We start from the raw sequence: 277,539 nt of genomic DNA, 5'->3' as shown, positions 1-277,539 counted from the left end.
ACATAAGGACCCTTTTGTTAATTCAAATTCTATTAAACATGTATTTTTGGCTCCTCCTTATGTTAAAGCATTAGTTACATTTGATGAACTCTGTGTAAAGTTTGTCTTATTAAACAGTTTGGTGTGAAAAATAAAGAAATGGTCTCAGAACAAGAAGTTTGAGCCCTGATTTCAGATTCAAACTAATTTAACTGTTTTCGGTGGTACATGTGGAGCTTTATCAGAGGAGGAGACTTGGCTGTTCTCCACTCACACTGAACACAGTTCCTGCAGCTCATTAAAAACTGAAATGATCTTCAAGGGACAAAAAGGTCATAAAATATTTGATTTTTCTCAAAAACGTGCTGTGGGCATTAAATTTTCAGAGGGTATGTTTAAGGTGCTTTGTGATTATCATCTCACACATTCCAATAAAGCAGATGTTCCGGCATTCCAACAGCGGTTTGCAGATGTCTTCTCCCCCCTGCACGTCTGCACAACTCTCATGGAGCACCACTTTGAAACACAGCCTGTCCATGAAAGTGTGTTCATGGCCTAACAGGTTGCCTGAGCACAAGAGACCAATTGTGCAAAAGGAATTGGCTGAAATGGTGAAAATGCTGTTATCATAGGATGAAATGAGGATTTGTTCCTCATTAACAGAGGAGGGCACAAAAAATACTTTTCTTTCTTATTCTCATTTAAAATATCTAGCTTTTATTAAATAATTATCTGAATCTTGCGAACAAAGTTCTGATGTAAAATGTATAGAAATCATACATATACCAAAAAGACAGTGTACATCACTGTCACATCAGCGTTTGTTTTCATTCAAAGGCTTTATGGCTTTAATACCTGGTGGGCCGGTCTCTAGTCAAAATGCCCAATTTTTTGTCCCAGTCCAGCCCTGCAGGTTAATACTGGCAGTGTCACCATGCCAGCTGACTGTATTTCATCATCAGCCAGTGTTGTTCTTTATACATCAGTATTACCAAAGTTTACCATAAGGCAGCATAGAAAGTATTTACTTGCTTTCAGGTTTTATTCAAATGTTAGTCTTTTCAGTTGTTTCCCCACTTTTTTCCTGTTTCAAAATCAAACACCAGTTTGTAAGAAGATTATCTTCTTTTTTTAATAGGCAGATAAAGTTTTGCATTGGCATTGGCTAATTTGCCAATTGTATGTTAAAAATGTTTGTATTTTAATATTCAAAAATGTTTTTGCCCAAAACATATGTGCACTATATGTCAGTAAAAATACTATGCAAATATTGCTGTCCTTGAATGCTGAGTAAACACTGACAAAGCACTGATTGTATCTCTTGTACTTTATCAATGCAGTATCTAAACACTTTGCACCGTAGTGGTTAAAATCTCATCCTAATAAGATTTAAAAGCGCATTCGGTTATTAGGTTTATAGGGTTATTGAATTATGGTTAACGGTTGGTAGAATTTTTTTAACATTATCTGCCAATTACATCTGCCACCCTTCTCCAAATCTGTGCCCCTACCTGGCCCCCCCCCAACAAAAATTTTCTAGACACGCCACTGCTTGGTGGGTATGCAAGTGAAGAGAGAGACTACATCAAAGGACACCATGGTTTCATCTGGATCCAAGGTAAGTTTCTGGACCTTGTCGGTGAAGTCGGTGGAGTTCTTGATGTGGTGTGGGGTGTTTCCCACGAGAGGTGCAAGGATGGTAGCAAGGTGTTTTGCAATGTTAGAAGTGGCAGAGTTTATGCTACTGACTGTGGGTCTGAGTGGGACACCTTCCTTGTGGATTTTAGGAAGTCCGTAAATGCAGGGTATCGCATTGTCATGTAATTAATATCCTTAGTATCCTTATTTTCTCATTATATTGTTTTATGCACTTTAATCATGAAGGTTTGTAAAGCAAGGCCACTTTTGACTCATAAACTAAGTGTTCAGCCAGACTGAAAACAGGAAGTGTAGAGCTGTACAGCATATTAATAAATACTAGTGGTGGGCGGATCGATCCAAATATCGATAGTATCGATCCCAAGTCGGCATCGGTATCGAAACGATACTAGCCTGGTGAGATCGATTCTGTACTTTGAGTTCTGCTTGTTAGCTATGCTGTGCTTTCGGCAAAAACGAAACAACCAGGTCGCTGGACTCACCGCTGCTATGTCAGCGGAGAGCAGACACACTTTGCTCCCTCTCCCCCACTCTTATGTTTCGGTGTTGCACTGACACGTCACGTGACTTAGACACTTTGGGGGTTGTTAAGTTGTTTACATATTAATTATTAGTTTTATTTTTTCCGAGCCGCGCGCTGTCCACCATTACAGTGATCACACGGTTGCTGTAACAGTAGCCTACATTCAACGGCTGCAGCCCTCCTGCTGCCATCTGTACACGTCAACACCAAAACCAACAACAGCACAAGCAACGCACAGGTTTTAAGCCAGCGAGGCATCATTGTAGATGCCGTGAAGGTGAGTCCATCTCACCTGCAGCGGCATCGCAGACCACGAGCCGCCACAATAATAAAACATTTTTTATTTAATTATAAATGAATTATTTCTCCTAATTATGTCCTGGGTTTTAACTAATTAATAATACCAAAGGAAACATCACAAAAAACACTTAAGGTCATGAAAAGTAATTGCGATTTAGCAATTCAATGAGGCATCCACCTTATTTATTGAAAAGTATCATATCGGTATTGGTATCGGCGATACTGGCGCGAATTTACTTGGTATCGGATCGATACCAAAATATGCAGCATCGCACATCACTAGTGTTCGGGAGATTTGGAGTCAACCAACAGCGGAGCGGGGGGTGGCTTACTGGGCTTAAACCCGGGTCATTGTTTCAGAAGCATGGGGTCTTTTGGAGTGTAATTTGTTAGTTAGATGCCTGACCGACAACTGTATAAAACAAAAACAACACACGAAGCACAGAGCGCACCGTCGTAAATTCCCCCTAATTTTGGTATGGTCTGAGCTCAGGCACTAGGCGACTGAGCACAGCACCCATGTCAGCGAGGGGGGAGAAGCTGCTGCAGACAGAGGAGAGCTTAAGTTCGACCAGGTACCAAAGCAAATCATTCGTACTGTACAAATAATGTAAATATGACAGTGTATCAAAAAAGATTGATATCAAACTGATCACTTGGTTGCGTTACTTGCTCTTCGAGTGAATCAACAAATGGAAAAATAAAAAGCCGAACAACAATGCTGTTTTTTTAGAGAGTCTTAGCTTACATTTCATATTTACAGTTGTTACCCTCCACGGCTAAACAAACTCTCTAAATCGGTTTCAATTGTGTACTGATGAACACAACGATGGACATAAGGAGCTTCTTTCAAAGAAAAAACTCAGGTAGATGTTATTTTATATATTATGCTTTGTATGTTGTTCAGTATATCTATGCAAAACAAGAGGAATTTCAATACACAGCAGTATATTCACAGCTGAAACCAGATGTTTACATACACTTTAGGGACAAAACCTAAAAACTTTATTTTTTTACTGTTAAACATCAATTTAGAGTAAACTTGTTTTGTTTTAGATAAAGGTTGAAATATCTTTTGAATTAGTTAAATGTCAGAATAAAAAGAGGGAGCTGTCTATTTTAATCACTTTCATCAAATTTAGGAGTACATATACACTAAGTTTATTGTTAATTAATAAGAAAACTCCAGACGATTCCATTCTGAGCTGAAGAAGCTTCTGATAGGTTAGTAGAGTCCATGTGAGTAAGTTTGTGGCACACCTGTGGATGCATATAAGGCAAAACACAGAGCCTGTTTCTTTGACATGAGAAAATCAAGAGATGTCAACCAAAACACCAGGAAAAGAATTGTGGAGCTCCATAAGTGTGGCTGAATTTTGAATACAAAATACAAAAGTTAACAAATATGTTTTTTTATATTTATAAATCTAAAAAAAATAAACATTTAGTCTGATTTGATGTTACAATTAAAAAAGTGTTTGTGTTTTTATCTGAAGAGTGTGTAAATATCTGGTTTCCACTGTATATTTGATGATGTTGGTGTTTGGCTTGATTGTCAGCACAAAGAGGGAGAGAGAGGAGCAGAGAGGGAGAGAGAGGAGCAGAGATGGAGAGAGAGGAACAGAGAGGGAGAGAGAGGAACGGACAGGGAGAGAGAGGAACAGAGAGGGAGAGAGAGGAGCAGAGAGGGAGAGAGAGGAGCAGAGTGGGAGAGAGAGGAACAGGGAGAGAGAGAGGAACGGACAGAGAGGGAGATGGAGAATGAGGACAGAACAGAGATGGAACAAGAGCAGGTGAGACAGACATGTTAGTCAAATGGTTGTTTGCCAAAACTCATCAGAACATGTATCTAGTACCTAGTGTAACTTTTTAGATACCATTTGTTGCTTTTCAAATTCTATATTTATTAAGTTATGCAGGCTTATGAAGGCTAAATAATTATATAAACTTTTCTGAATCTAAATAGTGTACTTTGGTAGAATTAAAAAATAAGCGTAGTGCAGGTCTATGATGATTTTTACTGCTACTATCATCTAGTTTTGATTCTGGTTGTGTTTTGGTTAAGTCCTAAGTAGTCCTGATTTTGAACTGTTGTAGTCCTGTTTTGATTCCAGATCAGTTCTGGGTCTGGTTGAATTGGGGTTTTTGTCCCTGTGTCTTGATACAGCCCGACTTTGTTCTGCCTTGCTGCTTAATTAAAAACTAGTTTAAGGTGATATTTATTTTTTCCTATATGAAGTCATTCTTTTTTGAACAAAACTCAAAACAGAGCCTTATAATCTTTCAGTCACTTCTACCCACACTTAATTTCCTTTTGCTGCTCAGCTCTCACACAGTGGCTGAGTTATGCTTCAATCCCTCCATATTGTGGCCAATCACATGCGAGGATATAGGATAATATCATTATGTGAAAAACAGAGAGGGTGAGAGATGCGACAATTAAGTGGAGCATCCGTCTGTCCTCTCAGTAAGTGAGTGAGACAGTAGACAGCGGTGAGGAGGGCTGTGCGAGTGCAAAAACACATAAATATGCCTGACACCCGTAAACGTAGCAGCATCTGGCTGCAGTTTAAAGACTTTTTTTGTCTCGGTCTCGGTCTCATCTCAACTTGGTCTTGGTCTTGGTCTCGATACCCTCTGGTCTTGGTCTTGTCTTGGTCTCGGATTAGGCGGTCTTGACCTCAAGTCTATCTGAAGCTGAAGATGAAGTTTTCGTGCTTTACTGCAGTCCACAGACTTGTCACCCACTCTTTAAACTCCATGACATCATTAGCAGATGACTCACAGTTTCCCAGCAGTTGGATGATGTGTTTCTTGAGCTCATATACAGCCTCACTGTAGCCTGCATTGACTGGTGCCATTGGTGGGTTTCCATTCCAGAGTCCAGGAATGTACCAGTTCCCAGTGTCTGGACTGTACTCCATCACATCAGTGAAGCTCTTGTTCTCCTCTTTCTTTTCCATTTTGGCTGCTGCCTGGGTCATCTCATTTAACTGTTCCAGGAGCAGTTTCCTGTCTCGAGAGTTCTTCTCATGGGCTGAAACATCGGACACATTCTGGTGAACAAACACACATTTCGGCTTTTTGCCCACCTCCTTCATCCTGAGAAAAGCATGCACAACTATTTGTAGGATGTCCTTCATTTCAGTTGAATTCTCCATTGCAATATCAACAATGGTGACATCACTCAGCCCCACAACAAGTGTAGCAAGCTCATTGTCGTGCTCAAAGCTGTTGTCCAGTTGTGCAAGTTCTGGTGACTTTAAGCCCTCAGTGTCAATGATCAGCATGAAGTCACAGTTTAGGACTTTTTTCATGTCTTCATTGATTTTGATGAGCAACATAAAGGCACCTCGAGTACATCGACCACTGCTGACTGCAAACTGCACTCCAAACATGGTGTTAAGGAGAGTGGACTTTCCTGTGCTCTGAACTCCAAGAACTGTGACTACCAGGATCTTTCTGTTTGGAGACACCAAGTCACCGAGCTGAGAGAGAACATCACTCACCCATCTGAGAGGGATGTTGGATGCATCTCCATCTACAAGCTCAAGAGGAAATCCATCAAGCAACAACTGTGCACACAGTTTGGGCAGATGCTGCAGCTGTTGACGTGATGGATCTGTTTGTGGAAGGGACAGTGAGGCTTCATAGATCTGACCCATTTCACGTAAGAAGTGTTCAATCCCCAGTGAGCTGCTGGAAATTTGTCTGTCAATTTCTTTTATCTCCTCTTTGTTCTCAGAGTTCTTACATTTTTCTTTATATTTCTCCCAAAGTTTAGACAGTTTTACACGAGACAGGTTATCCAGGTTCATTTGCATCCATTTCAGGAAATAAAACCTCTCTGTTCCTGGGCTTGATATTGCATTAATGAAGCATGTCATAGCTGTGGACATGTCATAAGAATTCTGCTTTTTCCGCAATTCTTTTTTCTGTAGCTGAAGTTCACTTTTATAATCTTCAATATTTTTGGAGCCAACTTTTTTAAGCCGAAATTCTTCCTCCTCTAAGCAGGTCAGTTCTTTCCATATTTCACCTTGCCGTGGAAGCTGATCTTCTTTGTAACTATAAATGTCTCAGATTTCTGCAGTGATGGCTTCTGCATTTTTCTTTGCAGTCTGGCACTCTGGAGAGTCTTCATCAACCAGGATTCCCAGTTCATGGGCAACGTCTGCCGTCTGCTCTATTGTCATCTTCATCTTTGAGTTCTCAACTACATCTCTGACTCTTTTTCTCAAACTTTTCACAAAGTCTGCTTCATTTTTCTGTTTCTTCCTAATAATTGTTGGGCTTGACTAATGTTGTCATTAGTCAAGCCCAACTCAGTTGCTACTTTTTTAAAAGCATCTTCACTGAAGCGCTTGCCGTAATAGTTACCCACTAAGAAGATCTGTGCCTTGTGCTGTTGGTTGGTAAGGAGACTGAATTCAGACTCAGAGCCTAAATGGTCAAAGAACACAAATATTGCTGCCGATGTCTGACACAGAAAGGAGTATTGTGTTTGAAAGCTTGCAATGTCCCCACGAAGGTTAGCTACAGCCACTGGCTGACTGAAAATATCAATGTTTGCTTTTCCACCAGGAAGATACCAAGTAATTTCAGTCAGTCAGGGATTGGTTTTATGTAGTTTTTGTCTACTATATTTGAACAGTCAAAGCGCTTTATACAACATGCCTCGTCAACACATATTTATACAAGCACTGTTTTCTACACCTAAATGCGTTCTGTCTAATCTTCACACTCTAATGAACACAACAGAGAGCAACTTGAAAGTGTGTGTCTAATCATACATTTCAGTTTCACAGTTGCTACAATGAACAAACCCAGTTAAAACGTAACTACCTACTCTGTCTACTATCTACTCAGGTTTTACTGAATACACAGGTCAACAATTTTTTTGTTTTTGTAATTATCAGAAACCACAATACAGTTTTCTAAACCAGTTTTTCATGCAGATTTCAGATGTGCTTTCAGATTTTTCAGTCACGTCAACTTTTTAAAAAATTAGTAATATTAATTTGCAATGGATTTGCATGTGTTAGGCGCACACTGATGCACACTGTGGCATAGATATAATGATCATTGTGAGTGACTTGTGGATGCCAAGAAAGTTTTCACAGAGCCACTCCGAACTCAGCTGCTGAGAGAGTTTGTTTGAAGCCTTTATCCAGCAAAACAGACTTGATCTGCGGACCTGTAACAGGGCTCTAGACTAACTTTTTGACATGGGCGCACCGTTACGCCTAACTTTAAAAATTTAGGCGTACCGGCACAAAAGTTAGGCGCACTCAAATTTTTCAACCGCATCGCTTAACACCGCAGTTTTACATGTGCACTTTCTTTGGGGGGAAGTCCATACAGACAATATTCATTTCTAAATTCTTAACTAACAAACTTGTGCTTAAAGTGCTTTGTAAATATTGTAGAAAATGTTAAACTTAATCATCATCTTGGCCTCCTCTGACGACCTGTTTGCTGCTGCCTGCTGCTGAAAGGCAGTGGGGAGAGGGGACACTTGGGCAGTGCATTTATTGCAGCATATAATGTGTTTTCTGGATACACTGCTGCTTTTTCAGCATTCAAAGATTGATGGCACTGTGTCAGAGCACTGGCTATGAATTTCAGACAGATCAGGCCTTAACTTAACAAAAAAGTTATCAATAGTTCTTTTCATCTTTTCTTATTACCCACAGCTACATCCTCTTCTGTCAGGCCTAGGCTGCTCACTAGGGCTGGGTATCATCACTGATTTCTATAATCCATTCGATTCCGGTTCTCAAAGTCCTGATTCGATTCAATTTAGCCTCAGACAGTCAGAAATATTATAATTCTGATCATTTATCAGTACTGATACATGTGAGACTTCATCAGAATTGTGAACATCACAGCAGATGCCTTTGTGTGAAAGTAACTGAGAATAAAACACAGAAAAACATGAAGGAGATTTTCCTGGTCTGGCTTTTTATAGTAGATAACCTTAAAAATATTATGCAATTTTGCATAATTTTAAGAAGTTTAAATTTCTTCAGTATTGAACAGCAGAAATTAGGCTTTCTTGTCCGAGGTCATTTAAGTGAAAAAAGAAAAAGACATCGCTGTAAACAACGGTAGACTGGTGGGTAATAAGCGAATGAATAATGCAGAAAACAGATTTGAGATGGGAAACTGTTCTTGAAGTACAGAGAGAGAGAGAGAGCTGTGCATGAAGTGTGATTTTTATCGTGGTGGAAGCAAAACAGCAAAAGTCAGAGGGAATTCATGACGACATTGATCAAATGTGAAGCGTAGTTTGCTGCTTCTTTTGCTGCTGGCTCTGTGAATTTTGGTTGGAGAGAGACAAAACCTGCAGCTCAGAATCAGCGCAAAAAGACGTAAACACAGCGCGGACGGTGGGCTCGGTGAGCTCCGACAGCGTATCCGTGTTCGGGCCGTCGGGTGAGAAAGCCGAGAAAGAGAAAGCTGATTCTGATGCGTCGGGTCCGCGCTGTGTTTCCGTCTTTGTGTGGAATCCGTTAATGAGTTGATATCGCCTTATTCAAGCTACTCACCTCTCTCTATCCACCTGCACTTTCAACTGGACCACGGCCAATCAGAGAGGTCCCGCCCCTGACTATCTCTGATTGGTTTAGTCCACGATAGGGGAATAATGTGTGTCTGTTGTTGACCACACGGAAGGTTGCAGATTTTTTTTTTTTTGTTACCCGAAAAGTTGGTCGCACCGGTGCGACCAAATATTTTTTTTTAGTCGCACCACTGAAAAATTTGGTTGCATTTGCGACCAAATTGGTCGCACTCTAGAGCCCTGTGTAAATATCCCTTCCTACATTTTTGCAATACTTATGTCTGACCAAGAAGCAGAAACTTGACACTCCTTTTTCATGGCTCATAGGGATCTTGTGGCTGTCAGTTAGGCTTGACATAATGTTCTGCAGTAGATCAGCTGTCCCACAGCCAAAGGAATCAGCAGAATTTGGTAAGTCCTCCTTCCATACCCAACAACATACCAATCAACTTCAGATCAGAACAACAGATGTTCAACTCATGAGTTTTATACGCAACTGACTCAAGCAGTGTCTTCATGTAGTCATAGGACTCCTTTAGATGAACAGAATGGGCATTTGGACACTTGGTTTGGCTTTTCCATTATGAAGTAGGACTACCTTCATGCTTCTCTGAGAAGAATCAATAAAGAGATGACATTGAGCTGGAAAACGCTCTTGTGACAAACTGCTGGAGAGTCCGTTGATGTCATGACAATAGCACAGTGAGCTGTGAGCAGTGAAGAACGCTGTCAAGTTATCACTTTGACGTCTGTAGTGAGTTACAGCAACACCCTTGGCCAGCAAATGCTTCTGCTTAAGCCTCAAAGCAAGAAGTTCTGCTTTGTCTTTCATCAGATTTTGATCACAAACAACTATCAGCTCTGCTTGTGTCAAAGTCTCTAGTTTGTAAATCTTGGTTGTAAATCCACATCAGGCACTTAATCAGGATCTGATGACCCTGGACTTTAACCAGATGCACCTTGACCATGTTCCTCGTCACCTTCTACAGAAGCTACTCCATCATGTGGTGGTACAGGAACAGGCAATGACTCATCACGAGGAACAGGCCTTATTGCAGAATCCAGGCTGCAATATACAATTTTGTTCTTATGTTTGACTGAGAATCCTGTTGTATTCACACGGCAAAAATGGCAATCAATGAGATGATTCCTGCCACACCACCAGGATTGCAGATGGCATTGCTGCCATTCAGTGATTTAGCCAATCACGCAATCCATTGCAACAACTGTTGCAGATGACATGTGGAGCCCAAGATTTATCCTGGTCACCCAGCGGACAGCCAAAGTACAATTTGTGTATCTTCTTGTATGTCTGTGATAATTGGGCAATGTTGTGCTGTCATTGTGAATCAACCACACACATAACAGAATCTGTCTGGATGATTAATTTTTAGGCATGTTAACAACTGAAATCAATCACAATTAATACCGTCTGTAAAATAAAAGACAGGGAGCTGTTGTTAAATCTGGTAATACGCTTAGGCTAATTATACCAACTATCATGCAATATATAACTAGCTTCATCACTAACCTGCACATGCTGGGGAAAACTAAACACAGATTTAAAATTAACATGAAAAACACTACAAAACCCACACAAATTTATCTGTGATGATTTTGAACTGTTGACCTGTGTTATCAGCTTGGTTGGGTGCTGGTCAAACCCAAACACAAGGAGGTGCACATGTTCAGTGCTATTATTTGTGAATAGCCTGTTGACCTTTCATACACAGCACAACATGTGTTTGCATGCAAAATCACCATCAGATTTTTATGATGTGTTTTTGATGTATTGGCCAATTATCACCATGCACATGTTGATCACTCATATTCTAAATCAACAGGTTTGTGCTAATATACAGCCTGAATACAGCCACACCTCCATTTCTCTGTACAGGGAAATACGTTTACCTGGAGGTGAAGTTATAAGATTGGTTACTGAGCTATAAGCAAGACGCCTGTACTTTAAGGCAAAAAGGAAGGAGAAAGTTCCACTGAAGAAACCTAGGTGTCCAAAGTCCAAGAAGGAAGTCAAAAAAGGTTAATAATAATTATTATCATTATTATTATTATTATAATGGAAGTCATAAGATTTAAAATCATTTGAAATTTGAAACCATTTACGTATAAAGCTTTTTTTTTGTTTTTTACACTGTGCGCGTTGCGTCCGTGTATTTGTAATTGAATTTTGTGAATTTTTAATCTTTTGGAGGCTATTTTTCTTTCTTTTACTTACTGCAGCTGGTCATAATGTAGCTCTCCAGTTCACCAGCAGGAGTATCCAAATGCTGAGGCACCAACTCACTGCTGATATGAAACGATGCTGTTTTCATGCAGCAAGAAGGAACTGTGATAATGATAATGATAATTGAAATATTGATGATATTAGTAACATTTTTTACTCATCATGTGATATTGTGAAATTTAGGTTTGAGCAATCAAAAGCATAAATCTGATTTTTACCTCCTGTAACAATGTGGTGACAGTTCTTGCAGGTAGAGCACGGTGCTAATGGAGGGTCATTTACTTCCTCACAGTACAGCTCAAAAACTGAGTCCTCATCATTGATTATCTTTTTACAAATTATTAAAAAAAACGCACACATATAATATATGTTATTACACAGAGATTATGCCATGAGGACAGTTTTTTTTTTCATTTATTTTACCTCCATCGCTGTTACAGACTCTGTAGTCAGCTGTTGTTCCAGATTTAATTCAGCTTCTCTCTGTTGACAGTAAAGATAGCCAAGTATTAAATGTTTTATGCCCAAAGACTATTTCTCACATTTTGAAAAAGAAGAAAAGGAAACTGTGTTGTCTTCTCCTTTAATTAAAACAAAAACTGCTATTATAACACTGAACATGGTTTTCAGGTTCCTGTGCAGCTCTGGGCTCCAAAAGCTGTGGGTCTGCATTTCTGCACACATTAGTCTAACACACCATTTCATGATGTATGATAGACTGTGTTCACTACTTTTCTCTATCTTTTTCTATTAAGATAATTTCCATTTCGTCATTTTAATCGCAAGTTTTAAAAAAAAAAGCATTCAGATTTACAGTTGAATAATTGAAAATGTAAAAAAATGAAATTGATGTCAATAAAAGAAAATGCAAATAAATGATGATGTTTAAACGTTTTAATAAAAAAATGTCAGTATGTTTTTCTTTTATCTGCTGGTGCTGGAAAATCCTGGATTTATTTTTTTACTAGTTTTGATCTTACCTTATATGCACATAACGTCACAATTTAAAGCAAAGTTTAGACTTACCTGTAAACTTACCTTTATAAAGCAGATGTGCCCTTGGTAAACATGATATGTTGTAAAACAGTTTTCTTTCTGATCTCTCAATGCTGTAGACAAATGTCTTTCTCAAGGGAAGAAACAAAGCGAGAATGCAGTCCAGGAGCACACAACCCTTTTAAACTGCTGGGTAAACACTTTCAGTTTCACTTAGGATCAGCTGATTCATTGTAAAACCTTTCACAGTAAACTTCCTTAGCTGATTTACTGCAAAGTTGTCTGTTGTGTTGCAGATTAAAGACACGAAATATGTATAATTATAAAATTCAGAGTTAATTTCACAGACAAAAGTAAAAATTACAGTAATTTAAAATTTCCACAAACTCACTTTTATTAAAGTAACATGATCTAACTGAGGTGTGGAAGACAAAATATTTATAGCTTTCAGGTCTCTTGTATTGAATACTTTTATTGTTTTTATAACATTATTTTTATTATTTTATGACAGGATTATGATAAAGAGCAGCTCCACATTGAACTTTATTCAAGATGACCGGCTGATGGGAAAGAAAAGTAATTAAAGTGATTTTGGTTGTTGGTGTCTGACAGGCTGGTCTGAATATTTCATAAACTGCTGATCGGTCTTGATTTCTGCTGTGACATTTAGATGTTAGGGTCAGAATTTAGCACAAAATGACATGAAAGCCTGGATCCATCCTTCCTTGTATCAACAGTTCGTGCTGCTGTTGCTGATGTACTTTATATCACTCAGGACCATCTGAGCAGTTATTTAAATGCTGTTGCCTGTCTGAGTGTTGCTGCTGACCATCTCCACCCCTTTATGAACACAGTGCACCCACCTTCAGACAGACGTTTCTAGCAGGATAAAGTTCCATGTCGCAAAGTTTAAATCACCTCAAACTGTTATGATGAACATTAAAAGGAGTTCACTGAACTTAAATGGCCTCCACAGCCACCAGATCTTAAAACAATAGAGTTCCTGTAAAAGTCTGCAGCAACTGTGTGATGCTTTCCTATTTAACTCAATGACTTACTCATTACACTGCTGGGGTAATGTTTCGGCCATTTTCTGAATGTAATTTTACTAATTATTTTATTTTATGTTTAAGATTTAGTCATTTGCAGCTGTGGGTGGACAGTGTCTGCAGACTCACATGAAAAGTTCTTAAAAACTTAGAGATTGGAAACAAAAAGATCAAAAGAGCAAAAGGTTCTTTACCGACGAGAGATGTCTGAGGGACAGAAGAGTTTATTCCACTCTGACAGTTATATTATTATTATTATTTGATTTGATTACTAAAAATATGAATTGTTAGGTACCTTTTGCTCTACCTGAATGTAGTTTATAATAAAAAGCACTTAGATTGCTCAGAGTAGAAAAGTGTAACATAAATAAGAAACAGTCCATTTACCAGTTCGGCATCACAGTGAGCTGAGTGAAGTAGCTAAGAGTGCAATGCACACAAGTGTGGGTTCACTTACACAATGGCTACAAGTAGAGGAAAGTCATAACTTAAATCTGCTGATAACATTGATTGAGCTTACCCTCCCTGATTCTTTAAGATCTTTATGCATGTGCTTTCAGTCCTCACGTGTCAAGTAGTTGACACAGATTAACTCCGACATCCAGGAAATGCCGACAGCGAGGAAACAGCCGAGCCAACAAATGAACAAATTCTTCTTTCTCTTATTTTTCAGTTCATGCATCCTTGATTCCTTTGCTCTCATTTCCTTGAACCTATCAGTATATCTTAGCTCCTCCCACCAGAGAAGTGAGCAAGTGAAGCGAGGAAAACATGTAGAGAGGAGCTAAGAGGATTTTAACAATATCAGACATCCTTGCTTAGTCGTTTTAAAGCAATGTCAGTTAAATATAGCACATCCATTGTTTTGTTACAGCAGAGTACTACTAAAGTATTTGGGTGGGTCCGTGTGATAAGTGAGACTTTTAAGTCTTTGCCAGAGACAGAATAATTCTCTCATCCAGGAAATACTGAATGCAATTTAACAGTTAAGATAACACAGAAACAAATTCTTCCCCCTCTTTTTATTTTTTGGATTCTACATCCTTGATTCTTTTGCTCTTATTTCCCCAATCATCAAATTGCAGCTCAGTCGCTCACACATGACAGGTGAGCAGACAAGGTGAGGAAGACATGAAGAGAAAGGAGCCACAGCCATTCATGCCTACGAGCCATTAAAGCAATGTCAGTTAAAAATGATGCTTGGCACAGCTGCTGATGTCCATTGTTTTGTTGCAGCACACTCCTACATATTTACATATTGAGTCCTGTTTCCACTCCCTGTTTGTTATGTCTCTTTTATACATCATTGGTAAAAACACTTTACTCAGGATATAGTAGATCCTTCAGATCTCCCCTTTCCTGATGCATTTTAGAAACTTAAACATGCTTTAAGACAGCACATTAAGACTGATTACTGGGTCACAGCCTGCAGCACAGAAAAGAAGGGAAGGCACTGAATAGATAAATGAGCAAAAATCTAAGTTGTTGCCGTCCTGTTGTTCATACCTGTTTTAGACAGTAGGGGGAGCAGTTTAATCCTTCACTGGTATTTAGCTCTAAGAGAGCCATGTCTGCTTTGAGAGATCAGTTATTGTGATGAATTGTAGTTGTTGAATTTAGATAATGAAATCATCTACTTCCTGCAGGGTTAATGATCACCTTCTTTGATTTCTCAAGTACATTTAAAATGATTCAACTGCTGCTAGAGAAAACTACAGTAATGTCAGTAAACATGTCGACACCTCATGGATTACTAACTACCTGACAGACTAGTTAGCAATCCACTGGGCCGAGCTCTGTCTGATGTAGTGATGTGCAGTAAGTAACTCCACAAAAATAAACAGGCAGGAGTCTCCAGCTCCGATTCTGTCTCTTCTCTGTTTTTTTCTACTTACATCAGAAAATGTTTCATGTGACACAAACATTGTTTCACGTGTGTTGCACATGTGTATTTTGGACATTTTTTAGGCATTTCTCATTTTGGACAGAGAAGAGAAGACAGAGAAGAGAAGACAGATGGTTTAAAAGAGTCAAAGAAGCCATCTATATCCTCTGTGAATGACCATGTTTGAACTTTTAACACAAACTGTCTGCCATCTATAATCCAGTTTTGAGATCCCTTCCCAGACGCCTTAACGCCCACTCACATCCTGGGCCATCTGACCTCAGTAAATCACATGATGGGGTGGGGCCAGGTTTCACAATTGGTTCACCTGAAACCTTGGTGAACCATACCTGTTTTCACACCTTTGCTCGTGTGATTAGGCAAAGGAACAATAGGGGATCCAGCTAAAACCTTGTCAAATAAACATGATGACGTGATGCAACGTAATAAACATTTATTTATTATGTGTATGTGAACCTGCACATAAAACAAAATGCCAAACAGGTTAACAATTCATGGAACAAATCAAACTGCAAGTAGAAACTGAAAGGCTCAAGTCAGGCTTAATAACAAAAAAATAATTAATAATTTAATTTTACTACAGCAAAACAGACAAGAAAGAAAATGGAAAAATAGAAATTGGAATTGTGATTGAAATAAATACATTCAAAATAATGTTCTAAATAAATAAATAAACTGTTATAAATGTAAATAAAGTCGAAATGAAAATATAGCCTTCTCATCTGTGAGTGAATCTGAAAATTGCTTCAGCAGCCGTAAACCTTTTTTCACAACCAAAAGTTAGAACCAGAAATCACAACCAGAAGTTACTCTTTATAGTTGAGACAAATGAACAACAACAAAAAGTCACAAAAGTCCATTTTTTTGGCAAGTTGCAACGCCCCTTTTATGTTCACCTCTTAATGAGACACCTGAGCCTGCCTCTGAGACACGATCAGATCCAGTCTGGGTGGAATGGGGGAAAGGCTCACTCTCAGAGTAGCTTCCAGTGTTGCTCTGAGTCTGTTTTGGGCTTTGGTCTTGGTTGTGGCCACAATGGAAAATCCTGATTCACACAGATATGTAGTTGTGAATGAGAGGAGTTTCACAGCTCTCAGTGCCAGACATGGCTACTCTTTTGAGACATCAATCCAGAAGGAGCTCAGGTCCAATTTGCCCCACTGCAACTTTAAAGGGCTCTCGGTGGAAACCAGATGTGAGGGCAAAGCAACTTCATTTTCAGTGGGATCCACGGACAATGGGTCCATAATCCAAATGTGTCATTCTCTGGAATTCATTAAATTTCTCTGTCAGTTGTGAAAGGTGCTGACAGACAGAGACACTGATCTTCACCTGAGGGGAGCTTTCCAAGATGTTAGACAAAAGTGGAAGCATGTCCATGCTCTTTTCCTTGGCCATCTTAGTCCACCAAGCAAGTTTCCTCTTGAAAGCATGTTGCTATTTCTCCCTTGAAGTGAGATGTTCAGTTGGTTCAGCAGTGAAAAAATGTCACAGAGGAAGGCAAGCTCAGCTGTGAACTTTGAGTTGGCATAATAGTGTGCAAGAGGAGATTTTTTTTTCTCTGTGAGAAAAGAAAAGACTTCATGCTCAGTTCAAACAAATGCTTGAGGATCAGTCCTCTTGAAAACCATCTCACTTCACTGTGGTGGAGCACCTGGACATGATCTGCTTCTATGTCCTCATAAAGCTTGGCAAAACCTCTGGAGTTCACAGCATTATTTTTAATGAAGTTGATGGTTTTCACACTTACATCGATCACCTCATGGAACTCTGGTGACATCTTTTTTGCTGCAAGGCTTTCACAGTGGAGAAAACAGTGGGTCCATTTAGTTTCTGGTACACGATCAAGAATCTGCCTAATGATGTCATGATGCCTGCCAGCCATTGAAGCTGCACCATCACTGAAAAAACCCAACACAGCTCTGCCAGTCCAGATTGTTCTCAGTGAAGTGCAGCGGAAACCTGAGTGGTGGCTCAGGTTGGTAGCTCTCCACAAAACAGCATGTCTTCATTCAAACTGCTGTCCCAGCAATAACGAACAAAAAACAGTAGCAATGCACCATTCGTGACATCATCTAGTTGCAAAGAGAAGACTACTTTTTATTCTTTCCAGAAGCTGATGCTGTATGTCTAAGGCCATGTTTGTGATACAGTGTCTTTTGAGAGTGGGATGGTCAGTAGCTTCTTTGTAACAGCCTCTTTGATCACCTCACGGCACATATTTACAGTGGCAGGTAAAACTTCTCCGCTATAGTGAAAGACTTTTTACTGTGTGCCACAAGTCTGGACACGAGGTAGCTAGCTTTTTTTTTTTTTTTAGCACATTTAGAGTTACCAGTCTGTGACACAACACACTTTTTCTGCATTTGAAGTCCATTTTCTTTTGTCTTGAAATATTCCACTGGCTTTCTTGCGAGTGTTTGATTTCCAGATGCTGTTTCTTTAAGAGTTGATTCTGTTCATCGTGACTTCTTCAGTCTCAGCTGACTGCAGCTTTCCCTAACCTTATAAACAGTACATTGCACAATCACTGAAACTAGCCCATTGAAAGAACAATTCACTGTGAGGGCAGTTCCTTGATCATTAATATCAAAATTGTCATGACCATTGATCAACAACCACCGATCAGCGGTCCTGAGTACCATTGTAAGATGGTGAAAGATGTACCCTTAGGCCCCCTCCTCAATTCAGAGATGGTCTTTCCCTTTTCATGTAAATGGCCTCCTTGACTCCGCGCTCAAACCAGCATTCCTCCCAGTCCAGGATGTGTACATCCTCATCATTGAAAGTCTCCACTGGCCTGAGGGGTAAATAGACTGCCTGGCCTGAAGAGTTAGCTCTTCTGTGTTGTGCCATCCTCTTAATCAGAGATTGTTCAGTTTTCCTGATGTATGAATCATGGCAATCCTCCTGGCACTTAACGTCATACACTACATTACTCTTTTTCTGTCAGGGGACTCAATTCCTGGGGTTTAAAAACCACAGAGACACGGTCTTTAGTGAAAATGTGTCTCAACTGTTCCGATACTCCTGACACATACGCGATCACTAAGGGTTTCCACTTAGGGAGTGGTTGTCCTTCTCTCCTGGATTGGCTGGAGCTTTCTTTAGGTGCCTTCCCAACTTTGACAAATGTCCAGCTGGGATAAGCACATTTACTCAGGGCCTTCATTGTGTGATGTTCTTTTGCTTCCCTGGTTACTGTGTCTGTGGGGATGGTGTTCACTGTGTTGGTCGCTGGATATTTGTCAACTGGACACATTGCCTTGTCTCTCTATGAAGAAAGGCAATCAGTAAAAAAACTAAACAAACAAACAAAAACAACAAAACTCACATTAAATAAAACAGTCACCGAACTGTTAACCAGTGAGTGCGAGGTGCTTTTTTAAGTGTTTTTGAAAATGTGTTTATTTGTTGTTTACAGATCCAGTGTAATACCTGTACCTGCATCCATTCTGAATGCCTGGAGATGGAAACACGACAGCTCCAACATGCACCGAACACAGAGTGGATTCTTTGCCTTAAATAAGTCCACCGGCAGTACAAACTGCTTACTTCTGTATTTGCTTGTTGTTATAATTGGTGTGGTAGAGCAACAGATATATAATTATTAATAATTATATTATTTATTATGACTTTCCATCACACTTTAACTTTGAGTTGTTGTTTTTTTATTGATATATTTCTTTTCTGACTGTTCATGAATGTCAATAGCTCTATTGTTGTTTCTTATTGACTGTATAGTTTGTAATATGAGAACTTCGATATTGGACAAAGGCACAGCTTTAAAAATGAAAAATTGGGACAATCGTGGCACATGCAGAAGAACTAACACTTTGGGGGGGAAAAAAATTGGTGTACTGAGACAATATAATTTTTTGTTAGTAAATATATATATTTTGGTTTACTGTCCAGTCATAGGCTGGCTGACTCACAGCACTCACAGCAGGCAGACGGACAGCGAATGCTCCAGTTCAGTTCGACCATGAAACTTGTTCAGCATAATACCCTTACCATATTATCTGGAAGAAATGAGAAACTAAATTCTAGGTGCGGCTAGTTTAACCGTGGTCAAGTGAACCCTCAGTCATGGTCAAACATGGTATACATGTATTAACGGTACAATACATTAGTAAAACTGTAAAACTAGTTATCTTTACCAGTTGTATATTTGTGACTCGCTAAATAGTCAAATACACAGCACTTAACATGCCTTTGTCAACCCTGCCATGGGGGTTTTAATTTTTAAAAAAAGTTTGTTTCTAGTAATTAACTCGAGAGTGACGTCGTTCTCAGCTCCGAGTTCCGAGGCCACTTGAACGCGGCATGAGAGGAGTTGTTGGGATTCCCCCGATCAGTTTTGACGGTGCGAACACCAAATGATTTTTTCTAACGCAACGGGACGAAAATCTAACTTCTACCGTATGGTATGTTGTTTTATGCTTTCTTTTTGTAAGTGATAAAGAAGACCAAAAGCTAACTATTCAAGAAAAACCTAAGCTGATTTTGTAATCAGCCTCGCGTTCTGTGAGAGCTGGGATGGGCTCGGTCCCACAGAGACTGAAAGTTGGAAAATTGTTAAGAAAGTGAATGATATTAATAGAGACCCTTTCAAATTTGACGTGACAGCATGTTGCTCAACCTTGTACAAGCAAAAGATCCTCATTTTACTATTTGCGTATTTAGATTTTTTTTGGCAGTGATTAATCCACTCCATTTTTTATAACAGTCTATATTAATTACCTTTGCGGGAGATAAACTGCTATTACCATTATTATGGTGATTAAATATGTATGTATATTTATTGGGTTGTTGTTTCCAAGTTCAGTGTAGCAAGCCGGATGTAACAAAATGGCTGTTACTGCGTAGATAAAGAGGAAGTAAAGTTTAAGATTCCGCAGAGCCGTCGGTGCGTCTGCCTTTTGTAGTTTACTATGATGGCTTGAAACACGGATCTTCTATTGTGCTCTGCATTATCTGTATGTATCTGTTGTGTTACTGTGTACAAAGCAAATTGCCACATCAGGAAATTATAAAGTCTTACTCTACACTTCACACTGCTTCTCTGTCACATTTTAGTAGAGAGTAACTAATGGTATGTGGATCACGTGATTTCCTGTTCTGAGAACACAACCTGATAATAGATTGGGGGCTGTAGTACTTACAGCCATAAGTTATTATCCCACATTATCATAAGCTACATAGATAAACTTGCATTTCTACACTTCTCTCTCTACCACTATGCAAAACAATTATTAATGGAGAACTAAAAGATTTGTTTAGAGCTACTTTTCAGGCAAGACCAGGGTACAGTGCTGTACATTCCATTCCAAGGTATTTGGTGGGTTTGCTGCAAAACAGTAATCCCGCTATACCTTTTTGTACGAATAGTTTAAGGGGGAATAGCACATGGGCTAAGAATAAGGGGGTGGATGGACAAGCACAGGAAGTCAGAATATTTTATCTGAAACCAGTGGAGAAAATGTGGTGTAGACAGCTGGTGTACAAAACACTGGGCCCTTTTGACTACTTTTAATATTACCTATATATTTCATTTTTATAAACTGTTTACCTTGCCTTTTTTCATATCCTTATTTTCAGCACAACCTAAATTTATTTATTTATTTTTAATTTAAAATACTGTATAAACACAACTGACCTACAATCGTACAAAAAACATAAAATCCAATTAAGAAAAACTTAGATTTTTTTATGCTGAAAACCACAAGTTTTTTTTTAACACATATTATATTCATAACTTTAAATGCAAATCTAAATTGTAAATGTGAAAAATTTCAGCACATTTTTTTGCAAACAACAAAGTTATATACTGTACACATCACAGGCCTGACACATTGATGCCTGACAGCAGGAGGTGTATCAGTGCAGACAGCGTTTACATTTCAGTCTCCCTTTTTTGCAGCATTTGTGACATTAGTCACCTCATTGTTTTGACACACAAAACAAATGACTATACTACACACTCCAAACACGCTAAATGTCCCTCAAAACATTCCCCTCTTTCTAAGTGGCAAAATGCCACGTATTACCATGTCATGTGATATGGATCTTTTTGAGGCTAGGTGGACAACCAAGTAACGTGGTCAAACGACATAGCAGTTTATAATTGATACTGTAGGTGTAAGTACTCAAAATCTCAGGCAAGTTTGAATCTCAGTGACCTTGACCTCAAGGTCAGGGGTCAGAGGCTTTTTGAAAATATTGTGAATGTGATAATTTGATGGAAGTCATCTAGGATGTTGAAATTGAGGGCTACCACTGGACGCTTCCAGTATTTTGGTGATTGTTTTCAAAATTTTGACAACAATGTTGTATTAAAGAGTCCTTGAGTAATAAATACTGAAATTCTGAAATAGAAATACATACCTCTACATTCATCAGAAAGAAGTTGAATGAATAATCTGGAGCAGTGGGAGCACAGAATCTGCACCCACAGTGGAGTTATTATTAAACAGGCAATTTATTGCCTGTTTAATAATATAACTATATAAATATAGTCCTTAATAAATTTAGGTAAAAATATTACTATGTTTAATATTGCTATTTCTTTCCCACAGCATCATGATCATAGTGGACATGGAGAATCTGAAAAACAAAAAGGGGGCTGAAGAAAAAAGACCAACCACAGCCAAGGAGGATGTTTCTTCAAGAGGACAAAGCGGCATGGAAGCGCTTACAACTCAGATCAAAGAGCAAGATGATTACAAGGATGGTACATAATGAAAAATATCTAATATTACTTGTATAATGTAATATTACTTTATTGTAAGCCTTTGCATGAAAAAATGTAGTGAAAATTATATGCATTTTAACAGAAGATGCTACTGCAAGCAAGTATTTAGGTTTCCACTGAGGATGGATTAAGTTTATATTTTTGTCAGAACCATCTACTCCTATCAAAACACTAGAAACCAGAAAAAACATTGTTATTACATTTGTGACATTAGTCGCCTCATTGTTTTGACACACAAAACAAATGACTATATCATCATCTTGGTTGACACACCTCTACAATATTACATGGAGATCAGGGTACCTGCTTCCAGTACCTTTGTATTGGCAGGTTAGGGTGGTGGTTCCCATTTTTAAGAAGGGGGACTGGAGGGTATGCTCCAACTATAGTCTGATCATACTCCTCAGCCTCCCCAGAAAGTTTATGCCAGGGTGCTGGTAAGGAGAATTCGTCAGACCTCGAATACAGGAGGAGCAATGCCGTTTTCATCATGTAACACTCGATCAGCTTTTGACCCTTTTGAGGATACTTGAGGGTTCACGGGAGTTTGCCCAACCAGTCTACATGTGTTTTGTGGACTTGGATAAGGCATTCAACCATGTCCCTCAGAGTATCCATGGTAGGTGCTAGGGCAGGGCAATATGGCCAAAAATATTTATCATGATATATATTTGAACATTTGCAATAACAATATAACTGATGCAAGATAAAATACTTTACAACTCCACAACTTTATTAGTGCAAAAAAACCAAATCAATGTATTTTCACTTAAACAAGCAGCTGTTTTTTTTATGTGAAATTCTAAAAATGTATCTAAAAATGTAACAGTGCAAATGCAAATTCCTTGCTGACAGTTTAACCAAAAGACATTTCCAGTGGAAATTGGCCGACATATCCACATGTATAATATCCACAAAATTTAAAAAGAGGTTATACACACACAATACGGTCATATTATGTTGAAGCACAGTTTGTATTACTCTGCAAGGCTCCTGCCTACAGTAGCCATAATGCTCCGACAATCCATCAAGCGGTGTGGGTTCGTCCCTAACAAAAGTCGTACTAAAATATTTCTTGACAGATTTTTTGCTGTGTAAGCATTAAAATTGGTTCAAGGTCAGTAAGCACAACCAGAATTCATAGATAAGGGGCACTGTCGATTTTTCAGAAAATCAAAGGATTGATTTTAAGTGTGCCTTATTTTCCGAAAAACACAGTAGTAACGGCCGCTTGCATGCTGTACCAAAAAAAATGTACTTTGGTGGGTATCTGACGGATGAAAGCCAAACCAGTTCCACACCACTGAAGTTGCACAATTTTTACAAACCAATTCTGGTTCATCCGTTTCATTCAACGATCCGCTTTCGCCCTTCTCATTCTCCGTCGCTGCCATGCTTTTTCCGCCACATGCGTATGAAAACAAAGGCACTGTGCGTGTGCGTTTTACCCATGTTCTATCGCGATATTTCATTTTCTTAACCTTGCCTAACATTAGACCAGTATTACCGTGAACGGTATAATATTACCCAGCCCTAGTAGGTGCTTCGAGAGTGTGGGGTGTCTGGCTCGTTGCTTGTTACGGAAGCATGATCAGAAATCCTAACATCAATCTGCATGTCCTCAGGAGAAACAAAAATCTCCCTTTGACTTCCATTTAGGCTTTTAATATGAAATAAGATGACACTCAGTGAAACAGTGTAAGGGAAAAGAATGTCTCTACAAAGTGTGGCATCTCTTTCTCTGAATCTTCTTAATTTCTGACTTTAGCTTGTTGGTTCAGTGACTGCCAGTCCGGTGAATAACTAATGCAAGTCTATTTAGCACAACCAACCAGCCAACTTGGTGATGTAACATTCTGTAATGACACAGGTTTTTGAGAAGTCGGGGCTACATGGAGTAAATTAGCCTTTACACGTGTAGTGTCTCGTGTCCACTTTAACGCAATCTCCATGTGATCTATATACTTGTAGAATGGATTACCAGATACTTCAGGAAAAAGAATATTAAAACTAACTGGAATGATACATATCCCTGCTTAGTCATATTATAAAACAAAACAAGAAAAAAAGATAACATTGAAGCTAATAATAATAACAATTAAAAAAAACTCTGTCTGAATAATTTAAACCAATTTGAAATTAAAACTAAAATATGAAATATTTAAAGCATAAATTTATAAAAGAATGCAATAAGTAAAACTATTTTACCCTGCTTTATTTAATATTGTGTGAAATCTTCATTTAACGAGATCATTGGATTGCAAATAACAAACACAATTATATTCACAGGGAGACAACTGGAAAGCTTGTTGGAGGATGTGGGCTTGGAGCAGTACTACAGAGAGAAGCTATCACTCAGCCAAGTCCTTGAGATCAATAAGAAGGCCATTACTGCTGGACCATCCAAATGTAAAGCTGATGTTCCATTGCATGTTCTTAAGAAACTGATGATGTTTGATGCTACGGCGAGGAATACTGATGATGACGGGAGCAAAGACTTGATTATTAGTTTTGGAGGTGACGTTCCAAAGTGTGATAATAAATCAGTAAGTACAGACTTAGAGTTTGATGATCTGTTTGACAGTTCAAACTCAGATGATATGCTAAACCCCCTGGACATTATCACTGCTCTCTTTCTGTGTTCTGATGGTTTCCTACAGCAGGAAATAGCACTGAAAATGTCCATGTGTCAGTTCTCTGTTCCTCTGCTGCTTCCCAATTGTGACACCAATCAGTGCACACTCATGCTGTGGGCCATGAGAGACATTGTTAAAAAGTACAGACCTCAGTCTCTGTCAGAATCCAAGGGCTTCATTGAAGACAGAATCGTTCTCTCTGAACTTCCAATGATCTCTTTTGTCAGACTGGGTGAGTGCTCTTTGTCCAAGTCAGAGATGCTAAATAAGCTTCTGAGCAATTCTCAGCAGTACCATGACACCTTTGTTCATCACAACATGGAGTGTGGCAACAGTCCAAGAAGAATATCCAACGGACTGACTGAAATTACTTGGTATCTTCCTTGTGGAAACACAAACATTGATATTTTCAGTCAGCCAGTGGCTGTAGCTAACCTTCGTGGAGACATTGCTTCATTTGAAGCACAATACTCCTTTCTTTGTCAGACATCTGCAGCAGTTTTTGTGTTCTTTGACCATTTGGACGCTGAGTGCAGTCTACTTACCAACCAACACCACAAGGCCCAGATCTTTTTGGTTGGTAACTGCGATAGAAAAAGCAACGAAGATGCTCTAAAAAAAGTAGCTACTGAATTGGGTTTGACTAACAACAACATCATTATTAAGACAAAACAGAAAAACGATGCAGACTTTGTAAAGATTGTGAGAAAGAACGTCAGAAAAGTAATTAGGAGATCAGATATGAAGATCAAAATAGAGCAGATGGCAGACATTGCCCATGAACTGGGAATCCTGGTTGATGAAGACTCTCCAGAGTGCCAGACTGCAAAGACAAACGCAGAAGCCATCACTGCAGAAATTCAAGACATCCTTAAATACAAAGACGCTCAGCTTCCCTGTCAAGACCAAATGTGGAAAGAACTGACCTGCTTAAAACTGGAAGAATCTCAAATTCAAAATGTTCAAAGTCAACTTCAGTTACAGAAAAAAGAACTGCAGAAAAAGCAGAACTCTTATGACATGTCGACAGCTATGACATGTTTTATCGATGCAATATCAAGCCCAGGAACAGAGAGGTTTTATTTCCTGAAATGGATGCGAATGAACCTGGATAACCTGTCTCGTGTAAAACTTTCTGAACTTCAGGAGAAATATAAAGAAAAATGCAAGAACTCTGAGAACAAAGAGGAGATCAAGGAGATTGACAGACAAATTTCCAACAGCTCACTGGGGATTGAACACTTCTTCCGTGAAATGGGTCAGATCTATGAAGCCTCACTGTCCCTTCCACAAACAGATCCATCACGTCAACAGCTGCAGCATCTGCCCAAACTGTGTGCAGAGTTGTTGCTTGATGGATTTCCCCTTGAGCTTGTAGATGGAGATGCATCCAACATCCCTCTCAGATGGGTGAGTGATGTTCTCTCTCAGCTCAGTGACTTGGTGTCTCCAAACAGAAAGATACGTGTAGTCACAGTTCTTGGAGTTCAGAGCACAGGAAAGTCCACTCTCCTTAACACCATGTTTGGAGTGCAGTTTGCAGTCAGCAGTGGTCGATGTACTCGAGGTGCCTTTATGTCGCTCATCAAAATCAATGAAGACATGAAAAATGTTTTAAACTGTGACTTCATGCTGATCATTGACACTGAGGGCTTAAAGTCACCAGAACTTGCACAACTGGACAACAGCTACGAGCACGACAATGAGCTTGCTACACTTGTTGTGGGGCTGAGTGATGTCACCATTGTCAATGTTGCAATGGAGAATTCAACTGAAATGAAGGACATCCTACAAATAGTTGTGCATGCTTTTCTCAGGATGAAGGAGGTGGGCAAAAAGCCGAAATGTGTGTTTGTTCACCAGAATGTGTCCGATGTTTCAGCCCATGAGAAGAACTCACGAGACAGGAAACTGCTCCTGGAACAGTTAAATGAGATGACCCAGGCAGCAGCCAAAATGGAAAAGAAAGAGGAGAACAAGAGCTTCACTGATGTGATGGAGTACAGTCCAGACACTGGGAACTGGTACATTCCTGGACTCTGGAATGGAAACCCACCAATGGCACCAGTCAGTATAGGGTACAGTGAGGCTGTATATGAGCTCAAGAAACACATCATCCAACTGCTGAGAAACTGTGAGTCATCTGCTAATGATATTTTGGAGTGTAAAGAGTGGGTAAAGAGCCTGTGGACTGCAGTAAAGCATGAAAACTTCATCTTCAGCTTCAAAAACAGCCTCGTAGCTTATTCGTACACGAAGCTCTTCACAGAAATCAACAAATGGAAGTGGGAATTCAAAAGAGAAACAAGAATTTCCAATTTTGGTAGAGGTGAAATAAAATCTGAAACATCTGATCTGAATGAATTTCCCAGATCTTTCAAAAGTGAAGCCTCCACAGATCAGAAAAACAAAAAACACAAGGCCAATAATATCTTCATCAGTGTATCCCACTTCCTGAGAACACTTCTGCCACACAGAGTGAGCCATGCATGTAAATCATTAAGTCAAAAAAAGTCTGTAAAAATGTTATTCCATCACTGATCCAAGTTACCTATTCCGTCTCTGACGAGACTACCATACTAGATAAGTTGGCGCTGGCTCTGTGCTCTGTGGTCTGAGATCAGTGACATATGTGCTTTGTGTGGAAACACAGTTAGCATTACCAAATAAATGAGCACTCTCATTTATCATCTTAACAGATGAGATTATCCTTCATAACCACCTCGGCTAACATGTGTGATATACAAAACATTGGTGATGAAAGCTGTGACAATAGGGAGGGGAATGTCTGATTGATTTAAATTGGCATGCTGGACAGGTGAAGGCTCCACCAACACGTTCAGATTAACATCTCTAAAAAATCACTTGCTTGATCAAATGTACAAGTCACCACCTTATTTTTGATTAATATTTAATCCTGCTGTAGATACATATAGTTAACTGTGTCACTAAGCTTTTTTTATTTTCTAAATAAATATCATTAATAATAATATCCTGTCCTTGATTAGTGGAAGAAAATGGAAGGAGTTGACTTTTTAAGTTGACTTGTAATTCTGAGCTGTTATATGTGAGTTCTAGCTGTTGTGGTCTTTTTTTTGTATACTTTATTAATCCCCTGTAGGGAAATTACTCTCTGCATTTAACCCATTCACCCAGTGAAGCAGTGGACAGCCAATCCAGCGTCCGGGGAGCATATAATTCTGATGGGTAACATTGTTCTGCAGAATAAGTACTTTGGATTACTTTTGATAATTTTTGTACAATGTCCAAATATTAGTTTTTTATGAGTGAGCTTTTCAGAATGTTTTATTATATGAAAATGATTTAGAGGTGAGAAACATTCAGTAACAGTGCAGCAAGAAGCTTTCAATTTTAATCCTGTCCAGTTTGTCTTTTTAAAGACTGGAAGGGTATTTGTTTTGATTTTTGTTGTTGTTTTTTATTTTTATTTTTTTGAACTGATATTTTACCTTATTACAATGTGATTCTTTTTTTTTAAAGCTTCGATAACCAAATGTAATATATATATATATATATATATATATATATATACACGTGTGTGTATATATATATATACGTGTATATATATATATACGTGTATACACGTATATATATACGTGTATACACGTATATATATACGTATATACACGTATATATGTGTATATACATATACATATATATGTATATATACACGTATATATGTGTATATATACATATATATGTATATGGAGAGAGAGAGAGATGTACACACACACACACACACATTTCTGTTGTTGTTTTTTTTCATGTCCTATATAAATAAAATAGACTTGACTGACATTTTCACAATTCATGTTTGAGATATTTTCTTTTCAGTTCTAATAATATAATTGATACCACACAATTTGGTGTTCTAAATATAGTCCTTAATCAATCAGTCTGCTGAAGTAACAGCTATAATGACCAAGACCACATTAACTAATGCTGAAGAGTCAACATGAGTTAAGACTGAAACATTATTCTTACCAGTGTATGAGCTACCTGGTTCCTCTCTGAAAGGACTGTTATAGTGAACTGTGTCTCTGTGCTGGGAGTCTGCGTCTGTTTGAAGGAGTTCCTTCCTCTAGTCTTCAGTTTTGTTTGTTTGTTTGGGGTTTTTTTGCTGCTCATTCTGGAAAAAAAACATTTTTTCAACAGACAATACTGTTTTCATACCTCTATATGGTGTTTTCTCTGCCCTCTACTTTCTATGTCTACTTTCTGATGAACAGGAACATATTGAGCTTAAAAAGAGAGAGACAAAGTGAAGCACTGATTTTTGCGCTAGTATTGATCCAATACCAGCATTGGTATTGATGCATGTTTACTGACAACATCATGCTGTGGAGATGTTTTTCAGCAGCAAGGCATTGTTCAGGGTTGAGGGAAAGCTCATGGGCACAGCATATAGAGATCTCCTCAGTGAAAACCTGTCCCAATGCTAAGGACCTCAGACTGAGCTGAAGGTTCACCTTCCAAGATGACAGTGACCCTAATCACACAGCAAAGGCAACACAGGAGTGGCTTAGGGACAACTCTGACTTCATGAATTTGGTAACTGTGATAGAAAATTACCAAATTCTTTAATCAGGTTAGTGAAAGACAGGAGAAGAAAAGCTATTTCAGAAAGCTGCTGATCTCAGACCTGCAGAACGTCTGTTTTAAAGACTTACTGTAGTCAGCTGCATGAAGAGGACATGAGAGTTTCTCTTGACACAGTTAAATAAAACCTGATGAAGGTCAAAGGTCAAAACTGGTATGTTGAACTCAAAACATTAATCTGGAATTCTTTCACACTGTTTTTTGCTAATAGTGTGTTATTTAGCATAAAGTATTTCAGAGTTATTCATACCAAAGTAACCAGAGAGGATCGTGTATTTTTAAATATATAACTTTCTCCAGTAGATTTTCTTAGTGCACAGGCTGTGGTCAACTGTTCTGTTCTGCTGCTGCTGCTTTGAGGTTCACTGCTCTTTGTGGATTTACTCAACTGAATTGAACAAGATGTCAGCAGATGTTTCATGACTTGTCCTGGCTGATTTCCATCATCCTCTACACTGACAGTATACTGTTTTAGCTTTCTTTATTTTATACGCTATACAGTTGGTATGAAGGTGGAATTCAGTCATTCAGCTTCATCATCCTAAATTCATCTTATTCTCTGCTACACTTGATGTAAAGTAACTATGGTAAATGGCCTGTATTTGTATAGCGCTTTACTAGTCCCTAAGGACCCCAAAGCGCTTTACACATCCAGTCATCCACCCATTCACGCACACATTCACACGCTGGTGATGGCAAGCTACACTGTAGCCACAGCCACCCTGGGGCGCACTGACATGACCATGAAACCACAGCCACTGTGCATTAGTCAAGCACACTGTTCTTTACTTTAACCTCCTAAGACCCGAACTCTTCCAGGACATGCATTTTTAATTTCTCTTTGATATTTGGGCATATTGGGGCCCGATGAATGTAAAAACAAAGAATTTCCAGATTTTTTTTTTTTTACCTTATTTTTGTTTTTAAGAAAAATGAGAGCCACAAATGAGGATATTCATTTAAAATTTTGATAGAACAGTAGCAGTATAATGTCCTCGTACGTGGATATCAGGCCCTTGTAGAGCAAAATTGAGTATTTTGGTCAAAATAACCAAAAATGTGATGTCCACATATGTGGACGGCAGGTCCTAGGAGGTTAAATCCAGCACAGTACAGTACAGTGTAGAAATCTTTTCTACAGTCACTGGTTTGGCTCAGTCTAAATACCAAGACTGAATGGTCTTTGTACAAGTGCACACACTTCTTAGCAGTGCAAAGCTATCAACACAAACAGCAGTGTAGAGACGTCCAGGCAGCCAGCATGTGTCTCTGTAACCAATCAGAGAGCTCCTTACATCGCACAGCATGGCTAATATTCTGCACTTTATTTCATTTTTTCCATTCTGGAAAAAGTCACTTGGATGAGTGATGACACCCTTCTCCCACTGAAAACTCTACCTACAGATGAACAGAATCACCTTTTTGGGATTTTACTCCATTGTTTTACATAGACAGCACTCATGTTCTATATTTCTATATACAGAGTTGCAAAAGAGGAAAGCTGTACAACAAAAGTCCTTCAGGTTTCTAAATTTATGGTTTTGATTGTACAACAATCTGTACAGTCTCTTTAGAATTGTCACCTTTTCTGCTTGTATATAATTTTTATTTTATTGCTTAAAAGATATTAAAATTACAACATGATTACAAATTACATGATACATTAAGAGAAAAACATCTGGATTTAAACCTTTTTTAAAACTTGGTTGTGACGCCCGTGAGTGGTTCCGATTCATCTGTAGCTGTTTTTGTGTAAGTAGGACATTTTCTCTCTCTCACAAACACACATACAGACATACTTGGTAAGGTTCACAGATTTATTGTATTCTGTTCAGTAAAACTTGTCTGACATTTTGACCTATTTGCATATCGTTTCACTGACTGTAGGGCTCTGAGAAGGAGTTTTTTAGACTCCACAATTCAGTGTGAATTATGGCGAGAAATTGTTATTTTGACATTCTTGTGTACTTTTATGGTAGAATTGCAGTGAATGTTGTTTTACTCACAGCTATTTTCAACTTTTTTATTACTACTACAGTGGCATTAAAGCAGTAGTTGACACAAACAGCTGAACAGTTTTTATACTGAGGGTTTTTTGGTAAGCAAACCTGTCTGTCTCTGTACAAACTGTGCCCTGTGTTGCATTTTCATTTGTGTCAGATTTCACCTCATAACCCTCAGATTGTTCCATGAATACCTCACAATCTATTGGTGCGTGTAGGTAGGCAGCTTTAACATCCATCTCATATGAAAGCATGTTTTCTTGTGCTGCCTTTTGCATCAACACTCTTATACTAGTCAGGTTAGCAGCAGGGGAAAATGTTTTGTCATAATCTACACGTATCTTCTGACTGTATCCTTTAGCAACATATCGTGCCTTGTATTTTTCAGATCTGTCAACATTGTTTTTGACTGCGTATACCCATCTACCCCCCACTGTCAGAGACATGTCAGTTTGTGTTTACGCTCTACTCTTGTTTTAGTCTAGAACTTCACCAGTCTGTGATTCTGTACCTTTCCACTGTTTGGTTAGTAGACCATATAGGCTGGACTGTTTTTGTCATATTCAACAAAAATTCCTTTCTCACACCTTGAGTCTAGTTTCCTCTTGTTCTGCCTGTAGCCATAACACACTGACCCAAATTTCGGCATCTTGGAAAGGTTTGGCCTTCTTCCTGTCAGCATTAAATATGGTGTCTGTTTTGTGCATCTCTTAAAGCATCTGTTCCTCACTACAGCTGCTGTTTGCACTGCGTAGGTCCACAACTCCTTAGGTAACTCTTTCACTATTAGCATACACCTGGCCATATCAAAATGTGTGCACCAATTTTGTTCAGAAGACCATTTTGATGTGGTGAGTATGGTGCTGAGGTCTCGTGCCTGATCCCTTTTTTGCTGAGAAGTGCCTAATTAATTTCCCATAAACTCTGTTCCAGTGTCAGATCTGATACATTTATTCTGCCCATACGGGGCTGTATCAGCCAGAAACGTCTGTGTTGCTTTTGCCGTGTCACTCTTATTTTTCAGAAAATACACAAACGCTGCACTGGAATAATCATCAGTGAATTATAGTGCAAACCTATATCCATCTCTGGACTCTGGGTCTACTGGTCCAGCTAAATCTGTGTGTACCAACTCTAGGGCAGCTTCGGCTCGTGCTTCAGGCTTCCTGTTCCTAGTCTGAATAAACTTTCCCTGTATGCACACCTCACAATGTAAGACAGATTTATCTGTTTTACCTTTGATTTTCATACTATCAACAACACCTTGTAATGTCATCATAATTACAGTGCCCTAGTATTTCATGCCATGTTTGCATGTCGTAACAACCCTTACACTGCTCTTCACCTTCAGTGTTTACTGTTTGTAAGTAGTACAGTCTGTTGTATTCATATATTGGGAACCTCGTACCATCTTTGTGTTGTAAGGTGTCTTTTCCTTGCTTGAAGATCACAGTTGCTCCATTGGAGGTAGCTGCTTTCACAGAGAAGATGTCTGGTGGGTATGAGGGGATGTACAATGCCTGTTTCAAAGTTGTTTTGTGACACTGCCCCTGCAATTCATCAAGCAAAACTTTGCCCTCTCCTCTTTGCTCTGCAACTCAGTTGCACTTCGTGCCGTCAGCCAACTCTACGTAGTGTGTCTTGGCCTGGAAACTGTCGTCGAATTTTCTGAACTTTGTTATATCTGTAACAGTATGCGAAGTTGTAGATCCTCCTCATCATTATTGTGCATGTTAGACCGCCTCTATTACCTGTTGCTTGCAAATGCCTGTTCATGCTAACTCAGTGACTTCTCACTTCTCCTAGCAAACTACTCTGAACCTTCAAAGGAAACTAGCTTACCTGGAAATCTGCTCACCTGTTGCTTGCAGAAATCTCCAGCTCAACTTAGCTCTGACACCAGTTCTCCGTAACCTGTCATAGAAAGGACTTACCTGTTCACCTGACTGGGAGCTTTCTGAGTTTGTGTGCAGCTTCCTCCCACAGTCCAAAGAGCAGTTAGTGGGGTTAGGTTAAACAGTCATTCTAAATTTCCCATTAGTGTAAATGGTTGTCTGTCTCTGTGTGTTAGACTGGTGACCTGGTGTGCCCTGCCTCTCACCCAGTGGTAGCTGGTATAGGCTCCTGCGACCCTGACAAGGATAAGCAGAACAAGATGGATTGATTTTATGTGTTCTTTAATAACCATTTGATAGCATCTCTGGTGTAAATGTCATAGGGATCACTTTCTCAGGAAAAAGAGTCATATGACTCGTGAAACACACCTTTTAGATTGGTCAGATGTTACCAACACCACTTTTATGTGCATGTGCAGAGGAAACCTCAAGCTTCAGGTTATTAAAGTTGGAACTAATGTGTTTTACTGACTTTGATTTTAGAATTATCAGAACTTATTGTGGGTGATTTTAATTTCCACATCGATAATGCTACAGACAGACCTGTAAAATTCATCAGTCAGATCAAATCTATTAATTGTACCCAGCATGTGTCAGGGCCCACTCATGACAAAGGTTTTAGATCTGGTTTTCACTCTGGGCCTGAACACTGAGTCTTTTTATTCTCAGGTCTTTTTGACCACATATGTGTGTTGTTTTTAATTTATTTTCTGATTTGAATCCTGTTACTGGTCATCATATAATTACCGCTCATATTTTTAATAATCTTTCTTCAGATATAGTTTCTGCTTTTTTAATGTTTATGATACTTTTTCCCTAAACAAAGATAAATATCTAAATATCTAATTCTAAATATCGTTGTGCATTCTTTTAACGATGACTATCTGTTTTAGACAAAGTGGTTCCTTTTAAAACCAGAAATGCCACCTCTGCTAAATCTTTAGACTAGATGAATGACAAAATGTACTTTTTCAAGCATAGCTGTCTGAAAGTGGAAGATTTGTAAAAATCTGCAAAGCAAATCCAAGTTCATCTTTTTTATGAAAGACAGCTCTTACATCCTTTTAATAACATGGTGAAAAATCTGAGGGCTACACATCTTTTACATTTAATCCAAAACAGCCGAGTGAATTCAAAAGTTTTATTTGACACAGTTAGAAGCATTTTCACACCAGTATTTCCTGCTGATAGGTTTGTAGCTTGAACCTATTCGCTGGAACGTTGAAGACAATTTAATTACACAGCAAGCAAAACACGAAGTAGGCAACGTTCTTTATGTTTCCGTGCACGGGGAGGCCTGTCTGGAGCTAAGTGTCGTTCCACCCACTTGACCTCCGTCAGACTCTCAGCCAGGTTCCCCATAGCACTCCTTTTATTGTGGTTACATGAATATGCATAGGTTCATTAACATATAACATCTTACATAGGTATACATGTGTCCATCTAAACAAAAGGCTCTTATGCTTAACCAGATACAGAGTAGCTGTCCTCCTATACCATAAAACAATAAGACAAGGCACGGCCTCTCCCATGCTCCCAAGATGTGGGTGTGAAAGCCAGAACACTCTGGAATGCACACAAAGTTTGCAGACTATTGAGGATCAAACCTCTACCAATCTACAACTAATTATAAAACTCTAAGCATATATAAGTAGATATTTCTAAGCATAAATGACAATCAACAATACAAATCTAACACCTGCTATAACTGTTCACTCAAATGAAGAGTGTGAAAACTTTCTTTTCTTCTTTTTTTAATAAGGTCTATAATATCAGAGTAAATATTACTCCTCGTCCTTCCTCTCTGGCCTCATGCCTTAACTGGCCACCACTTTTAATGAGCTGATGATAGCATCTCTGAATGCTATCATCAGTTTGGTTGATAAAATGAAGCCATCCTCCTGCCCATGTGACCTTTTACCAACCTCACTGTTCAGATAGGTCTTTCACACAATGGGACTTTGTTCTGTGGTCGCAAATTTTGAAGCCATCCTGATAACCTTCTTCCACCAACGATGTGGAGATCCAACCCTTTTAGATCCAATTAAAATCAAGACACTCAAAAAGATGCTCTGGAAAAGAGTAGAATTCTTGGAACAGAGTTTAATACACTGAATCATATGAACAGCAGGAAAAAAATACATACAGACATTTAGCAAGAGAATTACATAGCAGAAAGCAAGCAAAGCAAAACCCCGGGGTGTACAGCCTTAAGCACAGACAGCAGAGCAACACAGAGACGGACAGAGAGTAACAGCAGAGGGGAAAAAGCGCTGGGGGTGTCCTCTGGTCCCCTAATATATAGGGTCCAGTATCCCCACCCCCTGCTGCTGGGTAACTTTCCCACACGCCCAAACACAGCAGCAGGGGTCAGGTACAGGCCAAGGTCTTGGCCAAAGGCCAGTCAGGACTCTGACTACCCCTTGCTCTGGCTTATCACAATAGGTCATGACACGGTCAAACATCACACATTAATCCTAATTACTAAATCTTACACAGCAAGTGGCACAATCTTATAATATATAATCTTAAAACTACATAGGTTACATGCTTAAAACACTTCAGTGTAGTTCAAAGTATGTGTGTGTGTGTGTGTGTGTGTGTGTGTGTGTGTGTGTGTGTGTGGACGGGTATTAACATCTTCATGGGGACCAAAAATTGGTAGTTTACTATACTTGTGGGGACAATCAGCCCTCGTGGGGACCAAAATCCCGGTCCCCACGAGTTTGAAGGCATTTTTGAGACTCAAAATGTGGTTTTAGTGTCAGGGTTACAATTAGGTTATGGTTAGGTTTAGGGTCAGGGTCAGGGTCAGGGTTAGGCATTCATTTTTGATGGTTAGGGTTAGGGTAAGCGGCTAGGGAAAGCATTGTGTCAATGAGATGTCCCCACAAGGATATAAATACACACATGTGTGTGTGTGTGTGTGTGTGTGTGTGTGTGTGTGTGTGTGTGTGTGTGTGTGTGTGTGTGTGTGTGTGTGTGTGTGTGTGTGTGTGTTCAGGATCTCTGTTACAATGTTACTGTTTTGGTTGTGCTGCATGAAAGACGTTGAGTAAGTATTAGGGAAGGTTAGTTACCGGAGCTGGAGGGTGAGTTATGCAGGAGAACTCTCCCCTTACATTAACTGCCCTGTTACTGTAAAACCTTAATAAACCTCGGTGAAGCAAAATGTCTTGTGCTTAAGACTCTACATGAAAGTTAAAATATATATGTTCAGTGCACATAGATATATAGTGTATATAGTTACACAGTTATACATATCATACAAAAATCCACCACAGTTCTCATGGTGATTTGTAGTTCTTAAACTTATTGTGCATTTTTTTTAAAGACCTTGTTATTCATCCTGTTTAAAAGAAAAAGAAAACTCTGCTGACCCCTCTCTCCTTTCAGAATTTTAGGCCAAATTTCAAAATTGCCTTTTATCAGCAAAAATTTTAGAAAAATTGGTGTCCAACTACCTTTCAGAAGTTTTTACGACTCACAACATTTTAAAAAAGTTTCAATCCAAGTTTCACCAGATGCAGTTTACTAAAGCAGTTCTTCTTAGAGTTTGAAATTATGTTTTAATGCATAGAGATGTAAACTAAATATTCAGTCCTTGTACTCTTGGATCTCACAGCTGCTCACTTTGTGTTTAAATTGAACAAAACTGTTATGGCCCTGGGTCGGTGACCCAGTGTTTTTGTACTTTTTTCTTTTGATTTCATCATGGATTGTGACTGTGGTTTGGTTTCTGTCCTAGTGTTTCTAACTCCCTAGTTTTGTGGTACTTCCTGAGTTCTGATTTTTAGGTTTTGTTATTTGACTTCCCAGTGTTAATTCTGTGCTCTCTCTGTTCTGTGTCATCGCTGCCTGTGTATCCCCCCTAGTGTAGTCAGGTCTCTGTGTAAAGCGCGTCTCTGAGTCTGTCTTCGCGTGTGTTTTGAGTTTCCTGTTTTATTGTGAAAGTCCGTGTCTTATGCCAGTGTGTTCAGTTTCCCCTGTCTCTCTTGTCGATCACAATCAGCTGTGCCTCCCTCCTGTGTATAGTTTCCTCGTTCCCTTCTGAGTAGTGTGTGTTCACTCATGTTCGTCGCTAGTCCATCTGTGTTTCTTCCCTGCGTTTTCTCCCCGAGTCACCTGTTCAGGTTCATTTTGTTAGTCATTCCCAGTTTAGGTCACCTTTAGGTTTTGTTTTTGCTCGCTGTGTTTCTGTTTGTGACACCGGTGTGTGTAAATAAAGCTCCTTCACGTCCAAGCCAGTGCCAGCGTCTGGGTCCTCTCTCACACCCTCCACACATCTGCCACCGCAGCCGTGACAGTAACACTTAGGGTTGCCAACCGTCCCTTAAAAAACGGAATCGTCCCGTATTTAGAAACAAAAGTACACGTCCCGTATTGAGCAAATAAGGGACGCACTTTGTCCCGTAACACAGTGAGAATCAAAAGTAGTCTATAAATGTTAATGGAATTAACGCTTTGTTTGAAAACATAATTCCCAGCCCCTCTCCTGCTTTGTGACCAATGAGCTGACAGCACACTTATGACAATTCGAGTATGACAATTCAGATTACCCCTTATCTCATTGGTCGAGGAAAGGTCGCTTACGGAGAAAATACCGGAAGACAACAGATGACCACAACAAGAAGCATGGCCAACAGGGAAACAAACGCCGACACTGCGGTGCAAGTCTCGGACGACAGTACACCTAAAGCTGGGCAAACACTGTGCGATTTTCAAACTGCACGATTGACTCGCAGGAGTTATAAGTTCATAGATCACGATGCAGGGTCTCACACTATACCGCCCGATGCTCTAATGCGACCTGAGTGCTCACACTGTGCCTCCATAAAATGAAGGTTATAACAGAAAATCTGTCGCTTGCTCTGCCTCTCTGTCTTTCACTCACACAGACACGCACACCACCACCATCAACTTTGCTAAATTGCTAATGAAAAACATTGATCAGGCAGCTGTGATTGAGCAGGTTGTTGTGGTCCTGATAATTTTGTGATGCCACATCGAAAAGGCTCGGATGAGCTTTCCAAAGTTCTACAAGTTGTGCCTCCATTGCTTGTGTCCAGATCACACGCTGCACAGCCCTGCTGCTCAGTCTTTTTCACCGACGTTTATGTGTTTGCGCGTGAGCAGTGTGAGCGGCTGCGGTGACACCCTCACGAGTGATTGATGATCGGGAGCTGGTCGTGAGGTGTTAATCGCTTCTCGTTACCCCACGTACACTACACAATGCACGATGAAGGCCAAAATCGGGCCGATCACCAAATCGGTCGCACGACTCAAAAATCGGCTCAAAATGGGCCAATAATCGCACAGTGTAAGCCCAGCATTAGACCAGCAATGTTTGTTCCCCTCAGAGAAAGAAAAAAGGCTGCAAAAGTACAGGGAGGAATGGGAAAAGGAAAACACCTGGCTGGAAAAGTGCACGATAACACCTATAAAGCGCACTGCACTGTGTGCCGGTGCACTTTTTCCATAGGCATGCTTCTAATGGTGGGCACATAAAGAACATGAGGGGCGTGAAAGCTCGGAGAACCCTTAACCAATTTTTTGTCCACCAGGCCACGGCAGAAGCAGATATGGTATGTAAACACTGGTTTGTTTTTTTTAAACCCTCTGGTTAAGGTTAATATGGGCATGTGCAGTGAATATCAGCGCTATATGGCCAGAAGTGTGATAATATAATTTATTTTGTGTAATAAACAACTGCAAGGATAGATGATTACAACAAATAGATTACTAATACATAAAAGTAATACATAGATGAATAATAATAATAATAAGTTAAGCATGACAGGCTTCTGTTTAAGAAAGAGACCTGTTTTATTGTGTTAATGTTGTCATTTTGAGCTAAAAATAAATGGCTAAATGATCATTTGTTTCCCATATGGTCATATCACAAAGAATATGCATCTAATTAAATCAAATTCAAGTCAAATAGTTAAAAAAATAATTTCACACACAAAAAAAAGAGCTACAAAATTCACCACACTGGGAAGGGTGAAGACAACTGGGTTGCCCGGCCCTGGCCACGAGGTGTCCCTTATTTATTTTTCAGGGAGTTGGCAACCCTAGTAACACTGAGATTGTTTTGAAATCGGATTTCATGTAACTTAACATGCTACAATAAAATAGATGTGACAAATACACAATCCAACCTTTTTTAGTTCAATAACTCAAAGCTTGAGATGAAAGAAAGTAAAATCTTGCATTTACAAACAATGGTGAATGATGACTATAAGGTTAAAGTAAAGAAAATTAAAATTAAAAAAGAAATCAGACAAAGAAAGTGAATGTAAGTTCTGAATATGGTTACTTACTCAGATAAGAAAACTTTCTTTACAGGTGAAAATTGAATATGTAAATACCTCAGAAAAAACAACAACATTAAATTCTAATGATTTTTTTTAGTCTTAGTAGAATAATACCACATACAGACTCAAATCCGTGAGAAACATAAATGTATATTTGAAAAAAATATAAAATGACAACAAAACCAAAACAAGGCACATTTTGAGCAGATTCTTTTTCATTTCAGGTGTTAATTGCAAACTCATGTAAATGTGAGCAATAGTAAAAGAAATGTTCTCGTATTACGGTATTGTAAAGGCATAGTAGCTAATGTACATTAATCTACATCATAAAAGTGATCTGATATCACATTATTGGATGTGTTCTCTGCACTTAAAGAATAGGAGGAAGAATGTAACTCCTCTTACAAGCTGTGAAACGACTCATTGAGACTTTTTTCTGCCTGATCTCTTGTGATTTGTTTCCAAGCTGAAGGGATATCAGCAGGCACTGCATTAAATGTTTTAGCAAAATCATTGTTGTACTTTGCCATTATAAATTTCCAGTAGTCTGATGCTTCAAGGCTCACATCTGGAGGGATTTTCCAGTTTGGATAAATTTCCTTGTAACGCTTATAAGGGTGAAATTTATTGTTTGTAGCACTGCATTGAAATTGGGCGCCACTGATCACGAGAGAGGAGCATATGTCAGTGACAAGTTTGTTTGTTGTGTGCCACCTGCAGTTACCCAGTCCCTGTGGCCGATGCAGTGAAGCAAAGTGCTCAGTATGACCTCCTCCTCCTGCATCACAGGGAGCTTTGCAGAATGGACACTGTTTGCCGCAACCAACCAGTTTGTTGAAAAGCTCATTCTGGGGATTCATTTTGAGCTGTTTTAGTTTCATTTCAAAGTTCAATGTCTGGAATTCTCTTCTGAGATCTTTTGCCATCTCATTCACAGATACTGTGAGCCAGTCAGCAAACTGTTCCTTATCAGCATTGTTCAGGATCATAAAAGCACCAAGAGCATCCTGGGAAATGACCAGTTTATCACCAAGTTCTTTACAAATATCTTCAACAAATGTCTTCAAATCATCACTCTTTCCTGTTTTTGCCTTGTTGATTGCACCATTTATGCGTATGATGCATGACTGGAGACGTTGGTCCTCAAATTCAGACATTTTTGACACAGTTGAAAAGTGCTCCACTATTTGTTTGTGAATCCACATCTTGACATACTTCTCATATGAATCAATATAGCTCACATAGTTTTTAAAATCATCCTTTGAGAGTAAATCCAGTAAAAGTGAATACTGGAAGGACATTCGTGTGCTGAACTGCTCACATGTCAGCATTTCATCAGTGATATCAGGGCCCAGGGATTGACTGATAAAGTCTTCAACAGCAGGTTTCAAACATCGGTTGGTGAATTCTTCTGCCTTCTTCTGACACTGGTCTCTTTTATAGAACACATCAATGAAATCATCACGAAACTTTTCCTTGTTTTTCATCAGACATCTGTAGGGATCATTTGCTTGGATGAAATCTTCGTGCATTTTCTGAAACTCTCTGGCTGCAAATCCACAGATGTGCTGTTTCAGAGAAACTTCAAACTCAGTGTCGTTGTTAACATCTTTATTCTTTTGCAGTTTCTCGTCAATCATGTGTAGGATCTCCTGGATGTAAGTCTCAGAGTAATTGCTTTTCTTTTTCACTTTTTCTCTCACAAACTGAGTGCAGGCATCTATGATGCTGTCAGCCTGTTTTTGTGCAGCTATTTTGTAATCTTCTTTTCTAAACAAATTCCAGACACCGTGTTTGAATTTTTTAAAAAATCCTTCAGGTGTATATTCGAAAGGCTCTTTTCCACAATCCTGGAGACTTTTTTGACTTAATAATTCACATGCATGACTCCCCCTGTATGAAAGCTTGATTCTTAGGTAGTTAGATACGCTGGTGAAGACATTTGTTGTCTTTTGTTTGGAAAAAGAAAGTTTCTTCAGAGTGTCATTCCACATCTTGTGAAATTCATTTTCCAGTTCTGTCTCTCCCATTTGGATATTCTTTTTCCGACATTCATCAATTAGTGCACAAACTGCCTCTTCAATCTTTTGTGTATGATTCTTCTTAATGTTATCAAGTTTTATCATCCCCTCTCTGATTTCTGCTGCTGCTGTGAGCTGATTAAACACAGATCTCTCCATTTCACACCGAAGGCTCTTTGCACTGTTTGAGAATTCCTCTCTGTATCCTTCTACAAGATAAACATGACCCTCTGTTTGCTTGAAATACTTTGTCAGATTTTCGAGAAGTCTTGTCTCCCATGTGGACAGCACTGTGGAAGCTTCGCTTTTCAAAGATGTGAGAAATTCTCTCATGTCAGAAGATTCAGATTTGTCTGCAGTTGTACCAAAATTGGAAATTCTAGTATCTGCATTTGTTACCCAGGTGTACATTTCTTTTTTGAATTCCCACTCCCATTTGTTGAATTCTGTGCAGAGTCTCATGTATGCATCAGCTACGAGGCTGTTTCTGAAGCTGAAGATAAAGTTTTCATGCTTTACTGCAGTCCACAGACTTGTCATCCACTCTTTAAACTCCATGACATCATTAGCAGATGACTCACAGTTTCCCAGCAGTTGGATGATGTGTTTCTTGAGCTCATATACAGCCTCACTGTAGCCTGCATTGACTGGTGCCATTGGTGGGTTTCCATTCCAGAGTCCAGGAATGTACCAGTTCCCAGTGTCTGGACTGTACTCCATCACATCAGTGAAGCTCTTGTTCTCCTCTTTCTTTTCCATTTTGGCTGCTGCCTGGGTCATCTCATTTAACTGTTCCAGGAGCAGTTTCCTGTCTCGCGAGTTATTGTCATGGGCTGAAACATCGGACACATTCTGGTGAACAAACTGACATTTCGGCTTTTTGCCCACCTCCTTCATCCTGAGAAAAGCATGCACAACTATTTGTAGGATGTCCTTCATTTCAGTGGAATTCTCCATTGCAACATTGACAATGGTGACATCACTCAGCCCCACAACAAGTGTAGCAAGCTCATTGTCGTGCTCGTAGCTGTTGTCCAGTTGTGCAAGTTCTGGTGACTTTAAGCCCTCAGTGTCAATGATCACCATGAAGTCACAGTTTAGGACTTTTTTCATGTCTTCATTGATTTTGATGAGCAACATAAAGGCACCTCGAGTACATCGACCACTGCTGACTGCAAACTGCACTCCAAACATGGTGTTAAGGAGAGTGGACTTTCCTGTGCTCTGAACTCCAAGAACTGTGACTACCAGGATCTTTCTGTTTGGAGACACCAAGTCACTGAGCTGAGAGAGAACATCACTCACCCATCTGAGAGGGATGTTGGATGCATCTCCATCTACAAGCTCAAGAGGAAATCCATCAAGCAACAACTCTGCACACAGTTTGGGCAGATGCTGCAGCTGTTGACGTGCTGGATCTGTTTCTGGAAGGGACAGTGAAGCTTCATAGATCTGACCCATTTCACGGAAGAAGTGTTCAATCCCCAGTGAGCTGTTGGAAATCTGTCTGTCAATCTCCTTTATCTCCTTCTTGTTCTCAGAGTTCTTGCATTTTTCTTTATATTTCATCCGAAGTTCAGACATTTTTGTACGAGACAGGTTATCCAGGTTCATTCGCATCCATTTCAGGAAATAAAACCTCTCTGTTCCTGGGCTTGATATTGCATTGATGAAGCATGTCATAGCTGTCGACATGTCATAAGAGTTCTGCCTTTTCCGCAGTTCTTTTCTGTCTTCCTGAAGTTGACTTTTGTAATCTTCTATATTTCCAGAGCCAACTTTTCGAAGGCGAAATTCTTCTTTCTCTAAGCAGGTCAGTTCTTTCCATATTTCACCTTGCCGAGGAAGGTGATCTTCTTTGTAACTATGGATGTCTTGAATTTCTGCAGTGATGGCTTCTGCATTTGTCTTTGCAGTCTGGCACTCTAGAGAGTCTTCATCAACCAGGATTCCCAGTTCATGGGCAATGTCTGCCATCTGCTCTATTGTCACCTTCATCTTTGAGTTTTCAACTACATCTGTGATTGTTTTTCTCAGAACTTTTACCAAGTCTGCATCATTTTTACTTTTTGTCTTAATAATGATGTTTTTAGTCAAGCCCAACTTGGTTGCTACTTCTTTTAAATCATCTTTACTGAAGCGCTTGCTCTCATAGTTACCCACTAAGCACACCTTTGTCTTATGCTTTTGGTTGCTAAGTAGACTGCACTTAGAGAAATCCAAATGGTCAAAGAACACAAAAACTGCTGCAGATGTCTGACAAAGAAAGGAGTATTGTGCTTCAAATGAAGCAATGTCCCCACGAAGGTTAGCTACAGCCACTGGCTGACTGAAAATATCAATGTTTGCTTTTCCACCAGGAAGATACCAAGTAATTTCAGTCAGTCCGTTGGATATTCTTCTTGGACTGTCACCACACTCCATGTTGCAGTGAACAAAGGTGTCATGGTACTGCTGAGAATTGCTCAGAAGTTTATTGAGAATCTCTGACTTGGACAAGGAGCACTCACCCAGTCTGACAAAAGAGATCATTGGAAGTTCAGAGAGAACGATTCTGTCTTCAATGAAGCCCTTGGATTCTGACAGAGCCTGAGGTCTGTACTTTTTAACAATGTCTCTCATGGCCCACAGCATGAGTGTGCACTGATTGGTGTCACAATTTGGAAGCAGCAGAGGAACAGAGAACTGACACATGGACATTTTCAGTGCTATTTCCTGCTGTAGGAAACCATCAGAACACAGAAAGAGAGCAGTGATAATGTCCAGGGGGTTTAGCATATCATCTGCGTCTGGGCTCTTAAACAGATCATCAAAATCTAAGTTTGAATCCTGAGATCCATCATCAGAATCTGATTCACACAGTGATTTCACATTTCTAGCTGTCACATTAACCATCATCAGTTTCTTTAGAAAACACCATGGAAGGTCTGAGTTACTCTTGACAGGTTGATCAGTGATGGTCTTCTCATTAATCTCAAGTATTCTGCCAAGTGTTAGCTTCTCTCCGTAGTACTGTTCAATGTCCAGATCCTTCATTAAGTTTTCCAGCTTTGTCACTGTGAAAATAAACACAGAACAGAACATATAAAACAGGGTGATTACTTTTGGTTTAACATTTGAGGGACATTATTATTACACGTCACAACAAGCTTTCAAACATCAAACTAATATGAACCTAAACAGTACCACAAGCAAGGCAGTTTATTAACTGCCATGGATTGACGGATGAAAAGAGATGAAAGAGGCAAAACTGTGTGCCAAAGTCAGAGGTTGAAGTGGTCAGTGGTTCTTTTTGTTTTTTTGGCACACAACTTCTCATTTAATGTTTTTTCTTTATTACTTATATTTTAGATTCATCAAAATAGCCTCCCTTTGTTTTTATTACTGGTTTGCACAATCTTGGCACTCTCTCGATGAGCTTCATGAGGTCGTCACCAGAAATGTTTTTTTGTTGGCCCCTTTGCCTTCACTCTGCAGTCCATCTCCATCTCATCCCACTTTATCCCCTTTCCTACTCATTTTTTTGTTTATAAGCAAACTCACCTTCTACAACAGATGCAACAGAAAATAGAGCTATTTTTTATTTTCCTTCTTTTTCTCTGATTCAAGCTGAGTACATTGATTAGAATAAAAACTTAGACTGAAATAACATTTGTATTCCCATCTACTATTATTTTATTCTGACATTAAGTCTCTTCTCATGTTTGTTTCTCAGGTAAAGCATTGATTTTCCTGGTTCCAACTGACCTGGGGTATGTTTAGTGATCTAAAAGTGTCAGAAACCAAAAAATTCCACTACAGCGGTGTTCTTTACATCTCACAGATCATGGTTCAATGAAGAATTATCACCCATTTTTCATTTAAAAAAGGCTTTTAAAACTTTTTTAAAAATGTACTTTGGAAGGACCTTCAAACAAATACAATAATTTTTCATGAAATTGATTTTTTAAATTATTTTTTTATTTTATATTTTACAATACTTGTTTACTTATTTTAATGGAATAATTTTTCAGATCTCTCTCCCATCTCGCAGCACTTGTCTCTCAATCATCAAATCGTATTACTCTGGAAAAAGTACAAAGTCTCCAGAGACACTATGGCAAAAACAAAATATGCCTCTGCGTCCCACAGACTGGCTGTTAATTCATCCATTGACTTATGGACCCAAGCCAGCACGAGAACCCCAAATATCCATTCTTCCAATTCTCTCCCAAAAAACACCTTCTTTTTAGATTAGTCACTCGAGAATGATTTTCTGTATTGAGTTGGGCATGAACAGCTCAAAAGCTGACTGATGTCTGTCACACGAGTCACTGCCATTCATGATGGCCCTGGCATTGTTTTTATTATATTTTGTGCAGACAGTTTTGCCTGATGTGCATTTGAGGATGATGACCACTATATTCCACCATTTTCAGATGTGATTGTCTTGCTTGGAGGGATATGGATAGCAGTTTCCTTATTTGGTTTAGAATCATTAGATTCAGAATTAACCTCAAGATGGTCTTCATCTTCAGACACATGCTCCTCCTCTATGATCAAAGGTGAGTTCCAGAGCCTCCAGGGCTGTCAACTGTTTATGTCTGCTGTGTGTTTGTGCTCGGAGTCTCACAATTTCAAAGAAACTAGCAGTGTTGGGTCAAATTGACCAGCGCGTGTGTTGATTACAGTTTTAAAGCCAAGTATAACACATTTCAAATTCAAAAATACTTGAGACACTAAAGCTGTACTTCAACTTTTACTAGAGTATTTTTTAACACTAGTATCTGTACTTCTACTTAAGTAAAGAAATGTCTGTACTTTTTTAAGTATTTTGTGGTTTGCTTCATTTTTCAACAGCTATGACTCGCCTCTTTTGCTTACCTTTGTTTCCAGATGTCTCAACAGACTGGCCTTTGAGGTCGTCCATTTCATCAGAGCCTGAATAATGTCCTCTGGTCTCATGATTCTGTGTGTGGAGCAGTTCATGTAGTTAGTCTCAGTTGTTGTTAATGGAAAAAATCATTTTGCTTAAAGCTGCAAGCTGGCAACACGTCAGTTCGTGCAGTTCTGCAGAACAAACAAATTGTATAAAGCTGATTATTAACACCCATATAACACCAGGCTGAACATGGTGTTGAGAGAAGGATGTTACGTTTAATAAATGCATTTCTACTGTTGGCTTCATTTTAAAAAACAATTATGAGTCCCTCGCTATAATGCGGTTCACCTTTCGCAGCCTCGCTGTTTCACTGATTTTGTTTGTGCAATTTTGCATGCTTTTTTTTTTTTTCTTTTTTTTTTTTTTTAAACAGTGGATTATGTTCTGTGTCCTGATTGATTGACAATGGTCTACAGCCAATCTCCTCCGTACCGTATCTCCTGTACAGTACAGAATGAGTTCAGCTTGTCAAATTTACATAAATCTTCGATAGCTAGCAGTGTGACTCTGAAGGGCTGTACTGTATGTTTATAAGTTTTCTCCCCAACAAACACAACAATGTCGACGAAACGTTTTGCACCGTCGAAGGCACCTGCAGTAGCACCCAAAAGGCAGAGGAAGATGCTAACCATCGCACAAAAAGTTGGACTTCTGGACATGCTAAAGGAAGGTAGAAGTTACCGTATTTTTCGAATTATAAGTGAAACAAAACAGTCAGATAAGTCAAACTTTACTCAACTCATTCTTCTTGCTTCCTCCATTGATTCAATAATCTTGAATTCTCTGGCAGCTGCTCTATTTCCATGTTCTGGACCTGAAAACAGGGTTTGATCTTTGGTTTCATTCTACAGGGTGGGCCATTTATATGGATACGTCAAACTTACTGGTAATGTCACAAGAAAAACAATGGTGTGCTTGGTTTCAACGTAACTTTATTCTTTCATGAGTTATTTACAAGTTTCTCTTTGTTCACAGCCATTGACATGTCGAAGAGGTTAACACGTGAGGAGCGGATCGAAATTGTGTTGATATCTGGTGAACGCAGTAACCGGGTCATTGCAGCAGATTTCAATGCAAGACACCCTACGAGACCACCCATCTCCCATACTACAGTTAGCAAACTGCTTGCTAACTTTCGTGAAACTGGTTCAGTGTTGGATTTGCCAAAATGTGGACGCAAGAAAACTGTCACTAATGAAGAAACATCAGTGGCTGTCCTAGCTTCATTCAGCAAGAGCCCACAGCGTAGCACTCGCCACATGTCACTGGAGAGTGGCATTAGTCGAACATCCCTTCGGCGGATATTAGCTACTCACAAATGGCACCCTTACAAACTCCAGCTACTGCAGCATCTCAACGAGGATGACCCAGATCGGCGCACAGAATTTGCAGAATGGGCAAAACAAAAATTGGAACAGGACCCTCAGTTCACGCAGAAGATTTTGTTCAGTGATGAGGCAAACATTTATGTGAATGGTGAAGTTAACAAACAAAACCACCGCTATTGGTCTGACACTAACCCACATTGGATGGATCCCTCCAAGACTGTTGGAACAACAAAAGTGATGGTTTGGTGTGGTATACGGGGTACAACGATAGTGGGTCCATTCTTCATCAATGGAAACATCAAGGCCGCTGGATATTTGAAATTGCTACATGATGATGTGTTCCCCTCTTTATGCACTGAAGCTGGCACGTTCCCTGAGTTTTTCCAGCAAGATGGTGCACCACCACATTATGGGTGCCAGGTCGGAGCATTCCTAGATGAACAGTTTCCTGGAAAGTGGATTGGTCGTCGTGGGCCAGTTGAATGGTCCCCAAGGTCTCCCGATCTGACCCCCTTAGACTTTTGTCTTTGGGGTCATCTGAAGGCAATTGTCTATGGTGTGAAGATACGAGATGTGCAGCACCTGAAACTACGGATACTGGATGCCTGTGCTGGCATTTCTCCTGCGGTGTTGCTATCAGTATGTGAAGAGTGGGAGAAGAGGGTTGCATTGACAATCCAACACAATGGGCAGCACATTGAACACATTTTACAAGTGGTCAGAAACTTGTAAATAACTCATGAAAGAATAAAGTTACGTTGAAACCAAGCACACCATTGTTTTTCTGGTGACATTATCAATAAGTTTGATGTGTCACATGGCCCTCTTCCTATTGAAAAAACCAAAGTTGTATCCAAGATGGCCGACTTCTAAATGGCCACCATGGTCACCACCCATCCTGAGGAGTTTGACCCCTCACATATACTAATGTGCCACAAACAAGACTTTAATATCACCAACCATTCCCATTTTATTACGGTGTATCCATATAAATGGCCCACCCTGTATAATACTGGACTTATTTTTCTACTAAGGTTTGAACTTTGAGGGTGTCTGAACAAGAGAGAAAAGTGTGAAATTGTTCATGCCTGTCTGAGAAAAGTGTATAAAGTGTGCGGTGAGGGGTTTTACAGCCTTAAAACATCTATAATGATTGTAAAAAATAAAGCTGGCTACTTCGCGGATTTCACCTATCGTGGGTTATTTTTAGAACGCAACTCCCGCGATAAACGAGGGACCGCTGTATTTTAGAAAATACATCAAACACATCAAAATATAATTACCCTACACATATTATCTTACATGCACTTATTTAATGATGCACAACATATCATCTTACCTCCATTGTGGGTGCAGACTGTCATCCAACTGTTGTTCTAAATTACTCAGGCTCCATCTCTGAAAGTGATGAGAGACAGGTCTAAGTCTGTATACTCCATGGACTATATTGCATTTCACAGAATTCAAGCTTTACAAAAAAATTCAATATGTTTATAACTTCACCAGATATAAGAACATCAAGGCTTTTCTCTTTCTTTTTGCTTTGCAGGAAAGCTTACAATATAATTCAGCTCAGTGAAGTACCTGCTTGTTCCTTTATCCAACTTGTACACTAAAACTTTATCAAGTACAATGCAAACCAAAAAGGTAGTTTACCTCCAAAATAAAATGGAACCCTTTAGAACATAGTATAAAATAAAGTATAAAATATGAAAGTAGGAAAAAACAACATGTCCAGAAGTGGGAAGTAAAAGTATAAATACTTCATTACTGGACTTAAGTATGATTTTCAGACATCTGCATTTTACTTAACAATAAAATAACATAAAAGACAATCCTACTGATGTATCAATCACTGTTGCTTACCTCACATGCCAACATGGAAATTTAATGCTTAGCTGTAATGCCCCATTTCATTTTAGAGATTTTTTTAACAGATGCTGGATATAAACATGATGTATGCTGATGAACTTATGCTTTTTATGTATCATAAAATGTCCTGCAAAACAAATTGAAGTAACTAACTTTATGTTATTCAAAAGTTGTATTTAAATAACAGACAGTACAGGCTAAAGTGGTTAGCTTGCAGTACTGTGATAATGATTACAGAGATGCATTGTGCCGGACTGGTGCAGAATATATGTGATGTCCACAGTTAGTGTTAGATTACACTAAGAGTAGCAGACGTCAATATAAATTTAAGCTGATGTGTTTACTAGTTTTATACTATGTAGAGGGTAGAAAGTAGCCATGACATGGCACTCACAATAGAAATAATTGCGACTTATTTCTGAATGATTTGTTTCCCCACACTGTTACCACAACACCAGATTTTAGGGTTTCCCCATACTAGGGTTGGGCGATATGTAAAAATTTTCCAACAGACAATCTTAAGTCCAATAATCGACGATGGTCGATATATTCGCGCATGCGCAGACTTGGGTCAGGTGCATCCTTCGTGGCCCACCATATCCCTGAATTCATACCGCGGCCCAGTTTCCAACAATGGCGGCAGCTACTTAGTTTTAATGTTACTCTTATTACTCTTTCTGGGTGACAAAATAAATTAAGATATTTTCAGGCGAGAATGTAGCTGTGTAAACTTCAAATATCTACTTGGTTTATCAAGATATCACATATTTGCAAACGTGCTCCGACGTGTTCGGAGACACATAGTACAATAAGCGAGGTACTATTTTTTTTTAGCCACAATTTCATAGTAGCTCGTTGCTGCAGTGTTGTTCGCTCCCCACCTACGTAGGAGGCGGGCCTGTAATCCATTTGATTGGTTAATGCCGTGAAGGGCTCTATTCGACTGGTCAAATGTGTCAAGGGGTTTCTTTGTTTGGTAAATTCTTTAAAGCACGTGTGTAAACATTTTAGGGTACCCAATTATCGCAGTTTACGCCGTGTTTTGCGATGGGCCCATCGCACAGGCTGATATCGCGATGACAGTAAATTTTTGATTTATTGTGCAGGCCTAGCTGGGTATCGTCACTGATTTCTATAATCCATTTGATTCCGATTCACAAGGTCCGATTCGAATCAATTTTGCCTCAGACAGTCAGAAATATTATAATTCTGATCATTTATCAGCACTGACACTTCTGAGACTTTATCAGAGTTGTAAACACCACAGAAGATGTCTTTGTGTTAAAGTAACTGAGGATAAAACACAGAAAAACATGAAGGAGATTTTCCTGGCCTGGCTTCTTATAGCAGACAACCTTAAAAATATTCTGCAGTAGAACAAAAACTGAAGAAAACTATGAATCAACATATGAACATTACCTGATGCTGCTGAAGTGAAGCAGAGCAAAGTTACAGAGGTTTGATTAGAGACAGCCAAGCGTTTTGCAATTTCGCATAATTTTAAAAAGTTTAAATTTCTTCAGTATTGAACAGCAGAAATGAGGCTTTCTTGTCCGAGGTCATTTAAGTTAAGAAAGAAAGAAAGAAAGAAAGAAAGAAAGAAAGAAAGAAAGACAGCGGCCGACAGCGCTGTAAACAAGGTGGGTAGTAAGCAAACAAATAATGCAGAAAACAGAGATCTGGGATGGGAAACTGTTCTTGAAGTACACCGAGAGAAAGAGCTGTGCATGAAGTGTGATTTTTATCATGGTGGAAGCAAACCAGCAAAAGTAAAAGTGAATTAATGACGACATTTATCAAATGTGAAGCGCAGTTTGGATCTTCTTTTGCTGCTTGTTCAGTGCGTTTTGGTTGGAGAGAGACAAAACCTGCAGCTCAGAGTCTAGCGCAAAAAAGACGTAAACACAAAGCGCGGACCCAACACATCAGAATCAGTGGGATGTCGGCTTTCAGCCCCGACGTTGTGTCTGTGTACGTGCCATCGGGTGAGAAAGCCGAGAAACAGAAAAGCTGATTCTGATGCGTTGGGTCCGCGCTTTGTGTTTACGTCTTTGTGCAGAATCCGTTTACGTGCTCTCATTTGCTGTTTTAGCTGATTGGTGGTTGTTGAAATAGATTTGTGAGCTTTAACCTGAGATTCTGGTGTTTCTGGCAAAATACATTTATAATTAAAAGTCGATTCGGGATTTTATGAATCGATATCGCTTTATTCAAGCTACTCACCTCCCTCTATCCGCCTGCACTTTCAAACATAAACACGAAGGACTACAGGAATATCTGGACCACGGCCAATCAGAGAGGTCCCGCCCCTGACTATCTCGGATTGGTTTAGACCACAATATGGGCATAAAGTGTGTCTGTTGTTGACTATACGGAGACTTTCAGAGTTGCAGAGACTTTTTTTTTTTTTTTTCTCGAACAGCTGGTCGCACTGGTGCAACCTAAGATTTTTTTTAGTCGCACCATTGAGAAATTAGGTCACAAATTGGCCGCACTCTAGAGCCCTGCTAATGTCAATCCACTAAGGTAATATTTACAAAGAAATTAAAGCTTTCAGTGCATCTTTCTTCTGTTGGTGACAAATTGCATACATAGTGGCAGTGATCATAGAGGGTCAGTCAAAGATGCTAGTCCTTTTGGGTGAGCACCTGCATTTGGGTGGAAAGCCTAAGGCCTGCAAGCCAGCAGATCTAATTTAATTTTTTAATACACAGCAAATGAGGAAAATAAGGTTTGATGCTCTGTAAAGGTGTTGCTATAAATTTTTATACGTACATGAATAAATTGAAACATTATGTGCAGACCATGTAAACCTCTTGTAATTCGTTATTTTTAAAAAAAAATCTTTAAAACAATATATCTTTGCTATGCATAAGTATCAAAACGTTTCTTAAGTAACCCAAAAGAACTGATTGGCTGACCTGGAATCCCTGTTACCCATAATTCCAAAAGCATTAGACATGACTGGAACAGGTCTGCAATATTTTTAAAGTTATTTTCTTTTTAATAATGTTCACCCAAAGTAGGATTATTAAAGTTAAATAATCTTTATTGAATTACATAAAAAACTTGTTACTTATCCCTTACATATACATACACTTAATTGAGAACCCTCATAGCACTCCAGCAGTCCTAGTTGAGCAAAAGTGACAGAAACACGTGGTTCCTCTTATATTTTCTCCTGCAGAAACGATTCAAAAAGTTAAAGTGTGCTTCCGGGTTGTGTCACGCTTGTTGTACGAGAGTAAAAAAAAAAAAACCGGATGCTTCAGTGAACACATTTGAAGGTTTCCTATCGTGTACTCAGAATCGACCTTTAAAGAATGACTTTTCATGTGCTAACACATATCTAGGTGTAAGACAAAAGAAAATGCAATTTTTCATTATACAGCATCAACAACTACAAATTAATTATATTCGTACACGAACCGGTGAGACTTACACATCTGCATCACTCTATTTTCTTGTGCCGAACGGTTTCCATTGTCTAGATACGACAATATTTTTTTTTATCTCCGACAGAAATCTGAAATATACCATAAATCAACGAGACTGTGACGACACATCCATCAGTGAGAGAATGATGTATGATCACAGGGGAAAATCCTAATCAAACCTCTAAAAACGAAACTATGGAAACCCAAGTAAAGCGTGTCATGTAACATACCATATACACATACCAGGCAAAACAACATCAAAAAGCTACCCACCTTTGTATTTTTCTCCCCTTCAGGCTCTTGTTTTCTCCTTCATGCAGTAGATTTACAAGCAAACTTTTCCGTTACTGTAGAGCACAGAAGCACATTTCACTCGCCTTCTAGAACACTCCTGTTACGCGGTTTGATGAACACTTTCACTTCCGGTTTCATGACCAAGCCACTGCACTCACCCTACAGTTTACACCAATGACTGTACACCGATGACTCTGACCACTGACACCAATGAAAAACTACTAAAGCGCAGTCTTCTCTTTCTGTTTATTCTGCGCTGTTGCAGATCTTTACTGGAGGCAAACTGAAGCTTTCTAAAGGATTGAAGCTTGTATAGAAAAATGGTTCATTTCTCGAAGCCAACACAGTCCTATTTCGTGCCCTCTGGTGGCCAAACATATGAAGAGCAGCTTGACTCTACAACTTGAAATTAACTGCTTTATTACGACTGTCGACTTATTAATCAGGTGAATTAAGAGCTTTGTTTGATAGAAGCAAGAATATATTCCAAAAGCAATTTTCCTAACTTGTTTTTATTTAGTCTTTCCAGCTTCAAACCAATGACTGTAGAAAACAGTTTTCTACAGTCATTGCTTCAAACAGTCTCAAGGAGGCAGTATTATTTCCGGGTTATGGGGACTACACTTCCGGTGTTATTTAACGAAGAAACCGCTGTACATGCTCCTGGCCATGATATAAAGAAACTTTTTGATTTGAAGTTGTCCTTTGAAGGTGAGTTTTCTTTACAGAGGAATTGCTCTGTTTCGACGCTTCATACTAAATTAGACGGTTAGCTTACCTGAGTCATAGCACTGCTGTGTAGGGTTAGCCCTCCTGTGATATTATCGAGTCGATGCAAGAGGACTGCTTAGACTAGAATAGAATAGAATTCAACTTTATTGTCATTGCACATGTCACAAGTACAAGGCAACGAAATGCGGTTTGCATCCATCCAAAAAGTGCTTTAGACATAATATAGGTATATTACAAAACATATATTAGCAATAATATAGATATATTACAGAAAAGGGTCTGTTATAGGTATGAGGGTACAAAAATATGGGTCTATTATGGGTATGCTACAATGTACACAGTATGAGGGTATGTTATGAATAAGCTATAACTATAAGTATGTACAGGCTGTAGTGAGTGTACAGGCTATGAACAGGATATAAATATGAAATATGAAGCTATACAGAAATATGAAATATAAAAAACTATACAGAAATATGAAATATAAAAAACTATACAGAAATATTAAATATAAGCTATACAGAAATATGATATGAACTATGCAAGTTAACCGTTTATAGAATTATAATTATTGTATTGTACAGAATGATTGTCTATACAGCATTTACAGTAGTGCAGTTTAGATTATAGAGCTATGTGGATAATCTCTACAGTAGTTATATAAAGTGCTAGTGGTTGTAAGTGGTGTTTCAGTCCATGTTATTATTGTGTGTATGCGGGTACAGTTGTCCATTGTTTGTTTTTGGCCACTGTGTGTGTGTTGCATCTTTTCCATGTCAAATTTAAATTGTTTTTGAGCTCACCAGCGAACCTGTAAGGAAGCAGTCCGCAAGCTTAGCTAGATATTAGACAATTAATATTTTGTTTTCTGAACCATGATAATAAACAATGATGTTTTCTACAAAATGAGTTATACATTTTGAACAAATGGCTCAAATTATAGAATTAAGTTTTCTTTATCACCCAAAACCTAAATGAAATAAAGTGTAAGTTCTGTATTTTGAACATCTCTTTGATAAACACACTTTTATCATGTTCGCAGAATAAACTATTTTTAAAAAGGCATGAGCCATGAACCACAAAAGAAGTTTCAGAATACTCTTTGATCTTATCAACTTGACTAAATTTTCTCTTATCATGCTTTTTTTTTTTTTTAAAAACCACATGTCCCTGAGGTCATCTTCTACCCTACGTAGAAACAGGAAGTTAAGCAAACCTGCAGTCAGCTAAGACTGAAGAAGTCACTTAGATGAGTGACGAAACGTTTCTCGCATTGAAAACGCTACGTCCAGATGAACAGAATCAACCTTTTGGGATTTCCTTACCAGGGTGGTCGAGCATGCATCAAGACAAGATTGAAGATGATGAACCTGTAACAAGTGTCAAAATAAATATATTTCAGTTGTTAACTGATGGATAAAGTGCAGGTGACAGTAGCTGCATATGGAAATATGGGTCAAACAGATATCACAGTTTGTTCGTTATAATGTCAAAGACGGGTGATTTGTCTGATTTGCAGTTAAAAAGTGTTGATCTTCAAGTTGACTGTAAATGCTCTGACAAATTCATTACACTTTTTCTTACATTTGTTGATTTTATTTTGGGATTGTTTAATACTTTTGTAAGAAATGCGCTCTGCATCTAAAAATTCACTTTAAACTACACTACCATTCAAATGTTTTAGAACACCCCAGTTGTTCCAGTTTTTTATTGAAAATTATGCAGTTTAATGTCTCATGGCACTCTGAAATGAAAGCATAGTACAAATAAGTAATTGGAGTTAAAAAATAAATAATCACGGAATCAATTTATAGACCAAAATGTATTCTAAACTTTTTACTTTTCAAAGTAGCCACTTTTGGCAGAAATAACAGCTGAACTCACCCGTGGCATTCTTTCTACAATAGAAATAAAATATTCTTCAGAAGGTTCTTTCCATATCTGTTGCAGAAGTTCCCATAAATGTGTGGCACTTGTAGGTGGCTTTGCTTTCCCTTTTTCTGTCCAGTTCATCTTTTAAATCTGGAGACTCATGTTTTCAGGGTTACCATCTTGGTCTTTTTTCCTGAGGTAGTTCTGGCATAACTTGAACTTGTTTCTGAGTGTCTGTTGATGGTGAAGGAAGCTGTACTCACTGACACCTTGACTTTCTCTGCAATTTCTCTGTAGGGAAGACCTACATTTTTAAGTGTTATGATGGTCTGTCTCTTTTGTATTGTTAATTGCCTTTTTCCCCACCATTTTTGTAGCAACACACTACTTTCTGCAGTGCAATACTGTTCAACTGATGCTCACAAGGGTTTGGTACCTCAGTGTGTTCCAACACTGCTTTTATGCAGACACACTGGGTTGTAAGTAATCCAGAAAAGCTGGAACCCCAGTAGGAATTAGCAGCACCAGCTTTCAAGGCTTGATCAACTTCCACTGCTGCAGAACAGCTTTAAATTGTTAATGCATTTTGTGTTCTCTGAAAAAGACCTTTTTGTATAATTCTGAAATGTAAATTATTTTTCAGTTTTGTGTAACCTTACTTTTTTTTAACCTCTGGCAGCTCACCACTTACATTTGTACCATTTCAAGCTATTCATTGGACTTGAACAACTTGAATTGCAATAAATAACTGGAAAAATTGGGGTGATCCAAAACCGGTAGTGTATATTTAATCCCATTTTAAAATCTGTAATTAATTTAACTGTACTGCAATCATATATTTTAGAAATGCTCATCTTGTACAAAATATCCTCTCATGATAAAATGGCTGATTACTACAAGTTATTGTTCAATGCTCTGCACAGATGTGAGGTCCTTTAGATTTTATTCTGAGATACTAATAAATTCAGCATGACCTCATGGCTGCTGTACTGTCCACGCTTAATAAATGCAACCTTGTTAAACACAATCATCTGTGGTTGGACTTAGGTATTTATAAAGATGTAAATTTGTGCAGTTTAAATCGTTGGAACCTTATTTAATAGATCCTTTATGCTCAGCAGGAGGGAAGGAGTCAGAGAGAGCAGATTAGGTTCAAAACTCTTTTAACCCAGCAACTGACCCTGTGTTTATGCTGTTGGAGGTGAAACAGTGAGTTTCCCATATCTCAGGGGCAACAAGAAGTGGCAGTGTTTCCAGTAGCTTAATTTGTGTTTCCTACATTTCGATCTTGATTTAAAAAATGCTTGTCCATACCTGCTTTGTATTATTTTTTTTATTGCTAGATACATCCCAAATAATACAAAGCAGGTATGGACAAGCATTTTTTAAATCAAGATCGAAATGTAGGAAACACAAATTAAGCTACTGGAAACACTGCCACTTCTTGTTGCCCCTGAGATATGGGAAACTCACTGTTTCACCTCCAACAGCATAAACACAGGGTCAGTTGCTGGGTTAAAAGAGTTTTGAACCTAATCTGCTCTCTCTTTTTTATCCGATTAAAGGTATCCTGAGGATAATCTGACCATGTTACACCACCTTCTGTTGTCTTTCCTTAGCTTCTTCGTGTGGCCCCACCTGCTACCCCAACTTGATCCGTTGGCACAAATCTAAACATGACGGAGCCACGCAACCCCAGTATGTCCTCCATCCCTCAGACGGGCCCTGCACACACAGACTCCAGCTCACCTGCTGTAGAGATGGACCCAGTGGAGTACACTCTAAGGAAGCGTCTTCCCCGGAAGCTCCCAAAAAGACGCAATGACGTCTACGTCAACATGAAGACGGACTTCCGGGCTCAGCTGGCACGCTGTCAGAAGCTTCTGGAAGGTGGGGGTCACAGAGAGATCTGTGTTCACGGCTTGGGCCTGGCCATCAACCGGGCTATTAACATTGCCCTTCAGCTGCAGGCCAGCAGTCAGGGGGCGCTACAGCTGGCAGCCAACACCTCCACAGTGGAGCTTGTGGACGACCTGGAGCCCGAAGACCCGGACGAGGCCGGAGAGCCGATGACGCGTACACGTAACAATTCAGCCATTCACATAAAGGTGTTCTACCCCGACGCTCAGTGACCAATCAAAAGGCTTCCTGTGGATCAGCCTGAGATTCTCCATTAGCCCTCAGGCCCTGTTTTTTTTCCTCTTTAACCAGTAGATCACAAAACATTGAGTTTATGTGGAGAGCCACCTTTGCTATTCTTGTGTTATATACATTTTTCAGTCTGCATGCTTTGGAACAAAAATAGTGTGCACTATAATTTATAAGTATGTGGCTGTGCCAATTTTCTTTATGTGTATAATGTTTGTGTGTTCAGGTTTTAAAGATGCCGATAAGAAAGCAGCAAACAGGTGTTATTGTTGTAAATGTCCACTAGATGGCAGTAGCAGCTACAATAAACATGCCAGGACGTTGTTCCTCTGCAGACTAACTTCTATAGCTCCATCACAACAGTGTTTTGTCAAATTGTTTACAGTGTGAGTTCAGCTGAGGGTCACTGAGACGTAGACTCTGTTTAAATGTGATTTGTGTCTCTGAACTGCTGCTCAAAATGTATATAATGGACGCTGGATTGTTTGAAATCTGGGTAAAAATAAAAACTTGCCAGAGTGTATCTTTCTTTAACTATCATCTTTGTATCAGTGACTGGAACATTTGTATGTGGAACCAGTAAATTCTGCTGTGGCAGCTTGTACTCGGCATGTGCTTGTTCACCCCATCGAGAGGGGGAAAAAAAGGCAAAAATAATGAATGAGATGCACAAACTTCCCCTTTGTGTTTCCATCCATCCTTTCTTTATCCGAGAACAACATTTCGTATTTAAATAGGGAATCATACAGTGATGGGACAAAACAGGAAAGAAAACGCATACAAACATCCTTAAAAACATCTTGCACTTGCACGACAAGATATAAAAATAAGGGAAAAAACAAGGAAGAACACTTAACTAATCTGAAACAGTTGAGCATCCATTTTACAGAAAGCCTCGAGTTCCCAGGGCTCACTGATTGCCTGGCTGAGGTTTGATGACGAACAATAGAGGGAGGGAGAAGACGGTGTAGCGTCAGCCTCTGGAAAACTATTTGCAATTACAGCCCCACAGGATGTAAATTGTAAGTTTTTCCAGACAGTCTGGCTATCAGCGTTGTAGAGACTGGTTGAGTGTAGTCAGGCAAAAACAACAACACGGAGAATGACGTAGCAGCTTCACAGTTCTCATGTAACCCTCCTCACTGACCTCTCACACCCCCAAACTCACTGGAACTGAACATCAGCTTTGTAAGCCTTTGTTATTTGGAAAGGACATGCAGTGTCAAACAGCCAATCAGGTACACACAATCATCAAAAAACAAAAGAAGAAAGAGCAGCATGCCATTGCAAATGATGTGAGCAAACACCTTTGCAAATGTGTTCAGTGTTACACAAGAAAACATGACAAAGAGCCCAACTAGCATGTTAGACCTGACACTACGTCAAAGATTGAGCTTAAAGTAGAAAAATCTGTATAAATAGTAATTACTCAACTTAAAAATATATTAAAATATTCACTGAAAAAATTCTGAGAGACTGTTTCTGTGAGGCAAAGATGAAAAATGTGGAAACCATGAATGAGGCCACGTTAGTTTCTGCCTCCAGTAGTGAAATTGATGCCCAGGTGTAGTCAGTATTAACTGGGTGTTTCCCTCTAAAGAAATAAGTGTAAGGGTCAGACTCGCTGAAAACAGATGCACACGGACGACACTGAAACGTTCAGTCTTAGCTCACCCACACTGAAGTACATTCACACACAAAGTGCAAGAGAGTGCCAGTAAAACAGCTATTGGAGCAGTGCTTCCCAAAAGCATCACTTTGGTCCATGAGTCACATCTACTTTCCAAGGTGCGTTCATCTCCTGCCCATCCAAAGCGTTGCTGAGACAGTTCTATCCTTTCCGCTCTTCCTCTGCACGGACGACTGCTGCGTCTTTCTCATTCCACACCGCCTCCAGCAGCGTGCAGGTTAACCAGTGTCATGTTTCTCCTCTTGCCTTTGGAAACACAAATTTCTTCGCCCGGGGTGGGGCGATCAGTTGATCAGCTGACATCTGGCTTGCATGCCTGTGCACTCGAAAGAAGAAGGTGCACTTTGCCTCGCAGGAAGTTGACGTGGACCTGAAGCAGATCTGTTGCTAAGGACACCCTCCATGTTCCCTCAAGGTCTGTTGCATTTGCTGGTGGTGTAAATTCCTGAAAGAGAATACAAAGAAACACGATGTGACCCCTGAGTCATGACACACTGTTCTTACGACAGGAGTTTGTCCTTCAGGACAGTTTGGACCTGAATGTCTGTGACTGTGCTCTGTTTGTCTGTTGCCAAAGAAAGAGTCTCTATTTCACTTCAATGCAGTAAGTGAGACCATCTTAGAAACAAATAAACTGGCTCTAATCATCAAGTACATACCTTTCCCCACATTTTCCAGTGCCAGATTTTTTAACAGTAATATTATTTTTTATATGGTTTGTGCTAAATGTTCCAAGTAGCAATGATAAGAATAAAACATGCCATCACTCTTCTGCAATGCCTTTTCCTAATCTTGCCTATCACATGTCCAGAGGCGTAGATGTGCTGGAACACACTGTACTGATGCTTCACCACTTTTTCCCCCAAATGACAAAATTCGAGCCAATATTCACAGCTGGCTCGATTGGTTATCACAGTTATTAAGAAAGACAACAACAAAAAATGTGGGGTCAAAGTTGTGATCGTGGTATTTAGGGCTGGATTTACTAACATCTGCACAGGTGCAAAAACTTCTTTTCACATCAAAAATCCTGTTTACCAAAGAGCATTCGCAAAAATGAACCATAGGGGTGGAAGGACTCACAGTGCACTAATTTATATATAAAGATGCAGTTTGTTAATTTTAATATTCAACTACTAAGAGACGCACAAATTAGTGGCTCCAAAGTTAGCACACGCAATGAGGTTCAAGTGCTGTCCTAGTAACAGTAATATTGTGGAGGCTCAGGTTTTACACATCTGTTTCTCTATGAAAACAGTGTCGCACTTAAGATTAATAGAAGGAGGCTGAATGTTTATGATATGAGGGCTAACTCTTCTGACATTGCTGGGGACTGTGTGTGGTGGAGCACAGGAGAGCTGCGTTATTAAAAACTATCAAACTGTATAAACCTGAAATCTGTGTGTAACAGCTGATTTGTGCAATGTGTAGAACAGAAAACGTTTACTGTCGGATCCCAGTGTGTCTGTGTGTTAATGAAGATACTGTTACTATGCCAGGTACTATTGTGCAACTATACCCTTTTTTTCTTTTTACATTAATAATGTTAATCATTTACATATTAACATTATTATTAACATTACTGAAGAGCAGGAGGGGACTTGGCTCTAAACGTGCAGTATGACAACACGGGGAAGTGACAGGACAAAGTTTTTGGGACTGCACTCACAGCTGGAGCCATCTCCCAAAGTACCAGTTATCACTCGTTCATTGAACACAAATCACATTAACTGTGACAACCCAACAACACATGCTTTTTTTAACTGTTCAGTGGAGATATCATCTGAATTTCAGGAGCGGGACCACTCCTCCTTCATGCCCCCTCCGGCCTTAGGCTATAAAAGCCCCCCTTCTCCAATACCTGCTGTTCTCATTTTTATGCCCCACCCTTCCCCCCATTTTCCCCTTTCTTCTCCTCTTCTTCTCTCTTCCTTTCCTTCATTCACTTCTCGTTAGTACATGGGGATCTGCCCAGCCCGGGAGCCGTCGCCAGTCCCCTTCGAGGCCTTCCCCAAACCGCAGCACCAGTTCAGACTTCCTCATCCCTCATCCCTCATCGCCCATCGTTACCGAGGATGTGGTCCCAGCTAGTGAAATTTAGTGTTAAACTGCGTGCCACAAACCTCAGTATGTCACATTTGCATATTATCCTAAAATTTTGTGTTCTGAGAGGGAAACTCCAAAAGATGTTTTACTTTGGTGCAGACTGTCTGTGCAAACCACAAATCATTTAATATCAGTTTCTTTTTCTTCTGCTCTCAAATCTGTAATATACTGTTGACCTTATAGTACCATATCACCCCATTAGAGCACTTCACTCTCGCACTACAGGCTTACTTGTTGTTCCTAGAGTAATTAAAAGTAGAATGGGAGGGAGAGCCTTCAGTTTTCAGGCCCCTCTTCTGTGGAACCAGCTTCCAGTTTGGATTGGGGAGACAGACACTATCTCTACTTTTAAGATTGGGCTTCAAACTTTCCTTTTTGCTAAAGCATATAGTTAGGGCTGGACCAGGTGACCCTGAATCCTCCCTTAGTTATGCTGCAATAGGTGTAGGCTGCCGGAGATTCCCATGATGCACTGCGTTTTTCCTTTTCAGTCACCTTTCTCATTCACTATGTGTTAATAGACCTCTCTGCTGAATCACACTTGTTATTAGCCTCTTTCTCTCTTCCACAGCATGTCCTTCATCCTGTCTTCTTTCTCTCACCCCAACCGGTCGCAGCAGGTGGCCGCCCCTCCCTCAGCCTGGTTCTGCCGGAGGTTTCTTCCTGTTAAAAGGGAGTTTTTCCTTCCCACTGTCGCCAAAGTGCTTGCTCATAGGTGGTCATATGATTGTTGGGTTTTTCTCTGTATCTATTATTGTAGGGTCAACCTTACAATATAAAGTGCCATGAGATGACTGTTGTTGTGATTTGGCGCTGAATTGAATATACACTACTGAAGTGTCAAACTGCTGCAGTTCTGTAACTCTGATATTATCTTTGTAAATGCATGCAGTAGAATTCAAAATTCACCAGAGAATAGGTGAGGGAGAGAGATGGCATCATAGTTAGAGAGTGCATGGCATCTATCCCACAGGAAGTAATGTGAAAAGAGAGAGTAGATGTGTCCAGGGAGGAGAGAGCGCTGAGCAACAAGTAAGGAGTGATAAGCATGGTTAGACAGAACACTTCATATATTTTTAAAGTCAGTTTGATCAGTTATAGTTGAATAATGGTCAAAAACTCAGAAAGAGCTTTAGAAGCAAATTACTCAAACGTGCCTGACTGATGTGCTCCACTACTAAAACAAATAGCACTGCACCTCTGCACATGCCTGACCCGACTAAATTAGCTGACTGCTTTCAAAATCCACTACCACAGCTTATACTGCTCATTAAAGAGGGTCTAAATGGGCGACAATCAGATATCAAAGCAAGATCCCCTTTGGTTGTGAACCAAATATCGCACATTTTGGCACCTGACCATGACCATTTGCCCATGTACACAGTGACAACACAGTGATGTTTGCTGGGCAGCTGCTGACCTGTTATTCCCGAATTACTACCTGGGAAGCTTCTCTAACTCACCTGGATGTTGAGACTACGCAGCACAGCGTTGATGCTGAGCAGGTTTCTGATGGTGTTGTCTATGTGACTGTGCATGGCTGTGTTGGTGACCGATGTCTGTAGCGTGTTGAGGGACTGTTGTAACAACCATAGGCCAGTCTGCACCTCCTGGGCTTGCTCCAGTGCCTTGCAAAAAAATAAACAGAGGGCAGGATTTAAAGACCGTCCCTATACTAGAACAAACAAAGCCGGTAATAATGATCAGATTAGAAATGAACAGGTACTGCAGCTTCGCCCACAGGTCGACTGAATTTGATAGCTGATTTAAATCTGCTGCTTAACATCAAGCTGTCATCAGTGATTACTTACATTTTTCTTCTCCCATACATCAAAGTCTACTGTAGTCTGGGGGACAGTGACAGACTGGGACAGGCCACAGCCTTCTCTACATGACTTCTGCAAAAAGAGAGAGAGAGTATTGATGACTTCAGCAGACAAAGAGTCTTTAGAGGACAACATAAAGCAACCTCCAGCTGCTCTCAGGTTTTAATGCATGCATACATTTTCCTCTCACCATAGCACCTTCTGCGTCCCGTGCTTCCTGTATGAAATGGTTCAGGACCCTCAGGTCACAAATTGGCCTCAGTGGGGATGACAAGCCTGGCTGGGTCCAGTCCAACACTAACAACAGCAAGGCAAGCAGTCCTGCTTATCAGACACAACGGACACACAAACACATTTCATCAAACTCTGGCGATGGTTCGATACCACTTCACATGTCCAGTACCAGCACTGACACTGTGACACTGAGTTTCTTCTGAGCTGAAACCACGTTTTACCTTTTCATTAACAACTAATGTTTTTCTCTGGAAACGTACCTTAATTTTCCAACCATCCACTGTGTTACTAATGATAAATCTGTCTTTATTGCATGTTGCAGTTAAGCATTTACATAATTTTTATGCTGAAATCAATCAGATTTTTCTCTACCATCCATATATACAGTACATCTTCAAGTTAACAGCATTGCTTGGTGCATAATTTGCACTTGTAAGAGGGCAACAGCTGTGAGAGAAAGTGTAGGAATACTGAATAATATAAGTTTAGTTTAAGACATAACAGCCATATTATAATCATGGCACTCAGGAGGACTTCAGACATATAATAGATAAGCATAGTCAAATATAAGCATAATCTAAACTTTTGTGTATGACACCACAATGTGCAGGAGATATGCACACCAACAGTTAAGCATGGTTCATTATTTGACTAACATTTTAAAATGTCTTTCTCATGCTGACTTTGCAGGTCATCCCTCAGGGAAAGAGCTGTGAAGCTGGTAATTTTCCATTTGTTTTATTTCTCTGCTTGTTTCTAGGTCAACTTTGACCATTCTTACATGACATGCTTCACGTCAAAAGAATATTTTATTTAGGGGAACAGTGAGAAGATGGGCCTCTTGATGTTTTTGTGCATCCATCTAACCAGCATGAGGAAACAGATAGAAACCTAAATCCAGACCGATACAAAATATAAAGTAATCTAGTACATAGAGCAACCTAACATAACCAGACAAACCAAGAGGTACAGGCTCTGATGCCAATGGCTGGGAAACTTTACAAAGAAACAAGCAGAGCAAATGTTCTACATAGTCTTAAAATAACACTTCTGCCCAGGTCAGGTCCATCATTCTGAAAACAAATTATAAGAAAAAATAAAGTATCTTAGTAAGATACTGTACCTCAGTGCTCCTTGGTATTGGTACTTCAACTGTCTGTAACTCTACTGGAAGGATGGAACATTGATCCACCAAACGATATCGTCTCATTTGATGTTTGAGCGCCGTCTAGCACGCCAGCCCAAACTCTACCATTGGTGTTCGACTGGGTTAAGAGCTGGTGCCTACAAAGGCCACAGCAGATGATTTACAGAGATCTGCTGAGGAAACAAGTGGACCTAAACTATGCAAGCAACATAACCACCACTGGCTAACAGAACCAGGTCAGATCATCTCAGTGGAGCCGTCCAGATTCTTTTTTTCCCTAGCCGCATAGCCAGGGATCCTTCAGAAAAAGTAATTCTACCAAGTGATAAAATTGTGACAACTATTTTAAATACACAACTACAGAAGAGACATCAGCTAAAGGAAACTGCACTCAAATACTGAAGAACACAAAACAATCTATTTATTTGTTGTCACACTTAATTCAGTTTCCCTGCTGTCCTGTGACCTGTGTACAGTGTGAGAACACGTGAGGCCAGAGGACTGTATCAGTTAGCCAACAAAAGCCTTTCTAAGAATAGTGTACCTAACTTTGATGCATTACTACTGACTGAGCTGCTCAGTCTTAGTATGTGATGCATTACTGTTTAAGCTGTGTCACAATAGCATGATTCAGCAAATGAAACCATGTGATCTGCTGCATTATGAACAGAAACCTGCAGATACCATGACAGTGCAGGAATGACCTTGTTTAATCCTTGCTGTAACAGGGTATTTCTACAGCTGGGACATTAGTCAGCTGTGTTTCTAACTTTTTCCCATGAGCATAAAAGAAACTTGTCACATTCATAGAAATCAAACCACATTCTGAACTCTAAGGATACACTTGGAAATCTTGAGGGTCATGTGGGCATCAGCCTTGTTCCTCTCTGCCACATGTTGAATGCGCTCTTTCACAGCAGCCTGGCTGTGTGACGCAAAAGCATGACAGAAAATACAGTTGATTTTCCCAGGCAGATGGGGCCGATACAGGTCACATTAAGTTCTCAGACCTCCTAAGAACTAGCACAAATTGAGATGGTTTCCAATATTAGATGAATCATTTTGGAAGTGATAACACAAGAGAAAACATCAAGAAGAGGTCAACAGCCCAATCCGGTTCACCTCTACGCCTCCTGTTTTCCTCGTTGGCAGTGACATGAGGATTGTCAGTGGCACATCTGCTTCTATATAACTGGAATCTGGGCTTTTTCACCCTCAGTGACAGAAAGTTTAATTGTTATTTGAAAAATAACAACATATAGTTACCAGCGCAGTCTTTGATAAAATAACATATGAAAGTTTGAGAGGCAAACTGGTCTCCCATTTTGGTTTTTTTTCATCCTATCTGGCATTTGTTAGTGTGTGTGACTCAGCTTGAGGGTTATCAGCGAACTTTTCAACTCCACCACTGCCTACGTGAGAATTCATCAATCTAAAAAGTGTACGCACATGCATCCACTCTTGACTTTCTCACCACGATGGTGGAATTTGCGGGCCAGGACTGCGGCCAGACTGGAAGTTAACAGCTTCGTCTGCCAATGGCTGCCAAAACCATGTTGCTATTTTAAATTGAAATCAGCAGTCCACAAGTGGCAGTACTTTGGATAATGGCAAACTTCAGGCCAGGTATGTGACAGATGCTTTGCAAAGGTTACCGGCCGACTTAAAGTTGGCACTTTTGATATGCGTTATTCTATCTAACTCTCACAAACACGTGCAAAAAGACCGTAGCATTTTAGATGGCACACAGGGCTGATAAGGAGATCCTATTTAAAACACATATCACCAGTGGAATGGTTGCTGCTGAATGCTTTGCAGTCTTCTACTTTGAACAGGTCTTCCACATGATAAAGTGCAGAGTTGTAAATAGGTAGCTATCAGATGACACGGGTCTGACATAATTTCCTGTTCTGCTGGAATCCCTTATAGCTGTCACCCTTTGATAACCCTTTGCTCTTTTCTGCTGACTTAAGTATGCATGACTGTGCCAGAAAGCACAGATTCAGCTTGCATGTTTGAAAATTTTCCAGTATGCTGTGTCACGTTAGAGAAACGCAATGCAGATGGATTTCCCCAGTGAACGAGACAAAAAAGTCCTCAATACTCAGCACCTCATGTAGAGCAGCGATTTGCAGTAACAACTGCTTCATCAGCAGACTTTTTTTTGTCATAAACATGCATATTCACTCCATCATACATTTGTTCCACGACATACAAGTTTTTTGGCTTTATTTCATTTTTAAATGTTAGAATCTTAAATAATCAAGAGCCTCTGGGTGTTTTACAGTCTTAAAGCACGGTTAACACAGAAGAAAAATGGCAATCCTGTAGCACATGTAGTTTGTCACAGATCCTTTGGGAAAACCGGGAAAAGTAGCAACTTATCTCCAGATGCTTAAATCCCAAACCCCAGAACCAATATTCTTCCATACAGGATAAGCTGTACACCGAGAAGCGTAAATGCAAGCATCCATGTATCATCAGCGTGACGAGCGTGTTCAAAAATGCCCAGCACAGAGACCGCTGTGGCACGCAGGTCATGCACACCAAGCGAGGCACCAAAATAGAAATCTCACATGCGCTCTTACCTCTACCTGTTTTCTGCAACATTCGCAAACAGGTGCAGCATCTTTAAAACACATCGTGAAACAACTAAACACATGCGCAGGCGTCACTTTTCAGGTTCCGTCCAACAGATCCAATACGCCACCAAGTGCGCTGGTCTCTGCGCGAATCCCGACCAGCGTGCAGGTCCGTGTAAAAAAAATAGGTCCGTGCAGTCACCTTCCACACTTTGCATCACCGCTGTGCTTTGGCAAAACCTTTTATTTACCTCCCCCAAGGATATAGTGATAACGTGATAGCCCGCAAGAACGACTACGCGCCTTTCTACGTACCGCGGTGACATTAAACATCAACCCACCATGCAGTGACTCATTGCGTAAAGAGTGAAAATAGAGTAACTAGTAAAGCCAGAGTACAGAGAAAAAAACATGAAGGCATGCCCATAACTCACTGGGAAACTCCATAGCGGCATCCGCATAGCCCCTCACAGGGTCCTCGCGGTTTGGCCCATAGGTCCGTCTATTGCCCATTAATTGGAAACGAAGCTCTTTTGTGGATCTCTTGTGCACTTATCCGGTAGGTGTTTCTAAAAAGTGATGCCGTTTGATTTTTTTTATTGATGACTTTGAAAATATAGTTGCATTGTTTTAGTGATGACAATATAAGCCGCTCCTCCCTTAAGGCAAAATGTTTTCTTTCATTGTTATCCAAATAAGAGCCCCATCGGTGTTTAGATAACAAAAAGTAAATAATGCCTCAAAAAAGCCGCGCAGACACTTCCCATTCATTGTCTGGGTGCTTTCAGAAACTCATTAGAATATTTTTATTGCCGAAAATGACAATGAGGTTCGTCTATTAAAGAAAACTTCAGAAATGCTTCCGTTTGTTTTCTCTTTCTTTGTTTTATATGCCGTTTTTCATTAAAAACGCGTATTTGTTTTGAGGTGGAGTTTGGTAAAGAGGGACGGTTTTTTGGAAAGTCTACATACATTAGCAGCTTCTTTTTAACCCCCAAAAGTTACGTTTTCTTAAACGACTTCTCTTTTGTTCTATGTTGATATATTTTTTCGGGTCTGTGTTTTTATGTTTCACAGGTGTAAAGGTGATTCTCACATAGACACTCTGTGCCCACCAGCCTGTGATCAGGTAAATTGGGTCATTTGTAAAATGGGCTGTTAAAAAGATATCAAAGACCTACTTTGAACAAAGAAGGCAAATAGTTTATTTAACATTTAGATCTCAAGAGAATAGTGTTTGTGTTTATATTTTATGTAGAAATGTATTATTAATCTATTTGGGGGCTTTGTTAGTTTCCATTGCTCTGTAATAAAGGATATTTGGTTTCACTTAACTTTCCCGTTTCTTGATATTCCTCTGCTCTTCTCATCCCATCTTCTAGCCACTGATTGTATTTCCTGTCTGAAGTGACATCCTGTCTCTGTTTTGTGCCTTTCCCCCCTTTTTTTAACATTTCTTCCCTCCGGAAGAAAAAGTAATAGGCTTTTTTCTTTTTAAAAAAAATTCAATCTACCTTATTCTCTAGCCTATCCAAACTGAGAAGCAAGGTGCAACCTGGATAGGTAATTGCTGTTTCTTAAGTTATTACAGAAAATATGTAGCATTTCAAATATCACTGCACTAGCCATTTTATCGCCCCATCTCTGAGCTACCGTACCTTCCTTAGCAACCTTAGACCAATAAAACCAGAACACATCAAATACATTTTTGCAACACTTTAAAAATATCTAAGTGAGGAGGGGGGGAAATGAATCAAGTTTGTGTTCTTTTTGGTTAGCAGTGATTTTTCCTTGAAACTCTCAGATGGATGCCATTTTTGCCCAGTCGCGTTCTTGTTGTTGAATCATCAATACTGAACTTAACTGAGGCAAGTGAGGCCTGTAGTTCTTTAGACGTTGGTCTGGGTTCTTGTGTGATGTCCGGGACGTATCATCGATGCACTCTTGAAGTATTTTTGGTACGCTGGGAAGTTTCACCGTTGTTCTGTGTTTTAGCCTTTTGTGGATGATGGCTCTCATTTTGGTTTTCTGGAGTACTGTTAATTAATGGTTAATCACGGGGGACAATCACTTTTTTCACTCATGGTCAGTTGGTTTAAAAATGTTACATTTTTTGTTACATTTGTTAATCTCCCTGTTATCTACAATTCTGTTCCCATCTTTTATATTTGGGGGCAGTTTGACTCAAAAATTATGCATTATTTATCCAAGAAGTTACCATAGCATGAAGAAGCATGAAACAAAACACATTTAGAAGGATTTTATTCATTACAAAGATAAATAAAAAAAAAAGAAGCAAAAAAAACACATAGAAAGTCAATTTTGGCATTGTGTCAGACTGTTTAATAGTAGTGTTCTGTGGATATGAATGTAGATCTTTAAGACAGCCATCACCAAATGAACTTTATAATAGTATTCCAGGTGTGGTCTACGTGTCCCTCAGCTCTCACTATGAATTTCAGCATGTCTTCACGTAAAGTAAATGCTTCTGAAGAATACTCCTTTCATTTAGATTTTCACAGTTCTGGTGCTTGCTGTATAGGGAAACTGGAAGCACCACAGCTCAGTGACAGGACATTTTTCTTTTCCTTGATGCAAAAGATAACAGTGACTTCATCAGGCAGTTTTCACTCTCCTCAACATGGTAATTCTTCGTATTCAACAGCTCCTCCTATAGCATGTGTCTAATACGTCACACATTGCAGTCACTTTGTCACTCTCTCTGGCTCTGCCTGTAATCAAAGCATATGGCTTGGGAGAGCACATGGAAGCCTGCAGAGACATGGTGAGTGGAAAGACTGACCTTCCCCTGTCAGCATTCCACAGCGTCGCTGCTTTCACCTTCTGACATGTACCCTCCTGTCCAAATGAGGAAACCACTGAAACTTTCAAGTGGGGCACAACCAAGTCTTTCCTACTGTTTCCATAAATGTGCCTTCTATTTCAGCCTTGTTATCTCTACATTTCATGATGCTGCTATTTATCTTGTATCTCAGAGATGGCTGATAGCTATGCTGAGAGTGAAAGCATTTTTTGCAATTTTTGAAGGTAATGTAGCTGCTACGAGTTGAGTGACAGGAGGGACAACACTAATGCTCTCATTCTTCTAAGATGAGGATCTCTCATAGTTAACATCTGCAACATTAGGCACATTCTTCTTTCAGTTTCATTATCCAATAGCATCTAGAAAACTGGAAGGTTTTCTACCAATGTGAGAGTATGACGGGAGTAAGCATGCATACATGAAAGAATAGCACAGAAGCCTGTTGTGCAAGCTTTTATATAATTTCTTCTCGTCTATGATATTTAAACAATCACCTGCCAACATCAGAACAAATTTTACATCCAAACAGTTTGACACATGTCAAACTTATTGCATGGATCTTCCCTCCACTGTGTTACTGGTTCTATTACTACGAGATTCATTAGGTCAAGCACTTGTTATACATCGTTTACAGAATCAAGGCAGCTCTTTAGGAAGGCGTGTTCTCACTGTGCACATCTTGTAACCTCCAAATTGGTAGACAATGTAGTACATAGCTTACAGGAAAGTATAACTTTCAACACCCTCAACTTCCCACAACTAGTGACATGCATCCTCAAATGTTACAACTTGCACTCATTCAGGAGGAAATTCTGAATGTCCTTCACGTCACTGTAAAAACAAACAAACACACACAGAAAAAGAAAGACCAGACTTAAATGCTGAAATGGCCTTTAAGTGGTTTTGGTGTCTTCTTATAGTTCTTTGTACAAGTTCTAGCTTTACATTGAGCAGGTTGTCCTTAACTGTGATGAGTGGGAGACTCTTAGCTGCCATTTTCAACTTGATGATTCTCAATGGAGAACTTTTGCTCTTTCCACCCAAGAAGCCTCGGCTCGTCTCGTGGAACTAGAAATGTTTTGGAACTTTATAAATGATTTCCCTTTTGGTATAATAGAATCCTCAATTTTCTTGGTTTTTGAGACAGCTTAACTTTTTACTATGTTTAAAAACAAGTTCGTTTAATCAAGTGCACAATGACCTTAGTGTTACCGAGTCATTTGCACCACTTATTTTCTAATTATTGCTTTACAAAGTCTGTTAGCATGTGTTAACCTGAACTTAAATATGCCTATCAACATGCTAGCTTTCTAAACAAAAAAATAACAAAGATTTGAAGCATTTCTCTCTCCAGTAGAGTTCAGAGGCTAGCTAAAGAAAGTCAACTGTACCAACCTTATAAGTTAATAATCACAAACCTCTAACAACTGAAAAAAATCCCTTGAACATTATTCTTGAACATATTTAATTAGGAAGGTATCTGTCTTTAAAAAGAAGTGCAGTCGAGCCACACAGAAATTACTCGACTGCACCATTCACAACACATTTTACTTGAGATACTATTATACTGTTGCAGGAATACCATTTAAAAATCACAACACATTCAAGTTAATTAAGTTCTAACCCCACGATGACCACAACCTATTTACAGTTTCACTGAACAACATACAAAAACATAAATCAAAACTGTTCCAGGCACATGGAAGAGCAGTCTCATCCATCATCTAAACAAAGCATCTGCTACAGGAAGATGAAGGCTATTTAAAGGAAAGTGTGAGTGTTGGAGTTCATTCATGATATTCTTAGAATAGTTTTCATTCAATATGACTTCCTCATGAGACAACGAAACAATCAGAAGTAGGACAAACATTAGGAACCAGAATGGCATTACTAATTCTGTGCACAATAAATGAATTTAATCAGTTTTATTTACTAAATAAGATCAAATTGATATTATGTCATGTAAATTGTAACCATTCAGCTCAATGCAGGTCTGTTAAAAATATTATGCAGCACTCATTCTCTGCACTTCAGTCAGGGGTATTTATGTCCAGTGCCCTCGTGCTGACAGTCCCTTTGGAGCCAGAGTATAGGAAATATATTGAAATTTCCTGGAAGTCCCCTCTGTGTCATAAAGGAAAAGGGTGTCCTTCAAGGGCGACATGAAACAGCTCCATCAGACAGGAAGTGAAGGTATGTTTGCATATGTATTATCGTAAGCTAACAATGCAATGTTAAGTGACACATACAGCTTTACTCACAAATACTTGGAAACCCTGATAAGTCACCAAGCTTACATACCCCCACGCTTACCGTTTCAAAATCCTATGTAAGCTGCACGTATAACACACACACAGACATACACACACACACAGAAGTTAATAACCAGATATTAACTATGACCAGAGATTCACTACAACAGTCATGATTGTCCTGATGTCAGTAAATAAAAAAATAATATTAAAAAAAGTTGCTTATTTAGATCAATTTACTTTTAATCAATAGCCAAGAAAAACAACTGGAACATTTCTGCATTTGGTCCTTTCCTAAACATGCAACATCTAAAACACCAGCTGGAGGACAAGTATGAACTTAAAACAACCTGATTACAATGTATTTCAGGTATTTTTGTAAGTTCATAGATGTAACTCTAGACCCAGATTCTGAGTCAGCTTTAATTGTACATGTCAATGTGGTGCTAAACTGAAGCCAGTGCTGACAACTGTGCTGCACTGTTTGCTCAAAGGGCTGTTTGCTTATGTCTGGGCCAACATGAGAGAGAGAGAGGAGAGGGAGACAAGGTACGTGCTGCGAGCCATGCTTCATGATCAGAGCAGAGGATTGGGGTGGGAGGTGAGGGATGTGTGGGGAATGCGGGGGCAGGGGTGTCCAGTCTCAGTGACTCCTGGTTTGGAATGGGTCGCAGTTATTGAATTTAGGATGACTTGGAGGAGGGGAGATGTAAAGTTGGGATGAACCCGATTGCACTTTCCTTGTGCCATGACGAGGGGCGAGGCCAACATGCTGGGGGAACTGCAGGAGACGCTGTGCCATACTTTATAGGAGACAGCCAAAGAGCACAGCTGTTAGCTTGTGTGTGTCTGTGTGTGTGTGTGTGTTTCACTTTCTATCTAGGTTTTTGGCTTGGAGCCAGCTAGGTCTATTCCTCTGGCGCGCCACAAGACAGGAAACTGACATAAAAGAACAGGGAAACTCACCGTGAGCGACACAGGAGCCAAGGCAGGAGCCAAGACAGTGGTCACTGACAAAGTCAGAAGTTATTGTTTCAGGTTACAGGCATATACTGTGACAAGAACTGTATGTTATTGAAGTTATTGTGATTCCATTGTAATGGCCACAAGCTTGGAAAGAGTCCCGGGACAGGGATTTCATCAGTGAAACCGATGCCTTGACCTAATGCTGTCATTTAACCTCCAGTGGAACTCCTTGCTAGTAAACAAGCAACACTGTGATCACTTACAGATATTCATCTGTACTGAATGCTCCTCCTGCAAATAAAGGGGAATACCTGTAATGGGAGCCGATTTGACCTACTAGCTAGAATTGGGCTATCAGGATAAGCTTGTCTGAACACCTGTGCTTCTAGCAATCTAGAAACCATCAGCTAATCTACTGAGCCTCCTCTAGATGCAAAGACCAATTTTATTGTTCCAGTGTAGCCAGTGTGGACAATGAATATGTACTTCAAGGTATCCAGTCCAGAAGGCTGCTCATGAATGCAGACACACTTTTTAAAAAGCTAATTAAAAGCTCTTATGCTGAATGCATACAATCCAGTATCAAGAAAGCTGCAATCCTTAATCTGAGGAAGAGACTGACAACTATCCTTTCAGATGTGATGCAACATCATGAGGGACCTAAACTGCATTCCTTACTCTGTAACTAACTCTGTGTTTTAGCTCCTCAGATTTTCCCCATTATCTTTTGTATAATTCTCTGGAAGCATCACCACTTATTTTCCTTACATTTAGTCCTCTTCCTGTTGCCCATCTGCCCTCTTTGGTATTTCTTCTGACCTAACTGCCCCTAGTCACACTCCCTCTTATCTATTGGCCACTCATCACTTGTCATTTCCACCTAATGCCCTTTTCCCTCTTTAGGACGTCCTCCCTGCCATTTCACTGACTCGCGGGCCCTGTATGGCCTGAGATTTAGGTTTAACATTCCACCTCAGCCTCTCTCTTTCATTTACATTCTTCACTGTGCTGCTGTTCAATGAGCACACGTTTAACTTTGACTCTTAGTTTTTCTGGTTAGAGCAGCTGTCCCCAACCTTTTTTGCGCCACAGACCGATTTAATGTCAGACAATATTTTCACGGACCGGCCTTTAAGGTGTCGCGGATAAATACAACAAAATAAAATGATACGACCGAGACAGAAACTGTGGTATTTTGTAAATATAGTAATAAACGCGAATTCACTGTGTAATTGTGTAACTTTATTAGCAGCGTCCTCCTGAAATGTGCCAACAACATTGAGAGTAACATCCTCCTCTCTGCCCCTTAATGCTCTCTGGTCACTATGGCAACGCGAAAATATTTCTTTCAAAATAAGACACAACTACAACACGGGAAAAGACCCAGGGAAACCGAGTTAACGATAAAAACCCTGAAAACCATAATTGTTACACCTGAGCCTCAACTCGCGGTCCGGTCCCAGTCCGTGGCCCGGGGGTTGGGGACCACTGGGTTAGACCACACATTTTGACTTACAACACCATAAGCCTAAAACCATCCAACTTTAATTGATAACCTCATGGCTCTCGGATACACTATACAGTTTAAAGACGCCAACATTTTCCAAAACAAAGCACTCCCTTAATTTTGCGTACCACCTATCCAGGCCAGTGAACAACGCTGTAGCCCTCATTTTTTATTAGGTCTTCGAACAGATTCGGTGAATACAGCTCATAAACCACCTTGTGAGACTGGCAGAAGATATCTGAGTGTATATTAAGCTATAGCCCAGATTTTGTCATACCAGATAACATAATGTCATCTGAGCTCAAAATAAACACAGGAAACTCTTCTCATTCTACACAGGACCATCCACTGGATATGTGCAAATCTCATGATCATCAGGCAACATATACAATACAATAACAAGCAGACAGTGTAGAACCTGTCCATCTAAAGAAAGGATAACAGCCAGTGCGGAACAACCAGAAAGTACATCTTCGACAAAAGTGAGGGGAGTTTTGGAATATACATGCATTTGCTAACTAACTTAATTACTACATTTATTTAAATCCAGTAACCTACAGCAGAGGTTTCTAACCTATGTCATCCAAGTTCCCCCACAGATGGACTTGAGTGGCCTTTTATCCTAAAAAAAACATTATTTGATCTCATTTAAAATGCATTTTAAAACTCACTTTTAAACATGATCTTAGCTATTCATTGGCTTAAGCTATACATTTACTGCTATCTGTTACTTTCAGCTTTTCCCTGCCTATTATGAATTCATTTGAGCGATTTTAGAGTCTGCCTCTCAGTACTAGTGTACTTCTGCGCCTGGTTGGGAATCGCTTCCCTCCACACAAAAAGATGCCTATCATTCTGGACATCACGCTGGTTTTGAACATTCAGGTCACTGTCTGGTTCATGTCTTCTCATCATACAAACAAAGACTGAAATCTGCTTAACCTGTGTATAAAACACTGATAAGATGGACCAACAAGGCAAAGAAGGAACTTCAAGTTTGCTTTGACTACACAGACTAGGTCGTCTTTGATCCTGCAGCCACTGACCCCTATGAGGTGACTGACACTGTGACCTTACATATCAGCTTTCGTGAGGATGTGTGCATTCTCACTACAATGAGACGTGTCTACCACAGTGACAAGCTATGGTCTCCTGAGCTGAAGGTCATCCATGAGGTCAAGGAAGAGGCCCACAGAAGACAATGCAATCTGAGCAGCTACGCAAAGCTCCTGTGCCAAGCTATAAAACTGGAAAACAGCTAGACTGAAGCATTTTTGACAACTGGTCAAAACTGTCCTTTTCTAAAATTTAAAATAGTCACTGACCTCAGAGTGTTTTACGACAGGTTTGATATGTCCATCCAAAGATGAAGATGCAGCAAACATTAAGCTGTAACACACTTTCAAACATCTGGAGTCTCCAACAGACTCAATTAGCACAGCTGCCCTCCACATTTGCTTCCTCTTTACAGTATTTTTACCCCCTACATGACTCCTCTGTACAGCTTCTGAAGTTGACCAGTGACAACGTGTCTTTCAACGAGACAGCGTATAGGAAGATAACATCAAAAAACAAATGAGACACTAGTTAGAGAAATAATAAGAAAGATGCCAGAGAGAGTTCAGACTGTGATGATGAAAACAGTCATGCCAGTTATTGACTTTCAAGCTCGTTAGAATGGTCTCTGTTTTATATGGTGTTTACACGTGTTTGCCAAAGTTTCAATAAATTGCTGCACCTATTTCCCATTTTCCTAGCTAAACATAAAAAGAGGGGTTGCTCACCACTTTTGCACAGTGCTGTAGACCAGGGTTGTCCAACTCCAGGCCCCGAGGGCCGGTGTCCTTTAGGTTTTAGATATCACCCTGGGTCAGCACACCTGAATCAAATGATTACTTCATTACCAGGCCTCTGGAGAACTTCAAGACATGTTGAGGAGGTAATTTAGCCATTTAAATCAGCTGTGGTGGATCAAGGATACATCTAAAACCTGCAGGACACCGGCCCTCGAGGTCTGGAGTTCAACACCTGTGCTGTAGACCATCTTGAGATTTAGTGGACTTAATTTCAGGAAGTTAAAGTTAACTTTAAAAAAACAACTATTAACAGTTACAAACATGAAAAATCTACAATACTGCACTAAAGAGCCTCATTTCAGGTATTGCATTCACAAAATTATTCCTTTACAAAAGAATAACATTGCTCTGAGATCTGTGACACAAGTTAAGTTATTCTGCATTAGAGAAAAGAGAAAACATCCCTGGTCCACAACCTTCCTTTGTCAATTTTATTACATTAATACAATGGGTTATATTCAGGAATAGAACCAGGTGTAGTGTTGCAGTGATAAGATCACACAGCACACTGTGGTTTCCCATTTGGTCCTTATTGTTTCTTTTTACAGCACTAGATTAGTGTTTCCACTGCATATGGCATGTAATGAATCACTAATCACGCCTTTAAAAGTTTGTTGATTTTGCCCCAAAATATGGATTTAATTGTTCCCATCCCACCCCCACATGCTGTACTTGTATTGTGCTTTATTAAATAGCTCAGAGTAGAGCTGTTGCAATCAGTGTCTCCAGCTCATCTCACCAGAGCACTGAACATGCCAACTGACATTGTGAATACCATTATGGCAGGGTTGTCCAACTCCAGGCCTCGAGGGCCGGTGTCCTGCAGGTTTCAGATGTGTCCTTGATCCATCACAGCGGATTTAAATGGCTAAATTACCTCCTCAACATGTCTTGAAGTTCTCAGAGGCCTGGTAATGAACTAATCCTTTGATTCAGGCATGTTGACCCAGGGTGATATCTAAAACCTGCAGGACACTGCCCCTCGAGGCCTGGAGTTGGACAACCCTGCCATAATGGTATTTTGTGAGAGCAAGCAAGGCAAGAAGAGCTTGCCTCTGCTCCTCACAAAGATAAGATTTGTAAATTTGTCTATTTTCAGGAAAAAAATAGATTATTGATGGTTATAGAAAACACAGCTCCAAAAAGACCGCTCTGGGTATACATTTTTACAGTTAAATGAATTGAGTCATAGGAAAACCACTTCATTATCAGCGTTATTCATTGTTCAGCTCCTCAAGTTTGTCTCAAGAGTCCCTGTACCTACCTAATTGTGCAGCTAAAAAAAGGGGTTTTCAGTGACTGACAGAGATGTGAACAGGGCCAACTGTCCTGCCAGCCTCGTCCTTCGTTTCTGTCAAAAACATGTACAATTCTTGGAGACATGGACTTATTTACATTAATCTGAAGGTTAAAAATGTCAGCTTAATGTCTAAATAGGCACAATGGCAAGTATTGTAAGCAATCCTAATAGATTGGCTCTAGTGAGAAACATGCATCACTTTCCATACAGTCTGAATTGGAATCATATTAATGAATGTTTGGATATTTCTTGTGACGGCCCTTAAAGCAATAACATAAACGTAATGTTTCAGAAAGCAAACCGGCCTCATACATTACATCACCTGATGTACAGTCTAATGTCATACTTACCGCATCTTTCTCCATCACTGTTGTCTGAATGAAGCTGTGAAAGAAATTAAGGTAAAGGGGACCTGTCTAAATGCTGTCACTTTAACAAATTCATGAACACACCAATAGTACAGATACTATATTGCATTTAGAACAACTGGTAAAAATAACCTCAACGATTGTGTAGATTGTATTTGTGAAGGGATGTCCAGCCTGTCTCCAGCTGAGTCGTGTGTCACCAGCAGACAGGTTAGAGCAGCATTCACACAGGTCACTGTCTCCCTCTGTCGTACGCTGGCTGAACAAAAGACACATGCTGACCTTTAGATGTGAAACTACACCTTTAAAAGTACATCTCTCATCAGTGGATGTGACCTGAGATGAAACTGAAACTGACAAGTATGAAGATATGAAACTGGAATGTTTAAAATTTTGGAAGCCTAACCTGAAGATGGGCCTGTGAAAGAAGCAGGTTTTTTCAAGCTTGCTATGTAAGCTTTGTTTCAAAGTGGCCATAAGATGGCAGCTGATGAACATCTTTAAACAGGAACATTAATTAAGCACATTAGTCCAGTATTTAATTCAACAATATTACAGTTCTTCCCTAACATTTTCTACACAGACAGTAATTTAACCTTTTTTTAACTTAACCTCCGTACACCACCTCAGTGGATTTTGAATCAAACAGTAAAGATGTGACTGAAGTGCAGACTTTCAATTTTACTGGGTTTAACAAAAAATTCACATTACCCATTTAGAAATTACAATTTTAATACACAGTCCTCTATTTTCAGAGGCTCAAAAATAATTGGAAACTGACCGACGGGTACAGTTTCAAGACCACTGATGATGGGTTCTATACTTTGGGATTTTTATTCACATATTCAATAGAAACCTTATATTTGAATCTATGTTAGTTTGTACTGTTCATGTACAAACTCTGATGGGGGTTTGTGTATAAAAATCGCTGGAAATATACACCTTTATAAAACTCTTTGAAGTGCAGAAAGTCTGCACTTCAGTCAAATATTGACTGACTAAATCCACCATGGTGTCGTACAGACACAAAAAAACTGTCCAACAAATTATAAAACTACCCGTATGAGATGAGTTAAAGTCATTTATGTGAAATGCTTGACAAACAACAGATTACATATTAGGTTCTGTTCAATTAAATATTGTTATCTGCTCCTCAGACTTGCCAAAATGGTAAGCTTGGATACTTGGATACTACTATGGTAGAATGTAGATGGAGAGTCTGGCAGTAAACTGTCCATAAGACATGTGTAATGCAGGAGGACTGTATCCAACTTGGGCATGATGTGTTTCGTGTTCTATTCACAAATGACTACAACTGTATTGACTTTTTTCTTATAGTCAAAAGAAAATACTCACCCCTGATTTGTGATAAACCTGTAGCTATGCAAGGAGAGAGGGTGAGGCTTCAGTGTAGCTACGCAAGAGTCGACATATACAGTGACAGGAGGGTGCATCAGGGCCTCCACTCTGGCTTCTAAAAGCACTGCTTCCCCCTGCTGATACACTGTGGAACCACACTGAGAGGTGCACACATTTGTGGAATAACAGATGTTTTCCTTCCAGTGCCTGCTTCATTTAGACTCCACATACAAATAATATCGCCAAACTAGAGAATGAATAAGATTTCAGTTTAACCTGCCATGATATGAAGGGAGAAGTGCTGCAGTCCAAAGACACTGACCGTGGATGTCATTGGTACCCAGGTTAGGCTTAGTGGTTCTCGACTTACTTTTTGCTTTCTGTATTCACACAAAAATTACACACAGGTTATTCCAGTGTTTGTCATCATATAAACACACAGGTGTTGAACTCAGTTTAATCTGGACAAGTTTCTTGTTACTGTTAACCGTTTGAACCCTGCACTGTTGGTTTTCTATTCTAATCATTCAGCTATTACTTTTACTCCACTAAAGTGACCAGCTTCGCCTATTTTGCCAGTGATACAATTTGTACCGTTAGCCAACAATTTAAAAAAATAAATAAATAAATTTCAGCCATTTAAACTGTTTACAATTTAACTACTAGCTATAGTAACATAATTGATCAATTATGCAAATACTCCTAAAAAAAACACATTTAACAGTATACAATAATACATTACATTATTTATACTTTTAGATGCCATTTTCTGCCTTTTATCGGTTACGTTGAATTCAAACTTGCTCTTTTAATCCTTTAACTGTACCAGCTGAGCTTATTTTCTTACACTGGACTCAGTCCCACATTCTCGTAGCCCTGCAGAGATAACCATTTCAGCTTCAGACACCGCTTCCTTTGGTCTGCAGGAGCTTTCCTGGGACAAGTTTTCTCCAAGTTGAAAACACTGAGGACTGAACGGGATACGTCTGTCCTGGGAAAACTGATGCTTCTCGGCTATTCTCACTTTGTTTTCGCCGCATTGCATTTGAAGTGCTTTAAAGAGTTTCTACATTATTTTGGGGGGCAAAACGCAGATATACCAAAACTGCGAAAATGTAGGCGACACCGGTGTATTTTCCCTGGGTAGCTATTGCCAAAGAGAAAACCCAAGGCCTGAGTAATTAACGTGATTATACACATGTGTACTGCGCCGTGCTCTCGCGCGCTGGATCGTGGATTGTACTTTCAAAGGCTGAGGGGGGAAATACATTCCCTGTTATTAATTCTGTTGCGTTCAGAAACATTTTTATTCACGCTATACTTAATAAAAAAAACAGGTGCTACATTAAGCAATTTTGTTTTGGTGACCTTTTTTTTTCTTGTCAACACACTGCATCCTAATTCTATTTTATCGGCACACATATCTATGTGGAAATATTCATTTCAAGATAACGATATTTTCGCACACTCGAATATTTGTTTGTTTAGTAGTAGTAGCAGTCGTACAGTAATTTCACTTTCAAACGACTGAAACTGGTGACTTTTTGTGTTTAGAAACAAAATTAAACGAAAAGACCGAAAGGCTCTTGAGGGCATAACTGTGAGTGGAACCAATGTCAAGACGGAACTCAGTTACTCCTCTTAGTGTTCCGTAGGGATAGTTATTGTAGCTGTACTGAGTAAGCGTCGAATGTTTTGAAACTGCTGACGAGTGTTTGGATGTTATATGTGTTTGTAAAAAATAAAAAAGGAAAGAAAAGAGAAAAACATGGATAAAAAGTCCGTACCAGCGCCGTCAGAGGAGGAGATTGACTGGGGAGGAAGTGGAGCAGGAGGGAGCAAAAATTTACAAAAGGACAAAACTTTATTGAAGAATGTGCACACTGGTCTTCCTAATCCACCTTCGGATGCTATAAAATGTTCTCTAATAAAAGGAGACTATCTCTACTTCCACTATGGATGCGATGGGCAGGATGACAGAGGCTGGGGATGTGGCTACAGGACCGTTCAAACGCTGTCTTCGTGGATTTGTCATAACTGCTCTCCGCCTAAGAACCACTGCAGGCCGGTACCAAGCCTCCCCGAAATCCAGCAAGCGTTGGTAACAATGGGGGACAAAACCGACTCCTTTTCAGGCTCCAGGGAGTGGATAGGAACATTTGAATGCTCTCTAGTCCTCGACCATTTCTACGATGTTCCCTGCAAAGTGGTGCATGTCAGAGGCGGAGGGGCCGAGCTGGAGCATCTCGCAGTGGCTGAGCTCCATCAGCACTTTGAGAAGCATAACTCTCCAGTGATGATGGGAGGAGACAGAGACAACTCCTCAAAGGGGGTATTGGGGGTGTGGACCGGGGATAAGGGGAGCTATTTGCTGGTTCTCGACCCGCACTACTATGGATGTGAGCTGGACAGGACAGAGCTGCAGCGGAGAGGGTGGGTGGCATGGAAAAGAGTATCATCTCTGGATCAGTCTTCATTTTATAATCTGTGTCTGCCACAGACTGCAAGACTGCTAAATGTGTTTTAGACATTCAGTATGGTTGTTTCAAAATGAGCTGCAGTGCCATCCTGTGGTTAAACTCATTAAAAGCTCTTGAAGAGCAGCAATACCAATTGAATATGTTGTTTTTTTGTTTTGTTTTTTTATTAGAAATTTGAGGATCGGTTAATTTCTTGGTCAAAACAGTGTGTTTGGCTTCTCAAATGTCTTCATTTTGTGTTTTTGTGAAAAATATTTTTCAGTATTCTACAGGCCTACATAGACCCTTGACAGCTGCTCATTTTTATTTCACATTTTGTGCACAAGATCATTTACTATAAATGCATGTGTCTCCTGATCATGCTGGATACACAAAGCCATCATAAACTGAGGAAAATCTTGTGATCACCTACACATGATATGTGCTGGACAATGCTTCAATATGCACTGAGAGAGAGAGATCTGTACGCATGTAAACATATTAAATGAGACAAGCTTCATTTAGGCTCACTCAATTCTCCGTTTTATTCCTTGCATCATATAATTTAGTTTGACATGACATCTGGGTTCCATTTATTTCTTGAGCTACATTTCTGCCAAGAGATCAAAAGATCACCTTTTATATCATTTATCTGATACACAATCTTTATAGAAAATCTGGAAGTTCTTGTCCACATCCATCCTCCCCTTGAGGAATTTCTCTAGGTTTTTGAGAGGAACCTCCACCATTTGGTTGTTGACACGATCATTTAGCCCGTATGCACCAAAGACAGGGAACTTATAGCGCACAAAGTACGGCGCATTTTGGTCGAACTCGGTGCAGCAGTAGGCCGACCACATGTACTCGGGCACAGCTACCCGGTCCTGGTTGTTGCGACGGATCGTGTGTCCAGAAGTGGTGACCCCGGTGATCACAAAGGCTTTGCCGCGGCAGTAGTTGTTGAGGCGCTTTCGGACGATGTCTTGGTGTTCCGCCCAAGGACCCATGTTGAACTCCCTGATTTGAGGCACCACGTTCGTCAAGGTGTAGGTGGACGCCTTGTCTAGAGGGTCAGCCTGATGCTCATCGGGATTTAGTTGGCCGCGTTCATACTGAACCACATCAGCGTAGTCCTCCAGGACTGCCTGGGAGTCCTCAAAGTTCATGTGCATGTTTGCAGACTGGGGAAAGGGCTCCATGTTACTGCTGCTCTTGTCTGAGGCCAACTATGGAGAGACAGAGAGAAAAGAAAAAGCAAAATAGTTTTACTCACAGTTTGCACAGTATTTTTTTTTCTGGGATGGTGCAAAGACTCATGGGAATAGAGATGATATGATGGTATTGTCTTAGATGTTTGTTTGCTATTTAAATAGACTGATGCTCAGTAGTTGTCCAATAACTGAGTGGAAATGTGAATAAGCTCATATCTTGTCACACTTATACAAATATAGGAGACAAAATTCATGGTATGTGGGCAAAGACTTGAAGTTATACTTAAAAAAAAAAAAAATCTGTTTATGAAGATTAACCCCAACCTGACACACCAGATGGCTGCCTCTCCCTTAGCCTGTTTCTGTCGGAGGTTTCTTCCTGCTAAAAGGGAGGGGTTTTTTTTCTTCCCACTGGCTCAAAGTGCTTGCTCTTCGTCTGATTGTTGGCCTTTACCTTACAATATAAAGCAGCTTAAGGCAACTGTTATTTTGATTTGGCACTATATAAATAAAATAAGAAGATGAAAAAACAGCACAACAGTGTCCAAAGGGTTGAGAGTCAGATATAGCCATGAACTGTAAACTCTGTTGTAGTTTACACAAAGCACCGTTAAAGGTTGACAAATCTAGCTGCCAGTGCTTTTCTGCAATTAAACAGCCACTTCTTACAGAAAAGAAAATAACTTTTGTCATTTTTAGAGAAAAATGCCAAATTTGCATAAATGTAATGGCAACACTATCTCAGTGGAATAGCACACAGAGCTAATAAAGCAGCTTATCTCAACTTTACATTGTTTCTTTTACAGTAGCATAGTTGCTGCAGTTCTTTAGCTGCTTGTTAAGAAACATCAGGTGATATTGCCTTTACACTTCCAAAAATGTCATGAAATCTCCAGTGACTGCATGTGAATAGATACAGAGTACTGTGAATATATGGTATATATAGTGTGAATAGTATTATGTCAGATATATAGCACACTGTATGGGCAAACATGCAAAATTGAGAATGAAACCAGTCATCTGTTTTATTTGTTTCATCTTCGACTGAGCTCGCAAGCACTCTCACCTGAGGCTCGAACATCCAAGGGAAATCCACCTTCTTCTCCCCGTCTGACTTCTTGAATGTATAGGCTGAGTAGATGGGGACGTGTTTGTGTGAGTCGTACAGGGTGATATAGCGGGGTTTGTCCTCATACCGCTGGCAGATCTTCTTATAGGAGTTGCTGAGGTATCCTCGTGGTGGTGTTCCCATAAAGAGAGAGTCCTTGCAGCGCTCCGCATGGTTGAAGTCTCCTACCACTCCTGCCTGGGACACTTCAAGCAATCCACACATTAGGAAGATCGTGGCAGCTGCCGTTGCTAAGGCACAATTTGTAAATGTAGGTATCATCACTGCAGCTTTCTCAGCAGCTCTCTGTTGTGTCTTTTTAGATGTGTCTTCTCTTGCTAATATGTCTCTAATTCACCTGTGACACACCACTGCAATCTACTACTGCCTAACAAGTACAGCCTCTGTCCCAGCTCTATCACACCCCACATTTCCCTTCATGCCTCACCTGCACGTCAAGCGAGCAATTCTCTCATTGTAAAGGCTTTTCCATATATTCAAATTCCCACGAGTGTCGTAGCAGTAGTCATCAGTCACTGAGAGCATTTTATTACTGTAAAGTGCAGAGGACAAATGGCACTCACTTGAGACCTTCAATTCAAAAATAGCCTTTCTTCCATCATCGGCCTTGTTGCAGTGAATGAAATGAAGTTTAATGAAAGAGTAGAAATGGGTGGTTTGGGAGAAACTCATGTTTTAAAGCCAGTTTTTGTTTTAAAGTGTAGAAGGAGACTTTGCATTGGAGAATTTCCACATATCAAGTTTAGATCTTTCATTTCAGCAGCAAATAATTAAAAAGCTCTATCCCATCATAAGCTGGTGTTGTAACTTACAGTTTTTGCCCGTTGCTTGAACACATTTTGCAAAACTTCGCTCATTGTGCCAAAACTCTAAACACAAGTAAACACGACACAACACTGGGAAATATACCATTCACATCTGTGCCAAATTGAAACTCTACTCTCAAAACCTAAACTCTGCTATCAAAACCTAACATTCCTTTCTCAGAATGTAACTCTGTTGACAAAATGACACATACTTGCATCATATGCAAACACTTTCAGATCAGGGGGAACACACTGGTCTACTTTATATAAAACAGTGCAGTCTTTGATTTTCATTGTTTATTTAGAAGGCATATTTTCAGGAGACACATTTTCAAACAACCAAAAAAGCAAATAGGCCTACTCAATATTGTACATTGCAGCACTGTACATTGCAGTACCATGAATTCAGATAAAGCAAAAAAACAAAACAAAACCATAATACAGTAATAGAAAAAAACACTATACTATAAACACAAAAAAATCATGACAATTGTGCATACATGGGCTCATGGATCCCGCCGTCTGTTGGGGTCTGGCCACAGGACCTCATCGACATCGCAAGCAATGTCTTCTCCCGCTAGGCACCGGGGAAAATATCCCCTTGCATGTTGAAACCATCCATGGATTGCTGTCACCTGAATGTCGCCGCAGGCCTGTTCCATTGTCTGCAGAAGAGGCATGCGGGCATGTGGTTGGTGGTCATATACACGCCATCTCCAAGCCGAAAAAAATTCCTCTATAGGGTTTAAAAATGGTGAGTAAGGGGGCAAGTATACCACTTCAAGCTGATTGTGGTTGGAGAACCAGGCCTGGACCAGAGCAGCCCGATGGAAACTGACATTATCCCATATCACCACAAACCTGGGCTGATCTGGTCTGTTCTGTACAACTATATTATGGAGAGCATCTAGAAATGTGAGTATATGTTGGCTATTGTATGGACCTAGTTTTGCACGATGATGCAGAAGCCAACAAAGGCTTATGGCGGCACACAATGTGATATTTTCCCCGCGCTGCCCTGGGACGTGCACAATTGCCCTTTGGCCAATTACATTATGACCCCGTCGTCTTGTTTTGCACAGGTCGAATCCAGCTTCATCAATGAAAATGAATTCATGAGGCTGTGCAGCTCCATTCATGGCCAAGATTCTCTGTAAAAAAAAAAAAAAAAAAAAAAAAAAAAAAAGAGAGAACATGTTACTGTACTACAGTGCTACACATACAGAACCCAGTTCTGTATGTTACACTTACCCATACATATTCAGCTCGAAGTCCTTTGACCCTGTCACTGTTCCTCTCAAATGGGACTCTGTAGAGCTGCTTCATGGTGATGCTGTGTTTTCCCCAAGATGGTGGTGATACTCACATGGTTTATGTTGTTGAACACTTGCCTGTCTGCAAGTATTTTCTTTCGTAGCAGGTGGAGACGGATGGCATTGTCTGCCCTCACTAGGTCCACAACGGCAAGTTCCTGCTGTTGTGTGAACAGGCGTTGGCATCCTCCCCCAGAAGGTCTTCAAGTCATTCTAGAGAAATACAACCACATATTGTCATCGGTTTGCTTATTTTTCTTACAGTACTTTACTGTATATACTGTATCATCCACTGTACTTCAATATAAGTAATCATGGTATGTTTCACAAAAACTACCACTTTGGCTGCAAAAGGAGCATTAGCACCCTGCAATACCCTGTACACTTGATATGGTAATGTGATATACTGTAGAACAGTGCTATAAAAACCATCTGAGTAGAGTAGAAGGTAGAGAGGTGAAGACATACCTGTTTTCTAGTCGGAATGTTCTTATTACAGATGCCACTGCTTAGATGTGGGTGGACTCTCTGCCCAGCTTCCCTCATTATCAGGCCATGGTTGATGACATGGTCCACCAAAGTTGCTCTTATATCATCAGAAATATGGGTCCGTGCATGGCCTCTTTGACTTCGACTTCGACCTCCTCCTCCTCCTCCTCCTCCTCCTCCTCCTCCTCCTCCTCCTCCTCCTCCTCCTCCTCCTCCTCCTCCTCCTCCTCTTGCTCTCCCTCCATCCATGCTTGCAAAGTTCTTGAAATGGCTAAACTGAGGGCTTTTTGTAGTTGGCTAATTGGTGTTCAGTTTTGCAAGTAAGTGCCTTCAGGTGTGTATTTGAGTGGTTGCAATTACCCGATGTGTTTTGTATTTTGGATACATGTGTTTTCCAAATGGCACCCTGAAATTTCATTTTTGAACGAAGTGTCTTATGTATGAAATAGAGTGTAGTATGCAGGACCATGTGTGTTGCATAAAGGAGTAAGTGTGTTGCATAATTGCAACTATTCAATTCAATTCAATTCAATTTTATTTATACAGCGCCAAATCACAACAAAAGTCGCCTCAAGGCGCTTTATATTGTACAGTAGATCGCACAATAATAAATACAGAGAAAAACCCAACAATCATATCATATGACCCCCTATGAGCAAGCACTTTGGCGACAGTGGGAAGGAAAAACTCCCTTTTAACAGGAAGAAACCTCCGGCAGAACCAGGCTCAGGGAGGGGCGGCCATCTGCTGCGACCGGTTGGGGTGAAAGAAGGAAAACAGGATGAAAGACATGCTGTGGACAAGAGACAGAGATTAATAACAGATATGATTCGATGCAGAGAGGTCTATTAACACATAGTGAGTGAGAAGGTGACTGGAAAGGAAAAACTCAATGCATCATGGGAATCCCCGGCAGCCTACGTCTATTGCAGCATAACTAAGGGAGGATTCAGGGTCACCTGGTCCAGCCCTAACTATATGCTTTAGCAAAAAGGAAAGTTTTAAGCCTAATCTTAAAAGTAGAGATAGTGTCTGTCTCCCGAATCCAAAACTGGAAGCTGGTTCCACAGAAGAGGGGCCTGAAAACTGAAGGCTCTGCCTCCCATTCTACTTTTAAATACTCTAGGAACAGCAAGTAAGCCTGCAGAGCGAGAGCGAAGTGCTCTAATAGGGTGATATGGTACTACAAGGTCATTAAGATAAGATGGGGCCTGATTATTTAAGACCTTGTAAGTGAGGAGCAGGATTTTGAATTCAATTCTGGATTTAACAGGAAGCCAATGAAGGGAAGCCAATACAGGAGAAATATGCTCTCTCTTTCTAGTCCCTGTCAGTACTCTTGCTGCAGCATTTTGGATTAACTGAAGACTTTTCAGCGAGTTTTTAGGACATCCTGATAATAACGAATTACAGTAGTCCAGCCTGGAAGTAATGAAGGCATGAACTAGTTTTTCAGCATCACTCTGAGACAGGATATTTCTAATTTTAGAGATGTTGCGCAAATGGAAGAAAGCGGTCTTACATATTTGTTTAATATGTGCCTTGAAGGACATGTCCTGGTCAAAAATGACTCCAAGGTTCCTCACAGCATTACTGGAGGCCAAGGTAATGCCATCCATAGTAAGGATCTGCTTAGATGCCATATTTCTAAGATTTTCAGGACCAAGTACAATAACCTCAGTTTTATCTGAATTAAGAAGCAGGAAGTTAGCGGCCATCCAGGTCTTTATGTCTTTAAGACATTCCTGCAGTTTAACTAATTGGTGTGTGTTACCTGGCTTCATGGATAGATAGAGCTGCGTGTCATCTGCATAGCAGTGAAAATTTATGCTATGTCTTCTAATGATGCTGCCTAGGGGAAGCATGTATAATGTAAATAGAATTGGTCCTAGCACTGAACCCTGTGGAACACCATAATTGACCTTAGTGGGTGAAGAGGACTCTCCATTTACACAACTAGAGTGCAAAGCAGCGCTTTTGTTTAAGGTATGGGTACATGTGTTTGAGGTATGGTAACAAAAGCTTCAAGTTGTGTTACTTTAGTCTAAGCATGGGTTTATAGTGTTCAAGCAACGGGCAAAAACGGTAATATACATATGACATCTGATGACAGGTTTCAAATTGGCCAGAATATGTCAAAAACAAAACTTCAGAGACAGTTTCATTCAGTGGTTTATTCCTGTGAAATATATGAGAAAGTTACATTTTGTTACATTGCAAGAGTGTTTAAAGTACAGTATGGCCCCTCCCCCACACCTTTCCAACACGTGAACAACCTACTAATGTAAATCTCCCCCCCCTTGATAGCTGGCTATGCCTCTGCCTTCAAAGTAAAGGCCATGCAGAACAACAAAAAATACACGTGATATTCAGTGTCGGCAGATTTTATGACCCACTTTTGAGAGCACATAAACTATCCCTTACTTGGAAGCTTTTGTTTTACCTGATGTAACATGTCATATAAATTACCATGCACAGTAGAAAAAGCACAGGTGTAGATAACAAAAGAAATTATGGTTGCAAATTTCATGGATACTGTTAGCGATAGCTCACTGTCACGCTGTTATAATTTACCTGGATGTTTTGTTGGCACATGATGGCACCTCTTTTTACTTACAAACACCACAAAGATCAGTGACAAATTAAAGGAAAAATTAGTAACCTGTATATCTCTTTTATGGTTTGGATTCATCTGTCCTCTTAGAAGGGGCACTGCAAGTTAAAAGAAAGTTTTCATAACCTTTGTTCTATGATTACAACATTTTATTCAGATGGGTGTGGTCTCCTCTATGATGACAGTGCCCCAATCCAGAGGGCATGAGGATTACTGAATGGTTTGACGAGTATGAACTTAAAGCGGTTCATCGATTATGGCCTTTGTAATAACTGGATTAAAACCCAATTGAATACTCACAGGAGATAAATCATAAAAACACCAAATAATAAAGGGAATAAAAACGATACAGGAATGTCTGTCAAGAGAATGATGTTCCAGAGACCAATGAAAAGGTACACTCTTCTGGTAGAACTACTTTTTTTTTTTTGTCTTTCTTTAATTTGTCAAATTTCTGTTAAAATATCTCCAAATATTTTCCCTATGCAGTTTTCTCAGGTGCTTGTATGGAGCAGTCGCCCACAAAGATCTGAAAGTTCTGGCTTACAAATTCTGTCTTCTTGAGAAAGTCCTCCAGCTTCTGGACGGAGACTTCCACCATGTCATTGTTCTCATCCTCGTTGAGGCCATAGTAAGCAAAAGATGGGAATTTGTAACGGTCATTAAAAGGTGTGTTGTGGTCATAGTCAACACAGCAATATGCTGACCACAAGTAGGTGGGAACTGCAATGCGGTTCATGTTTTCCCGGCGGATCATCTTGCCAGAGGTGGTGACCCCGGTGACAATGTGAGCCGTTCCACGACAGTAGTTGTTAAGCCTTTTGCGGATCATGTGTTCCTGTTTGTCCCAGATTAGGTTGTTGACTTCAGGCACCACGGGTACCACATTGGTGAGGGTGTAGGTAGCTGCTTTGTCGTCAGGTTCATTCTGATGCTCGTCTGGGTTGAGCGTGCCGCGCTCGTAAAGGATGGCATTTGTGTAATCGTCAAGAACAGCTTGGGCATCTTCAAAGTTCATGTGCATGTAACTCCGTGGAAAGGGCTGCATCTCGTCTGTTTCAGAGGATGTGGACAGCTGTGCAGAGACAGACCCACAACAAATGAGAGCATGAGTATGACTGAATGCGATTACACAACTACGCAACAAATTCTTACACACATTTCAAAGCAGTGAACTTTCTAGTTTTCTTTACCTGAGGTTCGTACATCCAAGGGACATCCATACATTTCTCCCCTTCTGAGCGTTTAAATATGTAGGCAGAGTAGATCGGTATATGGTCCACAGTGTTGTACAGAGTCATGTAGCGTGGCTTTTTATTGTAGTACTGACAAATGAACTGGACGGAGTGGTGTTCCAGTCCTCTCGGTGGCGTTCCCATGTAGAGGAATTCTTTGCACTCTGGAGAAAGCTCTTTTTCCACTTTGCCTATTACTGCTAACGTTATGCTGAAAAGTAGAAAAGCTGTCTGTACCCAAGCTGCCATAGCTAGGAGGGATCCTGAAGCCACTCTGGTAACAAGTTAAAGCTGTTAAATAAATAGTATGTTCGGTATATTTCTGAGCTCTGCTACAAATGACTGCGTGTGTCTTTATGCTCAGTAAAACAGCTCATACACATTTCCCACTCTGCTCTCTGTAATCTGGCCTCAGTATGCAAAGTAATGCCATCTTTATACCTCATCATATCCACCCACAGCTGGTGAAACAGGGACTATGGCCAATGGTGCCTCACACTGGTTAGAGTAATGTTATTTCTTTGAACACATCCTCCCAGATGGTCAAGCATTTTTCAAAAACACAAAGCTATACTTGCAATTTTAAAGTGCCTTGGGTTTTCAAAGATCGTTGTGCGTCATTATGAACTTTATATTTGCTACCAATGAAGTGTATACTCTACTCTACTACTACTGATATCACTGAAGAATGCAGAAAAAATACAAGTTAAGTATATTAGGGTTTCGTTAACATATATTTGTGTGTGTACACTCATGTTGTTAAAAACCCACCATCTGCCTGTTCTGCACAGCCTCATTTTTAACAGGCACGGTCACATGTATACAGTGAGTATACCCTTACAGCCATCCTTTTTTTCCAAAACAGTAACTATTAATAGTTGCATGTGATGCCTTTAAGGTACATTTGTAAGGTTTGGGTTTTTTTCTTTTTACAGAAACATGGGTTACACTCTCTCCTAAGGATGTAAATGCTGCAAGTACAGACTGCAGACTACTAAAATGACTACAGTTGCTATGATATGACCATGGCTGCACTTTATGTTATCAAGACTGTTGTGACTGTTTGTAGCTTTTGAATTCCCACAGAGCTGTATAAACTTGCTAACAGCCCTCTCACCCCCACAGTCATTAATTCTAACTGCCTCAAAAATAATAACTTGCAGCACAACAACAGGGTAGTAACATGAAAGAACTTTTATTGGCAAAATTTAAGAGATTACTAAAATAAAATACAGAATAAAATACATTATAAATAAAATACAGAATGATTGTGCCACAAAAGAGGCATATCCTGAGATATCATTAAAACCAGCCTATATATTTATTAAGTCCTCTGTAATGGACATTTGTTTTTGGTCTATATCTTTTGACTCATTTGAGCTAGTCCTGATGTACTAAATAGAGGATATCCTGAGCTTTCCATTGATATCTCATGTGTTTGGGCGGCCTCTTTTAGCTCCAAAGAGGAAGGAAATCACAAAAAAGTTCAATGGGAAGATTTTTTTCTCAGTTCTCAGGAAGATATAACAAAATCAAATACGTGACTGTGACCCAATGCATATTTTCAACACTTTCCAGACATAGAAACGCTATTTTTTTTCCATCAGCAATATGTGACATGCTGTTTTCTGTCTACTGGTCATCCTGTGAAACGCAAAATAATGAAACATTTTTGGGAAAAGACAGAATATAAGTTAAAGTTACTCATGGTTGCATAGTTCTTATATATGGCTATAATTTTCTTTCCATGGAGGAATTTCTGAAAATTGTATTTTACTATATAAATAAGTGCACATTTGAGCTTTATTTGTTCAGCATTACCATATACAGCACAGGTCAGTAACAGGCAAATGTCTTCTCCGTCACCTTGATCAAAACTGAGGTAGAATATTTCAGCACTGTGGTTTAAATTTGGTTTGAACATCTGGACTCCGAAATTGAGCACTTTAGAGTTCATAATACAAATAGAGTCGAGGAGAACAATAGGTGGGATAAAGACAATATATGTGGACAAACTACAAGTCAGGTCATTTTGGCTTGAATGTATTCAGTTTAAGTGCAGGAAATTTTAACAGCTATGGCAATTACCCCAGGAAGGATTTAATAAAGATGCTATTGGGTTCATAATTTTTTTTTCCATAAAGGCAAGATTAATAAATTGTAACAATTCAATGGCTCTATTCCTTTCTAACTGAATTATACTTTAATTTATTCAAAAACATGTGAAGCAGGACTGCTCAACACTGTAAAGTTGGCTTAGTCCTGTTTTTGCAATAGATGCATTTCAACATTCCTGCATTACTCTGCATCCTGTTAAAAAGTCTGCAACTTTTTTTCCATGTATGAAATCCTTTTTTATTGCCAGTGTGTGAAACAGACTGCAATGTGACTTTAAAATTATACTGTTTGTGAATTTCTGTGTTGCCTCTAAGAGCCTATGAGTGAGACAAGGACGTGGCCATTATGGTCACAATGCCTCTCCTCAGCTCCCAAAGTTAGCACTGACCAGCTTTAGCTAAGTATAGCATACAAATGGACTCAAAATAGAAAACATATGGCTTCAGACAGGGATTTGCAAGTGACCTTAGAAAGCAAGCAAACTAGCATTAGCCAGCGAGCTGCCAGTTTCTCCATTAAAGTAGGTAAGCTAACACTAGCCAGAAGACCCTCTGGCTAGTGTTAGCTAATGGCTAGTTTTATCTAATGAAGCCTGTCTATCTGTAGGACAAAAACAGCAGAGACTCTGCAGGATATTTTTTTTAGAAAACATTTTTCCTTTTTTTCAGGTTTTCTCTGAGCTGGCTAATGTTAGCTAACACTAGCTTGGCTACTAACTGCAAGCTAGCTTTTGACAAAATACTGTTTTTCATGTAGAAGATCAACTATGAAAATTCCATCATACTAAAACATTGGTAAGGTCTCTCCTCTTCTTTAAGGGATTTTCTGCCACACATCCCTTGTAGAATATGGCCATGTCACTGTCTATGTCAGTCTGGCTCCTTAAGAATGTCTCCAGAGTCTTTAGAGGTACCTCGACTACACTAAATCCAGCCTGTTCATTCAGTGCATAGCCCCCGTAGCTAGGGAACATAAACCTCACTTCATATGGTGAGTTATGATCAAACTGTGGACAGCAGTATGCCAACCATAAGTGTTTTGGAATGATGAGACGGTCCCTGTTATTACGCTGAATGGCAGCCCCTGAAACAGTCACCCCTGTCACCACAAAAGATTTGCCGTGGCAGAAATTGTTGAGACGTCGGCGAACGATGTCTAAGTATGGGTTCCAAGAGGTTTCCAGGAAATCTGTGATCAGTGGAACTACGTTGGTCAGGGTGTAAGTGGAGGATTTGTCATCTGGCTCTGCTTGGTGCAGGTCAGGGTTTAGTGGGCCACGTCGATATCCTATGGCATCTGTGTAGTCCTCTAAAACAACCTGGCTGTCCTCAATCAGAGGGGGAGTCTTTTCACTCAGGGGAAGTGCCTTCATGTTGCTACTCTCATCATTTGAAAGCAGCTGTAAGAAGAGGAAGTAAAAGAAACATGACATTTAGCAATTTTAAAGTCCTCAATCCACAGGCCAAGACACTTAAATAAGAGCAGTAAAGCCTGGAAGCATCTTAATCTAAGGCAGGTTTTACACATCATATTTCACAGTCTGATTGTTTGTTCACATGACAGTTAAAAAATATAGGTGTCAGATTCTTAATCCTGTGTTGCCAGATTCAGGTCAGGTTGGTTAAGCTTAAAAAAAAGAGCCAGATCCAGAAGGTCAGATGTACCTTACCATAACCCGACCAACCCTACTCTGGATGCTGAAACTGAACACGCACACATCTCTCACACTAAAATATAATTGGAAAGCTGGTTGGCAGGGTTACCAAAGTAATTATGGTTTATAATGAGTCACGTCAAATGAGCCAGAAGAAATAACTTGCCTTAAGTGTGCTATGGATGAATACAGTGGAATGTGCTCTGGCTTGAGTCCAGCCTTGGACTCAAGGCTACAGAAGAAATGTTGATTAATTATTGTCTGAAGTTAGACATTGATTTTAAAGACATTATAACATTAATATCAAAGTTTTCTTTCACTAAAGTGATGAATAAGCATATGTATCAACATTCCAAGCTAGTCTTTTAAGTTAGCTTATTAAATCATCATGATTGAGCGATTATTTCAGCAGTACAATGCTGTCCAAGCTTAAAAGGCTCAGAATATTGAGATATGTGATGAAATACGGTGATTTATGTGAAATCAATATGTAGCAAGGAGCAACAATTAGTCAAATTCAGCGCTAGAAGGTATTTCTTTTAGCCTTGAGTCCAAGGCTGAACCAGAGCCAGAATACACCCAGCCGTAGCACTTGAGGCAATTTATTTCTTCTGGCCCATTGGATATGAGTCATTATAAACCAAACCTACTATGGTAACCTAAGAGGCTCCGTTAATCAGCTTTCTTAAAACACATATTTAGCCAACACAAACAAGCTTCGACTTTAACTCTCATCTTTCAAACTGCCAAACTGTGTCTTTAGAAGACAAGTGTGTTTGGGGGCATGTCTGGGTGATTAACAGCTTATACTGTGCTGTTGGGTCTTTGGTAACAAGCACCAGACTGATCTTTAAAGTAAAATTAACTCATGTAAACTAAAGTAACTCTGGCAAAAAATATAAAAATTCTAGTACCCGGTATATGCACTGTTCTTGTATAGATTATATTGTTAAACAAAATGTTATCATGCCCCAAAACATGTAACATCTCTTCAAAAAGTGGCAAGTTATAACTACTGTGCTGCTCTGAGGCTCTACCTGAGGCTCATACATCCAGGGGGTGTCCATCCTCCTCTTCCCGTCAGACTTCTTGAAGACGTAGGCTGAGTAGAGGGGGAGATGGCGACTGCTGTCATACAGTGTGGCGTAGCGAAGTTTGTCTGCATATTTCTGGCAGATCCACTTGAGGCTTGCTCCTCTGATCCCTGCAGGCGGGGTCTGCATGTAGAAGAATTGGCTGCACTCTTTGAAGGTCTTGGACACGGTGGCACCCACCAGGTGGGACGCCATCAGCAGGGTGAAGGGGAATAAAGACGTGAAAAACAGATGCATCCTCACACAGCTGGAGTTCCTGGAAGAAAATATAACTGGGTTATTTCTTTATCTGGTCTGACATGTTTGCTATGGCTGTTGCGCACCAGTAAAAGACCGAGAGACTCAGGCTCCATACTCCGGTTCGGTTTAACGTGTCATCCTGTATCAGCATTTCCTTCAGCAGGCTAGTACAATGACAGCTGGACAGAGACATTCTATGCAAAGCAGCAGTGGCTCAGGTTGGCCTGGTTGGCTGGATACCTCACTTATCTGGTTTAGTCATGCAAGTCTGCACAGGCATTCGTCAGACTGCATTCATTTTCTACCTTTCTAAAAATTACATTACATCTGAAGAATGAAATAGTAATGTTTAGTTAGTAAAAATATCACTTTACATTGTACCACAGTGTTCTACTCTTACTTCCAGCTAATGTAACAATAACCTTTCCAGAAATGCTGAAATGGTCCAACTGAGAATAATAAACTCAGCCGGCTTCTTCCTGCACCTTTCATTCACAGCATCTCAAACAGTGCTGCTGGCTGTGTGCCACGCGGCCCACTTTCCTGCTTCACTAGCCAAGCTGAACAGTGCAAAGCTGCAAGAACAGCACCTGGGACCAGGCTAGCTGGACATGGCTTTGATGTGATCGCTGTGAAGCATAAGTGAGCCCATGTAACTGACATGAACATCTGGCAGCCTTCACAAAATCCTCCATAGGGGGAAACTCCAGAGGTGTTAGTGCGGTTGCAGAGAACTGGGTACGCCTGAACCCAGACATGAGCTATCATTCTGCATGAAACCAGTGTGGAATTCATAGGACGATGTAAAACCATGACAAACTGGGACATGACCTGAAGACCAGAAAGACGTTAAGAATTAACTCTATCAAGACTGGTGAAATTAAAGGTTGGGCACTTCAAAAAAACAATTAAGTTTCTGCAGACAGTTTGAGCAGAGGTTCAATAATGTGGTGGTAGTATAACTAAATTCCTCTGCTTAATCAAAGCCTTCAGAAACTTTAAGAAAAGGTTGAGAGGCAAACAATATACCACCATCTACAGCTGCAACACCCCCTACCAGCTGACGGGTAGAGGGTCCATTGTCTCTGTCAAGGGGGCCAGTGCCGACATGTTTTCCCAAACTGATGGTGCTATTAACCATCTGAGCATTGTCCAATATGTGCTTCATTTGATTAACATTAAGTTGAAAACTATTTATTTTGCAATATATGGCATATTGGGATAAAATATTAGAGAGAATCCTCCTCAAGAAAAGCTGATATTGTTTCAGTTTGTTTTTTAAACAAACTGAAGGTAATCGACATTCCATATTGAAATTTGCAACTAAGTGTTTTGATGGCACTGTATGGAAAATATTTATATGCAATGAAATTAGTTATCTTCAACCTCTTTTCTTTCCACTGTCATACAACAATTAGAAGTTGTAAGATTTTTTGTGCAAAATTATCATACATACTGTTGTACCTATTATTTGTTTTTAGTTTTTAATAAACTACATTTCTGAAATTTACTTTACCAGCAACTGAAGAGGGCAGGACTGCTACTTTCATCTTCATTAATCCCCATTTAAACCATCCGGTTGTGCGCACACTTGTGCTGCTGTGCATTCAACAGCGCCCTCTAACGACTAACTCCCACAACTACCGCCAGAAAAGCATTGCGCATGCTCAGTAAGTGTTTGCTGCCAGCACTGCGAGGCATACAATTCACTGTTGAAACAATATTTAACTGTGCTTTTACGCTTAACGCTACTGACAGCAGCGTTTGTGAATGCAAGTTTAATGGAAGTTAATTTCATTGCTATTCTGTGACTGTTGCCTCGCGAGTTTGCATTGCTCTGGCTGTGTTGTGCATTTAATACAATTGCGTGCTAACAAATGCTTTCGCTCGCCAGCTTACTGGCTAATTAAACCTTCCCGACGTTCTGCCTGTAAAAGCATCGTGGCGTGCAGTACACTCCAGTGTCCAGGCTGGTAAATAGGGGTGTGTTTGCCCTGCTACAGCATTGGTTAGGCGCTTGTCAATGTCCAGTCACGTGGTGTCACACTGACGGCCATGTTTCCGAAACACAAACAACAAGAAGAGCAGCGACTGGGAGCCAGCAGACACATACTGATACGCAGAAGCGACCGTTGGTGGAGAGGGGAAAAAAATAATAAATAAAATACAGAGCACGACTTTCTGAAAGTACTATTCTGTCGAATGAATACGTTTACAGTGTTTAAAGAGACCAATGCATTCGATAAATTGGCTGTAGACACGCCGTGCAGACAAGCAGTCTGGTAGCTATAAACAGTGAAGGTAAGCCATGGTTCCTCTTTGCTGCCTGTCTTAGCTAGCTGGCTAACGGGAGCTAACATGCTAATAGCTTCTGCAGCTCGAACGGGTCGGTGTTATCTGCCATGAAAAAAAAACATTTTCACTGAGTTGTTTAAGAGCTAAAATTCTGTTGTTTCTGCTGTTGTTTGTTTTGTTTACAACGCATAAGTACCGACAGCCGAGTGGCGCTGGTGGTCGTCCGCACATTAGCGGAGCAGGCCGGGGACTCAGATCCCAATACTCCGCCCCCTTTGCCGACATATCTGGTGTCATTTGAACCTACAAGCCAAGGCCTTTACGATCAGTGCATACCCTGTGCTAAGTTACGAAGCAAGCTAGGTAGCAACTGCTCATATGCAACAGAAATATGATACCGAGGTCAGTGATGTTGTAACTAGGGCTTTATTGCACTTTGCCCACAAATCAGTTCGCTCTAATTGGCTTGAGAGGCGAGCAGGGTACGCGCTAGCGTAGCTCGCTACAACTGTCGGTAGCTAACGTCAACTCCGACTGTTCTGTTCAAATGTTAGCCACATTTAGCACCATCGGTTTAGTTAATTTAGTCAGAGTTGCAAGTTTGCTTGCACTTGTATCACTTTGACCCACTGGTACCGCTCCCTTTTACTCAGAGTGAAATCTTTATTCCGCCAAGTTTTGGAGTGCATGAGTTTTGCTAATATTCATACGCACAAGAAATCCCATATTCCGACCTTGCATTATTTATTTAATTATTTATTTATTATAATTTTTTAAGCAAAGTTGATACAGGGTATTAAACGAAGTAAAACAAATTGTCTGTTGGACGGCGCATAAAAGTAAAGAAAAATTTGCTTGTAGCTTAAAGAGCCATAAAGTGTCATTTTATTCGGTGCGGTTTTCTCTGTGAAATTATTTTCTTTCTGGATTTCCCTTAAGCCATAACTGATCTGGCCATTATAACTGGAGCCTGGTATTACAGGTGTTTTTATTGTGCTGCTTTTAAACTGACAATTGGTACACCTGCGAAGTACACCTGTTTAAAGTACAGTACTCATATAAAAAAAAAGTACTTTGCATTCTGAGCAGGAGCCTGAACATGTCTGACAAACACAAACTGGAAACTGTGTGACTGGAATGGTTTGAATCCTGTTTTAAAGGGCATGTTTAAATTTTCCTGTTCACACATGACAGTTCGCTATGTCCTACTGTCTTTTAAATTCATGTAGAAGTTGATATGCTTTCGGTTTACAAATGCATAAAATGGCCTTTCCCCCCAATAATTCAGAAGAGAAATTTAAATTAAGATTTTATATTTGCAATATATTGGAATGTAAACTGGACCTGCTCAGTATCTTCCATTTGTCTTAAACATGTCTGTATTGCAGTGTTAATAGTTTAATGTGGACTGCTCTTAAATCTGCTTACTTGGTAATTAAATTCTCCTTTTTAAATTTTTCTGTATTTTCTGTCTTTAAAATCCAGTTGCAGTGATTATTCACTGAGTAGTTCCATCAGTTTTTATTGCCTTCTAAAATGATAATGAATGTAATAACTAATGTAAATAAGGCAATCATATCTACTGGCAATGTAGCAGATTTCTTAAACAAAAGTTCAATCAAGACCTCGGTTTTCCTACTTTTTTTTTTTTTTTTTTAAACCAAGAAAACAGGGATATGTGAGCAGTGGGGCTTTTTTTTTTAAACTGAACTTTAGTAATACAATAGGAGGATGTACTGTGCAGTTGCTAGGAAATTGCATTCATTTGTAGGTTGAGTGGGTTAGCGGTCTTTAAACAGGTGAGCAGATTAATTAACTAGTTTTGGACATTTGCATTAAAATAACAAAGGCCAGCATCCTAGCTGCTAGGATTTCCTGGAGAGAGGTTTAGGTGAAAAGTTTAAAAAAAAGTTTCTGTCTGTATTTGAGATGCTCTGATTAAAAGGGCAACAACTACATTGTTAGTGGGGGTGTCCAGTTGAGCCTCAAAATTATATCTAAAGAAAATTTGCAGTAATTATATTTTACAGAAACAATACTGAATGTTGAAAAATGCAGGCAGCAGCATTTATAAGTGTAACTAAATGAAGTGCATTTTATGGCACATGTACTAATTTGAATTGTGAGTCTAATGAAGCAACATGTGGCAGCGTTTATAGTTAAATGTTAGTGACGCAGTTAGCCCAGGTAGTGTTTTCCCTGGAAGTTTTAAGCAAAAGTGTGAATAAGTGCGTAGCACTTTAGTTTAGCAGTAAATAAAGTTAAAGAAGCTGCACAATATTGTCACATTTAAGAAAAAAAAAAAAAAGCAGTATTTTTTCCCTGGTATTTTCTATCTAAGGCTGAGCTTTTTAAACAGGTGCTTAAGTCTCTTTTTTCATGTAACTGCATCAGTAATTTCCTAATTTCCATCCACTGTTTGTTCTTCTTTTTCATAACAAGTGCAGCTAACCATGCTAGGTTGAGTCATTTGTAGCCTGGTTGTAGTTGGCGGTGTTTTTTTTTTTTTTTGTTTTTTTTCTTCAAGTCATGAAAAGTTTGTTTCCACCTTTGGCAGGAGCGGTTTTCTTGCATATTTTTTAGCATAGTGCTTTGTTGGAAGTTGTTTAAGTAGCTCAGTCTTTAGTAAAATAGTCATTGGAGAATGACATGTGACTCTTGCTCTCAGACATGCCTGGGCCTTGTCTTGTTGTAGTGGACACTAGGGATTGTAAATGCATGCCTTACTATAGCAATGATATTGCACTGTGACGGTTTTATAAGATGTGAAAATATTTTATACCAATATTATCGTGGAGGATGGCACAGCCCCAACTGTAAGAACAATAAAACATGCAGCTTTTCTGAACCAGTGTGTATCATTGGCTAACATTATCAACAGAAGAGCTTCTTGGCTCTGCAACAGGGTTCATCAAAAAAAAGGAAAAACAAAAAAGGGAGAGGAAAAATTGGCTTCAAACCATCGTAGCCAACATCATTTTAGCTTCTTTTTTTATTTATTTTCACATAGATTGTCAGTTGTTGGGAATCTTTTGTTTCAGTTAAAATAAATGAAACTGTAATAAGCCTGAGTAACGTTTTCTTCTCTTCACGCTTTCCTCATGTGGAGTATTTACTACCAGCATAACTAAGCATGTAGCAAAACAGCGCATTAGAGGGCAGAGAAGGTAGCATCCGTGCAAATGCAAGATGACAAAGCTAATTTAAAACGAAACCGATTGAAACACCAATGTCTGTTTTCTCTAGTTTGCTAGCACCATGTTGCCAATCTCTGTAAAGTGCATAGGTAACTTTGCAAGTGTCGGTTATGTGCAATGATGGCCATTTAATGAAATGTTGTGAAAACTTGTGAACTTAACCTTTTTTGTTCAGCGTCTGTGGTGAGGGAATATTGAAGGAAAGTAGTCATCAAGATGGGAAGAAGCTGGAAAATATGGCTTGTGTTTAGTCATCAGTGTGCAAACCTAAGTGGTGTTCATGTTAAAGGGGCAATATATGTATGTATGTGTATGTGAGCATTTGCTGCTTAAGTTTAGTTGCCTGGATATTGCTTTAGTTGCCATGACATTTTGAGGAACAATCCCCAGCCAGCTGCATGGTTTAGGAAGCATCTGGTTCACAACATGACTGAAATAGACTCGGTGTATTTCAGGATGGAAAATCTCCTGTGAGCAGCAGAAATGTTGGAGTATGACTGAGTGCTATACTAGAAATAGTTTTCATTTATTCAGTGAAGGAATACCACAGCACTTTCCCCTCAACTCAGAGTGCTGCAACACATTGATCAAATTGGGTATCTCTTGGTGAGTCCCAGGCACGCTGCGTAAATGGTGTGTCGAGTCTTTGCGGAGAAAATCAAATTATGGTTCCTTCACTCACTTACAACAGAGGTGGACTGCGAAGCGGTGAAAAAGCATCTCAAGAGCAGCAGCTAGTTTATGAAGTGTTTACTTCTTCCCATTTTTCTTTGAAATTTTATATTTCTCTCATTCTGTCTCTGTTTAACAGTATATTTTTTTTCTTTTTTTTTTCCAGTGGTGCAAAGGGAGGAGGTCAGGAAATAAAGGAGTTACCTAGAAGGTCTCCGTCAGTCCACATTTCAGTTGGAGCGAGAGAAAACGGCACAGAGGGAGTGAGAGAAAGGAGAAGAGGAGTGCGAGTCGCGTCTGCTCTTGGCAGCTGTTCCAGCAGCCTATTTCATTGTTTTTTCGGCTGTTATTTTGTTCCTGCGTTACGTCTTTTGATCAATCAGTTCATATTTTTAACGTTAATGTGAGATATAACTGCTGTAAAAAAACAAAAAAAGAAATCGCAAACAAAAAAAGAAGACATTACTAGCAAGAGTGTTTTATTTTGTTCCATTGTTAATTTCTAAGGTTCTTTTCGTTTCTTTTTTATGTTAACAACCTTTTTTGGCTGTGAGTAGCAGGAGCTTCCATTCTCCAAACTTATCATTGAAAGCCCTTCCTTAGTTAGGACCTGATAACCTGGTATTCCTCAAGCACCTGAAACTGGCAGCTATTCTCTTTGTGTGTTTGGGGAGCTCTGTGACCACAGCTTAAGCACCACTCAGCCTTCTAGTCACCTAAGCCTAACTAAAGCCAGCCAGCTCGAGCCTGGTCCAGCCCAGTCCAGCCTGCTCCGATTATCTGGACAGGGTAAGGAACCTTTTTCTTTTGTTAACCCTCCTTTTCAAAGTTGCATTTTATTCGTCACAAAAAAGAAAGAACACAAAGAAATCTGGATACTTTTTTTCCTCCTTAGATACTCAGTTCTGTGTGGACGTGAGGAATATGACTGCTGAGACTCTTAACTTCGGCCCAGAATGGTAATATTTGTATTTTATTTTATATTTTATTATTTATATATTTTCAATTTTTTTATAAACAAATATTTCCCAGAGGAACCCAGTGCTTATTTTTTGTTTGTTTTATTTGTGGGGGGAAATTAAAAGCATATGAGTTATGCTGAGTGCCATTCTGTTTTTACTTTTAAGGAAACTTTGGACATAATGAAATGTGCAGATTTAAGCAACCTCCAAATGACCTTCTTGAATTTGGCCGTTAAATCGCAATGGCAATTTGCTTAAGTCTTAACGTCCTGTGTCAAATGGACACATTCCCCTGAAAATGACACTAGGAAAAGATCCGGGGTTAGTAAAGTGAGTTAGGTTATAAGCTGCTGTTCGATCAAATTCAGGTCAACCAAAACGGTTCAGAGTGTCCGTACCAAAAACCATGAAAACAAAGGCCCAAAATGGAAGAGATGACCTGAAATATTTAGATTTTTTTTTTTAATGGTCTCTCATTAAAGTAGAGCTGATGTCTTTTGATTTATGAGTTTTTGTTGGACAAAATCAGCTGTGTGAAGGTGGCACCAGCGTTACCTGAGAAAATCATCGTAAGAGTAAACCGGTATGAAAACGGCTGTTAGAGATGCTGTTAAGTAACCTTAGCTGTACAGATGGCATAAGCAGCCTTTATTCTTCAGTTGGCTTCAGGGTGTTGACCTATCCTTTGTGTTTGGATTGGCAATGTGACCAAAAAAAATGAACACTTAAATTGAAATATAAACATTTGTAATGTCATAACTTGGTTTGATCTTTCTGCAGTTTGAATATAGGCGGCCAAGTTACCACACAAGACAATATGTTGTTACAGGAGAGAGCATGCAGTTCGTTTACAAGTGTTAGCCAGAATGAATCATGCACGTGTAAACTGTAGTTCTCCCCTGAAGGCCTTATTTTCTGTTTGATCAAACTTCAGTTGGATAAAACTGACTTTGTTGTGGCTTTAGTCACCATGTTAGCAGGTAAGCTAATGGTTACCATTAGGTGAAATTACATGGTATACCCAAAGCACATCAGCTACCTGGCTAAGCCTAGCTTCGCTACTCACTTTTCATAAGTGAATTGTTGTCTGAAGTCAGTTCTGTTGTCCTTCTCTGGAGTGTGTGTTTGAGCTTTTGCGGACTCGGTACTACTCTTGGCTAGTGTTGCTCACTGTTGGCACTGGGAGTAGAAGAGAGCAACACTAATGGTGGACACTCAGAATCGAGCATAATATTCTTGGATTTTTACAATAAATTCTCGGTCAGTCTTCACACAGAAATCATTCCACAGATTATTAAAGGCAACAAATAGTACAGAGGAAGGTCTCAGTTTTAAATTCCGTTACAGTCTGTTAACACATGGAAAAAAAGACGTTGCTGAAGACGCTTAAACTTGATATGAAAGTGCTTTTAAAAATGAGTCTTGCTTGCAGGCGCCCCGCCGTGGTTAGTCATTTCAGTGGTAACAAAGTGTCGGTTTTGCCACTGCTCTCTCCTGTCCATCTCTCTCTTTCCTTCTGCTGTTTCTGTAGCTCAGTGAATGTTTGTGCAGCGATTAATGGGGGGGCGTAGTCTGCAGTTTGGTAGCTCTCCATCTCTAACGGCCTGTGACTGCTGTGTGCATTCTTGGTGTAGTGCCAGCCTCACAGAATATTTCTGCCTTTACACATCTGCAGCTGCTTTGCTCTCAGTGGCTCTCGTAGCTCACTTTCATCCTCGTACCCTTTTTAATATAGTTTCAGAGCGGCCGGTTCATGTGCTCGCCACATACAGCTGCCTGACCAGCATGTTTACACGTCTTTAAAGGCCAGTTAACCTTACGAAATTATTTAGACCATTCGAGCTTTAGTTGGCAGCGCAGCCCGCAACTATGTTAGTCATTCTGGTCGAATTCAAAGTAAAATATTCTGCCATGCTTTAAGGTTGGTGTAGTTTCTCTTACTCCAATCTTTGTAAGACTCTCAAAGGATTATTCATGTAGAGATTTAAGTGTGTAGAGGATATTTGAATCCTTGTTAGGGAGGAAAGCTCATGTTTTGCTGCAGGTAAATGCAGGTGAAGTGGGTACATATGATGCACAAATATTTCTTAGTAACCCACCCACTGGCTTGCTTCCTGAGCGCTCCTCTTATTATGCATATTAGTTGCTGCTCCACTTATTTTTATCCTCTTTGATATGCTACATGCTACCAACTGGGCTTTCATGAAGCTTCCCTTTACCTTTCTACCCCCCACACCTGCCTCTCCATCTCTGAGCTGCATATGGTTTTGATGTGGAGCTGAGAGTCACTGACACACTCTGTAGAGGCATGTGAAAGGAGCCATTGTTAAACAGCAGGCCTTGGAAATTGGCCAGCTAGTAATAGCTTTTTAAAATGAAATCTTGAGATTGGAAAGCTAATATATCGTCAGCATTGAGCCAAGTGTGTTCAGGGGGAGCTGTGTGGGAGGAATTTGTTACAGAACATTTACTAAAAAATTTTTCCTGCTGCAAGATGGATGCTATTAGTTATTTTTCTTCAATTGAGATTAAAAGGAATTCTATCAAGGTTACGCAATTGCTCTGATTTTCGTGTGTGTGTGTGTGCGTGCGTTCAGAGCCAACTGGGGAATTTGCACCAAGTTATTTATAAAGCTTGTTTTTTACATTACATGTCAGAGATTGTTATTAGCTTGGGAAAAAGTAGAGCAAATACACAGCTTTGAAAGCTTTAGCATGCAGTTGCAAAACACCTATTTCTTGTACTGGACAGTCACTTTAATTTCTGCTGTTGAAAGTACTTTATCCTATGTCTTTTTCTCACAGGCTCCGTGCACTGTCCAGTGGGGGGAGTGTGACGTCTCCCCCTCCTTCCCCCGCCATGCCAAAGTACAAGCTGGCCGAGTACCGCTACGGCCGAGAGGAGATGTTAGCACTTTATGTCAAAGACAACAAGGTTGGTTAATAGTTTACTCAGTCATTCTCGATTTATTACAGTCTATACCAATGAGAAACACTGAATCCCATTCACATGGGGCAAAAGTGATGTAAGCTTACGGTCACCTGTTGACACAAGGAGATGGATATCAGCTAAAGAGATTAAACTATATAAAGTTATGAGATGCCGGGCTTGGAGTACATTGACAAAAACCCTGCGTTTAATATCTGTCTGTAAGCACAGAACACCAAACTGCAGTTCACCCCTGTTTGTGAGGGGCAGTCAATCAGAAGTAATTGTCTTAGAGAAGAAGAGAAGAGGATGGCCTTACAGGAAAACTGCTTCTTTCAGACAGAATAACCCGACGGGCTGAAACAAAGCCCACAAGAAAGAAAATAAGGCTTACTCTGAATTGCGACTCATACAAAGCAGCATAAATAGTGTAGAGCTTGAATTCACCACAATAGGACCTCTCTAAAGTGCTGTATAAGTCTGTATCCTTAAAAATATGAACATGTTTGAAGTCAGATTTCAAGTTTTTAAGAGGTGGTTTTGTCCTCTTGTTGCTGCTGCTGTTGCTTTTAGGTCCCAGAGGACATGCAGGATAAGGAGTTTGCTGCTATTCTGCAAGAAGAGCCCATGCAGCCACTGGCACTGGTACCTCTCACTGAGGAGGAGCAGGTCTGCACCAGCCACACTCTCACAAATGCATATCTGCAAATGTTAAACTGTTTGAGCCCTATCTTGTGGTATCTCACCCTCATACAGATTCAGTTGACAGATGTGCCTGTGAGCTCACATTCCTCACATTCCTCTCTCTCCTTTTTTTGGCTCGTTCAACTCACTCTGCAGAGGAACTTCTCCATGTCTGTGAACAGTGTGGCAGTGCTGAGGCTCATGGGAAAAGGAGTGGGTGGTGCGGCCCCAGCTGGAGTGGTCCGTGGACGAGGAGCCACACGGGGTGGTCGAGGTAACGGCAGGGAAAAAAAGTTGGATGAGGGACACAAGCAATAAAGTATAGCCCCAGTTGAGCCTGTTCACAATCAGTTGTGCTGCAGAATCCAACAACAACAACAGAAGGGCTGCTTAAAGCCCTCGGCTCAAACTACAATGGCTGCTGCCCAGCTAAAGTAAAACAGTTTATTTAAGGCAACTACTAAAGTGTTTATTTCCTTCTTTCTTCCACCATCTCGGTGCAACACACTTCCTCTTGGCCTGTTTAAAATAGTCCTCCTTTTGTCCAGCCGCAGCCTAAAAGCACAGGGCTTACACGCTTACCTTGTCAACACATGCCAATGTAAACACATGCACAGTTCAGCCCAGCAAAGGAAACCACAAAAGAAGAATGATGTTCGATGGTGTGTTGATGTGTGCACCTGCCTGCAGGATGAAGCTACTTAACCACACATGCCTTGTTCTCTTTGTGCATAAACAGGCCGAGGCCGTGGTGAAGGTGGATTCTACCAAAGAAGTATTGAAGATGCCGAGGTGGGTTTCGGTCGCAGCGTCCGAGAGATTCACCGCAGCCAGAGCTGGGACGACCGGTAAGGATAAACTGCACACGGCACCTGCACTGCCCTTAAAATGTTGGTAAGGTCATGCAAATAATGACTCCAAGTGCTCTGTTGCACAACAGAAGCCTGTTTTATCATTACTCAGAGGAGCTGTCAAGCAGTGTAGCATAGTCTGTAATCCTTTCAGGTATTTTTTTGTCTTTCTTCCAGTTTTCCTTCCAAGATCTGGATAAGCTGTGGAAATGTATTGTCTCCAGTGTGAGGTGTTGGTTGTGCACATTGCTCTTGGGTTAAAAACTGGCCCATGTTTTGGACTTTGTTTTCTTCTGCTAACTGGTCTAATTTTCCCTTCATTTCCCTCCTTTTCTCAGGGGTGAGCGTCGATTTGAGAAGCCGCTGCGGCGGGAGGTGGGACGTCCTGGCTTTGAAGAAACTGGAGGTCCCGGGGGTCCGGGGAGGAAAGAGTACACAAGGGCTGACAGTGATAACTGGCGCACCCTACGGGAGGAGCAGGAGGAAGACGAAGGGGAGCCGGGCAGTAACTGGAGACTTGCTGGATCCCGTAGGGATGGTATGATAAACACAAACGTTTTTTTTATTGTCATAAACTCTGCTTTGTTTATTCCTCTTTCTGCTGTCAACACAGACTAAGACTTAGATCAAATTTTTAATGTTCCTTTAACATAAAACTTTTGCTCTAACTCATTAGTGTGGAAGCTACACTTTGGTATAGCCTCATTAAAATCACTAAGATGGAGTATCACTGAGATAATTGTATTACTCATCATTCCACTGTTAAATTACTGTTTTTTTAAACCTATGTTAATAATGTGTGTGGCAACTTTAGCTTAAAGGACATTGTACTGGCATCTAGTGGTTAGTGATGGGAAGACCGAGCAGCTGGGTTTAGGTTAAACTAAAGCTTCCTGAGTTTCTGCAGACTCAGCAGTCGGCTTCAATGAATCATGATCTTTCCAAACCAGATATCTTGAAAATGAAACTCCAGATTGAGTTTAATAAATTTCTGAGTGTAGCTCAGGGCAGTTTTGAAGCCAATAACTTTCCATTTGTTTACCAGATGGTGGTCCTCGCTCAGCGGGCTGGCGGGACCACAGTGGTCCAGGAGAAGGTCGGAGGAGGAAGTTTGATTTCGACTTCCGGGACTCTGACGGTCACGGTGGCGGGCGTCGGCGCGCAGGCAGCGATGGTCTAGAGGACGATAGGGACGGCCTGCCCGAGTGGTGTACAGATGAGGAGGATGGGGAGATGGGCACTTTTGACTCGTCTGGAGCGTTCATGCCTATGAAGGTACTCAGAATGATTTTTCTGTTACTGTTACGATATTGTTTTAATATTTATTTGTTGAGATTGCTTAACTTTTTTTGTCTGTATCTTGTATCAGAAGAGTAGCAAGGAGACAATCCTGGAGGAGTTTGAGTTTAAGGGGATTGAGGAGGAGGAAGAGGAGGGAGACAGCCTTGCTGATATGGAGAGGAACAGCGCTGAAGGAGACAAAGACAAGGGTGAGGCGAGACCGGATGTCTTTATTTGATCTTTTAAAAGACATTTACATGTTGTCTTGTATCTTTTACCTTCACTGATCATAGTCAATGGAGGATTCATTACTTTTTTTTCCTTCCTTTCTTCCACTCCTGGCCTCACAGAGATTAAAGAAGCCATCTCTGTTGTTGGAGATGGTGAGACAAAGCCAGCATCTCCTTCGTCTTCTCCAACAGCTCACTGTCCCCCTCCATCGCTGGAGTCCCAACCCAGCAGTGCTAGTCAAGTGGTGGATAATGCTCAGCTGAGCAACAGCCAGTCTGTGAAGGCCAGCAGCACGTCTGGTGAAGGTAGGTCATGTTCCACATACCTCTGTGTTAGTCTGCCAACAGAACAAAACGGCAATATTATCTTTTTTTAAATTTGTTTTAGCCAATTTCATTAATGTGTTAAACTCTTATAAGGAAAAAAAAAGAACATGTTCACTGTCTATATCAAATATACATGCTTCTGCATTTCAGTAATTATTAGACTGTTTAATTTTGTATAAATCCGGAAAATAAACTTATTTAGACAACTTTTTATTGTGCAATGATTTAAATTTAAAAAGCGCTTCTGAAGTGCGAGATCCTGAGCCTTTGGTTTCATGACCTCAGCCCTTTCAGTCTCAGGCCGGCGTGTTTGAGCGAGGAAATTCAGCCATGTTGATATTTTGGTTTGATATAGAATATGTTTGCCTCAGTCATTTGATACTTTGTTTACTGAACCGGCTGTGGCTGCTGGATGTGACACAGAGCCAGTAGGCGGCTCTACAGCTCACATCAAACAACACCAAAAGCTAAACTATAAATAGAAACACTAAAAAAAGGGCCCATTGTTTTACTTGTTTCTTCTTTTTTTTTCTTTTCATGTGCGTATGTCAGATGCAGCTCCATTAGGGGGCTCCAAGGCCCAGCTGAGTCCCAGCACCGCAGCCACCTCCTCCAGCCTGCCTCCTCCACCCCCCTCATCTGCTGCTCCTCTCCTCCCGCCATCTGGAGGAGACGCTGAGGACGACGAAGGCATGAAACACCTGCAGCAGGTAGGAGCAGCAAGAGGCACATTTCAGACAAATTATGTAATCATGTCTAATCAAACTACATTTCACAGCCTTCAGGTGAGGGATGAAACTGGTGATTATTTTGCTGCTGAATATTCAAAACCAGTACTGCACTTTTCTTTTTTTGTCTTTTGATAAAACTCACTGCTTTGAATAAAAACGCGATGGTTAGGGGGGAGGCTGCAAATATAGAGCAGTTCATTTGATGCTGATTGATGTGCCGGAAACTGAAAAGGACGTCTGCATGTCTGTTCTGTGCTCTTCTATATATTGTTTATATTTTCACATATGTTACTTTAAACAAGCATCACTAACATAACCTTGTCTGACTAGATCTTAAAACCTGTTGAGCTTTGTTTTAGCCAGTAGCAGAATCAGTGCATTAAAAGTTGTGAGTCTTAGCTCTACTGTTAGCATCGCCACCTTTTCATCCTACGGGTGAGCCTGCTACACCAACTCTGTCGACTACATAATGAATGTTTGTTTATATTTGTGTAGGAGGCAGAGAAGATGGTGGCATCACTGCAGGATACTTCTTTGGAGGAGGAGTGCTTCACCCAGGCTCTGCAGCAGCAGGAGAGCAGGAACACGGCAGCTGCTCTGCCGCTAACTCACGAGGCTGCCATGAAGTGGTTCTATAAGGACCCGCAGGGAGAGATCCAGGGTACTCCTATTCTCCTGATGATACTTTCTAAAAACATGAATAAAAACTGTTAATTTCTTGAGGTGAGATGAAGCTAGTCCGCCACCTAAGGTCAGTTTCTGCATTGCAAACTCTCCTCTGTCCTGCCCACCAACCAGGTCCATTCACCACGGTGGAGATGTGTGAGTGGTTTCAGGCTGGCTACTTCACCATGACCCTGCTGGTGAAGCGGGGCTGTGATGAAGGTTTCCAACCCCTGGGGGATGTCATCAAGATGTGGGGCCGCGTGCCCTTTGCCCCGGGTCCTTCCCCGCCGCCCCTGCTGGTGAGACAGCTACCACCAACGCAGCGCCCGCAGCCCAACCGGGGGCCCGCCGGGACTGTGAGTCAGAGCTCAGCCACCCTAGAGGATGGGGAGGGGAGGATGCAAATGAGAGGGCACATTTATAGACAGGTTATGGTGGCAGGAATTGTAATTTTAAATTCTCACCTCTTAATGTCACAAAGTTGATTTAATTAATTTTCTATTGCATGCTGACTTGGATAAATGTGTGTAAATGTAGCTGAAATATTACCAGAAGCAAGTCTGTTCTAGATGCAGTAATTTGCTATTGTAATTTTGAGTCTGACTTTTCCTTTGTGTTGACATTATATCTTTCCCCTTCATCAGGGAAACCTGGACCAGGAGCGCCTGAAAAAGCAACAGGAGCTCGCAGCAGCAGCTCTTTATCAACAGCTCCAACAGCAGCAGCAGCTATTCCAGCTCATGAACAGGTGGGTGGAGGCTTCGCCCTAAATTTGTTGGAGTTCATTCCGGTCCTAGTTTGAACTTTGGAGGACATGCTGAGTTTCCACGTAAACGTACACGTCGGGTGTTGCTTTATGTCCCAGGTGCAGTGAGCAGAGTATGATGCCTTCGATGAACAGATCGATGTCAGTGCCAGACACAGGGTCCATGTGGGACATGCATACCTCAGCTTCACAGCCGTCAGGTACAGTGTGGACTGCTGCTGTTTGTGCACACACAGGCAGGCACAGTTAAAATACACAAACTGTAGCTGCTGCCGCTAAAATGATCCTTTTTCATTTCCATGTAGGTGGTGAAGCCAGTCTTTGGGACATAACAATGAATCCTTCTACTCAGGGTCCAACTCTCGAACAGCTTCAGAAGGTGAGGGCTGTTGAACAGTAATATCAGACTGTGACTACTGTGAGTCCATTGAGTCATACCAGCGTCAGATCCAAATATTCATTCAGAATTACTGATTACGCATTTCCTTTAGCTCCAGCAGGAGAGACGAGACGCTGAACTCAGGGCGAAGCGTGAGGAAGAGGAGCAGCGTAAGCGAAGGGAGGAGAAGAGAAGGCAACAGGAGGAGCAGAAAAGGAGGGAGGAGGAGGAGATCTTCAGACGCAAGCAGGTGGAGAAATTTTGCATTCATTTTATCCCATGTGTTGCCTTGGGGTTGTTAAATATGTTACTGGCTTTGTTCATTAAAGCAAAAATATTCCATGCTGCGTTTTGATTTAGTTTTCATAATGTTTGATATTTTAATTGCTTTGCTGAGCGGCACTAAATGCTGTTTTCCTCTAAGAAACGAGAACCACAGCTATAGCCTGATCTGTCATATGTTCCTGCAGTGTCGTCAGCAGCAGGAACTGATCATGAAATTGCTGCAGCAGACCCCCCAGCAGCAAGGACCGGGGGCAGGCAGCTCAAGTTGGAGTGGGGCTTCCTCCTCTGGGCTTTCTAAGGCAGGAAAGCCCCAGGCTCTGGCTTTGCTGGAAATACAGCAGGAGACCGAGAGACTTCTGAAGCAGCAGCAGAGAGCCCAGCAGCAGAGAGACCGCGTGAGTTTCAGTTGCACTATTCAGGTCTACAGAAGTGATAATGTTAGCATGTAGCAGGAATTTGCATGTTTAAAATAAAAACGTACATATTGTTGGTCATTTATTGAGCCTGATTTTTATCTGTTTGCAGCACTCTGGTTTGTCGATGGGGAGCTCCTCCATGGGAGGGCAGTGGGTGGATGGCGTCGGTATGTGGGGAGGGCCGGGTAGTCTGGAGAGTAAGAGCAGTAGTGGAGGGTCTTCGGGCAGCATGGGCATGTGGGACGAGGCTGTGAAGAACCAGACCGGCCTGCGTGGGAACAGCAACAACAACATGGGCCTTAAGAACAGCCGCAGCAGCCCATCACTCAGGTGAGCGTGTCTGGGTAACTCAGCTGATGTGGATTGCCCAGTTATAAAGGACTGCTTGCAGGAAAAAATGAATTTCTTTTAGTTGATGATAGTAATGATATAATTTGCCTGGGTGTCCTCCACAGTGATCAGTACATGATCCGTCGTAAGCGCACCGAGGAGGAAGAGAAGCTGCTGAAGCTGCTGCAGGGCATGAAGCCTCAGGACGGCTTCACCACCTGGTGTGAACAGATGCTGCACGCTCTCAACACCTCTGCCAACAACTCCTCCTCCTCTGTGGATGGTAGGCTGTTCAACTTTATCACATTTAGCAATCTAAAGGGTGTTTAGAGATTACCCTCAGTTTACAGACATCAATAGCTGATGTCTTTGTAAATTACAGCAACAATTCTGTGTCACTAATCATTCACACTGTGTGTTCATGAAGTTGCCACAATTGTGGCATACCTGAAGGAGGTGGAGTCTCCCTATGCAGTGCTGGATTTCATCCGGTCCTACCTAGGGGACACAGTGGAAGCCAAAGAGTTCGCCAAACAGTTTCTGGAGCGACGTGCCAAACAGAAAGCCAACCAACAGAGACAGCAGCAACAGGTAGGCCTGAGTGCAAGAGCATCAGCCCAAAATGTCACCTGCTCGGTAAATGACATCAGTGTAATTTAAAGAAAAGACAAACATTTCTGAAATGTTCTCTTTATAGAACACAAAGCCTGCTTATTAAAGCCTCTTTTAATCTATAGTATGACGAGTGGCTAATTGTTCATTTTTATTGTGAATAAACACAGACTGTTCAGTAGTTTGCATTTTCAGTCGGAAACTTTTCTCAGGTGGGAATCGATGGCACATTCTAGTCTGCACAAATGTTTGATGTAGTGTCCAATTTGTGTAAGTTAACTTGGAAACCTAGGGGATTCATAGGCTGTATAAAATATATGGATGGAGCTGCTGTGACATTTTTTTTTTTTATTTGACCAACACTGAGTTGTTTTTCAGTGCCAGCTTGAGACACTTAAACCTCACTGCCATCATTCACAACCAAGAACAGAAAAACTGCCTGAAACTGAATATATATATGTGTGTGTATGTGTATATATATATATATATATATATATATATATATATATTTATATTTATATATATATATTTATATTTATATATATATATATATATATATATATATATATATATATATATATATATATATATATATATATATTTATATTTATATTTATATATATATATATATTTATATTTATATAATGGATGTTAAGGACAAGCATGATGCGTCCTCTTTAAGACATTATGGACGTGGTTTCACACACAAACCTTCTGTGGTTAGCTGGATTGAAATTGTAGGAAGTGAATATTTTGGATAAAGGTCAGGCTTTTAGTGCACATATGTGTTTAAAAGCATTATTAACAGGGTGAGAGTGGCTTTAATTCCTCCTCTTCTCTTTGTGTCCCAGTTATCAAAGGAAGTGGCTGGATTGAACATGAACTTCCCTCTGCAGGTAAATGCAGACATGCCTCTAAGCCATACACGCAGAATTGTTATTAACACAGCATCAATGAGTGCTCCCCTTTACTACAACTATAACTTTACTACAGCATTAAAGACTTTTTATAGACAGTGAAAACTTTAATTTCTTTATGAGGAGTCTCCTGGATTGAAATTCGAAAAGAAAACGGAAACATCAAAGGGTCACGTCCAACCTGGCACCATTACGATCTTGATCATTTTTACTTTGTGTTTTTTAGGATTCAATGCGAGGTATGAATCCCAACACTCTGCAGTCCATGTTTCAGTCCAACCACATGGGCAAGGCTGGTCTCTATGATAACCAGGGAGGAAAGATGAAGAAGAAACAGCCCATGATGCTGCACTCTGACCCCAGCATCTTAGGTATGTGACCTCAAGAGCTTTTAGGGTTTTTCCTTTGAACTTCTTCACCACGTTTTTTTTTTTTTTTTTTTTGTTTCACTAGGTTTCTAGAGTGTATTTAGTACTGTTGGTGTTAGTTATAGTTTCCAGTATATTTTCATATTGCCAGTTTTTTATTTTTTTACACAGCTTAGTTTGAGTTAGTTTTCAATCCTTTTCGTAGCTGTCGTTTTTATTCACACCCACCTTCAGCTTTTAGTTCAGAGCCCAGATCAAGTACATGAGTTACTCACTAGAGGAAATGCTTAGCATGGAAACGCAAAGTGGAAAATGTAGTCATTTGTGCGGTAGGATTATGTGTGAAGTGAAACCAGGTTGTTTCCACTGTATAACACTGATCTGCTTAAATGACCTACCGAGAGTAGAGATGCAATAATAAATCAGCTAGCTACCAATGCTCCGTCTCAGGGAGCGTTAAGAGTCCAACTTGTTGATATGTAAAGCAGTATAAACACAGCTTATTCACTCTTCTCTGACAGTGTAATTTGCAGTGGGCTGTGGTTGCGTCCCCCTTCCTTATAATGCTAACTCTGTAGCTGTTTATTCGCTTTCCGAAAACCTTTTCAGACAAAATCCGAATCGGCAAAGAAACCAAGAAGAAGCCAATACCTCTTCTTATGACATCATTTTCTTTATTCCCTCCTGTCAGTGTCTAAGCCAGCCTTTAACCCCTTGTGCCATCCTTCTCTAATCTTGGTGTACTCTCTCCCCTCTCTTCTCTGTGTCCTCTCCTACCTGCAGGGTACTCATTCCACAACACGGGCGAGTGTATGAGCCTGAATGAGATGGAGATGGTGGAGGATTACTGATGTGACGCAGCGCAGCAGCAATAGCTACCTGAGGCCTTCTGTCTTTTAATCAGACAAACCTGATGACGAATGTGCACTGCTGGGGGAACCGAACTGGGGGGTTGTGGGGTACAAAGGGGGGGGGGGGGCAAGCATGGTGGTGAGGGGGAGGTGTGGAGTGGAGGCGCCCAGTTCTGCGCCTCCCACTCGTTCTTTCCCTCTGGATAGAAAAAATAAAAAGGGCTCCCTGCTGCACCAGTTGATCACTAGAGCAGGGGAGAGGGGGGGGTGAGGCGCGGTGAGGTTAAAAGGATGATGGGTATCCTCTGGCACTCAAAAGATTAAGCACCTTATACTGAACTAATGCACTTTATTGAGATGGGATTTGAATAGTTTTTCTTTTTGTTCGTGTGTGTGTGTATGCGTGCTGTTCAGAATCAGCGCGCATATGGTGTGTGTACATGCACATTATCGGCGTGCGCAGCAGAACTGGAAGGGGGCGGTGAAAACAGCGAGCAGGGCCGAGCGGGCGGGACGTTAGGTTTTCAAATTCAGGGGGACCTTTAGTTGAAACCTTATCAGAGAGCAAATCCTTTCTCAAAAGACAAACACTGTTGATATTTCTCTTGTTTAGCATTTTTTTTTTTTTTTTGGTTCTGTTTTTTACGTTTATATAAAAAGTAAAGCTATTGAAAAATGGATTATAAAAAAAAAACTTGAAGATTTGCACTTGCCTAAAAAAACGAAATAAGAAAAACGACAAAAAAAACAAAACAGATGGGGTTAGTTATAGAAGTGAATATTTTTGTGAATGTGTATGAGCGACTGGGAGTGGCTGATGTGTGGCGGCTGAGTTGTGTCAGTAATAAACAGTCTGCACAAGTTTTTTTTCTTTTGTTGCTTACCAAGATGTATGAAACATAAGAGGCCATTTTTGTCTTTTCTGTTTGGATAGTCATTTTGTATTCATGTTTAGAGTGTGTGTGTATGTGGTCCTTTCCAGACAAGGATGTGTGTGTGTTATGGGTGTGACTGAATGCTCGTGTGTGTGTGTGTGTGTCTGTGTGTGTGTGTGTGTGTGTGTATGAGAGAGAGGGCAATTGCACAACACATCCTTTCTCTCACCAGCTCTTCATCCCCTGATAGAAAACCAGAAATGCATATATTTGTAAATGTTAGCTTTGCTCTCATCACATGACGACCACCACTAGTTTATTTCCCTGAGCTTCTCCCCATGGGGAGCCGTCTCTAGACCTGGAAGGGACTAAGCAGACGTGGCGAATCATGAGGGACATTACTGTGTGCGCATGCGAGTGAGATTTTCAGTGTGCGTGTTTAGAGTACATGTTCATTTACTGTTCATAGAAATGAGTTAAAACTACAGGTACTCATTTTTCTTGTTGTTGTTATTTTCTTGTATGTGTATGAATGCACATTTGTGCCTAAGAACTTGGATAGGGTGCATGGCCATCGAGACATTAACTCTTTTTTGAGAGCGAGTGTGGTGCGTGTCAGTGCTCAGCACAGTGTATGTAAAGTATGTACGTTTCTATGGTAAATATTTCTAGTTGAGTCTAGGGGTGATCCATCGGAAGGCTTAGTCCAGCGTGTTTTTCCTGGGGGTGTGATCACGTTGCCTTTTGTCAGCTCTCGAACTTGTGAATGAAAGGTGTCGAGTTTCTGACTCTGAAATACAAAAAACCACAAAAAAACAATTAAAAAATACAGCATCTTAATGTGCGAGTGCACAGAACGGTGCATGAAATGTTAGCATATTGTGTTACATATTCGTTGTTGCAATTTGATAATGACGAGTTTTCTTTTTTAAATGAAAAATATATATAAATATATACATTATATACAAAGTTTAAAAGTATTTGGACTAAGATGAGCACTTGGGGCTGCTATTTTTGTTGTGTGTTTTTAATTTTCTTTTCCTTAATTTTTTTTTTCCATTTTTTGCCATGTGAAGTGTGTATTATTTTTCTTTTCTTAAGAAAATATTGAATGTATTCCAAAAAAAAAATGACAAGAAACCCGTGCTGATACAAGATTTTGTTTTTGTTCCTCAGAAGATTTCAAAAATGGAAACAAAACCGAAAAAAGCTTCAAAGAGTTGAGCGGGGTCTTTTTTTTTTTTTTTCTTTTTTTTCATTTACACAGTGGAGGAGAGAGACAAACTCGAGATGGATACAGTTGAACACACTGCCTCTACAATCCTGGTCGTACAAATGGTGACTAAAGAAAGGACTCTTTCTATTCCATACTGGAGCTTTGGTTGTTTACAAGCCACATGGATATCTGTGGGTGCAGTTTTATTCTTTTGTTTTATCTTTTTTTGTTCCCACATGAGACGGGTGGGGTTTGCAAGTGCGCTTCTGCCATAAGGACATTGAGTGGTGTGGTGGTGTTTTTGTTTATTTTGGTTCGTTGTTTTTGAGGAAGAGTGGCAGGCATCACAACAACATGGACAGGATCCTCTAACTAGATCTGTGTCGTGGGTCCTGAGACTTGATCAGCCGTGGAGCGGAGGCAGAAAAATCAAGGATGGGGCTGTGTTTTGTGGAGAACCGAGTGCAGGGCTGCAAACCCTGGAGGGGGAACTTGAGAGGACGGTATGAGCGCACCCGCTCGGTGCTCTCGTCTTCACCTCGGCCCTCGAAAGCACTCGCACCCTGCCCTCACCGACTCACCTATGCACTTTTGTTCATTCAAGCTGTGAGGTACAATTTTGGGGATGGGAGCACAATTACAACAGGAGGATTGCTACGACTTTGACAAAGTCACTGAAAAAGAAATTCCCAAACTGAAATAAGAGACTCGAGAAGCTCGTCTTCTCCCACCTCCTGTACATAACCATATTTTTGTATTACCTTTCAGAGTAGAAAGAAAAAAATGCAAAATGGATGAAGGAAAATTCATTGATTATATGGAGTGAATGTTCTTCAAGAAAACCAATCTTTTTTTTTTAATCTAGTTTGAGATGGGACTCGCTGAGAGTTTAGTTTGCCAGTAGCCCTAAAGTAATCGGGGAAGGAACGTAAAACCACGTGGACTGAGGTGGTGGCCATGCTGCAGTGGCTCCAAGACTGACTGATAGCTACTTATCAAAATGGATGTTGCAGTGGCTACAAAGAGCCCACCAAGAGTGTTTGATCAACACGCACAGTAAAGAGATGGACACTGATGACAGCCTCAAGAGCTGCAGAGTGACTACCGGAGGACAAGTGCTTGGCATTGGTAAGATGTTCTTCCAGAATTTTAATTGTTTTTATCCTTTTTGTTTTTGTTTAATGCTTTTCTACAGTGTTAATTTTCACAGTAAATTTAGTCTATTGACTAAAACTTTTAATTTTAGTCATAATTTAGTTGCCTAAATTATTTTAGTTGACTAAATATAGTAAATCTAAAATCGATTTGACCAAAATCTAGAATTTGTCGTGTTTTTACTGGTGAGCGGCGCTCCACACGTTTTGTAAAACCTCTTATTATTCCTGACGTGCCAGCTGTGTACATGTCTTCTCTTCCTCTCAAGCCTCAAAATTGTTGCTTTTTCATGAGAAACAAGGATGGGAGTTGTGTCGTTTCCCGCCACCTCAAAAAAAAGGAAAACTTACTGTTTCCCGGGGCAGATCAAATTTGTGCGTCTAACCTTACTGCACGAGGAGATTACTTAATTTAATGAATTGGTTCTGATTGGATCTAGTCTCTCCAGAATATCTTCATCTTGTTATTTGCTGATGGAAGTGTCCATACATTTTCATTTAGTTGTCTTGTTTCCGTCAGCAGGAAAAAGGTTGCTGACAAACAATGACAAAAATTTTTGGTCAATGAAGCTTTCGTAAAGTTACAGGTTGCTTTCAGCACCTTCATGGATTTGTTAAATTAATTGATAATTTACTATGGCAAATTAAAATTGTGGTAGATGATCATTGTAAGGCTGTAATAAAACTAGATGTAGCGGCCAGAATAAAAAGTGAAGCCAGTGTAGCGTTGCCATAACTCACATTCTCTCTCTAACGTCCAGCAGAGGGCGTTTGGAAGGCTACAAGAAAACTAAGCTTTAGTGTGATCTTATTTAAAGTCCTTCCTGGTGAAAGACTTTGTGGTCTTGTGGGCATTTCAAGTATTGCTGAAACTTTATGTTCATTTAACACATTTTGGTGCCGGTTAGCATGAAAAAGTGGGGTAGCCTGTGAGTCTGCATTATGCCCTGGTGTCTCAATAAGCGCTGACCCTTGTTCATCACAAAAACACCACAGTGGAAATATTCAGCTCAAGGCTTCACAACAGGACTCTTGCAGCCAATGAATAACAGTTGCAGCCAATGAATAACAGTTGCCACTTCCATCATTTATATACAGTCCTGTCCTCTGTTAATGCCTGTGTCCAAGTTTTGCTGATTATGTCTTGCACTCTTTCTATGTGTTTTCACAGGAGTCTGGCTGTGCTTTATTTGCTGCCCTCTGCAAGGAGGATCTTATCTACAGCCAACCCATGAACCAGTGAACCCTAAACCTGTCCTTTTGAACTTAGACCCTAAGAAACTTTTTTTGACCTCAGTGTGGGCAGGCCAATGGCATTATACGTTGGACAGATGAAGTTACAGGTTTATCAACTCTTCATCCCCTTTTTGCTGGAAGTGTTCGGTTAAGGATTTAATCCCACACTCCATCTAAGAAGAGGATACAAAGGCTTGCGTTGCCCAGAAGTTCATCATCCACCTCAGCCGGAAAACTCTCGGATGGTGGTCTTAAAGGTCTTCTAGCCATTGGGACCGACGAGCCGCTCTCCTGCCCAGATGTCAGAGACAGTGTGCTGGGATGAGTTTTGGTGGACGTGGCCGGATTACATCTCAGCCATCACAAAAGGCTGCTGCTGTGGAACTGGATGAACTGAAAGAATTGTACAAGGAAAAAAAGGACTTTTGAAAACAAAACACAAAACTATCATATGTCACATAAATTCTCAAGTCCAAAGGAGCAGGCAGACACACTACATGCACACTCACAGCTAAAGTTACATTGGCTCTCCTCTGGAACAATGTCTACACACACATGCACACACACACCAGAGATACACAATATCAAATGACACAAAGACACACAAGCATCAACGCCCAGCAGCATAAACGCTGAGCTTTGTAAATAATGTAAAAGTTAGTGTTTTTTGAGTTTTCTCCATAATGGCTTTTGCTTTATTTCTTTGTTCAACATGCCTTAAATTGTATAGTTCAGTCTGAAATGGCTTACTGAAAACGTTCTCAGTTTAAGTTGGAAACCACCTCGTTAACTGTACTCTAAAGAACGTTTTAACAAGACGTCTGTTCGCTGACAGACTTGTCCTGTATAAAAGTGTAAATGTGATCTACTTTAAAGATACTAGTTAACTAAAGAATAGAGCAATGAGGGCTTTTTGGTTGATCTAATTTTACTGGTGGTTGGATTTTTGTTGCCCTTTTTTTTTCGTTTTGATTCAAATAAAGCGTGGATTCGTTGAGATTTCCTATTTAGATTACTGCTGAAGGTGCAGGCTTGACAAAGGGCTGAAGTCTGTGCTGCCTGGAGCTGGGCTTACTGGGTAATATGCAGAGGTTCATCTCAGAGCACGCGCTTGTTGCTGTGTCGTATCTGTCGTTGGATACAGTCCTTGGCAAAACTGAACCAGAATGGCAGGTCGTCCTCAAATTGATTTGTTTTCTTTACACTCCAGGGGACTAAAATGTTTTAGGAGTTGGATATTTTTACAGTTTTGACATAGTGATTCTCACTTGTCTAATGGGAGTGCTTGTAAGAACAAGCATGTATAATGGTTGGTAATATTTGTGGGTTTGACACTAAGATCTGTGTATCTAATAGTGCTGCTGACCATCAGTGATGGCACTGAATCGATACGGAAGCGACCAGGCTGTGGTGTGTCTGAAATCTGAAAGGTCTTCTCGGACCGCGTCTTTACTCTGTATGTCTCATTGAATTTAAGAGATTCGTGTTTTTAGTCATTCTATAGTTTGTTTGTTTTTTCCTTCTTTATAACCAAACATATGCAGTTTTTTATCCAAATGGAAACTGATGTTTATTGAATACCGTCAGTTTAGACTTGTTAAAAGTTTCTGGTCAACTGTGGGTGTGGTGTGCAGTTTTCTTCTATAGGTAAGTGAAATAGCCACAGTTGGCATCGGTATGTCATAACTGTTGAATTGATATTGAATTATTACTTTAAATGTTATCACATTTTTTAAAAAGCTGATACTGTGATGGATGAATCATCAGTCTATTTTACTGCACTACAAAAGCTTTTATGATCAGAGAAACCACAGTATTGTGTCTAAAGACCCTGGTTGATGAGCAGCTTGACCCGCCTGCTTCAGGATAGAAAGTATAGATGGAAAGATTACCTGGTTCAGTTTTGCTGGTTACTGTAACACCGACTGTAAAGATGGACTCATGGGTATACCCCAGTCAGTCCAGCTCCTTCACTTAATACGTCTTTGAATGTTGTTAAAATAACAGCATACATGTAATGAAAATGTTTTGGAAAAGAACAACTGAAAAGAAGTGTAAATAGTTTGGCTTTTGTTTGAAGAACAAAATAAATACTAAATAAATAGCATTTAGCTGTGACCGACTCTGTGTGTGTTCTTTGGTTAACTATGAAGTTTGAGTAAAAAGCCACGAAGACATCTTGTTATGAATCACGCTTATCCGCACATAATAGAATCAGCACTCACTGAGCGCGTCTCGTCCACTGAACTCTCGCGATAGTATGAAGCACATGGCCGCCCGCAGTGTTTACAACTTCTCGTAATGAGATGGTGAAGGGAAACAAAGTCCCGAAGCAGAAAGACGTCGATTAGTTTTGTGTGTTCGGTCTTTTTCTCCGGCTTTTGGTGAAACTCTTGATTCTGCGGGTTTTGCTTTTCGGCCAAACCGCGAACACAACTAAAGGCCAGGCAAGCCACAACACAGGTATATAGCATCAGATTGCTAACGTAGGCTAATGCTAACTTGGGCTAAAGTGTGTGCTCCGATGTGAAGGGACGCTCAATAAGAAGCTAAAGCAAATTTCGCTAATTGATTTATTTACCAGAATCATCCATTATGCATAATAGCAACCGGGCGTGCGTGGACATGTAGGAAGAATGTAATATGTACCGCTCAAGCTTTAACTTGACCAAATAGACGCGAATGCTAGTTTGGTGAGGCAGCTGGCAGTCACGACTAGCCACAGGTGTGTGCTGTGAGGCAGTGACGTGCTCCTCTCACAGCAGCTGCACGTTCACTTTATCTTCAGTCTGACTTAACGGTTTTTTCCTGGTTTTCGTGAACGTGCTATCATGGTCTTCCGTTGTTTTGACGAGCTCATTGTTGGTCTCGCTTTTCTCGTCTTCATGTTTTCTCGACTCAATGTTTCCTAGGCTGGTGGGTGCTGTGATGTCCTCGTACCCCAACAGACTCAAACATCCACACTGCAGGAGGAAGCACTACCCCAGTAGCACCTACCTCACCCACGTCTGACAGCCGACCGCTGGACACCGGGCGCTTGAAAGCTGGGTGGAGGGCTTCACGGGAGAGAGAGAGGGAGGTAAACAAAGATGTCAGACTCTGCGGGAGGTGGTGAAAGTGGAGGTGGTGCAGGGCAGGACTCCGAAGCAGATAATGAGCCCCCTCAACAGCCTCCACCTTTACTGCCTGGAGGTGCAGGGGAGATCTCAGAGGAAGGGGCTTCGCCATCTGCCAAGAGGCTGAGGATGAGTGAGGAGGATGTGGGGCAGGATCAGGTTGTGGAGCCTGTTCAGATGCATGAAGACACACCAACACAGCCTAGCTCGCTGCAGGGAAGGCCAGCCCAAACAGGAGAAGGTACAGGATTGTTTCTGTTTTAATTCAAGATTATATGCATATATTAATATAAATTAAGATTACAGATGACCTGTGTTTAATCTGGCTTCTGCTGTCAGGAGCAGGAGACCTGCTGCAGTGTGAGGAGGGAGGTCATAGTGGGAAAGATGTAGTAGTCGTCGGGGAAGAAGAAGAATACCATCAAAATGGAGAAGAAGGGCCAAAACCAGAGGAGGAACACAACGGTGATGGATCTGCAGAAAGCCCCGGTGACGGACAACAGTACGTGGAAGAAAAAAGGTTTATTTGTAGATTTAAATGTAGAGTAAGTTTGCAATATTTAGGCAGAGTTGAGATACAAGATGTGCATTCATAAAATTGCAGAAACTGCTAGAAGAGATTGTAGCAGATGAACACAGAAGATATAATCTGAAAAATATTTTAAAAAGTATGAAGTTTACTTTTTATTAATTTTTCTTACACCTTTTATATGTTAAAATTTGCATAACTGGTAAATTAGTGTTTTTCAGGTAAAAACAAAAGGAAGCCAGTGCAGAAGTTAATGGGCGCAGTTGGTTATTTTGGATTGCATTGATTTGAGAGAGAAAAAAGGTCTTATGGTTTAGAGTTGCATGCTCATTGGCTAATGAGTCTGTGAAGGTTCTCAGTCATCCAGGTCATCGTAGTCTAATCATTTTCACACCTTGGCTCATGTCATTAGGTAGAGGATCAATAGGGGGTCCTTTTGTCCCTCTCGGGGGGGGACACTCCCACAGGGCTTAAATCTGGGACTCTCCACCATTTGACCCTAGAACTGAAGAAGCTTCTCGGATGAGAGGTGAAACGACTTCAAGCAACTTAAAGAAGTCCAGACGCTTTTCTTTCTAAGCTCCTTAGACCATTGGCTAATGACTTTTCAATCAAAAGAATCAACCAGTGAGTGTGCAGTTTCACAGTCTAGGCACAATCTCATCTGGCCTGTTGCACCCAAGATGGCGACAGTGGAAACGCTCATCTCGTGGCTTTAGTGCAGGACTTCAAAAACCTGCAGGTAGCTTCACAGTAGCTATCTTTGTGAACAACAGGTGGGCGGGGTTTCTGTACTCACAGCCAGAGCTGCGTCCCTGAAATGACCATAACAGTGGTATTCCCTGTCATACAAGTCGCAAGAGTAGAAGAACCTGTCTGAAACGGAGCATTTAGAACGGTGTTTGTTTAACACTGGGTCTTTTCTTCATACTGTGATACATGAAATCTCCGACTATGTGTTTGTTTGTCCCCCAACTCCTCCTACGTGACCCGGAGCTGAGCAACCAAACGTACATCTTGGGCCTCTGAAGGTTCTTATCTGTATTGGACATTATAACAACATCATGTTGCCTAGCAACTACCTTAAAATTATCTGCCAAGTAACCAAAATCCTTTGCATAAAACATCAAACAAGAATTTGAGATGACAGGCTGTATAGCATGTGTCAGGTATGGTCCTCCCATACTCCAGAGGCATGCATGTGGGGTTAATCGGTGATTCTAAATAAGGTGAGACTCTGTGCATGAACGAGTTAAAGTCTCTCTGTGGTGGATGCACAACCTGTCTAGGTTGTAACCTCTAGACCTATGTGAGTCCATGATAGGCTCCAGCCCCCAACTATATAAGCAGTACAGAACTTGGCTGAGTGGATGGAGACTGTGAACAGATGAAATAATTAACAGTCCAATCAATGCAGTCAACATGTGTTTGAAGCTTTAAGTTTATCTGTGACAGTAAGAGTGTCGTGTGTAATGATGTGTTGTTAGATGTTGAGAAGTGCTTTTTTAATTGACACTTGTGTTTAAGTGGGGCAGCTAAAAGCACCAGAGCATTAACTGATTCATCATTTTGAGGCTGTCAGTCATCATTATGCTAAAATTTGGAGAAAATGACCCAGGATGAAAAATAATGTAGTCAACTAATAGAAATCTAATTAACAATCAGCTGTAGTGGCACTGTGTGTAAATGAAGCAGCTTATTACTTGGAAGTTTCCTCTTTGCTTTATATACAGAGCATGTTTGTCTGAGGCTGGGGACTTCATTGGATGATGTGTGCCTAAAATAGCAATGAGCTTTTAAATTGTCTTCAATTATAAACCTTTAAGTGCTCATCTCTTAATAAATGTGAGATCTAGCTTTTAGTGGAGTGCATGAGCTTGTTTCAAGCGCCTCTTTGACCAAGGACGTCCTTGTCTCTCTGTCTCCAGACTCAGCTTAGATTTTACCCAGAACCCTCAAATGCTGACTGGTTCCTGGACCGAGTACTCCAACCTGCCGGAGAACTACCTGAAAGGCTGCAAATGGTAAATTCTTTTTTTATATATTAAGAAAACACGCTTCGAGTTCTCGGAAAGGCATCAGATCAACATGTGAGGTTCCATCATTGTTTGCATGAGCACAATAGCTGCTGCTACAACCACACTGCCCAGTAATGTCACGCCTGAAATCACCGTTTGCTTCCAATGGGCAGAGTGCTGGTATGTAGTCTGGGCAGAACAGTATGCAGGCTGACAGTGTGAGCCTGAGCTTTGATCAAATAAGACAGCTAGGTGCAATATTATTTATGATTTTATAGGATTTTAAAATCAATGTGATATTTAATTGGAAGCCAGTGGAGGCCAGAGAGAATTGGGGTAATAGACTCAAACCTACCAGTACCAGTTAGAAGGCGAGCCGCAGAGTTTTGGGCGAGTTGCGAGCTATGAAGAAGGGCAGAATGAAGGCCAGTGTATGGGGAGTTGCAATAGCCTAACCTGGATGTTACAAAGGCATGGATAAGCTTTTCTAGATCCTCACGTGGTAAGTACGGCTTGGCTTTAGAAATGGTAAATGGCCTGTATTTATATAGCGCTTTACTAGTCCCTAAGGACCCCAAAGCGCTTTGCATATCCAGTCATTCACCCATTCACACACACATTCACACACTGGTGATGGCAAGCTACGTTGTAGCCACAGCCACCCTGGGGCGCACTGACAGAGGCGAGAGATTAAACGAAGTTGATAAAAACAAGATTCAATAACAGAGGACACATGCTTCAAATCATATCAAAGATGTACATGGTCACCATGACGTCCGCTTTAGTAGTGAGGAGCCAGTGAAGCAGACAATTGCAGTGTACTCACGTTAGTAGCAATTTGCCAATCACAAAGTAGCAAACAATACTCATCCTCAGTTTCTGACACTAACGAGGACTATAATTTACAAAGCAAATGTTTTTTGTCTGTTTGGTTTTTTTTCAGCCAGTTTTGAATCAACTCTGTGGTTTTAAGATTAACATACATGAACGATAAACTAGAGATGGAGCCTCTAAAATCATAGCAAAAGTGTTTACTAAGTTTCCAGGTCAGTGGAGTTGATGCATCATTTTGTCACAGTGTTGTCAACATTTTAACTTGTTTGTGCAATGAGAGGGGGGCTGCTGGCTCACTCAGAAGTATACAGGTTTAACTCTTTACCCCTGTAGAGCCTTCAGGGGTAAAGAGGCTCTACAGGGGTCCAGTGAAGCTTTGTTTTGGGTTGGGTTTTTTTAAACTCTTTTCAGAAATGAGCCGATTCTGACAGATTTCAGGTCTGCTTATAGAACACAAGGACTGGGAAGTTAGTGAGGGTGGTGTCTGCCTATACAGACCTATACAGTTGTCAAAGCACATCTTTATTGTGATATGCTGAGGGGTCAAAACACGTCATTGCGGGTACGGGGAGGTCACATGTTTATGGGGGAAAAAGTTAATGAACTTCCACATCTGCTTTACCTTTCTGACCCAGAAAAGGTCAGTTTTCTTTAATTAATGCTATAAATACAGTTGTCTGTGTACAAGCTGCTTACATGCTATAGTGCAGCTGCATATATTTTAGTATTATATGTGTGTTTTCTGTTACTTTAACATGCACACAAACCCAGCCCGAGTACTTGTTGTTCTAGTCTTTAATGATCTGTCATCCCTTCTCTTCCTCTTACCTAGGGCTCCTGATGGTTCTTGTATCCTGACAAACAGTGCAGACAATGTCCTCCGAGTGTACAACATCCCTCCAGAGATTTACAGCTACAACTGGGACTTGCTTCCTGAAATGGTGAGTACACAAATAGCTTGCCATCGGGGGCCGGACAGGCGACTGGAAATGAGAAAACAACAAACAAATGTTAGAGCAAATATTCATTATTTTATGGATTTAAATTCAGTTAAAAGATTAACGCAGCTATAAAGACTCCTGCATTTGTAAAGGTCAGCAGTCTCAGTCAAATCTGGAGCTTCCCTGTTTATGATGTTTATGAAGGTTATTACTAAACGTCAGTTTTGCTTTTTGTTACAATAAACAAAAATCCTTTAAGACCATCTGCCTGATAAAACGCGTTAGTGAAGATTAATCTGTGGGAATAAAATGGACTTTGTGTTTTGGTCGGGGCGAAATGTCAAGTAGTGAGCCAATCTTTTAATTGTATTACAAGCTGGTTTGATTGGGATCACTGAACAAAAATAATTGAAATATAATCCATTTTCTCTAGTTGAAATCTCGCAGCCTTTGTAATGAGAGGAGAAGATTGACTGGTGATTGCTCTGTTTCTTGCATGCTTCCACTGGCTTTTGAAATTGAATTTTTCTGGGTAGCCACTTATTTAGTGTCGGCCTCAGAGCTGATGGATCCAGCCAGTGCCTTTGGCCTACATTTCTTAATGCAGGAGGTCTCAGTCCCTGTGTTACTGACTGTCTGTCTTTTCTTTTATTTTCTGCTAGAGTCCAGTGCTGCGGATGGCAGAAGGAGACACCATCTACGACTACTGCTGGTACCCCAAGATGAACTCTTTGGAGCCGGACACATGCTTGTGAGCTGAACCTGGTCTTTTTCAAACCATTCCCTAAGCCTCTCGCTTCAAGTCCACCTTGGAGACGGTGAAATGTGTATACACTGAAAAAAGCACCGGGTTGTGTTTTGTGTCAGTTTCTAATCTCGGGTGGTTGGATCGGGTTCCCGGTGAATTTGTCGGCTTTTCTTTGTGCTGCAGTGTGTCTAACAGACTGTCTGAATACAGAAGATTTTGTTGTAGTCTTGTGTCTCATTCTTTGATCCCAGAGGTATGTGCAGCGGTTGTGGAAGCTGGCTGCCTGCAAGGAGGGAAGCTGTAAAAGCTTTCTGATGTCTCTCATTACGAGTGAAGAGTTGGCCTGCGTCTCGTCCGCCTTGTCGCAATCCGCTCGCCTGTTTGAGGCCCACAGTGCAATTCAACCCGCTAACAGCACTCCTGAGTCCAGACAACACCTAAAGGGCCTCGTGAATCCCTGACTCGAGGCTTTGCTTTTCATCTCCTTCTCCTTTTTTTGTGTTTAGAAGCGCGCACTCTAGCAAGTATGTGGCAATTATGACATCACTGAGTGTTGGTGTGTGTGCTGTGAAGGAAAGTTAGCATCAGCAGCATCCACTGTGAAGGCTGCTTATCGTCTGCGGTGAGAGAAGTAAGGCTGAGCTAATGAGCCGAGGTCAGGTTGCCAGCAGTTTTCGTAGTGTGTTACCCTTCAGCCCCAACTCCCCCAACTCCCATCATCCTTCAGTCAGACCCTCGAGCAGTTGAGCGGATCAAGGCCCAGAACTGGCACTGACATCCTCACATCCTCGTACAGCTTTCACCATGTTAGTGGAGGAGGGTGAGGGTCTGGAGCTGGACAAACCAAAATCATCAACAAAAGTCTCGCAGGCAGTGAAGCGCTCGAGTCGTGTCTATAATCCAAATGCTGATGGGAGCTGACAGCAAACACTCGTGATTGTCTTCAGATCGTTGCCATCTATCAAACAGGAGCTCCTGCAGGGTGCAGTCAGGTGGTCGGACAGAGTACACCGACTGACTGTAGCAGTCAGATAAAAGATTGCGGCTGTGACGATTAAAAGAAAACATCTAGCAAAGCAGGAGAGCCATGTCTCCTGCTTACCCTTTCTCTCCCTCTTTTCACATCGCTGTTTTGTTTCTCAGTGCTCCCTCTGCGCTCCTTGAACTATCTGCCTGCCAAAAGCCGTGTGTTGTTGATGCCCCTCCTGTAGAGAGGGAATAAGGGCCCCTGTTATGGCTCGGTTAAGTTGCGCTGAGTTCTAGGCATGGCTCCAAGCTAGCAGCAGTCTAGCATTATAATTGGGCATTTCCCTGCTCTGGAATAAAGCCGCGGCTCACAGGGGCCATAACAGAACACGGCAGCAGCGGCGGGGGCTAATTTCCTTTGTCTAATTGAGCGGCAGTGATGTTTCAGCATTTGTTCAGTGCTCAATAATTAGAGTTAAAAAGGCATGGCTCAGTCTTTGGCCCTGATTCGGATCAATAAGAATGTGCTGCGGCCTTGTCTTCATAATGAGGCGAAGTATGTAGCTGTATGTTTGTTTCGCAGTACATGTTAGTTGGAAAAGCAGAAGTAGATGACGGTTTTTCATAAACCGTTCCCTCCGTTAGCTCAGTTTGTTCATCTCATTCATTTCTAAATCATTCATTCATTCATATTTATTTATTTTGACCTCCTCTTCTTCAGTCTAGCCAGCAGTAGCCGTGACAACCCCGTCCATGTGTGGGATGCATTTTACGGGGAGGTGCGAGCCAGTTTCCGACCCTACAATCACCTGGACGAGCTGACGGCAGCTCACTCGCTGTGCTTCTCTCCAGATGGCGCGCAGCTCTACTGCGGGTTTGACAAAATGGTCAGGGTCTTCCACACCGAGCGCCCGGGCAGAGACTGTGAGGAGCGACCCACAATAGGTCAGTCGTCAACGTCTCATCAACTTTCACCTTGAAGCTTGTCGATGAGCTTTCCTCAATCGGGTGACGTAAAACCCATTTAACATCTTTCCGTTTCATTTCATCAGTCGTTACAGAAAATGAGACCAAACACAAATATGTTTATCACTTCGTTCTTCGCGTTTTCAGCTGCTACATTTCAACCACAAATTGAGTTTGTCTTTTTTTCATTAAAATATTAGAAGCTGGCCTCCTGCTCACAGCCGGTGTGATTGTGTTTATTGCTTTCTTCTTGTGTGAGGTTTTACAGCAGTTAACGACTGTACTGAAAACAAGGATATTAAATTGAAGTACCCTCAGGGATACTGGTACCACATTTGAGAAACACTGCTTTAAGGTTACGCCCTAGTGCTATAAACACATTGTTCCTTCACAGCAGTGAAGTCCTGCTGTCAGAGTGACTGAAGAAGTGTCAGTTTGCAGTGAGATACTGACTTTCTGATAATACTGTTACCAGCAGCGTCATTCCTACCGCACCCTGTGTTGGACGTTTTGCTGATTGTGAGCAAAAACTTCAATGACACTCAAAAATGTAGCTACAAAAAAATAAAGTGTTCACAAGAAATGTCTTGATGCATGCTCGATCATCCAGGTAAGTAAATCCTAAAAGGTTCTGTTCATCTCGATGAAGCGTTTTCAGTGGGAGAGGTTTGGTCACTCATCCAAGTGACTGCTTCAGTCTCAGCTGACTGCAGGTTTCCCCTTGTATTTGCATAATAACTGAAACTAGCACCAGTGGCAAACAATGGACAGTCAGTTCTTAAATCATTAATTTGCATATTGTCATCACCAATGATCCATGATCATTATATGATCCATGATCATTGGTCATTGATGCAATGGCTGCAATCACAGCATTGTAAGATGGTGAAAGATGTACCCTTAGTCCCCTTCCTCAATTCAGAGATGGTCTTACCTTTTTCACGTAAATGGCCTCCTTGACTCCGCGATCAAACCAGTGTTCACAAGAAATGTGAACACTGGAGTGTTCACATTTGTGAACAAATGTGAAGTGTTCTTCCCTGTCCATGATGTGTACATCCTCATCATTGAAAGAGTGTCCACTGGCCTGTAGGTGTAAATAGACTGTGGAGTTATGGCCTGACAAGTTAGGACAACACAGAACACCTAACTACTTAGCCCAGGGTTGTTTTGTTTCCCAGATGTAGAAATCCTCCTGGCACTTAACAGCGTACACTACATTACTCTGTTTGTGTCGGGGGACCCGATCCTTGGGGTGACAAATTTTTGGCGCAGCGTGTTTTGGGGTTTAAAAGCCACAGAGACCCGGTGTTTAGAGAAAATGCGTCTCAACTGCTCCGATACTCCTGACACATATGGGATCACTACAGGTTTTCGCTTGGGCAGCGGTTGTCCTTCTCTCCTGGATCAGCAGGAGCTTTCTTAAGGTGCCTTCCCAGCTTTGACAAAAGTCCAGCTGGGATAACCACATTTACTCAGGGCCTTCTTGATGTGCTGTTCTTCTGCTTCCCTGGCCACTGTGTCAGTGGGGATGGTGTTCGCTCTGTGTTGTAGCGTCCTGACGACACCCAGTTTATGCTCCAGTAGATGATGAGAGTCAAACCTTAGATACTGATCCGTATGTGTAGGTTTACGGTACACGTCAGCTTTTAGATGTCCCCCATTACTGATGGAAATCTCACAGTCTAAGAAGGCTAACCTGCCACTTTTCATATCCTCCCTGGTGAATTTGATGTGTCGGTCCACAGAGTTAATGTGATCCATGAATTGTGGTACGTCTTGAGGTTTGATTTTTCCCTCAGGTGTCATCCACATACCTGAACGAATGACTTAGTGGTGTTCCAGGGTAGGATAACAAAACCCTCTTTTCCACTTCTTCCATATACAAGTTGGCCACAATGGGTGAAACTGGGGAACCCATGTTTCTGCCTGTAGTACTGACCCTTGTATGTGAAATATGTGGAGTTAAGACACAGTTCACACACTTGGTCGGTTTATAAGGTTGGGGAAACGTGCAGTCAGCTGAGACTGAAGAAGTACTTGCATGAGTGACCAAACGCTTCGTCCAGATGAACAGAATCAACTTTTTGGGATTCACAAGAAATATTGTGAGAAATTGAAACCCTTAGACAGTAAACAGACGTGAAAGGGAGGATAATGTGAAGTCGGTTTCTTGTTTTCAGTGAGTTGCTGTTTGACAGCTGGCTGTCACGTCTCACAGGCTGAAGCCTCCTTGAACAAACTGACAAGGAGCGTTTTTATTATGTACTTCTGACAAAAACTAAGGAGAACACAATGTTTACTGTGATGAATTTCTTTCCTCCGTCTCACATTCATATGGCATCATTTCACTGGAAGCTTTTTTTAATGTACTTAGAACGACTTTTTCTAAATTGGCAGAGGCAGATCCAGCAAAGGCTTTAACTAACACACACCATCATCACCCTGAGATTGTAATCCGTTGGCTCTACCCTGGTCGACCTCAAAATAAGATCCTTTTCTGTGATTTCACTGGTGTAATCGCTGAGAAATCTGTTGCTTTTATGGACAGACTCAGGAATGTCTGAACTGCCAAAAAGTCAACTTTGAGTCGACGAGACTGCAAATTGTGTCCTGTGAACTATAAAGTGCTGAAAGCGCTGCCAAATGCTCTCTCTTGTCCTCACCGCAGTGAAAAAGCAAGGCCAGAGTGGCATCATCTCCTGCTTTGGCTTCAGCCCTTGCCAATCTGTTTACGCCTGTGGCTCTTACTCCCGCTGCGCTGGCCTCTACTCCTGCCAGGACGGCACCCTGCTGGCTCTGCTGCCGACCCGTCACCACGGAGGTCTCACCCATCTGCTCTTCTCCCCCGACGGCAACTACCTGTACACCGGTGGCCGCAAGGTAACGCACAAACAGACTCGCACACAGCTTCAAGCAGAGAGATACCCGAAGGTAACAATCGCTGCTGAACACACACAAACCATTAGTTGTGTTTGGGTGTTAAGCAGGTAACTGATGTTGCTTTGCAGAATATAAATACACAAGTATGATGTAAAGCTTTACATGATAGTCCTCTCCTTTTATTCCTCTTAGCATGTGTCACCAACTTAAAATGAAATATTTAAGCTAGCATCTAACATTCTCCTGCTGCAACCTGTATGCCAGCTAATTCAGCTACAGGTTCGCTCTAATCTGAAGAAATGATATCAAGGCAGTGTAAGGAAGATTAATGGTAGGTCCTAAATTTAATAGAGCTCCAATTGAAAGTAATAGCTATCAATCAGAAGTCTGATAGTACTTGTTTTATTGTTTTATCTATGATTATTGTAAGTCTGTGGAAAATTAATGTACTCTGTGTCCTCTGAAGAGATGTGTGTTTGAGTTTTCAACCCTCAGAACGGAAATTGGACAAATAGTTTGGCTTTTTGAAGGGTAAAAGCTTTAGCAAGTGCCAAAACCTGAGGCTGAAAAAGTACAGATGTTGGTATATGGCATATTTGCTGCTTTCCCAGTGACTTGTGATTTGATCATGACCAACCTGAGCTTCTCCATCATTGATGATCTTTGGGTTTTTCAAACTTGGACATTAGTCAGACCCGAAGCTGAGGAAGAGACTGCTTTATTCCTGGTTCTCACTTCTGCTAATTTCAGCTACTGAACTGCACTACTTAACCAAATTTGTGCTGTCGGTGCCTTTGGGAACATTTTTAACCAAAATTATCTGACGAGCATGTCCCGCCGCGACTGTTCAAGATGCTTATGGCTCATGTTCTAGTAGTGAAATCAAGAATTATCAGCTTGTTACAGTTATGCATGAAAGTGACTGTGCGTGTAGCACACATAAAATCTATTGATGCAGCTTGCTAACCATGCTAGCTAGTGTAAGCTAACTTGGAAGTCTCTCTCGTGCTGACTTCTGGCTCTAAAACATTAACGCTGGCAAAAATGTTAATATTAAAGCTTCAAACCCCAAAATGACCTTAGTGTGGCTATGACCAAATTTTATATGCAGGCTGTGAAGATAGATTCTGACTGCCTTTTGTTGTGTGGCAGTTATTTGTGATGGATAAAGTTAGCATCCGGGCTAGGGGACGAATGATTTCATGGAAATTCTTTTGTCTGTGTGCAGGATCCAGAAATCCTGTGCTGGGACCTAAGAGAGCCGGGAAGAGTTGTGTTTTCTCTTAAAAGGAACGTGGCCACTAATCAGCGCATCTACTTTGACCTCGATCAGTAAGTAACAGGGAAACTGCATCAGTAATCGTGTTGTGTATGAGTGTGATGTGATTCATCTGGTTTTTCTGTGTTAAATAGCAGCAAGGATCATCGTATTAGCGGATTCCCACTCGTGTTTCTGTTTGTGTGCGTTTAGATCTGGCAGGTACCTGCTGAGTGGAGACACAGAGGGAGTGGTGTCAGTATGGGACACCCACACAGCGCCTCCTGATGGTAATGAAGAACTACTGCAGCCTCAGCTTAGGTTCCAGGCGTACTGGGACTGCACCAACGGAGTCAGGTAAGATTACTGAACCAATCTAATCCAGCTCACTGACAGATTAGATTCCAGTAATGAAAACATTTAAAATATTAGACTGAAGGTGGATCATTCTCAATAATTAACATGAGAGGAAAAGTGTTATTTTACAAAGGTGAAGCTAATCTTGATCAGCTGCATTGATGTTCAGTAGAAACAGAACTGATTAAAAGCAATTAACAAAGTTTCAGCTTTTTCTAATTCACTTATGTTACGCTGTTGTTCAGTTATCCTGACACAGCAAAACGGCAGCATATTTGGGTCATGGAGTCATTTTTCACAAAATCATAGGAGGCAAAACAAATGATCCAAAACATTCAGTGACAAAGCAACTTTGGCTTTAGTCAAGCATGTTACTGCTTTGTGAGAGCAGAGAGTGAAAACCAAACCACAGCTTCTCAATAATTCTGGATACTTTGGCACAAAAAACAGCTTTGATTGTGAATACTTGATTGCAGAGAATAAAGCCAATGATGTACTAAAAATTAAATGGTGACTTTTAATTAAACACAGATGGTGTAAATGTGCAGCAGTTATGTATAAAATGTGGAAAAGCCTGAGGTAATTCAGTTGTTTTCAGATGGTGAAATGAATCGTGCATTTTCTTTTTTTCAAGTGTGATGCTGCGTGTGCAATAGCTGAAAGTCCAGTCATGTCACGCTAGCAGAAACAGTTTTTGCGAAGCTTATCACGCCATTATTTTCATGTGTCCCTTCCTGGATCTTCCCTCTGCTGCTCCGTCCTTCTCTTCTTCTACAGTATCCATCCCTTCATGCCACTGCTGGCAACATCCAGCGGCCAGCGGCAGTTCCCGTGGCCCGGTGACAGCGAGGGTGACTCGGCCTCTGACACGGAGGGGAGCGGCGCTGTGATGTCACAGCAAGATACCCGGCAGGACAACGTCCTGACCCTGTGGTGGGCAGGACCGCTTAGCCCCGCCGCTGAAGGGAGCCAAGACCAGAGCACTACAGCAGCAGAGGCCTGAATATCTGTCACTGCACTCAGCTGATACAAATCGAGTTACACATGCCATGTGGTGTTTGTTGTGTGTAAAGCTGATTTTGGTTTGTACAAATAGACCATCAGCGGGCTGTTTGTTTGTAGTTTAACTGCCAACTTCACCAGAACTTGGGGAAAAAAAAGGTTAATGTCAAAGCCAAAAGTTAAGAGGTTCTTTAAAGCCTTAATGCTGAGATAAGAGGTGTGTTTTCTAAGGAGACGTTAGGACATTACGATCAAATATAACCAGCCTCTTCTTAAACATTTACCTTTATTTCATTTTAGTAGAGACTCTACTTCCTGAATAAGAATACATGTGGTGGAAGTGAAATCCTCTCACTGTGTCCGTGCGTGTGTGTCTGCTGATCGCGCCTCGGCTCTCGGCCGTGTCAGTAGGAGTGTTTGTTTACGTGTGCGTGTAGCTGCGATGCTTCCCCGGAGATCTCTCACTGCTATAGTTACAGTAAGTGCCATTTGTTCAAGCTTTCGCTTTTGTAAAGTGATGGGGATCTCCTGGTTTTAGCTTCTTTTTTAAAGTGCCAGACGCGACAAGTAGCGTTGCTCCGTGCATGCCCACAAATGTATATTTTTGTAAAGCTGTGTCGACTATTCTCCTTTTTTTGAATGTAACTTCAAAAACAATCTGTGAAAGTCTTGTAATTAGCAGCTGCTGCTTGAAATGTGCTCTTTCCTTTTTGTTTTCCTCCTACTGGTTGTGGTGCTTTTGTACCGTGCGAGTGGTGCTAGCAGCTCAGAAGACATTGTGTTTGATTAATTGCATTAATACTTGCAGCCGTTTGTCGAATGCTCGCGTTGTTACCGGGGTGCGCTTTCCTGTAGTGTCTTTGCAGGTTGGTGAGAAGCTCAGCGTGCTCCAACCAAAGCCTTGGATCTTTACACTGATTAAATCGATCACTTTTTAAAGCCTGTGTCGGTTGATTGATTTATTCATTCATTCAGATATGTTGCCAAGCAATGGGAGCTATAATTTTGTAGCTATTATTTCTACACAAATTTGTACTCTGTTATGAATCGCGTTGGCCTTGAAGATAAGTCTGGAGATGGACGGCTCCGTGCACAACAGGGAGCTGTCTGCTGGTTTTATTCAAATGAATTAAAAGCACGTTTCCACAGATTCGCAGCCTCACTCATTTTTGCGTTTTCAGTGGAAGGCGGTTCAGAGTTGGATGCCCTGCAATAAATCCTCAATGAATGCAAGATGATGCCGCACTCGAGTCAAGAGGCAGCTCTTAAAAGCTAAAGGGACTGTTGGCTTTTGCTTATGAGATGGAAACTATTCATAGCTTTCACCTTTCACACACACTTTCTGTGCGAGCGCGTGCACACACACTCGCACGCACCCGTGTATTTGATTGTCTGAAACCACAGGGGCACGGCGAGCACTGAGCCAAGTTGGAGAGCTGCAGTGTTGTGTTGTGCGGGTTGCTTAGCGACCGTCTCCGCCTTGGGAGAGGAAAGTAGGCAGAAAGACGACAAGACGGAAAATTGGGGGCACATAAAAAAAAAAAAAGGTTTTAAATAAGAGAAATAAATAATAGAGTGGTGTAGCGATTGCTGCCTGTTTGTCTGCTCTGGACCCGTCCGTATCTCAGCCCCACCAGAGTGAAGAGTGAGTGGGGTGATGACTGATACACGGAGGGAGATGGTGGGGTGGGGACACATTAAGCATGGGGTCTGTGGGTCCTCCCCCTTGGAAATTTTGAGGGCTGGAATAATTTCCTGCACTCGGATGAATTTTTGTTCACCAATTTGTGTCATTTTTGCATCAGAGTTTAGAGGAAACATCTATAACATGAAAATCTGCCAGCAGGTAACTGTTTGACATATACACAGAACAATGTAGTTGTGCTTTCATATAAATATTCTCGACTTTTCTCATGTAACCTGATCGCACGCGAACACACAGGCGTGATGTACTCTATCCTATTTGCCTGATCAAGACACGAGAGTCAGTGTTATCATTCTGTTGGATACCAAACTAGTGTTGTTATATATGGGGACATAACCTGCCTATATACGTTTGCAAGAATTCTGTTTCTGGTCAGCTCTCTGCAACATTCACACGTCACAAATATGTGATTTTAGGTTTTTCTTTAGGAAACATGCCTTAAAAGCCTTAATGTCTTTCAAAGATTGGACACAGCAACTAGCCAAAAAATGCTCATGATATTGTCGTCACCGTGAGTTCAAATCTCAGTGGCCTGAACCTCTGGGTCAAAGGTCAAGTTTTTTAAGACTGTCCAATAAGCTGCAGTCCTCTGGGTGCGCAGTCTCTGGAAATTCCAGAGGATATGGACCAAACCAAGCTTATTGGAAAGCACCAATAACTCAAAGAACTATTTGTTATAACCAAGGTATGAATAAGAGCATCTCTGAGTGCAAATGTCAGCCGTGTGAAGCCGATGGGCTACAGCAGCAGAGGACCACACTGGGTGCCGCTCCCCTCAGCTGGAACAGGAAACTGAGGATGCAATTCACACATCTTCAAAACTGACATCAGAAGTCTTAATGTCTGCTGCAACACTCAGATTTAGTGTAAACACCATGAAAGCATGCATCTTATCCTGTTTTGCAGTAAAACGCCAGGCTGCTGCTGCTGGTGTAATCCTGTGGGGGATATTTACCTGGCACGTTTTGGGCCCTTTAGCACCCAGTGGGCATCATTTAAAGTTTAGAGTATTGTTGTTCATCATGTCCGTCCTTTTATGGCCACGGTGTACCCGTCTTCTAATACCTGCTTCCAATAGGATAATGCATCATTTCACAAAGCTCAGATCATCTCAATCTGGTTTCTGGAATATCACAGGGAGTTCACTGCACTCAGACCGCCTCCACAGATCTCAGTTCAATAGAACTCCGTTGGGATGTGCTGAAATGGGAGAGTCGCATTATGCAGCTGACATTTTGTAATTTATATGAATATTTTATGCATTAAAAAGACCCTCTGCTGTCAAGACATTCCTTTCAGAGTAAAATCATTACAGCAGTTCTTCCTAAATAAGTCCTCTGCCTCTTTCATCATTTTATTGAGGGTGCGGAGAATGACTGGATGAGTTTATGTACTCCTGCACCCACCTTGAAATCTACACCTTTGGTGCACAGTATATACCTGGAGTTAGTGTGCAGTGTTAATGTAATGCAATGAAAAAAAACAGACCATACAGATACCAAAGTGGACAGCAAAACCGTCCTGTGACCAGAAATTACGCTAATTTGTGTGACAGAGGATCCTGAGTCATGGCAGGATTCGCTCGCAGCAAACATGGTGGAACAACATCATCTTCAGGGGAAAACAAAGTCCTTTAAAACCTTTAAATCCTCCTGTTTGGGCAAAAGTTGTTATCAGATTTTATTAGTGATTTGAAGTATGCAGGGTTTTTTCTTTTGGCCATTCAAATTGGCGTTAATTAAGATAATACCTCACAATACCTGCCCATGAGTACTTCTACTAGGGCTTTCTATAAGCAGTGCATGTCTGCATTATTCCTCTACTTTGAAAAGAACTGCAAGAGGAATTTTAAAAAATCTAATTGTGAGACTTCAGAAGGATGGAAAAGCATTAAGAGAGGTCAGTGCCCTGCTGGAAATCAGCAGAAACATTTGCAGTAGAAATCAGGAGCTATAGAACGAGCCACAGCACCACTAATCAGAGCCACTGTGGCTGTCCTCTTGAAATGCCACAGACAGTGCTGCACTACTTGAACAGTCTAGCTCTGAAAACAGATGGGCGAGTGCTTCAGACTTGGCACCGGGGTTATCAATGGAAATCTGAATTTGTGTGACAGCTCAGACATTTGCGAAGGACATCGCATAATGTCAAGCTTTGAAAAAAGGAAAAAAAATGACCTGATTGCTCTTTGGCACCAAACTGCAGGCTAAAACTTTGCTAAAGAACATGACAAATGGATCAGATGTTTACATTCGGGTAGATGGAACAGCCTGGCTGGGACCACCGCGGTGACTGCACAGAGGTGGGGGTGTGATGATGATACGGCCTTGTAGGAGTGCAGACGGTTTCAGGGAGTTGACATTTATAGACGGCACCGTGAATGCCTGTGGATAAACCAAAATACTGGCAAACAAGATGGCTCGCAATTTCCAGAAGCCTGGCAGAAGAGGAATATCGCTGCGTGAAAACGATCCAAAGCACGCTGCCAAAATCACACACCAGTTTCTAAAGAAGAAAAAAGTGAGAACTATGACCTGAGCAAGTTTGTCGCCTGACTTGGATCCAACACAACGCCTTCGGGTTTATATTTAAAGAGAAAGTTCGAGCAACGCAACCCCTGCATTAAAGAACAGCTGAAAAAAAAGTGTCTGTAGAGAGAGGCGAGGCACGTCTCCAGAAAACACTGCTATCCTGTGTGTGTGAGGCTGAGGCTGTCATTTGAAATAAAGGAGGAGATGCAAAGTATTGACAAAAGACTTGAATCTCCGAAATGAGAGCCGTATTGAACTTGCTATACTGACTGTGAGCTGAGTGTTTGCTCTTTGCTATCAGGACAGAAAGTGGTTATAACACCGGCGACTGAAGGCTAAATCAAATCAGCCTGGAGTCAATCTGGACACTTCCCAGAGCTTTATATCCGTCCTGAGCTATGAGACCTTTTGTGAGCAGATGAGAGTTTTTCATTATGTGCAGTAAACAGAACTTTATTGAATCATCTCCAGCCGCGTCTGAATTTTAAATATCAACAGTGGCTAAAATTAGGCTTCTAAATGCAAAAGGGAGCAAGTAACCCATCTTAACTTAAGCAGCTGTAGACAGACCTGCAGTTAGGTCTATATATTGTTAGACTAAGAGAACATTTGCCTCGGTACATCGCCACAGATATGTTGTTTAAATCAAACAATCCAGATGTGATTGAAGTGTAGCTTTTCGGCTTTAATTCATGGGGTTTTACAGACACTCTTACACATAGGCCACCATTTACAGAGGCTCAGAATAACTGGACTACTGACTGATGACCAGTCTCATGGCATCATGAGGTTCCCTTGCTATTTCACGACGAATGAAGCCAGCATAATGCCTGAAAATAATTCAAACTGTTGATTTAAGTGCAATATCAGGCCAAGAAAATAAGAAATAAATGGGATATTCTTCAGTGGGCGATTCTGTCACCTGATTAGGAGACGGACCAGGAGGCGGGTCATCCACTAATCGGATAGTTGGTGTCTTGATGCATGCTCCATCCAGGTAAGTAAATCCCCAAAAGTTGATTCTGTTCAATCAACTCTCCCACTGAAAACGCTACGTCCAGATGAACAGAACAACTTTTGAGCAGATAGTTGGTGGTTTCATCCCTGGCTGTTCTAGCCAAAGTATCCTTGGACATGATGCTGAACCCCAAGTTGCTCTCTGGTGTATCCATCAGACTGTAAATATGTATAAATGTTACATAGAAAGCACTTAAGCGTAGAAAAGTTCTTGTACGAAGCGCTTTGGATGCTCAAATAGAGTAGAAAAGTCCTTTTCCATAATCAGATATAAGCAAGGGCAGAAGGTGGTTGCAGTAAAGGGCTGGTAGAGCAACTCAAAGGAGGAAATGCAGCATGACTCAAATGTGAAAGTCTGTACAGAAGCAAAAATGCTAAAAACTGTACATGTTCATGTTGAAGCTGTGTACTGCCACCAGGGGGCAGTGTGAAAAAAAAGGTGAAGCAAATACTGTATGTGGTTCTGAAGTCATGATAATGCAAATAAGGTCTTTGCTGTGAATAAAAACTGAGATTTGAAAACGATTAAAACTCTCTGCCTCTGTCACTCTCTGTGCTTCTCATGAACTCTGCTGTGGCTCTCTCTTCTGTTACAGTCAGCTTTTCAAGACGTCACATACCTGCACAGTCTCACTGCACTCAATGCTCTGTTGGTGTTTTAGTCAACATTATGCAGGTTTGTCTCTGCAGCCTCTATGTAGGTGGAATTCCCACAATCCCCTTCTGCATAGCACAACATCTATGCAAGGTGACACCAGCACAGGGACATTATTCAGGTTTTTCAGCCTCCAGGTTTAATGCTGGGCTCACTCTTATCACCCTTATCTAACTTGTTGCTAGCAGCAGGCGGCTCTATGCTAGCTGCTCTGCACAAAATAAGAAATGAACTATTACTTGGTAACCACAGTGCATCATCTAACAGCTCAGCTGTTTGCCATCAGCTTGATAAAGTCATCGGCCTTGAACCTCCCCTGAGTCAGTCCTATTGTGCTTTGGAGTGATTCTACAATATTCAAGGCTAGCTACAAATTGGATTAATTTCCTTCATTTTTCCATCCCGCATTGTTGCCAAGTGCTTCCTCGAAGGCAGTCATGGAGTTTCTCTCTGTGATTATGTGAGGTCGTCACCTCAGTAAAGTGCCCTGATGTGAACTATGTTGTTATTTGCTAATTGAATTGAGATTAATTTAATACAGATGGATTTTTTTTTTTTGTTTTTATAAGGATTATCATCATTTTTTTCTTGACTACCTTGTTTATTTTTCAGGTCGGTTTAATAATTAGCCAATAAATTTTTATTTTCATGGTCAAAACATTCTGCCCTTGGGCTAAAACCACAAATTGCATATTGATTTAATATTAAATGCAGTGGTTTTCAGTGAGGCAGTCCCATTATTAAATCAATTTTCGGAGGCTTATGTGCTCTATTAGGGCTGATATTCTAGAAGCAGCTCTGAACACTGACTAAATTCTAAATATATGTCACCACTGCGAATGGTATCTATGCTGCTGTGCTCCTTGAAGCCGTGTCGGCCAAACCTCAGCGCTGTCCCGCAGTTGACAGCAAAGCCGTTATCTTCATCCCAAGGTGGCTGCAGTCAGTGTAGTCTTTCCACTTGTGCAGCTAATGAGCCAATCCACATCAAGTGTTCTGTGTTTCTGTGTTCTGCGCCTCCATTTATGTGGCATCCTGAGTGAGTCTCCATGGCCTCGCATAAGTGCCTTCCATTAGACACACGCACACATACATACACACAAACAGCTCCGGCGCTCATCGCTAGGGAGTGTGGCGAATAGTAAGTAATGGGATCTCGATATTAAGAAAGACATTTGAAAACAATTATTCAAATGGCTGTCTGCCTGTTGAATCTCCTAATCCCACAGTGAGGCACTCAAGCAAACACTCAGCCGTGTGACCCCCGGTTGAATTAGCATGGAGGAAAAAAAGAGGAGCACACACGTCTCTGAAGCTGGAGATGCTAAAATGTCTAGACTGCTCTCTGGTTTGTCACTCTCATGCTGCCTTTAAAAGGAAAAGAGCTTTTTAAGAACATGAAGCAGAGGGAACAGATTTCCTGTAGCTTTTAGAGGTTGTCATACATGGCATTTCTTAAAATGTCAAAGGGACGCCTCCTTTATCTCTCAGACACTTTGAATGTATTTGGCAGGCGCTTAGCACAGGGCTTCACTCTGACCCTGCTCTGACACAGCAGCCGGGTGCTGTTGTTCCATCGAGTTTTCTTCAGAGTTAATAGATTATCCGCGGCACTTCAACAGCCCCCACATTGTTTGGTACTGTCTACAGTTCAGGCTTTGTAAGAAATGTAAGTGCAAAGTATTCAAATATATATTAACCCCATTTAATGTGAGCAATGGCAAAAGATTTGTAGCTGGGATGTACCACCAAAAAGTAAGGTGACGATGCGTTTGTGAACCTTGCTAAATTGATTCTTCAGCGACTTGGCTGTGCTGACAGTAAATACGGCCTTTTCCAGCCACTAGAAAGGTGAAGAAATAGCTACTGACTGCAAATATTTAGCTAACCAGTTATCAAATTGGTCCTGAAATACCAGGTATGACATGGAGGGCAAGACGTAGCTTTAAACCTTAGATAAAGCTGAGTACTAGATGGAAACAGAGCAGGGAAAAAGTGGTAAAATTTAGTATCATTCTAACCTTTACAGTTTAGGGCAATTTAGCAAATACTGGCATGCTAATATGCCCCCAAATCTTATTTTAATAGCATGTGTATGTATATATGTCTGTATGTATTTGCTCCTTAACAGGTGGGTCAATCTCTACAACACTCATGCGCATCATCGATAGTCATCACACATACAGGGATTAATAACATCTCTATGTCTGTAAAAAAAAACATTTATTACAAATTCCAGTTCTTTGTAATTTCATATCTATTAATTTCATCATCCCCACATGCAAATATGATGTTATGTTCACTGTTTTCATTGCCACACATGTCACTTTCTGTGCACAACGTCATTACCACCATTGTTCCATGACAGAATTTAGTTTGACTCACAACAAAATACATAATGAAGAATTTGAAAAGTACCACAGGCACTAATATTAATAAATATTACTATACAGATTATAATGGTCATGTTACCACATTAGATTTGAACATTTTGGAAGAGAAGGAGTGCTAAGCCAAGAGCTAAAGCTAGCAAGCTTGGTTAGCAAGGTGCATCTATAGCATGTACTGACAGAGATTCCTGCTAATTAGTGCTCACGTTATGTAAAAATACTTGAATTTCAAGTATTTACATATTACATATTATCTGGTAAATAAATTTATAACAAATGCACTAAAAGACAAAGACAGTTTATTGACTAATGTTAGCAAAGGTGAGTGCTAGCAAACAGCTAGTGCCCTGTATCGGTATCCACTTCATCGTTAATGAGCCACAGCGCTATTGTATATAGCTTTAAACCTTAAATAGTGATTTCTAAAAAACTTTAGCACCTCATATAGTTGTTATGAAAGGAAGAATTAGCTCTAGAAACCAAAATCATAATCACTGGATTACTTACTATCTGACCCAGGTTACAGTGTGCGAGCCTGAACAGTGCTCTGTTTGATTTGGTGATGTGTAGCAGAAGATGTGTAGTAAAAGAGCTCCACAGATAACTGTGCTGTCTCCATTCCTGTTCAGCCTTTGAACCTCAGTACAACTCGTGCCACCTACAAAAACAATCTGATGATCCTGCAGTGGTTGGATGTTTAAATAATGGGCAGGAAGAGGAGTACAGAGTATTCATGGATGATTTTGTGGAGTGTTTTGGGAGGATTCATGTACTTGTAAATAAATAAGATCAAAGAAATGGTGACTAACTTCATGAAGGAAGAGTTTATCCTGGGAATCCACATCAACAACAAGCTGAACTAGCAAACCAACAGAGAGGCTGCGAACAAAAAGGAAGCGAGCAGGTTCCATTTACAAAAGAAGCTGAGATCCATCAATATGTGATGCAAAATGATGGAGATTTTCTATCACTAAAATGTGGAAAGTACACTGTACTTTGTGTGATGAGGGAGCAGAATTGAAGCTGGTAACACCAACAGACTGAATAATGCGATCAGGAAGGCTGGCTCAGGATCTTTTTCAACTATTGTACCAAATATGTGATAAATGTAGTACTGCTCGTTTCATTTCAGAAAGACTTTTAGTAAAAGGCTCTAAAGAGGTTTATTTTTCTTCTAACGTTGGACATTTTAAGGTGGGTGTGTATGCAGACTGACTCACTTTTGGAGCCAACCTCAAGTGGCCATTAGTGGAGCTGCAATTTTGGACACTTCCAAGTTTGCTCCATTTATTGTTTTTAGGCCCAGCAATTCTTGCTTGATTACCATTAGACTGTAGACTCACAAAAGAGCTCACATGGCAGCACACCTTGTTCGTCAATGTGTTGTTAGTGCCTGGCTGCCTGCCTGCAAATCATCAATGGCTTCTTCTGTTAACACTGGTTAGGATATGAGTGACATTCCAAAGTAATAAATGTTTTCATGAGCATGACTCAAAAATTGAAACACCTTATTGTTCACAGTCAGTAATAGTTTTCCATTTTCACATCGCCACAATTTCTGCTCATTATGGACGGACCAGTCTGAAGTTCAGACGACTTGAGGTTTTCCTTACAAAACTTGAATCCACTGGGATATTTTTATAAATCCCAACCAACCCACATTTCATCAGCCGCCAAAATAGCGGTGTTCCTATGAATACATCCCATTTCCATTCCAAAAGGCTGCAGCTGTGATTGACGTGTCCTTGTTCTCTGGTTTACATTAGATGTGAAAATAATTGGCACCTGCACTCCTGCACATGCTCTGAAGCTGGGGGAAAAGCACAGCACCAGAGGTTTCATTTCACTCCGGAGCCTGATCTCCTTCTATTCACTCCAGATGTGGAGGCACACACGCATGGATATCCATCTGAAATTGCTAGGAAGATTAATGCAGAGTAAAGATGTGTCATATCATCGTATTCTACAGTCGCTGACAAGCAGAGACGAGAGGCTCTGCATTGATATTTTTCTCACGGATATGTAAGCCCTCATACATATCAACTGAGCACGTGCGCTTCTACTGTCCCTACCCTTCACCTCATCATCTCCTCATCCTCCACACATCCCCCCCCCCCCCCCCCCCCCCCCCCGGCCATCTTTGTAGCTTGTTATCATGAGGGTGAGCCTATTGAAGTACATTAAGCATCCAGTATCCCAGTCGGCTCTGGCAGATTGGATGTGATCTTGGCGGTTTAGTGGCTGTGCATTGCCCAGGGAGAGTAATTGCTTGCGTAATTGCACTCTGGGGAAAGGTAGAGAAGCAGGGCCTAAAATCATCCTTCTACCTGCCCTCAGGCTGCAAGCATGACAACTTTTGTCCTCGTGCCTGTCCATTCCCTGCACCCTTTCATAACAGCCCTCCTTCTCTTACTCCCCCGCTGCACAATGACCGAAGGGGAGGTTTATCAGAGTCGGCGGCATCAGTGGAGGGGAAGCAGGTGGCGATGGGTCAGAAGATCTCTGCGAGGGGCTGAGGAGACAGATGGAGGAGGAGATTAGCAGGGGCAAAGAGGTGTCTTACTGATAAAATGAAAAGGCAGGCGAGAGAGGGGAGACAGAGACACGCAGAGCGGCTGTCCACATGAGGAAAGCAACAAAGTTCCTCACAAAGATTGTGAAAATCCTCTCGGATGACACTCTGGGTGGCCTGCACCTCACGAGGGACCAGGTCAGGTAATATTTTAAGGCTAAGGCTCGAAATATTCCCTGGCAACACTTTTTGTTTCTGTCGTCAAGTCCCGGGAAAAAGACTGAATCCAGGAGATGCGGACCCTGTAACAGGGGTCTGCACACGGCAGAACCTTAAAGGAAGCGGAGCAGTGAACACTGGGTTGAATTACAATACCAGTGCATGTGGTTCACAGATGTTTTTAAAGGACAGCAAGAGAAATCTGGGAAATCAGACTTTTTTACTTCAAGTTGGTGCAAAGTTTAGGCCAGCCTTGATATTTTACTACTGACCCACTGAACCTCATGCTCCACAGCTTCACCTGGTTTCATTCTGAGATGTGTTTACAGCTGAGAATACAGTAGGTGTGTTAGGTTCAAGGGCTTTTATAGTGTGTGTGTGGATTTAAAAAAAAAAAATTGGGTTATGCAGGGATGATGGGAGTGGGCAAGAGGCACACTAAACAACTTGAAACTTTAGCAAAGAGTAAAGCTCAGCATTAGGAGATGTGGCTACCCCGATCAGGTATACAAGAAGTTATTTAAAGTTTTCATGCAACTTTTTGTCACTCTTCTTTAATCTTCGCTTATTTTGCCTCTGAGATCCTCTGGGGTTTGGGACTCTACACATCAAATGAGACGTTTTGAGGAGAAAGTCTTAAATACTCAGAGGTTTCTGTGTGTTCAGTTTGTAGGGGGTCGCAAAGCAAGGTCACAGCCAAAGACTTGAAAGCCACATTTGCTACACGGTTTACTACTTATTACTTAGATGATTTTTTTCCACCCTAACATTCAGTTGTATAACACATCAGTGCATCACTTTGTACCTATTTCCTGGCAAAGATCCATGAATAAGATCTACTCTGTGTTTCCCGAACCTTTCATCCACACGTCTCACCTTTCCCCGGTGGATGGAGTCGCTCAGCTGTCAAAGAGACATTTTAGTTTGCCGTCGCATAACCCAGACAAAGATTTGAGGGTCCTGTGATAACAGGCGGTGATGCATGTCCCTGTTCAAGGATGGTCTCAGGTGTCCGATGTGAATGACTGCTTTTTATTTTTGTCCAGCCATCCAGGACCTCCCGCTCGACGGCTTTGATCCCTCCCCAGTTGAAAGTGATGGAAAAAAACAACTGACTTGCAAGTTCAGAGTGGGCGCTGGGGGACGAGAGAGTGAGATTTAGGAGTGTCGTTTCGAACAAATCTCAGAAAAGACAGAGAGAAATGTTTTCAGCTCTATTTCCCTGCGCTATGGGAGGATGATGTCCAACAGCGCTGGAAAAATCAAGTTTAATCTTACATGAAAAATGAGGTGAGGGCATAACCCCCCCCAGCCAATAATTATGTTGTTTTATGGCAACCATGGGTGGTAATTAGGGGACAAAGCGGGCCGGATTCCCTGTCTTTTCCTCCTAATGCAACATTGTAAATATAACTGTATCATGTTAAATAACAGCTGGGATAGGATCCGGTCGCCCTGTGACCCTGGACTGGATAACTGGAAGAAAGTGGATGGATGGATGGATGGATGGATGGATGGATGGATGTTAAATAACACCAAAAATGTGCCCTCGAAGCACTTGTGCTTGCAACTACTATCTAACACCTTCACTTTGAAAAGGTGGGCGTGGAGAAAGGTGGCAGAGGAGGTGTGAGACAGCATTCTTCACTTTTACCACATGCACATACACATATATCTGCCCCACTTACCTGTGCACCACATTTAAGGATCCTACAAACACCTTTGCTTAAAAGAGCCTTTAATTTGAAAGCTATTTGCATTGGAACTCCATTTAGGTCAATTAGAAGTTGGAAAAATGTTCTTAGTTTGAACTAAAGTGAGAAAAACACATGGACACTGCTTAAGTATGCAAATGCAAGTAGGTGTGGGAGAAGTCGGCTGTCAGGTGCAATTTTTTTTAACGGATCCAGAGTCAGTGCCATCGGTACGTGTGATCTGCACATCACATGTTGCACAACCCCTCCCTTGCCCTTACTTAATCCCCCTCCAGCCCATGTCTCTTTCTCTCTGTCACAAGGAGATGAGAGGGTGTGTGTGTGTGTGCGTGCGTGTGTATGTGTGTGTGTGTGTGTGTGTGTGAAAGAGAGAGAGCGCGAGAGAGGGAAGCTCACAGGGATAGACGGATGCTGAAGGAAAAAGGAGCTGAGATCTATCATCTGCAAGGCAGGAAGAGGGTGCCATGCTCTGACAACGACCCACATCCTCATGCACACACACACGCAGACACACACGCATATCAGTACCACCCTTGGTGTGAATTTCATTCCCATCAGGGTGCATGTTTTCCTGTCTGAGGTCTTTGTATTGCTGCCACCGTGGGTGTCTGCGCTTGGTTTGTGTGTTTGTGTATGTGTGTGTATATCCCTAACCTTCCACTGCATGCATAATGTCAACCATGCACTTGGTGTAATTGCTTATGTTGATGCTCACGCGTCATTTTGTGTAAATGCGTGTATAGCACATTATGTGTGCTATGTGGGTGTATGCATGTGTGTGTCTGTGGTGAAGTCTGGCAGCTGCGGCAGAGTCACCGGGGAGAAGATGTGGTTATGAAGAAGAGTTGAAGGTCGGTGCAGTAAATGAGGTCAGCCTGAATAAATGAACACTAATAAACACCAACATCGCAGCTCTGAGTGTATATTAAGCAGATGAATACATCTCCAGAAAGTACATTCTGTTATTCAGCAACATGGCAGATCTGATGTAGGTGGTGTCTTATAGCTCTGCAGTTTGTTTTTTTTTAACCGAGTCATCTTCCACTCAAAAATAGAGCGAGAGAGCCACAAGCCAGCCAGTTTTCCCACACAGATAGATTCCCAGACAGAGCAGAAGGTTTGTTTTTCGTGCCAGCTCCACCTCTGAACTGCTGTTGTCTCTGAACCAGTCTATCTTCCTCCACTACATTTAGCTTTGTCGTGTGCCCTGCCAAGGTTTCTGGAGGTCAGTGCAACAGAAACAGCTCCATCTCTGCTCTCTTTTCTTTTCTTTTTTTCATTCTGTGTCTCTGACCAGCTCTATAAAATCTCTCTGCTGCATTTGTTTCTTGTTTGGATCTCATAACCCTGCAATTACAATCCTTGTAAGAAAGCACGCTGTAATTTCTCACTGCAGAGGGAAACGTCTGCACTTCTGTCTTTCCGAGTATCCCCGGCTGCCTGCGGACCCTCGGTTTGATCGCCTGGAGGTTCACTCAGCTGATGTGCTGCAGTGCCCTTGAGCATGACACTGAATTGAAGTCTGCTGAGCCACAACTTTCCCATAAGTCGCTGCCCTCATTCTTGCTTTCCTCTGTTTCTCTCCCACTTTCATTTCCTTTCTCCTCCCCGGCTGTACAGGAATGGCAGAGCGTGTTCAGGGGTGCGTAGAGTTTTCTTCCTCTTTGTTTTTGTGAAGTGAAATATTTTCAATAAAAGATATTACAGAATCTCTTCCTCTCAGGTATCAGCGGCTCTACTGCACTCGGCTACAGATGGTGGAACAGGAAGTCATGCATGGACTAGGGTGAATTCTTCATGCAGATGTCATGTCATGTGTGTAGGCGTGAAACAAAGAAAGAATATTGATCCGTTCTTGTCACTTTATTCAAGTAAAAGCTGGCATTCCAAACTACTGCAATAACTGTGCTTTTTATTTCTTTCTTTATTTTCAAATAATGCAACAGAGAGCAGGATAGTGTGATTTTTTTATCATCTACTCTTTGTCAAACATCAAAATCCAATAATGCTTTATAATGCACTGCTAAAGGGGCTGTAACATTGGGGGATTAAAGAATTAGTCTGTCTTCCCCTAAGGCTCATGCGCTCTATCTACCACTTGGTGGCAGCACAGGCACAGCTTTGACAGTCCAGTCTCAGGCTTGTTGCCGTGGATGAGTGGGGAGGCTGAGGGCCCCACCGTAAACACTGGTGTGTGTGTGTGTGGCCCTCAGCGGGTCCTGCCACCCGGATCGTCCTGCAACCCATCAAGCTCAGCTGCCCGCTTTGAAGCTGCTGAGACTCTGCTCTGTCCTCCCACACAAGGAGAGCGGATTCTTTTCCCTTACACTGCGCAGATGTAGCGAGGTGAGGCCGGCCCAGTGATCATGCGCGATATCATAATTCTCTTTAAGGAGACATTTCGGTAGGAATGCGAGTTCCTGTTTTCAACTTCATCCCTGAAACAGTGCCGTAACTTTGCTTTATGTATCCACGAGGCCTCATAGCGCGAGCTCCTGCTGTTCTGTGAGGCGCTTTGCGTCTGGAGTAATCACTCCTGTAGGAAGTAGCTTTGCGGGGACATTTGAATGAAAAATCCTTGTAAAACTGCATCTGGATTGTGTTTTTCCAATACAATCCTGCCTCAGTGCCACATGTGATGCTTAGTCAATACATTGAGGGCGCTCTTGCTCTTTCATCACTTTCAGGGGCGCACGTTGGTGAGCATTTAGAGAGCTAGTGGTGGTGGAGGGGGTTCTTGTTCGGCGTTTGAAAGGAGGCAGAATAGAGTGCCAGGGAGTCCAAAGGTCCGAGTTAGGAGAGGGGAGAAGGGGGGCTGAGACTCTAAAAGGAGGAGGAAAGAGGAGGTGCTGAAAGGGACTCGATACCGCCCCCGCCGAAAAAGCCTGGAAGAATTGCGCTCCGTCAGTGCGCCCTGCCTGCCAGTCGGAGGATGGGGATTTTTTTTTCTCCTTTCCATTCATCCATGCCCCTTTTTTCCCTCCTCCTCCTCCTCCTCCTCCTCTCAAACAAGCCAGTCGGTCTGTCAATGTGCTGCGAGCGTTAGGACAAGTCAAAGCAGTGGGATTTTGAGGCAGAGAGACGGAGGAGATAACGAATGAAGCGCTTTTCCATGACCGAGAAGCGACGCGTCCTGCTCTCCAAATGATGCGCCGCATCAGATAATTTCCAGCCGGGACTGATGCTCACAACTCGCATCTTATTATTATTAATATTATTTTTTCCTTTCTATCACTTCACAACTTTCACGTTGGCCTGTGTGTGACATTATTAGAGTGGAGATGCTTTTCTAGCGCTTTGATTTATTCCTCTCAGTTTCTTTGAATTGATTCTTGGATTTATCGTCGATTTCGGATCTTTTTAAATGATTATTATTTTTCAGCGTGTCTATTAAGGATTTACAACCCGTGTGTGTTTGCTTTTGATTCCATAAAGAGGCCACTAAGGATTGTAACGCGCACTGACTGAACCCGCCGAGCATCAACACGTCTTTATGAGGATGGAGCTGTGGACACGAGTAACATCTTTTCCATTTTAAACGTTTCACCCTCACACTTTTGACCTGGTTTTGATTGCGCCCTTCTGCCACACTGACAGTATTTCTTTTCCCCGGTTCCTCTCTGATATGCTGGAAGCTAGATATTCTTGCGAGGAAACAAGGTAATGGGAGAGAAATCGCACAGAGTCGGCACAGAGAACAAGGGAACATTGTTCGGAAAAAAAGACAATCAGGGCGCACCGAAAGGCTACAGAGTTAGAGGCTGTGTGGCAATCATTTTTTCTTTTAAATATTTTTGATTCCGTGGAGTTACCTTTGAGCCGAGGAGCACTGTTTTTGGAGAAATAAAGGGAAGGACAGATTAACGAGGAAAGTCATGGGATTGGCACAGAATTAGTGCAACTGTGGACGCGCAGAAATCGTTTTTTGGACACCCAGACGCGCGGATTGAACAAGTTTCTTTTCCCCCTCGCACATTTCAGTGCGTGTGCTGTGATCGCTTACAATCTGCCACATTTCGGATCCATGAGGTTGTGCAGAGCGGGCTTTGGCTTAACACTTTGACTGTCTTCTACCTATAGCCTGATCGGCTGTAGCCGCACATCTATTGTTTTGAGAGAGTCCCCCCTCGTGTGCAACAGCATCGAAACCGCAGAAAAGATCTCGCTTTTAAATGGGGCCGCATATGCTGGGTGTCAGGGTTGAGATGGCGTGTCGAAGAAGTGGGAATGGATTGGGGATCCTGCTGGTATTCTTACTGGATTTACTGGGGACGACAGCCAGCAACCTGGAGCCCATCTACTGGAATTCCCTGAACGAAAGGTAAGAGCGCTCGCAGACCTCACAGTTTCACTGGCTGACTTAATTGTAGGGTTGATCTCGAAGTTCTCCAAGCCATGCTTGGGGAAAACTGATTTTTTGTGGTTTTATTGCATGCGACGGGAGAATCATGAAACGTTTTATGAATGCAAGAAACTGAGTGCACTGCTGAGCGGTAATGCGACATGACACAGGCGATAAAGAAGAAAATAAAGTTGGATAAAGGCAGAAATTCACCACAAAGTGCAGGCCTAACTCGGAATATTGATTTTTTTTTTCTGTGAAGGCTCCCATTCTGACAGCTTGTTGGAGTGTCTTTAAAAAAGCACCTTCATCACTGTCTGCTGGATAAGGTCAGAAATTCGTTACAGAGTGCAGGCCTACAGCAGACTGCCCCTCTTACCGACACTGCTGATTTTTCTCAGTCAGGGTTCCTTTTGGACAGTTTTTTGCGGTATCTAAAGAAGAAAAAAATAAGACTATTTCGTCATTGTTGTATTCACTCTCAGTATTGTTTGCTCAGTCTAAACTGTGATCTGATAAATGCTGCTGCTCTGCATTTGTCACACTGATTATTGTTCCTGGTCCAGCTGCAGCTCCTCTAAAAGTCTCCGTGAGCTCTAAGGCCGTAGATGGAAGCTGTGTGTGTAGGATGATAAAGACTTGTGTGATGCTCTAATTGCTGTTGTTAGATGACCTTGATTAAAGTCCAGGGTAGCACTCCCTTCCTCCTTTTGGACCTCAGGCCTGTCAAACACCCAGTCTGCACACTTTGCCCGAGCTCATTTGCATTTTCTTTCCTCCTCCTTTTCCTCACGGAGAAGGTGTCAGGCATTAGCTGAGGAAATGCCATTTTAAACACCTCTCTGCTGTCCAGCCTTAATGACTGACACCACTTTTCTCACACCTCTGCCAATTTCCCTGTGTCTGAATGGACCTGCTGGCTGTGAGGAGGAGGAGGTGGGGGTGGAAGAGGGGAGGTGGAGAATAACAAGGCGGCTTGTATGGAAGGGAAAAGAGGGGAGTTTTTTTTTCCTTCAGTGACACAAGGATTCATTTCTGCAAATCCTAGCTACATTTCTGTTGGCAAATTGGAACAATGATATTTTGCAGCTTGATAAACACTTCTGTGCAGGCTATCAGCATGGAGCACCGCTCCAGAATAGCTCCCATTTCTTCTAAGTACACTTTATAGAAGGGAGAAAAAAAAAACACAAGAGAAAATTGACTCACTTATGCCAACCGGGCCCCCCCGAGACAGCTTTAACTCACACCCATGCCAGGGGCTTTTTCAGAGACTAACAGGTTTTTAATGCGTCCGTGTGCTGGAGGCTACGTCCTGCCCAGTTTCTCCACCTCTCCACAGATGTGACTGTGCGTGGGCCCCTGCTGTGGAGCCAGGCATGAAGCCCTTAATGAGGGCTTTTTGTCAGCAGTGGGTGGATTCGCCCAACAGGGAGTAGAGTTGGACACGGGAGGGTAATTTCCACAGAGAAGCTAACAGCCTGGGCTTTTGAAGCCTTACAGGTGATTCCACGCTATTGTCTCCTAATGGAGTTTAGTGTTAGGTGGGTGTCAGGGCTCAGTGAATGGGCCCGGCTCGCAATTAGACGGGCGGTGGCTTTGACGCCACACTCTGCTGTCATTTCCACAGATTTGCTCGCTCATATATCCATCCAAAATACAAAAAGCCCTTTTCTTTGTATACTATGAAGCTTATTCACGAAGCTTACTATTCATAGTTAATCAGCTTAGTCATTCCTCCAGTTTATTTTCTTGGCCCTTTTTCATGCTGTCGTGTACTTGTTTCTCCTTGCTCTCTTCGTGACATGAGCAGTACTCTAGTATCAGCTGCCTCGGGGCAGAATAGGTTTTGGCCCTGGGCTGAAATATGTTAAGAGCCCACTGCTTGTCTAAATAGTCTGCTTCTTCCAAGGACACGCTTCTGGAACCCACACACACACACACACACACACACACACACACACACACACACAGGTGGTTTCAGAAATGAGGTGAAAAGTAAGCAGAAGCTGCAGCAATCAGAGCACACGTATGGTTCACATCTTGTCTGTGTAGTAAATGGGGTGTCACATTGTTAACCTCTGGACCTTTGCTGCTTATGCCGCTTTGAAGTTTGGACCATCCACTTGCAGCTTCCCCTCCACCTCTCCTTCCATCTTTTCTTCCATCCTCTGTCTTATATTCTCTCCTTCTCACGCCTCAGTATCCACTGCTGCTTCTTTTTTTTTTCTGCAGGGATGCATAAATTCTAATATCGGCCTAATATCAGTATTGCAGGTATGGACTGATACCAGCTTACTGTGATATTGGCACATTGGTTTTTTGCAGTTATCATCTGTGCCACATCATTTGTGAGCTGGCTAAGTGTTCCAACTGAAAGCTTTAAATCAGGGCAGTTATTTTCTGTCGGTGCAATTTTGGTGTTTCCCTTGGAATAAACAACGAGGTAAACTAACAGGGAAAAACATGGTGGATTGTTTTAAACATCCATATTGGCCTGGAATTTTACAATCAAAGCATCTCTTCTTATTTCCCCCCTCCTCTGTCCCTCTATTATTCTCTCCCTCTTTTCCCTACTGTCACTCTCCGTCTGTCTCTATCTCTTGCACCCCCGCCCCACCACCACCACCTCGGTGCAGTGACCAGACGTAGCAAATTGGAAACATGTGTCACATCCAGCCGCTAATTATGACGCTACAGCAGCCACTGACGCACCCAAAATATGTGTGAGGGATGACAGAGGTGAGGAGGAAAAGCAGGCATCTGTGGGTGCTTTTGAGGGAGGATGGGAGGGGGGTGGGTACTCAGCTGCCAGATTAATTCCTTAAATATAATATCAAAATGCACCAGGACATCCACCTTTTTTTATAGACCCCACCATGGGTTGATGGTACCACAGCCTGACAAGAAGCGTTCGTGGAGGAATATAAACAGAGACAGGTGCTGGGAGGTGAAAGAGAAACACCGAGCGGCGGGGAGAGCAGAGCGGGGGGTGGAGACGGCCCTAACCCTAAGTAAATCAATACCAGTTAAGTCTCAAGTGCCAATACAGGTTCTGCTCGAGGAAGAGGGAACTGAACCAGAACGATCACCTTGGGAAGAGCTCCTCCTCAGACATATATTATCCTTATCTCAGCATCTCGTATTATCGGCCTTACACGGCCACCCTAATGAAAGATCGAAACTTACATTACTGCTTGGGAGTTTGGGTGGGGGGAGGGGCGAAGATGGCGTTGGTGGCAGGAGGGTGGCAGGTGACCCAAACACACACACACACACACACACACACACACACACACACACACACACACACACACACACACACACACACAGAAGAGGATGCTGGCTTCGGTCACTCATCTGATCATGACATATGGACTTTTGTAGTTTCTGGAACCTTTTTGCAAGTCTGATTTCAGCGTCTGTTCTTAATGCCAAAAAAAAAAAGCGCTCATTCACCCCTCCTTTACTCGCACTCTCTCCCTTTTTTCCTCTCCTCTTTACACGCTTTCGTAAACGGCTGTAGATTATTGTAAACGGCTGCTGAGGGTGGGCGTCTCCCGGTTTGCTGCTTGCGGTGACTTGTAATACAACTATTCCCCCTAAGATCCACATTAAAATTTAATCCCCCTCCACCCCACCACCGCCACCCTTCCCGTTTCTCAATAATTCATTAATCGTTGGCTAATTGGCGCCGGATAAAAGACTAGCTAACTAGGCTAAGTGTTTCAACTGCAAAAAAAAGAAAAAAAAAAAAAGCCGCCAGAGAGAGAGAGACTGGTGGAGTCACCACCACAAATGTGTTTTTGGCTGAGGAGGTTATTCTTATTATGGAATAGGTGTTAGTAGGTCATATCACGGGAGCAGCATTCCAGCACCCGTTTACAGATTGTTTGTCTATTTAAAAGCCCACACCCGTTTACACCCATCCTGTAGGTTTTGACTTCATGAATAATTCATGCTCGGAGGCTTTTTTTCCGGGCTGTGTGGGTAAGGAAGCAGGAGCCTGGTAAGCCTACACGTATCCTTGGGCGAAATGATTAGACAATATCCACTGGGTATAGCGTTTTTTTTTTAATTTTTCTTATTTTTAGGAAGAAGTGCAGGAAAAAAAAGGAATGTGGCCGAGGGAGGAGGCGAGATCAAAATAATATGGACCGTATTGTTGGAGCCGCCTGTTAAAGCAACGGGGCAGCAGCCCCCTTTCCCCCCCCCACCGCCTTGTTTCCTCCTTCCCTTGCTCTCTCTCTCTTCCTACCGTCACTCTTCCCCCTCGGTGAAAAAGAGGAGTGTGTGTAAGTTTACGAGCTGAGAGCAACAGGAGCTGTGAAAAGAGCTTTCAGCTGATGTGGCAGAATGGAAAGGCCAGGGGAAGGAGAAAAAGGAGGCAGCCAATCCGACCAGAGGCAGCAATCTTTTCTCCTTTTCCTTCTTTCCTTCTTCCTTTGTTCGGGCAGATGGACACACAGGTAAGGGGTTTGACTATGAAAACACAGACATGCAAATAGACGGATCTATTGCGTCTGCATTCACACACACACACACACACACACACACACACACACACACACACACACACACACACAGACACATTATACACATTATACACAAATGAGCCTCGAGAGGCTCGACCTCCTCATCCCCCCATCACTGTTGGACAAATGTGTAAAGAGTGTGTGGTCCTAATCTATCTCCTTTGTAGCGTGTGCTAGTGAGCAATAAACACACACCTTTACCACTAGATAGTAGACAGGAGGGCAGACGTGCGCACACGCACACACACACAGAGTAGGGGTGAGGAAATTGGCACGCGTTACGGGCTGTTGTTCCACTCGGAATTCATTCATTATTTTATCACTCGATTATAAGTTTATTTGGCAGGGGCAGTGCACATTCATCAACATCATAACAGCTATAAAGCGCTGTTGTAAATATGCTGGGGTTAGCTAAAGAACTAATTTACTTCCCCGGTCCCTTGGGCTTTTTGAAGTGACTTTGGGATTTTTGGTAATTGTTAAAAGTGCTGATGATTGGGATGAAGGAGATTAAAAGCGTGCGGCTGGCTGAGCTGGTTGAAAAATGTTGGAACACATGAAAAAACAAGCAACTTTCTTCCCTGCAAGCATGCACAAAAACACACAGACATACACACACGCTCACAGGCATAGTGGTGGTAACAGTAATCCAGGCCGGAGGTCTGACGGGGTCACATGTGTCCCCAACATCACCGGGCAGAGTGCCCTGGGTGGCTGAACCCAGAACCCCTGAGCGAGGCCCGCCAACACACACACACGCAGACACACACAGGCCTTCTCATTAGCTTGCTTCACAGCACACCCTTCTAAGCAGGATCATCCAATCCTCCTGGCAGCATTTGGACTGGGCCAGGTCAATCCCCCTCTCCCTCCCCCGGGTGACACAGAGGGAGCAGAATGGTGGATTGGGAAGCCAGTACCAAAGTGTGTGTGGATTTTATACGCCAGAGGGGTGTGCAGTATAAGGGCAACCTCTGTCACTGTGTTGAGCAACTCCTCTATCCTGCCTTTTATTTGCCCTTGAGTCTTCCTCGAGCCCCCTTCTTCTCTTCACTCCTCCTCCCCCCCAACTCCTTTGCTCTTCAGTTTAGAGTCTTCCAGCTCTGTGGCTGCATCCTCACAACATTTGGGTTGGGCTCACGTTGCTGCAGCTACAGCTAGCTAAACAGTATAGCGGCGGGGAGGCAGCTGACACTCTTGTCATTTTGTGTGCCGGGATTCTGCCTTGTGACAGAGAGGATGTGGTGGCATGTGTGCGTTTGTGCCCTGAATACTAAACTGCGTGTTGAGATCCCCAAGCTCTAGGCTGCTCTGTAAATGGCATGTGCAAATCCGCTTCCTATCAAGTGGTTTATGGTGGTGCTGAAATCTTTGTTTCCTCGAAAAACAATTTCTAGATACTAGTGTAGTCTCAAATTACGCGTCGGCTATGTCACACTAGCTACACGTGTGTGTGGTTTTACCTGAAAAAGATATGCTACTCTGTTAGCTGGTTAACTAGCTAGCTAGCTAGCTAGCATTTCGTTGCAGGAGCTGACGGTACTTCCTCTTTCTATTTTTGGCTAGTCTCTGCTTTTTAACAGTTAAGAGTAGCCCATCCAGGTAATTGATGTAGCTACACCTGCCACCCACAAAATACCACAGCATTGTTTACAACATGTTTCAAGTCTTGATTTCTGTTGACACCAAACTGAGTTATTCTCAGCGCGCCGGCTGACTTCATTTCCATGTTTTAAGGCTAGATTGTTAGCACTAAAATTAACTGGTAGAAAAACATTTTTTGCAACACCTGTTTGGTGCTTTTACAACTGTTCTCCCCTCAGGCAGTTGAGGTGGAGTCCTCTTTTGCATAGACCTATACAGTTACGCAGAGCTTGTAAAATGCAAAACAAAAGACAAATGTTTTCTTTTCCCTTATCTTGCTCTCTCAACAGCCAGAATGCATTCCAGTTTCGGGCTTTACATCCTGTCACTTTCATCAACACCGCTACTCCATCATTCTCCCCTCGCCATCTCCCGGTGGACGTCAGTGCGGAGCTTTGATTGGTCGCAGGCTCAAAATGGTTTTATAACTGAATGCTAAGAGAGAGCACGCGTGTGTGCGCCTGCACACAAGAGAGACAAATGAGCGGGGTTTGTCAGCGGACAGCTGTGCCTTGTCACAGCTGAAGTCTTGCCAAACATCTTCGACCGATATGAGCAGGAGGGCAAAAATAGAAGAAGTGGGTGTTGTCAGGGTGAGATGAGGCAAAGATAGAGGAGACAGGACGAGAGCAGAGAGCTGACAGGCTCGGAGAGGGAAACAAAAAAAAACAAAAAACAGGCATGAAAGACAGTGAAGAGGGAGATGGATTATTTGGCAGCACGACCAGGTCTGACAGAGGTACTGGATGATGTGACATGTCCCAGCTAGCGAGAGTGACTGATGATCTATAGGTCACCACAATGACTAGCTGCTTCCTGCTCAACTTCAACCGAGCCAGGCCCTCATTTCTCATTACTGACACGTCCCATAATATTTATCCCTGTGAAGTCCAGCGTGAAACCTGGTAAGCTTTAAAGGAATTCATTGACTTTTTGAGCAGAATAAGCTCTTTGATCAACTTAGCACGGAGCGATTAAGAGACTGGCAGCTGTTTCCCCTCCTGGTATTTACTTCTACAGTTTATATGATAAGATGCAAACACACGCAGTGGTTAAACTTCACATAAAGCATGCTCACGGAGGCAGAAATGATGCCAAATGCTTCGTAGCAGAACAACGTGTTGATGGAGTTAATTTGCCAAAAGCTAAATCAATTCCTTTTAAAATAAAGCTACTTTTCCACCGTACAATCAATACGTGAAGTTCACTTTACTCCAGGATCAAGTGCTGTAATTTACATTTAGTGGTGAACCTGCTTTGTCTCATCTTCTTTCGCCGACTTTCTGATTTTCACCATTTTACACACACGCGTTGCTTTCAGTGCTGTGTGTGGGCGAAAACAGGGATAATAATACGGCAAAGATTTTCTTAGCCGTTGTAAGAGTCATGCTTCGTATTCAAAAGTCAACTTGCATTCTGGTCTTTTGAGGCTTCAGTCAAATGATGTATCTGCCTCGTCTTTGATGGATTTCATCCCCCGCAATCATTCCCATTCTTTGATTGAGTGAACTGTACTCGGAAACCTGACATTTACCGGGTCCCTTTCCTTTTCATTGTACTCCAGGATAGCTTAGGTGGAACGCAATCTCGCCAAATCATGTCGGGGGATAACAAAAAGTACACAGTCGAACGGCGAAATGGACCCAGAAATGCGATACAGCCAGCCAGTAGCTGCAGTTGTAAATGATGAAGTGGCTACAGGTGGAGTTTTCTTTAAATATCTCATTTTACATTTATATTTTTGGCATAAGAAGCTGTTATCCGGAGATTTGCAGAAAGCACACGGAGCTGCAAAAGTAAGCAGACATGAATCACTCTGCCTGCAAGGAGCCCAGTTACAAAGCAGAACAGCTATTCAGTGCTGAGCTACAAAATGATGCATGGCTTTTATTTGTGTGTGTGTGTGTAGGGAGGAGGGCGATGAAGGGGGTGTGGAGAGATGTTTGGTCTCTTGTGTGAGAGATGTAAGGACTTGTTACTCCAAAGCATCTTAGCTTTAAGATAATCTTTACCCTCTTCACTCACAATAGGTCAGAGATGATCTTCATGCTAAGAGGCTTTGGTGGGGGAACCCTGCGTGCTGCTATGGCCCTCTGCAATAACAGCCAGTCATCTTGAAACCCGGCCCAGTAATAAACGGCCACATTTATTACTCCACATATGCACAGTCCTGCTTCTCCTACCTCAGATCTTTTGCAATATTCTCCACGGCTGACTCCCACCACCTTGATGATTTTTCCAGCCTTCACGCTTTCTTCCTCCTCGGATGCTTGTGCGTGTGTGCGCACATATGCATACTTCTAATTAGGAGTTAAAAGACCGTACAGTAAGCGTAGTCCATCTGGCTTTGGCATTAGCCCATTGTTGCTATAGTCTACGGGGAAACTGACCTTGGCGAGCAGCGCGAGGGGGAAAAAATCACGCTCCATTTCCTGGGTTCTGTAGAACATTTAATTTAAGTGGGACTGACATTAAAAATGCATCGTTATGATGGAAATGTAAGATTAGGTTGAACTCCTCTGCTTTCAGATGCACACGGGCCTCACGTGAGGGAAGCTTAGCAGCCACTGAACGCTATCAGTGTATCTCAGTTTATAGAAATCACATGCTGAGATGGAAGTCCATATAGGCACGTCTCAGGGGCCATCCCGCCGACCCCGTCCTTTGGCCTGTTACTTCATATAAATATATAAAGAGAGGCTGAGCTGTAACTTCAGTGGTCATCAGACATAAAAACTATGTGTACAGAATCATAATTGGAAACCTCTTAAAACATGCTGCTGTTTTCTTCATCCTGCACATGTGTAGCTGTCTGCTGCCACTTGGGGGCAGCGTCAAAAGTATGTGGATTAACCGGTAACGTGAGCTACTCTCTGTTTGTTTGTGTTGCTTTTCTTTAGTTATCCTCCTGCCATGGGAAAGGCAAGGAGTCAGAGGTACAAAAGCTTCTTTGCAGCAGAGCGAAGCAGAGTGTTCGACAAATAAAACTGTCCACTGCAACCTTTGTCTGTGCTTCTCATCTGTGCTTCTTTGGTCTTTGCTGATCTTTTTTTTTTTCTGTGGCGAACTCTGATGCTCATTATTTTTTTCCCCACTCGAGCCACTCAGCATTGAGCTGATGCAACAAAGTTGTCATAGCTTTGTTTTGTCTTTTCATTAGTTTTAAATGAACTCATTTAACTAACTTCAGTGTGTTTCCAGAGAGGGGTTTACAGACTTTTTATCTAAAAATGCAATGTTTTAGTTGAGATGTTACTTTACTTTTAGTTTTAAAACAATCTGATTTTGTTTGTCTGGGGCAAAAATTTAAAAGGTTATAAATAGTTAACGCAAACGCAAACAGACTGCTTTGTTAAGTCAGTTGACACAGTTGTGCAGACGTCCCAGCCTTAACAGAAAACAGACATGCTAAATCTCCTTTGGGTTGCAGTGTTGACACATTAGACCAAATGGTCAAAGAGCAAAACTGAAGACAGTTCCCACACATGTGCACAATGTTGAGTTCATTTGCTAGCTATTTTTTTTAGTGTTTTTGTCCCAGCTAATTTTGTTTTATTTAACTAAAACAACCGCGCTCCCCATAACGTTTCACAGGCCACGTACTTGGATGTTGCAGGGCAGAGTCCCAGCGGCCTCTGCGTTTGTCCCATAATCCTTTTCCCTGTGTAGTCGGAGAGGTTCGCAAAGGGATATTAAAGCAAAGCAATAAGTCTGTGTCGACTTCCTGCTAAATCCTCCAAAAGCTCAGTAATTCACACCACGGATCCTGTTTGTGTGATTCAGAAGACTGGAACAATTAGTTGCAGTCATAACTGGTTATACCAGATCTAGAAAAGCTGTAGCAGCAAAATCCCAAAGTGTATTTTGCCGTGCTACGGTTCATATAATTGCTTATATGTTCTAGTTTTAATTTGCAAAAGGAAGAGTGTGTTACTTTTTTTTTTTCAGTTTGTCATCAGTTGAAGCGCTGCATTGTTCACCGAGACTGAAAAAAAAAATGATTCAGAGTCTCAGGTTTATGAACCCCTTTCAGACCTGCAATGAATAAACTCAAAAATGCATGGCTGTCAAACGAATATAAGGTGGCTTCTCCCACTTCCTGAAAAGCAGACATTTTCCCGATAGAAGTATTCCACCCTGAAGCAATGATTTAAGGCCGTGTACTAAAGTAAACTAGCTGACTGCCTCCAAATGCTCTTTTTCTTTTTTGCAGCAGCGGCATATGGAGTGCACTGCGGCGCTTTGTTGTCTAGGACAAGTAACTCTAACAAGATCCATCTTGTTACAGACAGAGTGGTGAAGTGGATTGTTGTTGCCCCTTCCACATCCCATCATCTGATACCCCAGCTCTGGCTTTAATACACCGCTGTGTGTGCGAGCTGCTTTCGAGCGTTTTTTAACTCCCTCTCTCTCGTCTTGCTTTTGTCCTCACGTCTCGCAGTCAACCTTAACATACTCCGGCATTCATTTATATACACTGGCTTACACACATCCAGGCATGCACAGTGGCGAGCTTGTACACACACACACACACACACACACATACTCATGTATGCACAGATGAAAAATGTTGTTGCTCCCAGTCCTGGAAAAAGTCCAAGTGGAGGGGTTGAGTTTCTTCTGAGGTACACTCCACCGCCCCTCCTCTTTCTATCAGTAGCATATCCCTCACTCCCTTCTTCTTCCAGTCCTCCTTCTCTCTCTCTCCCTCACTTCTTCCTCCTCCCTCTGCTCCTCTGTGAACAAAAGAGCTCCCCTCGCAGAGCTCCCCACTGAAAGCCCTCACACACACTCGGCTCGCTGGCTTCGCACTCTCCCACACGCACTCTCAGCCCTCTCGTCGTCTGCGAAAACCAGTCCACTTCTCCACGCTAATCCCCCTTTCATTTCTTTTGTCTTTCCTTTTTTTTTTAAAACTTTTTACTCATTGCTTGGCTCGCCATCAGTGTAAGTTCCCTCCGCTACATATCCAAGCCGTTATCATGTTACAGCCGGTTGGCAGACAGTAAAATTTATTCCCCCTCTCTCTTTTTTTGTTTTAAATTGCTCTCATTTCTTCCTGCTCTTATTTCTCTTGTTCCTCCCAACAGCTCCTTTTGTGTCTCTTCTTCTTTGTGGGTGGTTTTTTTGATCTGTAGTCTCTGCTTCTTCTCATTCGCTCATCATTGTCCGGCAGTAAATAGGCCCTCTGTAGTAAAGACAGAATGAGTGATCATGATTGCCTATCACTGCAGTGTCAGAGTAATTCGGGGGTGACTGTGAACCAACTAGAGCGTGGCTAGCACACGCACACACACACACACACACACACACACACACACACACACACACACGATGTACAACTCCCTTAAAATTCATTGCAAATCAGGAAGCCGTTCCCTCATTAGCAACCCTATCTTGAAACCTCCCCTTCTAAAAATCTTTCCTCTTCTTTATCAGCCTTGCTTTCCTTTGGAGTGCAGCTGTACTGCAGGTCCCCAGCCACAGGAGGGGGAAAAACAGATGGAACACCCTCCTTTCTATTTTTTTTTTTTTAACCTTTCTTGATTCTTCCCTCTCTCCCTCCTTCCCTACAAAGAAAATCAAGCCAGAAGAATGCTAGTGCACAATGGTGGTGGGGGGGGGGGCGAAAGCCTCTCTCTTCCACAATCGCTCTTTTAGCCAAGCGGCACGACTGCGGGTCACCGTGCCCGTACCTTGGGTGCACGCACGCTTACGCGTACGGGCTCCTTATTTCGGTTACGTGGCGCCGATAACCCCCTGGCTGTGTGGTCTTGGGTTTTGCTGGCTAACGCACACAGCTGCTGTGGTGTTTGTGTTTGGTTCCCTATTTTGTGTGCTTCAGCAAAGCCACCAGTCCCAGTTAGGCCTAGCCCATCTGGAGCCTTAGTCCTGGGTGGCCGTTATATATATATGTGTGTGTGTGTGTGTGTGCAGTGTGTGTACACAGCTGAATATTGCAACACGTCCAGTCTATGAGGTGTATTCTGGCACTTGGTAAATCGTACACATTATCTGATTTCCCAAATCCTTAATGCAGCTGCTGTAGAGCAGCCAAACATCGGCGCTATCATGCATAAGTGGCGCACTTCAACTGTATTTTTAATGTTATCTCTTTTTAATCAAAACCTTTGCTTTCTCCTTATGTTTCCTCTTAAATTTAATCACTCTTGTGACGGGCGAGCTAACTCTATTATGGCGGTACTTAGCTAGAACAAAAGAATTCACTCAAGGTCTCGTTTAAGTGCTTCTGTACCCTCATGATGCCCTTGCATGCTGAACAGAGGGAGGGTTTCTTTTAAATGTGTGTGTGTGCATGCGTTTCTGCCTGTGTGCAGAAAGTGTGATTGTGTGGATGTCAGGCATGCGTCATGCGTAGGTGTGTATGCGCGCTTGTGTACATGCCCTGCGTGGGTTTGTGTACAACCCCCCTCCCCTCCTCTTCCCCACATCCCCGTGATGCTCGGTACCCCTCCGCCGCCCCTTCCCCTCCATCACCACATTAAGCATTATTTGCAAAACAACACAATCATGTGAGACAAAGCGAGGCTTCTGGGCGAGCATTAAAGAGAGAGCAGGGAAACAACAGAAACTGGCCTGTACCACTTGACCCTATGGAAAGGGAGGGGGGTGGGGGGGGTGGGGGTGATGAGGTGGTGTGGGAGGGGATTTGTAAGCCAAGGGGAGCGATAATCCCTCCAGTCATTGCGGGCCCCCTCTGCGCTTACTCTATAACGTGGCGTGCTGGGCTGTCAATCACTCAACAAAGCTGTCTGTAAGGGGATTATGAACCCACGGACCCTCCCTCCTCCTCATCATCACCCCTCTCTTTTTTTTCCTCCTTTTTGCCCCCCCCCTTCATTCATTTATTCCTCTTTCTCTTATTGCCATCTCTTGCATCCTGCCCCTCTGGTTCCCTACCTTCAAACCTGGCTGTCAGTTTGCTTGTCCGGCGTCCTCTCACAACAAAGTGCGCCTTTCTCCCAACACACGTTTTGCTTTGCTGTGTGAAGCTTAGTTTATCTCCAGCTTTCCATCCGGTCCTCCTCTGTCCTCCATAAGCCCCATTTCTCTCCTCTCCAAAGCCCTTTGCACTCTTTCTCTATCTCTTCGTCCCACCCGTGTTTTATTTCTCACCTGGACAAGTGACAGGTGCTTGTTTGTGTGTTATGTGGATGTGTGTCTGCTGCGCACCTGCGCAAGAATAACAAGTTTGGCAGCAAAAACTGCAGAGGAAAAAGCTGCAAAAGATCAGTGCACGTGCTGTCACTGGTGGGCGATCGTTCTGAAAATGACCAAAGTTTCAATCCTAATGAGCCAACAATTAAATTTAAGCCTCCTGTAAAGTGTTTCAGAAAGTTTTTTTTCTTTTTCTTGGCTCTTAATGACATCACTAAGAGTGGATATCCCCAATACGGTCATATCAGGCCCAGCATCCAAGAGCAAAAATATTTCATACTTAAAAATGAGCTTTTAGAACATGAATCCATTCACATGTAAGCCCATTTTCACACCTTTTCATAAGTTTTTTGTGGCCTTTGCACCCTCATAATATAGACACACCAAGCTGTCGTCTGGCTAAATGTCACCTTTCCTATAAATGTGATGAATGGCTCGCAGTCCTATCTTATCTCTGTGTCCTTAACGGTGCCGTTTTAAACCCAAGCGCCGCTTCCATCGGCTGCTGCAGGTGGTGACAGCCTCTCCTCCCACAGTCACCCTCCATTAATCCATCGCTTTTCCCCGCCGACTATCTCCCCCATCTACCCGTCTGTTAAAAATGTCTGTTTAGTTTAAACGTCTGTCTGCGCCCAGACGAGCTTTCACTCCTCACCTCTTTTAACCGGTTCGACCACCTCTGTTGTCCTGTTTTATTTCCTGCTGTCTGCTTTAGTTTTTTTTTTAAAGGGGCTCTGTGTTTTGCAAGCACTGTCTCCTGTTTGCTTCTCTGATAATCTCTGAGGTTTGGCAAGCAGCGGGTCATGGTGAGTTTCTGGATCTCTTCTGGTTAATCTGCCTCAATCCTGTGAGTAATCTTGCAGCTTTAATGAAGCAATTGGGGTGGGGACAGCGCTACAAGGGAGAAAGGAAGGTTTGTCCTTCTGCTAGCTGTGCGAAAGGGCTTTTTCAATTTCACTGAAATTAATTTAATTTTTAATTTAATTACAGTATGGTATCTTAACCTGGTATCATCTGTTTAATGAAAGTTTAGTTTTTTTTCAAAGAGTAACCATGCTTGTTTCCAGCAGCCATCTTTGACTCTACTAGACTAACTTTGCTTAAATCACAGTTCAAAAAAAATTTCACGCAGTTTCAGATAACTTTACTCTGATTGGCTGCCCATTATAAACAGAAAGTTTGAAAGCAGGTGGGCGGGGCTTCTGTGCTAACCGTATTGACATCATACAGATTCCACGTTAGAAAAAAACTCTCTGAAACTAAAGGTTTAAGCAAAGCAGTTTAAGCCTAAACTTTTGCCTCACTGAGATTACTTTTAGTTTTCCCGTGCAGTGATTTATATCTCATTTCAGCTGATCTGACAGTGATTTTATTCCATGGCTAGATTTTGACTTCTTGTTAACAACAATGACCCCGAAGGAGACTATGATGCAAAGAGACTTCAATTTAGGAAAAAAAAAAAGAAATGATGAAGCGATGGAGAGAAGCTGAGATTTAACAACCATTCATTTTGCCATTAAGACAGAGAGATTAGACAACGACAGGGAGCGAAAGTCAGGGAGAGGAGACTTAATGCAGGCGACAGGGTTGTTATCTAGCAGGCAGCTGATGGTTTTAACAGCTGTGTTATCTTGTGTATCTCATATTGGATTTAACTTCATTCTCTTACACATGTCGTTCTCTGATTGACGCTCTGATTAAAGACTTCCACTGACAGAAGAACTGAAAGAAAGAAGAGAGACAAAAGATGGGTGAGGAAGCGGGTGAGGAGCGGTGCTTGAACTGGGCTGGTGCCCACTTATACTGTGCACTAGCTGAAGTCACTACTTATCAGTCAAAACAACCAATTTCCCAATTTCTGCTGGGCGAATGTGGTATTTTTTCACCTTGTTGCATTGCAAGTAGAAAAAGAAGAAAAAAAAGGTGTTGGACATGTGCTGGTTTGCACAAGCTGCCATCGAGCCTGTTGCCTGCAGCCTAACATCTTAATTTGGCAGTTTCTGCTTGTACCATTGCTCCCTACAATATCAAAAATGGTTCTGATCACACAGTACAGAATATGTCCATATCTTGTTTTGTAGACTTGTTTTTTTTACTCCTTTTTATCAAAGAGTAGAGCCAACTCCAGCCCGATTTCACCACTGTGTCGAAAAAACATCCAATTAAATAGAGCTGACAATGCAGCAGGGGTGCCACTTCCACAGAAGCTCCAGATAAAAAACCCAAACCAAATAATAATAATAAAAAAAATCAGGTTTAAACAGGTGCCTCGCTACCTTGTGACAAATACAAATAGCATTACATTGTATCTCCTGCCGCTGCTTCAGCCTCCCGATGGTTTGCGGTTATCAAACGTTTAGTGTGAAAAAACAGTAGGAAGACTGTTTGCACAGTCTTATGAGGTACTTACACTAATGCATCTGTGCACATGTTCGCCTACACAGAGGGGTTTGCAATCTATGTAACCGTACTTGTGAGTAGTTGTTACAATGACTCCTATGACACTATAGGTAGGTCGTGTTGTGATTGGTTGATAAGTGGGCCAAAACAGGAAACAGAGTGACAGTGGGGTTCATCACGAACAAGAGAAGAAGTGCCAAAAAAAAAGAAGCACAACAGTGACTGCAGTGGACACTTCATTGTTTTTAACACTTCACCTCCTTGTATTTTATAACTTTGCTCTTCTTGGCTGGATGACAGACCAACATGAGCACACCGCCTCAATCTGGCAACAGAGCTCACTGCAGGCAGACAGGCCATCCCCGGGATGCCAGCAGACAGCGAACGCACCACCCACACTGAACCTTAAATTCCATTTAATGGTCAGCAGGGTGTGACTCCACTGGTTATAAAAACAAGTCTGATTGTGAAGAAGTGTCTGTCTCATCTACCAGCTTTAAGTAATCTGCAGTAAAATGTGAGATTTGAAATTATATTTCCATGTAGAGTAAAAGATAATCCCGGGTATGATTTAGGACGTGGCTACTTTAATGGAAACGCTAACGTGTAGGCGTGCAGCGTTCTCGGTCGGATCCACCATTTATGCATCGTTTCTGGTTTCAAAACACCAAGACTACAGAAACTAAAGACAATTTCCATTAGTGCTTTAAATGCGCTGCTGGAAATGAAACGTTCCATGTGGTTTAAGTGAGGGTCACATTACACCCACTTGCTAGCCTGCGCTAACGGCTCATCTGCACAATCTACCAATACTCATGCTTTGCACTGGCAGGCTAAAGACCAGCTAATGTCCGATTTGACTCCATTGAACGTAATCACGGTTTATAGTACAGAGTAAAGGTTTATATCTGGCAAAAACGCACGAAAGTGATGATGAAAACTGAAATTTGGTTAGAATAGAGAGGCTTTCACTTTTTCAGCGGATTTTCACAGCTTGACCGCAACAATATGGCTCGGGGCAGCTATCCGCGGCTGCAGAAGGCCAGAGTTGAAACACGCTCACAGCTTGGCGTGCTTCAGCCCAATTAAAATGCCACAATACAAATACTGCTTGCTTAAACAGACCGCAACAGGTTAAAGGTCAGAGGAGGTGTGAGGTCCTCGAAAATCCATAAATAACCTGTACAAAAGCAGCTGGATTTGTGCACACGAGCGAGCGTTGCTTGTTAATTTGCGCACTCATGTGAAATAAATAATTCTCCTGCGTTATATATGCACGCATTCTTTTCTTTTTTTTTTTTGCTCCTGTTTAAGTCTGCGTGAAAAACAAAGGCAGGGGAGAGATGTAGGAACAAATGTAAGGTGGGGGAGAAAGAGGGAAGAAACAGGGCTACGAATAAAAAAGGGAAAGAAGAAGAAAAGGTAAAAGTTGAGAATGTGTCATACCCCTTATTAGAAACTGTGACTCTGATCTGTTCAGTCTCATCTCACACCTCCGCCTTTGCACGTCGCTCTTCTCTCTCTCTCCCCCCAACTCAGCGTTCCTTTTGTCGTATCCACCTCTCGCCATTTCTCACTCTTTTCCTCTTTCATACCCTGCAGTCTCTCACCAGCACAAAAACTTCTCATGCTCAGTTTGGTGCGGAGCCTGTCAAGCTTGCTTTGAATACACACGCACGCCAGCAGATACTTCTGTAACTCCAAGGGAATAATAGAATCAAGGAATACTCGGAGATAAAGCAGCGAAGGGAGGGGGGGCAATAGAGGGATAAAGCAGACTGAGAGGGATAGAGAGCCTCATATTATTAATTTAGCTGGAGAACGAGTAGGAATTTCAGCCCCCCCTCCAACACACACACACATTCACACACCCCGCTGCCTCCATAAAGCTCTATAGTGGTGCACAATGGAGAGATTGAAACAGGAGGGGGGAGAAACAGAGGTATAGATAATCCATCCAGCTGTATAAGCCGTGGAGTTTACTGTTTCACAGCACCAACTTAGCCTGCCTTTATTCCTCTTCAGTCATGACTATGGGCCTAATTTCCTCATATTGGTCCCTTGATCTAAAAATTTATTAATTCACATTTTTATTATCATCTTCTTCTTCTTTGTTATTTATTTCAGAGTTCCTCCATTTACCTCTTTGTGATCGCCCCCCCCCAATATCTCTTACAGACCTACAGATGAGAATAAACCTGCCCACACCCGGCCAACAGTGTGTGTTTATATCTCAGCACACACACCCAACGCGCACATGCACAAGACATACAGAAACTCTTTGTGTCCCATATGCGTGCGTCGCATGCCAGCGTATGATTTTGCCGTGCGGTTGCGAGTGTATGTTTGCGGTTGGCAGCCCACTCGCCCGTCGGATTTGGCAGAATATCTCCTCATCTGGCACAGGAAGAAGAGAGGGCGTCCCATAGCGAGGGATTACACTGACTTACACGAGCATACACGCGCACATGCCCGCATTTGTTGGCATGTATTTTGCACATTAAGAAATCCAAAAAAACAAACAAACCATGCTTTCTGCCACACACAGACTCATTCGAGGTGGTCTCGCTCATTCAGACATCGGGATATCGGTTTCCGTGAATTGATTAGCAAGTATTATGAGCTGGAAAAGTTTGGAGAGGAGTCCAGGGCCTTGAAGAGAGAACATATAAGTGCACTGTGCACGACTCCTGGAGGCTTAATGTTTTGAAGGGAGAGTAAATATTTTTACCCACATGCAGAGAGATCTTGACGCTTCTCTATGTTGCTATAAACCAAGCTGTCTCTGCAGGGATGTGTCTGGTGTTGTGAAGCAGCCTTTCTAGCCTCCCTGCCCGACAAGAAGTGAAATGCCAATGGAATGCATTTCTGTAATGGGCCTGCTGACAGTGCAGCAGCTACGAGCGCAGAGAGGAAATAGTCTCCAGAAGCCTGTTACTGTAAAGTGTTTCTTTGTCTCGGTATAGAGATGGAGGGGGGAAACTGGGAGAGAGGGGGATGGAGGGGAGCAGGCCCGGCTCTTTGTATGAACCTGATTGATAGGTGTGTGTGACCTTTAGCACCTCTTGAGAAATCCAACAAGTCATTCTCTCACCTTATATTTAGTCCCCTACGTATCTGCTCCCCACACACACACACTAACAGGCACACACACAGACAGGCCCCTGGACAGAAACCTAATTCTGTCTTTTTCTTTCTCTTCTTTTCAAAAACCTCCCAATTATAGCCACTCCATTTTCCACCTCCCATCCGCTCTCCTTCTACACCCCCCCCACTCCCTTTCTTAACGAGCAATCTCGTTAATGTCAGAGCGCCTCGTTCCTTTTCTCATTCTGTCTCTCATTCAGGCTTTTTTGGCCCATAGAGGGAGGAAAAGAGAAGGGCGATATGAAGAAGTGGAGATAGAGAAATCAGAGGCGAGCTGAAAAGAACAAGCTGCAGATGAGAGAGAGAGAGAGGCTGAGAGAAGGCACGAGATGTGGGCAGAGCGGAGCCAGAGCCCGGCGTAATAATGGCCAGACAAGTGTGTGAGATTACTGCCCTGGTTTCAGGGGGGACATAATTATATGCTGCACAGCCTGTCAGAAAGAATGAGATGAGGGGGCTGTATTTAGTGATGCACCAGTGAGAGATCGGTGAGGCGAGGGCGACGACTAAATCTGTGCCACAGCCTGGGCAGTTGCAGACCTGTGTGTGTGTGTGTGTGTGTGCATGCAGGGATGAGTAATGCTAAGCCATTGAATGCTGTAAATTATTCAGAGGCTTCATGCATGGAAACATTATAATTCCATGTCTGAGTGTGAATTACCCTCCATTTTACCCCCAGGCACATATCTCACTCTTGCCCAAGGCCTCATGGGAGATTAAAGGGAGAAAATACTGTGAAAGCTGGACCAGCATATAAAGCCACATGGAGTGGCCAGATATCCCAGCGGGATGTGGCACTTCTCCTGTACACTCAATGAAGTTGGTTTGAATCAATCTGTCTGCTTGTTATCTCTTTATGCTTCCGCGTATCCTTAATGAGAAGAAACGCGCCAAAAACAAAAATCGTCTGGTGGTTAAACCTTTAACTTAACTACAAGGTCAAGACTGCAAAAGTTTCACTTGCTGCTGTTTTGTGTGCTATGCAGCCTTCTCCCCACTGAGATCTTATTTGAGCTTTAGTGGTAAATTAACCATTTATTATTTATGGAAGAAAACTGAGCAGGTATTAGATCAATTCTGAGACATTTCAGCATTTATTTTTGCTTCACAGTGTATCTCTGAGCATACAGCAAAACTATATGCACTGTTGAATTTGAGAAGTTACATTGTCTCAAAATAGGGTGCCACAGTAAATGATTGCTACGTGATTTGAGGTTAAATGCACTCCAGTTGCACCTTTTTTATTAGATTTTATTTTAGTATATAAAAGTTTATAAAATGTACCTTTCCTGTTGAGCGGTGTTAGCAGTTTACAGGACACAGCGTGTGTGTGCCCCATACACCGCACTTTTTAGAGGAACAGGGATTTTATCAACTTTTGAACATCACAAAGTCTAAACACAAAATAACTGAATCAAGATCACAATACTACTAAATTATGGATTGAACTGGTAGTGTTTACAGTAGTGTTCTGCTGACAATGAAAATACCAATAACTAAACTACTTAATATTTAAGCGAGACAGTGTATGTAGTTAAGCTTCAGGAAGTTATGCAAATTAAGCAGTTAAATGCACTGCTTTAAATTAGGTATCGACATTGTTTTCATTTACAGAGTGTAACTGTAATCTTTAATCTAAAAGGATCTGTCTGTTTTTTTATTGTAGATGATAAACTGTGTATATTTGGGTTTTGGACTACGAATTAGGCAGAAACTCCTCGGTGTATTTAAAGAGAAGGTGACCTTTTGATTTAAACTCTAATGTGCTTGAGCCTCACTTACATTTTGTGACAAATTCAGTTTCTGGTTGTTCATTTCTGGATATTTGCAACTGAGATTTAGACCAGAATCTGCTGTTGGGGTTTAATCGTAGCTGTCACATAGATGCCACAATCTACTGATTGGTCAAAAAGTTTGCGATAGTGAGATGGTTGAGATTTTTGGCTAGATGTTGTAGGCATAGACAGAATTTGTCAGGTTAAGCAAAAAAAGTTAAAAACAAAACAAAAACAAGGGCAACTGAGTTCATCCATCCAGCACTTTCAAATAATAAATAGTAAATGAATGTCTGCATGCAACTTATTTCCATGTCTTATCACGGTGAACTTGGTGAACCCAGAGCCTAAAATTTGCATGTCTTTGCATTTGTATTTGAATTTATAGCTGCTGAAATGATAGTTGCTCCTAACGTGGATCTTTGTCTCCACTAAAGCTTTATGTTGAACCAAATTGAATCAGATTTGAGCCCAGCCCGTGTGCCATCTACACATCTTTCACACTTCTAACCAATGCAAAACTGGCAAATGTGTAAGTGGACTGCAACAGACCGCTAAAAAGACATGACAAGAAGAGCATTACCAGAAATTTAAATCACAACATCAGACATTAAACGTGAGAGCCTCAGCATAATTAACAAAAATGTTCCTTTAATCTGCAGCTGGTGGTTCATGTTGATGCCCTCCTCCTCGCCCCGAACCGTGCTGTCAGATTAAAGCTTTCTTGTGTGTCCTGTCTCCTCCTTGCAGTGGACACAAACTAAAGCAGGGTAGTACTGTTTATCGGGTGTGTCTGTATATATACATATATGTGTGTGTGTGTGTTTGGGAGTGTTGGGTAAGAGTGGGAGGTGAACTAGCATGCAGCATTAGTTCTGCTTGAGATGATGTGTTAATTAGCCAGCCGGGTGCATAGATAATTAATGAGAATCATGATTAATGACTGTACAGTATGCATGGCTAAGGCGGAACGCGACTCACTGATAAGGCGGAAGGAGGAGGAGGAGGATCACTGGCTATTCACCCTCTGCTGAGTGCCCGTCAGGTTTGTGTGCCTGCGTGTGCGGGAAACATGTTTGCTTCTAAGTGTTTGCACATGTGAGTTTGTGTATCTGACCGATTTGTGTGCGCTGCCAGGCGTGGGCACTGATGCCAGTATGAGTTAGCAGGCCTGGCAGTGGGTAGGCCTAATAACAGACTGCAGCAGGTCAGGGGGGCATTTAACACTTCTAAACACACTGGCAGAGCTGACCACTGATGCCAGATCAGAAGGAGGACCTCACACTCAGATCAACACTGAAATGAAGGACATCAAAATTGATCTGGTGTTTTACATTTTTTCTTTTTTTGAGTTGACAATTGTTTTGTTTGCAAAAACCTCTCCATCAAATCCTTTTGTGTCTGCAGTCAATTCTTTAAAATTTGCCAGTGCTGCAGAAATATTCCACGCTGTTTCCAATACAGATCAGCTTGTTTGAATTATTTCCTCCAAATCAAGTCATTTTTGTTGATTTCAAACATATACCAGCTCATGGAAAAGTAGTTTATTACCCCTGGAAAGGAGCTGATTTTGCTTTTGGTGCATTGGCAGATGTTCAGCCTTTGAGACAATAAGATTTTTCTGCACTAATGCAGACAGAAATTACTGTATCTGATTCAGATTGCATGGGGATTTGTGGAGTTTCCACAACAACCTCAAACAGCAACTGAAGGACAAAAAAAATAGCCTAGTTTTTAAGCCCATGTGGACCAGAAGTCCTTGAAATATCCAGAAATGGAAATTTGAACATCCGCTTTTGCATGACAACTGGGTTTTGCTACGATCAAAAGCCTCAGAACAGCTACTAAATTGTCTCAATAGTCAACAATAAAAAAAGAAAGGAAAAAAAAGATGTTTGCAAATGAACTAATAACACATCAGAACATTTCTGTGGAACAACACTGATTCCTCACGGCAACAGAAACTATCCTCGTGCGGAGGAGATCACAGGTTGGTGAGGAGAAACAACTAACGTAACCTCTAAATTTGTCACCAGAGAGGAAGCGTATTAGACGAGTAGATCAAACACTTTCTTAGACGACATACTTCAGATTATTGCTAAGTTTAGAAGCAGAAGCAGGTTGATCTTCAGTGAAGGACAAGAGTTGTGCAATTCAGTAAACATGTCCGTCTGGGAAAAGTGCACGAGGAACCAAAGTATCCTTGTGCAATTTGTTTGCAATGAATACAAACCTGACAGGCGAGAGGTGGATGACCACTGACCGCAAGGACAATCAGGGTTTTGACCTCCCATTGGTGCAACCGGCAACATATGATACTATGTCACCCAATGAGAGGGGAGGCTTGTTCCCCAGCTTCCCAGAGGGGTGACATACCACAGCTCGCCCCGTATGTGTGCGTGTTAATCTGCTTTGTCTGGCTGCATGCACCATCAGCACTCAAGCATGACCCTTAACCTCTAACCTCAAATAAACGGGGGAGGGTGAGAGTTTGAGTGATTTAGGATCCGAGGGAAACGGCGTTTGAGGGTGTTTGCGTGTCTGTGCGCCGGAGAAAGAAATGTGTTGGGGAAGGACGGGAGGCTGGGAGGGAGGGGGGAAAAAAGCGAGAGTAAGGAGGCCGGCGATAAGAAGTGAATGAGGAGAAACAGACATGAAGAACAGTATGTTCTGCACTTTCTTCTCTCTCCTTTCTCTGATGAGGAGACAAATAGCTATTGTCATCTAAGAGATGCTGGAAAAAGCGACTCGCGCTCACGCTTCCTTTGTCTCCCAGCTCTGCGCTTGAGAAGGGATGACAAAGGCCATTTTCATGCTCAAGCGTCTGTCTCTGTCACCTCCTCCTCCTCTTCTTTCTCCTCTTTTTCCTCCTCTCACTTTTAAACCTCTGTCCTCCTTTTCCTTTCTTCCTTCTTTCTCTCACGCTGAGCCTGCCACCTCTTTAGTCATGCCTTAACCCTTTCCTTTCTTCTTCCCCTTTCCCCCCTCTCCTATGTCGCCACGTCCTCGCCTTCAACCCTTCCATCCATCTTTCCCCCCCGCCCTGCCATTCATCCTCTCACCTGCCACACTTCTCTGCTGGGGGTCGGCCTAATTATTCCTCATCTTTCCCATCGTTTTACTCAACCACCATCTCCTCGACTCGCGCACCTGTAGCCCAGCACGCGTCTTTTCCTTTTCATCCATCCTATCTGCTTGCTAGATTTTCACCCACCCTCCATTTTTCAATCTTGCGCAAACTTATGTAAGTTCGAGCTCTCTGCTTCTCTTGTCTAATTCCATGTTTGCTCTCCTTTTCCTTTTCCTGTTCCCATTCTGTTTTCCCCCCCTCTCTCCTTTCCTCTTCTCTGATTTTGCACCTGTTTATGCACCGGCTGCTCTCCTTTTCTCACCATCTTACCACTTTTAGCTGTCAATCAACAAGTCACTAAGGCTTCTCTCTCTCTCTCTTTTTTTTTTGGTTGCCAAGAACATAAACATGTACTCAATTTGAACCAGTTGCACTCAATCCAATTTTTGTCTTTGAAGCTAAAGCAGAGTGTTGCAATCCAGAGATTTGGGTGGCTGTGCAGGGAGATGTGCATAGAAAAGCAAAAAAACTCTTTTTCCTTCTCACTCTTCTCCTTTTCATTGTCAGCCAGTGGTCTCTCTGGAGTTCCCACAAAACAAAGGGAGAAATAAAACAGTATTTTTAGACCCCTTTCATTTTTCATTACCATAATGATTCAGGCTTTGTAGAATCTTTTCATTTATATTTGACTGTGTGTTTGTGTTTGTTTGTGTGCGTGTGTGTGTTCAACAGGGTGTGCAGGGTGTTTCTTTTTTGCTGCACTGCCGCTCTCCCCACTCGGGAGCCCAGAGGTTGAAAAAGAGAGCACTCACACACTCTCTCTCTCTCTCTCTCACACACACACACACTCTGCAAATCAGTCATACTCATCCCCAGCCGTGCCTCCTGTCTATTTATTCCTCGATTCATCCGATTCTTTATTTATTTTACACGCTGCTTCCTAATGCAAATAGGTTTGTCTGCTCCCCGCTGAACTGTGGGAGCAGCATGGGACTGGGAGTGTGTGTTTCTGTGTGTGTGTGTGTGTGTGTGTGTGTGTGTGTGTGTGTGTGTGTGTGTGTGTGTACGCTTGCAAGAGAGTAAGTGAATCCGTGTGTGCGCGGGAAGGATGGGTGAGAGTTTGTATGTGTGTGTGTGTCTGTGGGACCCAGTGAGTAATAGAGCCAAAGTCCTTATCTGTCACCAGAGAGCTGCCTGGCTCTCTCTCAGCTGTCAATCATCCAGCCCCAGAGACAAACACTCTGCTTCAAACACTATGAGAGGCAGAGAGAGAGAGAGAGGATGAGGGATGGAGGAGGTAAAAAAGGGAGGCAGGAGGGGAGGGCGGGAAGCGAAGGAGCAAAGAAGAGAACGAGGGATAAGAAAAAAGATGGAAAGAAAGTGAAGGAGGAGGCAGGTGTGGAGGGACGTGGGGGAAAGTGAAGGACAAAAGGATAGAAGTTGTGATAAAAGTGGAGGGAGAAGGAGGGGAGGTGACGGTTTCAACACCTCTGTTGTGTGTGTTTTTCGGGCCCCGCAGGTAAACGGGGAATGGAACTTTTAAAACACTTCACCCGCATGAATTAGACAGGCCCCTTGAAAATACCCGGGTGACTTTTTGAAAAAGCCACTCTTTAGAAAGTAAAGAGGAGGAGAAGTGGCGAGGTACGCACACGGACGTGCTCAAGCACACGCCCACACGCAGCCACTGACACACACACACACACACACACACTCTGGCACAGCTATCAGCACTGAAATATTGGCATAACAGTCTTCAATATCCCGACAGGAGTGAATTGTATTTTTTTTTTTTTTTTGATGACCCGGAGGCTTTCTCTTTCAGTTGGTGTGCGGGCATGTGTGCGCATCTTCTTGCACTTATGTGCGCCTGTTTGCAATTCAGCCAGTCATCAGCTATCCCTACGCCCATGCCTGTCCTACTTTCATCCCTCCCTGACTGCTCAGAGTCTCGCCTCTTGCAGCAGGCTAACTGTTGATTTTACCACAGGGCTCTACAACCCCTGGGTCGAGCCGGGACTGCCGCTCCAGCGCTTTCCCCTAAGCCCTTAAATCTTCCTTCAGCTGAGAACGGGGGGAGGGAATGATGGCGAGGTTAGGAGAGCCAAGGATGAGGGCGAAAAAAGAGAGAGAGAGGGAGCAACAGAAGGGTTTGAGCCCCAAATCGCTTCAAGATGCGTTCCAGTGGAGTCGGAGTAGCTGAGAATCTGGGAGTTGGGGTAGCGCTGCTCGTAGCCTTTGGGGAAAACCGACTGGAAGCCAGGTTCCCATTTCCAATGGTGGATTAAGCGCTGCTGCAGATACACAAGGCCCCTTTGGGGTGCACACAACAAACACACATATCCTTAGGGCACTCCTTTAGAATATTAGAGTCTACATACCATGACTACTTCCCTTGACCTTATTTCTATTATTTTAAGATTTTATGCCAAATTGTGAAACTGAAATGTCAAAATGTCACACTGTGGTTTTACAAGAGGTAACCAGATGACTGGGCCATGGCTTTTTCAGGGTCTCTGCTGACTGGCTCGCAATCTCCCAGTGACAGCAAAACTCCAGGAAGTCAACGCTCTGACAAATCAAATCAAAAGATCGGATTTCGGTCTTTTTTTGTGTGTATCCAGAGCCTTTTCTTGTTTTGTTTTTTTCACTCATTATGTTACAGCACAAATCCTGGGGACTCCAAGTGTATTAATCCACACCTAAAAAAAAATAGTCCTGTGTAAATGCAATATACTACTATTGAGTTGGGCACATGCATTATTTCCATGTTCCTTTGCTCGTTCTGTGAAGAAAAGACTGGGGGTGAGGGGGATATGTCCCATGAGTCTTTGCATGCTTGGTGGCCCCTCGGGGGCCCCTATGGATTACCATGCACTCCTGACACTATGGCCTGACTGAGCTTAAGTTGAGTCGCCTTTAGCTAAAGTTTCAGACTCCCTGCACCCTGTGGCCTCTTTGGAGTAAAGTCGAACCTCGACACACACACAGGCACACACAGAAGAGTGGCCTCACAGGTCACAGATGGGGAGAAGGGACCCTCGGGAGAATGGCTACATGCATGAGTGCATGTGGATGCGCTCAGACACATACGCACACACACACTCATGCAGGGAGCTTTGGAAATTTGGGCGACTGTGGCAGGTCGTGGTGCGCGCTTCTCTTTCTCTGTGTGTGCGAAGCAAAGAGAATGTGAATGAGAGCCACTGCATGCATTATAACCTTCATTCCTCCAGAGCACCGATTGACCTAATTAAATTAGTGAGGTGGATGGAGTGAAAGAGTTGAAGCTCAAAGACTGCTCCACCACCAACTGCTGCTGTCTACGTATATATGTGTGTGTAGATATCGTCATAAGCTTTACACTTACACACAACAAGACTTCACTGGGAAGTATAAGCTTCTGTAGTGCCAGTGTGTGCGTGTCTCAAGGGTACTCTCCAGCCCCGTCGAGGGGTAGGCGTAGGTGTATCCATTTGTGGACTATAGGGGCACTCGCGATCGCTTCCTCTCTCACACTCTTTTTCTCTCTTTCTCATACACTCATGTGCGCACACACAGAGCTGTCAGGGCCCGCAGCACTCTGTCACCGCACACCTCCACTAGACCACCTTAATGGGACCAATCCAGACTGCTGCAAATCATCCGGAGTACACGCTGAAAATGGAAGAGAAAGGGGAAGTGGGGAGGGGAGGTGAGAGGAAAAGAGATATAGGAGCGGGAAGAAATGGTGGTTTGAGACAGTTTAGCAGGGCGGAGACAGAAAAAAGCCGAGAAGATGGAGAACATCTGAGGAAGGAAGTAAAAAAATGGAATAGAGTATGATTTTAGGCTCACATGATCACCCACAGGGATGGTTAGGTTTCTTTGTGGAACAGTTCGAAAGCTTTTGGACCCCCCCAAAAAACCTGTCTGTGGCTTTACGGTTGCTGGTTAATCATCGAGTTCATTTTCGGAGAGAAACGAAACACTTAGGGGGAAATTGCGCCTTTCTTTATGGGATGAGAATAATCTCCAGTTTCTTAAACCAAACAAACCGTTTTATAACCTGTTAGATTTTCTCAAGCAATCGTAAAGCTGAAACTGAGCCTGTTTTTATAGAGTTAATGCTTGAGAGATAGGTGACTTTTACAGGTCGGTCAGTGCCTCGATTGGGTCTCGGTGATTTCACAGACTGTAGTGAGGAATCCTGAATGATATTAGGAAAACACGATTTATTAAAAACACACACAAACGCAATGAAATTAAATGTAAATCTAACAGAAAATTAGCGTGACATGTTAGTGTTTTAAAGAGGAACCATGTTTTTACTCTTGGGCACCACTAGACTAGCTTTGCATGATTCATGGCTCAAAATCATCCTTATTTGTGTCACACTGGGTCTCATACAACCTCAGTTCTTGCATTTTCTAAAACAAGGTGTTGTAACTCCATTACCCTCCTCTTAAAGCAACTTTCTTCTGATTGGCTGCCCCTCAAAAACAGAAAACTTGGTCTCAGATTTATTAAACTGGAAAAAACAGCGCGTGAGTGCAATCCTGAAATAGATGTGGTTTAGTTTTGATTTACAAAATCTGGTTACTGGTTCATTGAAATATCAATTGCAAAACAATTAGGTCAATTTTGTTTTTTGGCATTAAATATCAGCACAGTTAGCAGTAAACTGAGTGATGCAAAAGTTATTGAATCAGTTTGCGCGCTTGATTTAATTATTCTTTTCCTGATATTTTGCACCTTGCGAAAGGAACTTCTAGAGATATATACGCAGCTGCAGTAAGTTACCACCTCTTACACGTAATCTTGCCATTGTGTTCTCTTTGAAAACCCCAACAGTACTTTTTTTTAACGCCAAAACCCAGTTTGTGTTGGCGTAACGAGTTGATAAATCTGGCCCTAGAAGAGCAGCAGCTTTAGCGTTTGGCTAATCTTTTTCTTATTCTTCCTTCCCGTCTTGTACAAGCGTAGAAATCTAATATAAAGCTTTGGCCATGTGTAATATTTGCATCCACCACTAAATGTGACATTTTTCTTGGTTGATAATTATTTGTGGATGTTTTTCATCTTTCCATTTTTGTTCTAGAGAGACACTTCAGAGGAAACAGCAGTCGCTGTAAAGCTGCAAACGCATTAGGTGATATATACCTGGGTGAAGAGAGAGAAAACAAGATTTTAATGAAGAAAGGTATAGAGAGGTGGAGAGGCAGAGCAAGGAGGGGAGGCTCTTTGAGGCATGAGAGATGGAGTGCTGTGCGGCGTCTAGAGCTGTATTTTAGCGAATGTTTGGAGGAGTCAAAAGACGCCACGAACAAAAGTTCTGAGCCAAAGACGCGGGAGCAGAAACATAAAAAATACAGGAACAAGGATGCAAATGAGAGGGAGAGATGACGAAGGAGAAGGGAAGGAGATGTTTGCTTGAGAAAAGTTTCTGTTGACCTGGATATGGCTGCGTTGTTCAGCTCTGTTCAAAGAGGGAAAAGAATCTTTTTCCATAGCTGCTTAGTTAGTTCTCGCTTCTCTTTATGATGCAGCTACAAGTTTCAACTTAATGCGATACGCTCGTCTGCTGCATTGTATCGTATGGGATGGTATTGAGCGCAGCAGGAGCACAGCAGCATGGGAGATGAAGGGTGTGTGTGTGTTTATGAGGGAGACAAACATAGCGAGCGCCTCTGTGTGTGTGTACGTGCTCTTTGCAAATGCCAAGGCATCCAGCGTGCCTCCATCCTGTGTCTCTGTGGTTATCCGGGTTGTGATATGTACTGGATGTGACACCGACGCTGCAGCATTCTGGACCGCCTCCGGACAGCAGAATGAGTGTGTATGAGTGTGCGCGCGTGTGTGTAAGAGATGACAAGGACGGAGTTACCTTCAAAGTCCCACGATGCCAGCTAACTATTCAAACAAGGCTCTGCATCTCTACCTGCCTACTGCCACCTCCCGCCTCCCTCTGCCTCTCTTTTCTCTCCCCTGTAAGCCTCCTCGGTGCTGCTTTACCTTTCCCTTCACCACCTCTTCTTCTCTCGTCCCCTCCCGTTTCGCCCTCCCTCCTTCTCCTGCCATATGGAACCCATTACAACCGTTGTCGTTTCTCACCACCGACATTCCTGAGGGCTTTCCACCACTCACTGACTTTACATCAACCTTGTGCTCCTCTTTCCTTGTTCACGCTGTTCTTCATAGTCGGCTTATCTTTTGTCATTTCTCTCCTCGTTTTCTTTTTAACCTTTCAATATCCAGTTCCCCTCTTTTATTTCCCTACGTGTAGGTAAATGTATGTGATTTTCCACTTCTGGGCCAAGAAAACATTCACTGTGCCCTGGTGTTGACACATCTTTTGAATTTTACAGATTTACACATTTTTAAGTTAAAACCTGCCCTTTTAGCTCCGTTTTGGCCTCCTCCAATTCCTAAAGGAATTGCTAGATCACCGTGTCAATGCATTCTCAGCAGGGCATCAAATACTGGCCTTCTGTCATGCGCTCCTCTCACACTGGTGGCTCGATGTGGCAGTGTTTAACGGTACGCTTTTCAGGAGTGATGAAGTCAAGTTGGATTAATTTTGATTTGCTGATGAAGCTCATTTGGACTCACAAGGCTTAGGCACTTAAAATCTTCCGTCTGGCGGGAGAATCCTTTCAAAAGTTGCATTCACAGGCTCAGACTGTGCGGTGAAGGCCCCAGAGGTGAGCGCAGACAGGAGATCCGTGAGCCAGGTTGTTTTGCTGGAGAGTGGGCAGGCAGGAAAACCAGATCGGACAGCAAGAGTCTGAGCTGCTGGCTGGCACGCGTAGGGAATCTGGAGCAGAACAAGAATCGGGGTTAGCAACTTGGAAAACATATTTAGAGAGAAAGCAAGTTTCAATAGAGAGCCTGAACAATATCACCGGCTATAAAGGCTGTTGGAGCGGTCTGTAGGAGAGTGGGCGGGAGAGCTGGTCCTCATATACTGCAGGTAAGTGATGAGTGGATCGATGCGCTAGCTTACAGAGGAGTGGAAATCACAGGGTAGCCACACCTGTAGGGAGGCACCATAGAGATTAACAACAAAAGTACTTGCTTATAAAAGGATGCTTACCCATATAAATTTTAATTTGGTGCAAAAAAGTCGTTTACAAGCATTTTCGTGTGACAAGTTGGTAGCGAGAGCCTTTCCCTGTTGCCGTAAACACATTGCATCACAGCCCCGACCTTTAAGCGTACCTTCTTTGAGACGCCGGCGACTTTGACAGCACTGCCGTATTTGATGCCCACGTTCAATCGTCGGTTTGATCTACAGAAAGCAGCCTCTTGCTGTGGCTGAAAATGACAAACAAAAAGCATCCTCATTGGTGCTTCTTTGTACGACACTCAGAGCTCAAAGACGCCATATTTTTCCAGTATTTCTCATGTTTCTTTTGTAAAATATATTCCCAAATCAAACTCTGTCAGGCGTGTTTGCTATCTTTGGAAACTTTGCGACGTCCACTAGAATTAAAGAAAGAAATGCGTTATTTTGCCGACTTGATTTACTGCCCAGCATAAATCTCCGGCCACCCTGTGGGACGCTGCGAGATGAAGACGATGAGCTCGTTTTACAATGTTGAAATTACTCCCCGCTATGTATGTGATATATACCGCTAAAGATAAAACACAAGTTCTTGGAAGGAAAGCGAGCTTGGGAGATTCATTCTCCCTCTTCTACCCCTGCCTCCCCCCTACTCCCCCGTCAAACTCACATCCATTTCACCATTTCATCCATAATAGAAATGTTCAGAGGTATCTGGGCCATGCCTTCTAGAGAGACTCAAACTCTCATCAATTTACATTATAGCTCTCTCTTCTCCCCCTCTGTCTCTTCCGAACCCTTCTCTGTCTCCCTCCACCTCGTACAAATGCGTCTCTATCTCTCTCCAGCTCTATACACACAGTCAAAGACCACTTTCTGCAGCTCTTCTCCAGGGTATATGGTTCTTTAATGAAGACAGTAATAATGATTATGGATATTTTAAAACCGTCTGTCTGCCCTGCGCACTGATGGGAGCAGAAGCTGCGGTGTCTGCATGCAAAAGGTCCTGTCAGATGATGCAGAATTTCGAACAGCTAAATCATAATCATCGGCCATTATTTCCTAACAACAGCTTAAAATGACAAATAACGTGTCAAAAGTTCAGGAATTCAGTGATTTCCTTTACTCGAGAAGCTACAGCCACAGTTTTTTTTTTTGCTTTAATATAAACGTGTCAGGCTGATGTTTGTGTCTGTGTGAAAACCACGAGCACGGTATTAATATATTATAAGATGACTCTGCACACGGGTGCCGCTGAAGATGATAATAGCAATTTTTTGAAGCAAGGCCTCGAGTTCAACCTGCAAAACGGTTTTCAGACATGCTCTGAAAAGCCCCCTTTTTAGTTGCAGAAGTGATCAAAGATGAGGTCAAGATAAAAGAGCACAACACGAGTAACATTTAAAAGCTCCTGAATCATTTATCGCACGCCTATCAGACGGAGCGGCGGGCAAAAGGGATGTAGGTGAGACGTGAAGAGGACAACAGGTCAATTGGACGAAGGCGCGGCTCCTGCGAACAAGTATAAAAGAAAGATTGCGCATTGGGCCGAATTCATGTTCCATATACTCCCGACCATGTGTTTTACATTACGTGTTGTTGGTGTTTCTGGGGTTCTGATTGCTGCAGCAGAAGAGTGGAAAATGATAGCTGATCCTTCTCTGTGTGGGTTCTCTGCAGAGCAGGAAAAAAAAGAAGAAGAAGAAAAAATTGCTTCACTGTAGCAAGTGATTTAATCCAGCATTGAGGCTTGAAATAATATTTTCCCTAAAGTGGGTAATGCAGTCTGTCAGCGGAGTGAGATAATTTTGCATTTCCAAATCTTTTAAATCATTTTATTCATACCTGAGGAGTAATTATTTATTCTTTCAAGACTTTAATGCTTGTTTGATAGAAAATTCATTAAAGTGCAGTGGAAGAAAATTAATTATGGTGCAGGATCCACCGCGCGAAGCTCCACGTGTTTTCATCAGGTTTAAAGATTCCGTGAAGGCTCGAGTGACATGTTCAAAATGGACGTTTTCCGCTCTGTGTGTGTGTGTGTGTTTGCTCATTGTGGCATACTTTGGAAAGCACCTCTCCAGCAAATGAGACCCAGTGGATTTACTTTAGACAGCTACTAGATGGCCTGCAGGTGTTGCAGCAGCTCAGTGGGCCTGTGTACGTGCGCGCTCGTCCTGTAGAGTGTGTATTCCTCCCGTAGCCGATCGGTTTGCTACTCTTTAGTGTGCGTGCCCCCCCGCCGTGCGTCTGACAGCGTGTGTACATTAATGGTGGGTTTGGGTGCAGGGAGGGGGCTGCACTGAGGGCCCCTGTGTGTGTGATTACACTGTGTATACCATGAGATTAGTGCAGACAGCTTTATGCGCAGGGGCCGCCATAAATCTCCCCCCCCTCCAACCCTCCAACGCCACAGAACCCAATACCGCCGTCGTTTATTATTCTCTAATAGATCGGTCCTTTGCTGTCTCTCCTTGGCTTCCCGCTCACACCAGGTTGTGGTTAGCTCAAGGACAAAACTGTCTCAGAGGACGGTAGGAGGTTAAAGTTTAGAAGAGTTTCGAGTAAATCCTCCAGACTGATTTCATTTTGGTTTGTTTTGTGTTCTCCGCCAACTCCAGTGTCCGCTCCTATTTCTTTTCTTCTCCTTTTTTTTTTTTTCGCCCTAGCCTTTTATTTTTCCACATTTGTTGCAGTTGCAATCTGTCCAACTCCCTTGCTTTCTCTTTGTCCTTATGTGTTTGCTCTGATGCTTTATCACTTGGAATCCCACCTCTCTCTTTTGTCTCTCGCCTTGTTTTTTTCTGTTTTTTCCAGCATCCAGTCTGATTTTTTTCCCCTCTCGTGGACTCGGCGCTCACACTCCTATGCCCTTCCAACATCCCCCAAACCTCCCCTCCCCTAGCATATTCCTCAAGTTCACACAGACATACATTTCAAACACGCCCCATCCCTTGTCCTCCCCCTCCTCCGACTGCACCTGTGTGCCCGGCTTTGGTCTGGACACGGCTCAGGTTGCCTCTGTGGAATCTGGGAAATGTTCGAGCTGTCCGATATGCCACCTAGAGCAGGTAGATAGACGGAGGCGGGGAGGCCGCTCAAAAGTCCTTTTCGGTTGATTTTAAACCATCTCCTCTCGGTTTAAAATGTAAAAGAAACCAAGTGGCTACTGCATTAAAATAGTGGTAGAGAGTGGGACAGAGAGGAGCGGGAGAATGGGAAGCAGGAGCTGTGAGAGGTCGGAGGAGTTGGGAGGGAGGGGTCAGGGAGACTGACACTTGAGTCTTCTCAGCTCGACTCGGGAGTCGTGGCAGGGTGACGCTTGGGTTGAGAAAATGATGTTTCTGCCCTCATAAAAGAGCTCCAAAGAAGAAAAGATTGTAATGCTCACATCCCCCTCCTCACTCCCCTCCTCTCCATCTCCTCTACTCACGGCCTTCTCCTTTCTCCTCCCCCACCCCCCTCGGTGTCACCTCTGGCCCCCTCCAACCTCCCACGCCATGTTTCAAAGTGTGGCCACATGAATGGCTCTATTGTTAATGGCCGAGAGAAAGGGGAAGGAGAGAGACTGGACGGCAAAAGAGATGAGAGCGAGCGGGAGAGGATTTAAAAAAATAGAAGCAGACACTCAGAGAGAGAGAGAGTCTCTGTCAGAGCGAAATGTGGCCAAGAAGAAAAGAGTAAAGGGAAAACGTAATGTTGCTCAGGGCTGTCTCTGAATGGGATGATTTATTTAGATGTGGTCACAGATGAACTCTATAAAGTTGTTTATAAGTTCACCTCACTTCACTTTTCCCTCTCCGGCTCTCCATCCTCCCCTCTTGTGCCTGCTTCCCTTTTTTTCCTCTGGAAGTTTAACAGCTTTGTGGCACCTCTGAGATTCTGAGGGCTCTAAAAATTAAATGGCGCTTTCTGGCTAGACTTTTTTTTTTTTTTTTCAAAGGCGGATTTAAACACATCCACCTTATAAAAAAAAGAAAAAAAAGCAGAGTTTAAGTGATGTTTGAATGCAGCCCAGGTTTGTTGACACTGAAGGCCTCACACGGAGGGCATGGAAAGCATGCCTCTGAGATAAATACACAGTATTTTTCCCCTTACCGCATGATTAGATTGGGACAAGGTCTCCCTAACTCCATCCTGTTTACACTGCACATAGACACTATCATTCACTCACAAACGCAGGGTTAACCCGGGTTAACTCGGCAAATCTGACACCCTGAGCATGGAGCCTATCAGAAAATTGAGTTCTGTTGCAGGAATGGGCTGGAATTCACCATCACTCTCCATCTTTCTGCCCTCCTTTCCTCCACCCTTTCTATTTTCCCCCATTTGTTTTGGCCTCCTCTTCCACGTTATATTTTAGGACCTTGTTCTCATCCTCTATGGGCTGTTTGTGGCCATGTTTCCTTTCTGCTTGTTCTCCACGTCTCTTTGTTGTCGCTACATACCTCGCCTAACGTGTTCGATATTTTTTTTATTTTTTTGTCCGCACTCCTTCCTCTCTCTCGTTCACTTCACTGATTTCTCCGTCTTTCTTCCTGCCGTTCTTTTAAAGCACCGCACCTGCCCAGTGGCATTTTACCTCTCAGAGCATTCTGTGTGTGTCTGCGTGCGTTTTCTCAGCCACTCTGCAATGCAGCTCAGCTCTGACTCAGGGTACCATCAGATAGCACTCAAAGAATGCGTCACGCAGGAAGCTAAAGGTGCTTGTTGCTGTTAAGGTGTGTTCATGTGTGTGCTAGTGTTCATGTTTAGGAAAAAATAAACCCAAGTGTGTCTGTGTGTGTTTGGATGTGGGTGGATGTGCTTGGGCAAACCTTTTGTGTTGAGCAGAAGGGCATTTGTATGGGTTTGTGTATGTGTTGAATAGATTTTTCTGATTAGGCTGTGCTACACAAGCCTCAGGAACTAACACCATGTTTACAGTTCTCGCTCTATAAATGGCATGAGTACATGTGCTCACCAGTCTGAAGCCGACAGGAAGGTGAAATAAATGTGTGCGTGTGTGCGTGTATGCGTTGAGTGAAGCTGAGTGCCTGCCTCTCCTGTCTAAGTATTGCCTGATAACCCCGAGTGACCTGGGTAATGAGAAGTGGAACAGTGGCTTCCCAGCAGGCCTCTGGGCCCGCCTCAGCTAAAGCTCCTCCGCCGCTCAGCCTGCATTATGAAGCTTCCCTCCAGTGTACGCCCGCTAGCCAAACACACCGACAGACAGAAGAGCTTACATCTCAATTTTTAGAAAGTCTAAGGCTGTTTAGATCACATTGCTAAGAGGTAGCTGTAGCCTGCTAGCTTGCATCGTGTGATTGTGAAAGAAAAACCATACAACCAAATAAAAGAAATCCTTATCTTTTGGAAAGTATAATAATTTGCATGTACACCCATGTTTTTTTACTCTGTTAGATAGCTGCGTGTCATGAATTTTATCGGAATAACTCGTTGCTCAAAACAGCCAGCAGGACTGTGTAACATGTTTTATCTTTTCTTCACTATCTTTGTTTAGCTGTGCTAACATCACAATGTTATCTGTTGGTCATACTTACTTGACAACTACAGTGAAACACTCTTCAATTACAGCTAACAGTGTTAGCATGCTAAAATGCTAGACTCAAATGGTGAAAACATTAAACATTAGCATACCGATGCAAACATTGTGTAGTGGTCTCACTTCTGGAAGCTAGTTTTAGGGTCCATTTGTAAAAGTGATTTTTTTAATTCATTATCTCCATTGATGGTTCCTTATATCCTTATAAAAAATACTGAGATAAATTGTTTAATGCCCTGAAACAAGCTAACCAACTACAAGGTGAATCATGACGATAATAAGATGTGACTGAAGTTTAATGGTGAAGGAACTACTTATCCCATAATGCATTACACATCCTAGATTACACAGCAAGTGACTTCTGTGTATCTAGAATTTAATAAATTTTTGTATTTTTGCATGATAATAATGGTTTGTGCCTGACTGCAGTCACCACTCTTGTGGTTTCTGAAGTTTGGCGCTAACTCAGTCACCTGACATTTGCAGGTTTGAGCACTTTTTGTTAGTACTACAGACGTTCACCAATTAGAGATGTTTCAGTTTGGGATTGTTTGCAGAGTAGTTTGTTGAAGCTTTTCTCTTTAAACAAAGTTTGATATCATACAGGGTTGTGGTTTCTAAAGAAGTGCATGTCAGCATTTTTTGGTGCCATTGCTCGTAGTAAGTCTTCTTTGCATGGTGCAGCATTAAGGCCCATAATCAAAACCCTTATGGAAAACATAAATGGGATTTTTGCTTCTTCAGCAGGTAGTGTCCAGTGTGGAGACCAGATAATCTTACTCTACTAAAGCTAAAAAAACCCCTCAGATTAGCAACAATACTTGTTTACTTTCAGGGTTCCTGAAAAAATATCAGGAAAGCCACCGCTTTACTTGTTTTGTCTCAACAGAAATCAAGGTTAGGCCATCTGAGCCTTGGTGTAGCCTCGGAAATATGTAGCTCTAACAACACTTCAACCAAATCGCGTGAGATGCGTAGACTCGAGCGTTTTTTGGAGCTTAACCCACAATTGACACTAAAAATCATTATACTTTCTCTATAGTCTTTACTGCGACTGGATTTCATTAGTATGACTTTAGCGAGCCCACAGCTGCAGAACAACAGGCAGTATTAATTTGCTGGGATACTCATTTAATCCCTACAACTGAGCTAATAAGAAACATATTGTAAGTGGAAAAAAAAGTCATGCTAGATAATTTTATTACCAAAAGTCAAACAGTTTTCAGTCCTACCTAATATCATTATGGACTGGTATGATCTCTTTGTTGTCTTTTAAAGCAGGCTATGAAAGGAAAATCCTTGATAAGCAAACGATTTATGCGTTAGTGAAAAGTGTGAACAATATTTTTTTTTAATTAACAAACAAAACTGTCACTTGATGTTTATGTGAGAGCAGCAGTATGTAGCCTGTCTCCCTTTGACAGAGCAGTTATGTAACATGCTTCATTGTCTTTGTGTGCTTTGTGATCCTGTATTGTTTATTTTTAATACTCAAACGGTTGTCTGACAGCAGAACAGAGAGAATAATTAAGCAGGTTTTAGTGCTGTGACTCCCCAGTGTTCGTGTGGATTTGTTGGAAACAGAAAACAGCGTTTGAGTCAGAGGTAACAGAAAATGGGCTCTTTAACATTACCGGCATTTGCTTCCTCCCACATCCACATCAAAGTGTCACGTAAGATTCTGTGAGAATGCTAACAGTAGAATAAATCCAGCAACCCCCCCATTTGAACTTTTACTACTATAAACACTTTCATTCTTCCTGTCAGTGGTGACATTTATTTTAACCCGAGGTAGATGGTACATAGTTCTGTTTTCCCACTGTTAGCCAGTCATGCTAGCATGGTGCGTTAAAGTCATCGCAGGCCTCGGGCCGAGTAGCTAAGTTGATAACTCATAGTATTTGGCCTTATCAGCAAGAGATGGCCCTGTGCTGTGAGGGGGGGATGACACAGACTTAGTCATTTGTTAAGTTTATGCCCTTGTGACTGCTGCGTTTCATGTTCTCTGCTCCGCAAAGACCTCTGGAAGCTGTGAAGTCACAGTGAGCCCACCAGCCTTCAAACTGCAGCAGCTCTTTTCATGTAGGCTGAATTAATTTCAATTTTCGTATAAAAATCTTTCCTCAAAACCTACTCAGCGTTTACCCCAGGAAAACTATTTACCTAAATTAAACACATAGCTGCACACAGAAAGCCACAAAAATGTCATGCTAGTGATAATCAACCTCACCCAGTTCTACTTTGGTGGAATTTAGTCAGCCTGCTGGATTAGAATCACATCAGGCTGAAGGTTTTCCATAGATGACAGGTGTCAACTCATCAGACGAAGAAGAAGCGGCACGCCGTTCATACCAAAGCAGTTGAGGGAGTGATACAGAAACAGCTAATTAGCAAACTAATTAACTGTACATACCTGAGAACTGGCTTTGGCAGCTTTGTTGATCTACAGTGAAAGCTGTCTGCCTGGTTCTTCCTCAGTGGACGTGCCTCAGTTCTCACTTCAAGAGCTGCGGAAAAACAAGAGAGAAAAATGAAGTCGGAGAGAAAATGTGCATTGCAGATGAAGAGGAAAACAAAAATCTAAATGCTTTTCTACAGTTTTGATAGTAACATTATGTTTGTACTACATTTTTCATGCGTAATTTCACATGGCATGCACAGAGTGAAAAGTCTTCTTGTACACATGCTCTCTCTTACATGAATAATTAAGTAATTCAGTTCTTCAAATATTTTACTCGTACTTTGTCACAGATAAATAACAGCAATATAGCCATCTGTCTCTGCAGTGAGTTGTACATCCTGTGGATAAACTCTGTAGTCTCTGTTCTGCTCTGCAGAATCTGTGACCTTAAGGTAGTGGCGCATAAACTCTCTGCCTGCTGCAAGTTCTGGTTAAAAAGACTACCATCGTCAGCCGCAGTATTATTCAATTCAGTTTTATTTATATAGTGCCAAATCACAGCAGCAATTGCCTCAAGGTGCTTTATATTGTAAGGTAAATACCCTAAAATAATTAGGAAATAAACCCCAACAATAAGGTGACCCTCTATGAGCAAGCACTTGGTGAAATGGGAAGAGAAAAACTCCCTTTTAACAGGAAGAAAGCTCCAGCAGAAGCAGGGGGTGGGAGGGCAGCCATCTGCTGGGACTGGCTGGGGGTGAGGGGAGGAAAACAGGACAAAAAACACACTGTGGAAGAGAGCCAGAGATTAATAATAACTAATGATTAAGTGCAGAGTGGTGTGTAAGCACACAGTGAGTAGAGAATAAACACTCAGTGCATCATGGGAATCCTCAGCAGCCTAGCCCTATGACAGCATAACTAAGGGACCAATGGAGAAAACATGAGATCAACTGTAGGCAGCCATTAATATACCTGATCAACACATGCTAATATTTGTGACAAAGGTAGCAAGAATAATTAGCTAAAGGAACAACAGGCCCTCTCTAAGGAAGTATAAAAGAATATAATATTTATCATATAATGCTTAAAATAGAGCCACATATAAATAATTTCATGCTACAAATGATCAAAAAAAGCACAATTCCTGTTAAAAAGATGCCTAAGAATCAAGGACATGTTTTCTTTTCTCTGTCACAGCTGTCCCATTCAAGTAGATGAGATAACTTTGGCCAAAATAAGTATTTTTTTAAGTGAAAAAGCTTCCTTTTGAATACTTCTGATTATTTTAATATCTGCTTAGTCTCAAAGGCACCAGATTTTGATTGGTTACAAATATCTGTGAACTCATGGGGATTAGTTTACAAAAGAAAATGAGTGGTTTTCTAATAACTGAATCCTTTTTGGCTTCAGCGGTGGTTATTTTCCCCGCGTGAATCATCAATTTGTGGTTATATTTCCTGCGTTTTTCTCCACCACCTTATGGGGTCAGCGGGGGATTGCGTGAGCTTGTGTGGTAAAAATTTATTTGTGCAGTTGACTGCACAGCAGTTCCTCTGCAAAGGCACCTGTTCCCTGTGAAGGACACAAAAAACAGGATAGAAGAAGGAGAAACGGGAGCGCTAAAGGACCCATCTGTTGCTCATTCAGCAGCAAGGACAGGTGGCTCTGAACTGTTTATAAAGACTTTAATTAATGATTCTCTGCCTTTCTCTCCCTCCGTTGTCTCCTTTCTGTTTTTTCATCTTCGTCTCTCCTTCCTTTAGATTCAGAGACGACAAGGGCTACGTTCTGTACCCTCAGATCGGGGACCGGCTGGACCTCATCTGCCCTCCTCTGGACACCGCCAGGTCCACGCCGGAGTACGAGTTCTACAAGCTCTACCTCGTGTCGACGCGGGAGCAGGCGGACCGCTGCGAAGTGATGGGACCCCCCAACATCGTGCTCACTTGCGACGAGCCCACCCGTGAACGCCGCTTCACCATCAAGTTCCAGGAGTTCTCGCCCAACCTCTGGGGCCACGAGTTCAAGAGCATGCAAGACTACTACATCATCGGTGAGTGGAGGACCCTGACCAAACGCTGGGTCGATGTGTGTATGTGCGCTTACGGGCGTGTGTGTTGAGCCTTATTTGTGGTGTGCGGTTGGTGTCGGTTGGAGGGCGGGGGGTTGTTATGATTGCATGGTTGATTTCTGATTGTGCCTGAGTGTGTTTGTTTATTTCAGAGATGATAGCACTGATTGGGCGGGTGTGTTTACAATAATTAGGTTTGAGAATTGCGTGTGATCCAGCCCACAGGCGGAGATACAGTACAGGACATGCACTGCACTAAAAAACAAGAAACACAATAAAACAAAACATTCATGACATTTGAGGGTTTTTTCCCCCCAAATAAAGTAAGATGTTGATTTTTTAACTAACTATTTACGTCACCTAAAGTTTCACCTCTGTGGGATTAACCACGCTTCAAATGCAATGTGTTTTCTTGTCTCTTCTTGCAGCGGCCCTAGATTTGCTGCATGTGTGGGATTTTGTGCTTAGCGGTTAGATTCGTATCGAGATGCTGTCGGCCGTTGCGACGCCCTCTTTGTCCCTCTGCGCCGGGCTCGGGCCTGTTTATTGTTACTGCCAGCCTTAGACGGTGACCACAGATGGTGAGGCGCAGTTTGTTTTGGTTTGTTCAAAAGGTTTGTTTGGAGTTTAGCCGTGCGGATGACCCGATGAGGTCACCAAGGCGAGCGAGGCCAAGTGTCTGTATCGGACGGAACGATCGGCGGGTAAAGTTTGCGTCAACTGAAACATGTGGGTTGTTTTTAAATGCGGACCTGGGGCCAACTGGAGCAATGCACGCACCACATAGGGATCACACTCAAGTGCATGTATACACACACACACACACGCACGCCCACGAGTTTCCAGTACAAACACAGGCGCTGTAAAAACACCTCGGGAGTGAGACAGCGAGCAGGATAGACAAAGAAATAGTGAGCGAGAGAGCGAGAGAGACCCTGATTCCCATAGCTCCCCTCCCACGCACCTGCGAGGTCTATTCACTCAGGTGTGCAAATGCTCTTTTCATTTCTTTTCGTCTGCCGGTGAAAAATAAAAACCTAAAAACGACAGAACGAGGAGAGCCAGGAGGAGGAGGAGGAGGAAGCTGGGACAGAGCTAGAAAGGCAGACAGACAGAGAGAGAGAGAGAGAGAGTACGGAAGAGACAAAGAGAATGTAAGATTTTTCCAAGTCTGTGAAGTCCCTCGTGCCTTTTGGTGTTCCATATTTGTTCACCTGTTTCAGGTGTGCTCGGTTTTTTACTATCACTCCACAAAAGCGGCATGTTTGTGAAGAGAGGCGAGGCTCTGGGCACATTTCTCCTTTACCCTGCGTCGATATCAGCTCACAAGTGTCTCTCTCTGATTAGATGTGAGGGAGCGAGATCGTGTACTGTATGTACTGTAGGACGTGTGTATTGGCGTACGTGCCCCAGAATGTTGCCCAGATAAGTAGGGAGGAAAATGAATGCAAGCCTCACTTCCTGGTAGATGAATCAGTAACGGACTCAATATTGAGAGAACCCGAGCAGCCATCAAGTATCACAGGAATGCTGCCCTGTGGTTTCACTAATCCGGTTTTGAAGCCTTGAGTTTGGTATTCCGACTCGCAGCATCTTTGTTTTTGTAGCCACAAGTTACCATATTTGTATAAGAAGGCGCACGCTAAGTTATTAGCTAACCTTAGAACGCTTTAATAGGAAAAAGACAATTCAAAGACTGTATGGATGTATTGCTTAGACATAGATACCTGCTAATTAGTTCCAAGTAACAAACAAATACAACAGTAGAACGTCACTAACACCACAAATGCAGATAAAGAAATCAAATGCAGTAACTAGTAGACAGATACTGATATATCCACCTGATAGTCAAAGTAGGCGTGTCCTATGTAATGCATAACTTTACAAGGCGCACGCCTTTTATAATACAATTTAAACAGATCAGTCATATAAAAAAATCCCCTCTTGCTGTTGTCCTGAAGGGGGGTTTATTTATAGAGACTAAAGTCAGGCTGCAAACTGTTTTATTTCTCACAGAAAGTTGGAAATTTTAACATGAAAGTCTATAGAGATTGACTCTCTGTTGTAGACTGCCACAAGTGGTCTTTAGAGGAACTGTAGTTTTAATTACGTTTAATTTTTTATAGAAATGTAGACAAAACATCACCTGAAATGTGTTCCCATTTCCATGTCTTTCTATCTTGACTGTTCCCCGCCATACTTACACAACTGAACAGTTAAAGATGTCGAACACGCCCAGTTCCCTCCACGTAAGAAGAGTTAAAGTAGAATTTTGTTGTTGCCATGAAACATTTTGTGGGGCCGCGTAGGTGTAGGGTTCACATCTTTTCCTCCGACCTTTTATTTCGCTCCCCCTCTCTTCTGTACCCCAACCTGACAACCAGGTGTCCAGAGATAGAAACACCTTTATCTCCACTCACAGCCCAGACTGATCGATTGACAGCTCCAGCCCGATCGATGACGGCTGCAGCACAAGGTCACGCGTGCACTCTCGCTCTCATACGCACACGCAGAGGTTTACTCCCAGATTCGTAGAGAGACTCGGATAGGTGAGGAGGAAGGGGAGTAGCTGATCGTAGAGAGCATTCGGTCCTGATAACTTATTGACGACATCGAGAGATCGCTTGTGTTTAGTGAGCAACCGGGCTTTGATCATGTGTCCTTAATGAAGAATTGCACTGAGTCTCTTACCAGAGCTTGTGTGTACTTAATGAGGTTGTGAGATAATTAATAACTGCTAATCCGGCTGCTAATTTAGTGCCACATATCTGCTGTCGCCTGTGTGCTAACCCTATAGGGAGGATATTGCACACGCTGAACACAGCGTGAACTATGGCTTGTCCCTGAATTTAGTTAAATGTATGTTTGCGGGCGTGTGTAAAGGCACCGATGTATGCAGAAGCCTCAGGGAAATCTGGTTTTAATTAACCTATAGCATAGTGTGATTTAATTTGCACACTGCAGACTGGGCACAAGCGAAAAGCGTATGCGTGGTAATGCGGAGTTGCTGGCTGGTGGAACAGCAGGAGGAAACTCGGCAGTAGAGGTTAATTTAAAGTTAAACCTATTACAGATTACCTGTAACTTGCTTAAAGCCCACTGGGTGATTAGTTTCCCCTGCAGTTTGGCTCTCGAGTAAACACGCGGTAAATCAAAGCAGAAGCTCCGTGATTTGATTTTCACATTGCAGTTGTCGACAAGTGCCGTCACTGATCGTCGCACGGGAAAATAACCCTTACGTGTCGACGGAAATCTCACAAGGAATCTCGAAAAAGGGGAAACTTTCTTTGTTTTTGCTGTGTCTAACGCGTCACAGATGCTGCTGCTTTGTAATCAAATTACTTGAATCCTATTAAATGTTATTCTTCACTTCCGTATCCTGGGGAGAGGAGCGAAGCAGCGGGGAAATTGATTTGTCATACTTATTGATTGATGTTTGCATTCATAACATGAGGTCAGAGTTTATGTAAGCCCATTTCTCTGTCACGCTCTCCCGTCTTGTGTTTTGCTGCTCGCTCGTCTTCTCCACCGTTTTAGCTTGTCTTAACCCCTTTTACAAACACACACACACACACACACACACACACACACACACACACACACACACACACACACACACACACACACACACACAATGACAGACGTACTCAGTGCATCAACCCCAGACTGCAGATCAAGCCTTTCACTGCTTTTAATGAATCCTTTGAAATCAGGCGCCAAAGCCTTGTGTAACACACACTTTATGCATGCATGCATGAGCAGACATAGAAAGTCTGCACAGTTAAAGTGCGGTCTGGATGACGTGTATCCTAATGAGAACTTCAGGAGGAAGCCATCTCCACACAGCTTATTGGATTTACAACTTAAAACACACTTTAGGGAAATTATTACGAAACTTCCTTTTTTTCACTTCACTCTTGCAAACCCAAGTTATGTTAATTGTTCCTCTTTTATTTATCTGCGTTTGGACTTTTCTGTTTAAAAAAATATATCAACGTGATCTCCAGACCGGTTGCTGTGCTTTGCTGGATAATCCACAGACCTCACTGTGAACTGCTTTTATCTGAAGCGACAGTCCCAATAAAATCTGAGGACAGTGTGTATTATGGATTAGCCAGAGCTTTTTGTAATTTTGGCGAACATATCCTTAAGCACCCAGCTTCTTACAGATTAATTCAAAGTGACAAAGGTGCACGCTGTATTATCTTGGGAGTGTTTGTTTACAGATAAGCCTTATGCGATATTGAAATGCATTTGCAGAAGAAGGACGAGGACAGAAAATGATCATGGGCTGTATATCAAAGAAGGATGAGCCCGATGCTTTGACCTGTTGGTTTTTGACCTTGAGAACGTTTAAGCTTCTGGTTTAGCTCCATTTTCTGGAACCAAAAGTCACAATGAGATTATTGAGTGGATCATTAATCCATCAGCTAATGCTAGCAAATATTATGTGACTTAGATCTCAGATCAGTGGAGGTAAAGCTCCCCCTGTCTTGGTACACCTCTCAATCGACTTTAACCCTTAACAAAATTCAAAAGGATTGATTGAATTTTTAAATAATTAATCAATCAATCCCAGTGCAGTTGTTATGAGTTTTTTGTATCAGGCTGTAAACATAGAAGTCTTTGAGGACTCACTCACCTTTAGAGGAAGCCTTAAGTGGTCACTGGAAGAAATGCAGTTTTTGGTATGTCTGCATTAGCTGTATTTCTAATCTGAGGTTGGCACTTGTCAAAAATGTTCACTTTCAAAACTTGTACATTGATCTCACTTAAATGCGCTTTCCTGTAATTCTTTATTGTGTTGTAATTCAATATGGCCCTGGTCCTGGGACCTCTCTCTGTCCTCCCACACGCATAAATTGAAAGCCAGAGGCGAGGACAGCCACAGTGAGATCAAAAAATAGAACAGAGCAGGCATCAGCCACAACAGACCAGCGTGAAAGAAGAGGCTGAGGCTGAAGTGGATTGCAAAGCAGCTTGCAGCACGAAAAATGACATCACCAGTATGAAGTTTGCCAACTGGATGTGTTGAAAGGTATCAGATGAGCCATCAGCTGATGTGGGCTGGCATTCAGATCACCTGATCTTGACTTTTGTGGCCGGCCTGAAGTACTGCTGTGCTTGATTTTATATCAAAAAGGGCACCACCCTTCTTCACAATAAAGCTGGCTAGAGCTCATTTCAAGTACCAGGCATGACTGGTGAGTGATGAAAGCGACTGGGAAAGATAGCTAACTCAGAACAAGGGAGACAAAAGAGGGATGGTGTCGGAAGAGACTTTGATAGAGTATGAATATGTTGTGCATGCTGAGGGATCAAAGCTGAAGGGACAGAGCAAATAGTAAGAAGATGTCAGACAGATGTGGGCCGGTCCTGATGTGCGTGCCTAATGTGAATGGGATGTGAGTGTCAGTTGATACACCACCAGAGCACACCACTCATCTGGAGTGCGACACTGAAACAGCTCGGTCACTTCCAATCACTGCTGCTGCTGTCAAGGACATGGCAACACACGCGCGCGCGCACACGCATGCATGTTTGAACACACACTGACTTACAGTGAATAATCGCACTCTTGTAGTTGATATACATATGACCTTGCATGTGAGCGAACTCTTTCTGTCTCTCACCATCTAACCCACCCACACGCACGCACAGACACCCACAAAATGCCAGTAATCCTCCTCGGTGCCCACTATAACATATGCATGCTCACATCACCGTACACAGGGGCATTTTCAGAAATGTATGCACTCACACACACTTCGCCAGTCCGCGCAGAGCTGTGGTCGCAAACACACACAAAACGCTTTCAAAATAGCTCCCGCACACCCACCCACACCCGAAAAGACACAGGAACATATGCACAAGTACGCACAAAGTTTAGTCAGATCCGCGGTGGGGAACAGGTCAGTCGCCGTGGGACTGCGGTGTTGTTGCACGCCGAGACAGATGGCAGATCGTGTATGAGTGTGCGCACATTCGTGGCAGGTACAGGTATGAAAGCATGTGGACGTTTTGTGTGTGTGAGACTGTGCAGTTGGCAGGTGCATGTATGGATATGTAGCATAGGCATATTTTTCTGTGTTTGCGCAAGAGCATGAATGACTCCCAGCGGTGTGGTTACGGAGCAGGGCCCCCAGAGCACGGTGCTTGCATTTGCACAATGGCCGAAATAAACAACCTCACCCCACTAATATGAATAATAGAAGAGCTGACTGGAGCCTGCAAACCGAGAAAAAAATGTGTTTGTGCATATTTGTGTGTGTGTGTGTGTGTGCGTGCGCCCGCGTGTCGTTTATGATTTTTATTTTTTTTTGTGGGAAGTTTACTGATATGTTGGTGCATGTGTTTATTTGGTAGCTATTTAAATGTCACAGCTTCTCACTCTGCAAATTTGAGTTTTTCTCTCCCGCTCTCTATTGTATTCCTTTTCTCTATCCATTTCTGCTCTCTATCATTTTGTGATTTTTTTATTGACATATATGTTCTTGAGCATATGTCAGACTTTTAGCCTTTAATGGAAAGTTTTGGACGGGGTGGTGCAGTGTGTGTGTGTGTGTGTTTGTGTGGTCTAATTGTTGGACAGCACTGGGTAGCGCGTGCAGACAGGAACGTCAAAGTGTTCAATAATGCAGACGTACTCGCTGGTTTATTTATCAGGGTTAAGCTGAAATAAATGACACAGAATCCAGATGGGGAAGGGAGGGGTGACAGAAAAAAGGGGGGACGTGGGGCGGGGTTGGGGAGGAGGGGGGGTTAAAGTGGAAGAGTGAGAGACAGACGAAGAGAGAGAAAGATGGAGAGTGACAGCGAAGCGGAGAGTGAAATAGAGAGGAGAGAAGAGACAACAGAGGGGAGAGGAAGCAGAGAGAAACGCTGCACTGCAGCCTAAATGAGCTGCACCTCTCTGCCACTCGACATTACTTTATGATTCCCCGTGTGCATACGTGCGTGGCTGTGTGAGTGTGCAGCGCGCAAGTTTGTTTGTGACTGCAGTCGGGAGAGTGAAAGTGAAAGATTCAGGGAAAATAACGGAAGGATGGAACGCAGCTGGGTGGAAGAGGTGGGGAATCCAGGGACTCTGAGAAATCTATATCTGTTGAATATTTGATCAAGTTTAAGCCCTCTGATTTGAGCCTCCTGCCAGGCACTAAAGCAACCAAAGACACGGGGGAGAGGAGAGGAAGAGCTGCAGGAAGGAGCGAGAAACAAGATGACCACAGTGAGGGGCTTTCGGCTAGGGTAGGGGTTGTTTTTATACAGATATCCCGCTAGCATGCAAACGCAGCTCTGTATATGCCGTCTTTACTTCTGTCAAAGGGCAGAAGAAGGAATAAACTTAGAGAGGACCTACCGTCACCATTTCCAGTAGTTCTGGGCGATACTGCAAATTTTGGTACGGGGCTAGTATTGCTGATACAGATATTAATACCAATACTTTTATCATATACAGGCAGGTTATGCCGGGGAGAACAGTGTTCAAGACTACAAATTCTGAACATGTTTTAATGACCACTAAATCACCATTATTTTTACTTTCCACAGTAATTAGTTAACACAACTGAACACCCCTTTCATCTTTTCATGTTTTTTAAAACTAGGTTTTTTTGGAGACCTGGAATGTAAACATGTCTCTCTCTAAAGGATGTGTATTCCCCAAGTTGGCGAGTGGTTGCTGGCTGTTGTTGGGTGGAATCGGCAACAAAGAGGGTGCTGTACCTTTTGTCACCCATCAGACTGCTAGTAGTTCCAGTACACTCACTATCTCACCACAATTCAGTAGTTCAACTTCAAAAAGTTTGATGCAAATGTGAAATAGAGAGAATTTGCCTTTAAAAAATAGTGGTGCCTTACTGATGAAGCACATTTCAAAAACACGACTGTGTGCACAACAACTGTCTCTATTTTTGGTTTGCGTTGCACTCTTTCACACGAGTTTTCCATGCAGGCTATAGGCAACTCAGTAATCTAGTGACCAAAGCAGTTTTAATGAGGTTTTCAGTGCAGCGCTGTATACTGTACCAGTTTCACCTAACAACAGCAAGCAACCTCCTGCAACCACTTGCCAACCAGTCAAGGAATGCACATTTTTCCATAGCAACCAGTGGTTACCAGGGGCCACTGACTGGTCTCTAGGTCTGCGTGAGTGTAGTTTGAGCAATCGATTTCACAGCCTTTAGTAGCGATGTCCAGTAACCAGTTGGGCATAGTCTACTCATTTTGCCATAGTGGGCAGTGTTTGCCATGTAGTTGCCAACCAACCAACAACCAACCAACCAACCAACCAACCAACCAACCAACCAACCAACCAACCAACCAACCTGTGTGACTGAGGTCTAAGTAGAAAACATCAAGCAATTAAAGCCCTCTGAGCTCCATCATTAAAAAATTTGACCATTTAATATGAGCGTCCACCATTGGAACAATATCATGTCTTGATGATAAAACAAATTGAAAAGCATAACAGGTCTACTTTACCGACCTGCTGAGAAACTAGTCATGTATATTTTGTTACATTTACGGTAACAATCAAACTTTCAACCCCAATTTGTTTCTTTTTAAACGAGTAATCTTTGGTAGTTTAGTAGAAAAACTGAATCGGCTTAGCTGAGAACTGAAGCAGAGTCACAGAAACGGTATGATGTCTGTTTGTCAAAGCCCCATTAGGCTTAAAACAGGTGACAACTGAACTGGTGTCCATCTCATCCCATTCAGGCCTTGAGCAGCGTGTTAGTGGATGTTTCCCATCTCTGATCAGCACTTACTTTATTTAGTTATGGCTGTCAGAGCTTCACCGAGTCGAATTCCTCATGAATCTTAATGTATATGAAGCTTTATAAAAGACGGTAAGCAAATAAAGTGAGTAAAGAGGATATCTGGTTCATTCTCAGTTAATTGCATTTTTCGACTTAAGTCCTGCGACTCGCTGGTGTGCGAAAACTCAGCTGAACTCTTCACCTATTTAATTTTTTTCCTTAGAAATTAAAAATAGGAACCTGCACACAAGCGCTCTCTGCCATTCCGACCACACAGAATAAAACCGTGTTGTACATTTTTCAACCTCAAGTGTGTTTATGCTTTCACATCTTTTGTGGCCCTCGGGGGACATGCCTCCAGTTCGCTCGGAGCCAGCCCTCGACAACTATTTTGAGGTGGACCCGAGACTGCTTTTCTAGCCTGCAACACATTTTTCACACTCTACTAAACACGTCGAATTCTTGGGGCGAACAGCCTCAGTTAAACTCTCATGTGTGAAAATAGCCTCAAATAAAGTGCAAAAGTGGAAAATGGAATAGAATAGGCCAGCAGGGGTTTGGTGCAACGGATCCAACTAATTTCCGCCCAAGAGATAAAGTTTATCTGCATCTCTAAATGGATAAGAGAAAGTGGATAGAAGGAAGAATGACTCTATTAAAAATAATAGCAGTCAACTCAAGTGTTTTAAAGGATTATGCTTGATATTCCTCTGAGGTTCTCTGCATGGGTCTCTGTGTATTCACAGAAATATCTAAACACAATTAAATACAGTGTGCAGATCCCACAAAACCACTGTAAACATGCACCATATGCTGACACCTATACCGGTGGTACAAATAGGACAAAGACATTTCTGGTAAAGTAAAACGAGGAGAGGAACCAGAATGAGCTGATGTGAAGTGACACTGGGAGAGAGCGAGGGATATTTGGGCAAGAAAAAAAGAGGAGAGACAGAAGAGAAAGGGGAGGGAAAAAAAAAGAAAAAAAAAGATGTGTGCTGAGTGTGAGTAAGAGAAAGTGACAGATCGCCTGGCCGATTTAGGTCAGCAATCAGAGCTGCGCTACTGTCTGCGAGATTGGCTCTGCGTGTGTGTTTTGGTATGTGTGTGACGTTGGTTCAGAGCTTATGTGTGTGTGGGCGGCGGGTGCATTTGTGGGTGTTTGTGTGGGATTGCGTGATTTTGTACGGAGGGCTGATGCTGCTGCGTGTGTAAGTTTGTGTACTGGGGTAGGGGTTGATTGCATGAGTGAGTGTGAATACGTCTTTCCTGTTAAAGGTCAGACAAGAAAAATCCTTCCCTAATTGGACTGGGCCTGGTTAACGTTGTATGATTCATTTAACCTTCCTACACTGTATGTCTCAGACATACACAAATACACACACAAATACGCATACATTTCTCGTTCCCCGTCGCGACTTGATGAACAAAGGCATCATTGTGCTGCTACCTTCTGCTGAGGCAGAAGGATGTGTTTCCTGGCAATCAGGCACGGCGGAGGTGGTGAAGGGGGGTTTAAACAAGCACACCTCTCAGCTGACCTCTGCCATCAGTAGAACGTATTACCCCGCTAATATAGCCTTGATTTAGTGCCTAGGTTCACGCAAACATGACCTCTGATCAACATAATGAACATGTTCACACAGACAGATGTGTAGCCGCATACACAAACGTGTGTGTGTGTGTGCATTTGCTTGCACACACGCTAATGACATTTGTGTTGAAACGTTTTACGATAACCCGTCTGTCCTCCACTTGAATGGCTCACCGTTTTGGGAACATACAGTTATTCTTTTTCTCAGTGTGGGCTAAAAATTGCCTTGAGCAAGGGCACGGTTGACCTAGCTTAACATAACAACTGCAAACAGTACAAAGCTGCTTGGTTGACTCTACTGAAAGCAGAAAGAAATGACCTCTAATTGTTGGTTTTAATTGAATTTGAAAAAAGGCAAATTTAAGTCAGTTTTGTAATTAAATGTTTAAATTCTTGCCTGGCGTTAGCATGTGTTTAGCCTAGCTTTGCATAACGGAAGGAAGTGTGGGTTTCATGACATTTTGACAATAACCATGACATTTTAAAGGAAACTGAATAACCTTATGATGTCATTAATACATATTCAATAACATGCATATAAAATATCCAGCACCTTAACCTTCCAGTTAACAAGTTAGCTATAAGGTAGTAGCTAAAAAGCCAGCTAGCTAGTGTATTGTGTATCTACTACTCCTAGACAAAACATGACGGAGAGATGGTTTTTTTTTACTTAAAAGAATTCTTTCTGAGCCTCAATTTGTATTTTGAGTGTAATTAATTTGCTAAAAATGTACAAAACACACTTAAATAAATTTCAAGAATTGGCTAGTAGCATTATTTTTTTTCTCAGCGTTTCTATATATTATACATTTTTCATACAGTGGTTACATCAGATAATTTTTTTCACAATAATCATTAAAAAAACTTGTTGTGACAGACCTGACTGGAAGCTTATACATAGACAAATTAAAATAACAAATCAAATGGAAATTGTAATTAGACGTCAAAGGTGTTTAATGGTGTTCGTTTAAGCTAAGGTTAACGCAAAGTTGCCATGTCTGGACTTCAGCAATATATTTACTCTACACTCTACATTTTAGGTTAATCTCTCATCAAAGTCTCAGGAAAGAAAAACCTATATTCGTGTTTCCCAAAAATATCCAATCATTCCTTTAAAAGAACAAAAGAGCGCAGACACACTGCCGGTGCTGTTTTTGAGGAGAAGAGTTTGTCTCTGGCACGTGTGAAGCAGATTACTGTGTTCTTGGAGCGTGATTGGACCCAGCAGCTGTTCAGTTGAAGAAGATAGAGAGGAAGACGTAGAGAGGGAGGAGAAAAAGTAAGGGAGCGAGGGAGAGCGAGAGAGCAAATTATAGGGAAACAGACAAGCAAGAAGAATTTGAGCACACACAAGAAGAAAGAGAGGGACTGGGAGAAGCAGAGGAAGGGTCTGCGGCGGACGGCGTGGTGAAAGAAGGGATTTTTTGTGCTCTGTGACGAGACAGTTGAAGAAGACTTTGTTGACACTCAGAGGAGCAAGAGGGCCCACGGCTCAAAGACACAAGGACAAACAATCAGCTGCAAATCCTTTTTAACCACCATTTAAGCAGCCCTAATTACCCCAAAAACTCCACAAAGAACATCATTATCACGCTGCGCTCATGCGTGTGCGCGTTGTGTGCGTGCATGCATGTGTTCTCCACTTGTTTATTGAAGAGAGATTCATTAGCGGACTGGATGTTTACTTGTTCTCGACTAATCGTCATTGTTGTGAGATACTTTGGGTGAATTTCACAAATACAACAAGCCATTTGCTGCAGATTTTTTTTGTCTTTGCACCCCCCCCACCTCCCCAGTCAGAAACCCTCCACCTTTATTGGTCAGAGGATCTCTCTCTCTCTCTTGCTTGCTCCCTCTCGCCCTCAGGGTGGCTTATATTTTACTCGAGGTTCAACCGAAGCCAAAAAACAGCTTAATTTGATGCATGTTGTCCGCTCTGGAGAGCCAAGGGTTTGATAATTGTTTAGAATGCGCCGAACGTGCGAGCCAAAAAAGCCGGGGTACTGGAACAGGCGGTGGAACTAATGGTCCTGATGTTGTCACAGTCCGTGTAAGTCTTTGTGATGCGCCGCGAGGCCAGACAGGGCGAGGCACAGTGGTCGCAAATCAGCAGCAGGGTTTGGCGTCTTGAATGTCACAGGCAGCAGAGCACTGAGTAAGCGATACAGTGGAGAGTTTGAGATGAAGTCGACTTGAAGTAGTCCCCGTAGTTCCAGTATTAATCCTCTCTGTTCCCTCTGGGAGGGTGTGGGGGGGGGGCTTATCTTCCATATTAGTACCACACATCTGCTCCTGCAGTATGTGCTGATTATATATTGATGTTGAGGGGGTGGGGGGTGGATAATTGAATACCCTCGTCATTTCTCCACTTCAGACTATCTCAAGTAGATGTGGGGGGGGGGGGGGCTAGTTTTTTACTTCTGTGTGTGCACATATATGTGTGTGTGAGTGTGTGTGTGCCCATTTGTGTGCAACACCCTTTTGTCCGCCTGCAACCCCCCCGGCTCCAGCTTCAGATCCGGGCCCTAACCACGGCTCCAGCCCTGCTAACCACTGGTTTAATATATGCAATTAAGAAGCTAATTAGAGTAATTAATTCAGCCAGGGCCAAGGCCCAGCCTGGCCCCTATTCACAGCTTTGGAACTGCCATAATCCTCCTCCCTCTGCACACACACACATACTAACCACACAAAGAATAACACACACTCAGACGCTGCTATGCCCTCATTATGAGCGGGGTCTTTGTTAGCTGTGTGTGTGCGGTGCCAGAGAAGTCGGAGATGAAGAAAAGGGCGTAAATAAAGACAGAGGAAAAGTGAGGCAGTCAGTCCGCTGTAATGAGTGAAAACAGTGAACTAATTCATTGGCACCTCCAGCCGTGCTCGGCTGCTCTCTTGGTGGCGCTGCGAGGGAAGAGGGCCCCGTTGTGACAGAATAGCGTCTTACCTCATCATTTAGCAACAGTTCCGCCGCCGCCGTCACTTCAGGAGGTTGGCTCGCCTTAACGGAGAATACCCCGGCCTGTTTTTTATTGGTTTAACCTTTATTTATCCGGGTTTGTCCGCCTGAAGATTTAAGCACTGCTTTTACTACCATGACCTGTTCAAATTATTTCAAGCCTTAATTAAGAGAAAAGACCTATTTATTTTATTTTATTTTACAGTATAACAAGGCAGGCGGGGTGGTTTGTTAGTCTTCGGTGATTCATATGCACGCCATAAACCTTTGATAGCTTGCATTTGGCTCGGCTCTCGCTGTACAGAAAGAAGAGGCAAAGTAATTCCAGGTTTGTTATTTTTGGAGTGTGATTAGGAAATGTGTGATGAATTGAAGATTAGAGGAGCGGGACAGATTTACAGCACTTGGAGCGCGCTGTTTTAAATGGATTACTGATAAAGTAATCGAAGAAGTTCTGGCGACAGCGCTCGGGAAGAAAAAGGTCGCTCAACCCACAAATATGACACCGAGTGACAAATTAGTCATAGTTTATTTAGGGTCTGCGCTTTATACGAAATGCTTACACCATTCTGCGTATTTGCTGGGATTTGGGTTGCCTGTTTTTTTTCTTTTTTAACCACTTAGCAGTCCTGTGGAACTGATATTTTTAGCTAAGTACCCCTCGTTTGAAGACATTGACGTTGAAGTGCACTCTCTTTGCTCCCTGACTGCAGAGAGTACATCCCACTTATATCAATCCTTATACCAGCTAATCAGTTCTTGTTATGTGAGGTTTTTTTGTCAGTCACTTGGTGAGTGGAAAATATCTTCCATCTGTCATGTTTTGGCATACTTTGGCAGCTTAAAAAAATTCAGGCCTTTAAAAGAGCTGCTAGCAGTCCTTGGAGGTAAGAGTAGTGGGCTTGTGATCCTGCGGGAGCTTGGTGTTCTGTGCTGTCAGTGCTGTGTGTGTGAATGGCACATTTAAAATATGAATTAGCCTTAGCGGTTTTTACACTAGAACCTGGCACTTGACCCCGTTAAAAGTTTAACTCAGGTGGGAAACTCTTTCTCTGCTCAGTCTTCTCTAGCTCTGTCATTTTGTATGTCTGTCACTCTGTCGGCAGCTCTTTTTCTGCACGAAACCCCCATTACTCTTTTAGACGCTCCCTCTCCCCGTCTTTCAGTTCTCTGCAGCAAGTCGAAAAGCTGCACGAAAAAGCGAGCAGAGCAGAGACATGTGCATTTTTTTGTCTCCATGAGAAAATCCAAGTTTTTTCTATAGGTTGGATAGACTGAGCTCTTTGAAAAGTACATAAAGTACATGTCGTGCTAATTTTTAGTGTTCCATTCTACTCGAGTCGCTTTGCATGATTCAAATTCAAGTTCAAACTGGTTATCTTGTCCAGATCTTCAGTTCAGACACTAAAAAAAACAGGTGATCGGGTGCCCCAGGATTGAATGGCAGGTGGGCGGGGCTTCTCTGCTTTCACTGAGAGCACTGTCAAAGGGGTTAGTTGTACATGGCCTGATCTTATCACTATGAAACTCTGGGCCATTTCAGAATGCACGAGTCACAAAATAAAAAAGCAGCACAAGCTCCAAAAGGGAAACCAAGTACAAGCATCCGTCCTGCAAAAGAGCACTTAAGCAAGACGGCAAGTCTTTACTAACAAAATAAAAGCACGATAACTAGTTTGATATCATATCATATATTTTCAGGGATGTTTTTTTTTTTATCCTCATAGTGAGTGGGTACAGTACAGCATTTCCCTTAAGGGCACTTTGACTGAACAATGGATCCATCCCGCGACCCTTCATTTTAAGGGTCAGCGACAGATATCGATTTTTATCGAGGTCTTTAATATCTCTCTGCAACTCTGGAGCGATTTTTTTAACAATCACGTCTCCGTGAAATTGTTTTGGCATGTAGGAATGTTCCGAGGTGGTTCTCTTACAGCTAGAGTTGCCACACGGGTTTATTTTGCACACTTGTTTTTAATCCACCTCAACGAACCTGGCGTTGTGTACTTTATTTCTGCAGCATGAGCGCGATCTTATCGGGTTAATAAAGCTTGTTGAACTTGAAAACTAAGGTGACAAGAAGAGGCAGACGGCTATCTTTCAGCTGTCAGATAAAATAAACTGTGCATCAAACAGGCAAGAATGCAAACAAACCTTAGGACAGGACTGAGTACTAATGAGCTCACACAGACACACACACACACACACACACACGTACTGGTTTTTCCAGCCCTACATACTGCAGACAACCGTGGATGATTTCACTTAAGTAAACTAGACCTGGAGACTAGATGCTAAAACATGCATTTGAGGGGAAGGGTGGGGAAGGGTGGTGGTGGTGTGGATGCACCATCTCACACACACACACAATGTTATGCATCCACCCCAGGACATGCTCGTGACGTGCAAATAAGATTAAATGCACAAATGTAAACACACTTAAACTGAGGACAGAGTGACACATGCAGAGTGCAAATACACCCACATTTCTGCAAAAAAAGCAGAGACAAGCACAAGCGGGAATTTGCGCACGCAAACACACACAGACACAAACACACACACATTCAGTTTTAAAGAAAAAGACAACAACAAAAAAACCAGACAGACTGCTGTACAGCTAAACACACACTTTTTAGCAGGCTGCTTTAATCACAGAGGAGCTAAACAAACCCAACTGTCATCATGCTCTTCCTCACATTGTTACACACACAAAACCCACTTACACGCACACACACACATGCAGGCAAACAGTATATAATTGCCCTATGCTTTCTGCTGTCCATCATCTTCCCCTTCATATCTCACCCTTCTTTCCACTTTCTCTCTGTCCAATCTCTCCCTCGAGCGGCATGCAGGCACAGATGTCAAGATGTATTATTTCTGGCTGGCCGGCTCTCATGTTTTGTATAAGTGTGTGTGTCTTTTTCCTGCTTTCCTCTTTTGGAAACGGGAATAATGTCGGCGGTGGTGGTGAGGGGCGAGACGGGCCGGCGAGGAAGAGGAAGGGTAAAGATTATTTCAGAATTCCAGCAAATGCGCTAAAGTTTACATTACCAAAAGAGCACACACACACGCGCAGATGCACATCTCACTGTTCTGGTATTGCAGTCATGGTTCAAGGACATTTAAGGCAAGCACACACTGGCGCTTTGTATTGAATCTGTGTCGATCCATTAGAAGGACCTCCCTGCTCGTCGGGATTGCGTTATGGCCGAGTCTTGGCTGGTGCATTTAAACACTAAAGCTGAGCCAGGTTTGAAGTGCTTCTGTGTGTGTGTGTGTGTGTAGACAGTGTCTACAGTGCATGACATAGCCAGCCGCTGGTTGAAAGAATGGCATGCAATGAGAAAAGGAAACTTGAGGGAGAAAAGAAAAGAATGTTTTTCTTTGTCCTACAAGCTTACCTATGAGTTGAGGCATTAAAACGGAGAGTCACGGTGGCCCCTAAAATGGAAAGAAATCATAATAGTAATGCAAAAATAAATGGAATAATGTAGGGATAGTCAAACTATGGCTTTTATGTGAAGAAAATCGAGTTGTAGCTAAGCAGCAAAGCCCATTAATCAGCGGCAGACTGGTCCTGAAGCTACAACACTGTGCCGCTGAAAGCAGAGAAGTCAAAACTAAGTGAGTAAGTCAGAAAAAGCAGCCTAATGCACTGATTCTGGGGCTGCCCTTTGTGGCCTAAGGGTTAATATGCCAATCACGATCATTATCATTCCTCATCTCTCTCTAACCTCATTCTCTGTGCTGTTGCTGTCTAATAAAGGCACAATATGCTCCTAATAATTCCCATGGTTTCTAAGCATTTTTTTTCTTCTCTAGAAAATAAAATGCAGCAATATAGCATTTGGTTGTGTAACCCATTTACTGAGTTTAATAAACAGCTTGCTACTGGAAATAGAATGGCCAAATTGGCCCGGGTACTCCAGAGCTACTAGAAGATGCATTAAGTGGAGGAATCTGTGGGCAAAACAGTTCTGAAGGTAAATCGTAAAGCTATAAGGGCATTTCTGTTTGCATTTGTACGCCAATAGGAAAGCTAATGTAATGTATTAAACAGTTGGGTGGTTGGCATAACAACAACTTGACTATACCAACAACAAGTTGAAGGTTACCGGGATTAGACCTTTGAGTTTGTTATGTGTCCAACTGTTAGTGTTGAAAGCACCCATTGTATGCTATTTGGAGTTAGATAACGTACCATTACAACACACTGTTCTCTTTATATGTTGTTAGGTAGAACAGGAGTCACTGACCTTAGAAGCTTATGCCAGCATCCTGCAGATCCTGCAGAGCAGGTGATGATAACCTCAAAGAGCCGGACTAACCTATCCTTCTGTGGCAAAGGATAGTGTCTGGAAAACAGTATAAGTCCACTTTGGCGCGTGTGGGCTTTGACTTTCTTGTAATTCAGCTTCATCATCAGTCTCACCACTTTGCTTTGCTGTGTGGGAGGCCTGAGGGAGCAAATTGATATATTTGACTTGATGAGTAAAAATCAGGTTATATTTCCTCTGTTGCACGTAGGCTTTATAAAGCGTGGACTTTAATGTCAGTCCAGTTCTCTGTTTGGTGTTTCATTTTTAGAACTAGCTCTGGTTTGCACAGCTGTTGCCAAAGTATCTCTGCAATGTCTCAGCTAATACATTTTTATTTAGTTTTTTAATTATTTTTCTAAATAAGGCGGTTGCTGGTGATGCTTATGTCCCTCAAAGGTTCCTTATGTGCTGGAGAGTACCAAAGCTAAGAGGAAACAGCTAATAGCAAACATGTATCTGTAGCTTTATATGAATTATTTATATGAACCCATTAACTTGTATCTTTTCATACCTTACAGCACCGATGAGTCCTCTGCTTCTTTTAACCGTTCGTCAGTGTGATCCTCAACGTTTATTTCATTTCTGTCATTTCTGGTCCATCACGTTATTGTCTCCCCAAAAGCACTTTTGTTGTCTTTTGTGTGCTTTCTGTTGTTTTCTTTAGTTGCAGTTTGTTTGACCTCTGAGCCTACAGTAGCTATACAGTGGCTAACGTGCTCACCTCCTCACATTTGTAAATTTACAGGTTGGACAGCACTGGTAATTACTGCAATTAAATAATGTGGGCTGCACAAATCCTCCAAAAAGCAGATCACATCCACAGATCTTCAAATTAAAACCCAAAACAATCTTAAGTGGCTCAGTTTTAATCACCGGAGAAGACAGCAGGCATTTAACTCCAGTTTTCCTCCTTGACCAGCAACACTTCACATGAATTCCAGGGAACAGAAAAAAAACTCAATTATCGTTTGTCAGGGGAACGCTGGTGACTGCATGTTCTGCATTTTCCATTTACTGAGATGAGATGTAACTGTTTAATTTTTCAGATCCAACTTTTAATGCTGCGAGCACAACAAAATCCTGCGCGCTGACTTTGTATCGAGATGTTGGCAGCAACCTCAGGAACGCTGTTTCCAAACTCAGGCAAAGAAAACAGAAAACTACCCATGACATGGCATAAATAATACGTTTTACTTAAATATATTTTAACAGCTCCTTTAACAACTTCAAAGATGGAACAAGCTAAACTGGTGAACTCTACGCCATCATTACATGTAATTGAGCTTGCCCACCCACAAGCAAATGTTGTTTGATTTTTGTTATTGCTCTCTATCTGACGCTAAATCAAGACGTGGCGTTTTTCTGGTCTGCGACGGCGCTCTACTTTCCAGCAGTGGGCCGGCCAACGAGAGACTGAACCCAAGAGTTTTAGCAGCCGAGCTTAATGATGTATAATGTAGATTAAACCTCTGTTGTGAGGCACTTTAGCTAAAGCCTAAATAAAGTTTTCCTTAATGGCAAATCCAATCGTTTCAAAGGTCTTTCCTATAGGTTCAGTCACGCTTCGGCAGTGGGCCGGACTTGAACAGTTTATCAGCGTAGGGAGAGATGGGAATAATTAGTGCTGTGTGTTTGTGTGCGTGTGTGTGAGAGAGAGTGTGTGTGTTTCGGTAGATTTTGGAGAGATGAGAGAATCTTAAAGGTATGCATGTTTATTAGATGGTGGACTTCAAAGTTGCATTCGGGCTCATTAAAATGTTTGATTGCGTTGGTGTTTATGTGCATGTTCTTCCTGGAGCGCATCATTTATCACACACACACACGCACACACACACAAACAAACAGTGTTGTGTTCCAGTGGCTGGCGGCTTTTGTCCTTTCCGAGCTCTCGTGGAGTTCATTAAAAGCCTTAATTAGACTGACAGTTATGTGTAATTACAGTCTTTAAGATGTACAGCTCCTCTGCAGGCCCACTCTGTCACTGCCTCCTTTCAAAAGTCATTGTTTGAAGGGAGAAACTCTGAGAAAGTGTTGGTGCGTGTTTCCGAACCCTAACCTCTGAGTTCTTAGGCTCTGGTTTGCCATTAATAATCACCCCAGCGACATTTCTGAGGCCCCTCCCAGCCTCCTTCCATCCCACAGATTCGGTCGTTTTCCTCTCCTTTCTCACTCACATTTTTGTCCTCACTCTTTTCTCCTCTTCGTTCACACCCTTCTGCTTCCCTTCTTCTTAATTTAGAAACCCCTCCCTTCCCTCCGCCGCCATCTTCCCACTTGCTCGCACTTTCTTTCTCTCCTGCCACATGTCACAGATCGCTGTCACATTCCTCCCTTCAGACCGTTGACCCACTTCCCTCTTTTCAGCATCATTCCTAGCTTCGTGTTTTACCAGACGTTTGTCCTTCACTCGAACAACTTCGCTTCCTATCTGCCCCCCCCCAAAAAGTCTATTTTATCAAAAAGTCTCATAACCTACATAACGAGCCCAAAAGCAAAGACAAAAAAAAAAAAAAAAAATAGGCCCGGCATTATTTGACTGTCTGTTCCTCAGAATTTCTAAATGATCTTGGCTGGTAGTGTTTCATCATTGTGATTTTTTTTTAGGTTTTTTCTATATTTTTCTATGATTGATGTTATTAAAAGTGAACATCAGCTATTGAGTTGGATAGAAAGGAAGCAGTTCAAAGTGCTGTTTCAAATGACTGTCACAGCCACAAGATTTCAAGGGAAAACCTGAAAAGAAATAGAAAATACATGCAGTAGTCTCATAAAAACATGGCCCAAATATACTCCAAAATAGTCATATATATGTCTTTAATAATCATGAGGATGAAGCTCTGCTTGCAGCACTCCCAGCACTGTCTATGAGTGCAGTCAGCACCAGCTACAAAGTTGAGTCAAAGTCACTTACAATAAGGAAATCTGACTGCTGAGTGTCCCAGAGGGAAGTTTTGGCTTCAGATTCTTACACTGTTTCAAGAGTTGTTTTTTTTATTGTCGTAGGCTTTGCACCCCGTGGCTGAGCAGAAGCCATGCGGCGAGGGTCGCCTCCTTCGCGTCTTCAACGTATTTGTGGCAAGGCGCCAAACGCTGTAATCCTCCAATGACAAACAATGTCACAGCTAGGTTCTGCCTGAGAGGATGCTCCCTACAAAGGAGGGGACGGCAGGGAGGCTGCAAACACAGAGAGGCAGTAATTGAAAGGAGAGGGGAAACGTTACGAGGGGGGTGCGGTCGTCGTCGGCCGTGTTTCTGAAAATATGACGAAAGTACGACAAAGTGACAGGAGACGTGGAAGGGACGAGTTAGCTGCAGTTGTATCTTGTTTTCCTCTTCGCTGCACAGAATTCATGCTTAAATTGAGCCAGTAAATCAGACTAATGTGAGACTGCGGGCTTTTATGTGGCAATTGTGTTCTTACGCAGGTGTGCGAATGTGCAATCTCCTGCATTTATGTGTGTGAGCGTGTGGGGGTCTGAGCGTGGAGAGCGATGGGGGAGGGCTAAGAGGGTGACTTGGTGTACCCAAAAAAAGATAACACGATGAATGATGGAGGCGTTAATCTAAGGAGGGGAAGAGGGACACGTCGCTCTGCTCCAACACAATCTCGTTGCCTGTGTTGTGTCTTACTGCTTCTTAGTGCTGCTTGATAATGATTGTTTTTGTCGGTAAGTAGAAGAAACTTCATCCATTTATTTACTCTTTTAAAAACTCTATCTTTCTGCTCTGGTTTGCCTTGAACTTTAAATACAGTTCAAATGAAAATGAAGTGTTAAATAGAGAAAGAAAAAGAGTCAGAGGTGTTGCCAAGAAGGGATTAAGGCCCTGATTGGTAGGTGCTTTTATTTTGAAGTCCAGTCCCAGCCTGCCTGGAGTGTCCATTATGGAAAGAGGCTCAGACAGCAATGCAAGCCCAGAGACACCTGGGGAGAGCGATGGACACCTGCAGCCAGTGGCTAAACTGACACAGGAGTTTTGTGCAGGTGGAAATGGACCAGGTGACCCTCAGAGGCTTTTAGGTACAAGCTCACCTAAGAGTGACCTGATGTGACTTTTACTTCCTCCTGCTTCCACATTCTGGCTCGAGTTCAGCTAAGATGTGAGTTAAATTTGGGTTTTACAAAGGGGTGTAAAGCATTGATTTATAACACAAGAACTGATTACCTCGTTTCCATGGCTTCAATTAATCGCCCAGCTCTACTCTCTGCAACAGGTGCGTGTGAGCGTAACCACCCTGACGCGCCGCTTCATCCTGCTCCAGTCCCCCTGAGCCTGGCCTAGAAAAAAACAAAAATTACAAGATCCAGAAGGAAAAGAGTGCTAACATTTTCAGTGTGTCTCGTTTTTAGTGCATTGCAAAGAAGTTGAAACAAAGAGCTCTGCTCAGCAATGAGATGAGGAGATTTGTTTTAATCAGAGCCTTTGTTGATCATCAGATCTTGCAGATTTGCTTGTGCTCAAATTGCTTGCGCCCACGACCTCTGTGATGTAAATGTCAGGAGACGGCGAGTGTCTCACCGCACGCCGAAGCTCGGCTTGTTTGCTTCGCAAATTGGCCGTCTTATTTTGTGTTCAGAAGCCTCTGTATCATTACGCTGTGAGGATGTCTTTATCCTCAGACAAGATACTTGTATGAAGACTTGCTCGAGTCCAAGGAGAAGAGGAAAAAGACGTAGGAAGACGGGAAAGAGAGCAAAATGGAGGTGGACCGATCAATCCAAGTATCTATAGTATCGATACAATGCTGGTACTGATATCGGATTGATAGTAGTGTGATAGGATAGGATAGGAATACTCTAGCTATGTCCAAATTCAGGGTTAGCATGCTTCGAAGGACCCGCCCTACGTGGACCGGGTAGGTCGGGTCCTTCGAAGGCCGGGTAGGCCAAAAGTGAGCGGCTGTGAAATTGGACGGTCTAGCCTTCAGATTTGCGTCACTACTGTCTCGGTGGAGTTTTATAAACTCAGCCGTCTGCTCCTTGCTATCTAAAATACAACAGGACACTGGAGTAAATTCTCGACCATCTCAAACTTCTGTTTAATCAGTTTTCTCTTTGACGTTTATTCAGCTGTGTGAAAACTACAACTTTAATCTCAGCCAAATCATTTACTCAGGAATAAATAAAACACTGAAAAAAGCCAAACAATAACATTTTTAAGTTATCTAAGTGACTTATATATCATGTTTAACCTGAGTAGCGAAAGACAGCGGGGGGGTTTGAAAATGATGTGACCTTCCAGTCAGCTATCAAGCTGGTGGGTAACAGACGTCTCCACAAACGTCAGAGCACTTTTGCAAATATGTCATGTCTTAATAAATTGAGCAGATATTTGAAGTTTACACAGCTACATTCTCACCTGAAAATATGTTAGAAGTTTATTTTGTGACCCAGAAAGAGTAATAGGTGTAATATTACAACTAAATAGCTGCCGCCATTGTTGGAAACTGGAATTGGTTGAGCCGCGCTATGAATTCTGGGATAGGTTGAGCCAAGAAGGATACACCCGACCCATCCTTCAAATCTGGGGAAAAGGAGGATTCTTAGAATTTGGCCTTTGTCGCGTCGCTGTGACATAATTGCCTACTAAATTCAGTATGTAGCCCACTGAATTGTGTTAAATTAATTATTTTTTAAAACGATACCTCAAACATGCTCTATGGAAAGTGTCTGAACCTTTTTGTGTTGACTTTCACGTCTATTTATTTATAGCCTACAGCACATTTAAACAACAGAAGCTGACCCACAGATCTTTAGAGACAGCTGAAACGTGTGTTTTTGTTGTGTTATCTATTTATGTGGAAAGTAAAAATCACAGTGATTAGAGGTCATCAAAATGTGTTCAAAACTTCATAAGCCATGACACGCTGCTCTCCCCTACATAAGCCGCCTTTATGAGGTAAAAGTATCACTTATTGATATCGGCAGTACTGGCGCTGTATTTACTTGGTATCCAATCGATACCAAGATTTGCAGTATCACACAGCACCAGGAGAAGGAAGAAGTGAGTGATGGACTTCACTTGTTTAACCCAGATCCAAGCAGCCGCAAAGGAGGAGTGGACAACCGGAGGTGTTTCGTTTTTATTCTGGGAGCGACTTGGGAATAAGAGAGGCTGGGAAAAAAAAAAACACGAGCAAAGAGCAGAAGAGACAGTGAGAAGAAACGACAAGGCTGGCGCTGACCCATTTCTCTAGGCCTCCAATCTTGTGGCTGATATAATAGAAAAACGGCTACCCACACGCACACGAGAACCTTAAAGACGGACACACGCCGCCAGACACACCAGCAGACAAGGACACGCAGAGGCAGACATATACACCCACACCGGTGTCCGGCTAGATTTCCCCCACGATAGCTCCGAGTGTTGCTTCTTTTTTATTTTTTTTTCTGTGTGACTGCAGCAAATCCAGCATCACCTCAGTCGGCACTGGAAAATATCACATTCAGACTTTCAAACGTGACCGTGAACCCGCCGGCCCGCTCTGCCAGCTCAGCCTCTTCTCTTCTGGCCCGGCAGCGACGGAGCGTGTTACATACTGAGCCGCATCTAAAAAAAGGGGTCTCTGCGTGCCTTTTAAAGAGCTTTAAAAAAAATTAGTGCTGTAGAAGTCACTCAGGGATTCACTGATAAGTATTCATTAAGTATTGATAAGTAGTCATTGAAGTATTCATTCAATATGCATGGAGGTCCACTCAGAGGTGCACTTGACTGGGATTGCAGGGATGGCAGTTTCTAGCAGCTTGGTGGAAGTTTAGCAGATAGATAGTCACACATGCAGGGAGCCACACAGGATGCCCTCGCTGCCCCGGGATGGGAACATTGACCCAGTTGTAAGGAACATTGGTCGTGACTGTCCTACATGGCTAGCACTTTACTGACGTTACACAAGGCTCATCCAGCCCAGTCTTTCAGCCTCTCTTTTTTTTTAATGGCCCTGCTCTCTCTTTTCTTTTTGCTTTAGCTTCCCCCCCCCCCCCCCCCCGGCTTTGTCCCTTGCCTGTCTTTCCTTTGGTCCATTATGCACGTCTATGCTCTGGCGGTCACATTTATTTGGCGCTGATTATTTTCTGAACTGGGCAGACAGACTTATTACGTTTGCTCGGCCACGATTTGTTTCCCGTCATTTAATTAACGTGAGAAAGAATTGGAAGAAATCAACTTCTGCGTTTATGCCCGCTGATGACCTTATTTATGCCCGCGCCCCTCCTCACACCCTTATATATCTCTCTAAGCGGCTTTGAGAGGCCGTGTATTGATTGTTTTTCGACGCACGCTGACGTCGGTAAACACGTTTGACCTTTGCACACATGACGCGCGTTACGCACACATCCAGCGTGACAATACCCAACTGGATTATCAGTATGGCTCAGGCCATACTGTCTTATAAATTCTGATGTGCATTTAGTCAAAGGCGAGCTACAGTGTGACAACAAACAGCAGTATTTTCAGGCCTCCGACTTTGCTTTTCCCCCCCTGAGTCTCTCAGAAGTAAGACATAAAAATGGCAGCGGGTCTGTCACAAGTAATCAGCCTTTCCCTGTCAGCGCCGTGTGTACATGCGTGTGTTTGTCAGATGTAGCGATCAGGTGCTCTCCTCACTTTTAGTCCTCCTTTTTTGGAACTCTGACGGGCAGTAGGAGGGAGACTTTTGAGGATGGACGCCGCTGTGCCGTGGCCCAGTTTGTTGCTTGTGTGTGTGTGTATGTGTGTGTGTGTGTTTTGCTGCTGGAGGTTAATACGATGTGATTCTAAGTCGCCCACCCTCTGAGCGCACAGGACATTGAAAGGCACAGACGCAGAGGGAGAGAGGGGTAGAGGAGAGAGAGGGCGAATACCAAGGTGGGTGTGTGTGGGGGGGTATGTGATTGTAATAGAACGGGATGGATGGGAAGAGAATAACCGCTGAGAATTAAAATGTCACACAGCACAGAGGAGAGATCAACCGCACGCAAGGGAAGACACTGAGATCATATTCCCTTGGTGGATTGCATGTGTGTGCATGAGCAGATACCTGCATGTGCGTTCCCATGAATTCTTAAGAATAAGGGAGTCGGTTGTTATTGCAGACTTATTATGTGAAAAGTGGAGCTGCATAAGAATTTAAACAAAATCTTGTGATAGTTGCTTTGCAAAGTGCAAAGAAGTATTTTTACTGTTTAATAACATGAAAGACTTTTTAGTTAGTAATTGTATATTATATATAGTTATATATATTATTTTTAGTAAGCAAAAGTTATAGTAAGTAGCTTGATAGTTTACATATTGTACATTCAGATATATTTAAAGTACCTAAGGTAAATGTACTCATTTGTAACTACACTTCAGAATCATATACTTGATATTAGTGGATTATAATTATTGAATTATTGATGTGTGTATCTCTTTCATGTTGCAACTGTTGATGAATTTAATTAGTTGTATGTTGCTCAGTAGCTTGAGCTATAATAAAACAATTAATCTGTAAAATGATAAGTAACTAATTCTGTAACATAAATACTGTGGAGTAACAGTACAGTCACAGTCACACTTGTGCTGTCATCCAAAGTTGTTGGGGATTGTGATTTTAACAGTACACAAAGGGGGGGGCAATCATATTTTAGGAGGGGGGCTAGTGCCACCCCGTGCCACCCTTCTGGACACGCCCCTGGATCCCTGTGCTTTGAGGCATGTGTGTGAAACTGAGTTTGGTTGGAGTCCCTTTTCTGAGATCATAAGCCCCTCCCACCTGCTGTTGTTTACAAGGGCAGAACATCAGAAGAAATTTGACTTAAGAGGAGGGTGGCCATAACTCAGACGATGACCCGGGGGCCTGCAGCCAGGCCCAGTATGATAAGTAAGGATTATTGTGAGCTATGAATCATGCAGAGCTACTCTAGTGGCGTTCAGGAATAAAAAAAATATGGAGCTGAAAATGAGCAAATTATGTAGGTCCACTTTAAATTTTTCATGCACTGGTAAAGTAATTTGATTTATCTTATCCAATATGGCATGGGTCATGTAAGGTCTTCTCTAATAGGAGTAGAAGATTTACTTTTTAGTCATAATAGTACTTTCCACTTCAGCTAGCATCATGCATCAGAGGGGAACATCGCTCATGACAGAATACAGAGTTTCTGAGCCAAGATTTTTTTTGCAATGCAAGTTTTTATCAGCACAAATCTCTTCCTTTTCTCAAAATACCTCATGTGACACAGACATATACTTATCCCGTCTCCACACCACTCACATACCATCATGTCACTGTGCAACTGAGGCGCCAAACATGCAGACGTCTTTGTGTTGTCCTTGTTTGTAGCTGATCCCATTTGTGGATCAAGCGCTACACCGCAACACAACAACGGCGCCTTTGTGTGCAACAATAAGAACAAGAAAGCTTGCACCCTTTGCAGGGAAACAAGTTTGGAAAAACCTTGCGCCGTATTGGAAGTAATGGCGTGTTTTGTGTTTGGAGGTGGAATGCGAGTGAAAGTAATACGGGCCCTGCGTGTTTTTTTTAAGGGGGAGCTAAAATAATGACTGTTCTGTTTCAGTACGCAAATTAATGCTTTTGCCACCGCAGCGGCGTAATGGTTTGCGATGGCTTTGTTAATGTGTCATAGCCAGGTTGTAAAAGTGCCATTGGAGATTTATGAAGGAGTTTTTAGTTACAGGAAATTTTCACGGCGAGATCCAAGATATTTTTTCTTTTGGGGGGGAGACGACTTGACTCCACAGCTCCACAACATGGCATGTTCTCCATCATTTAGCTGAGACACATGAAGCTCACAGAGTATTTAGAGGTGCAGAAGTACAAATTTAAACGGGAAGCTATCAGTAAATCCCACCCCCGAGACCTTTCTGCACCCACACACACACACTTCCCAGTCCACCCGAGTGACAAACTTAGTTTCATGGCTCTTTGCAGAGAGTGTGGTCCAAAAGCTAAACAAGTGGAACTAAAAGGAGGATTTTAAAGCCAAAGCTGCTGTGAAGCAACACATTGGTTTTAAGTTGATTTGCACAGATGGCGACACTTTGTGCACACAAACGCGCACGGATACGTTTACACACTCGTGCCACTCCAGCCTCAGCGCGCGCCCGTGTGCCCGGGGCAGAGAAACTCCCACTTTCATGTTGCATTTGCATTTGTGATGACTGTCAACGTGACACACACATGACGCTGCAAACACACCAGAAGCTAATGGGGGGAGAAGCTGCTTTGCCCGTGGACTGTGAGGCAACGCAGAACCAGTGAGCTTTGTTCCTCGTGGCTCTTGTTTTCTTGCTTATTTATTCCGTTTGTTGTGTAATCTGCTCTTTGGCCCGGCACCACATTCCCAGTTTTGCTCCCTTTAATCTGCTGTCAGTGGAAAGCATGTAGCCACTTCATGCTCAGAGCACATGTGGAATTTAAGAGTGTGGCGCACTAGCTAGGTTAGACTGTTGCAATAGCTTTGCCACATATATAATATCATTAATACAAAACAGTAGCACATAAAGGACGTCACCTCAATCTATTCAGTCATAAGAAAAAAAAAACCCAGAGTAACTTTATAACTTCAAGTGATGCGAGCAATTTTCAACTGAAGGCTTATGGGAAAAACCCAACACTGTTGACTCCCTCTTCCTCTGTGTCCTCGTTCTCATATTCTCAAATGAAACCGTTTTATTTGCACAAAAGTAGATCGGCGTAGATAGAGAGGGTTTCACCCAGGGATGTTTTACATTATTATTTTTTTTATTTTATTTGATGCAAATTTATGTAAAAATAATTCTTGCTATATAAAACCGCCGTCACTGAGAGAAAAGAGCAGCTGATGAAAATGCTGCTTTGCTCATGTCTGTCATTTTAGGTGGATCACAGCTTCAAGTTTCCAGGCAGCAGTGAACGCTTTGCAGCTTTTCTTTATCTTTCTTGTAAGAAAGCAGACACTACTCTGGACTGAAAAGGACTTGCCAACAAAAATATTTATTTTATTTTCCATCACCCCCTCTCACTCCCCATGGGTGTTTGAGCTGCAGAGTCATTAAATTGCATCTGTTCTCTCTTGTACTTAGTGTTTCACCCTGTGTCTCGTTCATGGTCGTTTTTATTGGTTCTGCAAGAAGAGTCTTCCTTTTAAATGGAACTTCTTCCTCCCCACCATCGCCAAGTGCTTGCTTCGAAATATAAAGCACTTTGTGACAGCCGTTTTTGTGAAAGGAGTTTAAGATTGTACAATTAAACTACTCTGAGTCTGAAAATGATTTCAACAGTAGCAAAGATATTTTAACGTAAACAAAATAAGGTATGTCTTTGTTGTTCTGTTTGTATGATCTTTTATTAGACTAAATTCTGGGACTTTCGTGGCCTTAAAGTGGCCCCTCTTTCTCTGGTCAGTTACCCAATTTGGATTTAGAGATGCATTTTAGCTTGACATCTAAACTGCCAATTTTCTAGCACTGCATATTGCACACAGAGGTAGAACGCATAAAATCCTCCTAAAGTGTTAAGGTGTTGGAGCACCATCAGTGCTCCTCGGTAGTGATCCTCCATTTCCCTGAAATTCTTCTTGAGGGAAAAGATGTTCCCTCATTTGATGTTTTGGTGCTGGTCCATCTTCTCCCACAGGTGGACAAGTGGAGTGCCACCCACACTGCAACAGAGCCACTGGATCCCTTCACTGTAGAGGTCAGGGTTTTTTTTCTCCTTTAATTTCCCAACCGTCAGTATGTCCTAGAGCAAAATCTAATTTCAACCAGAAATATGTGAAATCAGGCAACAAAACAGCACTTCTCATGACTTTTGAACAGGCTGAAATGTGAGACGAGTCCCGAACTAGACAGATGAACGTGATGGAAATAAACATCAGCATGTGCACAAATTCACATCACTTGTGCAAGTGTTTTGCTGCAGAAGGCGAGCTGCCACTCAGCATGTGTGGAATATTTAACCAGGACTGCAAAATGCACAAGGAGCGGGGGAGGGCAAACGCTGACATCTAATGTCTGTATTAATTCAAATAACGTAGCTTTCCATCGTCGACCGCTGCAAGTATCGGCCGGCGCAGAGGATGAACGCGAGGGAGACCCGGTGTTTAAGCCCCTGAATGAATGGACAATCTGAGATATGCTTTGAGTGGAATCTCACTGTCCACTTTTCCATAACAGCGGGCAAGCTTGAGGAGCGATAATGGAGGCAGAGAAATGGCTTGGCCCTACACTGACCTTGGTAATAACAACAGAGACACTGGAAAAAGACTCTCATCTACTCTGTGATCTTCTCTATGGGCTACATACACACTCCTCCCCACCTCCCACCCTCCTGCGTGGCCGCCTGCCTCCTCCTTGTGCAGGGCTACGGTGCTGTGCGGTCTGATCGAGGTTGACTGCGGTATTATTTCATTAATTAAGTTTTTCCACTCCTTCCGCCTGTCCTGCTCGTCTTCCTGTCAAACGATGGTGGTGGAGCGACGCCCTTCCTCCATTCCCGTCCTCCGGCGCTTCACATCCCCCCATCACTGCTGATCATTGTCTCAATTACTCATCCCTCCTCTCACTCCCCTTTCTCCTGCTTTCTCCTCTTATCTAATCCTAAATTGTGCTGTACACTCTTCACCAGGCTTTTTCTTTTTCTCTTCTCCAAATCCTCCCAAAGAGAGGTGGGAAAGATTTGTAGCACGCCAAGTCTAACATCTCCCCATCTCTCCCGATCTCATCTGTGTCTCTCATCAGGATTTCACAGATGTTCTATGATTATTTCTGCCTTGATTTGGTGATATTTTCCTCCCATCGAGGCATTTGGAGCATTTTTAGTGTTTAGCAACCAAGATTTGGAGGGAACTATTTTCGAACCGAGGCCAAAGCGGCTGTGATCCTTCTGCTCACTTTGTTCCTGTGAAATGGAGATTCACAAAAATGGTGCCACCTGTAACATGTCTAATGGATTTAAAAGGATTTGCCATGATACAGTTCACGGTTTTAAACAAAATTGCCTTTGTGATATTTGTGACCTGTTGATTAGGAGGTTTAAAAAAAATAGCCTGCATTTGCAAAATCACATTTGTGGAAACTCTCCTGGTTCAATTTGGCTCTCCGGCTCTCAGTCTCTGTCTCTCTTTGTTTCTCCCTCTTCTTTGTATCCATTACTGTTCCACTTTTCCATAATGGAGACATTAGAGTCTTTTACCTCTCCGCTATCTATCATGTCATTTAAACTCTTTCCTTACTTTCTGTTTTTAACTTTTTCCCTTTCCCCTTCCCTCTTTCCTCAAATCTTGCCTCCTCCCTCTGTCCACCACGCTCTGGGTCATCTCTGTCGTCACACAGCGTCTCTTGTCCCCATCATATCACCAACAGCTTGTCACAGGCAATCAGCCTGCCTGCCTCAACTCCCCGCACGAGCCTCTCCTCCTCCTCTTTTCTCTCCTCATCTTCCTCACCTCCCTCGTCTCCCGTCACCTTCTTTTCCTCCTTCATGTGTCAGTAGTTATTACGCTCAGAAATTTGTCGGGCCCCTCTCTCTCAGGCCAGTTAAAAGGGTATTTTCTCAATCCTTTATCCATTCCTACGGTTAGTACTGCTGCCCAGTTTTAGTCTTACAGCCCGTCTTACGTCTCCCAGTGACCGCTGTAATGGGTTATACTGGAATCCCTTCTTATGTCATGTACTTACATTTCTGTAAGAGCATGGTTTTTTTACGGTATGTTGGGAGCATTTAAACATATTTTCATATTTTCAACATATTTTCCCCCATTTTTGTTTTTAAGTATGTTTTATAGCTTTCATTTTAATAATTAGATTTTCAGCTACAGCATGCCCAGGGATAAGAATATGTTATTAATGATTTAAAAAAATAGATGTTGCAATGACTGTGTGTATTAAATAAACATATTATCTGTTATTCAGGACTTTATATGAATTTTGTAATTCATTATGATGTACGTCGTAATACTATAATTTTCAGTAGTACATAACTATTAGTTAAGGACTACTTAACTATCAATGGTATCATCAATCATGGTATTATATATGTAAAGTATATAAAGTATACCCATTAGGAATTTGGATGTCTTCAAAGAATATTCAAAGTGAAACACACTGAAACCAAAACTCAGTACTGACGTATTATTTTCAGTCTGCTGTTTGTTTAGGTTGAGAAAAAGATCATGCTTTGTGTTAAAATAGACTTTCACAACCTTAACCATTTCTTAGAAAGCTTTTCTGCCAGAAAGCCCTGAAGGAAAAATTCTCCCACCACCTTATTTATTTATTTCTTCTGACTTACTCCCAGTTGCAAAGCTATTACTTCACAACAAAATCACTTAAGAGTAATGCAGTCATGAGAAGACTGCTTTTTTCCATTTGCAGTAATTTATATTTGGAGGCATGGCCTGGTATAGAGATGGGCAGACATCAGTGACAAGAGATTTATCATAAAGCAGGAGATGGGGTGGAGGTGGGTTGCAAAGTGGCTTGCACATGCACAGCAACTGTGAGCAGGGTGAAGGATACATAAATAATGTGTTGGATGGGTATCAACAGATCAGCAGGGTGGGGGGGGGGGGGGTGTTGACAATGAGATCAGCTGATCTGCTGGTAAGGCAGCTGATCTTGATTTTAGTGACGCCCTGAAGTAACACTTTAGTAACAGCTGGTCAGTTGCAATAGTGGGTGTGGATAGACTTGAATTATTATCGTAAGAAAATCAACATAGTGATATGTGGCTCTGCATCAGAACACACCTCACATGTTAAATCACAACCTGAACATGACGTCTGAGCAAAGGATGTAGAAAAAGAAAGACAGCCCTGATCAAAGAGCTGTACCTAATTTGGCACACTCATTCGGTTTATTTGAACCTCACTGAAATCAATGAAAGTGTCTTCTTCCATTATTGTAAACGAAAAAAAATTTCACAGGTCTCAGGTGGAGAAGAAAAAAAGAATACTACGATTTAAGATGATCTCGAAGGACAGCAAATAGTGAAAACACTCGAGGAATGCACAAAGTTTTTTCACAGCCTTTTATCTAAACCTTATTTATCCATCCCTTCATCCATCCCTGTCTCCTGGCTTCCCTACCATACTGCTGTTCGCCTTGACCTCCGCCTGCTTTCTCTCCTCCTCCTGCTTTCACACTCTGCATCCTGCAGCGATGGAGGGAAAGACAGAGGGAGGTGTTAGAAGTAAAGCTGCCTCTTTTTCACACTTTCCTCTCTCTCTCTCACTCACTCTCTCTCCTGAGCCATCCACCATTCATCCCTCTCTGCTTCGCTTCAGACTGGCTAATCTATAGCCTGAAGGGGAAGTGGCGGGAGGAAAATATATATATGATGTATATAATTTTTTATAAAGGAAGAATGATGACATTGAAGGTTAGCCAGGGAAAATGAGTTTAGACGGTGTGGTGTATGCGTGGGGGAAGGAGAAAGAATATGCCTACTGTATTTTTTAGTAGCCACCACATCTGTTCCTCCATCAGCTAAAAGTTGAAAGGCAGACATTGAACTCGGTGTCTTTTAATAGCTTTTGATTTGTTGCTGTGAGTAGGATCTGTAGGATCATCTGTGTGCTAATGATTGAGACCAGCTGCACAGCTAATGGTACACCGGCTGCAAAGGTGTGATTCTCACCAGGAGCGTCTCTCTCTTCTTTTCACCCCTCACTGCTTCTCTCTTTCCATTCTCTCTTTTCTCACTGTGTCTGCATCTTCATGCTGATTTCCCTCTATCCTCAGTCTGCCGCTCCGCATCCCTTAATCCTTTTCCACCTTCGGTGACCTGGAGGCTAGTCGTCGTTCACTTGCTCCTCTCTCTTTGTTTACATTCTCGATTCCTTTCCTGCCTCCTCTCCTCTCTTGCCATCTCCCACTTGTGATGCTAGTAAAGGAGGAGGAGGTAAGGACGAGACAGGAGTCAAGACAGGAGTCAAGACAGTTCCTAATCAAGCTTGATTAGGAACTGTCACTTTAAAGTAATGCCTGTTCAGTCTAATGTGGCACCGTTTTTTCTCCCTTTCTCTCTCAGATAAGCATCTCCACTGAAACATTTTTATGTTAAAAGGAACTTATCTTGTTCATTTGCAGCTTTGCATTTTCAGTCTTGAACTCCACTGCAGTTCCTTGGTATGATGCACAATTAAGAATTTATTATATTTACTTAAAACTCACTCTTGGACAGACCCTGAGTTAATTCATTGTGTCAAAGAAGCCTTTTTAGCGGCCTTAAAGCCAGCTTTCTTCTGATTTGTCGCCCCTAATAAACAGACAGGCTTACAGCTGTGGGCCTGGGATGACCATATTAGGAACATCTGCTCTCACTTACATCATGCAGAGACACAAGTAGAAAAAAACTGCTAGAAACAGCATTTAGAGCAGCCTGAAAGCAGAACTTTTGGCTCATAAGGATCACGTTCGGGTATACTGACCTGATTATTATCTGCGTTTGCAATGCTAAAATGATCTTTGACCAGCATAAGGCACATAAATGAGGAATAATATGACAAAAATGTGCAGATGTCACATTTTTGTCTAGTTTTATCAAAGTATAATTGCAACAACCACAGCTTATGAATACAAAGGAACACTTTGTAGCCCTGTTCTCATCGTGTTAGCAATTCAGCTGTTTGTCACATATTGTATATACATCACAGGTCCCTTGAAGGGCCTTTGTTCCTGCGCATCCTTGCCCATAGCTCCTCTACTAAGTCTTTTTTTTACCCAAAACTTACATTTTTAGGAACTACAAAATCCTTTGAGAGCGAGACGCCGGTGAGATCAATTTCCGGGTCACAGACGGACAAGTTGGAACAGTCAGAGAAGTAAAAAGAGCTCTTTGAGCAGGATTTTATACGTATGCATGCACGCACACACACACAGTTCTTGTGTGCATATTTTGTCAGCACTGTTTGACCTTCTTTAGCTTCCTTTGTAGCTTCACTAGATAAAAAATGTGATTTACATGACGTTACATCGCTGATTAAAATCTGACTCTGTATCACTGTCTTGTGCTGATTGAACTGTTGCATTTTTTCCAGCGTAAGAAAAGCTTTTACATCCTGATAACACATAATAAATTCCCCCATTGCCTGTATTAACACATCCCCTCCCTCATTTTAAATGGAAAAAAAATTCCCTTAATTCTATTAATTAAAACATAAGCGGTGATAGTGTTGGTGTATTGATGGGGTATTACCAAGTGGAGCTTTAACACATTCCACAGTTTCTTTTCTAACCAATCACGTCCAGTTTCTGAGTCAAATCACACTGATTTGTGTCTCAAGGGCTCCCATTTGATTTCATATGCACTCTTGATTGGATTACCATCACTCCCCCCCCCCCCCCCCCCCCATCCGTCAGTCTCTGCTTCTCCAAATTGCACCCCCTCCCCACCCCCTCCAACGCTATTTCTCCAGCCCAAGCAGCAATTGCAGTTGACTGCAGTCGGTTGAGTCCACGCGCCGCAGCGGGGGTGTTAATGAATTCCAGCAGACTGCTAAATGAGGACTTATTAAAGTGCTGCCGCCTCATAGTTTGACATTTCAGAGCTTCTGGTGGAGTTTTAAATCGCTGCCTCTGCAAATGTCACTCGCTGACTCTCTGGAAGGGCTGACCATATGAATAGAAGCTAGTCTTGGCTATAGATTGTGAGAGAGTGCGGGTTTGTGTGGCTGTAATGGATGGGGGGTGTTTCAGTGGGTCCGTATAGCACGCTGTTCCTTTTTTTAATTGCACATTTCTGTGTTTCCATCCTTCCAGCTACGTCAGATGGGACGCGTCAAGGCCTGGACAGCATGAAGGGTGGAGTGTGTGCCACGCAAGGCATGAAGGTGGTCCTAAAAGTGGGGCAGAGTAAGTCCTCTCAACTCTCTTTCTGCTTTCTCTCACACACATCCGCTCTACATGTGAGCTATCTCATGTGCACTGCATGTGTGATGGACTCTTACACACACACACACACACAAATCACTTAACACACTGTGATATTAACAAGCATTAGCTCCACATCTCCCATCATCTCACATCTGTGCAGTACAGAGCAGCACACATTAGTGCGCCTTATCTTGCATGCAGCCTCTTCCACTTTTAAACTGTCTCTCTAATCTTCCTCTTCCTTACACACACACGTACCATATAGTCTGCACACCACACACACACCACATACACACACACACGTACCTTTCTTAATGCGTGTGTTCTTGCTGAGCATATTAGGTCTCGTTAAGTGGTAAGAACAGCGAAGAAGTGTGGGATCAGTCAGCTCTAATGAGCCCTGTTGACTCCCTTCTCACTCTGCCTTTTAACTGCTACTGACTCATGCTGGACACACACACTTAAACACACACTGAAACTTAGACGCACACGCGCGCACACACACCAGTCTGCATAATCATCAGCTCACACGTGCACATTAAGTGGACACGGACACGCATGCACCTGAGATGTCCACGGCCGGGAAACGAACACACACAGACACACGCACAGCAGTCCCACCAGCTACAGCATGATAACAAAATGACTCCATTCTGTGTTAAAGCACACAGTCAGTGATTTTTAATGACTCGTAGCTGCACACACTTCTAATTTGTTTGGAAAATATTCACAGCTAATGACCCTCACACGGAGTTTTTTTTTTTTTTTAAGCAGCAAAGTAAAAAAAAGGCTAATTTAAGCATTTTCACTGGCCTGCACACTTCTACACATAATAGGCACCTGTCCTTCACACGACCCCCCTCACGTACACACGCACAAACACGGCCAGCCATTTCTATTTCCTTGATCTATGCTGTGTTATCAGGACTTGTGTATTGTAGGTGCTCTTCAGCAAAGAGCCAAGTGGCGCTGTTGTGGCTCTATCAGCCCGTAACATCAGCATAGTCAGCTTGGCTCAATAGAAATACCACCACACACACACACACACACACACACACACTTTATTTCCCCTGGCTCTTTCACCACACAGGCGATGGAAAAACTGCCTTCCTTTTGACACACATACAAACCCCTCTGCTACTTTAGCACAGTTCTGTGAAGAAAATGCACACACACCTTTTTCTTTGTTCTTCTTCATTTTTTTAAAATAATTTTTCCCACCTCGCTCCTTTCCTCACTCAAACTACTCCCTGCAACACTCCTTGCCTCCTTTCCTTTCAAATTCCCCTTTTTCCCTGTCTTCACCACCCCATTCCGCTTTGCATGCCGGCCATCTCTCCTTACGTGCCCCCCCCCCCTCCTTATTTTCACTCTTTTCCTCTGTCTTCCTCATCTTATCTGCTGTGTGGCTGAAAGGTCACGTCTGTGTTGTTTGTCGTCTAAATAAGCGGCGTGCCGCCTCGTGGTGATCTCTGATGAGATATGGCGCTCTGCTCCGCTTCGAGGGACCCACACTTGCAAAAAACCACACATATACATTGAGCTGTCGCCTCGTATTTTATTAGTTATATATCTTGCTTGCTCTCTGAATCTGTCACATGCACACTTTCTCACACACACATGCACGCACACAATCTCCTTCTACGAGCCCCTGCTGACCAAACAGCAGTTCCTATTGATCCAGCCGGAACCACCCCGAACCTCTGTTTGGTTGATTGTCAAGAGGGAGCCACCAGCCAATATCCTTACCCTTCTCTAAATGTCAGCACATATGGGTTGATGGCTGTGCTTGACCACTGTACAGTCAGGACTACTATAGTCAAAAGCAGGTTGTTATTTCCATCTACAGTGAAGTGGATAGCTCTCATTATTGTATTTCCCAGTCCCAAAGCTATGACATCACTACAGCATTATTGGACGGTTGCAATGTCATCCCAGAGCAACATTAATTATGATATTGAAACTGTGCATCAGAATTCACCACAAGTTTTTAGCAGATAGTGCAACACGTCTTGATATGACAGAGTTTTACACCAGATGCCCTTCTTGGCACAACCCCAACAGGAATTTGTGTCCCTGGGTGGAACTGAATTGAATTATCAGCCTTTCCCTCGTCAATCAAATGTGTATGCGTTGTGTGTTAGAGCGTGCTGGAAAGTAGACCCCCAGCTGAGAGACAATAGATACGACAATGATTAAATCAGACACGGCACAAAAACAGGAACTGGGGTGGGGGTGGGTTGCAAAGCAGCTTGCAGATGTAATTGTGAGTAAGCTAAAGAAGCTTCAATAGCAAGCCCTACATATGACAGCCAGCTGGGCATGTAGAAGTGTATCAGCAGAGCTATCAGCTGATGGGGTCCGGCACTTAGATCAGCTGACCTGCTGGGATTGCAGCTGAGCTCGACTTTGTGGGGTGTCTGATTTAATGCCGCGCTTGGTTAACTGTAAGTTTGCGGTCACTTTATGTTGCACGAAATGTTGAACTCAACAGCCCAGCGCAACTCTGTTCTTGCAGCCCACTGTTGGACAGATGGCTCAGAAGCTAACAAAATTAGTATTTTCTGAACCATCTCTTTCAGCTTCGAGGAGTAGCACTTATACCCACAATGGCGGCATTAGCGTGTAGATGTGTGTGCACGCTTGTGCCCGTGTTTGCATGTGTCACATAAACTCACTTTAATGCCATCACCATTACTGAGGGCTTGCGAGACAGATGGCCTGATTTAGCGACTACAGATTACAAGCCGTTATGGCCTTGTGTAAATTCGCTCAGGCCAAAACAACAAACGACCTCTCTTTAGTTTCCCATTCAAACAAATGGAAAAGTGCTCATACGCAGCACGTCGAAGCCCAGTCAATATGTGCTCCCCTATAATGGGAAGGGAAGGGGGTCCTTTATTAAACCTCTTCTGTCTCTTATTTCTCTGGCTGGCTGTCTCTCTCTTTGCTAATGTCGCTTATTGGTTCCGAATCAGAGAGCTTTGGCTGTTGCAGAAGATGGAGGCTGTCTCGGTATTTCTGTAATTCCACTCTTATTCCTCGCTTATTTTTCCTCCCAAGGCCCATATGGACTGCCTCCAAAGAAGGAGCCGGCAGCGGGACGCACCACCAGCAAAAACCCAGGTAAGCAGGAAATCAAATAGAGATAATCCACAGCAGATCCATCCACAAAATGGATGGAGGGAATAAGCAAAGACTGCTAGATAAAAAAGAAAAGCAGCAGGGAGAGGGGATGGGTGGAGGCGACAGATGGAGAATGTGCAGCGGTGACATCTGCGGATCTCTCTGTTTAATTCCATATTTCTCTCTCACTCTCTCCTTCTCCCCCCTACTCTCTGTCCCTCTCCTCCTCGTCTCTGCACCCGGCCCTTCGAGCTAAGTGCTGCAGGCGGGGAATGGATGGCTAATAGCTACCTTGGGAGAAGGACAAGAAAAAGTGAGGGAGGAAGAAAGAGGCAAGAGGAGGAGGAGAGACAGAGGGAGAGAGAGCAGCGACGACATTTCAGAGTTATTATTGTCATTAGTTTGGGGGGGGGGGGTGTAGTGTGCACTGTAGTTCTGTCTAGAAAGAATGAGAGACGGAGTGAAGAGAGAAGAGGAGGCAGGGGAGTGATAGAACGGAGTGGGTAGAAATGGGAGGCACATAAGGAGGAGAAAGAAAAGAATAATTGAAAAGCAAAGAGGAGAGGGGAACAGAACAAGGAGATGAAAATGGAGCGAGGCAAGATTCATGCTTCACCTCAAAGTTATTCAGTGAAGGGGAAAGAACACGATTCACTCTCAGCTGTGTTCATTTCTCCTTCTCTCTCTTTTTTTCTTTTTTGGGCGAATTTGCGTACTATACCAGATGTGTGAATTGGACCATTCACACATTTCCCAATCACTTGTCCATACCTCATATAGGTGAGAACTGTATGTGTGAATCAGCAACAATAGTATGCATTGTTTGTGCTAGAATGAGAGCGGCGAAGCACGACGGCGAGGATGATTTAATCGCACACCTAAGAGGGATTTTACACATTTTTGACTTTCAGGCAAGGACATATTAACACGCACTTAACCGCATATCTAAAAATGATTGTTCTGACATTCGACACAGCAGTTATGCCAGAATTTCTAATCCTCGTGTGAATACGCTCGAAATCATCTCAGCTAATAATTGGAATACTGTTGCTTATTCACAGTTTCTCATTGTGTTTGCGTGGCTCTCTTGGGATGTAAACAAATAGAAATACATTATTGGGATATGAACAAGAAATGCTCTCTGAATAGATACGAAAGGATTGTTTTTTTTTTCTGTCACCCACAAACTCAACTCACTCGAATCAAAACCATCACTCATTACAGATGTCCGCTGAGGATAAACGTCTATAAATGGATTCCAAGTCAGAGAACGGGAGACTTAAAATCGTTATTTTTTCTAGGTAGTTTGAAGAGGAACTAAATGAATCATGATTATTGTTGATGCAAAGTGCTGAAATGTTCAAAAATTAAAAAAATATATATAATATTTTGTATGTGAAAATAGTAAGAGGACAACAGATTTAAAAAAAATGCTCATTTTGAAATTGAAGCCAGCAACATGTTTGGAAAAAATTGAGGCATAAAAAACAGGAACAGTTGTGTAACAGTAAACACCTCATGGAGCATCTACCTTGAAAAAAAAGGTCAGTATCATGGTTGGTGTGAAAACAACAATCTAGTTCAGTTTTATTTATATAGCATCAAATCACAACAGCAGTCCACTGAGCGCTGACGCTACAATAATGCAGAGTAAAACCCAACAGTCAGACGACCCCCTTTGTGTAAGCAATTGGCGACAGTGGGGAGGAAAAACTCCCTGTTAACAGGAAGAACCAGATTCAAGGAGCGGTAGCCATCTGCCACCACTGGTTGGAGATGAGGGTGAGGAAGACAGGATAGAAGAGGGGTAAGACTATTTCTAGAGAGATTCAATCATGTGTGGTTTACAATATGAAAACATCCAGAGAAGTTTCTCGGTGCAAAGAACAACGTGGAACGATCATGCTTGTTGGGCCTTCTGCGTTAAAAAGGTGACAGACGAGGCATCGCTGCACCCTCGAATGGAAGTTCAAGTACTGTACAAAGGGAAAAATACACCTTCTCTCAGCCTGAGCCCACTTAAGGTGGATTAAGGTGTTGAGAAACTGTGATCTGATCGCTCAAAGGGCGACTATTGTTTTTGACGTTGATGATGCCTCCAGGCTAAAGAAGAGCGCGTGTTATCAGATCCGTGATGATGTGAGGAGAATAAGTGCAAATGGACGGGGTAACTTCCACATCTGTGTAGGCTCCGTCAGTGCTGAGCAACATCGCCATTTTTTGATTTTGTTTTTTTCACGACATTGAAAAAAGTTAAATTTACTGATTAAATATAAAGGAGGCTCAGCGGAAAATAATTCCATGTCATGTGAGAATGGGAAACCTTTTGGTTGCCCAGAGGATTCCCAGACTGAAAAGATGTGGACAGTGTGGGGAACGTGCTCCTGTTTGACTTGTTGTAAATGTTTTACTGGCATCAAATTCACTATGAGCAATTTTTATTTTTTTTTAATGAGATTAATCAGTTTCAGCATTTGATACGCGCATTTCACCCCCAGTAGCTCGGATAGGCTCCTCCCCCACAACCCTGAATTACATGAGTGGAAGATAATAGATGGATGGACGGCATTTTCAGTCAATTATATTATTATATGTTTATATAATATTATATTGTTTGACTGACTTGCAAAACAATATATTCTGTTTCTTTTTACATTTAACACAGCATCCAAACTTTTTCTATTTTTTTTTTTACCAAATTTGTTTTGCAAAGCAGAGAGAAGCTAAGGCTCACCCATTCCAGTTATTTGCACGAAATAAACAAAATACGAGTAAAGATTCAGATTATAGCTTTGCATTACAGTCCTAATGTGCACCCATCTAAGCCACTGATTATGACAAGGACATGATTTGAATTTCCGCTCCTGTTGCCAAGCCGCAAGCTTTCGCTTTTCCTTTCACCTGCTTTTCTCTTTTTTTGTGACACCTCAAAGTTCCTGATGTGATTCTATACGAAGGGCTCTGGTGCACATCCTCCAAGTACAAATGGATCGAAAGAGACAAATTAATTCTGTTAAAAAAAAAAGAAGAAGAGCATTTTATGTGGGGAGCAGCAATGAGATGCCATAATGCATGAGTTACTGCTGCTCTAGGAATTATGTAATTTTGTCACATCCTCTTGAATGTATTCATATAAAAGGTTTCTGATGGAAGCACGCGCTCATTCACACTTTATTTTGACAAAATGCCTGAAATTTGCATTTGTGCGGCAGCCCGGTGGAAACATAACTAATGTGGCGAGTGTTCGAAAACAGCTCCAAAAAATATGTTAAAAAAACGAATATAAGACCAATTACTCCTCTCTGAAATGTGACAGCTGGCTCAGAAGCAAGGATGAGACGACACCTTGACCTGTTCTTTCATTTCTGACCTGTTGCGTGTTTCTTTCCGAGGTGGAATCCGCTAATGATATGAAATAGATGGAAGCAAAAAAGGAAAATAAGGCCTCGGAGTCTGAACTTGTGTGATTTAGAAAAAAAAAATTAACACAGAAGAAAGGAAGGAGACGTGCAAAAATAAGGGGAGTGAGAGGTGGAGAAGGAGAGGTGAAGGAAGAGGATATAATAAGGAGAGCAGGTGAGAGGCGGCAGTCATAATGGAGACGGAGAATGAGGGATGTTGGGTTAATGGCGGGAGGAAGAAAGAGGGAGGAGGAGAAGGGAGTGTAATCGACTTCTGGCATTAGTGCTCTGCTCCCAGTCAGTCCAGCGCGGCAGGGGGCCTCGCAGCAGGGGGGAGGAAAGGGGATGAGGTGTGTTTGCTTGGATGTGTACATCAGTATCGCTTGTGTGTATGCCTTTGTGTGTGTTTGTGCTGCAAGGTGCTGAGCTCAGAGCAAGGTGGGTCATTACGGCTACAATAACCCGAAGATAGAAAGAACCACGGAGCAAGGGGAGGGCGAGGAAACGGAGGAGACGCCGGAGAGAGACAGACGGGGAGAACAGAGAGGGATGTGTGCCAAGAATAATGATAGACCAATCCAGAGGCCCTATATAGCAGAGACTCACATTACCTGCCTTAACCAGTTCGCAACTCACATACACATGCCCGGTGCCAGAGCAGTCCGTATCAGCCCTGTTTTTATAAATGCACACGCACACTCGCACACCTCCACACCATCATTCACCTGCTGAGTTCTGACCCGACCTCCCGCGGGCAAGACAGCGAGCTCCGAGGCTGTGAAGATCTTAGGTTTCAGGCGAGACGCGGGGCGGACAGAGGGAGCAACGGGACCCGAGTGTGACAGACAGTTTGATAAACAGACAGACAGATAAAAAAGACAGACGGGCGGGCAGGGAGGCCAGCGGGCAGGCCGAGTGTGTGGTCTGGTGGTGGCGGCGGAGGGGGGAGGATCTCTTCATGTGGCTGGCTGTAATGCTAAGTAAATACAGTTGTTAAGGTTAAGGAAATAGAGTGTATTACCTTGATACACACTGCGGCTCAGCCAGGCTGTCCGCAAGAGTATATACTGCGCAGTACACTCGCACTCACTTCGGACATTCCTCGCTGCTTTATAGGGACTGCTGTCCACTCCATCACATCAATAAAGAGACCACATATAAGCTTCTGTGAGAGTTGCTGCATTCCACTGGTTTATGCCTGCTAGTTTGGGCTGAACCATCGCCATTACTCATGCTATTGTGGTACAGAGCCATAAGGAATGGTATGCTTATTTAAAAGCTCGTGAAAACGCAAGTTGTGAGAGCAAGCTGTGTTATTGCTCCGGTGCATTGGTCGTGATGAATTGTGCGGCGCCGGGAGCAGCTTGTGCTACCGGAAGTAAAGATTGTTCTGTGATTCGTTTCAGGCGGCACGGGGAACTCCAGCCAGCCTCGAGGACCCTTCGGGGAAGAAGGCAGAGGTGAGAACGGGCCTCTCCAACCCTCCAACATCGCTCTCATCGCTGGCGCCGCGGGAGGCTCTGCCTTCCTCCTGCTGGTCACCGCCGTGATCTGCGTCGTGTGCTACAGGAGGCGGCACGCCAAGCACTCGGACACCCACCACCCTCCGCTGTCGCTGTCCTCCCTCACCAGCCCCAAACGGGGAGGCGGCGGGGGCATCACCAGCTCCAACAACAACGGCTCAGAGCCCAGCGACATCATCATCCCTCTGCGGACGTCAGACTCGGCCTACTGCCCGCACTACGAGAAGGTGAGCGGGGACTACGGACACCCTGTCTACATTGTCCAGGAGATGCCGCCTCAGAGCCCAGCCAACATCTACTACAAAGTATGAGGTGGCCTTTGCTCCGGCCAACTGGACGCACCCGCCTCCCTCCACCCGTTACCGACCAATCCCTCCTCCCCACATCCCTGCTCCAAATGAAGCCACAGCAAAGCTTTCCATCACAGCTCCAACCCTGATCCCCTCAATACTGCCAGTATTGCCCCTCCGACCCCCCCACACCCCCAACTCACTACCCTGTGAGCCTGCACCCCTGGCCACAGTTGTGTTTCTAGCTGAGTAAGCCTCCCCACCCCATTCTCACACAACCAAGTGTGTGTAAAGGGCAATGTCGTAACCGTGCATAGCCTTTGTTAACAAGGCCCTCGCGAATAGGCAAGAGGCTCTGAGTGCCCCCCCTTCTTGTTAACTCAGAGCTAAATGAGCCCCCCCACACATGCTGAATTGAAGAGTCCTCCCCTAAACGCTAGTGTGCATGTGCAGCACACACTGTTTTTTTTTTTTAAAGGGGTAGGGACCTGCCGTTGGGAAATGTGATGTTTTGAAGAAGGAAAAAGGAAAAAGGAGAACGCAAAGGACAAGAACAGCAAGAAAAACTACTCCCCTGACCCCCACTTAGCACCGCAGAACTCCATCAGCCAATCAGAGTCCGGCCCCTACCACTAACTCAATAATAGGATGCTAGTTTGTATGTGTTTGTTTCTCCTGAGAAAACGCGGGGGGAAGAGGGGGGCCTCGGACTCACCCGATCAGCACCGTCCGAGCGGCGGTCACATGACCGAGCCAGGGCCTCTACGCAAGGTCTGACCAATCGGTGACTCTCAGAATCTTGTATATTTTAATAATGCGTGTGACTGTGAGAGCGAGCTACGAACTCGGTCAATAATCATGGCGGTGCTGCTGCTCCACATTAGACGTGTGCGTGCAGTTAGTGTGCTTCAAGTACGGCAAGTTTGCATATGCGCGCGTGGGGTTTAGTCTGTGTGCGTGTGTGTGCGTGCGCACGCTTTGTGCGAGGGTGACTGTCCGAATGCGTGCGTTCTTTAGACTTGTCTTAAATACCAAAACACAAAATAGTGAGCGAATATCAAAAAAAGTGAGATTTTTTATCGCTATTGACACTTATAGATTATATATATGAATATCCAGTAAATAATTTCTAGATGGTTTTTTTCCGTTTTCTATTGTTTTGTTTTACCCACTCTGTTTAAACTACACTTCTGTTGCTAGACATTTTTTTTGTTTTTATCTATTTTTCTTTTTCACAACTTAGAATGACCTTGTTTACCCTCCACCCACCCCCACCTCCCCTTTGTATATTAATTTAATCCCTTTTTTGTTTTTTGTTTAATTTTTCCGGTGAACAGAGGTCGTTTCTCTCTTCCTCTCTTCCCTCTCTCATTCACTCCCTCCCTCCTTCCTCCTCCTTTCCCTCCTTCCCTCTAGGGTCTCTGAACTCTGTGTATATTTTTATAGCTCCTTGTACTATGCCGTAGTTTTGAAGTTTAGACCTCGTTTGTGGAAGTGTTGAGGTAGAACCATCTATGAAAGTTTTTTCTTTTCCTTTCAAATGTTTTTTATTTTTTTCGGAAGTGAAAAGAAGTTAGGGGTGGGGTAGAGGTGGGGATGGTGGGGAAGAAGAATAAAGGAAGAACAGGGGTGAGAGAGAGAGAGGAGAGCTGTCTGGGGTGGAGGAGAAAAGCGGCGTCTGAATGCAGAAGCTTAAAAAAAAGAAAGCTAGTGGGGAGGGAGGGAGGGAAAGACTGAAGGAATTGCACACTTAAGAAAAAGAGGCTGAGGGGAGAAGAGGACGGGAGAGGCAGGAGCGCGAGATGAAGGATCCCGAGGAAAGGAGGGATGGAAGAGTGGCCGGTGAAGCAGAGAAACCTCTTCTTTAAATGGAGAGTCTCCCGTATGGAGGTGACGGACCTACAGCCAAAAATGGATTTTTTTGGGAGGAGTTGAACTCTTAACCACGACAAAGAGAGATCTCATCACACACACACCCCCACACACACAAACACACACACCTACTGTGACTCGCATTTTGGATTTGTTCCTCTATTCGCCAAAATTTGTGTTGAAATGCATCTCTGTGTATCACACACGCTCACGCGCGCACACACACACGCAAAAGAAAATCCCACCTTGTTTCTCTCTGACACACTCTGACGCCCTCCCAACACAACCTAACGCAAATTTCACACCTTTTAATGACTGTCACAAATGCCTCTTGATTGCATTGAATGGCGTACATTGTCTCTCACACCCGCTTGCACTCCCAACACACACACTTGCACACACACACACGCTCAACAAAAATGCTGATTACTTTCATATGACTCTGTGTTTCTGTGATTAAGACTGACCCAACGGACACGGGAGGGATGAACAGAGCGACTGTGTGTGTTTTCTCCTCCTCTGCTTTTAGATGCTCCCACGCTTTCACAAACACACACATACACACTCACACTGTCTCTCTCTCTCTCTCTCGCGCGCACAAACACACTAGTGCCCAGCACCTCGACCTCAGAGGGCAATAACATCGCTGTGTTCAGAGGTGCAATGTGTTCACATGTGCATACTAATAAAGCTATTTTGTGTTGCTCAAACATGCTTATGGCTTATGTGTAAACTGGATGGCAGTGGAGAGCTTTTTTCAAACACACACACACACACATACACGCAAAGCCTCCAATGCTGTAGCCATGTTTTTCTGTGTGAAGCCAGTGTTTAATCTGGACCTTCTGACATTTCTCAGCCGTGTTTTTGTACCTGACGTCATACAATGAGATACGTTTCACGCTTAAGTGTCACACTCGTCTTAAACTGACTTTGTTGGGCACACGATGATGTTCGGATATGTTTCGTTTTTTCGTTTTTGTTTTTTTTAACCCAGTGGAGGAGTTTGTATTTGACTGTATGAAAATTGATGACAAAGATGAAATGACTCAAGTTCTTCTTTTTGTACAACTGCCAACATGTGTTGTGTTTTTCTTTATGTACGCTGTTAAGTCAATGTCTGTTTAAAGTTGAAACATGCTCAGAATACCTAAAAGTATCCTCCAAGCCAAATGAAGTGTCTGTTACTCTCCCTTCAGCAGCTTCTGCGACTCATTGTTTTATTTTTTTGTGTCCACGAGGGCGGGGCGGGGTGGGGGGGGGAAGTAAACTTTGCGGACTTTCACGCCGTCGACTCCGACGAGGAAGCCGCTGGCCTGTTTTCAGCCCGCTGCGCTCCCTCTCCCGCTCCCTCTCAGCAGAATGTCAAGTATCTCTTGGACTTTTTCCTTCTTCTCCTTTTTTTATTATTATTGTTTGGTTTTCATGTCGATGTTATTTCAAAGTTGTGTCTCTGGCTCTCACCGTTTGTGTTTGACTGGTCGGCTCGACGTGTTGGCTTTTCTAAAAAAAAAAAACCAGGAGATTAAAAAAAACAACACGGACACAGCCGCCATTGGTTGTTTTGAAAAGAGAAAGAAGAAAACGCTGTTTCTATGGAACCGGGGTGAGAAGGGGGGGAAAATAATAATAATAATAATAATAATAATAAAAAAATAAGCAGCCACTGCCTAGCTCCCTCACCTCTCCGCTGGTGAAAGTGTACGTGTGTGTGTGTGTGTGTAAATGTGTGTGAGTATGTGTGTTTCTTTGTGCCAATAGCCAGCGAGCGGAGGCCACGGAGCAAAGGTGGCTCTCATATGTGACGTGTTGAGACTTTGTATTTGGGACACCTCCATGTGAGAAGGGGTTTTTTTTTGTGTGTGCGTGTCCTCTCCTCCTCCTCTTCCTCTCTCCTCCTTTGCCCTCCTTGTCTTACTCATCACGGCGACCCCTGAGCCCCGCTCCCTTTTCTTCCACATTCCCCTCGCCTCCCCCCCCGACCCTCCAACACACCTCTAAAGAGAGGAAAAAACTAGTACATTCCTGGTTTGGAAAAAAAAAAGGTTGAATAAAAAAAAAACAAAACAAAAATGTTTAAGCACCACTCTTTTTGTCCCGTTGTGTGATTCATTATTGTGTGAGGGTCTGGCTGAGAGCTTTTGTTCTGCCTGTGTGTGTGTGTGTGTGTGTGAGAGAGAGAGAGAGTTCCTGAGGCCTGCTAACCCTGCCTGTAATAGAACGTCTCTCCCCTTATCTCTGCTCTGGGCTCGTCTCAGCAGGGGCTCTTTCACTGCCTCTGCTAATAACACACACACACACACACACACACACACACACACACACACACACACGTTCTCCCATCGGTGTTATCAACAAGTTATCAAACCCAGCTTCGTTAGTGTTGAGCGTTGCTTGGCAACGTATTGACAGAGCTGATTTCATTCTCCATCACCCCTCTCTATACCCCTCTTCCTCCTCCTCCTCCTCTATTTCCCTCTGGCTCCTTCTAGCCCCGTGGAACATTTCTATGGCAACTGTTAGCGTCTTTCTCTCTTGTACAAAATTTGCTTCATCCGGATGTGGGTTTGTGTCAGTGTGTGCGTTTTTAAAGCCCCTACAGGGCTCGATGTGCCACCAGGGTGGCCTAAGTCTAGGTGACCAGGCAGCTGCCTTTGCCCTTTGATCTGTGATGTGTGTGAGTAGATTACAAGCAATCCCACACACACACACACACACACACACACTGAGCCCACCTACACAAACACAACCTCGCTGTCACACACCGGCATTGATCCTGAAAGACACTTGTCATTGCCTCTGCCATGACAACCTGTCAGCGTAACTGAGGCCAAGTACAAAGGTTTGGCAAGAAGTAAACATTCAGTCGGGGGCAATCTGCTAAGACTTCTTATCGATGGCACAGCTGCAGTCAGCGCCGCATTTTGTCACTTTCACTTCGCTCCGTTCATATGCAGTCCAGCAGGTAGTAATCTTATAAACCTTGAGCATAACCTGCTTGGAAACGCAAATGGTGTTTACTGGGACTGATAAACAGAATTTTGAAGCGTTTTCAAATGAGACCTGGTTCAGCAGTTTCAGGGTTTTTTTTCTTTGCTTTTTTTAAATCCCCAAAATCCCTGTCGTAGCACATTTTAGCAGTAAGTCAGTGTTTTAGTAGGCCACACTGCATTATACCTGAACACTATGACAGAGGAATGATGCTCTTACAAATAACCTATGATGGGGATTTCACTTATGCTGATAAACCAAAGTATTACAGTCACCTTTCTAAGATTGTCAGGGTCCCTCTTAGACCAGAACAACTTAAAGGAGTGTCTAGCTAACCTGCCGAGGGAGGCTGCTGCCATCAGTGATAGCCATAGTGTCCACAACAATGTTCAGATACATGTCAAAGTAACATCCAGGATCCGATGATGATTACCCAGTACACCTGCCAGTGGTTTTAATGTTGTGGCTGACTGGACTATGTTGCCTGATTTCACCTCAGCTCAGGAACCAGACAACCTTTTTAAACACAGGTTTGATCTACTTGTTAGGAAGAGCCAGCACCTGAGCTCAACTCAGAGCAATGCTGTCTAAAAGGCCACGGTAAGTGAATACACCAGTGTGAGGGCTTATCGAACCAATTTGTACTTGAAATCAATTACGGAAAATACAAAACCTAACAAGAAAGACACATTTGCTATTATATCTACTGTAAGTGACCATAAGCAAGTTTAGTTCACCGTGGGGACACAAAATGAGAATATAGTACGGGCAGGAAAAACTCATGTTACTCTAGTTATTTGTTAAAAATGAGATTGAGTTCACACAAACAGAAATTAAAAAGAGATATATTTAGAGTATACTGTAGGGACACGCTGCTGTGTTTGAAGCTTCATAGCAAGGCTGTTACTTAGAGCTTAGACCACTTATATATACCACATGTAGCACCATTACAGCTGTGCTGTTATGTTGCTATAGCCTTAAAATCAGAAATTATGCCGGTGGTTTAGTCGATTAGTTCCACATGTAGACTTCGTGGATGGTTAGTAGGTATTTCTCATCTGAAGGAACCGACCAGGAAATGGCTAACACTAAAGAACACAGCGGCTGCCAACATATTGCTAACTTTAATACCAAACCAGTAGTAATAGCGCTCCGTGAATAGCTTACTGTTGTTGCTAATGCAGGGGAAACCAGCAGCAATATTCTCTTCAAAGAGGAACTAATGCTAATCTAATGGCTGTTAAGCTGTAATGAGTTTGCTCGCTTCTTTCCAGTCTGGTTTAAAGGAAGCCTGTTTAGACTATCGAGACTGCTATGGTCTCCTTATCATTACATGCTCATCATTACTCCTGCTAATCTGTTCTGCTCAATGCACACACAGATGAATATTAATGCCATGGAGGATGATAGCCGTGTGCGTGTGTGCTGCATGAACACACACAGACAGATGCAGACAGGCACCAAAAGTTCGAACGACTCAGGCGCGCATACAGAAACGGCGAACACGCGCAGTCTTGCGTGCTCTCCGTGTGTTGCCAAGTGAGACGGCTGAGCCTCCTCTTCGGCTCCGTGCAGGGAAGAAAGCTGCAAGCGTCGCACACACAGAAACACACAAGCCTCCTTGCCTGGCACTTTATCACAGCAGCAGAAGGAAGGAAAGAGAAAAGAATCAGTTTTAAGTGAAATCAATAGAGAGATAATCCCCTAAATTAGATTTTGAAAAGCTTCGCTGCTGATGCACAACTTAAAACCCAAGGATTGGCCCACTTGACTTACCAACGAAACAATCCTCGAGTAAGACGCATTTACCATGGGCATGAGTGAAGGTCAAGGATAAGAGTAGAGTTGGAGAGAAGTGGGGATAGAGGAATACTTTAAATCAAAGGAATATACCGAGGAATCTGCATACCGAATCAGGGTAAAAAAAAAAAGTGCTGTGATTACAATGTCACTGTGATTAATGTAGTGTAGCACCTTAGCACCCGGAGGAGGAGAGCTGCACAGAGTGCAGGGATGGTTTGCACCTGACAGACCCGAAATGTCACGTCATGATTAGAAAAGAGACGAAGGGTTAAAAGGTCAAGCTGTTTGATTGGATGCAAAAGCTTTTCTCTGTGTGGCCTGATCTGGAGGCGGATAGAAAGCTCCAGTGGAGAGTAATTAAACCTCAGCCGAAGAGGAATTATCAGTAGAAAATCCATGATTTTACAGTACTGATGCCGGCAGTTTCTCCTAGTGCCTCGGGATTCCTCGCAGTGCCCCTCTCCCTCCTTCCACAGCTCTCTGTCTGACTCAGTCTCGCTCCCCTTTTGCCACCTGAATCCCACTCATCTTTTGTCCCCCCCCCCCTCTGTCTGCCCCTACCTCCTCCTATCTTTCACTTTCTATAACATTCCCGGCGTCTCAGAGTGAGAAAAATGTTACAGTTAATAACAGGCCTGATGACAAGTGCAGCTGCAATCTGCAAATGCAGAGCTGATGGAAAGAATGAGAGAGGGAAGCAGGGAAACGGTTAGAAAATAGCTTGGTTGCACAGTGGGGGGACGTGTTGTACACATTATGTGTTTGGCTGGAGGATATAACAGCATTAATTTCAGATGATTAACTTGTTAATATTCCTGAGTGGATAGAGCCACTGCAGCCTTTGTTGTCGCAGACGAGCTAAAGTTTTGTAATGCCTCCGCTTGTCACGCAAACAGCTCCCCCGATGTCCCCCACCACCTCCGCTACAGACACACACCATTATGCATACACACAACCGAAGGCCGCAGGAAATAAAGTAGGTTGTGTTCAATTAAAAAGGCTTTGCCTCTAAATTTGATCCCCAGCTGCTTTAGAAGGATCCCATCATTATGTCTGAATACTTATTATTTTTCTCTCTCCGTGCAAATTGTTTTAAGACAAGCATAATCTTCTGTTCTGCAGAGTAATGGTATCAAAGTGACAGTTTGGTAAACATCTCGCATGAGCAGCAATTGTCCAGTTATAATTTGCGGGTATTCAGCATGTTATGCTTGTCAAGCTTAGTATTCCTTTGACGTGCACGAGGCTGTAGTAAGAAAGCTACGGAGTTTCAAAAAGGATTAGATTACTTCCAAATTTTACTTTGAAAGAGTGAAAAAAATAAGAATAGCAACATTTGAAAAGCATCCATACTACATCCATAAACTTGATATATCTGTGGGTTTTAGCTTTTCTTCCTGTCCGGTATCTTACCGGTCAGAATCCCTACCATACTTTTCGAACCATAAGGCGCACCGGATTATAAGGCATATTAAGCGAAAAATAAACAAAACAGTCAGATAAGTCAAACCTTACTCCAGTCATTCTTCTTGCTTCCTCCACTTCCGTACCATTGATTCATTAATGTTGAATTCACTCGCAACTGCTCTATTCCCATGTTGTTGCAGTATATTAATGACTAACCTCGTATTGTGGATGGATTATCTCAGTTGTTCTCCTGACTGAAGTTTGGTCTATTTACAGCATCCTGCATTTGTCTCTAACCATCAGGAATCCTCAGGTTAACTTTTATTGAGTGGAAAAAAGTTAGCATTCATCCTCCAGCTTCACTGTGTTTATGTTATGCTAACATAGCTGTGTCACTAGCGATCACGTAGCACATCATTATATACCAGCTAGCCCAACTTCAGTAACCCTACAAACGTCACTGCTGTTTAGTCTTCTGTGTTCATTTATTTTGGAAATTATAGCAGAGCTGTACGTCTTAATTTTTTCAGAACTCTCTCAGTCAGAACATATCTATCTAGCTACATATCTAGCTATATCATGTTTAGGTGGAAGCTAGCAAGCTAACTTCCTGCTAACTTCTAACTGTTAAATTTAATAAATTCACTTTTCATGGATAGCTGGATGTTAAACTTAATTGTTACATCTGGTAAAGCAGCAACGCTGACCATTTTATTAAAAATGAAAGAATTTAGACAGTTTTTAACTCTCAGTGATGCCGCAGTGTTCGTTTGACTTTGGAATCTGAAGCAGATTTTGGACCCAGATTACTCCACGAGGCTCCTGAATACGGTAGTCGTAATGCTCCGACAATCCATCAAGTCCCTCCTCTCATCTCCATACTCCAACTTTTCCTTCTCTCTCACTACATCCGAACATGCCTTTCCCCTCTTCTTTTGTCTTCACTAGGGAGGTGCATATCAATATAAGGACTCATGAATGCCAGCTGGAAATTGCTGGAAATAAATTGCTGAAGCTGTTGGAATGGACATGAGGAAATCCACAAAAACTATAAAATGTTTACCCCTGAAAAAAAACATGACAACAAAAAAAAAGTCCCAGCATTTGATCTGTTTCTACCAGCTGCCATTGAATATAAAACACGGGGACACAACCACAAGGTAATTAATACGTAATGCATCACACACAACTATAAATGCCAGCAACGATGTTGGTCTCTTTCATAGCCTCTACAAAGGTTCACTTCAGAAGTCTAGATGAGGCCTAACAGTAGAACAGTTGCTGGTCAACAGCACCAGCATCATTGTTAACTTGATTTGGCATAGATTTTACGTTGAATGCCCTTCATGAAGCAACCCATTTATCTGGGTTTGAGACTGACACTAAGAGTACACTGGCTTCTGAACCCCTAGTGGTTGGATTCAGCCCGTTGTGGCTTTGTTAAACACTTCCTTTTGTCTACCTTCATAAAAAGTGTTAGTTTTTGTTAAAATCCTTCTTCATAACTGTAATCTGTACTGAAAGCCTAATCAGCTTCTTAACTCTCCAAAGTAACATTAAATTGCTGTTTTTTTTTTATTTGATTGCAACAAATGATAGTAATTCACAATGCCCTCTTTAAATGAGTTTCATATCTTTAAAAAGGAGATATTACTGATTGTGTTTTGATTCAACAAAGATACTGTAAAAGTGCCTCACAAATGTGACTTAGAGGCTTTTATGCACATACACTCGCACAAGAACAGTACACCATTCTAGCAAAGCAACATACTGTAAGCAAATACATTCCACTCTTTCATCTAGACACTCAGAGCAGACAAACACCGCAGAAACCGCATTCTCAAAGAAATTCCGATCTCGAAAAACAGCCCTTTCATACTGGTGAATCACGGCCAAAGTTTATTTCCTAAACACCTTTCCATTGTTTCATCTTCTGCTTTCTATATTTCAGCAGTCTTATTCCTATATTTCAATTCAAATAAAACTACTGGCATTTGAAGTTCAGGGCAAAACTGAAGAAATGCCCTCGCTGTCTGACAAAGAAGCTGTGTTACTGGCATCAGGGTGGTCTTGTGGTCAGAGAGCCCCACAGCTAAAGGATTGAGAGCTCTTTGTTCACAAACATCTACCCTGGTGAAGTGTCCTCGAGCAAGACACTGGAACCTGGAGAGACTTAGAGCTTGTGCATGTAGGAAACTACACAAAATGACCAAATCTGAAGGTATATAGGTATTTGTATGAGTTGTGACAGCTGGTTTCTTTCACAGTGTTACATGACTATTGCACAATCCTATGAGCTGCTAGTTGGTCTAACAGCCTCACACACTGCTGCTGTTGTACTCTTTAAAAGGAGGAAATTTATAAGAAAGGACACAACGCCCAAGGTGCTGCCAGTCAAGTAATGATGAAACAATCACTGTGTGTTGAGCACAGTTAAGATTTAATGTACAAAAATAAACATTTGTATTGCTAGAGGCACGTTATCATAAAACAATGACTATAACTGGAGAGTATCTTATTAAAATAAAAGTCCTTTAAAGCTAACACAACTGATTGCCTTGCTGTCGTTCTTCCTCCACACCAATAATGTTTCATATAAGTTATTTTACTGGCAGATTAATAATACGGTGGCCCTGAGAGTTCAAATGTATTGCAACTTAAGAAAACTCCAGCAAACAGAAAAGTGCCACAAAAGCACATAAAACAGCAATGGAAGCTCAAACAATAGTGCGGTGCTGGTGTTTTTTTAAGTTGCAGTAAACTTGACCTTTCAGGGCCGCCTTACAGAAAAATGCACTAACATAAACTAAAGAACTAAAGAAATACTACTTCACTTAGTATGAAAATGCTACGTAACCCACAACCCATCCACATGGCTGCCTTTCCCCGAGCCTGGTTCAACTGGTGGTTTCTTCCTGTCCAAGGGAGTTTTTCCTTCCCACTGCTGAATTGAATGGAAATGTTGGCGGTAAATATCCTAGGACTCAGTACAGGGCAACAAAAGTTGCACTTCCCTATTTTTGTGTAGTTGTTCCCAAGAAGGTCCTGAGTTCAATTCCACCATCAGGCCGGGGTCTTTCTGTGTGGAGTTTGCATGTTCTCCCCGTGTTTGCGTGGGTTCCCTCCGGGTACTCCGGCTTCCTCCCACCGTCCAAAGACATGCAGCTTGTGGGGATAGGTTAACTGATTAATCCAAATTGCCCATAGGTGTGAATGCGCGAGTGAATGTGAGCGCGAATGGTTGTCTGTCTCTGTGTGTTAGCCCTGTGACAGACTGGCGACCTGTCCAGGGTGTACCCCACCTCTCGCCCTATGACAGCTGGGATAGGCTCCAGCACCCACTGCGACCCTGAAAAGGATAAGCGGAAGCGAATGGATGTTCCCAAAATGCCCAGCACCCATCTACACAAAGAATAAATGGCAACAAGAATCATAATTAATCGTTCATTTCACTGTAAGACCTACATCAGTGACAGGCTGAGAAGCAATGGAAAAAGGTTTTCCATCTTAGAATCTTTAATCAGATCAGAGCAAGCTCCAGTTATGTCGAGGCTTTAGGGTGTACGGGTGCCAGACTTGCTGGATTAGTCTTAACAGCTGAAGCACGCAATTTGCTCTTGCGATTGGTGATGAAGGGGGCTTTTTGGACGAGCTGTGCTCATCATCTAGGGCTTGTTTGTGCTACAACTTGCATAAATTTTGAAGACTGAGATGGAGAAAAAAAAGCCTTCAAGTACAGTTCAACCAACTGAAGCAGAGAAAATATGCAGATAGCCCTCACAAAGCATTCTTGGTGATTCTGGACGTGAATCTTTACCAGCTGGGTTCAGTGTTCTGTAGCGCAAACTGACGTCTTCCTACAGAGGAGGCAGAAAAGACAGTTTCCCTACTTGGATCATTAGCTGACTCTGTAGTTACTCTATTTCAGTTTGAATATCTCTGGAACTTATTGGGAATGTGCTGAAACTTTACGCACTGTAAAGCCAAACTAATTAACAATGAAAGACTCGCTGTGTTTTTGCAAAGAAGGGGGCAATAGGCAAGATACAGAACGGTTTTCATCACACCAATTTGTGCATGTCACACCTATTTCAAGTCTTTAATGCATCATCATTGCCGCGAGGAAGTGTGTGCATAACAAGATGAGAGGTTGCATGAAGAGCTGGGAAGTTTTTCATGTTAAGTTCAAAGTTTAGGACTAACCACAGGGAGGCGGATTTCCACCTGCACACATTTCCACGATCAAATTGTGTCATGAGACCTTTCTCTAAATGATGCCTGGGCAGAGTTCAAAGCAAATCCTGTTCAAAGGAAATCTGATTTAATTTTCACTCAGTCAAGTCTAAATGTGATCATGCCAAAGTCATCCTGGTTAGCACCACACCCTTTGAGATGCTCAAGCAGGCGAGCTTTTGGATCCCTAAAGACACTTTTCAATCCATCAAGAAGGATTTCACACCACTTGTGCTGTGGCAGCCTCCCATTTGCTTTTGCAGGTAGCAGCAGTCAGTGAGAGTTGAATATTTTTTTGCAAAATATCTCTCTCCTCTCTCTCTCTTTCTCTGTCTTCACAGTTCTCTGACTCATTCCCTGATTTTGGAGCTTACAGTCTTTGGACACCAACTGTAATCCAGTGGCAGGTGTTTTGAAAGATGTTAAATCTAATATACTTTACTTCCAGCAACATCCCACTGGTTTTTCGATATTAAAGATATCAATCATCCTCTGACACTTTGTGGCAATTTAAAGAAGGTTAATGTGACATTCTCGAATGACCGCAGTCACTATCAGTAGGAATACCACAATCCTGCCTTTTTGTGACTAAAAAAACGCACATTCAAGAGTTTCTGATGAAAACTGATGAACAGATCCCAGATGACAGCACCTAAATCTGAGAATTAAATGGAGATTACTTTCCTTGAATCTTGGAAGAAACTTTTAGTTTGGTTAAGAACGTGTGTAGAAGATATTGAAAGGCCTCGCTCACGGGTATGGATGTGATTCTTGACTAGCCACTGATGTGACGCACCTGGGGGAGACAGACAGAGCAGCAGTCAGGCTGCTGAGTCATAGTAAGAGGATCCCAAAGGAATGAATAGCTTGATTTCCTGTTTTAAAATGTAGAACCATTTGAACACTAGGCTATCTAACCTTTCACCCATGACAAATTCTAAACAAAGAGCAGACTGGACAAAGACAGAACAGTCCAAACAGGCGAAACTGCTACCGTCACCACAGGGGGAAAATCCAACCCCGTTCTCGCGGAAGAAGCAGGAACCATCACGAGGCAGTCTGTGGTCGAAACTTCCCAAAGAATCTCATGTTTCACTGCAGAACTGGCAAGAAAACTTGTTTGGTCTCTTAATAAAACAGTCATGTGCAAAAGTCTTGACCTCATTTCTTGACCTCAAGTTTCATTTCTTTATATTTTGCTTGGAAAATGTGAAATAAGAGCAAAGACTTATTGAAACATGTTTACATAAATGGAAATACATCATATGAGGAAGGAATAGAGTTTGTACAGTTCTGATGAGTGAAAGTGGGTATTTGGTGTGACCACCTTGATTCTTCAAGACGGTCTTATGAAACTTTCTTGTCATTTCTTTAAGCAGTCTTCAGGAATGGTTTTCCAGGATTCTTGAAGGGCATTCAAAGCTCTTCTTTGCTTGTTCGTTTCCTTTTGTTCCATTATCTGTCAAGATGATCCCACACTAGTTCAATAATGTCAATCTGGAAACCTGAAAATCTGGAAGGGATTAAAGCAGTTCTGAAAGTCGTCCAATCCAGTATTGGTAAGGTGTACCTAATAATAGAATAGAATAGAATAGCTCTTTATTGTCATTGTTACAAAAACAATGAAAGGCAGTTTGGCATCTCTCCATGTGTGTGAAGTACACAATAGCATAAGTATTTACACAATCACACTGACAAATTAACATTTACACAAGAAAGATATGTACAAGTTGTACCTGCATACATACTGATACGCCCATGCATACATACATACACACACATACATATATGCATGCATACAAACATACACACACATATTTCCACATACATGCTTACATATATATATATATATGTACACACACACATACATGCCATTCGAGGAGCAGGTGCATTGTGAGGTGCAGTGTGATCAGTGATATTGCACATCGAGTGTGTGTGGGGGGTGATATTGCACATTGGGGGGGGGGGGGGTGCTGTTGCAACTATAATAAATAGTAGTATAATAATCGGGGGGTGTCCAGGGTGCGAGGGGGTCTTCATGATGATACTGGCTTTCTGCTGAAGTCTGCCAGTATAAATGTCTCTGAGGGGGGTTAGTGAGGTGCCAATTGCCCGCTCTGCTGCCCTCACCACCCGCTGCAGTTTCCTCTTGCCCTCCACAGTGCAGCAGTTGAACCAAAGTGTGCAGCAGTAAGTCAGAAGGCTCTCGATGGTGGAGCGGTAGATGTTTACTAGCAGCCTCTGGGGTAACTGGGCCTGACGCAGTTTCCTAAGAAAGTACAGCCTTTGTTGTGCTTTCCCTACCTGGTGGGAAATGTTTGTGGACCAGGTAAGGTCGGCCGAGATATGGACTCCAAGGAACTTAAAGCTTTCTATTCTTTCTACCTCCTCCCCACCAATGTGGAGGGTAGAGTGCTCAGATCGCTCTGTTCTCTGAAGTCGATTACCATCTGGCTGTGTTCAGCCAAGACCAATCTAATAACGTTCCTCTTATATTTAGGTTTATATTTTGACATGACAGCATCACAGTTACAGATTTGTTGTATGATGTGAATCTTTCAATCATGACAAAGGTGCTCTGTTGGACAGAGATCAGGTGAATGTGGAGGTCATTTGAGTACATTGAACTCCTTGTCATGTTCAAGAAACCAGTTTGACATGACATGAGTTTTGTGATGTGGTGTGTGTTCCTGCTGAAGATGTGCACGCTGTGGCTATTTAGGCATCAACATGGACATCAGAGACTGGCAGTCAGTGGTCTTCTGTTGCTGTAGCGCATCTGTTTCCAGGTTTGACGTTTTTATTGCAGATTCTCTACTTTACACCTTGTTTGCAACTAAAGGTTACTTGAGTTGCTGTTGCCTTCCTATCAGCTCTATGCAGTCTGGCCTCTCTCCTCTAACCTCTGTCATAAATGAGGCTTTTTCTCCCAGAGAACCTCAGTGTATTTAATGTGTTGTGGTAGCTGAAAAAGTTAAAATATAACAATAATAAGTCCAGTTTGATTCTGGCAGTAAATCTTTGCTGTAAGTCAAATGGCTAAAGGTGTCTTTTTAGTGTCTACACCTGCAGCACGTTCAGTGTAGGTGAGCAACAAAATAACAGGGTGAATTGTTATTTTTAAAATTGTGTTGTATCTTCAGTTTTTGGACAGTTTTTAACACCTTGACTAAAGATGGGCAAATTCTCATGTGGCCTGCAACATCCAAAAAATACAAACCACAAAAAATACAACTTTACACTAATGAATGTCAATATGAATAACTGAGTCTTTTTTAAATATATGAAACTACAGCATGTTATAGATCTCAATGGGCATCCTATTCCAAAGACAGGTGACCATCAAAATGAATTAATTACTAATAAATTTGTGCAAGATAATGTAAATTATAAGTATTAATCTTTTCTTCATGCTAAACAATTTGCAACAGAATAGAAATGTATCTACTTGATATCCGCGAATATGAACATGTGTTTATTCATAATTATGCGTGAATATTAATCTTTTCTTCATTCACTGATGTAGGTATTCACTCTTATGGTAAGTATTACACTCTGATGATTGTAAAAGAGACAGAATTTGATCACCAGTGACCGCCGAAGATTTCGGTTAGTTCAGAAGTTGATACAATGTTCACCAAACTGAAACACAAATGTCTTTTTGTTGGAACATCGACTCTGTGCTGACAAACAGCCTATTGTAAAATCTGCCATGTTTACCGAATCCAGAGTCTGTATATGTGTCATGTTTCAATTAAGCCCTCCAATGTGTGGCCCTTTATCACGGGTGTCTTTGTCGAAGGACCACACACACGTCGCGAAAAAAAGATGAAATCAAATAAATGTTAAAACAATAAATAAATAAGAGAAGAATGTCCGCTACTGCTCTCATGCCTGGTGTAGCCAATGTCATTCATTATAGTGAAATTATAGAGTAACTTGTGTTACGTGTTCATGCATGTATAGGGTGCAGTATTTTCTTCTAAGAAATTGAACTCAGTTTGTCCCGGTGAGCTGTAACCCTGTGACAGTGAGTCTGTATGCACCATGTGAGGATAATTTGAATATGCTCTTTTTTCAATTGCGTGTGTGTGTGTGTGTGTTTGGGGGGGTTTCCAGTTGTGGCACGTCAAAATATTTGCTGTAGAAGAAAATGCATCGGTCCAAGTTACACCATCGAGGTTTCCTGCTGAAGCTCCTGACCATTTTCCGGTGGTCTGCTAAACCTTTGGAAAAAAACTTCCCACCTCTCCGTATTTATCCGCTCGAGTTGCAATCAGACAGAAATCTCCATCTCATCTTATCAGAAGCAGATGACAAAGCTGCTATCTGTTCTTCAACAAAAAGGCCAGTATTATCAGACGCACATAAAACACACACCCAGAGGTGGAGGATTTTGTCCGGTGGCCAAGAGCAGATCCAGCATGTTGGTCATCATAAATACAAAGAAGGCTCCTTTCTGGTAAATGGCTGTAACCAACCGTTTGTGTTTACATCTGCTGCAGCCAAAGAGAGTAAACAGAGTGTGAGAAAGAAGTACAACAACTTCTTCTTCTATTCCAAACGGTGTAAGACAAGCCAAAAAAACGAGCCATCACCCCCCTTCCTCAAACCCTGACTAAACCATCAAAATACCCCCTGCACCCCAAACTCGAACTCCCTCTGCCCACTGCAGAAAGGGAGGCAAGTGAATGAGTCACCCGCCTCCCTCTCCATCTCTCCCCCTTTCTCCCTCCCCCATCTCTTTATTGAGGCAGCTGCACCCTTTGACCTTTACGCCTGTGGAATGTGTGTGCGTGGACCAGCGGCTGTGAGGGCTGATGGTGAAGGGGGGAGTAAAAGGGTGAAGGGGGTGGGGAGGAGAGGAGGGGCTGGAGTTGGTGAATTTAAGAGATGGAGGGAGAGGGGAGGAGGGGAGAAGTCGCTTTTTCTCCCTACTACAAAAGCTGTCAGGGGGAACAATAAGCATGGAGAATGGTGTGTGTCCAGGGAGGCACTGAGCCGTGTTAGTGTGTGAACCGGGCAGAGAGAGGGCATAAGAAAGAGGGAGATAGAGAGGAAGATGGAAGAAGGGGAAGACAAATGATAGAAATTGAAATTGCGCAAGGGGAGCATGGAGGGGAAGGGAAGACGATGAGGGATGGAAAGACACGCGGGGGTGAAAGAGTCTGGGAGCGAGAACGATGGGAGAGAGCGACACAAGAGTGGAGAGGGGTATTTGTTTTGTCTACCAGCGCGCTTAAATACTGAACTTCCGTTGCCAAAGGAAACAGAACACAAGGCCCAGTACTGGGACATGTGTGTGCATTTCAGTGTGTGTGTGGTCAGCATACCAAAGGGCCCCTGCTCCGCCTCACTGTACCAATGACATCTTATGGTTAGCGCTTTACATTCACCGAGGCCTCATTAAGTTTATCTCAGCGAGTGTGTCATCGTGCATGCGTGCTCTGCATTCAAACCGCTCACATTTCAGACTACACACCGTGCAGCTGGCTGCAGACAAAGGTGTTCGCCGTGCTTTGTTTCAAAGATGCGGGTGTACGTGAGTGCGTGTGAGTGTTTGAACAGTTGCAGGGGCGGAAGAGAGCGGGGGTGTGGGTAGTTGAGTGGAGATTTTGAATGTGTTGTGTGTGTGTGTGTGTGTGGATCGGGTGGCGGTGGTAGTGGGAGTTCCATGATAGGGTGTTTTGCTTTGAAAGCAAACTAGGGGGACGGTGAGCCCCCACCACTGCTAACACACACACACACACACACACACACACACACACACACACACACGGTAAAAGTATTGATTTTCTCGCTGGTGTGTGAGGTGTGGTAAGTGGTCGGTAATAGCAGGAGAAGAGTGTTGTGAAGTGGTGCAGGTTAAGAAGTTTGGCTGCTGGGTAGACTTTTTATCTCTGGGATGGGGGCAGCGTTGATGGGATGAGATGGGTGGGGGTCAAAAAACACTCCAATGTCTCTAAATGGAGAAGAGAGGTGTGAAAATCACTAAAACCACTGAAATAAAGCATCTACAAAGGCACCGTTTATTATACACACACACACACACACACACACACACACACACACACACACACACACACACACAAACACAAACACACACACACAGACAAAGTGCATGTATGACTGATGCCGGAAAAACAGGGAATTTCATGCGTGTACTGTTAACCCTCACTTTGAGTAATCTGCATGCTCATATTCCACACACACACTTGTGCGTGCAGTCCAGATGGATATACATACATTCAGATATGCAGAACATTATGCACCAACACGCACAAGCACACTTGTAAACTAATACATGCCTCCACAAAGTGCTTATGCATACTTTAGCTCAAAACGCACATGCAAGTACACTTGGATGAGGGTGAACACACGGGCATACACTTAAGTAAAAATGCACGCATGCTACACAACGGACGCAGCAAAATATTGTGATGTTGTGCAATGAAACGCATTATGCAAACCTGAGCAAGTTATACAGACCCTTAAAAACTTACATAATTACGTAGACCTACACATGCTGTCTACACACAGACATTTGTAGATAAATTAAAACATGGTGGCAAAGTGTGCCCAAACTTAAACATTCGTTGTGCAAGATGCTATAGGCACACACGGGACCAGATACATTTTACACCCTTGGAATGGATTTTAAAGTGAGACATACTCCACATACCTTTTTGAATCAATAAAGATGTGACTGAAGTGCACACGTTTAGATGAAAGTTTAGATGAAACTGGTTAGGAATTACAGCCATTTTTATGCACAGTTCTTCACTTTCTGAGGGTCCAAAGTAACAGACAAACTAACAAGATTTTAAATGTAATAACTTTAGAAAATCCTCCAATAACTGAAGTGTGGATGCTATGGACATCACCAAAAAGCTGTTTCCTTTCTTCCGTTTCTGCTTAGAAGAATATCCAGATCTCTTTGCTTTGAGAAACTCCGTGTTTTGTATGTTTTCCACTGTCCAATCAGTTTTTCCAAGTCTGGCTGAATCTGAGCAGCGAGCATAGCCCGATACACTTCAGAAGTCTTCCTGCTGCTTCTATCAGCAGTCACATTATCAATAAACACTAGCATCCTGGTTCCACTGGCGACCACACATGCCCATGCCATAACATTGCCTCTGCCAACTGACAGACAATGTTTGACAGCTCCAGACCATGAGCGGTTCTGCTCCTTCTTCATACTTCTCTCTTCTCATTCTGGTACAAGTTAATCTTGGTTTCATCTGTCTGTCTCGTCTGATATCATCAGAACTGTGGGGATTCTTTTATGTGTTGTTTTAGCATTTGCACCTTGCTTTAAACTTTGTATATCCATTCATGAAGGGATCTCTTCACTGTAAAATACATTTTTACTCTATGTTAAATGTCATGAAATTGCTTTTCTTTGCTTGCCTTTAATTATTGCTTAGATGGTCAGCCCATTCATTTTTATATGCATGAATGTACCAGATTTGGCCTCACCTGGCTATGAAACTAGTTACCAGTCAGCTGTCCTGTAATTGTGAACACATAGTCCCTACACAGTTATTGCAATACTTGAATCTGGAATCGTCTTGAATTAGCGCTTAAAGTTTGCACTTCAATTACATTTTGACTGTTTCATTTAAAATCCACTATGGTGGTGTACAAAGGAAAAACATAAAAAGTTGTCGTACTATAGGTCAAACAAATTATGGACCTAACTGTATATGCCTTTATCAAGTGTAGAGTTCCTGATCTATCTATATATCCAGCTAGCTAGCTAGTTAGATTGTTGCTAGCTAGCTAGTTAGCTAACTATCTAATGACTAATTTGGGTTCCAGAGTGTCATTATTCATTGATTAGCTAAATCTGCTAACACTTTGGCAAGAAGAACTCAAATTAATATTCTTTAAAAATATTAAATCATATGAGGAAAGCCAGCATAAGGTATTTAAGATGCATTTTAAGCCTTAGCCTCATTTGTGAAATAACAGCTTCTTTTTTAAATCAACTCTGAAGATATAGAAACAGTGAAGCTGCTCTTCTAATAAGTTGCTCATGCTACATCTGCTGTGTGGAAAAATTCATGAGCTTGAAGTTTCTTATACTTTCAAAGCAGCATATAGTAGTATGGAACGATTTTACTACAGTAAGTCCTTTAATATTTCATGGCGATGAGCCAGATAAACAGCTTTGTAATCTATGCAGCATGTGTGTGATGCGAGTGGCTACCTCAAAAGATGGAGCTGTAAAAGCTGCACCGCTTTCAGTTTTTTTGCTTAACAAATTTGCTTTTGTTTGTTTTGTTTCAGAGTCAAACCTGACTATTCAAATAAATGAGGGGCTGCACTTTTTATTCAGAGGCCAAAGCTGGTTTGAACACCGTCTAATGGTGTTTCCTGTGTTGCTGTGTCGAGACGCCGCGATTGCCGTTATTGATATACAAAACGAGCAATCATGGAGACAGTTGGAGGCGAAGGAAACCATAAGTGCCTAATCACGTCTGCGAAATTTTACAGCTGCACGGAGCTTCAGAAAGCTTTGTTTTCTTCAGTCGCCCTCAAATGTGCACAGGGTGGAGAGCGTTTTAGGAAACAGCACTGTTTCAGGAGCTGGAAAATGTCAAGTGAGTGCATATGGAAGGCCTCATTCAACGGACCTGTTAAATGCAGGCCTGTGATGTCAGGGCGCACAGAGGGATAACATCCTTCAGACCTGTGAAGTTCTCTGATGCTTCTGTGCTTGTTTGCTGACACGCTCCAGCTCCGTGTTTGTGTTTTTTCCTCTGATGAAACAGGTGGTCTCCGTGTAGATCCCATAGCCCGCTCCTCCCTGCTTTACACACAGGCTCCTGCTCCCCATAGGTTTTCTCCAGAATAGCTAAAAGAAGGCTTTTCCTCCCCAATGCTTCGACGGCATTCCCTCTCCCCCCCCCACCCCATTCCTCTTTCTCCTGTCCCTTCAGCAGCCACCCCCAATTACACACAACAGCTGCCAGTGTCCTTTGGAGGAAAAATGATGCGTGTCCAACAAAACTGATCTCTTTCTCCTCCTCTTTCACCTCCTCCTGTACCTCCTCTCCTCTATCTTCCAGTTAAACCCCCCCCCCCCCCCCCCCCCCCCCCCACACACACACACACACACCGCTCCGCCCCAGTTCGGTCCCCCTTGCACCTGAAGCATGTACCACATTACATTCAGACAGGCAGCCAGAGAGCAGTGGTGATGGCAGACTTCCTGTCTACCAGGCGCGCACATGTGAAAGCCCCGGGTTGCCTTTAGTACCTCGCCTGACAGATACGCTGTTGCCGCTGTGGCGCACCAAAGCGCAGACTGTCTCTCACTCACATGCACACAGATCAGCAGACGTCGACCGAGTCACCAGGTGAAGGTGACAAACCCTAGCACCGAACAACTGGGCGAGCGGCTGATTTTACCTGCCTGCTTGGGCTCTGAAAGAGTGAAACACGCTCATGCTCTTTATGAAAGCCATACAGACGCAGTGCTACAGAGGAAGGGAAACACATCCATCAAGTGTACCTATAGTAACGAAGTCCCAAAGCTCCTCGCCGGGCTCGAGGTCCAATCGGAGACCGAAAGTTAAGTGAGTGTGTGTATGTGTGTGTACTTTTGTTGTATTCACCTAAGTGTTTAAAGGGTTTGTTAAGGGTCTTGTTTTATTTTGTCCTCTGCGGCAGCGCGATAGAGGGAATTTCATTATGCAAATCTATGTCTCTCTGCTGATGAGCATGCCCTCAGGCTTCTGTTTCACACACAATGGCACTTACTCACACTCACACACACACACACAAACACTCTGTCTCACACCCTTTTGCATGTAAATACTCTCATCTATGCAGACTGTATTTTCACCCATGCACACACACACAAACGCGCACACACACATGCTAAGACACACATGGAAACATGCGTGACCGTGCCACACAGACACAGTCACGCATATCATGTCTGAGACTGGAGGCACAGCGGGTGAGTGTGTGTGTGTGTGTGTGTGTGTGTGTGTGTGGTGAGGCTAAAAGGGGATGCTTAAGGTTACAACAGTTGCAGGGTTTATGTGACTGTGTCTGATACCTTAACACACAGACACACACATGCACAACCTCTTGGAGACGTGCACAACTGCACTGCATTTACAGTGACACATGCAAAAATACTAAACAACACACTCACGGAAAAATACAACAAACGCACATTAAAGTACACCTTAGCATGCACACACACACACACACACACACACACACACACACACACACACACACACACACACACCAACAAATACATGTGCGTACACGAAAGGTCAAATTACACACACACACACACACACACAAAAAGGAGACCCCTACCCCATGTGGATGTGACCCGATGACCCTGCTGTCACACACAGTGCCCATCTGCCACAGAGAGGCACAGAGGGAGGGGACGGGGTGGGGAGAGAGGTTGTCTTGAGGGAGGAGGAGGTTGGATTTTGGAAGGGGGGAGGCAGGGATGTGAGGAAATGAAATGGGGGTGTGTTGAAGCACAGGAGAAACCTGGAACAGAGAGAGAGGGAAAGAAAGAAACAGTCTTCACGGTAAATTTTCAGTTCACTTTTGCACAGATGTGCTGTTTGAAGCCCCAAGAAGTTTTAGTGGGTTTGACCCTTTTCTATTCTTTGTGTGTGTGTGTGTGGAACCCCGCCACCCCTCTTTTTTTTCTCTCTTAACATTACAACGCACACAGACACAATCACCTCAGAATATTCCTGTTGCCTGGGGACGGTATATCCAGAACCTCCTGCCTGCTTGTCTCTTTTAAACCGGAGCTGTCTCAGGCCTCCTATGGTAAATAAAGAAAATAAAGGGAGCAGACTGACTACTGAGTACTGCTGACTGACTGAATGTAGAACAGATGAGGAGCAGAGAGGCAACAAAGACATCACAAAGAGGCACAGGATGGCTGATGGGGGGGAGGAACAAGTTCAAAATATATGGAAAAAGTGCACCTGTACTTGTGGTGTGGGATTAGAACGGCTTAATTCTCCAAGCTTATGAAAACTGAACAAACAGTTCTTATGCTTTTAATGTGAAAAGAATGCTCTGACTCTTAGTTAGAGATATGAGGTTGATAGAGTGGAAACTTGTAAATATTAATAGAGAAATCTGTTCCAGTCAAAGGGAAATTTGGATTATTGGAAGTTTTATGGAAACTTTCGGGCGCGCACGCGCAGCTCGCAAATGGAAACCAAGACAGAGTCGATGGGTCTGTTAGGCAGATATATCGTCCGCAGTTACATCGGGCCGTTACTGCTTTTTTATTACATATCATATATTGGCATCCACTGCCAATATGATGGCAGTTCCACTCTGACCACAGCTGCCTGAAAACAGCCTGTAAAACCTGCAATAAAGTTTTATTTTCTGCGCAGGCTATGTTTCATTATTTTACTGTTCAGTTATAGTTTTTGTGAATTAATTTTTTTGCATTAAATGCCAGCTATAACCATGCAAAATATTGGGCAGTAACATATTTGGTCTCAAAGTGCCAGCTTTTGAAATTCATGCAGAATCAGGTTTAGAGATGAAGGAAAATAGATCAGGGGCTCGCAATAAAAAATGAGAGGGAGAAAAAGGGAAAAAAAAAGTTGGATAAGGCACACAAACCATCCTTGTGGAAGAAAGGAGGGAGGAGGGAAGGCAGGTTGTGGAACAGGAGAGCAGGGGGGGGTGCAGAGGATATCCAGAGGGGACCAACTGTAGTGGTGTCAGACGGGGGTTCTGCCAGCGCACATCCTGCCAACGCACCAGGAGCCAGACACACACACACACACCCTCAGGCCTGGCCTTAAGTGTGTGAACAGCCCTGCCAACTGTATTCTCACCACCTCCACCACTCATCAACCCACAATACCCCCGCAACCCCCGAAGACCCAATCTGGAATCGGTCTACAGCGACAACAACGATGCCAACTTTGCCCTGCTGCCGCCCCCCCCCCTCGATTATTTTAGCGTGTCAGAGACACGGGATGACTGAGCTCTCGACACAAAGACTGAGCGCACATCACAGCGCTCAGAGGTTTAAAAACATTTGGAAGCCGTGAACTGTTTGAGAATATTTGTATTCTTCTGAAACACTGGCGCAAAATCAATCTGGATGTTGTATAATGCTGGGAGCAGGAAGCGGCGAAGAGATTGTTTTCCATGAGCAAGCATTAGCTCGGAGAACCTTTGTGTACACACCTGCAATTCTTTCACTCCCAAAGGTGAAGTGGTGGATTCAGCAGACACATGTACCATTTGCAGCTGATGTCGGAGTTTTTTTTTTATTCCGCTCACAACCTTTGCTGCGTGCCATCTTCCTCTCATGTTTTCTGCTTTGTATCAAATGCATGCTGTCTTGGAAGAAATACTTCAAAAGCACATTGTTAGAAATCCCATAATACAACTGTAAATATATCTTTAGCCCAACCCCCTTAGCTCCAAGTGACACTTACCCCTAACCGTCTTAATTCCCTAACCACGTTTATGGAAATTCCATTTGTGTGTCGTATGTGTACATAATAGATGTTGCTATCACGTATGTGCCAGACATGACGTACAGATTTCTCTATTAGAGGGAGGCTGATAAAGCTTATATAGAGTCTGGAGATGAAATTTTAAATTGTTGTATTTATATAGTAGAAGATGAATTTAAGTTGGAAATAATAATAATAATAATAATAATAAAAATCCCTAATTTAAAAAAAACAAACATTTTTTTCCATGATTATCAAATGACTTTTCAAAAATTTCTCCACTGGTGGTTTGACAAAAAAACAAGTGTGTGGAGCCATGATTTAAAAACAGGCAACACCAGACAAAGCTTCTGTAGCAGGGGTGTCAAATTTATTTTACAACGAGTTTCACATGTAGCCCACTTTGATCTTAATTGGCCGGCCTGGTGAAAAAACCCTTTTGGCACATTTAATCCCTGAGATATCATAATATAGAACAGTATATCTTAGTTTTCTACATGATAAAGAAATTATGCAGCAGTAATGAAAGAAATCTGTCAGTGTGACTCTTTGGGTTTAAATTGTAAGAAATAAATGTATAAAATGACATTATAAAATTCTGGTATCTTATGGCCAAGAGTGTCTTCTAACTATAAAGTGCAGAGTTTATGTTAATTCATAGAAAATATCCTATTTTTTCTTCTTCTTTTTTTTAACTAATTACTCCCAAAGAAACACATTTCTTTAGACTTTCTCTCATTTGTTTATTACTTTTTTACTGCAGTATAATTTGCTGTAGGGGAAGTATTTATCAGTAGGACAAGCTGTGAAACTTGTATCCAAAATTTATGCCGTCCTTCACATTTTCCAAAGATGTCCAGTAGTCCAGATCGGAGTCTTGCCAGACCGATTCTGGCCCCTGGAATTTATTCCTTGTTCTATAGCTATGCTTGTGGCTTCATGAGTAGCTGAAACGCAGAAATGTCAAAAATTACACTTGAGACTGGATCCAAAAGCGACTATGCCCATAAACCGCTGTGCTGAAATGCCCAACCTAACAGCATTTTTACATCTGGTGCAAAAACTATTTTGGTCACTTTAGCCAATTTATTCCTTCATGACAACTACAAGATGGTACTCATCTATTAAAATCCCTAAAAATATATATATATCATTAGTTGTAGGGCTGCTATGAGTGACAGGTGCTGGCTAGGACAGTAGCTGTCTGCTAGGATTTACTTCAGCTAATTATGTGGTGTTACTGCATTTTGGAGCATTTTTAAGGAAGTCAAACAATACATCTTGCTGTGGTTACTTCTACGGACAGCACTTCCAAGAAATCTGTGCTCTAGTTTTGCTGAGTGAAACACTAATAGTTAGTTTATCTGTGTTTTTGCAGCGCATCATTACATTCCTAGCTTATTAATCAAGATTGCTAGCTTAAGCTCCTCTGAATGTTGTCCGAAAATCCAAAATGCCAGAATGGGATTTCAAAACCAGTGCCTATCAAGTATCAGGAGGCTACATCCATCTTGTATATAAAGTTTGTGGGCTATAAGATGCTTTGACTTCAAATGATACTTGGGCATTATGAGCATGGTAACATCTGCTAACTAGCATGACGAGAGCAAAATTCCCTGCACAACTAAGCCAGAGGAGTTACAAATGATTTTAAAGGTGATGTAAATATGCAGATCCAACCTTCAAATGGATAATTGAGTCCTTTGATGTGCTTTTGGCATGAGGTGAAAACTCAGGGCAGCATAAATACATTCGGATCCCTCTTTAGGGGAATATCCAGTGCAATGCATTTGGTAGCAGTGAGCAGAAAAACGTATTACCTTACATACAGCCATGTAGCTCATTAGATGAAAGATGAAAAGAGGAATCTAAATGGGTTTTTTTCCCCTGAATACTGTACAGTTCACAGTGGAGTGAAGCCTAAAAATAAATTCCTAAATACTCTGTCATAATGTTTGTATTACTGGTGCATGTTAGTCTAATGAAGCAAACATGAATTTTTGTATGTTACATAAATTTGTGGTTTGTCTTGTTGTAGCCTGTATCCATTCATCTGCTTTACAATGTATAATGCGTGTATAATGCATCGGATAGCAGCAAATATAGCACAGAGGTTAATGGTTACGTTGACGGTTTTGTTCTTGCGCCAGTTTTAAAATGTATACGCTGAAACGTCTCAACGGCAAGACAAACAAAAGCCGTAATTGCTTTACCTCTGAGGCTAACATCGGAGCAGGCATCCTACAATTTGCTAAACAAACTCCATCCCTTCGGTCTGTAAACGATTTCCTATTATAAACACATGTTGGAGATGAATCACTCTTTAGTTCAACTCCGAGAGAGGACATTTCAGACAAGTTCCCCCTCCTGTTTTCCATTTGGCTGTTTAATTGTCTCAGCGCTGTCAACAGACTATCAAGGTAATTAGCCATGACTGCACAACAACAAAATCAGACAGACAGGAATGAACTGCAGCCTCTGAACATGATACTTACAGAGGGAACGGGTGGGAACGTCTTAATGCGGGTGCACGTATGCCCTCACGCATCCGGGCACGGATCTGCAACTGCCACACGAAGCCTCTCGTGCACAGTCATTACCGTGCCCTGAGTACATAGTTCCATGCCACACATTATATTTCCTCCACCAACCATAACCCTCCACCCACCTCCTCCTTAATCCTTCTACCTCTTACAACTCTCTCTCACTCTCTCTCTCACATACACACACAGTTACAAAACCAAAACCTCATTTCCTCTGTGCCTCAAGCTATAGGAGCAGTGTTAATTGTGCGAAGGTGGGGAGTGAGCATGGGTGTGCGTGTGCTTATATGTGTGTGCGTATGTCAGTCTTCAGGAACATGAGCTTTATAGGTGTGCGCCGGCCTTTGCAACTGTATGCGTGGCTATATGTGTGAGTGTGTGTGCGTATATGTGAGATCATTTATTTTAAGTGTGTAGGCAGTTTCTCCTATGCCAGTCTGGGCGTAGCTCCAGGGTTTCCTGCACCACCTGGGCATCTGCGAGTCCTAGTGCCTGTCACTGGGTACCGTCCCAGCTGGAGTGTGTGTTTTGCTGCGTGTACGGGCTTGTGTTTGTGCGTGTCAGCAGAGGATCCTGCCAGAAGCAAACACCATTGTCTTATCCTCTTTGAGCCACGGGGGCTCATACGCAAACACACACAAACTCTCAGACTGTACATCTGGTTCTGACCCCCGTCCTCTTCTCCAGTGGATTCTTCCTTTTTGGGAAAAAAACAGAAAAACATTATCAATAAAAAAAAAAAAGACAAAAGGAATTAAGAAGTGATGGCAAAGAGGGGAGGGCAGCGGAGGCAGAAGGTGGAGGTGGTTCGTTTAAATAGCCACCATTAAGTCGCCAATGAAGCTCTTTGTGCCAGCTTGCTTGGACTGTACATACACCATTAGTTGTACAGGCCGTGGTAGACTTAAAAGTACCCCTGACTTAAAGGTCATCTACCTCCATCGAGCAGAGCTAATATTAAATTAGGTCCGCAGCAGTATGTGAGTTTGAAAAGAAGAAGAAAAAAAGCATTCTGGAGAGACAGAGGAAGATATTATATTGACTTTGGAGAGGCTGCTGGTTTTTTTTTTGCTCCGCTTGAAACACAACTGAATTTAGAGCTTTGATTTATGTTTTTCAGAGAACATTTCAGTTTTAAAAAATGCAACAATAAAGGATTTCAGGACTGTAAAGCCCTGCAAAAGCCTGGTTAATCCACTATTACAGTTGCAGAAAAATGTAATGGCATATTTTGGCTGAAATACAATCTATTTTGATGGATTTACTGTGATCTGTAATATTGTAAAAATCTACAAAGCACTGAAGCTTTTTTTGTTTTTTGGGAAGGTGGGGGCATATTAGTTTGAAACTGTGTGGGTTTTGTTTTTTGTCCTTGTGATTCTAAACTAAAGGTTGTTCATTATCGCTCCTTTTATTTACCATTCTGTTACTGGGAGTAGGTAATAAAGTTAAGAGATGATAGAGGTAATTGGCAGTTAAGTTAACGTTTAAAATAAATAACGGAGACAATAAAGGCGACACACTACAGAGCGCCAACGCTGCTGTCAGCCGGCTCAGGTAATGCTAACGGCGACGAAAATTAATGACAACAACAAAGGGGGCAGAAGAGAAATAAAAGTGCAATAAAAGAATGTCCTTGATCGTCTCTGTTGGTGAAATTGCCCTCAAACTGATGCATTTTCTCTGGGTGATTACTGGAAAGTGTGTCAAAGCTTCGGCTGTGAAAACAATTTTAGGAGCATTCACGCAGGGGTCAGCAGATCGCTGTGTACCGAAACACTTCAGGGTTGAAACAACACACCCAGCCCTGATACAATAATGCTTCTGGCCTCAGGCAGCCCCCCCCCCCAGCCCAACACACACACAGACATAAACACACACAAACATACACTCCTGTGTTCCCTGCCTCCTGATGCCCCAAGGTTGAAACGCTAAACCTAATCACCAGGTACTCACTGGAGGCAACACTCCTGCACTCAGCCAGCTAATCTCTCCACACTTTTCTTTCTTGTGTGTGTGTGTGTGTGTGTGTGTGTGTGTGTGTGTGTGTGTGTGTGTGTGGGGAGGGTTGTGTTTGTGTGGATGTTTGCATATAAGCAGATGCCCTGCACCTTTGTATGCACACTAGGGTTGCATGTGTTTTTCATTTCTTTTTCAACTCCCACTCTTGTGTGAAGATATTAATCCTGTGGTGTAGAGCAGCATCAAAGTAAACTGCCAGAGTGGGTGTTAGTGCATGTGTTTTTCCTGTGGGTAAAACTTGCAGTGTTTGTCTCTGTTTACGGCGCGCATCTCTGTTTATACGGTACATAAGTGCCGGGCTGGAGTTGAGCACAGGCCAATCTGAGATGTGCCCAATGTGCCCCGGGATGTTATCCACATTTTTAAACAGAAAACCATTAATCATAAAATAATCATTATCCAACCGTTAAAGCCATTCTTTTGCTAAATGTTGTTATCAGAGCAAACGGCGCGGCATGTTGATGTGAAATTTACATATCTGATGAAGATGAAAATAATATGCATATGTTTGTGGAGTACATGATAAATTAAAGCTAAAAAAAATATTAAAAATGACAAAAACTGATTTCACTCCATTAATCAAACTTTTACTAACAGGGCCGCTGCTGTTTTACAAACTCATTAAGTGTACAGCTGGCTTTGAGTGTGACAGCTCACCTGTCTGTGGTTTAGGAGAGTACAGAGTGTGGTTTACCAGTACTGATCAATGCTGTCTCCTGTAGTGTGTTGGGAATAATTAATAGATCGTCTTCTTATTTCAGTTGCTTTGCCACAGTGGATCAACTGCCTCCATCTCACCCTATCCGTACCATCCTCCTTTGTCTAACTATCCTGCTTTACTACATCCATGAGTCTTCTCTGAAAACTTCCTGTTGTCCTCCAGCCTGGCAGCTCCATCTTCAACACCCTTTGTCCAGTATACCCACTATCCCTGCCCTAACTTGTCTCTCAAAATTAGTCTCCAAACTGCTCAACTGGAGCTGTACCTCTGATGCACTCAATGCATTCCCCCAAATAGTTGAGATTTTGTGCAAAATGAAAACATGGAAAACATATCAAATGTTTAAATACTATTAAATCATAATGATTAGCTCATTTTAAATTTGATGGCAGCAACAAGTCTCAAAAAAGTTGGGATGGGTGCAACAAAAAGCTGGAAACAGAAACAGCTTGAGGAGCATTTTGTAAGTAAGTTAAGTGGCAACAGGTCAGTGATTGGGTGTAAAAAAGAGCATCTTAGAGAGGCAGGGTTTCTCACAGGTAAAGATGGGAAGAGGTCCACCGGTCTGCAAACAAACCAATGTCTACTAACCGTGGAAATGATTCAGAATATTGTTCCTCAGTGTAAAACTGGTAACACTTTGAATCATAACCATCAATAATAATAAAAATAATCAGATTACTTCCTTTTTTCCCCACCAAGACGATCTTAGACTGTGTACTGCATCTATTCCAACAGCATGTCTTTATAATACAACACTGTGGGTGAAAAACTGGCCTGTGTGCAGTTCAGACCTTTCACCTTCTGAAAACATTTGGTGCATGATGAAATTAAAATTATGACAAAGAAGGCCCAGGACTGTTGAACAACACAGCGATACAGTGGTTAGCACTATTGCCTCACAGCTAAAAGGTCCTGGGTTCAACTCCACCATTTAGCTGGGGTGCTTCTGTGTTTAGTTTGCATGTTCTCTCCAGGTCCAATGGCTTTCTCACAAAAAGGTTAATTGGTGTTTCTAAATTGTTCATAGGTGTCGGTGGTTATTAGTCTGGTGACCTTTCCCTACCTCTTGCCCTATGGTAGCTGGCACAGGCTACAGCAACTGTAAGTGGACGAGAACGGATGGAGATGTGAAAATCATCTGTTTTTATTTAGATTTTAAAAAGCCTCCCAACTTATTTGGATTACACTTGTAGATTAAGCCACAGCTGATATGATAAATGCATATATATATACCCAAATTTCTCATTTGGGGGACACTCATGTGGATCATGCTGTTTTAAGTAAACCCAAGAAGCTGTAGGTATTTAATAGATTCAGGAGAAAGTCTCAGACAGAGAAATGTGTAGGGAACAAACAGAACTTTAGTGCTTATGATTGATTTTGTTTTACTAAACCTGCATCAGGTAAGTCTAATTAATAACCCCTTTAAGACAGGCGTCCCCTTCCTCTCTGTTTAGACAGATGTTGGGTTCAAAATGTGAAAAAAAGACCTTTGATTAAGACTTTCAGACTTGCCTATTGTTCTAATAAACGTTGGTCTAGTAAACTTTACTTTATTGGGAGATTTGTTTGGATGTAAGAGTGAAGGTGAAACTATACACAGAAGTGTGATATTTGTGACCCTGTTAAAAACACTGCCTTCTGAAGAGTTTTTCACACTTGTCCCATCCACTCTTTCCACTTGTGTGGTGGACTGTTAATGACTGAGAGTTTGTCTGTATATGGTTACACATACAGATTTTGCGAATTTCTCTTTGGCATGACATTTATTCAGGAGTTATAAAGTAGCATCCCATGGTTTAAACAGTGCTGGTAGGGTGAATAATGACATCTTTGGACATTAAAATGTCCTGAACACGTCCAGCTAACTGCATAAATATATGTTTTACAGTGCATGCGCAATGTAAGTACTTCAATTGCCTGTCCTAATGTGTGCATAAAGTATAGGCTCTGGTGGCAAATCTTTAAGTATATGCCTGTCTGTGCAGCAATATAAATACATGTGTGTGAAAGTGCAGTGTGTGTTATGTGTGTATGAGCATGTGTAATATCTTTGGGGATTCAGCAGGGATCCCGCGAGGCTGATTAGCGGACCCTACAAAATGTCATTAGGATGTAATGAAAAAGCAGCCCTGGTGCTAATGCATAATAAAGTGAATGGGCTGTTACATTACCGCAGCGTCCATACCACGCCTGTTGGCACATCAGCACTTCATTGGTTTGCTGGCGAATGTGTGCGCAGGAAGCCCACATCAAATATCTGAGGAAAAGATGACGGAAACAGAGTGAGCGCTGACAGCACGCCAACATTAGCGTGAGAGAGAGAAGGGAAAGGCTGAGTCGGGCCTTCACACTACAGCCACACTAATGTGGGTTTTTGTAAAGTCTCCAGTCATATTACCGAGCTTGAAGATTCATGCATGACCATGTCAATGCAGGTACACGCAGGTGGAGGTTTGGTGGCTCAGTTAAATTGTAGAATTTACCACACAACAGCTGCTGTTATACACAAGAAGACATGGAAAACCTGCAATTCTTTAGTCTATTCAAGACTTAGTCTTCGTTTTGCTCAGGAACACTACAGTGAAGGACACACAGTGTTTGATAAGATCAAATACAAACTAAAACACAACCCCGCAGTTTTCCAGCTAAACAGGGTCAGCGGCATATCCAGAATTCCCAGTTAGTGTGAGCTTTTAATGCAAATCTATGTTGAATCAACTGAGGGTTTTTCAGCTGAAAACTTGGTGAATCTGCTAAAAGGTTTGTGCGTTCGCCTTTGCCTTTATTCGTGTGCGTGTGTACGTGCAGCTGTGCTCGGATATGCATCTGTGTGTCGACTTCATGACTCCGTCCACGTTTTCCACGAGTGATATCAGTAGCAGAGCTAAAGAAAGTGCTTTGGTTCAGTGGTTGATACAGTAATCATATAGAGGGAGAAGTAATAACTGTTGAATACGGCACCATTTAACTACTGCGGCCTTGACTTCACTATTGACTGCATTAGAAGTGTTGCATTTAGCTTCGTTGTGCTCTTGCGCGTGTTTGTGTGTGTGTATGTGTATACATTCGTGTGTGTTACGGACTTATGAGCTGTTCTGTGGAGAGCTGTGAGTAGTTGCTTATTGCGGCAGCTGTTAAATGTAAGAAGTGTATGAAAAAATATCCCCATCGCACGTTAAACGGCTGTCTGTCTTCCTTTTCCTTGACGGAGCCCCCAGTGAAGGGCAAACGAGGATGCGTTTGAATTCCCCCCCCTTCCCCCTTTTTTCTGTCACAGCATCATCTCTCTCTTTCTAAGTCCCGGAATGATTGAATATTTACTCTCATTTAATGTTACTGTCCAAAAGACAACAGGCAGCCCAGACACATATACACAAACTCGCGAATCTTCACACACGCACACACACACACGCAGTCTAGTCTACCCATTTAATTAAGCACTCTATGAATAATTCAGTTTGAGCCTCTGGGCTGAAGATAATTATAACGATCAGGATAATAATGTTTATTTTGCTTTTTATTGTATTAAGACATCAATATCTCTGCAGTGCAGTGTGGACAGTTTGCAGCTACACTTCTAATGCCTGAAGCACCACCTCTAATATCCGAGTGGCAGAGTGTCTGTCTTTGCGCGTGAGTAAACTTTGTGCGCGCGTGCGCGTGTGTGCGTGCTTGACGCAGAGGGTGGTGCTTGAATATATGCGAGAGCGTGATTCTGAAGCTATTAGAATTTGCTCTCCTTTCAACAGGACACAGAGACGAATGCAGATGCCTTTTACATTTGGTTTCTCGAGTGCAACTTTGATTGGTGTCAATAGCCCCGAAGGTCACGGGTACAGTCCTGGCGCGACGCAACCTTGAAAGCCACGACTGTTCTCATTCCCGGCAGAAGTATCAGGACCCATAATCCTCGGTTTAGCAGATCAATAACATATAATGTGATTACAGTTGAGCTCACTGGGCACAGCAGCTGCTCTCCACCCTATGTGGCTGCTGTCAGGTTCTGATTAGTCAATGATTGTCTATTCTTTGCCGGGTATATGGAATCAGCACTCTATTCGCTGTCACTGTATAGTCATTGATTAACCCCAGGAACAAATGTGGGAACAGTGATTGTGCCGCATTGTTGGTCTGCACTCTGGATTATTGCGACACACTGGGTAGCCTTTACCCAATGGGTGCAATTTGCTATTCTTTCTGTGGATTATTGTGAATCTTTTCTTCTTCATTCTGCAGCCGAGAGGCTGGAAGAAATGGAATGACACCAAAACGAGTCCTGATATAAATTCGATCTTGCGATGTACTTGTGTTTGGAATGTACTGTAGTTTTCTGCTATTCTGTTAGCTACTGTTTATTATTGCCTTTATCGCCGTAGGCTTAACCTGGTGAATTTAAAGTCACGTTAATCTTTGCGTCTGATAGATTTGCTGTCAGAATTATCCTTATCTGTCTATCCGTCTGACCTCCGATCCATAATACATTCACATTTATCATCAGCTGTCTGTCACAAACACAAACACACACACATAAATCCACAAATGCACATCGCATTTATTCTATTTGGCCCGAGATTCTTAGAGTCTGCAATTGATCCTTCTCGCTGTCACCCTCCAAAGCTCCAGGGTGTCTGTCCAGACTCTCAGCCTCTTTAAGAGGCCTGGCCCAGTGACGGCCTCTCCCTCTGGGCTTCAGCAGAGGGAAAAGTCCATCTGCAGAGCTGGACCTACCAGAGTTAACCCATCAGTCACTGTGGCTGATGGATGGGCCAGACAGACAGAGAGGTTGTTGGGGTACATGTAGACACACACAAACCCACACAGGCAAGCGTGTACGGAGGCCAACCGAACAACAGATTGACAGACTACAGACTGTCCCTGTGTGCATGCATGTGTGTGTGTGTGTGTGCGAGACTGTGTGTGTGTGCGGGTGATGTAAGTCTAAGAAACTTGAGAAACTTTCAAGGGCCTCTTGTGTCCCCTCAGTATCTACCTCATTTGATTAGTGGCCTTAAGGGGTCCTGTGGATCAATAACATACTTTGGTAGCCCCCTTAAGCTCTGCACACAAGCACACTCAAACACACACACACACACATGCACAGCGCTCTGCAGCAGTTCATTTAGGCCGAGCCGTCAATCATCATAGTGTGGAAGGGTCCACTCTGGCCTTGCCTATCTAGGACGCTGGATGGGGGTTAGGCTGGTGTGCATATTATGTGTCTGCCTCATCCATCTGTCTCATGCATGCACCTATCAATTAATTCATGCTTCTAGTTGTGCCTGTCAATAATGGCAAGTCAATTTGAGCTGGTGGGTCAATATTAATAAGTCTGACATCACAAAGGTTTTTCTTGACCATTCAAATCTCATTTAACTGGTAAATAAAACCCGAAAAACATATCTATCAGACTTTGTACATAGGTCAACCACTGCGATAGACTGGATAATGTCACTATCCAGTGGAACTATACAATCCCTCACCAGTGAATTGCAGGCTAACTGCTGTGCTCAAGGGCACTTTGACATTAATTGTGGAGGGAAGTTGGAGCATTTTATCATCCAGATTTTCCCATGTGGTCCAGTAATTCGAATGATTGGAACAAAGGAACCATTAGGCGACCACCTGCAGCTTGATGAAGTGTATTAAAAATATTAAATAATAAAAAAACAGCAGCTTTTTACACATTGCGTACTTAAATAAACACAACAAAGGCTTGTGTTTTAATTATTCCACACTGTCCGCTTTTAGAGTAGTTTGCAATACAAAGTCTAATATTTTACCCTAAAATAACTAATTGAGACACATTTTGTGACAAGTTGCAAAATAAAAAAAAATTATCCCACTTTTTGATTTCCGCTGGGACCATGTTGACTTCATATTCATTATTAGCGGTTGCAGAGCTGTGATTGTCTCTCATCCTTATTTTGGCTCTTCAAAATAAGGTCAGGGTTGAGCAGCAGTGAGGCAAATAAGCAGTACCTTCGTATTTTGTGATGAAAAGTATCAATGTTAGTGTAAAGCGGGAGCTGAATGAAAGGTTACCAGGTTATTGTACCCGAACGACTAAATATGTGACAATTAAAAGGAGCTTTTACCGTCATGTGAGAAAGAAATTTCTTCAGGGCTGTGAAAAACTACCCATGATCTCATAGCTTGGAAAAACTTTACCAGTTTATCACACAGTCGCTGAGTAATTTTAGTCCACGCTTCCATACAATATTCCTTTGCTCACTGAGATTTGCTTGCATTCATTTATGCACAGCTCTTTCCAGGTCACACCACAGTATCTGAACCAGGTTGAGGTCTTTTGTTACCTAGTTTTAACCCAATGTGCCCTCTTATTTGACTCTTTTTGACTCCTTACTGATTGTAAGGTACCCAAGTATCCTGGTTGAAAAACAAGCCCAAATGATGATCCCTGGGATGCTCACTCCTGTAACGTAGCTGAATGCTCCAGTCCCACAAAAAGTCAAAACTTCTTCCGTTACAGTGGTGCTCGCTTTTGCTGATGATCAATTACTCAAATGCATTTGATTAGTTAGCACTTGACTGCTACTTACCTGAAGCAATAAGGGTGTTTTTCACACGACTGCAGTGTTTTTCCTTTGAAAAATGTATTTTTCACATCACTGTCACTATAATAATATCTACCCCTTTAAGGTCTAAAATTTCAACCAAATGAATTGTATGGTAAATAAGTTCTGCTTAGAGAGAAAGAGCCTAAGGAAAAGGATCTTTTACAAAGCCAAATCTAACAGGAGAAATGGGATAATATCTGGGAATGGTTAAAGACTGATTTTCATAATCAGTGACAAATTTGTGTTTGTGACAGTTTGCAGCAGTTTGGGACAATCGGTGTCACACATATTTTATTTATTTATTTTTTTCAATACAGTCAGATTCAAATTCAAACTAAAATGTCATCCCAACGGAAACCCACATCAGGCCTAAGCATGTCACAGGGGTGGGCATCATTCCTAATTGCCCTTTTGCTGCTCTGTGTGGCCTTCCTGTCCAAGCTAAATAGAAATAGAGTGTTCGACAAACAGCCTGTCCACCCACGGGCGTTTGTACCAACAACTTCGTGGCAGACGCCACAGCAGCTGGACTAACCCCTGCACACTCAATTTCACACAAGACACACACTTAAACGTACATTGTCACCTTCCCCAGGGTGCTCTTCAGCCAACGTGCCCCGATACAGAAACACAGCCCACCGCCTACGCCGCTGTCACTCACTTGTAGCTCCGCCCGGCTACTTTTCATTCCCACGCACACACAAACACAGTCATTGGCCACCCACACGTGCCAGTTAACCCTCTAATGAGGCGGCACGGTTGGTGTTGTGTTCTGCTGTCCCCCCTACATCCACCCACCCGTTCCTTGGGGATGGTCAACCTGTCGGCGCGTTGGCTTTATTCCCGCCCACGCTGACTGCCCGATGGACCTCTTCACCTAATTGTCGGCCTGAATTACCGACTGACTGATCGTCTGGATGACTGACTGGGTAAACACGTAGCATGCTGGGATGGCGTGGGTGTGGGAACTTTAAGCAAAGCATGGGGGATATAGACCGGAGTGTGAATGGATGGATAGCACATTTGCTAAAAGACTGGGCAAACACACATCACTAAAACATTTACATTTTTATATTCAGAATCATTTGTTTTTCTGCATCTTGTAACAACTGCTGAGTACTTTGTGGCTGCTGCGTATGCATTCTTCAACACCCTGTTCGCGTTTCTTCTACACTCCTTTGGTGGTTTGGTGCGAAAATGTCTGATTTATTCTGTTCAACAGGTTTCAAAGATCTTTCTTTTGTTTGTTTTCAGAAAATAATGATTACAAAACCAAAGAAAAGCAGCGTTTGCTCCGTTTCCCTGCTCTTTAATTATCTATAGGAGATGTTGGCATAGCAGTGTTTTTAAGTGTGATAGTGAATGCTAACACTGGCAGAATGTAATACATCTGTCTGCTCACTTAATTTTCCTCGCAATAACAATGCTACCCACTTCCTGCTCTCGCACTGTCAGAATAACAGCGGGGAGTTATCAGACCTAGAAGCAACAATTAAAACCAAATGAAACTTCACTGCTTCCTACGCAAAGCTGATGGACAGTCACTGCAGCACCGGCTGATATGCATCGCCTGCCTTCCTCTCGCTTTGAGCGACTCCGTGGTGTCATGTTTGTGTTTGCGCGAGTGTGAGACCGAGGCCGGTCCGTCGCTGATGATCTTCCATCGCGAACACGGCAGCAGCCCGAACACTCAACTGCACAACTGTTAATTTCTCTCTCAGTGAATAAATTAATAGTTCATAAATAAGCGAATAAATTAAAGAATGGATGGGAGGAGAGAATGGGAGGAGAGGAATGGGGGCAGGAAAAACTTTCTCATCAGAAAAATTTAATTTCTCACTCCAACACCCACGAGAACGGGGGGAGGGAGGACTGGGTGGCGGGTAATGGATGTGAGTGCTCGTGTTCACGTATGTGTGTGTGAGAGAGAGAGGGAGCAAAAGGATTCATTTTAAGGGTTTTTTTATATCACACCCTTCTGAGCGCTGACATGTTTGCATGTTTTTTTTTCTTTTTCCAAGATCAACATCTGCGCCTGTTATTGACAACACACAGCTATAGATAGCCGACAGAGGCGGTTTCTTCATTAATTATGATGAACCACGATGTTGGTGCATGTAAATTTTCTTTAATTCAGTTTGTGTTGATAACAATAAGTTAATATGAAGTTAAGCTGATGTAGCCACTCCTCCAGTTCACCTCAAAGACCTCGGGTGAATATAAAGCAGAAGAAGCAGGTAGAAAACAGCCGAGACCGTCCGCCGCCCCTTCAAACCACTTCAGAACGCACATATGCACAAATTATAAAGGTCAGACGTCCAGAAGAGCAAAGATTTCTTCTCCGAGCAGTAATAAGCTGGAGTCTGCTGTAGGAGATTTCATTTTGTGATAACAAACAATACAATATTTACGAACAATATTTACGGAAGCCGCTGTGCACGTGGACGAGTGAGCCCGCTATGCTTCAATTTTTCAAAAAACATTAGAAAAAATAAGTTAAATTTGGGTGCAACACAAGTATTAATGAGAAAAGGTTTAGGCTGTCTTTGCTTTAACTCGGTATACTTACCCTCCTTGCATAACATAGGTCTGTTCTAGTTCCCCTTTTCCGTTATCACCTATTCGGCTTGACTTGACGTGACTCGACGCGGTTTTGGTTGTTTTCCATTCAAATTAAATAGCAAAGCGGCCTGAAAGTCCCACGACTTCTCTTGTATGTGACACAAAGACAACACAACAATGGAGGACATCGAGACGATGTTATACCTGCTGCTGGACTGATGGTAAATGTGTGCGCTTCGTTGGACCACAGTGTTGTTGTGTGGTTGGCCATTTCCCTTGTTGTTGGGTTTCAAAACTG

At 42.2% G+C, this 277,539-nt stretch overlaps 14 protein-coding genes, 1 long non-coding RNA gene and 1 pseudogene across 19 annotated transcripts in view; 9 read left to right on the top strand and 7 right to left on the bottom strand.

Annotated features, from left to right (window-relative positions):
* Positions 1-456, top strand: part of LOC134624967 (zinc finger protein 93-like) — a 16,599-nt gene extending 16,143 nt beyond the window's left edge. For 2 of the 3 annotated variants that reach the window (XM_063470212.1, XM_063470213.1), the window contains one exon: positions 1-453. This exon is cut by the window's left edge and continues 2,524 nt beyond it. The gene's annotated coding sequence lies outside the window, so the exon portion shown is untranslated. The other variant, XM_063470214.1, reaches the window with a different exon arrangement.
* Positions 1-7,058, bottom strand: part of LOC134624042 (interferon-induced very large GTPase 1-like) — a 39,093-nt pseudogene extending 32,035 nt beyond the window's left edge.
* A 12,443-nt stretch (positions 7,059-19,501) lies between these two features.
* On the top strand, positions 19,502-28,122 carry LOC134624965 (up-regulator of cell proliferation-like). Its single transcript, XM_063470208.1, has 3 exons — positions 19,502-19,649; positions 21,801-21,955; positions 24,266-28,122. Exons 2-3 carry the CDS (start codon positions 21,805-21,807, stop codon positions 27,151-27,153), a joined length of 3,039 nt encoding a protein of 1,012 aa, XP_063326278.1. The 5' UTR covers positions 19,502-19,649; positions 21,801-21,804; the 3' UTR covers positions 27,154-28,122.
* A 6,127-nt stretch (positions 28,123-34,249) lies between these two features.
* LOC134624964 (up-regulator of cell proliferation-like) lies at positions 34,250-53,591 on the bottom strand. The gene is made up of 4 exons (XM_063470207.1): positions 53,300-53,591; positions 49,057-49,115; positions 46,332-46,416; positions 34,250-44,524 (listed from the first exon to the last, which is right to left on the bottom strand). The coding sequence occupies exons 2-4, from the start codon at positions 49,060-49,062 to the stop codon at positions 39,849-39,851; spliced, it is 4,767 nt and encodes a 1,588-aa protein (XP_063326277.1). The 5' UTR covers positions 49,063-49,115; positions 53,300-53,591; the 3' UTR covers positions 34,250-39,848.
* Positions 47,238-48,894, top strand: LOC135932766 (uncharacterized). The gene is made up of 2 exons (XM_065470379.1): positions 47,238-47,275; positions 47,365-48,894. The coding sequence occupies exon 2, from the start codon at positions 47,373-47,375 to the stop codon at positions 48,447-48,449; it is 1,077 nt and encodes a 358-aa protein (XP_065326451.1). The 5' UTR covers positions 47,238-47,275; positions 47,365-47,372; the 3' UTR covers positions 48,450-48,894.
* A 341-nt stretch (positions 53,592-53,932) lies between the features above and the next one.
* pop7 (POP7 homolog, ribonuclease P/MRP subunit) lies at positions 53,933-58,627 on the top strand. The gene is made up of 2 exons (XM_063465550.1): positions 53,933-54,031; positions 57,544-58,627. Exon 2 carries the CDS (start codon positions 57,601-57,603, stop codon positions 58,054-58,056), a length of 456 nt encoding a protein of 151 aa, XP_063321620.1. The 5' UTR covers positions 53,933-54,031; positions 57,544-57,600; the 3' UTR covers positions 58,057-58,627.
* A 146-nt stretch (positions 58,628-58,773) lies between these two features.
* epoa (erythropoietin a) lies at positions 58,774-68,170 on the bottom strand. Its single transcript, XM_063465541.1, has 5 exons — positions 68,092-68,170; positions 63,885-64,015; positions 63,680-63,766; positions 63,332-63,496; positions 58,774-60,207 (listed from the first exon to the last, which is right to left on the bottom strand). Exons 1-5 carry the CDS (start codon positions 68,168-68,170, stop codon positions 60,055-60,057), a joined length of 615 nt encoding a protein of 204 aa, XP_063321611.1. The 3' UTR covers positions 58,774-60,054.
* A 5,471-nt stretch (positions 68,171-73,641) lies between these two features.
* On the bottom strand, positions 73,642-81,359 carry LOC134624041 (zona pellucida sperm-binding protein 3-like). Its single transcript, XM_063469030.1, has 7 exons — positions 81,333-81,359; positions 80,944-81,155; positions 80,366-80,469; positions 80,091-80,264; positions 79,915-79,979; positions 79,137-79,228; positions 73,642-73,672 (listed from the first exon to the last, which is right to left on the bottom strand). The coding sequence occupies exons 1-7, from the start codon at positions 81,357-81,359 to the stop codon at positions 73,642-73,644; spliced, it is 705 nt and encodes a 234-aa protein (XP_063325100.1).
* Positions 81,360-81,775: 416 nt separating this feature from the next.
* Positions 81,776-83,054, top strand: ufsp1 (UFM1-specific peptidase 1 (non-functional)). The gene has a single exon (XM_063465529.1). It carries the CDS (start codon positions 81,858-81,860, stop codon positions 82,614-82,616), a length of 759 nt encoding a protein of 252 aa, XP_063321599.1. The 5' UTR covers positions 81,776-81,857; the 3' UTR covers positions 82,617-83,054.
* Positions 83,055-83,150: 96 nt separating this feature from the next.
* On the bottom strand, positions 83,151-85,311 carry LOC134619590 (endonuclease domain-containing 1 protein-like). Its single transcript, XM_063465516.1, has 2 exons — positions 84,826-85,311; positions 83,151-83,774 (listed from the first exon to the last, which is right to left on the bottom strand). Exons 1-2 carry the CDS (start codon positions 85,147-85,149, stop codon positions 83,193-83,195), a joined length of 906 nt encoding a protein of 301 aa, XP_063321586.1. The 5' UTR covers positions 85,150-85,311; the 3' UTR covers positions 83,151-83,192.
* A 5,280-nt stretch (positions 85,312-90,591) lies between these two features.
* LOC134624040 (endonuclease domain-containing 1 protein-like) lies at positions 90,592-91,635 on the bottom strand. The gene is made up of 2 exons (XM_063469029.1): positions 91,304-91,635; positions 90,592-91,185 (listed from the first exon to the last, which is right to left on the bottom strand). Exons 1-2 carry the CDS (start codon positions 91,592-91,594, stop codon positions 90,592-90,594), a joined length of 885 nt encoding a protein of 294 aa, XP_063325099.1. The 5' UTR covers positions 91,595-91,635.
* Positions 91,636-94,177: 2,542 nt separating this feature from the next.
* On the bottom strand, positions 94,178-96,448 carry si:dkey-85k7.11 (endonuclease domain-containing 1 protein). Its single transcript, XM_063469027.1, has 2 exons — positions 96,155-96,448; positions 94,178-94,862 (listed from the first exon to the last, which is right to left on the bottom strand). Exons 1-2 carry the CDS (start codon positions 96,446-96,448, stop codon positions 94,242-94,244), a joined length of 915 nt encoding a protein of 304 aa, XP_063325097.1. The 3' UTR covers positions 94,178-94,241.
* Positions 96,449-98,520: 2,072 nt separating this feature from the next.
* Positions 98,521-116,293, top strand: gigyf1a (GRB10 interacting GYF protein 1a). 2 transcript variants are annotated; one of them, XM_063470206.1, is made up of 25 exons: positions 98,521-98,752; positions 102,782-103,404; positions 103,511-103,574; positions 106,383-106,512; positions 107,080-107,175; positions 107,347-107,464; positions 107,930-108,038; positions 108,380-108,579; positions 109,087-109,316; positions 109,411-109,531; positions 109,673-109,858; positions 110,432-110,589; positions 111,106-111,271; positions 111,409-111,632; positions 111,921-112,024; positions 112,148-112,242; positions 112,348-112,421; positions 112,534-112,671; positions 112,892-113,101; positions 113,232-113,452; positions 113,578-113,735; positions 113,880-114,043; positions 114,916-114,960; positions 115,208-115,352; positions 116,133-116,293. In XM_063470206.1, exons 3-25 carry the CDS (start codon positions 103,540-103,542, stop codon positions 116,198-116,200), a joined length of 3,195 nt encoding a protein of 1,064 aa, XP_063326276.1. In that variant the 5' UTR covers positions 98,521-98,752; positions 102,782-103,404; positions 103,511-103,539; the 3' UTR covers positions 116,201-116,293. The 2 variants fall into 2 exon arrangements, with proteins under 2 accessions (XP_063326276.1, XP_063326275.1); XM_063470205.1 differs by having other exon boundaries at positions 112,142-112,242.
* Positions 116,294-116,363: 70 nt separating this feature from the next.
* LOC134624962 (uncharacterized) lies at positions 116,364-122,799 on the top strand. Its single transcript, XR_010093671.1, has 2 exons — positions 116,364-119,419; positions 120,617-122,799. It is a non-coding gene; the product is annotated as an uncharacterized LOC134624962 (long non-coding RNA).
* Positions 122,800-122,929: 130 nt separating this feature from the next.
* On the top strand, positions 122,930-137,238 carry wrap53 (WD repeat containing, antisense to TP53). 2 transcript variants are annotated; one of them, XM_063470204.1, is made up of 11 exons: positions 122,930-123,144; positions 123,594-124,038; positions 124,143-124,299; positions 126,255-126,350; positions 128,011-128,119; positions 128,782-128,870; positions 130,555-130,778; positions 133,471-133,682; positions 134,911-135,014; positions 135,154-135,297; positions 136,075-137,238. In XM_063470204.1, exons 2-11 carry the CDS (start codon positions 123,771-123,773, stop codon positions 136,298-136,300), a joined length of 1,629 nt encoding a protein of 542 aa, XP_063326274.1. In that variant the 5' UTR covers positions 122,930-123,144; positions 123,594-123,770; the 3' UTR covers positions 136,301-137,238. The 2 variants fall into 2 exon arrangements, with proteins under 2 accessions (XP_063326274.1, XP_063326272.1); XM_063470202.1 differs by having other exon boundaries at positions 124,137-124,299.
* A 14,594-nt stretch (positions 137,239-151,832) lies between these two features.
* efnb3b (ephrin-B3b) lies at positions 151,833-242,000 on the top strand. Its single transcript, XM_063470215.1, has 5 exons — positions 151,833-153,364; positions 193,893-194,182; positions 229,559-229,651; positions 232,736-232,798; positions 237,606-242,000. Exons 1-5 carry the CDS (start codon positions 153,216-153,218, stop codon positions 238,031-238,033), a joined length of 1,023 nt encoding a protein of 340 aa, XP_063326285.1. The 5' UTR covers positions 151,833-153,215; the 3' UTR covers positions 238,034-242,000.
* Positions 242,001-277,539: the final 35,539 nt, after the last annotated feature.

The sequence above is a fragment of the Pelmatolapia mariae genome, linkage group LG3_W, assembly GCF_036321145.2.
Source record: "Pelmatolapia mariae isolate MD_Pm_ZW linkage group LG3_W, Pm_UMD_F_2, whole genome shotgun sequence".
Lineage (NCBI taxonomy): Eukaryota > Metazoa > Chordata > Actinopteri > Cichliformes > Cichlidae > Pelmatolapia > Pelmatolapia mariae.
This window is presented reverse-complemented; position numbering and strand designations above follow the sequence as displayed.

What these genes read in the sequence shown, in the direction of transcription:
- si:dkey-85k7.11 (XM_063469027.1), bottom strand. Translation starts at nt 96,448, where the DNA reads ATGCATCTGTTTTTCACGTCTTTATTCCCCTTCACCCTGCTGATGGCG. An exon ending in CCTGGATGTATGAGCCTCAG is followed by an intron (nt 94,863 to 96,154) that starts GTAGAGCCTCAG and finishes CTCTTCTTACAG; the next exon opens with CTGCTTTCAAATGATGAGAG.
- LOC134624965 (XM_063470208.1), top strand. Translation starts at nt 21,805, where the DNA reads ATGATCATAGTGGACATGGAGAATCTGAAAAACAAAAAGGGGGCTGAA. An exon ending in GCAAGATGATTACAAGGATG is followed by an intron (nt 21,956 to 24,265) that starts GTACATAATGAA and finishes TTATATTCACAG; the next exon opens with GGAGACAACTGGAAAGCTTG.
- efnb3b (XM_063470215.1), top strand. Translation starts at nt 153,216, where the DNA reads ATGGGGCCGCATATGCTGGGTGTCAGGGTTGAGATGGCGTGTCGAAGA. An exon ending in GCAAGACTACTACATCATCG is followed by an intron (nt 194,183 to 229,558) that starts GTGAGTGGAGGA and finishes CCATCCTTCCAG; the next exon opens with CTACGTCAGATGGGACGCGT. An exon ending in GGTCCTAAAAGTGGGGCAGA is followed by an intron (nt 229,652 to 232,735) that starts GTAAGTCCTCTC and finishes TTTCCTCCCAAG; the next exon opens with GCCCATATGGACTGCCTCCA.
- gigyf1a (XM_063470205.1), top strand. Translation starts at nt 103,540, where the DNA reads ATGACTGCTGAGACTCTTAACTTCGGCCCAGAATG. An exon ending in CTCTCACTGAGGAGGAGCAG is followed by an intron (nt 107,176 to 107,346) that starts GTCTGCACCAGC and finishes CTCACTCTGCAG; the next exon opens with AGGAACTTCTCCATGTCTGT. An exon ending in AGATCTTCAGACGCAAGCAG is followed by an intron (nt 112,672 to 112,891) that starts GTGGAGAAATTT and finishes ATGTTCCTGCAG; the next exon opens with TGTCGTCAGCAGCAGGAACT.
- LOC134624040 (XM_063469029.1), bottom strand. Translation starts at nt 91,594, where the DNA reads ATGGCAGCTTGGGTACAGACAGCTTTTCTACTTTTCAGCATAACGTTA. An exon ending in CTTGGATGTACGAACCTCAG is followed by an intron (nt 91,186 to 91,303) that starts GTAAAGAAAACT and finishes GTCTCTGCACAG; the next exon opens with CTGTCCACATCCTCTGAAAC.
- LOC134619590 (XM_063465516.1), bottom strand. Translation starts at nt 85,149, where the DNA reads ATGATACCTACATTTACAAATTGTGCCTTAGCAACGGCAGCTGCCACG. An exon ending in CTTGGATGTTCGAGCCTCAG is followed by an intron (nt 83,775 to 84,825) that starts GTGAGAGTGCTT and finishes GTCTCTCCATAG; the next exon opens with TTGGCCTCAGACAAGAGCAG.
- pop7 (XM_063465550.1), top strand. Translation starts at nt 57,601, where the DNA reads ATGACGGAGCCACGCAACCCCAGTATGTCCTCCATCCCTCAGACGGGC.
- epoa (XM_063465541.1), bottom strand. Translation starts at nt 68,170, where the DNA reads ATGGGCAATAGACGGACCTATGGGCCAAACCGCGAGGACCCTGTGAGG. An exon ending in TGCCGCTATGGAGTTTCCCA is followed by an intron (nt 64,016 to 68,091) that starts GTGAGTTATGGG and finishes TCTGATAAGCAG; the next exon opens with GACTGCTTGCCTTGCTGTTG. An exon ending in ATGTATGGGAGAAGAAAAAT is followed by an intron (nt 63,497 to 63,679) that starts GTAAGTAATCAC and finishes TTTTTTTGCAAG; the next exon opens with GCACTGGAGCAAGCCCAGGA.
- LOC134624964 (XM_063470207.1), bottom strand. An exon ending in TGAGACATCTGGAAACAAAG is followed by an intron (nt 44,525 to 46,331) that starts GTAAGCAAAAGA and finishes TTATTTTCACAG; the next exon opens with TGACAAAGCTGGAAAACTTA.
- ufsp1 (XM_063465529.1), top strand. Translation starts at nt 81,858, where the DNA reads ATGGATAAAAAGTCCGTACCAGCGCCGTCAGAGGAGGAGATTGACTGG.
- wrap53 (XM_063470202.1), top strand. Translation starts at nt 123,771, where the DNA reads ATGTCAGACTCTGCGGGAGGTGGTGAAAGTGGAGGTGGTGCAGGGCAG. An exon ending in TTGGAGCCGGACACATGCTT is followed by an intron (nt 128,871 to 130,554) that starts GTGAGCTGAACC and finishes CCTCTTCTTCAG; the next exon opens with TCTAGCCAGCAGTAGCCGTG. An exon ending in GACTGCACCAACGGAGTCAG is followed by an intron (nt 135,298 to 136,074) that starts GTAAGATTACTG and finishes CTTCTTCTACAG; the next exon opens with TATCCATCCCTTCATGCCAC.
- LOC135932766 (XM_065470379.1), top strand. Translation starts at nt 47,373, where the DNA reads ATGTCGAAGAGGTTAACACGTGAGGAGCGGATCGAAATTGTGTTGATA.
- LOC134624041 (XM_063469030.1), bottom strand. Translation starts at nt 81,359, where the DNA reads ATGTATTTCCCCCCTCAGCCTTTGAAA. An exon ending in CTACGAGAATGTGGGACTGA is followed by an intron (nt 80,470 to 80,943) that starts GTCCAGTGTAAG and finishes GTGTGAATACAG; the next exon opens with AAAGCAAAAAGTAAGTCGAG. An exon ending in CTACAGGTTTATCACAAATC is followed by an intron (nt 79,980 to 80,090) that starts AGGGGTGAGTAT and finishes TCCTCCTGCATT; the next exon opens with ACACATGTCTTATGGACAGT.